Source organism: Somniosus microcephalus, chromosome 5 (genome assembly GCF_052327205.1).
Source record: "Somniosus microcephalus isolate GS21.2 chromosome 5, FLI_Smic_1.0, whole genome shotgun sequence".
Classification (NCBI taxonomy): domain Eukaryota; kingdom Metazoa; phylum Chordata; class Chondrichthyes; order Squaliformes; family Somniosidae; genus Somniosus; species Somniosus microcephalus.
In genome coordinates this window covers 82140696-82429053 of record NC_140991.1, presented here as the reverse complement: position 1 = coordinate 82429053, position 288358 = coordinate 82140696, and the positions used below count along the sequence as shown (strand labels likewise).

The 288358-nt window shown below is 45.7% G+C and overlaps 1 protein-coding gene across 3 annotated transcripts; it reads left to right on the top strand.

Annotated features, from left to right (window-relative positions):
- The first annotated feature begins 78040 nt into the window (after positions 1–78040).
- Positions 78041–284074, top strand: rundc3b (RUN domain containing 3b). Of its 3 annotated transcripts, none has more exons than XM_085987901.1 (11): positions 78041–79366; positions 134938–135053; positions 213117–213250; positions 216325–216410; positions 216751–216840; positions 224914–224994; positions 232174–232342; positions 272993–273150; positions 278198–278344; positions 279461–279624; positions 282169–284074. In XM_085987901.1, exons 1-11 carry the CDS (start codon positions 79272–79274, stop codon positions 282312–282314), a joined length of 1386 nt encoding a protein of 461 aa, XP_085844027.1. In that variant the 5' UTR covers positions 78041–79271; the 3' UTR covers positions 282315–284074. The 3 variants fall into 3 exon arrangements, with proteins under 3 accessions (XP_085844027.1, XP_085844026.1, XP_085844028.1); XM_085987900.1 differs by having other exon boundaries at positions 79252–79366; positions 279506–279624; XM_085987902.1 differs by lacking the exons at positions 78041–79366; positions 134938–135053; positions 213117–213250 and adding an exon at positions 215813–216069.
- Positions 284075–288358: the final 4284 nt, after the last annotated feature.

Below are 288358 nucleotides of genomic sequence, written 5' to 3'. Positions count from 1 at the left end.
CGAGCTTCGGCTCGCAAAGGCCCCTCACCCTCAGATCCATCTGGGAAAGGAGGAGGGTCCAGCGCGCAATGCGGGCACTGCTGACTGTCCCATCTTTAATCCTCCCGTCCAGAAGCATCTGGGTGGGCGTGTGATGCGTGAGGAGGGTGATAGGAGAGGTGCCTGTGAAGATCAAGGATCTTTTCACGGCCCAATATGTGACCAAAAGGTGCCGCTCGCAAATTGAGTAGCTCCTTTCCACGTCAGTGAGTGCTCTGGAGTAGACCACGGGCCTTAGCCTGCCGTGCCGCTCCTGGAGCAGCACAGCACTGAGATTATCCCCGCTGGCCGCTACCTCCAGAAAGAACTCTCTCCCTCCATCTATCGCTCCCAGGGCTGGTGCTGTCTGCAGGTCCCTCTTGAGCTGGACAAATGCTGCCTGGCACCCCTCATCCCAAGACCACTCCACTCCCTTGTGTAGGAGTCGGAGCAGAGGGGCTGCCGTGGCTGCATAACCCTCAATAAAATCCCTGCAGTACCCGGTTAGCCCTAAGAACGACCTCACACCCCTCACAGTACTGGGGACTAGTAGCTCTTGGACCGCTTCCCTCCTAGCCCTGTCTATGGCTCGTTCTCCTGCACGGACGGTCAGGCCCAGGAATTTAACTTCCCGCTGGCTGATCTGCGCCTTCTTTGGGTTGACCTTAAACCCTTTACTCTGGAGCAGCTCCAGCAATTCGGCCAGTAGCGGGCCATGCTCTCCGACTGAGTCGGTAAACAAGAGCAGGTCGTCTACATACTGCACCAATTGGGTGGGCTGGCTAAATTCCTTTAAACTACTCGCCATGCACTGGTGAAAGATGCTGGGGCTGTTATGAAAACCTTGCGGCAAGCAGTTCCAAGTATACTGTTGCCCTTTAAAAGAAAAGGCGAACTTATACTGGTCTACCCTCCTTAAGGGGATCGACCAAAACCCATTCAAAATATCCAGCACCGTGAACGTAGTCGTGGATGCTGGAATGCTTCCGATGAGGTCGGCGACTGCTGCCACCGTGGGGGCACACGCGGGGATATTGCTGTTGAGCACCCGATAGTCCACCGTGGCTCTCCATGAATTGTCCGGTTTCTTGACCGGCCAAAGCGGAGAATTAACATGGGTGGCTATGGGCCTCAACACTCCCTGCTGCACCAACGAGGATGTGGCCATCTCCATATCGGGCTCTGCTTCTCTAGGAAAGTTATACTGCTTCTGTGGCCGGGCCATGGGGTCCCCGTCTACCCTGACCTCAAACCCAGTGACCCTCCCGCAGTCGTGTTTGTGTGTGGCGAACGCAGCTAGGTGAACCTGCACGAATGCTTTAAATTCCTCCGGGACACCCTCCACCATGAGCCCGAGGTCGTAACCTCCTTTCGGCTTCACAGTACACAGGGTTCCCTTCCCTTCTTTTCCTGGGATAACTACCACGCCATTCTCCTCACCCGTGTCGGCTCCCCAAAGGCAATGATTTCGGAGATCCACGAGGATCCCGTGGCCCACGATGAAGTCAGCCCCGAGGATCCCCTTTCCTCCCTCCGCTTCCCACCTCGCCAGGACACACGTCCACTTGGTTTGGAGTGGGCCCAGGCGGATTGAGAGCGGCTTGGAGAATGCTCCCGCCTTTTCCTTACCGGTGAACCCCGATAGAACGTATGGAACTCCGCTAGACAGAGGTGAGGTGGTGGGATTAGCTGCATGGATCACGGTGCATGATGCCCCCGTATCCAGCAAATAAGTCCCTTTAACCTTCTCTACCTCCATCTGCACGAGTGGTCTCTTCCATCCATCATACCGGAGAGCACACAGGTAGACAGGCTGTGCGGGCTCTAATCATTGCGGGGCTTCGTCAGAGGGGGTTGAGGGAGCTACCACACCAGTAGTGGCTGCTATTTTTCCCTGGCTGGCCATAAAAGATCGCATGGCCTCAAAAAATGACTCCATGGCAGCGGGGGTAATTCCTGTCTCTGCCTCCCCCGTCGCTGCCTTTTGCTCTGGGGCGGGGGGATTCTTTCCCTTGGTGTCCTTCCAGGGGTTTTTACAATCTTTGCGCCAGTGGCCGTCCTTCCCGCACCCATAGCAGTTTAACTTAGCCTGGGCGGGACGATTCCCTTCCTGGTGCCATTCCCTTTTATGCTGGGCCCCTGGTTTAACCTCATGGACTTTCCCCTTGGGTTGGGGCGTCTCGATACCCCTGATATTTCTAAACGCTACTGTGAGCTGGCGGATCACCATTTCTTCGGTGGTCTGGGGGCTTCGGGGGTCAAACCAGGCCGCAGCTTGAGTTCGAATTTGGGGCAGGCAGTTTGTCGTGAGACAGCGGAGCCAATGGGCCAATTGATCTCTGTTCAGGAATGCCCGCACTGGCATTCCCGGGCATGCGCTCCAGTAGACTGGCCACAGCCTGTCTGCAAACGCCTGTGGGGACTCCCCGGGGAGCTGTACCATTTTTTCCACCTGGGCGAACGGACTCCCGTCATTTAGTCCCATGGCCTCCAATATCTCATCCCTTAACTCCTCGTAATCCTTCTGCCCCTTTTTGCACTCATCTGATAAGGTTTGGAGGAGGTCACTACCCAGAGAAAACAGCAGCATTTTTGTTTGTTCTGCTTCATCGCAGTCATTAACGCACGCTGCCTGCTCTATCTCACGGAAGTGTAGAGAGGGGTCTCCCTTCACTGTAAGCTTAGGGATATGGCTAACCATGGCCCTGAGCTGTTGGGTGCCATGCGACATTACAAACTGGTTCTGCATGGCCCCTAGGTCCTCGCCATCGGCGGGCGGGCCATACCTCTGTTGTCGGAGGGGGTACACTGGTCCCGGTCCCGGTCTCTCTACCCGGGCTTGCTGGGTCTCCCCTAATGCTTCATCCTCCACCCCCCCTTGCTGCCAGACCTCCTGAAAACTCGGGGCTATGGGTGGTGGCCGTGAAACCTTTGGTTCCCTAACCAGTGTCGTTCTGGGAGCTGCCTGTGGGACTTCCCTGCTTGGGTTGCCGGTCAAATCTGACTGGCCTGCCTTCGGGCTAATGAGGCATACCATGCCCTTCGCCCTCGCTAAAGCCATGCTCAAGCTTTCTATTTCTTGCCTGCAGGGGCCATGATCTGCCTCCTCAAACCCCCGAGCGCAGGCCAGCTTATAGGTTGCTTTTACTTCGCCTACCTTTTCCTCCTGTGCCTTCAGTTCCCCCGTGAGGCGGCCAATCTCCATCTTTAATCTCTTCTCTTTCTCCCTGGATTCTCTTGCCTGATATTCTACGTGTTCTGCCCTGAACCTAGCACTCCCCTCCAGTTCAGCTATCTTGCCTTCCAGCCTTTCTACCCTGGCCTGGTGCTCACGCTGCACTTCAGTGGCCTGGCTTTCCATGTGCTCTACCTTCCCCCGATGGTCCCGGACCATCGCTGCCCTCTCCTGGCTTACAGCCTCCAGGGCCACTAGCACCTTCCCTTCCGCTGCAACCTTTTCCTGCAGCTCCCGGGACAAATGCCTTATTTTAGTTTCCTTACTGGCCACTGCTTGGTCCAGTATCAGAACCTGCTTTTTATAACACATAAGCCATACCGCTTTTTCAATGCCCTTGCGGCGCTCTTTACTAGCCGTCCACTGGGCGGCTGCCTCTAGGGCACGCTCGGCTTTTAACATATCGCTCACCCACTTTTTCACGATATTTACCTTGCCGCACACATAGGTAGACAACCTTTCCTCCATTGCGGATTCCTCCTCCGCACCACTGTCTGCCTTGTTACACACTTTCGCCTGACCTCATAGAAACATAGAGATAGGAACAGGAGTAGGCCATTCGGCCCTTCGAGCCTGCTCCGCCATTCAATGAGATCATGGCTGATCTTCGTCTGAGATCATAGCTGATCTTACCAGTTCAGTACCCCGTCCCCGCCTTTTCTCCGTAACCCTTAATCCCCTTAGCCTTCAGAAATATATCCAATTCTCTCTTGAAAATATTTATTGAATTAGCCTTCACAGCCCTCTGTGGCAGGGAATTCCACAGGCTCACCACTCTTTGAGTGAAGAAATTCTTCCTCATCTCTGTTTTAAATGATTTGCCCGCTATTTTTAGACTGTGGCCCCTGGTTCTGTGCTCCCCTGCCATTGGAAACATTCTCTCTGAATTCAGCCTGTCCAGGCCTGCCATAATTTTATATGTTTCGATGAGATCCCCTCTCAATCTTCTAAACTCCAGTGAGTACAAGCCCAAACTATTCAATCTCTCCTCGTAGGTCATTCCCGCCATTCCAGGTATCAGCCTGGTGAATCGCCGCTGCACTCTTTCCATGGCAAGAACATCCTTCCGCAGATGGGGCGACCAAAACTGTACACAATACTCCAGATGCGGTCTCACCAGCACCTTGTACAGCTGTAGTAAGGTATCCCTATTCCTATACTCGAACCCCCTTGATATGAAGGCCAACATACCATTTGCCTTCTTAATCGCCTGTTGCACCTGCATGCTCTCCTTCAGTGACTGGTGCACAAGAACACCCAGGTCCCTCTGCACTTCCCCATCTCCCAATCTATTGCCATTTAGATAATAATCCACCCTCCTGTTTTTACCCCCAAAGTGGATAACCTCGCATTTATCCACATTATAGTGCATCTGCCACGTATCCGCCCATTCCCCCAACCTGTCCAAATCGCACTGTAGCCTCCTGACATCCTCATCAGAGCCCACCCCTCCTCCTAGTTTAGTGTCGTCAGCGAATTTGGAAATATTGCATCCAATTCCCTGATCCAGATCATTTATATATATTGTGAACAGCTGGGGTCCCAGGACAGATCCTTGCGGCACCCCGCTGGTCACTGCCTGCCACTCCGAAAACGAGCCGTTTATTCCAACTCTCTGTTTTCTATCCGCCAGCCAGTTCTCTATCCACGTTAATACTTTGCCCCCAATCCCATGAGCCTTAATTTTGCATGATAATCTTTTGTGTGGAACCTTATCGAAGGCTTTCTGGAAGTCAAGGTACACCACATCCACTGGCTCTCCCCCATCTATTTTACCAGTTACTTCCTCAAAAAATTCCAGCAGATTAGTCAAACACGATTTACCCTTTGTAAATCCATGTTGACTCTGTCCGATCCTTTCCCCATTTGTCAAGTGCTCCGCTATTTTATCCTTAATAATGGACTCTAGCATTTTGCCCACAACCGATGTAAGGCTTACTGGTCTATAATTCCCTGCTTTCTCTCTACCCCCCTTTTTAAATATTGGGGTAACATTAGCTACCCTCCAATCCACGGGTACTGTTCCCGAGTCAATGGAGTTCCGGAAGATGATCCTTAGAGCATCTGCTATCTCCAGGGCCACCTCCTTAAGTACCCTAGGATGTAGTTTATCAGGCCCCGGGGATTTGTCGGCCTTCAGTCCCCTCAACTTACCCAACACCATATCCCTAGAGATACTAATTTCTGTCAGCTCCTCCCTCTCATTAGTCCCTATGTTTGTCGATATTCCTGGGAGGTTATTTGTGTCCTCCTTTGTGAATACAGAACCAAAGTATGAGTTTAATTGGTCTGCCATTTCCTTATTCTCCATTATATATTCTCCCGAATCGGACTGCAAGGGACCGACTTGGGATTTTACCAGTCTTTTCCTCCTGATATACCGATAAAAGCTTTTGCAGTCTGTCTTTATGTTTGCTGCAAGTTTACTTTCGTATTCTATTTTCCCCTTCCTGATTAATCCCTTTGTCCTCTTTTGCTGTATCCTGTACTGCCCCCAATCTTCCGGTCTGGTGCTTTTTTTTGCCAGTTGATATGCCCTTTTTTTTGATTTTATGCTGTCCCTAATTTCCCTCGTTATCCACGGTTGAGTCACCTTTTTAGGTTTATTTTTATGCCAAACCGGTATAAACATGTTCTGGAATTCTTCCATTCTATCTTTGAATGCTTGCCATTGTCTATCCACTGTCAATCCCCCCAGAAACACCACCCAATCAATCTTACCCAATTCCCGTCTCATACCCTCGTAATTCCCTTTATTTAAGTTCTGGACCTTAGTCTCTGATTCAATTTCCTCACTCTCCATCTCGACTGAGAGCTCGATCATATTATGATCGCTCTGACCCAAGGGGCCTCGTACAAGAAGATTGCTGATAAGTCCCTTCTCATTGCACAATACCCAGTCTAAAATGGCCTGATCTCGAGTCGGCTCCTCGACATATTGGTCCAGATAACCGTCCCGAAAACATTCCAGGAATTCCTCCTCCTCAGAATTTTTACTAATTTGGGTAGTCCAATCAATATGTAAATTAAAGTCACCCATGATGACAGCTGTGCTCTTATCGCACGCTTCTCTAATTTCCCTTTTTATGCCTTCCCTCACCTCCATATTACTATTTGGAGGCCTATATATCACACCCACTAACGTTTTCCTCCCCTTGCTATTTCTCATTTCTACCCATACAGATTCCGTTTCATCCGAGTTAATATCCTTCCTTTCCATTGCATTAATCCCCTCCTTTACCAGCAATGCTACCCCACCTCCCCTACCTTTTTGCCGATCCTTCCTAAATATTGTATATCCCTGGATGTTAAGTTCCCAGCCTTGCCCACCCTGCAGCCACGTTTCTGTAATCCCAATCAAATCATACTTGTTTACCTCTATTTCCACAACTAATTCATCCACCTTGTTCCTAATGCTTCTAGCATTAAGATACAAAGCCTTCAGGCTTGCTTTTTTCACACTCTCATTATGAATTAATTTGGCCCTTTGTGTTTCTCTCCTTTGCTTATTGCTTCTCACCTTTCTACCATCTATTTCTAACTTCATATGACTTCCCTCTTTTCCACTACCTAGGTTCCCATCCCCCTGCCAAATTAGTTTAAATCCTCCCGAACCGCCCTAGAAAATATTACCCCGAGGACATCGGCTCCCTCACAGTTCAGGTGTAGACCGTCCCCTTGGTACAGGTCACTCCTCCCCAAGAACTGGTTCCAATGCCTCAAGAATTTAAATCCCTCTCCCTTGCACCACTGCTCAAGCCACGTATTTAGCTTATCTATCTTACTCTCTCTAAACTTATTAGCTCGTGGCACTGGTAGCAATCCAGAGATTACTACCTTTGAGGTCCTACTTTTCAATTTAGCTCCTAACTCCCTAAATTCAGCTTGTAGGACCTCCTCCCTCTTTTTACCTACATCGTTGGTACCTACATGTACCACGACAACTGGCTGATCCCCCTCCCCCTTCAGAATGCTCTGCACCCGCTCCGAGACATCCTTGACCCTTGCACCAGGGAGGCAACATACCATCTTGGAGTCTCGGTCTCGGCCACAGAAACTCCTATCTATCCCCCTTACAATTGAATCCCCTATCACTATAGCCCTATCCCTCTTTTTCCCGCCCTTCTGTGCAGCAGAGCCAGTCATGGTGCCCTGAACCTGGCTGCTGGTGCCTTCCCCTGATAAGTCATCTCCCCCAACAGTACCCAAAACGGTAAACCTGTTTTGGAGGGAGATGACCGCAGGTGACTCCTGCACTACCTTCCTGCCTTTACCCTGCCTTTTGGTCACCCATTTACTGTCTGAGCTAGCCTTTACCTGCGGTGTGACCAACTCACTGAATGTGCTATCCACAACATCCTCAGCATCGCGTATGCTCCAGAGTGAGTCCATTCGCAGCTCCAGCGCCGCCATGCGGTCTGCTAGGAGCTGCAGCTGGACACACTTCCTGCACACATAGTTGTCAGGGACAGTGTCCCTGATTTCCCACATGGCACAGGAGAAGCATGACACGGGTCCGAGCTGCCCTTCCATGACTTAACCCTTACAATACCCTTTTATTTACTACGATTTAGCTTAATTATTGAATTCTACTTAGAGTAAGTTTGTGAAAGTACTCACCAACCAGTCACCTACCTGTTTTCTGGTGTTGTATTTTCACTGCCGCCTCCTGTCCTGGAACCTTTTCCACCTAGGTTAGGCTCCTGAAATAAAATAAATTGAACCTACCTTTTCAACTTCCCCTAACCCCTAAAAGGTTAGAGGAGGTGGAAGGGTGGGAGACACTACACTGTAGTGTTTCGGGTTTAGCAACAGCTCCACCTATATAAGAGTTACTGGCCTCCTGCTCTCCCGACTGCCCCAGCTGTGGTCTCGGGCCTCGCTGGTCGCCGGGTTTTCTCCCGAGCTCCTCCTCGCTGCTCCCGCTGGTCCCGACTCCGCCTCCACCCGCTGCCGATGCCGCACTGGGGCCTACCTGAGCCTCTGGGGCCTCTTGTAGTCGCTCTGCCGCTCAGCTCCGCCTCCACCCGCTGCCGATGCTGCACTGGGGCCTACCTGAGCCTCTGGGGCCTCTTGTAGTCGCTCTGCCGCTCAGCTCCGCCTCCACCCGCTGCCGATGCCGCACTGGGGCCTACCTGAGCCTCTGGGGCCTCTTGTAGTCGCTCTGCCGCTCAGCTCTGCCTCCACCCGCTGCCGATGCCGCACTGGGGCCTACCTGAGCCTCTGGGGCCTCTTGTAGTCGCTCTGCCGCTCAGCTCCGCCTCCACCCGCTGCCGATGCCGCACTGGCTGGCTCGCCATTTCTGTAGGGGGTTTTGTTCCAGGGGCTTATTGTAGGTCAGCCAGTTATGTTTTTCTGAGCTGCCCTGCCCGCTGTGCGGTTGCGAATCGCTTTCCCCTTCCTGATTCTGAGCTCAGGACTTATCGAGTGGTAACAAGGACAAACAAACAGACCAGTGGATTGGTGCAAGGAAAACCAATGTTTATTAATTCGAAAAGCTAACACTACAAGAAAAACAGTATTATACAGAAGATAAAAGAAATCGCTATGGATGCAATACAGTTTTACACTTAACGGGAGAAGAAACGGACACAACGAGGGAAAAATTCTAAAATCACAATTTTGTAATACCCCTTTAACTCCCACCCTTACACCTAGCTAGGTTGTCTTGTGGTGGCCAGAAAGATAATGCTCACCGGTGAAACAGATGAAAAGGCCTGGCCCTTGTGCCCCGCTGCTGCCGTCGAAATGTGCTTGCGATGCTTTCTAGATGGTTTTCCTTCTTGGTTGCTAGCAGACAAACAGGACACTGGGCCGAGGTGAAGAGAGAGAGAGAGAGGTGCTGGGCCGCCCCAGTTATATCCTCTCGGCAATGGGTCATTATCGCGCCTCACCAGTCCGTTCCATTGTCCGATTTGGGTTCGAAAACGTAAGACAAGAGGACCTTGATTTTGGCCCATTTACGTTGATGGCACCGATCAGTACCACAACTGCCTTCCATTGTTTTCTGAATGTCCTTAATTGTTCTGAATGTTCCTCAATTGTTCTGAATGTTCCTCAATTGTTCTGAATGTTCCTCAAGCAACTGGGACTATCTCCGCCCGAACTTAGATTGTGTAGGCAAACAATTGATAACCTGCCTCAGGGCGTGAATACAACTGAGCTTGCCTCACTGCATTGTTCAAATTAAACATGCAGGCCTAGAAATTCAGTTGCGTTAGCGCCCACTTATTGGCTATAAAGTGGTTTGCGCCTAAAGTTTCTTATCGCCCGAAATTAAGTTGGGCCCTAACATCGGCGTTAGCCGGTAGCGCTGCGCCGGCACCGATGACGTCATCGGTGTGCGCAGCGCCCCGGTTACAGCGCGATTCCGGTCCGAAGCCAACTTCAGTTGCGGCCGCCTCGCCCGCAGCAGCCGCAAACAATGTTTTGAAAACGGTGCCTTGCAGCTCCGAAAGACCGGCGCATAAAGGTGGAGGGGCGGCCGGCCGCTTTCCCGGCGGCCGCATGGCCGCACCTCCCTCCCCGGACTCCTGCACCACCCCCCCCGCTTCATTGCTGTCTGACTCCCGCGAGCCCGGTACTTCTCCGTGGTGCCAGGCTCATTTGCCGGGAGAATCCAACGGCGATCTCACGGCTGCAGGCAGCTCCTCCTTAAGAGAAGGAGGAGGCCTGCAGTACTCCAGCCTGCCGCACCGCATCAGGTGGCGCAGCGGCAGCTGGACGGCTGAAATAGACGTTCATCGCCCCAATCGAGGCGGCCAAACCCTGCAGTAGCGCCCGCCTCCGTCTTCGCCCGTGGCAACTGAATTTCAGGCGGGCGCTGCGGGAATCCGGGCGAGCGCTAAATTTCGGGCGCTAAAGACCTGGCGGTGCCTTACTGAATTTCTAGGCCGCAGTCTGTGAAGCTATCAGAAAATCCATATGGATGCCACAGGCCCTTTGGCCATGTGTCTGACCGCAGCCATTTTGAGAGGCCCTGGATTTTTAAAACACAGTCACTCCAAGGTTTCTTTAATAACTCCAATTAATCTTCGGGGGGGGGAACATATGAAATTTTGCGAATCCCTTCAATCCTTTGCTGGTTTTTTAAAATTTCCCAATCCTCTGGTCTCCCACCAATCTTGGCAACATTGTATGCCTTCGTTTTCAATTTGATACCATCCTTTACTTCCTTAGTTAGCCACGATGGTGCTCCCTTCTCTTAAAATCTTTCTTTCTCACTGGAATATATTTTTGTTGAGAGTTATGAAATATCTCCTTAAATGTCCGCCACTGTATTTCAACTTTCTTACCCTTTAATTTGTTTTTCCAGTCCACTTTAGCCAGTTCTGCCCTCATGCCATTATAATTGCCTTTGTTTAAGATCAGTACACTGGTTTGGGATACAACTTTCTCACCCTCCAACTGAATTTGAAATTCAATCATGCTATGATCACTCTTTCCTAGAGGATCCTTTACTATGAGATCATTTATTAATTCTGTCTCATTACATAGTACCAGATCCAAGATAGCCTGCTCCCTGGTTGGTTCCATTACATACTGTTCTAGGGAAACATCCCAGATGCACTCTATGAACTCCTCCTCCAGGCTACCATGGCCAATTTGATTTGTCCAATCAATATGGAGATTAAAATCACCCATGATTATTACCGTACCTTTTTTACAGGCCTCCATTATTTGTTGATTTATACTCTGTCCAGGGTGAGTGCCCTCAGTGGTACCGAGCAAGCCAGCAAGTCAGGAATATCCTATTGTCTCCACTCCTCATGAGCAGTGCCATGGGAAAACAATTACTATTTTATTCATTTGTGAGGGTGCTAGTTTGCGTTTTGAGGCCCATAAATTTTTGCTACTGTCATTACAACACTGACCACACTTCAAAAGTTCTTCATTGGCTGTAAAGCACTTTAGGACGTCCTGAGGTCATGAAAGGCGCTACATAAAATCAAGTCTTCCTTTCTTCTTTTTTTCTACCTATGACAAGAATATAAATTCATTTTACCACAAGAATATAGCCTCGGCTCTAAGCATCAGTAAGAAAGAAACACTTGTTACTTCAGTTTCTTCCCCACTTAATAATATTACAGGTAATTTTTTTCTTTCTGTACCAATAAGACTTGCATTTATATAGTGCCTTTCACAACCTCAGTATGTCCCAAAGCACTTTACAGCGAATTATTTACTTTTTCTTTACAGAGCTAGAAAGTTAGACTATCTCGATGACAAATTAGTAATAGATAGATTAGGGGTACATTTTTCAGTTGTTGTGCAAAGGTGAAAGCACTGAGGTTAAAACATTTACATATTGTCTGCAAGCTAGCCTAAGGCAGGGATGGAAAACTGTGTACATTAGCAGCTCTTAAGGGGCTGCAGCACACTATTAAAAGGATGCAATCACTTAAAGTCGGTGGCTACATTCCAAAGGATGTATGAGGAGAAAGAACCGGCTATTTAAAACCATATAAACATGGAAGCAGGAAACAAAGGCTGTGGGCAAGTGAAGTAGTAGTGCAGCACTGCAGTCCCCTGTTTGATGCCTGGTGAAGTGGAGATACTGCAATTTGGCTGCATGCCTGCCAGGAGGTGGCAGCTGGGCTCACTACTGTGTACGCTACTCACATGGCCTGGGAACAGATGCAGAAAAATAATGCACAGTTTAAGGAAGCTGCCAATGAAATATAACCTAACAGTATCATTTACCGGGTAAGTGCCACAAGGTACTGCCTGCAAAACTGTTCCGCATTTACTACAGTCCCATGACATGTCCTCACACAACCTCGCAGTGGTATCATTACTTACCATACCCATGCTCCAGCACAACACACATTCAAGCTGCAACTTACAATCGCAAGGCTCCCCACCTTCACCCCTTCAAAGGGCTTTGCACATAAAATCATTCCAACAGAATGTAACTGCATGATGCATAGTCACTTACTAATACGCAGAATGGGTTGAATGTTGACCACAGCCTTCACGGTGAATGTGCTCTTTAATTACAACATTTCCAGACTAGTGCCCTCATTTTCGGAGGTTCTGCTGAAAGCCTGGAGCCTTGCTGCTGGCAAACAGGAATTGGAAAATTGGGCCCTATGTATCCAATTTCAGGGAGTAAAATAAGGCTGCATATAGGCATGCATGAGCTATGCCGAATTTCATGTCTTCGAGTGGGGTTCCACTCATTGCACATACCTTGCCCACTCATGTTTGCACTGCAGTATACCTGCTGTGGCAGGTGCAAACGTTTGTGGCTTGAAAGAATCCGGCAGCATTTATGCGGTAATCCTCACTAATATGGGATGTGCTGACCAATTCCAGGTGTTGTCTGCTGGTTGTCCTGCAGCAGATGGCACAACTCTGTGACTTGATCTTGTGAATTAGTGGCGCAAAAACAGGTCTCTTATATATCCAAGTTTGTATGGCAAGGTCTCTAAACATGGGTCCTGGGGTAGTGACAGATGTGGACAAAATTCCTCAGTTGTTGCCCTCGCATTTACTATCTCCTCATGAACCCATCTTCCTCATCTCAATCATGCAATACAATGGGAATTCCCCAAAGGAATTCCCATCTTCTCAACTTTGGAGGGTGCTATTTAAATGGAGCACAAACTAAGACTAATGAAAGAAAATATTCATAGGAAAATAATAATGCAAAAATGGCAGACTATCCATCAAAAAAGGGCTAATGCTAGGGGCAAAATGTAATTGCAAATGCAAAAAAAAATTAACAGCAACTCCCCCTTTACAACAATAACAACTTATATTTATATAGCACCTTTAACGTATTAAAATATTCCAAGGCGCTTCACATGAGCGCTATAAAACTAAATTTTGACACCGAGCCACATAGGAGATATTAGGGGAGATAAGGTAGGTTTTAAGGAGTGTCTTAAAGAAGGAAAGAGGGATAGAGAGGCGGAGAGGTTTAGGGAGGGAGTTCCAGAGCTTAGAGCCTTGGCAGCTGAAGGCACGGCCATCAATGGTGGAGCGATTGAAATCGGAAATGCACAAGAGGCCAGAATTAGAGGAGCGCAGATATCTCGGAGGGTTGTGCAGCTGTAAGAGATTACAGTGATAGGGAGGGGCAAGGCGATGGAGGGATTTGAAAACAAGGATGAGAATTTTACAATCAGGGTGTTGCTTAACCAGGAGCCAATGTAGGTAAGCGAGCACAGGGGAGATGGGTGAACGGAACTTGGTGAGTGTAAGGACATGGGCAGCAGAGTTTTGGATGACCTCAAGTTTACAGAGGATAGAACGTGGGAGGCCGGCCAGGAGTGCGTTGGAAAAGTCAAGTCTATAAGTAACAAAGGCATGGATGAGGGTTTCAGCAGCAGATGAGCTGAGGCAGGGCAGGGTCGGGCAATATTCCTGAGGTGGAACTAGGCGATCTCAGCGATGTCACGGATATGTGGTCGGAAGCTGATCTCGGGTCAAATATGACACCAAGGTTGCGAACAGTCTGGTTCAGCCTCAGACAGATGCTAGGGAGAGGGATGGAGTCGGTGGCTAGAGAACAGAGTTTGTGGCAGGGACTGAAGACAATGGCTTCGGTCTTCCCAATAGCTGGAGGAAATTTCTGCTCATTTCGGACAAGCAGTCTGACAATTTAGATTCAGTGGAGGGGTCGAGAGAGCTGGTGATGAGGTAAAGCTGGGTGTCGTCAGCGTACATGTGGAAACTGACGCTGTGTTTTCGGATGATGTCATCGAGGGGCTGCATGTCGATGTGAAATAGGAGGAGGCCAAGGATAGATCCTTGGGGAACACCAGACACAACAGTGCGGGAGCGGGAACAGAAGGTGATTGCAGGTGATTCTTTGACTACGATTATAGATAGATAAGAATGGAAGCAGGCGAGTGCAGTCCCACTCAGCTGGACGACGGTGGGAGAGGCGTTGGGGGAGGATGGTGTGGTCAATCATGTCAAAGGCTGCAGACAGGTCGAGAAGGACCTTTGTCACAGTCACACAGGATGTCATTTGTGACTTTGATGAGAGCCATTTTGGTTCTGTGCAGAAACCTGTTTGAAGGGATTCAAACATGGCATTCCGGGAAAGATGGGCACGGATTTGGGAAGCGACAACACGTTCAAGGACTTTAAGAAGTCCACTTGAGCTGGTCAGATCCCACTGAATGCATTATATATGAGCAAAGTGCACACTATGGGTGGAGCCTGGCCCAAAGTTGTGAAATTTACTGTGGGACCTAATCTGCCTCAATATACCAGGGTTGAAATTCCATGGAGGTTCTCCCAATTTTCACGCTATAGATTTTCCGGAAGAGCTGCGGAAACCCTGGAAGAGCGATGTAAATGACGTTTGGCTCCATTTCTCTGTGTTACGGTGGGAAATTGGGAGAAGTCCTGTGGAAATTCAGGTCCTCACAAGATTTATCCTATTGTTTCTGCCTCAATAGCAGCTTGTGATAAAGTATTTCACATTCCAATAACCCTCGAGCTTATTCTTCTAACTTCCCCCTTCATTCTTCAAGTGATAATCTCAAGTCTATGCCCCCTTCTTACCAATTCACGCCTCTTTTCTGCCAGCTCTTACACGTCTTGCATCTAATGAATATCAATTTTAGTGAATCCATTTATAATTCTAAACAATTCTATTATATTACATTGCCCTTAAAGAAATAGCCAAAGTTATGTTACAAGGAGGATTCTCTTCTGGACAGTGTTTGGAAAAAAGCCTACAGCACAGGATTTGGAAGTGTGTCAGTGCTGGCACACACCATATTTGCATCATGCCAATCAATCTGCTCAGCAAGTGTACCAGCAACCTTGGCGGGAGGCAGAAGAGTGGCCAGAATAGGCCATGGAAAGTTTTAGTATTTGCTGTTCTGGAGGATTCCTTGGGGAGCAGGAATGTACCTCCAGACTCCGGAGAGAATCCTTGGGTCCCCCCTGCCCCTGCCTTCCCTCCCCCTCCCCTCACCAGCATATGTGTATGAATCCCTTTCCCAGCACTTACCTTATCCCAGGGACCGTTCCCTTGAGTCCCCAGAGGCGTCCAGCTTCCACCTCAAAATTCCAGTCCTGCCTGCCAGACCTGACATCAGTCCCGCCGGATTCGGGCAGGAGACAGATTTGAAACATGTAAAAGCAGCTCAGTAGTTAAAATGGCTACTTCATGACTTCCAAGTGCACTGCCTGCTTCAAGCCCCTCACCCACCGATCATACCCCGAATTAAAATCGACCCCTTTGTTACAATCAGATTTTCCAACAACACAATAGGCCATGGTTTAGGACACTTTGCAGGGTGTTAAAAATGAATAACTGAAAATAGAATTTTTAAATGTGGAAGAATTCCTCTTTACTGAATTCTTGCAGCTGTTTAACCCCATGTCATACCAGTTGCCCATCTTTAAGTCCTTTCTTGAGCATTTATGAATATCTGCAAGTTTCAAAATAGGATTGGAGACAATCAAAATTCTTCCACTAGCATAAAATGTTTAGTTACACCAGCTGCGCAAATTTCTCTTCCTTTGATCAATGCAGAGGGTGTGTACATCTTTATCATGCAGGGCCAACAGTTTGTTAAAGATTGGGAAAATATACTAGCCCTGCCAGTGTAAATTGGTTAGTTCATTTCTTTAATTATAGGATATTCTAGTAATTAAAGTCTTGGCTATTGATCATCTGGGTATACACATCATTCCTTTGCTTGTATTGGAGAAGCATGAGTACACAAAAAGCCTGAAAGGGAAATCCAAATATTAAAGGGCCAAAAATTGGTGGTGCAATTCTAGGGTGATCTGGGGCTGCATATTCCTTGTAAATTTTGAATTTTTACAAGATACTCATTTTTCTGGGACCTGCCATGATTTTTTTATATTAAGGCAGTCCACAGTGGCACTGCTGTTTCAAAACAAAAGTCAAGTGCCCGACTGGATCCTGCTGCCTTGTGATTCCCCAGAAAAGTAAACAGAGCTACAATACAACAAAACCCACTCTTCCCGCAGGGTTATAATCCAGCAGATCATTGGAATGTTGAAGGCACTCTGCCCCTGCTTTGGTCAGTCTGGTGTCAAGGATAGTCAGGGTGTGCTGCATATTACATAAACTTGCACTGGAAAGAGGGCTCATTATGGAGGCCACAGAGGAAGTGAATGAAAGTATTAAGCGGATGAAGGTGGACAACAACACCAAGGTGAGGCTGTCGTTGAGAACCCAGTGTCAGCAGCGGGGGACATTTAGAAATGGATGATTCTGCACATCTTGACCCAGGAACCACATTTTCCCGTTGCATTATGTAAGATTTGGATCACAGGTCACACACAGATTACCCAAAGGGTCTTAGGAGTTGTACGGCATTTTATTAAGGAGCGGCAGTTTAAGTTAAGTACAACATGCAATCAAGACAGACATAGTAGACATACGACCATGACAAGCAGTTGGTATCGGTCCCGATCAGACAGCTCTTCCCTTTCCTTCATCGTCTATGCTAAAAGCTCTTTAGATATCTCTTTTACTCTCTTTTTAGGGTGGGCCTGAGGTAGATTATCAAAGATACAGTCAACAACCTTTCTAGCACACAAACAGCAGACAGCTAGTCTGGAAACAAGGTCACCGCCACGATGCAGAATGTTATAACATCCGCAGGGAGCCAAGAACATAAGCAAATTCTAAGCGTCTATCCAGTTATTCTAACACCAGTCTGAAGAGACTATTTTGTCTCAAGTTATTGCTTCAAATTTACGATTTCTTACAATTAACAATCCTGTCAACATTGTCCCCCTGCCTATCCTTGATAATCCATAATGCCCAGGATCTTCAGCATTCTCCTTAAACCACATTCCTCACATTCATGAAACATCATCAAAACCACATGCAAATTGTTCCAAAAGCACTGCAAGCCAAAATAGAAACTGCGCAGATTTCCAACCAGTTTAAAAAAAATATTTATTAATTCACGGAATGTGGGCGTTGCTGCAAAGGCCAGCATTTATTGCCCATCCCTAGTTGCCTTTGAGAAGGTGGTGAGCCGCCTTCTTGAACTGCTACAGTCCGTGTGGTGATGGTACTCCCACAGTGTTGTTAGGGAGGGAGTTCCAGGATTTTAACCCAGCGACAATGAAGGATCGGCGATATACTTCCAAGTCAGAATGATGTGTGACTTAGAGGGAAACTTGGAGGTGGTGGTGTTCCCATGTGCCTGCTGCCCTTGTCCTTCAAGGTGGTAGAGGTCGTGGGTTTGGGAGGTGCTGTCAAAGAAACCTTGGCGAGTTGCTGCAGTGCATTTTGTAGATGGTACACACTGCAGCCATGTTGTTCTGGTGATGGAGGGAGTGAATGAATAAGGTGGTGGATGGGGTGCCAATCAAGTGGGCTGCTTTGTCCTGGATGGTGTCGAGCTTCTTGAGTGTTGTTGGGGCTGCACTCATCCAGGCAAGTGGAGAGTATTCCATCACACTCCTGACTTATGCCTTGTAGGTGGTGGAAAGGCTTTGGGAGTCAGGAGGTGAGACATTCACCGCAGAATACCCGGCCATTTACCTGCTCTTGTAGCCACAATATTTATGTGGCTGGTCCAGTTAAGTTTCTGGTCAATGGTGACCCCCAGGATATTGATGGTGGGGGAATTGCCGATAGTAATGCCCTTGAATGTCATAACTTGTTGAAGATAGTCATTGCCTGGCACTTGTGTGGCACAAATGTTAATTGCCACTTATCAGCCCAAGCCTGGATGTTGCCCAGGTCTTGCTGCATGTGGGCCCGGAATGCTTCATTATCTGAGGAGTTGCGAATGGAACTGAACACTGTGCAATCATCAGCAAACATCCCCACTTCTGACCTTATGATGCAGGGAAGGTCATTTATGAAGTAGCTGAAGATGGTTGGGCCTAGGACACTTCTGTAGTGATGTCCTGGATCTGAAATGATTGGCCTCCAACAACCACAACCATCTTCATTTGTGTTAGGTATGACTCCAGCCAGTGGAGAATAACTCCCCCCACCCCCAATTCACATTACCATCAGTTTTATTAGAGCTCCTTGATGCCACACTCGGTCAAATGCTGCCTTGATGTCAAGGGCATTCACTCTCACCTCACCTCTGGAATTCAGCTCTTTTGTCCATGTTTGGACCAAGACTGTAATGAGGTCTGGAGTCAAGTGGTCCTGGTGGAACCCAAATTGAACATCGGTGAGCAGGTTACTGGTGAGTAAGTGCCGCTTGATAGCACTGTCAATGACACCTTCCATCACTTTGCTGATGATTGAGAGTCGGCTGATCAGGCGGTAACTGGCCAGATTGGATTTGTCCTGTTTTTTGTGGAGAGGACATACCTGGGCAGTTTTCCACATTGTCGAGTAGATGCCAGTGTTGTAGCTGTACTGGAACAGCTTGGCTAGAGGCGTGGTTAGTTTAGGAGCACAAGTCCTCAGCACGATAGCCAGGATGTTGTCGGGGCCCATAGCCTTTGCTGTATCCATTGCGCTCAGCCATTTCTTGATATCACGTGGAGTAAATCAAATTGGCTGAAGACTGGCAGCTCTAATGGTGGGTACCTCAGGAGGAGGCTGAGATGGATCATCCACTTGGCACTTGTGGCTGAAGATGGTTTTAAACACTTCAGCCTTTTCTTTTGCACTCAAGTGCTGGGCTCCGCCATCATTGATGATGGGGCTATTCATGGTGCCTTCTCCTCCCGTTAATTGTTTAATTGTCCACCACCATTCATGACTGGATGTGGCAGGATTACAGAGCTTTGATCTGCTTCATCCCCTGACTTGATGGTAATGGTAGAGTGAGGAATATGCCGGGCCATGAGGTTACAAATTGTGGTGGAATACAGTTCTGTTGCTGCTGATGGCCCACGGCGCCTCATGTTTTGCATTTTGTGTTATTGATGCGTTATTTTTTTTCCCTCATGAGCAGTACCAATTTTTACACCTTTGCACCATCATATTTCTCCTTAGTGCTTCTATGCCTCTACTGGTGCTCCTCCTAAGTATTATCCCTGGAATATGTGAGGTAGCTACCTCAGTCCATCTGCTGTTGAAACCCTCATCAATGCCTTTGTTACCTCTAGATGTGACTATTCCAATGCTCTCCTAGCGGGGTTTCCATCTTCCACCCTCTGTAAATTTAAGCTCATCCAAAACTCTGATTCACCCCTGTGCTTGCTGACCTACATTGGCTCCCAATCCCCGAATGCCGCCATATTAAAATTCTTATCCTAGTGTTCAAATCGCTCCATGGCCTTGCCCCTCCCTATCTCTGTGCCCTCCTCCAGCCCTACACAGCACGGTGGCATAGTGGTTAGCACTGTTGCCTCACAGCACCAGGGACCCGGGTTCGAATCCGGCCTCGGGTGACTGTCTGTGTGGAGTTTGCACATTCTCCCCGTGTTTGCGTGGGTTTTCTCCGGGTGCTCCGGTTTCCTCCCACAATCCAAAGATGTGCGGGTTAGGTTGATTGGCTATGATAAATTGACCCTTAGTGTTAGGGGGATTAAATACGTGGGGTTACAGGGGTAGGGTGGGATATGTGTTGGTGCAGGGGTTGCGGGGATCGGGTGGGATATGTGTCGGTGCAGGCTCGATGGGCCGAAATGGCCTCTATCTGCACTGTGAGGTTTCTGTGATTCTGTGATTCTGTGAACCCTCCGATAACTCTGCATTCCTCCAACTCTAGCTTCTTTTCCATCCCCCAAATCCTTCACCTTTGGGGGCCGTGCCTTCAACTATCTAGAAAGAAAGAAAGACTTGTATTTATATAGTGCCTTGTACGACCTCAGGATGTCCCAAAGTGCTTTACAGCCAATTAAGTCCTTTTGAAGTGTCGTCATTGTTGTACTCTAGGTGCTAGACTCTGGCATTCCCTCCCTAAACCTCTTCACCTCTCTCTCCTCCTTTAAGACCTTCCTTTAAACCAACCTCTTTGATCAAGCTTTTGGTAACCCATCCTAATGTCTCCTTCTTTGACTTGATGTCAATTTTTGTCTGATTTTTGTCTGATTACGTTCCTGTGAAGCACCTTGGGATGTATTACTACATTAAAGGTGCTATATAAATGCAAGTTGTTGTTAATTTCTCTATGAGCCAATGGGGGAAAAATTCAGTTGCTTTCCGCCTCCTGTTAGTGCTCTAAGAGGGTGCTAATGGGGCGCAAAGCAACTAGAGCCCGGGCGCGGCGATGTTTACGCCACTCGCGAAATTGACCAGACATTTTGCGGCGGTGCTAAACACTACCGCCACGATCTCCTGCGCCCGCAGATCAAGACGTCGGTCGAGCGTGCAACGGCCCGGACCGGATATCGAGTGGCGCCCCCTGCTTTACCGCCTGCCGCTAGCAACGACAGGTTGAGGGAAGCGTTTTGCAGTCGGGAAGGGACTGGGGGAGCGCTATTTAAAGGTGACCGCTTCCTGCCTTTTTTTGTCAGTGACATTTTTGCACCACGCAGTCTGAGAGAGAGAGAGAGACTTCTGGAGATATTCAACAGTTTTGGGTTTTGGGTACTGAGCAGCACTTTGCAGATTCATTTTGATTTGACCTTCCTTGCATCGATTTCGAAGAAGCTATGGGGGCTGCACTCTGAGCTCTTTCCCTGGGTCTCTCCATTGTTCTTTCCAGCAGATTTGATGTACAGGTCTCTCCAAGCCGAGATTCAAGGCTGCAATGAGTAGGGTGTGGATGGAGAGCAAGATCGACCCTCCCTTTAAGAACTGGCCGACGCCAGTGTGCCTATGTTGCATTGCTGACTGACATCACATGAGCTTCACCAGGGCTCTGAGGTAGCGCCTCACTCCTCGGCATTAGCGAGGTGTGTAGCGCCTGATTTAGCGCTCCAATCACCTCTAGGGGCGATAGAAGCCAAGTTTGCAGTCAGAGGCGATAATTAGCGGCAGGCACTAAACTTTGTGCCCGGCTGATGATTGCGTCCCAAACGAGGTGATAACTAATTTCTCCCCCAATGTCTTAGGACTGTACTAATCATTGTTTTCTGCACCTATGTCCCGAGAAAAAAACAGCTGCAGGCTTCATCTCCAGTGCTGATGCCTAGACAGCATGATCCTGCTATCTTACTACCATATATGCAGGTCTTTGAGGGGCTGGTCAGAGGGCACATTTGAGTGAGAGACAGGAAATCATGTGCGCACCTTCCTGCCATACCACTCCTACTGACACTGGCTCTGTAAGGAATGCAGACCGAACGCTACCAATTAGATCACTGATGTCCTGCCTCATGGTTGCCTGTAACCAGTTGCTCCAGTAGACCAGCAGACACAGCCTTCTCCAAACAGTCACCCAAGGCCTCAATAATGGCTGTCTGAATTGCCGCAGAGGAAGTTTGTCTGTTCCACGGCCCTTTGTGGAGGGGCACCCACGTAGGTCCTGTTTGGAATTGTCACACTCCAGAGTGGCTTGCAGTGTTGTAAAGCCATCCCCTACAGCGTCACACATGTTGACTCCTCTATTTGCCCAGACACATGATACACATGGTGAGGACAGTCCCCAGTGCCTGCACATACATGTGATGCTCTGCAACAATCCTTCTTTTAAAAGCAGAACCCATCTTTAGCCAAGGGCTGAGGGTCACCTGGCCCACCTATCTGGAACTTCTTCAAACACACTCCATCTGCCCACTCATACTTGATGCTGCAGTCTTTGTGATGTCCATATGCACACTATCTAAAGGTCCCGGGTGATATTCTCTGGGCTGGTGCTTGGCTAGCCCTTGGTGATGTTCCACATGCAGGGCCTGAAGGAGAGGGGGACGGGACTTGCTCATCTTCCTCCTCCACCTCTGCTTCTCCATTTCATCTAGAGCAGAAGAATAAGAGCAGTAATAAATGGTGGCAGAGGAACTTCCAGAAGAAGCAGTAACATGAAGTTAGCAGGACCGTTAGGTGTGCTCCTGCAGCAAGGAGTTGACTAATAGCAGAATCTGACCATGAAAATACAGCTGGAATCTCTCACTCCAGTCTCTGAATATCTTGTTTGTGGGCCTCCCAAGTAGTATGAGAACTTCCTCTTCAGAAGCCTGATGTTAAGTGACCCTCGTGGTCAGTCGCCGCCTAATATTATGGGTGGTCTTCTCCTGAAACTAGAATGCAGACAGTGCACAAAATCTATGTTTGACAGTGCAATGCAGGTGCGAGCAGGCAGAGTATGCAAAGGTGGGGACAGGTGCTGCAACTAAACGAGGGCGTCCCATATGTGCCTTTCAAGGCAGAGCATGTAGTTAAGATGATGAGGGAAGGTCAATTTGCAGATTGGAGTATGAAGGTGGTTGCAGGCACTGGCACACACGCTGTAGTACTCTGTTGAAGGCCTGGAACACAGTGAGGGTAAGTGGTGAGAAAATGACACACTTGGTACTACAGTGCATTCTTGCAAGCTGACGGTGACTTCTCTTGCCTTGCTTACCCGTGCAAAATTGTTAAACATTTCCGGGTAATGTAGTTATGACCAATGCCATCTCCCTCCACTGAGCTGCAGCCACTGCGCTGGATGCACTTCTGGCCTGTACCCCAAACAGACATAAGAACATAAGAAATAGGAGCAGGATTAGGCCATTCGGCCCTTCGAGCCTGCTCCGCCATTCAATGAGACCTTAGCTCATCATCCAATTTCAGTACCCTGTCCCTGCCTTCTCCCCATACCCCTTGACCCCTTTAGCCTTAAGAAATATATCCAACTCTTTTTTGAACATATTTAATGAACTGGCCTCCACCGCCCTCTATGGCAGAGAATTCCACAGGTTCACCACTCTCTGGGTGAAGAAATTCCTCCTCATTTCAGTCACAAATGGCTTACCCCTTATCCTTAGACTATGACCCCTGGTTCTGGACTCCCCGGCCATCGGAAACATCCTTCCTGCATCTAGTCTGTCCAGGCCTGACAGAATTTTATAGGTTTCGATGCGATCCCCTCTCAATCTTCTAAACTCCAGTGAGAATAAGCCCAATCGACACAATCTCTCCTCATACGTCATTCCTGCCATCCCAGGTAGCAGCCTGGTGAATCTTCGCTGCACTCTTTCCATGGCAAGAACGTCCTTCCTCAGATAAGGCGACCAAAACTGCACACAATACTCAAGGTGTGGTCTCACCAAGGCCCTGTACAACTGCAGCAAGACATCCTTGTTCCTGTACTCGAACCCTCTCGCTACGAAGGCCAACATACCATTTGCCTTCTTAACCGCCTGCTGCACCTGCATGCTTACCTTCAGCGGCTGGTGCACAAGGACACCCAGGTCTCTTTGCACTTCCCCTTCTCCCAATCTATTGCCATTCAAATAATAATCTGTCTTCCTGTTTTTGCCACCAAAGTGGATAACCTCACATTTATCCACATTATAGTGCATTTGCCAAGTTTCTGCCAAATCACCCAACCTGTCCAAATCGTACTGGAGTTTCACGACATCCTCCTCACAGCATACCCTCCCACCCAGCTTTGTGTCATGTGCAAATTTGGAGATATTACATCCAATTCCCTCGTCCAGATCATTAATGTATATTGTGAACAGCTGGGGTCCTAGGACCGATCCCTGCGGTACCCCACTAGTCACTGCCTGCCACTCGGAAAATGACCCGTTTATTCCAACTCTCTACTTTCTATCCACCAACAAGTTCTCTATCCAAGTCAATACCTTGCCCCCAATCCCATGTGCCTTAATTTTGCATGCTAATCTCTTATGCGGGACTTTATCGAAAGCCTTCTGAAAGTCCAAATACACCACATCCACTGGTTCTCCCTTATCTATTTTACCAGTTACATCCTCAAAAAATTCCAGTAGATTAGTCAAGCATGATTTACCTTTTGTAAATCCATGTTGACTTTGTCCGATCCTGTCGCTGCTTTCCAAGTGCTCTGCTATTACATCTTTTATAATGGACTCTAGCATTTTCCCCACTACTGATGTCAGGCTTACCGGTCTATACTTCCCCGCTTTTTCTCTACCACCTTTTTTAAATAGTGGGGTAACATTAGCTACCCTCCAATCCATGGGTACTGTTCCAGAGTCTATCGAGTTCTGGAAGATGACCAGCAATGCATCTACTATTTCTAGGACCACTTCCTTAAGTACCCTAGGATGTAGATTATCAGGCCCTGGGGATTTATCGGCCTTCAGTCCCATCAATTTTCCTAACACCATTTCCCTACAAATACTGATTTCTTTCAGTTCCACCCTTTCATCAGACCCTATGTTCCCTGGCATCTCTGGGAGGTTATTTGTGTCCTCCTTTGTGAAGACAGAACCAAAATATGTATTTAGTTGGTCAGCCATTTCTTTGTTCCCCATTATAAATTCCCCTGATTCTGACTGCAAGGGACCTACGCTTAACTTCACCAATCTTTTTCTCTTCACATATCTATAAAAGCTTTTACAGTCCGTTTTTATGTTCCCTGCAAGCTTACTCTCATATTCTATTTTCCCCTTCTTAATTAATCCCTTTGTCCTCCTTTGTTGAATCCTAAACTGCTCCCAATCCTCAGGATTATTGCTTTTTCTGGCCAATTTATATGTCCTTTCCTTGGATCTTATGCTATCCCTAATTTCCCTTGTTAGCCACGGTTGAGTCACCTTTTTTGTTTTATTTTTATGCCAAACTGGGATGAACAAATTCTGTAGTTCATCTATTCGGTCTTTGAATGTTTGCCATTGCCTATCCACCGTCAACCCTTTGAGTGACATTCCCCAATCAATCCTACCCAACTCGCTTCTCAGACCATCGTAGTTTCCTTTTGTAAGGACCGGAACTCGGTGGACCCAACTGCAGTAAGGCAAACTGAGGCAGAGGTAAGGTTGCAAAATAAAGGTAGACTTTACTTGACATAAACAAAATAACAACAGTACAGAATACAGGCAAGCAGACCAGCACAAGGTATCTCCAGGCAGTGCAACTCAAGACTGAGCAAAGAACATAAAGTGAACACCACTTAAATAGTAGGCATCTAACAATGCACAGGTGAATACAATAATGAATAAAGAAGGACACAATTAAGAGAGTTCATGGAGCCCTCTGGTGGCGAGGCGAGGCAGAGTCTGGGTCATTCCTTACAGGACCCCCCCCCCAGGAACGGCCCCTGACGTTCCCCCAGAAGGTCCATGGTGACGACGAAAAAAATTCCGTACTAAATCGCGATCCAGGATGTCTCGGTCCGGGACCCAAGAGCGTTCCTCCGGACCATATCCCTCCCAGTCCACCAGGAACTGGAGGCCCCCGCGAACCCGGTGAGAGTCCATCAGGCGACGGACCGTGTAAGCAGGCTGGCCGTCGATGATGCGGGGAGCAGGAGGAGGCCTCGTGGCGGGCGCCAGGGAACTGCTGGCCACTGGCCGAAGCCGGGAGACATGGAAGGTAGGATGAATCCGCATGGAGCGGGGTAGCTGAAGACGGTAGGACACCGGATTGACCTTTCTCAACACCATGAAGGGGCCGATGAAACGAGGCGCCAGCTTGCGGGACTCCACTCGCAGCGGGAGATCCTGCGTAGAAAGCCAGACCCTCTGACCAGGACGGAATGAAGGAGCCGGTCTGCGCCGCTTGTTGGCCTGGACCTGCCGTTGTCGAGAAGCTCGTTGCAAGGCCAGCCGCGCTCTCCTCCAGGTCCGCCGACAACGCTGGACAAACCTCTCCGCGGACAGAACCCCTACCTCGAGCTCCTGCTCCTGGAACAGTGGAGGTTGAAAACCGAACTGGCACTCGAACAGCGACAGTCCTGTGGGGGAGCAGCGCAACGTGTTGTGCGCGTACTCAGCCCAGACGATGTGACGACTCCAGGTCGCAGGGTTAGCAGACACGAGACACCTCAGGGTCGTCTCCAGGTCTTGGTTGATCCGTTCTGTTTGACCGTTCGACTGAGGGTGGAAACCCGAGGAAAGACTGACAGTAGCTCCAATGAGCTTGTAGAAGGCTTTCCAAAACCGGGAGGCGAATTGTGGACCACGGTCAGAAACGATGTCAAGGGGCAAACCGAATAACCTGAAAACATGCTGGACCATGACCTCGGCTGTCTCTTGGGCTGAGGGAAGCTTGGGCAAGGGCAGAAAACGACAGGCTTTGGAGAAGCGATCTACGATGACCAGAATGACCATGTTGCCTTGAGATGGTGGAAGGCCTGTGATGAAATCCACCGAGAGGTGTGACCAGGGGCGAGTGGGAATGGGGAGAGGATGCAGCAAACCCTGGGGGCGAGATCGAGGGTTCTTGTTTCGTGCACAAATGGCACAAGCTGCCATGAACGCCTTTACGTCCTTCTCCATGGTGCTACAATTCGGGAAGTAGAAATAATAGGTTCTGGTTTATTCTGGTCCTTACACCTTTATTTAAATTCAGGACCCTAGTCTCTGAGTCAACTACTTCATTCTCCATCTTAATGAAGAATTCGATCATATTATGATCGCTCCGACCCAAGGGGCCTCGTACAACAAGAATGCTAATTAATCCTTTCTCGTTACATAATACCCAGTCTAAGATGGCCTGATCTCTGGTTGGTTCCTCGACATGTTGGTTCAGGAAACCATCCCGTAAACACTCCAGGAATTCCTCCTCCACAGTATTATTACTAATTTGGTTAGCCCAATCTATATGTAGATTAAAGTCACCCATGATGCTTGCTGTGCCCTTATTGCACACTTCTTTAATTTCCCTTTTAATGCCATCCCCAAACTCCGCTTACTGTTTGGAGGTCTATATACCACTCCCACTAACTTTTTCTGCCCCTTAGTATTTCTAAATTCTACCCATACAGATTCCACATCATCAGAGCTAATATCCTTCCTTACAATTGTGTTAATCCCTTCTATAACCAGTAATGCTACCCCACCTCCCTTTCCTTTTTGCCTATCTTTCCTGAATATCGAATACCCCTGGATGTTGAGTTCCCAGCCTTGGCCATACTTGAGCCACGCTTTCGTAATCCCAACCAAATCATATTCATTTACCTCTATTTGCGCAGCCAATTCATCCACCTTATTACGAATGCTCCTCGCATTAAGACACAAAGCCTTCAGGCTTGTTTTTTTAACGCTCTTAGACCTATTAGAATTATTATTTACTGTGGCCGCGTTTGATTTAAACCGTTGATTTCTCTGACTGCCACTTTTGTTTTTCTCTTTCCTATCTTTTGCTTTTATCCTTGTTTCCCTTTCCTCTGTCTCCCTGCTCAGGTTCCCAACCTCCTGCCATTTTAGTTTAAACCATCCTCCAGAGCACTAGCAAACATTCCCCCTAGGACATCGGTTCCAGCCCTGCCCAGGTGCAAACCATTCGGTTTGAACTTGTCCCACCTCCCCCAGAACCGGTTCCAAGGTCCCAGGAAGTTGAATCACTCCCCATTGCACCATTCCTCTAGCCACGTATTCATCTGAAATATCCTTCTATTTCTACACTGACTAGCACGTTGCACTGGTAGCAATCCTAAGATTACTACCTTTGAGGTCCTATTTTTTAATTTACCCCCTAACTCCCTATATTCCGCTTTTAGGACCTCATCCCGCTTTTTACCTATATCGTCGGTGCCTATATGCACCACGACAACTGGCTGTTCACCCTCCCCTTCCAAGATGTTCTGCAGCCACTCTGAGACATCCTTGACCCTTGCACCAGGGAGGCAACACACCATCCTGGAGTCTCGTTTGCGGCCACAGAAACACCTATCTATTCCCCTTACAATAGAATCCCCTATTACTATAGCTCTACCCCTCTTTTTCCTCCCGTGCTGTGCAGCAGAGCCACCCCTGGTGCCAGGAAGTTGGCTGCTGCTGCTTTCCTCTGATAAGCCATCCCCCCCAACAGCACTCAAAGTGGTGTATCTGTTTGAGAGGGGGATGTCCACAGGGGACCCCTGCACTACCTGCCTGCGCCTAGTACTCTGCCTGTTGGTCACCCATTCCCTTTCTTCCTGTCCAACCTCTACCTGCGGTGTGTCCAACTCCGTAAACGTGCTATTCATGACGTCCCGAGCATCGCGAACACTCCAGTATGCATCCAATCTCAGCTCCAGTGTCGCAATGCGGTCTGTCAGTAGCTGCAGCTGGATGCACTTCCTGCACACGTAGTTGTCAGGGACACAGGAAGCGTCGCTGAGTTCCCACATATCGCAGGAGGAGCATACCATGTGGCCGGGCTGTCCTGCCATGGCTTACCCTTTAATTAATTGAATCTGAATTAAATCAATCAATCCCGCTAATTACACTACAGTTAAATGGTTTACCAACAGTCCCCGCTACACCAGAGAGACCTTAGTAACTATAAACCAGAGTTAAAGTTTAAAAAAGAGAGAAATACTCACCAACCAATCACTTACCTGCTTCCTGGTGATGTCACACTTCGATTACTTTTTACCTCTCTCCCCCGCTGCCGAATTGGTATGCCTCGCTGCTCGCTGCCAGTTTTAAACTGCCGCCGCGCTCCTCAATCCACTCCCAGGTCCACTCCGCCGCTCTGATTGGGCCTCACTGCTCGCTGCCAGTTTTAAACTGCCGTCGCACTCCTCAATCCACTCTCAGGTCCGCTCCGCCAGTCAGAAATCTATCGACTTCTGTTTTGAATATACCAATGACTGAGCCTCCACAGCCCTCTGAGGTAGAGAATTCCAAAGATTCACCACCCTCTTTTCTTCTCACCTCAGTCTTGAATGGCCTAGCCTTTATCCTGAGGCTGTGGCCCCTGGTTCTAGACTCCCCAGCCAAGGGAAACATTCTCCCAGCATCCACCCTGTAATAATTTTATATGCTTCAATGAGATCCCCTCTCATTCTTCTGAATTCAAGAGAATACAGGCCTAGTTTAGTCAATCTCTTATCATATGACAGTCTCGCCATCCCAGAAATCAATCTCATGAATCTTCGTTGCACTCCCTCTATGGCAAGTATATCCTTCCTTAAGTAAGGAGACCAAAATTTACACAGTACTCCAGGTGTGGTCTCACCAAGGCCCTATATAATTGGAGTAAGACTTCTTTACTCCTGTACTCAAATCCTCTTGTAATGAAGGCCAGCATACCATTTGCCTTCCTAATGGCTTGCTGCAGTCGCACATTCACTTTCAGTGACTCATGTACAAGGACACACAGGTCCCTTTGAGCATCTGCATTCCCCAATCTTTCACCATTTAGGAAATACTCTGCCTTTCTGTTTTTTCTACCAAAGTGGATAGCTTTGCATTTATCTACATTATATTCCATCTGCCATGTTCTCGCCCACTCATTGAGCCTGTCAAGATCCCCTTGAAGCCTCTTCATATCCTCTTCGCAACTGACACTGCCACCTAGCTTTGTGTCATCAGCAAATTTGGAAATGGTACATTTAGTCCCCTCATCCAAATCATTGATATAGATTGTGAATAGCCAGGGCCCAAGCACCGATCCTTGTGGTACCCCACTAGTCACAGCCTGCCATCCTGAAAAAGACCCGTTTATCCCTACTCTTTGTTTTCTGTTTGTTAACCAATTCTCAATCCGTGCTAGTATATTACCCCCAATTTCATGTGCCCTAATTTTGTTCACCAACCTCTTGTGTGGGACCTTATCGAAGGGCTTCTGAAAATCCAAATATACCACATCTACCAGTTCCCCTTTGTCTACTCCACTAGTTACATCCTCAAAGAACTCCAATAGGCTTGTCAAACAAGATTTCCCTTTCATAAATCCATGTTGACTCTGCCCAATCTTACTATTAGTTTCTAAGTGCCCAGTTATTGCATCCTTTATAATAGATTCCAGCATTTTCCCAACTACTGATGTGAGGCTAACAGGTCTGTAGTTCTCCGTTTTCTCTCTCCCTCCTTTCTTAAATAGCGGGGTTACATTTGCTATCCTCCAATCTGCAGGGACCATTCCAGAATCTATAGAATTTTGGAAGATGACGACCAATGCGTCCAATATCCAAATAGCCACCTCTTTCAAAACCCTAGGATGTAGGTTTTCAATTCAATTCAATTCAATTTTTTATTTGTCATATATGCAGCAGACATGTGTACTACACAATGAAATGTTGATTTTTACGAGTCCTCCCAACATTGGAATAATATGGCATAGCAATAATAAAAATACTAATAGAAATAAGTAATCTATATATATAAAAGGATCGATCTGTCTGTCTGTCTATCTGTCTGTCTGTCTGTCCTCCGGTGTGCGTCTGTCCGGCTATGCACTTGAAAGTTATAGAGTGTACCTGCGCGTGCGTTACCTCCAAAGAAAGCTTACAGTTCTGGGACGGTCGTAAGCATATTTACTTTTCGGTCGGACAAAAATTGTTCGCGCCTTATGCGAAAAACCTTCAAAATTAAACTCATTATCTGCTAATTAGCATTGATAGACTGACGTCCAGGTTCGACCAATCCTGTGCCGTCATGATTGACCAATCCTACAGTTCAGTTTCCTGATGGTTGGCCAATCGCTGCGTCTGTGGGCGGGACTAATCATTTTCATCTCAGGGATCTGGCAGCCATTGCCTCAAGCTAAAAACCCCATTTACTTCCAGCTCAAAATCTGCTCATCCAGCTTCAAAAAAGTTAGTATCTCTTTTAAAAATAACATAAGATTTACCAAAAATGTTTTATAAGTACTTTCACTTTCATCTTTCAAGGTATTAAAAGGTAGAAATGTTGCCCGGCAGCAGATTGAGAGAGGGACACAGAGACAGGGCCCGAAAGCCTGGGATTCGATTTAAAATGTTGCCCGGCAGCAGATTCATAGAGACAGGGCCCGAAAGCCTAGGACTCCATTTTAAATGTTGCCCGGCAGCAGATTCACAGAGGGACACAGAGAGGCCCCAAAGCCTGGGACTCGATTTAAACCGCCCGGCCCAAAACAGCCCTGGCAAAGCCGGACTCCCCCAGCTATCTATCTATATCTATATATATAAACGAGTCGATCTGTCTGTCCTTCTGTCTGTCTGTCCTTTTGTCTGTCCTTCTGTCTGTCTGCACGTGTGCGTCTCGGCGGCTATGCGCTCGAAAGTTACAGGGCGTACCTACGCGTGCGTTACGTCGAAAGAAAGCTTACCTTTCCAAAACAGTTTTAAGCGTATTTACGTTTCGGCCGGGCTAAAATCGCGCCCGCGGTATCCGATAAACCTTAACATTCCGCTCATTAGCATCTCATTATCCGCTCATTAGCGACAGAGTGACCTCGAGCTCGACCAATCGTACGCCGGGTTGCTGGCGTGTGCCGCCGGGCCAATCGGTGCGTGTGTGGGCGGGCCTTATCGTTCTGAACCGAGGTGAGTCGCCGCCATCTTGATTCCAAACTTTTCCTTTCTTTTTCCCGCTTTCTGCGTCTTTAAAAAAAACGTTGCTTTTAAAACACATAGGCCTAGAAATTCAGTCTGGACACTTTTGGGGCGCTAAAGTCGGGCGTTCGCTAAAGTTAGCGCCCGCCGGAAAGCGTAGGCCACATTGCCGAAATTCAGTAGAGTTGGCCAAGAGTTTGGCCGAGCGCTGAAACTGGCGTTGCAATGCTCTCTTCAGGCGCTAAGCCGGCGATGCGGCCTGATAACGCCGAGGCCGGGCGCAGCGCAGGTGCGGTCATGTTTTGATTGACAGCAGACACCCTGATGCTGGCCAGCTCTTAAAGGGGGAAGGGTCGACTTTGACTGCTGCCACGCCCTGCATACTGGAGCCCTGCAGCTAGGCCTCAACACTGCTGCTGGGCCAAAATAGCGCCTGGAGCCATGGAGAGGGCCCGTGAACGAGCGCAGCGCTTCTCAGAGCATGCTCTGAGGGTGCTGATTAATGGTGTCGAAAACAAAAGAGAGATCTTGTGCCCGGACAGTGGCAAGAAGGCTCCCAGGAGCCAGTACAGGAAAGCCTGGAGGAAAATCGCCCGCAGGGTGTCATCCACCTGCGATGTCCCCAGGAGTGCGGACCAATGCCGCAAGAAGTACAACGACCTCACTCGGATGGTGAAGGTGAGTACCCTTTCCAGTGTCCTCCTCATCCTTGCATGTGCACCTCACATTATGGGCAAAGGGACCTCAAAGGACTAATGGGCAGCCCTCCTCCCGCAGCAATGGCACTGGCATGATCATCAATAGCACTTTCTGCACTTAACACACTGGCCAAGCTATTCGACCATGGGAGGCAGTGCACACAGCAACAGGGCACCACACTGGCCAAGCTATTCGACCATGGGAGGCAGTGCACACAGCAACAGGGCACCACACTGTACTTAGAGGCCGTCCTTTCTCTTGCAGGCCAAGCTGGCGCGGAATTTGAGGAGCCAGTCTGCCACCGGGGGAGGCCGTCCCCAGTACCAGCCGCTCAGTGAGCTGGAGGAGAGCGTGGCTCGACTCATGCGTGCCCGGGTGACTGGCCCTGTTGCGATCGGAGATGCGGACCCTGTACTGGGACCCACTGGTAAGGACATGACCGGTTGGACCTCTGTCGTTGCCCTTGCGCTTCAGATCTACATCCTTTCGCACTGACCGACAAATGCGCATAATGCCACCACTCAGGCCTCCCTCGCTGACGCCCTGTCCTCACTCTAAAGCTACTCTTGTGCCTTCCTGCTTTCAGCTGGTGAGGAGGAGGTGGTCCCTGAAGCTCAGAGTGCCAGGCCCTTGGAGGAGGAGGACGACGAGGACCAGAAGGAAGGCGGCACATCGGGGGAACCCTCATCCGCGCCAGGGGATGGCAATGGAGGGGAGACGTCTGGCCTGCAGGAGAGCCAGGGGGAAGTGTTGCAGGGGAGGGCAGATCCTGGGCCCAGTGGGCTCGAGGCACGCGGGAAGGGTCCGGCAGCACGCCGGCCTTCTCCCCAGAGGGGGGAGGTGTTGCAGGGGAGAGCAGATCCTGGGTCCAGTGGGCTCGAGGCACGCGGGAAGGGTCGGCCAGCTCGGCGGCCTTCTCCCCAGAGGGAGAATCCGCCCTCCAGTCCGGAGACAGTCCTCACCCAGGAGGTGCGCCTCCTCGATGAGATGTCGGCGGCGTCTGAGCGGCGCCACCAGGAGTTCATGGGGGTTGTGCAACAGATGCCTCAGGCCATTGAGTCCCTGGCTCATAGTGTGGTCGCTTTCGGGGAATCACAGGCCAGGGGGGTCGAACAACTCGCGGCAGCGCACGACAGGGGTGTCCAGCAACTCGCAGCAGCCCAGGACGCGACTCGCGAGATGAGTGGTGCCGTCCAGACACTGGCAGAGCTGATGCGGGCACATACCAGGGCAGTTCGGGCACTCACTTCTGCCACACTCGCTGTGGCGCGGAAGCATCGCCAGGGCACCCGCCGCCCTGCTGCAGCACAGCGGTCTGGCCTCCACCAAATTGCTGCGCTTGCTGCACTGCCAGCCCGGCCGAGTGCCAGTGTCTCTGGCGAGCAGCGCGCGCCTGCCATCAGCCAGCTTGCCCCCATTGGTGCAGCCGACACTGCCACTCCCCCAGCCAAGGTGCGACGAGCTGCTGCTGAGACTGATGCTGGCCAGCCACAGCTGCAGCAGTCAGTAGCCGGCCCCTCCCGGGCCGGGCCTCGTCTAGGCCGACCCCCAAGGGCATCTGCCGACACGCATTGTGGCCCTCATGAGCCTTCCCCCAGCCTTGCCACACGCGCAGGGCCCAGGTTGAGGCGGAGCAGCAGGTCGGGCAGGGGCCAGAGAAGCCTGTCTAAGGACTAGCCCTCTCGGCACACCCATTAGAGTGTGGTGATAGCGGTTTTTTTAATATTGGGGGGCTTGTGTTCTGGGGGGGCATTATTTTGGTAAGGCCGAGGATCAAGGCATTTTTTGTTTTTATGGGGGTGTTTGTGTTGTGGAGGGGGGGGCTTATTTTTGTAAGGCCGATGATGAAGGCCATTTGGATGGGCAAGTTTTGTTAGTCCTCCCCAGGTTTTGGGAGTGACAGATGTTTTTGACTGTTTTTTGGGGGTCTTGTCTGTTTTTCTGTTTCATGTGGGAAGGGCCCTGAGTTTGTGAAATAAAGCTTTTTATTTATTCAGCATGTCCACGTCTCAGGTTTCAAGTGGTTGTTGCGTTAACCGGCTGAGGGCTTGCGGTGCGGCTGCCTTCAGGTGCGTTCATTGCCACAGCCCATTCCCTGACAGGGGGCCTAGAAGTGTCGATCAATAAGCCCCCGGCGGACGGCCCTTGGACCTTGTGGCTCCCTCCTGGGCTGGTACTCCTCCTCCTCCTCCTCCTCCTCCTCATGGTCCTCCTGCTCGTCCTCCTGAGGTGGTGGTGCAATGTCAGGTGGCAGTGCCTGAGTCCTGCGGATAGCCAGGTTGTGCAGCATGCAGCACACGACGACGAACTGGGAGACTCTATCCGGCGAATACTGCAGAGATCCGCCGGAACGATCCAGGCAGCGGAACCGTTGCTTGAGGACGCCTATTGTTTGCTCTATGATGTTCCTTGTGGCTTGATGGCTTTCGTTGTATGCCTCCTCCGCTGGGGTCCTGGGTGCGCGGAGCGGGGTCATGAGCCATGTACACAAAGGGTAGCCCTTGTCCCCAATAAGCCATCCCCTTGGTGGAGGCTGTGCCTCGAACATGTCAGCCACAGTAGTCTGGCGCAGGATAAATGCATCGTGGCTGCTTCCTGGGAAGCGGGCATTGACAGCTAGGATGCGCTGCCTGTGGTCACACACCAGCTGTACATTTAGGGAATGGTAGCCCTTCTGGTTGCGGTAATCCTCGGCATTGTGGATAGGTGCCCGCATAGCCACATGCGTGCAGTCAATGGCGCCCTGCACCATGGGGAAGCGCGCGATCCTGGCAAATCCGACTGCACGCTGCTCCTGCCTCTGTCGGGTCATGGGGAAGGAGATGAATTGGTGTCTCTTCGCGAAAAGTGCATCGGTGACCTGCCGGATGCAGCGATGCGCGGCAAACTGGGAGATTTTCGCTATGTCCCCAGCAGCGGCTTGGAAGGAGCCGCTTGCATAAAAGTTCAGAGCCACTGTGACCTTCACTTCCACCGAGAGAGACGTCCTGTACATCAGCTGTGGACGCAGATCTCTGTGAAGCAGCTGGCAGATCTCTGCAACCACCTCCCTTCTGAAGCGCAGCCTCTTAACACAATGCGCCGCAGTCATGGGGAGATAGGACACCTGCTGCCGGTATTGCCTGAGTGGGTAAGGCCTACGTTGCCGACGCCTGATGGCCCCTCTGCGTCTAGGCATGGCTGGCCCTCTCTCACAGCGTCTGCGAGCCCTTCGCACATAATGCTGCAACTGAGGGTTGGACCCCCATACAGCCCCCATAATAAAGTTGAAAACAGTGAAATCAAATGAATCAAATGTCAAAGCACTGGCCAGAAGCCAAAAATACCTCTCCTATGTTGTCCCAAATCAGTAAGCCCTGTCCCTTGGTCTCTGTCCAGAAATCCAAAGCAGTAAAGTCATTGCAGCAAAATGGCTGGGCTTTATAGGTCAGTGTAAGTGCCCTTTAATTAGCGCTCCCCGAGGCCCACAGGGCCTCTGTTGCGTTCCACTTCACAGTTCTTAGCAGCGCCACGCCCACATTGGGTGGGCGCCACTGAATTTCCGGTTTGGGGCGCACAAACAGCGTTGCACGACGAAATGACGTCATAAGCTGCGCGCGCAGCTGAGCGGGCGCAAACACTTTGCGTCGGCGCTAAATGTCAACTGAATTTGGGCGTTGGCGCAGATTGGTCTGCGCCCGGGAGCTAAGTGCCTAGCGCTGGAAATATACCCCTCTTATGGCGTTACCGGCTGGCGCAACCAACTGAATTTCTAGGCCATATTGTTTTAAAAAAAAATGATTTAGAAAGTAATTAAATTATATCTAATCTCATTAATTTTCCTACCTTTCCCCGTTTTTCCAGGTAGGCCTCGAAGCCTCGGCCTCTCCTCCGCACCCACGCCCGAGCTAGGCACCTCCCGGCCCCACTCGAAGGCTGGAGGGGCGGGCCTCAGCCCAGCGCCGCTACCTTACTAAAGGGTGCGTGCGCAGCAGGAGCAGCTGAGACGCAGCGTCTCTCTCTCTGGCTCAGCCGGGGGGCGGGGCTTGGTGAGCGTCAAGGGTTACCCTGGCAACCGGGCCCGCCGGCCGTCTCGCACAGCCGCAATCTTGAAGCCAGCTCGGGAGGCCGGTGCTCAGAAGATCGCGCCTCCGGAGTTCGGTGCTTGGTTGGTGGGGGGGCAAGTCTCGGGGGGGCCAACCTCGGGAGTTCGGGGGGTGGGGATCAGGGGGCTCAGGAGTTTGGGGGGACGGGGATCAGGGGGCTCGGGGACTCTCCCCCTTCCCCTCCTCCCTCCTCTCCCCCCCTCCTCTCTCCCCCTTCCCCTCCCCCCTCCCTCCTCTCCCCCCCTCCTCTCTCCCCCTTCCCCTCCCCCCTCCCTCCTCTCCCCCCCTCCTCCCTCCTTCCCCCCCTCCTCCCCCCGCCCCTCCCTCCCCCCCGCCCTCCCCTCCCCCCCTCCCCTCCCCCCTCCCCCTCCCCTCCCTCTCTTCCCCCAGTCGCTCTCTCTCTTCCCCCCAGTCGCTCTCTCTTCCCCCCAGTAGCTCTCTCTCTTCCCCCCAGTAGCTCTCTCTCTTCCCCCCAGTCGCACTCTCTCTTCCCCCCAGTCGCACTCTCTCTTCCCCCCAGTCGCACTCTCTCTTCCCCCCAGTCGCTCTCTCTCTTCCCCCCAGTCGCTCTCTCTCTTCCCCCCAGTCGCTCTCTCTCTCTCTCCCAACAACAACATGCCCTCGAAAAAGCCTCGGCACCGCCGGGCACTCCAGCAAGTATATATATATATAAAACAGTATGTCTCTCTGTCTGTCTCTCTATACAATCAAAAGTTATAGAGCGTACCTACACATATGTTATATCAAAAGAAAGCTCATCATTAGGGGACTCTTGTAGGTGTATTTACTTTTTGGTCGGACAAAAATGTGCCGACAGTATCCAAAAAACGTTCAAAATTCCGCTCATTATCATCGAGTGGGGGTGGGTTCATTGTGTGTGTTGGCGAGCCATCCTAGAATTGAGTGACGTGGTGATTGACCAATCCTACAGTTCAGTGACCTGACGGTTGACCAATCGGTGCGTGTGTGAGCGGGCCTTATCATTCTGAACTGAGCGTCAGCCATCTTGATTCGTAAGTTTATCTTTTTTTCCCACTTTCTGCGTGTTTCTTTTCAAATCTAGATTTCCAGCAAAAAAAAAAGTTCCTTGTAAAACTAAAATTGTTTTAAAAAAAAGTTAATTAATTTGTAAATCTTTTCTCTAACCTCTATAATTTTCCTACCTTTCACTGTTTTTGCAGGCCTGGAAGCCTGGGCCTCTGTTGCCCAGCCACGCCTGAGCTAGGCACCGCCCCTCCCGCTGGGCCCGCCCCGTGATCGCCGCCATCTTTGTAAAGGCTGGCGGCGCGGGACTGCGCCGAGCGTAGCCATCACCGCCATTTTGGTAAAGGCTGGTGGGGCGGGAGGGAGCCTAACGGGAGGTCAGTTGCAGTCACCGCGGGGCTCGGGCTCAGCTGATCGGGCGCTCATCGGGGTCGGCCCGCAACACATCGACCGGAGGAGCGGCAGCTCTCTCTCTCCTTCCCCCCCGCGGCTCGGGCGGGGGGCCGGGGCTCGGGAGGGCGGGGCTCGGGAAGCTGGTGCTCAGGAGAGCGGGAAGGGGGGGGAAGGGTTACCCCGGCAACCGCGCCCGGCCCTCTCTCACAGCCTCAAGCTGGCTCATGCCCGTTCCCGCAGCTTCGCTCCAGTGCAGGCCCAGCCGCAATCAGCGGTCTTGAAGCCGGGGCTCGGGAGGGCGTGGGGCGGGGCTCGGGAGGGCGAGGGGCGGGGCTCAGGCTGACCGGGGTGCTGCGCTCGGCTGGGCCATGTCAGTGCGTGGGGCGGCACGGAGCTCCTCGTAGCCATCACCGGCAGAGGGGAGAGGGTCTGCTGGCTCCCCCCCTCCCTTCCCCCCTCCCCCTCCTTCCCCCACCCTTCCCCCCCCACACCCTTCCCCCCCACACACCCCCTCCCCCCCTCCTCCCCCTTCCCCTCCAGCCCCTCCCCCCTCCCTCTCTTTCCCTCCCCCCCACTCGCTCTCTCTCTTACTCCCACTCGCTCTCTCTCTTACTCCCACTCGCTCTCTCTTCCCCCCAGTCGCTCTCTCTCTTCCCCCCAGTCGCTCTCTCTCTTCCCCCCAGTCGCTCTCTCTCTTCCCCCCAGTCGCTCTCTCTCTTACCCCACTCGCTCTCTCTCTTCCCCCCCGGTCGCTCTCTCTCTTCCCCCCCGGTCGCTCTCTCTCTTCCCCCCCGGTCGCTCTCTCTCTTCCCCCCCGGTCGCTCTCTCTCTTCCCCCCCGGTCGCTCTCTCTCTTCCCCCCCGGTCGCTCTCTCTCTTCCCCCCCGGTCGCTCTCTCTCTCTTCCCCCCCCGGTCGCTCTCTCTCTTTCCCCCCAGTCGCTCTCTCTCTTCCCCCCAGTCGCTCTCTCTCTTCCCCCCAGTCGCTCTCTCTCTTCCCCCCAGTCGCTCTCTCTTCCCCCCAGTCACTCTCTCTCTTCCCCCCAGTCACTCTCTCTCTTCCCCCCAGTCACTCTCTCTCTCTCTTCCAACAACAACATGCCCTCAAAAAAGCCTCGGCACCACCGGGCACTCCAGCTAGTAATAAATAAAACAACAGTAATAAATAATAATAAATTATTCGTTCATGAGTCTTATGGCCTGGGAGTAGAAGCTGTTTCGAAACCTGCTGGTACGAGACCGTATACTTCGGTATCTCTTACCGGACGGGAGCAGGGCGAAGAGGTTGTGGCTGGGGTGGCTCGCATCTTTGATGATTCTCAGGGCCTTCCCCCGGCACCTCTCGGGGTAGATATCCTGCACAGCAGGTAGTTTAATTCCTATAGTGTGTTGTGCAGCTTTCACCACCATCTGTAGAGCCTTGCGGTCTATGGCGGTGCAATTGCCATACATGCAGCTGGACAGGATACTCTCGATGGTGCACCGGTAGAAGTTGGTGAGAATCTGGGGGGCCATTCCAAATTTCTTCAGTCTCCTGAGGAAGAACAGGCGTTGGCATGCCTTCTTGGTTACGACGTCGATGTGATGGGACCACGTTAAGTCCTCCGTAATTAATACACCCAGGAATTTGAAGCTGCTGACCCTCTCCACCTCAGCCCCTTCGATGTAGATTGGGGTGTGTCCCTCCCCCTGCCACTTCCTGTAGTCCACGATCATCTCCTTTGTTTTGCTGATGTTGAGGGAGAGGTTGTTGTACTTGCACCATTCTACTAGGGCTCTTACCTCCTCCCTGTAGTCTGTCTCATCGCCATCTGTGATCAGGCCTACAACGGTAGTGTCATCAGCAAACTTAATGATGGAGTTGGAGTTGTGCGTGGCCACGCAATCGTGAGTAAACAGCGAGTACAGAAGGGGGCTGAGCACACAACCCTGGGGAGCTCCCGTGTTCAGGATCAGTGTGGAGGAGGTATTACTGCCTATTTTCACCTCCTGGGGTCTGCCCGTCAAGAAGTCCAGGATCCAGTTGCATAGGAAGGTGTTAAGTCCTAGCTCACTGAGCTTGTTGACAAGCTTGGAGGGGATAATGGTATTGAATGCTGAACTATAATCAATGAACAACATTTTCACATAGGTGTTCCCCTTATCCAGGTGTGATAAGGACCTTGGGATTTATCCACTTTTAGTCCCATTAATTTTGCTAGTATTGTTTTTTTACTAATAATTTCTTTAAGTTCCTCATTCTCGCCACACCCTTGGTTTTCTCGTATTTCTGGGAGGTTTTTGTGACTTCCTCTGTGAAGACAGAAACAAAGTATTTATTTAATTTCTCTGCCATTTCCTCATTCCCCATTATAAATTCTCCCATCTCTGACTGTAAAGACCTACATTTACCTTCGCCAGTCTTTTCCTTTTCACATACCTATAGAAGCTTTTACAATCCGTTTTTATATTTTTTGCTAGTTTGTGCTCATATTCCATTTTCCCTTTCTTTATCAATTTTTTGGTCCCCCTTTGCTCATTTCTAAAAAGATCCCAATCCTCAGGCTGACTGCTTTTTCTGGCAACTTTATAGGCTTCCTCCTTTGACTTAATACTAGCTTTAATTTCTTTTGTTAGCCATGGTTGGATCATGTTTCCTTTTGGGTTTTTATGCCCTAGAGGAATATATGTTTGTTGCAATTTATGCATTATTTCCTTGAATGTTAGCCATCGTCATACCTTTTAGTGTCGTCTCCCAATCTACCATGGCCAACTTGTCCCTCATACCCTTGTAGTTTCCTCTGTTTAGATTGTGCTTCCTTGGCCTCTCCACCTGCAGGGGCTCCAGCAGCTCATTCTCCATAACGCTAGCTGCCCCTCATCCCAAAAGGGCTCTTGCGGCCTTTATGTCTTAATTTTCTTTCCTTGCAATGCCTGAGCCCTCCCCTCTTACAGTGAAAATGGACAATCACTGGCAGGACTCCCAGTGAAGCCCATGCAACATTATTTAAATGATCTGAGCCTAGAAAATGAGCCAGGGTCAGTGGCACGCATATGGGTTGCCTGAGCGGGAGTCTCACCACGCTGTACTCCTGATGTTATCGCCAAATAGAACATCCTAACTGGTATCTCTTACAATGGTCTGAATGACAAGTTAAAAAGTATCAAAAAAAGTGTTTTCTTCTATACTTCTTTGTTTCTTTCAGCAGAAATTGATCTCCATTTTAAGAAAGAAGCCAATCTGTTGGCATACTTAGGGAACAGTTGGATGTAACAAGTCTGCAAAACAACTGTCCGTAACTGATAGGCACATTCAGCGCTTTGGGAAACAGCATTCGAAATTAGCACCAGCCTTAGACTTTCTCCCTGGTGCCATTCAGACCTCCAAATTCCCCTCCAAGTCACACACCATCCCGACTTGGAAATATATTGCCCTTCGTTTATTGTTGCTGAGTCAAAATCCTGGAAATCCTTACCTAACACCACCTTGGGACCATCATCACTACAAGGACTGTAGTAGTTCAAGGAGAAGGCCCAACATCATCTGTTCAGGGCAACTAGGGATGGGCAATAAAGGCAACTTTGCTAGCACCGCATATGTCCGAGGATGTTTTTTTTTTTTTTTTTAAAAAGACTCCATTATAGTGAATCACCACGCAAGATTAATCAATAAAACTGTTTCGAAGTTCAGTTTTATGTTGAGTGTTAACACCGGAGATGTATCTTTATTGCTTCAGATATTCTGAGGATTAAGTCTGTAATTACTGTAAATTTGTATTTAATTCTGTTCATTCATCTATTTACTGTTCAATATATCTGATTAGTAGTTTATAGCCTAAGCCGCAGTCTAACAGAATGTTTCATCATCTCCCTTTCCAAAGTCAAGGAAATTTCATGAGGACATGTAGTATATCCAGTAAACGGAAATAAAGTGATAAGTGTTCTCTGTTCTGTCCCTGAGCTCACCACATTTACGCAGATATGGAGCAGGTAAAGGCACACTCAAGATCACAGGGGCTTTGGGCTCCAAAGTGAAATGAACTGTCTTTTCCAGCTTCGACATTCAATAAAATTTCACAACTGCCTCATGCGGCTATTGTTTGTTTGTGGCAGAGAAAATGGAATGGCTTGCTGAAGTGATCCCGAAGCATAAAAGTCACATACGATCTTGACGGCCATTGTCAGTGCCATGCCTGTGGAGGAGTTTGATCATCTTGAAGCACGCGCCATATTTCTATCACAGCCTTTTTTTGTGAATTGGAGCCTCTAGAGGCATTGCTCCTCTGACAAATGGAGGCATTGCTCCTCTGACAAATGGAGGCATGAGGTTACCCATAGGTAGATGCAGACCTTTCTGGCATCACTCCATGAGTCCTCCTCTTCTTCCTCTAGAAAATACAGGGGAATGCACATGGGAATGACTATAATTTTTCAATGATGCAACTAACAATTATAGTGCACTCAGTCAGCTCTCAACATTCTCACAAACTTCTGCAGGTAAAGTACTTGACAATCGGGTAAATATAGGGGAGCTCTTCCTCTATGGGCACGTATTGAGTGTCCGACAGGAGTAGTGTAAGATGTCCGTTGCACATCTTCCTAGAGAACTACAACCACGGGCCTGCCCGTTCGCTGTGCTGTGTACCTAAAAATTGCAGAGGAAATTGGTGCAGCAGGCTCATGCGCAATCTTTCGATGGATGCCCCTCTGTTGGGGCACCGAATGAGCAAACTAAAAGAAAGAATGAGGTAGGAGGACAAGAACATCTCCTCCCGCTTCATTTAAGATGTGATCTCTGCCCCAGCCAAGAACCCATGGCTCAGTGGGTAGCACCCTCGCCTCTGAGTCAGAAGGTTGTGGGTTCAAGTCCCACTCCAGCAGCTTGAGCACAAAAATCTAGGCTGAGTGAGTGCTACATTCTCTTTCAGATGAGATGTTCACCTGAGAGAGCAGACCGTCTGCTCTCTCAGGTAAACGTAAAAGATCCCATGGCACTATTTTGAAGAAGAGCCAGGGGAGTTATCCCTGGTGTCCTAACCAATATTTATCCCACAATCAACATCACTAAAACAGATTATCTGGTTATTATCACATTGCTGTTTGTGGGAGCTTGCCGAATGCAAATTGGCTGCCACGTTTCCTACATTACAACAGTGACTACACTTCAAAAAGTACTTCATTGGCTGTAAAGCACTTTGGGATATCCGATGGTCGTGAAAGGCGCTGTATAAATGCAAGTCATTTTTGAGCACAAAAATCTAGGCTGACACTCCAGTGCAGTGCTGAGGAGTGCTGCACTGTCAGAGGTGCCATCTTTCGGATGAGACGTTAAACCAAGGCCCAGTCTGCTCTCTCTCAGGTGGACATAAAAGATCCCATGGCATTATTTCAAAGAAGGGCAGGGGAGTTATCCCCGGTGTCCTGGTCAATATTTATCCTTCAATCAATATAACAAAAACAGATTATCTGGCCATTATCACGTTGCTGTTTGTGGGAGCTTGCTGTGCCCAATTGGCTACCGCGTTTCTACACTTCAAAAGTACTTAATTGGCTGTGAAGTGCTTTGAGATGTCCTGAGGTTGTGAAAGGCGCTGTAAGTCTTTCTTTTCTTTCTTTGAAGTCGTGTAGTGAGTCAGCACACACGGCACAAGCTGGCAACTTATTTTAAAGGCATTCCCACCACCACTAGAATGGGCCTGCAAAATTTAGCCCGTTATTTTATTTACTTCATCCATAAGATCATAATCCAGAATTTGCTCCTGCCAGCTCCTCATGGCTTTCCACCCAGCCAATCAGTCGGGGAAATTTTGTGACTATAATGTGCTTGTGAAACATGTATAAACAAGAATATGACAGTAAAGTGTTTTATGGTTGCTAGGAGATTTGTGCATTGATTCATCAGTTTTGGAAATAATGCTGCATCAGATGTTACCTCAAGTAATGCATATAAAAAAGACGCTTAACTCAAGTTTTGCATGTTATAGCCAAGCCACGCACAGTACAGTGCCATGACAGCTCTAACCATGTGTAGCTATGTAGGTTATTAAGTTAGGAGTAATGTAGCCAAGTAGGGCTGTTCCTGTTGTGATACCTAACACCACATGTATTGAAATAAGAACATAAGAAATAGGAGCAGGAATAGGCCATTTGGCCCTTCGAGCCTGCTCCGCCATTCAATAAGATCATGGCTGATCTTCTACCTCATCTCCACTTTCTTGAACTATCCCCATATCCCTTGATTCCCTTAATAGTCAAAAATCTATCGATCTCTGTCTTGAATGTACTCAATGACTGAGTATCCACAGCCCTCTGGGGTGGAGAATTCCAAAGATTCACCACCCACTGAGTGAAGAAATTTCTCCTCATCTCAGTCCTAAATGGCCGATCCCTTATTCTGAGACTGTGACCCCTGGTTCTAGACTCCCCAGCCAGGGGAAACATCCTCCCTGCATCTACATTGGTAAACTCTAAGAATTTTGTATGTTTCAATGAGATCACCTCTCATTCTTGTAAACTTTAGAGAATATAGGCCTAGTCTACTCAATCTGTCCTCATACAACAATCCCCCCATCCCAGGAACCAGTCTGGTGAACCTTCGTTGCACTCCCTCTATGGCAAGTATATCCTTCCTTAGGTAAGGAGATCAAAACTGTACACAATATTCCAGGTGTGGTCTCACCAGGGCCCTGTATAATTGCAGTAAGATGTCTTTAATCTTGTACTCAAATCCTCTTGTAATAAAGGCCAACATACCATTTGCTTTCCTAATTGCTTGCTGTACCTGCATGTTAACTTTCAGTGATTTGTGTACAAGGACACCCAGGTCCCTCTGAACACCAACATTTCCCAATCTCTCTCCATTTAAAAAATACTCCGCTTTTCTATTTTCCTACCAAAGTGGATAACTTCACATTTCTCCACATTATATTCCATTTGCAATGTTCTTGCCCACTCACTTAGCCTGTCTATATCCCCTTGAAGCCACCTTGCATTCTCCTCACAACTTACATTCCCACCCAGCTTTGTATCATTAGCAAACTTGGATATATTACATTTGGTCCCCTCATCCAAATCATTGATGTATATTGTGAATAGCTGAGGCCCAAGCACTGATCCTTGCGATACCCCACTAGTTACAGCCTGCCAACCCGAAAATGACCCGTTTATTCCTACTCTCTGTTTTCTGTCCGTTAACCAATCCTCAATGCATGTTAGTATATTACCCCCAATCCCATGAGCCCTAATTTTGTTTAATAACCTCTTGTGTGGCACCTTTCTTGTGTGGCACCTTATCGAATGCTTTCTGAAAATCCAAATACATTACATCCACTGGTTCCCCCTTATCTATTCTGCTAGTTACAACCTCAAAAAACTATTATGTATTAATTCTTTAAATGCTAGCCATTGCTCATCCACTGTCATACCTTTTAATGTAGTTTCCCAATCTACCTTAGTCAACTCGCCTCTCATACCTACGTAGTTCGCTTTGTTTAGATTTAAGACCCTAGTTTCAGATTTAACTAAGTCACTTTCAAACTCAATATAAAATTCTATATTATGATCACTCTTCCCTAAAGGCCCCTTTACTACAAGGTTATTAATTAACCCTATCTCGTTGCATAATACTAGATCTAAAATAACTTGTTCCCTAGTTGGTTCCTCAAAATACTGATCTTGAAAACTATCTTGCATACATTCCATGAATTCGTCCTCCACACTATTACTGCAAATTTGGTTTGCCCAGTCTATATATAGATTAAAGTCCCCATTGATTACCCTTGTTACATGCGCCTCTAATTTCCTGATTTATACTCTGCCCTACATTACACCTACTGTTTTCTGCCCCTTGCTGTTTCTTAACTCCACCCAAACTGATTCTACTTCTTGATTTTTGGAGCTAAGATCCTTTCTCTCTACTGTCTTTATCCCATCCTTTATTATCAGGGCTACCCCTCCTCCTTTTCCGTTTTGCCTACTCCTTCTAAAAGTTATGTATCCTGGAATATTTATTCCCAACCGTGGCTACTTTGCAACCACGTCTCTGTTATGGCTATTAGATCAAACCTGTTCATTTCTATCTGCGCTATTAACTCATCTATTTTGTTGCGAATGCTTCGCGCATTCAGATATAGTGCCTTTAGCTTTTACTTATTTAAGCCGTACAAAAACAAATCCAAAGAAAGTTGTATTGGAGATCTGTGAGCTGTTGAAATCAAACATGCCAATGTGAAATGTCTTCATTAAAAAATGCTTTGCAAACTATTTTGGTTTCTTTCTAGATATCATCCCACATCTAACCTTTCTTTTATCCTCAAGTTCCTTCAATGCATCATCACACTCAGTTCTGTGCTCACCTCGCGCATAATTCATAGTACTGTAACAGGTTCAGGCAGGAAAAGACCTTTGGTCCATCTAGCTCACCTATCCACAGTATTCCCTTGGTGCATTTCTAATAACCCTGAATTCCATTTGTCAACAAGAACATGCCTAGTTCCTTCTTGAAACCCATTGATGTTTCTTGTTCAAACACCTGTGCCGATAATCTGTCCTACATACTTATCACCCTTTTAGTAAAAATATTCCTCCTACATTTTCTATTTTCTTTTGCTGTCCTTAGTTTGTAAATATAAATGGGCTGATAAGTGAAAAGTAACACTCGCGCCACACAAGTGCCAGGCAATGACTATCTCCAACAAGTGAGAGTCTAACCACCACCCCTTGACATTCAACGGCATTACCATCACCGAATCCCCCACCATCAACATCCTGCGGTCACCATCGACCAGAAACTTAACTGGACAAGCCACATAAATACTGTGGCTACAAGAGCAGGTCAGAGGCTGGGTATTTTGCAGTGAGTGTCTCACCTCCTGTCTCCCCAAAGTCTTTCCACCATCTACAAGGCACAAGTCAGGAGTGTAATGGAATACTCTCCACTTGCCTGGATGAGTGCAGCTCCAACAACACTCAAGAAGCTCAACACCATCCAGGACAAAGCAGCCCGTTTGATTGGCACCCCATCCACCACCTTAAACCTTCACTCCCTCCACCACCGGCGTACCGTGGCTGCAGTATGTACCAGTGGCAGCACGGTGGCATAGTGGTTAGCACTGTTAGCACTGTTGCCTCACAGCGCCAGGGACCCGTGTTCAAATCCGGCCTCGGGTGACTGTCTGTGTGGAGTTTGCACATTTTCCCCGTGTTTGCGTGGGTTTCCTCCGGGTGCTCTGGTTTCCTCCCACAGTCCAAAGATGTGCGGGTTAGGTTGATTGGCCATGACAAAAATTGGCCCTTAGTGTTAGGGGGGGATTAAATATGTGGGGTTACGGGGTTACGGGGATAGGGCTTGTGTGGGATGGCTGTCGGTGTAGGGACCGGGTGCTAGGGTTTGGATGATCAGCCATGATCTCGTTGAATGGCGGAGCAGGCTCGAAGGGCCGAATGGCCTACTCCTGCTCCTATCTTCTATGTTTCTATGTTTCTATCTACAAGATGCACTGCAGCAACTCACCAAGGCTTCTTCAGCAGCACCTCCCAAACCCCCGACCACCTGGAAGGACAGAGGCAGCAGGTGCACGGGAACACCATCACCTGCAAGTTCCCCTCCAAGTTACTGTAAGGGATTCCGTTCCCTTCCTCCTTACAATGTACTTGGACCCCGGAATTACAAGAACAAAATACACGCGACAAACAGGTTTTGGCTCAAACTTAAATTCGTTAGTTTATTAAACCAACAAAACCACAGTACAAACTCCTTTATGATTTGAATGAAACGTAATTATTACAAACAAGTACAAACCCCTTTATGATTTGACTGAAACTTACAATCACCCACGCGGCTGGTCATTACCGATGTTGATTGTAGGCCTAGATCCAGAGATGACCGATCTCCGTCCTTCTTCACCTGACTGCAGTGCCCACATTGTCCTTTCTTATAGTGTTCTAGTCCTGCTATCACACACACCTGGGCCTCAGGCGTTAGTTCAGTTAACAGCCGGCTGGAATGCTGAGTCTTCACATCTTATTATCTTGTTCTTCCAATCTTCTGAGCTATGCATAACTGCAAGGTCAGAGACAACTCCTTATCTCCTCCCCTGCTGTTTACACAGCAGAAAGATCATGTGATTCCCCTTACGGTGATGGGCGCTTAGCTCATAGCATTGTTAGGGTGTTATGTTCCTTCCATTCTCGTCAGGAACTGATCGTTGTGCATAATTGCAGTTAACTTGTGGTATTGTCCAGTTGTTAATGTTCTTCAAACCAATCACAAATCAGGGTTTCAGGTAACTCATTCCCTCTGTACATTGAGGTTAACTGTTTCATGTCCTACATTACACACCATCCTGATTTGGAAATATATGACTGTTCCTTCATTGTCGCTGGGTCAAAATCCTGGAACTCCCTCCCTAACAGCAGTGTGAGAGTACCTTCACCACCAGGACTTCAGTGGTTCAAGAAGAGGCTCACCACCACCTTCTCAACAGCAATTAGGGATGGGCAATAAATGCTGGCCTTGCCAGCGACGCCCACATCCCAGGAACGAATAAATATGACCCCTTGTGCTTAAAGTCTGTACATAGCAGAAAAGCTTACTTGGATCCAATTTGTCCAAACCTATCCCCTCTCAGTCTTCTCTTTTCTAGAGAGAATAGGCCCAGGATAGTCCATCTTTTCTCATATGTCCTTCTCTTAAGTTCTAGGATCAACCATGTAGCCTTTCTCTGTACCTTCTCCAAATGCTGAATATCCTTTTAAAAATAGGGAGATCAAATTCTTTTAATCCAGCTTTTACCCTTCCCACAGTATTGAGCTCACCCTTGTCAAAGTCACTAATGACATCCTCTGCGACTATAACTGTATCACCTTATCCCTCCTTGATCTGTCTGTAACATTCAACATAACCAGCCCATTCTTCTCCACTCCTCTCCTTCTTGACACATCTCCAAAGGACTGCCCCCATTTGGTTCCACACCTACCTATCCCAGCATAGTCTGCATATCTCCAGCAATGTCATCTCCCATCCTCACACAGTGACCTCCAGAATACCCCTAAATATTGGCCCCTCCTTTTTCTCATTTACATGCTGCTCCTTGAAGATACTACCTGCAAGCATCAGTTTCCATACATATGCTGACAACATCGAGCTTTACCTTTCCATGACCATATTGATTCCAAGGCCATCTGTGTTTTGACAGATTGAGTGACATCAAGTCAGCAATGAGCCATAAGGTTTTAGAACATGAGAACATAAGAAATAGGAGCAGGAGTAGGCCACTTGGCCCTTCGAGCCTGCTCTGCCATTCAATAAGATCATGGCTGACCTACTGCCTCATCTCCACTTCCCTGCACTATCCCCATATCCCTTGATTCCCTTAATAATCAAAAATCTATCGATCTCTGTCTTGAATATACTTAATGACTGAGCCCCCACAGTCCCCTGGGGTAGAGAATTCCAAAGATTCACCACCTTCTGAGTGAAGAAATTTCTCCTCATCTCAGTCCCAAATGGCCGACCCCTTATTCTGAGACTGTGACCCCTGGTTCTAGACTCCCCAGCCAGGGGAAACATCCTCCCTGCATCTACCCTGTCAGTAAAGCATTGGGAAAACAGAATCTATCATTTGCAATTCCTGCCAAAAACTCCATATTCTTGTCCCTGACTCCAGCCCTCTCCGTGGCTGCTCGCTTCAGGCTAAACCAGATAGTATGTAACCTCGATGCCTCATTTAGTCCTGAGTTGAGTCAACTTGTTCAACATCTTCCTTACCAACCACCCAAGCTCCACCCTACACGAACTCCAAATCATCCAAAATTCCACCGCTTGTGTTCTTTCCTGCTCATCCATCATATCTACATTTAAGTGCTTCCCAGCCTGAGGGTGTAACTGTAGACATTGCCACATTCGCTGCAGATTGAGGGCTGCCAGTTCGAGAACACCTGCCCTTTTTGTGTACTTCAAACTTACAATGACCTGCCTCAGTCCCAGGGTTAGCCTGAGAATTGTTGCCCATCCTTGCCAGGATTCACAACTGTACAAACTAAAATACCATTCAGAATTCTGTGGATGCACAGGAATCTCTCAAGCGTAAGTACCAATTGTAATATTCTGTAAACCAGACAACAGGTGTTTAGACAGTTCTTGGATCTGTCGGTTGGGTTCAAGATTTTCTGACTGTAATTAGTATATCATTATTATGGATTTTGTTGCAGGAAGGATGCAATTGAATACTGCAATCTATCTGCACGCCTTAAACATTCACTCCCTCCACTACCGGTGTACCGTGGCTGCAGTGTGTACCATCTACAAGATGCACTGCAGCAACTTGCCAAGGTTTCTTCGGCAACACCTCCCAAATCCGTGACCTCTTCCACCTAGAAGGACAGCAGGTGCATGGGAACACCACCACCTCCAAGTTCCCCTCCAAGTCACATACATAGATACATAGATACATAGAGATAGGAACAGGAGTAGGCCATTCGGCCCTTCGAGCCTGCTCCGCCATTCAATGAGATCATGGCTGATCTTACCAGTTCAGTACCCCGTCCCCGCCTTTTCTCCGTAACCCTTAATCCCCTTAGCCTTCAGAAATATATCCAATTCTCTCTTGAAAATATTTATTGAATTAGCCTTCACAGCCCTCTGTGGCAGGGAATTCCACAGGCTCACCACTCTTTGAGTGAAGAAATTCTTCCTCATCTCTGTTTTAAATGATTTGCCCGCTATTTTTAGACTGTGGCCCCTGGTTCTGTGCTCCCCGGCCATTGGAAACATTCTCTCTGAATTCAGCCTGTCCAGGCCTGCCATAATTTTATATGTTTCGATGAGATCCCCTCTCAATCTTCTAAACTCCAGTGAGTACAAGCCCAAACTATTTAATCTCTCTTCGTAGGTCATTCCCGCCATTCCAGGTATCAGCCTGGTGAATCGCCGTTGCACTCTTTCCATGGCAAGAACATCCTTCCGCAGATGGGGCGACCAAAACTGTACACAATACTCCAGATGCGGTCTCACCAGCACCTTGTACAGCTGTAGTAAGGTATCCCTATTCCTATACTCGAACCCCCTTGATATGAAGGCCAACATACCATTTGCCTTCTTAATCGCCTGTTGCACCTGCATGCTCTCCTTCAGTGACTGGTGCACAAGAACACCCAGGTCCCTCTGCACTTCCCCATCTCCCAATCTATTGCCATTTAGATAATAATCTACCCTCCTGTTTTTACCCCCAAAGTGGATAACCTCGCATTTATCCACATTATAGTGTATCTGCCACGTATCCGCCCATTCCCCCAACCTGTCCAAATCGGACTGTAGCCTCCTGACATCCTCATCAGAGCCCACCCCTCCTCCTAGTTTAGTGTCGTCAGCGAATTTGGAAATATTGCATCCAATTCCCTGATCCAGATCATTTATATATATTGTGAACAGCTGGGGTCCCAGGACAGATCCTTGCGGCACCCCGCTGGTCACTGCCTGCCACTCCGAAAACGAGCCGTTTATTCCCACTCTCTGTTTTCTATCCGCCAGCCAGTTCTCTATCCACGTTAATACTTTGCCCCCAATTCCATGAGCCTTAATTTTGCATGATAATCTTTTGTGTGGAACCTTATCGAATGCTTTCTGGAAGTCAAGGTACACCACATCCACTGGCTCTCCCCCATCTATTTTACCAGTTACTTCCTCAAAAAATTCCAGCAGATTAGTCAAACACGATTTACCCTTTGTAAATCCATGTTGACTCTGTCCGATCCTTTCCCCATTTGCCAAGTGCTCCGCTATTTTATCCTTAATAATGGACTCCAGCATTTTGCCCACAACCGATGTAAGGCTTACTGGTCTATAATTCCCTGCTTTCTCTCTACCCCCCTTTTTAAATATTGGGGTAACATTAGCTACCCTCCAATCCACGGGCACTGTTCCCGAGTCAATGGAGTTCCGGAAGATGATCCTTAGAGCATCTGCTATCTCCAGGGCCACCTCCTTAAGTACCCTAGGATGTAGTTTATCAGGCCCCGGGGATTTGTCGGCCTTCAGTCCCCTCAACTTACCCAACACCATATCCCTAGAGATACTAATTTCTGTCAGCTCCTCCCTCTCATTAGTCCCCATGTTTGCCGATATTCCTGGGAGGTTATTTGTGTCCTCCTTTGTGAATACAGAACCAAAGTATGAGTTTAATTGGTCTGCCATTTCCTTATTCTCCATTATATATTCTCCCGAATCGGACTGCAAGGGACCGACTTGGGATTTTACCAGTCTTTTCCTCCTGATATACCGATAAAAGCTTATATATCGCCGATCCTTCATCGTCGCTGGGTCAAAATCCTGGAACTCCCTCCCTAACAGCACTGTGGGAGTACCTTCACCATACGGACTGCAGCGGTTCAAGAAGGTGGCTCACCACCACCTTCTCAAGGGCAATTAGGGATGGGCAATAAATGCTGGCCTTGCCAGCGACGCCCACATCCCATAAACGAATTTTTAAAAAACCACCTAAGTTCTGGAGTATAGGTATCTCCAACTTGTAGGTGAGTCTGATTGGCACCTTCATTTGTTAGAGACATTAATAGACCTGTATGGCCATTCCTGTTTGAGTGTGAATTTTCTGGTAAAGATATCCGGATCAATTCCATGAATATAGTGGGCATCAATTGGTTTCTCATCAATATCTTTTGCCAAAACTTCTCTTACACTTAAGTCTTGGGGATCATTTAGCTCAGCAGCGTTTCTTGGCTGAGCTGGACCCTTTTGGCCGAGTCACGCATTTGCTTTTGGGTTGAGGGTACTGGAGGTGTTCGCTGTAACCAGTTGTGTGGGTGTTTCTCTACTTGTACTCTGATTTCACTGCAGTGTCTCATTTTCTTTGTTTATTTTTCCTATTTCCTCTTTCACTAACTTTCCCATCCTAGTAACCTGGAAGTGTCCCTATCCAAGTGGACTGCCTATTGGTCCTTGTCAGGGACTAATATTTTGGAACCTGTGTCCTGAATGATTGCCTGCTGGTGGATTATCATTCCAGTTTCTCTGGAACCTTTCCTACTCCAGTAGATCGAATCTCTCTTATAGTTCTGACTAGTAAAATTTCTATCACGAGTATTACTCTCCTGGTCTTGTGATTGGAAACCTAAAAGTTTTATTGCATCCTTCTTTTGGTTAGCATTGCCAGCTGTTTGCTTGGGTATAGTTCTCACTTTATCATATGTGGTGGAAAGGGAATACACCTCCCCAGTTGGGTTTTGTTTCGCTGATCTGGAAATATTCTTAGGGCAGCTACTGGTCACCCATAAGTCTTGAGCTTTTTCCATCATTGCACATCTAGATGTGCTATTACCTATCTTTTCCTGTATCTTGTGTAAGATGTTATTACAAAACACTCGGGTGAACTCTACATTGTCCCCAGTTGGACGATTTCCCTTCTTGCTAAATAGGCACACTGCAGTCTCTCATAAAACTTTCTTGGGTCTTCACTTCTAGTTGCTTGGTTTGGTATCAGTCATTATTGCATCATCTACAATGTGAAACTATAGCGCTGTTTCATTAACTCTCATAGCTCCTGATAAGTCTTCCAGCTACGACAGTTACTTTCTACCCACAACTAATCATTATAGGAAACTATAAGAAGCAAAAAGTCAATCTGTTCATCATCTAATGTGTTCCCTATCAGTTCCAGTTGAGAGCTAATAACTGTTAAGTGTTCAGAAAGAGAATTTCCTGACACCTTCGGGCCAAACATACTGATAGGAATGACGTACTTGAGGAGGTCCTGTTGTTTCACAGGGGAGTGCAATGCTCTTTCTAGGTGGTTTCCCACTGAATTCACTGGCTACTGCACATTGCTACCGGCAATTGCAAAAAATGGCCAACTGGTCCTATTGGTAAGGAAATGCCTGTACGTGCTAAAGGTTGGAGCCCACTAATTATGTTATCCAACTTTGGCTGGGTAACATAGTCTGCAGGACCCATAACAGTCGGTGGTGTGGGTGCAAAGGTTACAGTGAGTCCAATAGATGTATCTACCCTGAGAAACTCCTGGGGGGAGAAATTCGGTTGGTTGCGCCACCAATTAAAGCCTAAAGAGGCTGAGAAGTGGGGCGTTAGCCAATTTCTAGGCGGGCACAAGGCGCCTAGCGCCTCGCCCCATATTGAGCATGCATTTAGCGCCGGCGCTAAATCTTAGCGCCCGCTCATGGGCGCAGGCTGATTATGATGTCATTTGAGTGTGCAACGCCTTTTGGGCGCCCCGGACTGGAAATTCAGTGGCGCCCCCCTCCGTAGCACCTGGCGCTAATAGTGACAGCTTACCTGGACCTTACCAAGTCGCTCTCGGCCTGGGGGGGCATTATTTAAAGGGGACTGGTGTGGTTTAAAAGCGGCAGCCATTTTTGGAGCACAACTTCCTCGAGAGCTACAAAGAGTTGCTGAGCTGCACACTGAGAGCCATTTGACCACTGAGCCAGCGCAGGCAGACTATCTTCAGCCTCCCGACGTAGATAGGACAAGGAAGATGGTTCTGTTAAAGGAGTATGAGCAGCTAGGGGTCAAATTAAAAAACAGAACCTCAAGGGTAATAATCTCTGGGTTATTACCTGAGCCACGAGCGAATTTGGCTAGGATAAATAAAATTAAAGAGTTAAATGCGTGGCTCAAAGACTGGTGTGGGAGAAATGGGTTTTGCTTCTTGGGACACTGGCACCAGTACTGGGACAGGAGGGAGCTGTTCTGTTGGGACGGACTCCACTTGGCCAGTGCTGGGACTAGAGTCCTGGCGAATCATATAACTAGGGCTGTAGAGAGGGCTTTAAACTAATTAGTGGGGGGGAGGTTTCTAGAGAGCAAATAATAGAAATGACAACAGAGAAGGTCATAGACTTAGGTAGCAGTGGGGGAATTAAAAAACAGAATGTGTCAGGAAGGGACAGAAGGTATGGAGTAAAAAGTAAAGTAATAAAAAGGGAAAAAACAGGAACTAAGTGTTACAAAACATATTTGAAAGTTCTTTATCTGAATGCACGTAGCATTCGTAACAAAATGAATGAGTTAACGGCACAAATAATGACATATGGGTATGATCTTGTGGCCATTACAGAAACATGGCTGCAGGGTGACCATGACTGGGAATTAAACATACCAGGTTATTTAACAATCAGGAAGGACAGGCAGGAAGGGAGAGGAGGTGGGGTGGCTATGTTAATAAAGGAAGGAATCACTATAATACAGAGAAATGATATTGGGTCAAAGGAGCAGGATAGTGAAACAGTTTGGGTGGAGGTAAGGAATAATAAGGGGAAAAAAACACTAGTGGGTGTAGTCTATAGGCCTCCGAACAGTTGCAACTCTGTTGGACGGAGTATTAATCAGGAAATAGTTGAGGCTTGTAATAAGGGAACAGCTATAATTATGGGGGATTTTAATTATCATATTAACTGGACAAATCAAATTGGGCAGAGCAGACTTGAGGAAGAGTTCATTGAGTGTATTAGGGATGGATTTCTTGAGCAGTATGTAACTGAACCGACCAGGGGGCAAGCAACCTTAGATCTAGTCCTGTGTAATGAGACGGGATTAATTAAAAATGTCCTAGTAAAGGATCCCCTTGGAATGAGTGACCATAACATGGTTGAATTCCATATTCAATTAGAGGGTGAGAAGGTTGGATCTCAAACAAGCGTGCTGAGCTTGAATAAAGGAGACTATGAAGGTATGAGAGCGGAATTAATTAGAGTGGACTGGGAAAATAGATTAAAGGGTAAGACGGTACATGACCAGTGGTGTACATTTAAGGAGTTATTTTACAACTTCCAAAAAAAATATATTCCACTGAGGAAAAAAGGGTGTAAAAGAAAAGATAGCCATCCGTGGCTAAGTAAAGTAATTAAGGATAGTATCCGACTAAAAACAAGGGCATATAAGGTAGCCAAATCTAGTGGGAGGATGGAAGATTGGGAAGTCTTTAAAAGACAGCAAAAAATAACAAAAAGATTGATTAAGAAAGGGAAGATAGATTATGAAAGTAAATTAGCAAAAAATATAAAAACAGACAGTAAAAGTTTCTATAGTTATATAAAAAGAAAAAGGGTGGCTAAAGTAAATGTTGGTCCCTTAGAGGATGAGACCGGGAAATTAATGGTGGGAAACATGGAGATGGCAAAAACACTGAACAATTATTTTGTATCAGTCTTTACAGTAGAGGACACTAAGAATATCCCAACACTGGACAAATAGGGGGCTCTAGGGGGGGGAGGAACTAAATACAATTAAAATCACTAAGGAAGTGGTACTTGGTAAAATAATGGGACTCAAGGCGGATAAATCCCCTGGACCTGATGGCTTGCATCCTAGGGTCTTGAGGGAAGTAGCGGTAGGGATTGTGGATGCATTGGTAATAATTTTCCAAAACTCACTGGACTCAGCAAAGGTCCCGGCAGATTGGAAAACTGCTAATGTAACACCCTTATTTAAAAAGGGTAGTAGGCAGAAGGCTGGAAACTATAGACCTGTTAGCCTAACATCTGTGGTTGGTAAAATGTTAGAGTCCATTATTAAGGAGACAGTAACGGGACATTTGGATAAACATAATTTAATAGGGCAAACTCAGCATGGTTTCATGAAGGGGAAGTCATGTTTAACAAATTTGCTTGAGTTTTTTGAGGAAGTAACATACAGGGTGGATAAAGGGGAACCAGTGGACGTAGTGTATTTAGACTTCCAAAAGGCATTTGACAAGGTGCCACACAAAAGATTATTGCTCAAGATAAAAAATCACGGGATTGGGGGTAATATTCTGGCGTGGGTGGAGGATTGGCTCTCTAACAGAAAGCAGAGAGTTGGGATAAATGGTTCGTTCTCAGATTGGCAACCAGTAACTAGTGGTGTTCCGCAGGGGTCAGTGCTGGGTCCCCAACTCTTTACAATCTATATTAATGATTTGGAGGAGGGGACCGAGTGTAACATATCAAAGTTTGCAGATGATACAAAGATGGGACGGAAAGTAGTGAGTGAGGAGGACATAAAAAACCTGCAAAGGGACATAGACAGGCTAAGTAAGTGGGCAGAGATTTGGCAGATGGAATACAATACTGGAAAGTGTGAGGTTATGCACTTTGGCAGGAAAAATCATAGAGCAAGTTATTATCTTAATGGCAAGAAACTGGAAAGTACTGTAGTACAAAGGGATCTGGGGGTCCTGGTGCACGAAACTCAAAAAGTTAGTATGCAGGTGCAGCAAGTGATTAAGAAGGCCAATAGAATGTTGGCTTTTATTGCTAGGGGGTTGGAATATAAAAACAGGGAGGTATTGCTGCAGTTGTACAAGGTATTGGTGAGGCCGCACCTGGAATACTGCATACAGTTTTGGTGTCCATACTTAAGAAAAGACATACTTGCTCTCGAGTCAGTACAAAGAAGGTTCACTCGGTTAATCCCGGGGATGAGGGGGTGGTCATATGAGGAGAGGTTGAGTAGATTGGGACTCTACTCATTGGAGTTCAGAAGAATGAGAGGCGATCTTATTGAAACATATAAGATTGTGAAGGGGCTTGATCGGGTGGATGCGGTGAGGATGTTCCCAATGATGGGTGAAACTAGAACTAGGGGGCATAATCTTAAAATAAGGGGCTGCTCATTCAAAACTGAGATGAGGAGAAACTTCTTCACTCAGAGGGTGGTAGGTTTGTGGAATTTGCTGCCCCAGAAAGCTGTGGAAGCTACATCATTAAATAAATTTAAAACAGAAATAGATAGTTTCCTAGAAGTAAAGGGAATTAAGGGTTACGGGGAGCGGGCAGGAAATTGGACATGAGTCTAGGTTCGGAATGGTCATGGCCCTGTGGGTAGTGGAGTGGGCCCAGGGGCCGTGTAGCCTTGTTCTGCTCCTACTGTGTTCTAATTCTGTTAGATTTCAGGAGATGGTTTTATTCCTGTTCCTGGCTGGGGTGGAGATCGCCTTTACAGAAGGTAAGTACTGTAGAAAATATAGGGACAGAGTGATCTCCTGGAAGAATTTCGATCGCCTAGATGGGTCGGAGAGGAATTTCCCAGATTTTTTTCTCCCAAATTGGCCATTGGGTCTTTATCTGGTTTTTCGCCTCTCCCGGGAGATCACATGGGTTCGGGTGGATGCAGAGTGATAGAAGATTTGAGGTTAGGATCAGATCAGCCATGATCTTATTGAATGGTGGAGCAGGCTCGAGGGGCCGATTGGCCTACTCCTGCTCCTATTTCTTATGTTCTTATGTTCTTATGTTCTTATCACCTTGCTGTTGGTGAGCCTTGACAATGGGGAACCTTCCTGTGGGCACTTATTATGGGGGCTGCATTGGAGGGGAACGTCCTGCTGCTGAATCATCTGGAAAGGGCACTGAGATGCTGGGAGAGGGGGGCAGGCATGGCCGGACGGAGGAGGGCCAACAGACGTAGCCACAGCAGACCTTACGCTGGCAGGGTTTTCCGACAGCAGTTTTCCTACATGAACATGCCGGAGGAGCAGTATGTCAGAAGGCTGCGATTTAGAAAGGAGGTGGTGACTGAGCTGTGCCAGCTGCTTCAGCCAGATCTGCAGCCTCAGATAAGGTGCAGGACATCTCTGTCGGTGGCTGAGAAGATGCCTGCTGGCCTGAACTTCTACGCGAGCGGCTCTTCTCAGGCTGCGCGTCAGAGGCTGATCAGAAGTAGCTTCTAGGCCCCTCTCACGGAATGCTTGCTGCCATTCCAAGAACAGGAATGGAACCGATCTGATACCCCCAAGCCTGTGAAGGGCAAGATGCATGTAAATAGAAGGCATGGCCATTGTAAATGAAGAAAGTGTTTCATTACACAAAATGTGGTTCCTTCAAACATGAGAAAGCTATGGCAACAGAAAGCAAAACTAATACACTGACACATAGCTGCTTCTCACACCCGGGAGACTGTCCAAAACATAAATCACATTCCGACCATCTTCCTTGGCCTTGATTCCACTGCGCCAACCAAAGCAGCCAATGCCACATCAGTGAGGCGTTCCGCCCTCTGCCTCACCCTTTCCATTTCTTGCTAGGCTGGTGCGCCACAGGTAGGCTCCCACTGCTTTGAAGGCCTACAAGGCAGTGAGTGTGTCTGGTGATGCCAATTGACCTGCCCCTTTAAGAGCTGGCCGGCGCCAGTGTGTCTCAGAGAAAGTGATTATTGAAAGCACCTGCGCTGCGCCCCACTGCCGCTAAATTGGGTTGCGCCCCCGGGTTAGCGCCTTAAGAGCCTCGTGCAGCACCTGATTTAGCGCCGCAATCATCCTCAGGGGCGCAACGACCCAATATCGCGCCAGGTGGCGCTAAATCGCAACTGGCGCAAGGCTTTGCACTTCGCCAGAACTAGTGCCCCAAACGGGGCTTTACCCAATTTCTCCCCCCTGCAGTTTGAGATAACTGGTCTTCAACAACCAACCTTCCTTTGTGCCAGATATGATTCCAGCCACTAGAGGGTCTCCCCCCCGATCCCCATTGACTTCAGTTTTACTTGGTGCCAGACTAGGGGGGCAAAATTCATTATTGCCCAGGAATGGGCACTAATTTCGGAAAAGTTTGAGATTTAGTGCCAGGCGCTAATAAATCTCACTGCATGCAAAAGTCCATGTCATCGCTCAAAGAAAGGATGGGAGCGCTAAATCAAGCGCTAATGACCTAGCTCAAAGCGCTAAACAATTTCAGGTGTAGTCTAATCGCTAGTCATCATCGCCACAGGCTCTTTCCAGTTCTTAAAGGGGAGGTTCAATCATGCTGCAAAACCTCATTCTCAGCACTGTTGGTTCTGCAGCTATCTCAGCAAGCATCAGAAGGCCAAGGAGAAGGAACCAGACTACTGAACGAGGTGTCATTATGGCAGATCAATGGCCCAGGGAGAGAGCTCACAGATTCTGCGACCAGGCATTGGAGGCGTTGGCCTTTGCTGTGGAGAGACAGAGGGCGGTGCTCTCCCCGACAAGTGGCAGGAGGCCCTCGCCGCAAGTCTTCTGCAGCATGTGGAGGGAGGTAGCCCAGCAGGTCTCAGGCAGCACTGTGGTCCCCAGGACCCCCACACAGTGCAGGAAGAAATTTAACGACCTCACTCGGGTGGTCAGGACGAGTCAATGCTTCAACAAATGCTGCGTTCCACCATCTGAACCTCAGTCTGCACACACTGCCCAAAGCACCACACCCCCAGCACTCCAACAATCTCCACCTACCAACACTCACACCCGCATCTCACACCTTGCATACAATGACAGCTATTCAACTATGGCAGGCACATCTCCCAACACATTGCTCCACACTCACTCACTCACTTTCCTCTCTCTTGCAGGCCAAGGTCGCTCACAACAGTAGGGAGCAGGAGCGCACAGGCGGGGGACATCCTGACACCCAACCACTTTCTGAGCTGGAGGAAAGAGAGCTGCAAATCATTGGGCAGCAGGTAGTGGGCGCCATGGCCACTGGCGACGTTGACCCCCCTTGGGGACAACAACGGTATGTTCATCCCTACTCCTTCTTCTCACATCCCACTTCCCCTTCATCCCACAAGCCTTTCCCATTTTCCAGTTATTCATGCTGTATGCATGAGTTTCTCCCTTCCTGCCCCCCACCCTCCCCTCACCTTAACCCGACTCTTGTGCCTTTATGCTTTCAGATATTGAGCAAGCAGCTGAGCAGCCTGTCCCTGAGGGCACCGTAGAGAGCGAGGTGGAAGAAGAGGAGGACGAAGAACATACCGCGTCACTGCATGTCTCACCCGCAGGCACCAGCTCAGATACTGGCACTATGCATTCTTTAGAGGCTAGTATAGTAGTGGGATCTACACAAGGTGAAGCATCAGGGACGAGTGGGCTGCTGCAAGGCCAGGGGGAAAGGGTAGCTCGGGAGTCAGCTCCCCGGAGGACGAGTTCTGCTGCACAGAACTCGGATGAGGACCTCGATGGGGAGGCGTTTAGAAGAAGGGTGATGGGCATGCACACGGAGATGATAGGTGCAATGGCAAGGGTGCCCGAGAGCCTCTCGGAAATGATAAAGAGCGTGGAGGAGACAACCTCCAACATTGCACAAGGTTCTGCGCATACCATGGAGCCCATCATTTCCAGTCTGCAAAGGATGGTGGACTCCCGGAGAGACCGTGGCGACCCAGACCTCATGCCGCGTGTGATGGGTGACATCGCAGCTTCCATTGCAGCACAGGCGGAAGCGACGCAATGTCTTAGTGCTGTAATGCAGTCTATGCTTGGTGCCATTGAATCTCAGACTACTCTCATGCAGTCTCAGCTTGATGCCACGCAAGCTCTGACAGCTGCCATCATGGCTGGGTCTACCACCGTCCATCGGGGCTTTCATGGTGTCGCAGCAGGCCAGCAATCTGTGCTCCAACAGATTGGTAGTGATGCTGAGGTGCTGCCCTGGGGGAGTGCCAGTGGGTCAGTGGAGCAGGAAGCTGCTGTCCTCTCTCAGGATGACAGCTTTCCTGCTCCCACCACTGGTACTCCGCCATTGCCCTTGTCGCTGCCTGTCATCCATCCAGCCAGGCTGCTGCCGCCCATGCCGAGGTGGTGCAGTCTACAGCCGGGCCTTTCAGGCCCAGAGCTGGTCAAGGGCGTCCTGCAAGGCCATCTGTAGTCTCTGGCACCGACATTCCGCAGCCTTCCACCCACCGTGCTGCAGCCACTGGGCCAACACTTTGTAGGATGGAATGATGGGGAGGTGGTAAGCAACCGGGATCTGGGGTTTAATTTATTGGAATCGCAGCCTGATGAGGCGGTAATGGACCACCCTTCCAGAAGGCCGATTGAGTGGCTGCCACCTCCCTCGCTCCTGTTCCTTCTTGTCCTCCACCTCCTCTCCCTCCTCCTGAGGTGGTCCCGCAATCCCTGGTGGCAAGGGCTGGGCCCTCATGATGGAGCATGCAGCAGACCACGATGAAATGGGACACCTGCTCAGCCGAGTACTGAAGGGCTCCTCCCGAGTGGTCAAGGCAGCGGAACCATTGCTTGAGCATGGTGGCATAGTGGTTAGCACTGTTGCCTCACAGCGCCAGGGACCCGGGTTCGAATCCGGCCTCGGGCGACTGTCTGTGTGGAGTTTGCACATTCTCCCCGTGTTTGCGTGGGTTTCCTCCGGGTGCTCCGGTTTCCTCCCACAGTCCAAAGATGTGCGAGTTAGGTTGATTGGCTATGATAAATTGACCCTTAGTATTAGGGGGATTAAATACATGGGGTTACGGGGATAGGGTGGGATATGTGTTGGTGTAGGGGTTACGGGGATCGGGTGGGATATGTGTCGGTGCAGGCTCGATGGGCCGAAATGGCCTCTATCTGCACTGTGGGGTTTCTGTGATTCTGTGATGGTCTGCTCGATGATATTCCTGATAGCAGCATGGCTCTCATTATATGAGTGCTGAGCAGGAATGTTGGGATTGCAGAGGGGATGCATGAGCCAGTTGGAGAGCGGATAGCCCTTGTCTCCAATTAGCCAGCCGCAAGCTTGATGTGGCGGCTGGAAGAATGCTGGCACACCGGTCTGGTGCAGGATGAAGGCATTGTGGCTGCTGCCAGGATATTGGGCATTCACATTGAGGATTCGCTGTGGTCGCACACCAACTGCACATTAAGTGAATGGTAGCCTTTGCGGTTAGGGAAGATCTCAGGATTGTTATGAGGTGCCCACAAAGCATTGTGGGCACAGTCAGTGGAGCCCTGCACCATAGGGAATCCCGCTCTCCTGGCAAAGCTATGTGCACGTTCATCTTTCTTCTCTCTGGTGATGGGGAAGGAAATGTAGTCCCTTCTCCTATTGTAGAGAGCTACTGTGACCGCACGGATGCAGTGATGGGCAGCGAACTGTGAGATGTTCGCTATGTCTCCTGTTGCAGACTGGAAGGAACCGCTGGCGAAGAAATTGAGGGCGACGGTGACCTTGACTGCCACTGAGAGAGCCATGGTCGACCTGATCTGAGGCTCGAGGTCTGGTTGCAGGAGGTGGCAGAGTTCGGTGACCACCTCCTTACTGAAGCGCAGCCTTCTAATGCACTGCTCCTCACTTAATTGAAGGTGTGGTATCGGAATACCCTCGGAGGGTAAGGCCTCCTGTTGAGAGCCCTGATGGCCCTCCTCCTCCCTCTGGCCACATCTTGCAATCTTTCTCGCTGCCTCCGCCCCCTCTGCAGTAGATCCTGGAGGGCGAGGTCGAGTGCCAGTACAGCCCCCATTAATGTAATGATGTGTAGCACTTTGAAATTTTGTTAGAATAAATGTAACCAATTTTTAGTGGCCACAAACTCCCGATACTAAATAACTTTTAAATGACTGAATTAAACTCTTGCACAATCACAAACTGACAAGGAAGCAGTTGAAACACCACTAACCTGACAGCTGCGACTCATCCCTTTAAATATTGCCCTTGGAGCTGCCATCCGCCTGTTTCATGCCTCCTCTTCCTGTCGTTGTCGGAGCGAAGCACTAAGGCAGGGGGCGATAATCAATTTGGCAGATTCACTGGCGTCATGATCTACCTGGCGCTAAAGCCCCAGGTGCTAACTGTTTGCGGCGGCGCTAAGGGGCGAGTGGATTTGGTGTGCGGCGCTGGATTCGCCTCGCCCCAATGCTACTTCATTAGCGCCCCTGCCAGGCGCTAACGGGTGGTGGTAACCAACCGAATTTCTCCCCCTAGGTCAGTTGCTGCCAAATGTCACATTCGATAGTTCTCCCTTGTGATGGAGACAGCAGAGAGGGACACCTCATCTTCTGATGTATCAAAGCTACTTGTCCAGTAAAGTAAACCTATCTTCCTCAGATTTTTGAACAACTTGTTACATTATCTGAGCTATTTGAAAAAAACTTGGCCTTGTCCCTTGAGGCTTCTTGGATTTTTTTAATCTCACGATTATTGACTAAACCACAGTTTTAGTGTCTCTGTGCTCTCTTGTCTATTGTTACAGGTCTGCCTCTAATTGCTTAATTTCTACTTCCTCTTCAGCTAACTGGTGCTTTATCTCCTGCAGATCTTCTTCCCTATTTTGGAGTTTGACATCATTGTGAGCTACTTTGTTTCTTGGTTCTAATTCCTGGTGCCATTTGGGCTAGCTGTTGTTTGTATTTGGTATGCCTCAGAGTTCACTGTTTTATCTCTGTTTTGTGCTAATTGCTATTTAAATTCTGTAAACTCTGTGCTTTACCTCTGACTGTGGAAATACATTAACTGACCAGGGGAGAGTTGATAGCTAATTTAAAATTGATTATTTGTCTACTTTGAGACTTCTCACAAGTATCATTATCTTCTTTAACAAACTGCCCATGAAAGGCATAGCCTAGCAACTCTGAACACCCAATTTTTATGGGTAGAAATACTTAGTGTGATGGCTGGAAAATGATGTGGAAGGTGCCGTTATAATATTTACGTTCTATTAGATCAACGGGATCAGTACACTGAGAACCTTTAACAGGAATATTTATCAAAGGACACCAAATGAATTACTTAGTTCTTCACTTTAACTCATTAAGGAACTGTCTGGGGTTTATCACCCAGTCTTCTCTGAAGAGGAATGATGACTAAATGTGGCTCACCAAACCATCTTACATCAATCAGTTCAGATTATATTAATCTTTATACTCCCAACCTCCCATTAGGATGCACACAAGGCATTAAGCAAATTTTTTTTTTAATTTGTTTTTATGGGATGTGGGCATCGCTGGCAAGGCCAGCATTTATTGCCCATCCCTAATTGCCCTTGAGAAGGTGGTGGTGAGCCACCTTCTTGAACCGCTGCAGTCCGTGTGGTGAAGGTACTCCCACAGTGCTGTTAGATAGGGAGTTCCAGGATTTTGACCCAGCGACGATGAAGGATCGGTGATATACTTCTAAGTCAGGATGGTGTGTGACTTGAAGGGGAACTTGGAGGTGATGGTGTTCCCATGCGCCTGCTGCCCTTGTCCTTCTAGGTGGAAGAGGTCACGGGTTTGGGAGGTGCTGCTGAAGAAGCCTCGGCGAGTTGCTGCAGTGCATCTTGTAGATGGTACACACTGCAGTCACGGTACACCAGTGGTGGAGGGAGTGAATGTTTAAGGTGGTGGATGGGGTGCCAATCAAGCGGGCTGCTTTGTCCTGGATGGTATCGAGCTTCTTGAGTGTTGTTGGCGCTGCACTCATCCAGGCAAGTGGAGAGTAGTCTTACACTTTCTTACCAAATTTTCAAAGAAGCCAGACCATAATGTTATGATCTGACATTTCTTTATTAACCTATAATGATAATTAACAGCATTTAAATTTTAAATGTTTGATTATTTAGTAGATAGCGTTAACTACTGGAATGAATAATGGAGTTACAAAAGTAGTTCAGTTATGTCACAGTAATTCAGCATTAACTAGTTTGCTGATTATAAGTTGATGGTTAAGATCAGTGTCCAAGATTGAGATAAGTTGGTAAGATTAGTTTATGATTAGGCTCCTTATGTAGCATAATAGTAACTCTATTGGATGTATTAAAATCCAATGAGTTCAACTTATTACTGATAGACTCGCAGTTCATGATGATTCCAGGAACTTGTATGACCTCATCCTTCGACGTTGGTGTAATGGAGTTGGTTGCCTTGCCTTCCTCTGGGACGATACTATCAGCTTTTTGGGACATCAGAATGATGAACTTTTGTCTATTGATGTAATATCCATTCCCACTTGAAACCTCTGCTTCTGGGCAGCTCCACTTTACATGCTGGTAACTGTACTTGGTCTTGCTGGCTCAAATCTCATTCCTGAGTCTCAGCGAAATATCTCAGACAACCAAGTGACACACTTAATGTCTGCCGATATCAGGCCAGTATTGACATAAATTGTTTAACTTCTGTAATCTCTCCCTCCTGTCCTTTTCAGAGATGCACTTTCCACCCTTTTTACGTAGACACCGTGATGCGTACAATTATACAGTGAACTTCTACACTATGACACAATCTAAGAATTTTAATTTCTAATCCAATCAGCTTTAATTAACTAAGTCATTAAATATATCATTTTATACACCCTTGATTCTCAAATAAACCTTCTCAATTTTATTAACCAATCTGAATGACACATGTATTACAAGAGTTCACACCTTTAGCTGTCAATCACCTCAAACAGTCATATAGGAAATTGAGATGACTTCAGGTTAAACTATGAGTAAAATGCAGACACCATGTGGCAATTTCACTCTCGTAACTTCTCAGCTCTTTTTAAACAAAGAAATTAAACAAATTTAGATACAAAGTGACCAATATGTACTCGACTAACACACTATCACTGAACTGTGGCCTTGACAGTTCTGTTTAGGAATGCTTTGCTTCACTTGAGCATCAATGATTCTTTTTCACATTAGCTCTTTTCTTTTCCCAGAATTTAGCTTGACTGAACTTGAATGCACTTGAGGACATAGTTATGGGGCACTTTCCCTACAGTTTAACCGTGTTTCAGGTGGGAGCTTCCTGTACCCACTCACCAGCTGTTAGAGAAGGCTTGTCATGTGCAAATGGGGCAGAGATCTGGCATTATGGGGTGTGAACAGCACAAAAGTCAGCCCCACTCCTTTATCTCCTCTCACACAAAGTCAGAAAGCCTTGTTTGTTGAGGAACTTAGTCAGCTACAAGCCAGCATTTCAGCTTCAAGCAAAGCAACAGTGCTCCCAGAAAGACATGTTTTCCTTATACAGAGAACTGCCATTTTCTCTGTGATTTCCAACAAGTTTAGGTTACTACAGCCATTTTTATCATTATTAGGGTCATTAAAACACTTACTAGGTAGGGGAAGGCCTTCATGGTGACTCATCTGTTTCTTCATGCTAATATGAGTAGCATGGAGAGTTAATATATTGCAGCTTTGGATGCATCTGAATTGTACCGGTGGTTACTAATCATTTAACTCATTAGCAGCATTACCCAATGTGGCAGAATAAGGCCCTGATCTCCTGAAGGAGAAGGTTGATGTAAAAAGACTACTGAGCACTTGGTTTGAGTATAAAACAAGGCTTTAATCAACTGTTTCAAAACCATGAGATTTCTAGTTACATCACTAGTTCCTGGTTACAGAAACATCCTGAGCAAGCTGGGCCCACGCCCGAGTATTTATACTCCTTGGACGGCACCACCAGCTGGCCACCCAGTGTTACTTCATGAGTCATGATAAGATTCATGACATCCTTCCCGCCTGAAAGTTTTGGAAGTCCGACGACTTCCTTCTAGTGGATTAGGTGGACCACGAATAGGCGCAGTCTTTTAGATCTTCGCTTGTGGCTGGAAGGCATGTCTCCTCGGACCGTGTCTTGGTCCCTGGGTCGCTTGGTCCATACTGGTAGATCGACGGGGCCCGTGTCGCCTTGATCGACCTGCGGAAGACTGGGGAAATCGTGACTCCGGGTACGGGTCCCCACAGGCGCAGAGCTGGTGTTATCTTGGTTGGTAGCCGGAGATTGACCGGCGTCCTGGCTTCAGGTGGCCATCCCATGGGAAGCGCTCGGCTCCCCGAGTTGATCCGGTGGAGTAGCCGGCAGACCCCTTGATGTCCCAGGTAGGGCGTCATCCTCAAAGGAGCACAGAGCGTCTGTATCATTACCATGGGTTCCTCTACCAGTTGAGCCCATGGGACTGGTTGGACAGGGAGCCAGATCTCGGAGTGAAACGGTGGACTCCCCGCCATCAAGGTACTGCATAGAAACATAGAAGATAGGAGCAGGAGTAGGCCATTCGGCCCTTCGAGCCTGCTCCGCCATTCAATGTGATCATGGCTGATCATCCAAATTCAGTACCCTGTCCCTGCCTTTTCCCCATATCCCTTGATCCCTTTAGCCTCAAGAAATATATCCAACTCTTTCTTGAATATATTTAATGAACTAGCCTCCACCGCCCTCTGTGGCAGAGAATTCCACAGGTTCACTACTCTCTGGGTGAAGAAATTCCTCCTCATTTTAGTCCTAAATGGCTTACCCCTTATCCTTAGACTATGACCCCTGGTTCTGGACTCCCCGGCCATCAGAAACATCCTTCCTGCATCTAGTCTGTCCAGACCTGACAGAATTTTATAGGTTTCGATGAGATCCCCTCTCAATCTTCTAAACTCCAGTGAGTAGAAGCCCAATCGACACAATCTCTCCTCATACGTCATTCCTGCCATCCCAGGTATCAGCCTGGTGAATCTTCGCTGCACTCCCTCCATGGCAAAAATGTCCTTCAGCGACTGGTGCACAAGGACACCCAGGTCTCTTTGCACTTCCCCTTCTCCCAATCTATTGCCATTCAAATAATAATAATACGCATGTGTGCGTAAGTGGGATTAACATCCGTTAGTTCCACCTCGTCGACATGGGGATCGTTTTTGGAAGATCGGACAAATCTTTGGAGCAGCACGGGGCCGGGAGCTGCCAACCATGATGGTAGGGACATCCCATGAGTGGAGCGACGCTGGAACCTGAAGAATCGCTCGTGAGTAGTGCCATTGGTGGACATAGAAAGAAGAGACCTGATGGAATGCAACGCGTCAGAGAGCATAGTTTCCCACTGCTGGTGTGGTAGGTTGCATGACCTCAGTGCAAGACGAGCAGCGTTCCAAATTATAGCGTTGCATCTCTCAACCTGTCCATTACCAATGGGATGATACGGTGTCGTTTTGCTTGTGGCGATTCCCCATTGGGAAAGATAACTTTTGAGTTCGCTTGACATGAAGGAGGCACCCCGATCAGAGTGGATGAAATTGGCCGTACCGCAAAGGGAAAAGACCTGATCGAGGCATTTGATCACTGTGGAAGTAAACATATTGGGACAGTGGAAAGCAAAGGGAAAGCGTGAATATTCGTCCACCATAGTAAGTAAGTAGGTGTTTCGCATTGAGGAAGGCAGTGGCCCTTTAAAGTCAATGCTGAGTCACTGCATAGCGTGTATGAGCGAGCCATCCGATGGACGGAAGAATTGCGGTTTTAATTCCGCACAGATTCTACAGGTGGAGCAAGTTCTTTTCACATCTTCCGTAGAAAATGGGAGATTTTTAGATCACACAAAGTGCAACATACGGGTAACGCCAGGATGGCATAAGTCAGTATGAAGGTCTGCAAGAGTCGAAGTTGACATAGAAGAGCAGAATGCCCGCGTGAGGGTATCCGGGGCCACATTCTCTTTGCCGGTTTGATAATGTATGGTGTAGCCAAAGGCGGCCAGTTCCATCCTCCAGAGTTGTATTTTGTTATTCTTGATCTTAGTGTGTTTCCGGTTATCCAGCATAAAGGCCACGGAGCACTGATTGGTTATAAGCGTGAAATGGCAACGAGCGAGAAAATGCCTCCATTTACATACTGCTTCGATGATAGCCGTAGCCTCCTTCTCGAAAGGAGGATACTGGAGCTCGCTACCCTGCAAAGTTCTGGACAGAAATGCAACAGGTCGACCACCTTGATTCAAGGAAGCCGAGATCGCACTTGACCACGAAAGGGAGATTTTCATCGATGGAACGAAGTGTGGCTTTTTCCAGTTGTCGCTTGAGGAGATTGAAAGCTGAAATAGCCGTTGCCTCCAACGGAAATGACTTTGCATGAAGCAGTGGCTGGATCTTGTCGGAGAAGTGGGGTATCCACTTCGCATAATAGGCGAACATGCCAAGTGCCCAACAAAGAGAGCCGAGATTCGTAGGGGGAGGGAGCTCCTGAAGTGGACGAAGTCGCTCCGGATCCAATTTGATGACACTGTTGCCCACCCAATAGCCAAGGATGTTGAATGATGGTACTGATTTCACAGATTTGGACTCATTTAAGGTTAAGATGCGACGACGGAGAACATCAAAATATTTCTGGAGGTTGGCATCATGCTCCTTCTGGTCATGACCAGCAATGGTGATATTATCCAGATATGGAAAAGTGTCCGTTAAGTTCTCCTGTTTGACTCGGCTATCCATTGCCCGTTGAAAGACAGCCACCCCATTGGTGACCCCAAATGGAAGGCGACAAAACTGATAAAGCCGACCATTGGCCTCAAAAGCCATATACTTTTTGTCAGAGTCCTTTAACGGTACTTGATGGTATGCGCTCTTTAAATCAAAAGTTGAAAATACCTTATAGTTGGCAAGGTTATTGACCATGTCATCGATGCATGGTAGTGGGTAGGCATCCAGGTCGGTATACTGGTTAATAGTTTGCGAGTAATTGATGCAAAGACGTTTCTTGTGTTGCTTCAGAGGATTTTTAACAACGACGACTTGAGCCCGCCAGGAAGATGAACATGGCTCAACATCAGCTAGAAGGCGAGAGATTTCTGCCTCGATAAAGGATCGATCATCTTGGCTGAAACGTCGTGATTTAGTGACTATGGGCTTACATTGGAGGGAAAGATTGGCAAACAAGGAGGGCTCTTCGAGTGAAGTCGCCAAAAGTGCACAAAATGGTACTTTGGAAATAGTAAGCTCTGGCTTTGACCCTCCAAACTCGAAAGTGAGTCTTTTGTGTTGTTTCTGGAAATCCTGTCCCAGGAGCACATCACTGCATAGGTTTTTGAGCACCCCGAGCCGGGTGGAGAAATAAGTGTGGCCACTGAGAATAAGGTCGACAAGACAAAAGCCGGAAGAGTTGGTGTTCAGTGTCGTCAGAGACATTGCAATTTCCCTGTCCGAGGGGTAAATATGCAGTTTTAACTTACTGACAGCCCACTCACTAATGAAGCTGTCAGAGCTGCATGAGTCGATTAGTGCACTCAAAATGTGTCCATTTACTGAAACCTTCGTGGCTGCATGGGACAGACTTTGGGGAAAAACAGCTGTGATGGGAGGAGGGGCAGTTTTACCCTTGACAGCGGTAACCTTAGTAGTGGTTCTTGGGGGAGGAGCAGTTTTATAGATTGCAGCTGCAAAACTAACAGGGGCTCTCGACCTATACCTTAGAAAAGTGACCTTTCTTACTGCAATGATTGCAGGTTGCGTTACGAGCAGGACAAAATTTCCTATAGTGGAATGCACCTCCACAGAAGAAACACTTCCTTCCAGATTGCCAAGATGCCGCTAGGGCAGGTCGTCATCAGTGAAGGCTTCTAGGGTAGGGTTGTGATCCGCTAGGTTAGAGTCATCATTAGTGAGGGCTTCCGCCCGAGACCTATTGAAGGAGTCATTAAAAGTGATAGCAGCAGCCCGTGCACGTGGTAAAAGATAGGTATCTGCATTCCTCTTTGCTAAGTCCAGGGAACATGCCTGGTCATAGGCAGCCTGTAACTTGAGGGTTTTATTCTCCAACAGACGCTGGCGTATGAAGGGAGACGTAATTCCGTTAATAAAAGAATCACGAATTAGCTCCTTCTGGTACTGCTCAGCTGTGACAGCTTTAAGCTTATAATCCTTACTGAGCCTACAAAGCTTTTGAAGGAATTCGTCAAGTGATTCCCCGGGTTGTTTTCGAGTAGTGGCCAGTAGATGCCGAGCAAAAATTTTGTTTGGGACCTTAACATATAATCACTGTAATATTAGGATAGCGGAGTCATAGTTTACACAGTCTTCGATGTAGTCAAACACATGAGGAGATACATAATTGGCAAGTATCTCTAATTTATCAGGAACATTCTCACCACACACCCTGAGGAAGTTGCTGAAGGTACGATACCAGTGTTTCCATACCTTAGTTGTTGCAGGTGAATTCGGGTCCAGGTCAAGACGGGCGGGTCTGAATAGTTTGTCCATGATGGATTGATTTCTACGCCGGAGTTCCCTTCTACAGTTGAAGTCGTAGCTGGCTGTTCCCGAAATTACTCAGAGCATGGAGCCGATACACAGTTGATTAAATTGATGTAAAAAGACTACTGAGCACTTGGTTTGGGTATAAAACAAGGCTTTAATCAACTGTTTCAAAACCATGAGATTCTAGTTACATCACTAGTTCCTGGTTACAGAAACATCCTGAGCAAGCTGGGCCCACGCCCGAGTATTTATACTCCTTGGACGGCGCCACCAGCTGGCCGCCCAGTGTTACTTCATGAGTCATGATAAGATTCATGACAAAGGGTTAAGGAAAGACTAATGTGCCCTTTCTCTTTTGCGTACTTTGTAGGCTGCTTCTGCTGTATGTATTGGAGGCACTTTTATCAGCGTCTTAAAATGGTGTTTCTACACTGGATAATAATTAAGTAAACGCTGACTCTGTGAAAACATGCATTCTTAATTAAATTGGAGGACTAAGTGAGGAATAAATTCTATCTGATCTGAGCCTATCGAAAGTGATGACTTGACTTTATTATGATAAAAGTTCTGATTGAATTTTCTATCCTTGAGAATGACCCTGACCTATACAATGGATTGTGTAGTCTGAATAGTCTGGTCACGAGTTCTTCCATGCCTCCTTTTATTTCCCAGAAGGTGAGATATTGCACATATTTATTACATAGTCAACCAGTCTAAAGCTCAGTTTTTCATGCTTAATCACTTAGTTGCTCTCACTTTCTCTGGTGTCACAATTTTAACCAGCTTATTTTTTTCCTCAACTTTCTTATTCTGTCTCAAACTTTTTTCACTCTCGCTGCATCCTTCCTTCAGCTGCTCAACTTCCTAATCTGCCTCTTCATCCTGCACCTCTTTTTTTCCCACACGGCACACAGACATTTGTTCAGCAGCAGTTCTCTAGGGAATTATCAAGTTGATAACAACTGGTAAGTAACTATTTTCTATAATGAAAGCAAGTGCATTTACTATCATGAATCCTGACAGCAGATGACATTTCCTTAGTACTTTTAACCTCTCTAATGTTCTTCCTGAAATTATTCACTGATTACGAGAAGAGAGTGATGGGGCTGGAAACTAAGTTGCGCACAAGGAGCCAAAATTTGCAGTCGGAGGCTTCCACGGGCGGATGCCCCCGACCTGTAAAAAATCTACGAATTTACCTGATGGTCCGGGAGGTACGGAGACTTGCGCTCCTGGGCCTCTCCGGGTACCCGCGGGTAGAGGCCCAAATATCCCAGCGGCGCAGGCGGTATGCAAGCGCCCTTGGGATCACATGGGCTGGTCCAAACAATGAAAGAAGAGGAGTCCCCATTCATAGTTATGGGGATTCCGTACATACGGAACTTCCATAAGTATGAATGGGGATCACTTAAAAAATATACGAACACATGAAATAAATAAAAAATTACATATTTAAAAATTAATTAAAATGCCATTTCATTAAATATTTTAAACAATTTTTTTAATGTATATGTTTTAACAGGGCTAAAAATAAACTTACCTTATTGGACAGGGTTTTTAATGTATAAATAAGTGATAAAAATTTATTTTTCTCTTTTTTAAAACTCTTATGCTGGTAAAAGCAGGCCTTACACCTGATAGATCGCAAGTTCCGGGTTTTCGCGCATGTGCTTCGTATGCCTAAACCCGTAACTTGCGCAACCCTTACAGGCGTGTACGCACCCATAGGGGTTGCAAAATATGGCCCAAGATTTTGTCCAAATCAGTGTTGCCTGATGGCTGCTCCTCCTGCAAGGCAATATTGTAATTGAGCTGTGTCTTAGCTTAAGGTAATTAGACTATCTATCGGTGAGAATTAGTTCTCTTTGAAACACAAAAAATCAGTTTATATTTATATATTTGTGTTTTGTAAGAACAGACCTTTTGCTGTAGTATTGGGAAACTCCTCCTAATCAAGTCAAAAACTAACCCTATATTACTTGGACAAGTCTTTAAATAATGTACAGCTTCAGTGTACTTTTTGGGTCCATGTAGACACCAAGCAGAAATATACATTGCTTCTCCCCTCTCCACCTCATGCTCCCAATTAAATATCAATTCAGATAGGCTACCGAGTTTCCCTCTGTTATTATATCCTTGGCAGGAATAATTACATATCAATGAATACTATCATCTCCCTGTGTGTCACATGTCACTGTGGTCTGAAATAATCTCTGCTACAGGAATAAATATTGCAATTGGGCACTTAACAAAATGTCTTAGAGTAGATATGGAGAAACTGTTTCCATTGGCAGGAGGGTTGATAACCTGAGGACACATATTTAAGATAATTAGCAAAAGAACCAGAGGGAGATAAGGAGAAAGTTTTTTTACACAGCGAGTTGTTATGATCTGAAAGGCACTGCCTGAAGCGTGTGGATACAGATTCAATTATAGCTTTCAAAAGGAAATTGGATATATACTTGAAAAGAAAAAATGTTCAGGGCTATGGGGAAAGAGCAGGGAAGAGGGACTAATTGGATAGCTTATTCAAAGAGCTGTCACAGGCACGATGGGCTGAATGGCCTCCTTATATGCTCCTATGATTCAGTAGATAATCAGGAAGTACTGAAGATTAAAATGCCTACCAAGATCCAATGTAATATGATGTAGTCTGTGATACCATTTCCCATCAGACACTATGTTATGTGGAGATATTGTAATATGTACTTTCCAAGTTTTCTATTCAACCCTTCTTAATTCAAGGTAAATAAGAAAAAAGACTTGCATTTATATAGCACCTTTCACAGCCACCGGACGTCTCAAAGTGCTTTATGCCGATGAAGTACTTTTGGAGTGTAGTCACTGTTGTAATGCGGGAAGATTAAAATGCCTACCAAGATCCAATAGGTAGGAACATACAGGATCAGAAAAGACCACTGCAATCTATCTGGTCAATCCAATGTCTAGGAAATATAATGGCCCAGAATTTGCAATAGTAATAGCAACAAAGCTGTCAACGCTCACCGTTATTACTATGTAAAACTGACAGCAACTTCTGGCATCTGCACATGCGTAGTTAAACGCGGAAACCCGGAAGTTGATATCAGTGATATCCTGCTCCTCCACAGGGTGCGCTGTTGCAGTCTTTACAGATGAAGTCAAAATAGAAATCACTGATTTGTTGTGAACTTAAACTATTTACACAATATTTTCGCTGTAAGGACCAATGAAAAAGTTAATCCTTGTTCAATCAGGAGTAACTGAGTTTTTAATGGTGTACTAAGTCATCATTACTGCTGAACAACCTCTCTGGCCCTGAAAAACTAATTTTACAAGTGTGGAGTCTCATTCCCTCAGGACATTTGAAAATTGCAGTTTAAAAAAAAAAATTAAAGCTTGTGTTCTGATATTTAGATTTTGCCCTTAGCCCTATGTGTACGTCCCAATCTTTTTGCTTTCTGTAAAATGATTTAAATGTGATTTTTATTCCCTGATTTTTACTTCCTGCTTTGCCATCTGAGAATTCTTCAATCTGATTGGCTGATCAGCCTGCCCGCCCTGTTGCTGGACGCCACAGATCCCCTGTAGGAGGTGACAAATTCAAACTGACGTTGGAATAGAGGAAGTCTGTACTCTAGAGCCTGCTAAAACTTTGTGGGCAGCTTTTCTCAAGGTCAATGGTGAACACCATCCCTTCGCTGCTCACCGCAAAATCCAGGCCATTACTCCATGATGTCTCTCATCCTCTATCAAATTTTTTGCCAGATCCAACTCTCTCGAGCTTAATTAGCCCCCACTGCCTCATTTGGCGACCCCCCCCCCATGTAAAGTAGTTAAATCTAAAGTTTCCTGTCATCCTCTTATTTCTAAGTTTAAGGTATGTCCTCTTGCAGATTACTTGAATATGTAAATATTTTGATATCTATCTTGTCTGTGCCATGTAGGATCTTGAATGCTTCTATAAAATCACTCCTGAGCCTTCTCTTCTCCAGTGTAAAACATTTCTAGCTACTGCAGCCTTTCCTCATAACTTGTTAATCTAATTTCAGCTACCAATGTAGGTGCTCTTTGCTGCACCCTCTCTAAAGCCAGAAAGTCTTTCTCATAATACAGTGACCAGAATTATACACAGTACTCCAGGTGTAGCTGAACCAGTGGTCTGTACACACTCAATCACTTGCTGAAATTTGTACTCTATTCCAGTGGTTCTCAAACTGGGGTCCATGGAGACTTTCCAGGGGGCTCGCAAAATAACTTGAAAGTTACTTGACTGGGAAAAGTCACTTCAATTCCAATTCAAATGTTGTACATCCTGTTTAGGATCTGGTTGACAGAAAAGCCATTTGGAACCAATGGCATGGAAATGGCTTCTGAAGTGTTCATGGTTGCTAAGTGATGTCATCCTAAGACTCCGGCACGGGGTGCCTGGTGGGGACTGGTTGCAGCAGTCAGATAGAGGCAGCCGGCTGAGCGGACGGCGGAGGGAGTGGCACGACGAATCAGGCCGCTGCTCAGCTTCTTTCGGGACCTAATGGAGTGGCAGAAGGCGGCTCGTGGTTGCTACGGCCAGGCCCCCGACGCTGTAACGCGGCCAAGCGGAGAGTGAGAGTCCGCGGACTTGAGCTGCGGGCACCATGTGTCAGCCTCATTGAAGAAACAAAAATGAGTTGGAGCCTGGTACGGCAGTATACACCCCAATAGAACTGGTACACTCCCCGCTAGAGCCAGAACACTATCCCCTCCCGGGCTGCACCCCTGCCCCCACAGATACTCTGAAGCAATACAAATGAGTTTAAATATATTTAAATCTTCCTTGTGAAAAACCAATTAACAATTAAACCAAATCCACAGTGAGAAAACTTCAATTAAACCCAATTTACAGGTAGGAAAGTATCAGTGCTCAATGCATTTTCTTACAATGCACCTTTCAGGGCTGACGGCATATCTCCTTTATCATCCAATGATACAGCACAGAAGGAGGCCATTGGGCCCATCGCACCTGTGCTGACTCTTTGGTAGAGCTATCCAACTTGTCTCACTCCACCTTCTTTCCCCATAGCCCTGCAAATGTTTCCCCTTCAAAAATCTATCCAATTCCCTTTTGAAAGTTATTATTGAATCTGCTTCCACCACCCTTTCAAGGCAGTGTATTCCAGATCACAACAATTCGCTGCATTAAAAAAAAGTTTCCTCATGTCGCCTCTGGTTCTTTTGCCAATCAGTACCCAGAATTGGTGAAAGAAGCAATGAAAGTTTTGCTGCCTTTCCCAACCACATACACATTTGTGAAACATCATTTTCTGCTATGGCAGCAATGAAGACAAAGTACAGGTCCTTAAAAGCATTATTAAAACACTCTTTATTTACATGCAGCACTTTCATATGATGAGTATTATTAGTATTATAATTTAGATGGGGGATCCATGATTACTAATCTATTTGAAAAGGGGTCCTTCAACCAAAAATGTTTGAGAACCACTGGTCTATTCCTCTGGCTATACAGCCAAGATCCTATTTGCTTTTTTTACTGCTGCACTGTGCTGATGGCGTCAGAGACCTACACATCAGTTCCATCAACTCCCCCACCCCTTCTGATCATGTGTTATCTCATGTAGAAGAATACTATTTACTTTATACTACCATTGCTTTCCCCCCCTCCCTCCCTCCCTCCCTCCCTTTCTTTTTTCAGGTTTCTACTCTTAATTTAAAACAGTGAGACACTGGGTTGCCCCAATGTCATAAAACAAAAGTGCTCCCTTTTTAGAGGGATGCCATTGTTTATTAACCTTTCCCAATCTAAGACGTTTGAATTTTTCCAGAGTTAGTAACAGCTGCTACCGATCAACGCAGTTCCCGAATGGATTCTGTATTTGATCATCCTGTTCACTATTGTTAGCAGCCCCTCCCATATTAGTAATGGCCATTTTAGAACCTCAACATGCATAACTAGTCAGGGATTTTTGTTTTGGTGTATCAACTAAAAAACTGGAACTGAACCAAAAATACAACAACTGAGACTTAACAAATTTAATTAAAATATCGTTTCCACAGGTGATGATGCACTCCAGTCCCTGTGGTGCCCACCGGTTGTGGAAGGCCTCAAGCGTGCTGGCAGACACCACGTGCTCTATCTCCAAGGCCACCCGGGCGCGAACGTGGCTGCGGAAGAAAGGCAGGCAACTAGTCAGGGATTTTAGCTTTATGTTTTACTAATGAAAAACTTAAGTGAAAAGCAAAGAGTCATAGTGGATGACACCACTCCAGTTAAAAAGTAATAAATCAAGAAGTCATGGCTAAATGATGCAAGTTTAAGTTTTTAAAACATTTATAGATTGTAGGAGAAAGGGAAGATTGTTAAGGAGGTCAACAGGTTTGAGGTCCTGGGAAAGAACAAGATAGAGGAGACTGCACGATGAGCCTTAATTTCAAGTCCAAAGTCCACCCGCTATAAACTTCAGCTCATCCAAAACGCTGGTATCCCATTCACCCATCCTTGCAGATCTACACTGGCTCCCCGTCTCCCAACATCTTAAATATTAGATTCTCATCCTTGTGCTTAAATCCCTCTATAGCCTCGCCTCGCCCCACCCTTCCGCGATCAAGTGACGGTAGTGCAAAGTCGTCACCAGGAATAATCTGATTTCTAATTTTCCTTTTGTTTCATTTCCAATTTGGAATTTATTGTTTCTACCCCTTTAAAAAAGGGGGGGGGGCACTTGTTAATTTGATTTCGACGGACGACAATGTCATCCTAATTGGCGATTTATAATAATTAGCCTCGCCCCTCCCTATCTCTATAACCTCTGCAGCCCGCCAACCCTCGGAGAACTCTGCTTGCCGCCAACTCTCTTGTGATTGATTAATGAACCAGCTCCCGAGGCGATTATGGGGAACAATGCTTTCACGCTAATTCCTTGCATTACAGTAGGGCTTTAGAAAAGATTAGTTAAATAAAAGACGAGGAAGGTTACTCAGCGCTCAACTTAGTTTCTTATGAAATAACGAAGCTGGAACAAAAGATTGTGGTAAATGATTCAGTCCAAGTATGACCAGGTATTGGTGTTCAGTGCAACCTAATCAATGGCAGGTAACTGTTTCCCATCAGAAGTAAAATGCAGTATTTCACAAGCTGCAAATGGACAACACAACGATTTATAAACCGAAAATGCTGTAAATACTCAGCAAGTCAGGCTCCGTGGCGATATTTCTCCGCAGTATTTTGCCTTTGCAACACAACGATGTATGGGAAGCTATGGGCCAAACTACTACTGTATTACAAAGCCGGTTTTATCTCTTCCTATTGGCTTTCAGTCAGGGTTTCAAATTTGCTGAGATGGAGTGTGTGGACCCCCAGTTTTCCTGAGATGAGATCATGCTGTCAGTGGCCCTTTAAAGGGAATTCAAGCTGTAAACTTCCGGTCCCGTGGTGTGACAGAAGGAAACTGGATGGAGAGCAGCTTATTTCTCCCTTGTCAGCCGGAGAAAGGGGCTGTGCGAACAATGCGATGGGCAAGGACTGCACCGGGCTCTGCTGCTGAACGCTTCCACTGTAATTAAAGACTCCCACCTGCTGAAGGAAAACAAGGATAAAACCTGAAAAAAGAGGGAGGGGGTTAAACAACATCACCAAGCTCTGCACCACCAAGATCGCTATAATGTGCAAAACTGGCATTTGCAGATCAACTGGAAATATTGTCGTTATTCCAGCGCAGTGCAAAGCTATCGTCTCATGACCCGACCCTGCTGCACAAGTGTCTCTTAACGTGCAGCTGATCTGGCGATTTCGTTAGCGAGCCCAAATCATTTCCTTCCCTGTTGGCTGGTGTGTTTGGCGGGGGAGAAAATAGCCGATGGTCCTGCTGATGCTGTGGCTGAAGCCGGCCCGCAGCTGCACCGATGAGCAGCGGTCCTGATCCCCATCCCGATCCCAACCTGCACCAGGAGCATCGTGCACCACAGATCTCCATCCATCATTCCCAACGGCGTCTCCGCTCCCCGTCACTTCAACTCATCCAGTAGTTCACTTTTATAATCTATTATTTAAAAAGATAGAAATGGCTTCTCTCAGTTTGGGACTAAATTTCTCGCGAAAGAAGAGCATAGCGAGAAACGCTGCAGTGGAGCGGAAAAACCTCATCACCGTCTGCAGGTAAATGGGGGCTTTTTAGTACGTGTCGGGAACAGAGAAACACTGCTCTTTGTGTGTCGCCAGTTACTGTGGCTTGGGGGATTTCACTGGGTCCGGGTTTGGGGGGGGTTCACTGGGTCCGGGTTTTGGGGGGGGGGCGGTATTTCACTGGGTCCGGGTTTTGGGGGGGGGGGTATTTCACTGGGTCCGGGTTTTGGGGGGGGGGGGTATTTCACTGGGTCAGGGTTTTGGGGGGGGGGTGTATTTCACTGGGTCCGGGTTTTTGGGGGGGGGTATTTCACTGGGTCCGGGTTTTTGGGGGGGGGGGTATTTCACTGGGTCCGGGTTTTGGGGGGGGGGGGGTCTTTCACTGGGTCCGGGTTTTGGTGGGTGGGGTGTATTTCACTGGGTCCGGGTTTTTGGGGGGGGGGGTATTTCACTGGGTCCGGGTTTTTTGGGGGGGGGTATTTCACTGGGTCCGGGTTTTTGGGGGGGGGTATTTCACTGGGTCCGGGTTTTTGGGGGGTGTGTGTATTTCACTGGGTCCGGGTTTTTGTGGGGGGGGGTATTTCACTGGGTCCGGTTTTGGGGGGGGGGGTATTTCACTGGGTCCGGGTTTTGGGGGGGGGGGTATTTCACTGGGTCCGGGTTTTGGGGGGGGGGGTATTTCACTGGGTCCGGGTTTTGGGGGGGGGGGTATTTCACTGGGTCCGGGTTTTGGTGGGTGGGTGGGGTGTATTTCACTGGGTCAGGGTTTTGGTGGGGGGGGGGGTGTATTTCACTGGGTCCGGGTTTTTGTGGGGGGGGGTATTTCACTGGGTCCGGGTTTTGGGGGGGGGGGGTATTTCACTGGGTCCGGGTTTTGGGGGGGGGGGTATTTCACTGGGTCCGGGTTTTGGGGGGGGGGGGGTATTTCACTGGGTCCGGGTTTTGGGGGGGGGGGGGGTATTTCACTGGGTCCGGGTTTTGGTGGGTGGGTGGGGTGTATTTCACTGGGTCAGGGTTTTGGTGGGGGGGGGGGTGTATTTCACTGGGTCAGGGTTTTGGGGGGGGGGTATTTCACTGGGTCCGGGTTTTGGGGGGGGGTATTTCACTGGGTCCGGGTTTTGGGGGGGGGGTGGTATTTCACTGGGTCCGGGTTTTGGGGGGGGGGGTGGTATTTCACTGGGTCCGGGTTTTGGGGGGGGGTATTTCACTGGGTCCGGGTTTTTGGGGGGGGGGGTATTTCACTGGGTCCGGGTTTTGGGGGGGGGGGTATTTCACTGGGTCCGGGTTTTGGGGGGGGGGTGGTATTTCACTGGGTCCGGGTTTTGGGGGGGGGGTGGTATTTCACTGGGTCCGGGTTTTGGGGGGGGGTATTTCACTGGGTCCGGGTTTTTGGGGGGGGGGTATTTCACTGGGTCCGGGTTTTGGGGGGGGGGGGTATTTCACTGGGTCCGGGTTTTGGGGGGGGGTATTTCACTGGGTCAGGGTTTTGGGGGGGGGGTATTTCACTAGGTCAGGGTTTTGGGGGGGGGTATTTCACTAGGTCAGGGTTTTGGGGGGGGGGGTATTTCACTAGGTCCGGGTTTTGGGGGGGGTATTTCACTGGGTCCGGGTTTTGGGGGGGGGGGGTATTTCACTGGGTCCGGGTTTTGGGGGGGGGGGGCTATTTCACTGGGTCCGGGTTTTGGTGGGTGGGTGGGTGGGGTGTATTTCACTGGGTCCGGGTTTTGGGGGGGGGGTATTTCACTGGGTCCGGGTTTTGGGGGGGGGTATTTCACTGGGTCCGGGTTTTGGGGGGGGGGGGGTATTTCACTGGGTCCGGGTTTTGGGGGGGGGGTATTTCACTGGGTCAGGGTTTTGGGGGGGGGGGTATTTCACTAGGTCAGGGTTTTGGGGGGGGGGGTATTTCACTCGGTCCGGGTTTTGGGGGGGGGGGTATTTCACTGGGTCCGGGTTTTGGGGGGGGGGTATTTCACTGGGTCCGGGTTTTGGGGGGGGGGGGTGTTTCACTGGGTCCGGGTTTTGGGGGGGGGGTATTTCACTGGGTCCGGGTTTTGGTGGGTGGGTGGGTGGGGTGTATTTCACTGGGTCCGGGTTTTGGGGGTGGGGGGGGGGTATTTCACTGGGTCCGGGTTTTTGTGGGGGGGGTATTTCACTGGGTCCGGGTTTTGGGGGGGGGGGGGTATTTCACTGGGTCCGGGTTTTGGCGGGGGGGGGGGGTATTTCACTGGGTCCGGGTTTTTGGGGGGGGGGTGTATTTCACTGGGTCCGGGTTTTTGTGGGGGGGGTATTTCACTGGGTCCGGGTTTTGGGGGGGGGGGTATTTCACTGGGTCCGGGTTTTGGCGGGGGGGGGGTATTTCACTGGGTCCGGGTTTTGGGGGGGGGGGTATTTCACTGGGTCTGGGTTTTGGGGGGGGGGATTTCACTGGGTCCGGGTTTTGGGGGGGGGGGATTTCACTGGGTCCGGGTTTTGGGGGGGGGGGGGATTTCACTGGGTCCGGGTTTTGGGGGGGGTGGGATTTCACTGGGTCCGGGTTTGGGGGGGGGGGGTGGTATTTCACTGGGTCTGGGTTTTGGGGGGGGGGGATTTCAATTCAATTCAATTCAATTCAATTCACTTTATTGGCATAACAAGGTACATCTTATGTTGCCAAAGCATCGAAAAACATTCATGGTTGAACACATAAATACAGATCTATCCATACAGTGTATAAACAGATATATCCCTGAGTGTATAAATATACATTCATATAATTTGTATATACTCTTTTCTTATATTTAGTGGTTGTCCCTCTGTTTATGGCAAGCTGTAACATAGTGTGCCGCTAAGGTACACAATTTCTCTCTTCCCCTAGTAGGTATGGGAGTTTTTGGTCGTCATTCAAATTTCTGAATTCCGGGCATATTTTTGTGAATTTTGGGTAGAAATTCTCCCTTATGCCCTGATATTTTCTACAAGCTGTGAGGAAGTGCATCTCTGTCTCCACCACTCCCTGACTGCAGTGAGAGCATATCCTGTCCTCTCTTGGTAGCCGGGTCTGTCTGTGTGTACCTTTTTCGATCGCCAGGCTATGTTCACTAAGTCTGTACATTGTCAAGGTTTTTCTCAGTTTGCTATCCTTTACCATGGTCAGGTAATCAGCCATGTTGTATTGTCTGTTTAGGGCCAAGTAGCAATTGAGTTTGTTTTGGGTTTTTGTTGTTTCTGCCCAATATGACAGATATTTTTCCTTTTGTTTAGTGACGATTGTGTTGGGTCGAATTCTTTGTGTTACGCTGTCACTGTCCTGGCCACTGGGTCTGGGTTTGGGGGGGGGGGAATTTCACTGGGTCCGGGTTTGGGGGGGGGGGGGGATTTCACTGGGTCCGGGTTTGGGGGGGATTTCACTGGGTCCGGGTTGAATAATTCCCAATGACTAAAAGCTAAAATGTACACCCCCACTTTTTTAATCACTTTCCACCATCATTAGTTTTTTGTATGTTTATCCGCATAATTATAAATTACATCTTTGGATTTCAGGGGTTCTTTTGGTCAAATGCAAAGGATACTCGGCAAAAGTATTGGGCTGTGTTCAGTTCTTCTCGCAGTTGGTTAATATTCTATTCTGATCTATGTGTCAGGAGCGCATTGTATTCACTCTGATAAACGAGAAAGTAAATGATTCCCATCCCCGCGGCTCGCTCATATTTCATATCGAGGATAATACTTGCGTGCGGCGCCTTCCAGCGTACTAAATACACCGTGCACCATTCTACAGCCCAGCCCCTCACCTCCCCACTCAGTGGACCGGGCAACAGGAGGTGAAGCTCGAATGGGACGAGCAAGCCAGTTTTCCCAGTCTTTCAGATAACGCGCCTCGCCCCTGCCTGACACTCTGCTCTGCCCTCAGTCAAAGCGAACTCAACCAGGCTCGGAGTGGCACTTCAGATCTTCAGCCTTCTGGCTAATTTGAGTCGCTTGGAGTGAACAAATTGACTTAAAATTTCAAGATTTTAAAACATGTATTAAAAGAATGTTTAATCCGGTCAGAACAATTGTGCTTAAATAAATAAACAAAAGCAATGAGGAGATGGGCACTGAATTCACAATTTTCTTTACCTGTTTATTGTAAATATTGCCCTCACTCTGCAGGTGCACTCTTTTCCTTGTGCATCATTTACCAGCCAAGAGAATGTCCAAGTGACCCGCTACCAGGCCTTTGGCGATGTTGTTGTTGTAAAATTGACCACTGGGAGGTGTAAGTGACTGACCCGCGGTGAATCCTTCTACATGTGGGGAAACACCCGGCCTCTGCTTGCTGTCCTCCCCTGGCGGGACGGCAGGTCAAGATTGGACAGCTCCCTGTGCGGAATCGTGCATGCGAACTGCAGCTGTCCTTCCATGGCTCGCTGCTGCACTGTTGTTGCCGCACATCCTGATTTTTATGAATTCTCTTTGCGATTAATTTACTTCATGGTGAACTGTGGAATATTTTTGGAAATATCTTTGTCGAGTTTCACACAAAATGCACAAATATTCAAAGAGGCTATTGACTAATTATTTTCTCAGTATTCACTCCCTTGTGCATATGTGCAGTATGCTTGGTGACGAATCGATAATGATTTGCAGCAATTAATTAGTAGAATAGGAAAGGTTTACTAGACTAGGCCGTTTGTTTTCTGGTGTAAGGAAGAATGGAAATGCTTTTTTTGTTGAAAATCTTACTTCCGAATTAAATATTTTGTTTAACCCAACTGGGCTCCATGTTTGAACCTCTCCAATCAGCCTTCCACCCTTCCCACAGTACTGAATATACCCTAATCAAAGTCACAAATAACATCCCCTGTGATTGTGACCATCCTGCACTATCCCTCCCATCCATCTTGACCTCTCTGCAGTCATTAACATGGTCAACCACGTTACACTTTGTTCCACTCTTACCTATCCAATCATAATCGGCGCCCGGTCTCCCTCCTCAGCACGGATTATAAAATTTTTGCCAGGGCCATGTCTGCTCGCCTTGGCGCCGTGCTGGCCCACATGATCCACCCCGACCAGTCCTACACGGTCCCGGGCCGGTCTATTCATGATAACATCCATCTGGTCCGGGACCTGCTCCACCATTCCCAGAGGGCTGGTCTGTCGGTCGCCTTCCTTTCCCTAGATCAGGAGAAGGCGTTCGACAGGGTGGATCACGAGTATCTTTTCGGGACTCTGCGCGCATTCGGGTTCGGGACGCATTTTGTCGCCCGGATCCGACTTCTGTACGCTGCCGCGGAGTGTCTGATTAAAGTTAACGGGTCCTTGACGGCGCCCCTTCGCTTCGGGAGGGGGGTGCGTCAGGGATGCCCCATGTCCGGCCAGTTATATGCCATTTGCATGGAGCCTTTCCTGCGCCTCTTGCGGAAGAGGTTGACGGGACTGGCTCTGCAAGGGCCGGGCGTGGAGGTGGTCCTCTCGGCTTACGCCGATGACGTGCTCCTCACGGTCACGGATCCCGTTGACTTGCGGAGGATGCGGGAATGCCAGCAGATTTACTCGGACGCATCCTCCGCCAGGATCAACTGGGGGAAATGTTCTGGACTCCTGGTGGGTCAGTGGCAGGTGGACTCCCTGCCGGAGGAGTTCAGGCCCTTCGCCTGGAGCACTACGCACCTCCTCTACTTGGGAGTCTACCTCAGCCCGGCCGAGGACGCCTGGCCGGCGAACTGGCACGAGTTGGAGGCCAAAGTCGCCACTCGCTTAGGTCGCTGGACGGGATTGCTCCGAGTGTTGTCCTACAGGGGTCGGGCGTTGGTCATAAACCAACTGGTGCCCGCCATGTTGTGGTACCGGTTGGTTACTCTGATCCCTCCTCCTGCGTTTGTCGCCAAGATACAGAAGAAGCTTGTCGACTTCTTCTGGAACAACAGGATGCACTGGGTCTCTGCCGCGGTTCTGAGTCTCCCGCTTAGGGAGGGCGGTCAGGCGCTGGTGTGCCTTCGCACCCAGGCTGCGACTTTCCGTCTTCAGACGCTGCAGAGATACCTGTACGTTGAGATTCCTCCAAGATGGTGCGCGCTGGCGACGTATTTTTTCCGCCAGCTGCGTGGCCTCAATTATGACACGCAGCTCCTGTTTGTGGAAGTGGGTGGCACGCGTGCCAGCCTGCGGGGGCTGCCTGTCTTCTACCAGGAACTGCTATGGGTTTGGAACCGGGTCGCTTCCAGGCGCAGCTCTCCCCCGACAGGAATGGTGGCTGTCCTTCGGGAGCCACTGTTCAGGAATCCGCACCTCCACGTCCGCAGGTTCGGGTGGCTGGCGGAGCACAGAGCTGTGGCTGGCAAGGTGACTCGAGTCGGGGACCTGCTCGATGGCGGAGGAGTGGGCTGGATGGCGCCGGAGGAGTTGGCGAGGCGCATGTCTTGGGTAAACGTCCGGCTCGCGGCCGATGCCATCGAGTCGATAAAGGCGAAAGTGCGCCCCGGCACCACTAGGTGTATCGAGGCGGCTCAGGCGTGTGGGGCGATCCCGTCTGAGCTTTCCCCCGTTCGGACGGAATTCCTTGTCGGCGCCCAGCCCCGACCCCCCCCTCGGGAGCCGGCGCCTCACAACTTGAGCCGTCTCGAGGAAATACCCTCCGTGCCTTTTCATTCCGCACGGAGGGGTTTCCTGTACGGGCTGCTCCTGCACACCTTCCACTTTGCCATCTTCGCCTGCCGTCCGGACACGCCGTGGCGTGCCGTTTTACCTTCCGACGGAGGCGGAGGTCCCCAATGGGGGGCCCTCTATGCGGGAGTCCTCCCTTGTTCTATTGGGGACTTGGCCTGGAGGGTGTTGCACAGGGCAGTCCCGTGCAATAGGTATTTAAGTAGGTTCACGGACTCCCAGACCGCATGTTTGTTCTGCGGTCTGGAGGAGTCCGTGTTTCATATTTATATCGAGTGTGAGAGGTTGCAGCCCCTCTTTCATTATTTGAAGGGGCTGCTCCTCAAGTTTTGGTTGCACTTCAGTCCCACGCTCTTGATCTACGGTCACCCGGTGCGGAGGGGAGAGGGCAGGTCGGAGGACCTCCTCGTGGGTCTGCTCCTGGGCCTGGCGAAGAAGGCCATTAATTGGTCCAGGCAGCGGGCGGTCGAGGGGGTCGTCCGGCCGGATTGCCTCCCTCTCTTCCGTGGCCATGTTCGCGCCCGGGTGGCCCTAGAGCTGGAGCACGCGGTGTCCGCCGGCGCGCTAGATCACTTTCGTGACCGGTGGGCGCCGCGGGGACTGGAGTGCATAATTGGGCTGGAGAACAAAATTTTAATTTGATTATTAAGGTTTATTTGAAGTTTTATTGGTTTATTACAGTTTTATTGGTTTATTTACAGTTTTAATGGTTTATTTACAGTTTTTTATCTGTCTAAATTTATGGTTTTACCAAAAGAGGATCATAATCGGAGAATCTCCTGCAGTGGCTTTTCTTCCCACTCCTACACCGTTGCCTCTAGAGTCCCCTTGGCTCCATCCTATTCCTCAACTACATGCTGTTCCTCATGGACATCATCAGAAGACATTACGCCAGGTACCACATGTATGCTAATGACACCCAGCTCTACCTCTCCACGTCTCCCAAACCCTCCACTATCTCTGGGTTGTCAGACTGCTTGTTCAAGGTTTAGTCCTGGATGAGCTGCAATTTCCTTCAGTTAAACATTGCAAAGATTAAAGCCATTGGTTTGAACTCCGCCCCCTCCCCCACAGCCCCCAGCAAACTCCATTCCCTTGTCATTGATCCCATTCCCCACGCAGCCATTGTCTCAGGCTGAAACAGACTGTTCGCAACCTTGGCGTCTGATTTGATTCTGAGCTGAGCTATCCTCTCTATCACAAAACCGTCTACATCACCTGCCTCCGCCCCTGCTTTGGCCTATTTACTGCTGAAACCCTCATCCATTTTTTTTTGTCACCTCCAGACTCAATTATTCTAACGTTCTCCTGGACAGCCTTCATCCTGTATAAATTTCTGCTCATCCAAAACTCTGTTAACTGTGTCCTAACCCACACCAAGTCCTGCTCACCCATCACCCCTGTGCTCACTGACCTATTAGCTCCTGGTCCACCAGTGCCTCCATTTTAAAATACTTATTGTTGTGTTCAAATCCCTTAATGGTCATGCTCCTTCCTATCTCTCTACCTCCTCCAGCCCTACAACCTTCCGGGAACTCTGCGTTCCTCCAACTTTGGCCTCTTGCACATTACCCACTCCCTTCAGACCACTGTTGACGTCCATGCTTACAGTCGTCTCGGCCCTAAGCTCTGGAATTCCCTCCCTAAATCTCTCCACCTCTTCCCTCATGTCCTTTAAAGCCTTTGTTAAAATCTACCTCTAACTAAGGTTTTAGTCACCCCTCCTAATATCTGATTCTTTGGCTTTATGTTTGATTACAACAACTTGCATTTATATAGCGCCGTTAACAAAGTAAGATGTCCCAAGGACGTCTGCACGGGAACAGTAGCATAGTGGTTATGTTACTGGACTAATCAGAGGCCTGGACTAATGATGCCAATTTGGGGAATTTAAATTCAGTTAATTAAATAAATCTGGAATAAAAAACTAGTATCAGTAATGGTGATTGGATTGTTGTAAAAACCCATCTGGTTCATTAATGTCCTTTTTTAGGGAAGGAAATCTGCCATCCTTACCTGGTCTGGCCTATATGTGACTCCAGACCCACAGCAATATGGTTGACTCTTAACTGCCCTCTGAAATGGCCTAGCAAGCCATTCTACAAAAAAAATAAGAATAAAACCAGACGGACCACCCGGCATCGACCCCGGCGCCAGCTTTGGACACGACAACGGCACACCCAGCCCAGTCAACCTTGCAAAGTCCTCCTCACCAACATCTGGGGACTTGTGCCAAAATTGGGAGAGCTGTCCCACAGACTAGTCAAGCAACAGCCTGACATAGTCATACTCACAGAATCATACCTTTCAGCCAATGTCCCAAACTCCTCCATCACCATCCCTGTGTATGGCCTGTCCCACCGGCAGGACAGTTAGCGGCACAGAGGTATACAGTCGGGAAGGAGTGGCCCTGGGAGTCTTCAACATTGACTGTGGACCCCATGAAGTCTCATGGCTTCAGGTCAAGCATGGGCAAGGAAACCTCCTGCTGATTACCACCTACCGCCCTCCCTCAGCTGATGAATCGGTATTCCTCCATGCTGAACACCACTTGGAAGAAACACTGAGACTAGCAAGGGCACAGATTTTACTCTGGGTGGGGGACTTCAATGTCCATCACCAAGAGTGGCTCAGTAGCAAAACAACTGACTGAGTGGCCGAGTCCTGAAGGATATAGCTGCCAGTCTGGGCCTGCGACAGGTGGTGAGAGAATGAGGGGAAAAACCCACTTGACCTCGTCCTCACCAATTTACCTGTCGCAGATGCATCTATCCATGACTGCATTGGTAGTAGTGATCACCGCACAGTCATTGTGGAGACAAAGTCCCATCTTCACACTGAGGACACTCTCCATTGTGTTCTGTGCCACTACCACCATGCTAAATGGGATAGATTCAGAACAGATCTAGCAGCTCAAATCTAGGCATCCACGAGGCACTGTGGGCCATCAGCAGCAGCAGAATTCTGTTCCAGGAGCAGCACCAGGCATACCTAAAAATGCGGTGCCAACCTGGGGAAGCTGCAACACAGGACTACATGCATGCTAAAAAGCAGAAGCAGCATGCTATAGACAGAGCTAAGTGATCCCATAATCAACAGATCAGATCAAAGCTCTGCAGTTATGCCACATCCAGTTGTGAACTAACCCAATATTAACTGGGATAAAATTAGTGTGAAGGGTATAGAGGGTGCGGAATTCCGAAAATGCACCCAGGAGAACTTTTTTAGCCAGTATGTACCAAGCTCAACAAGGGAGGGGGTGGTTCTGGACTTGGTTTTAGGGAATGAAGCTGGGCAGGTAGAAGGCATATCAGTGCAGGAACATTTTGGTGCAAGTGACCATAATTCAGTTAGATTTAAGGTAATTATGGAAAAGGATAAGGATAAACCAGGAATAAAAATGCTAAATTGGGGAAAAGCAAATTTTGCTAAGCCCAGAGGGGATTTAGCCATCGTGGACTGGAAACAGCTACTTGAAGGTAAACCAGTGTCAGAGTAGTGGGAGGCATTCAAGGAGGAGATCCGGAGGGTTCAGACCAAATATGTGCCCTTAAAGAAAAAGGTGGGGCTAACAAATCTAGAGCCCCCTGTTTTTGTGACTGGAAGGCTGTTTCCTGTGAGGTTCCGCAGGGCTCAGTACTAGGTCCCTTGCTTTTTGTGGTATATATCAATGATCTAGACTTGAATATAGGGGGTATGATTAAGAAGTTTGCAGATGATACTAAAATTGGCTGTGTGGTTGATATTGAAGAAGGAAGCTGTAGATTACAGGAAGATATCAATAAATCGGCCAGGTGGGCAGAACAGTGGCAAATGGAATTCAATCTGGAGAATTCCAAATTCCAGTCCAAAAGATGTGCGGGTTAGGTTGATTGGCTATGATAAATTGAACCTTAGTGTTAGGGGGATTAAATACGTGGGGTTACGGGGATCGGGTGGGATATGTGTCGGTGCAGGCTCGATGGGCCGAAATGGCCTCTATCTGCACTGTGGGGTTTCTGTGATTCTGTGAAGTGTCAGTTAATGCATTTGGGGAGAACTAACAAGGAAAGGGAATACATTAAATGGTAGGACACTGAGTAGTGTAGAGGAACAAAGGGACCTTGGAGTGCATGTCCACAGATCCCTGAAGGTAACAGGCCAGGTAGATAAGGTGGTGAAGAAGGCATACGGAATGCTTGCCTTTATTAGCCGTGGCATAGAATACAAGAGCAGAGGGGTTATGCTTCAACTGTATACAATACTAGTAAGGCCTCAGCTAGAGTACTTCGTGCAGTTCTGGTCACCACATTACAGGAAAGATGTGATTGCACTAGAGAGGGTACAGAGGAGATTTACAAGGATGTTGCCGGGAGTAGAGAATCTTAGCTATGAGGAAAGACTGGATAGGCTGGGTCTGTTTTCCTTGGAACAGAGGAGGCTGAGGGGAGACCTTATTGAGGTGTATAAAATTATGAGGGGCCTAGATAAAGTGGATAGAAAGGACCTATTTCCCTTAACAGAGGGGTCAAAAACCAGGGGGCACAGATTTAAAGTAATTGGTGGAAGATTTAGAGGGGATTTGAGGGGACATTTCTTCACCCAGAGGGTTGTGGGGGTCTGGAACTCACTGCCTGAAAGGGTGGTAGAGGCAGAAACCCTAACCACAATTAAAAAGTACTTGGATGTGCACTTAGGATGCTGTAACCTGCAGGACTACGGACCAAGAGCTGGGAAGTGGGATTAGGCTGGATCGATCTTTGTTGGCCGGCGCGGACACGATGGGCCAAAATGGCCTCCTTCCGTGCTGTAACTTTCTATGAATGGTGGTAGACCATTAAACAACTAATGGGAGGAGAAGGCTCCATGAATATCCCCATCCTCAAAAATGGTGGAGCCCAGCACATGAGTGCAGAAGACAAAGCTGAAGCATTTGCAACCAGAAGTACCGAGTGGATGATTCATATTGGCCTCCTCCTGAGGACTCCACCACCACAGAAGCCAGTCTTCAGCCAATTCGATTCACTCCACGTGATATCAAGAAACGGCTGAGTGCACTGAATACAGGAAAGGCTGTGGGCCCCGACAACATCCCAGCTGTCGTGCTGAAGATGTGCTCCAGAACTAGTTGTGTCTCGAGTCATGCTGTTTCAGTACAGCTATAACACTGGCATCTACCCGACAATGTGGAAAACTGCCCAGGTATGTCCTGTCCACAAAAAGCAAAATCCAATCTGGCCAATTAGCACCCCATCAGTCTACTCTCAATCATCAGCAAAGTGATGGAAGATGTTGTCGACAGTGCTATCAAGCAGCACTTACTCACCAATAACCTACTCGCTGATGCCCAGTTTGGGTTCTGCCAAGACCACTCGGCTCTAGACCTCTTTAGAGCCTTGGTCCAAACGTGGACAAAGGAGCTGAATTCCAAAGGCAGCATTTGACTGAGTGTGGCACCAAGGAGCCCTAGTAAATCTGAAGTCAATAGGAATTGGGGGGAATTCTCCACTGGCTGGAGTCATACCTAGCACAAAGGAAGATGGTTGTGGTGGCTGCAGGAGTTCCTCGGGGCAGTGTCCTAGGCCCAAACATCTTCAGCTGCTTCATCAATGACCTTCCCTCCATCAAAAGGTCAGAAGTGGGGATGTTCGCTTATGACTGCACAGTGTTCAGTACCATTCGCAACTCCTCAGATAATTAAGCAGTCTATGCCCGCATACAACAAGACCTCAACGACATTCAGGCGTGGACTGATGAGTGGCAGGTAACATTCGTGCCACACAAGTGCCAGGCAATGACTATCTCTAACAAGCGAGCATCTAACCACCACTCCTTAACTTTCAACAGCATTACCATTTATGAATACCCCACCGTCCATATCCTGGGGGGTCACCATTGACCAGAAACTTAACTGGACCAGCCACATAAATACTGTGGCAACAAGAGCAGGTCAGAGGCTGGGTATTCTGCGATGAATGTCTCGCCTCCTGACCGCCTTTCCACCATCTACAAGTCAGGAGTGTGATGGAATACTCTCCACTTGCCTGGATGAGTGCAGCTCCAACAACACTCAAGAAGCTCGACACCATCCAGGACAAAGCAGTCTGCTTGATTGGCACCTCATCCACCACCTTAAACATTCACTCCCTCCACCACCGGTGTACCGTGGCTGCAGTGTGTACCATCTACAAAATGCACTGCAGCAACTTGCCAAGACCTCTTCGGCAGCACCTCCAAAACCCGCGACCTCTACCACCTAGAAGGTCAAGGGCAGCAGGCACATGGGAACCCGACCACCTCCAAGTTCCCCTCCAAGTCACACATCATCCTGACTTGGAAGTATATTGCCGATCCTTCATCGTCGATGGGTCAAAATCCTGGAACTCCCTCCCTAACAGCACTGTGGGAGTACCTTCACCACACGGACTGCAGTGGTTCAAGAAAGTGGCTCACCACCACCTTCTCAAGGGCAACTAAGGATGGACAATAAATGCTGGCCTTGCCAGTGACGCCCACATCCCATGAACAAATTTTTTTTTAAAAAGGTGCTTAACGGAAGTGTTATCAAACGAAATTGGACACCAAGCCAAAATTTGATTTCACTCTGTGAAGTGCATTGGAATGTTTTCCTGCATTGAAGGTGATATATAAATACAAGCTGTTAACTATAAAAAAATATTCTCATACAATATCATATAGTGATATGTAAAATTTGTTACCTTTCACCTTTTATTGGGATAATCCCAAATTATAAGCCAGCAGGAAAAGTGGTTAAGACAATTTTATAACTCCGCTCCTCCAATGGCTATATGGCCAGGTGTTGCATTGGTTTGTACAGACTGAGAGTCCCAGATTTGACCCTTGTTCTGAGCTGAGTTATCTGATCTCAACTGGGAAGGTGGCAGAGGTCCTTCAACTGCCCTCAAGTGCACCAGTGTTCCTGTTCTTTATCACGGCTGCTGGAATGTGCACATGTGTAGATGGTAAGTGAGAGGAAGATTTTCCTCACATTTGAATTACCTGGTAACACACTCTGCCTGTGCTCACAGATAGAGAATGGCCATTTGGATGAAGTAGCAGAAGGCTGGCAGTGGCTATAAAGCCACACCATGAGTCAGCACCTTCAGGAGAGAAGGAAAGAGACAAAAAGTTATAGCTGCCTTTATTATTTAATTTTTTTAACTTGCGTAAAATGCCTTTTTGAGAAAGTTGAATGAAATTACATCATTTATTTTGAAACATTGTAAAATAACTGATTAAAATCAACAAACCTTTGTGCTGCTCTAAACCTACTTTCACTTCTCGATTAATTGCTGTGACTCAAACAACAGCAAATATTAGAGATAGGAAATGGGAAGTAAAAATAAGTAATATGCCAAAATTTCATCATGTGATGGTGTCAAATGTTACCTAATCTTTTCCATGTGACTTATTTAAACATATAATGTAAAAATGGATCAGAATTGCTCAACAATTTTTCCTATTGCTTCCCCCACTTCACTGAAATCCAGTGATCTAGCATTAAGTATGTTATAGAGGACACTGCTCATCCAGTGCAAAGTAACTGCAATGATTGCCCTGTCACAAATCTGCATCAAAATTGATTGCCATGGTTACCTAGCTGATCCTATGTGTCATCATGTAACAGTCTTGGTTGGGTAGATATAGTTAGACTGCGTTCTGCAGTTATGTGACCCGAGGACTGCTGCTGGGTCCCAATTTGTCTGCTGCCCAGACTTTTGTGGAACCTCCTGAGGCCACTTTAACAAGCTCAAGAAATGGGGGAAACTACACTCAAATCTATCTCGGTATTGGGTGCTCTGTGGAACCTCCTGAAGGATTGTACCCTGGGATCTCTCTCTGTTTCTTCACAAGTACTTCGCCTCCAGAGATACAGCAACAACTTGCATTTATATAGCACCTTTTTAATGTAGTAAAATGTCCCAAGGCACTTCACAGGAGTGTAATAAGACACAAAATTAACACCGAGTCTAACAAGGAGACATTAGGACAGGCTGGTCAATGAGGTAGGTTTTAAGGTGGAGAGAAAGGTGGAGAGACGGTGAGGTTTAGGGAGGGAATTCCAGAGCTTCGGGCCTAGATGACTGAAGGCACAGCCGCCAATGGCAGGGTGGGGGATGCACAAGAGGCCAGAGTTGAAGGAACGCAGAGTTCTCGGAGGGTTGTATGCAGTGTTCCCTCTAAATTTTTCTTGTACTGAGCGAGCCATGAACTCCTTTGAGCGCAACCTTTTTGTCCATGGACAAATTTTACAACAACGGCAGCAACAGCAACCACTTAAAAGCATATATAGAGTAATGCCATATTGCCACCCCACCATCTCAAATCATGAGACAATCAGACAAGGTTCTATACAGGTTTAACATCACTTCTCTGCTTTTGAATTCCATTCCTCTAGAAATGAACCCCAGTGCTTTATTTACACTTTTAAGGCTTTTTTAACATATAAGAATTAGGAGCAGGAGTAGGCCATACGGCCCTTTGAGCCTGCTCCACCGTTAAATAAGATCATGGCTGATCTTCGACCTCAATTCCACTTTCCCGCCCGATCCCCTTAGAATCCAAAAATCTATCTAGCTCAGCCTTGAATGTACTCAACCACTCAGCATCCACAGCCCTCTAGGGTAGAAAATTCCAAAGATTCACAACCCTCTGAGTGAAGAAATTCCTCCTCATCTCAGTACTAAATAACTGATCCCTTATCCTGAGACTATGCCCCCTAGTTCTAGACTCTCCAGCCAGGGGAAACAATCTCTCAGCATCTACAATGTCAATCCCCCTCAGAATCTTACATGTTTCAATGAGATCACCTCTCATTCTTCTAAATTCCAGAGTGTAGGCCCAATCTACTCAATCTCTCCTGATAGGACAATCCTCTCACCCCAGGGATCACTCTAGTGAACCTTTGTTACACCGCCTCCGAGGCAAGTATATCCTTCCTCAGATAAGGAGACCAAAACTGTGCACAGTACACCAGGTGTGGTCTCACCATAGCCCTGTACAATTGTAGCAAGACTTCCTTACTTTTTAGAGCAGGGATTAATATTGTGAAGAATATTTGAGAGCAAAACATTAGAACCAAAATTCGTAAATTAACATCTTTACATCACTATATTAGTAAACATTTTCAAGTCAGTCTGATTGGTTCTTCTGTCCAAGAAGATGAATGTTTATTTCTGTTAAATCATAGCTTTTCCTGCTTTTTGTTTTTAATTCTGGAACACAAATTGTGTGTGTGTTTTTCTGCACTTGTGAAGAAGTGCTGCATTTCTGAAATGTTACGTGGTGGGGTGGGGGGTGTGTGGGGTGGACATGCTGGTTCAAGACAACGTTTATTAATGGCAGTGATTGAAGTTGAAAATACCCATTTTTGTTCAATTGTTTTTAATACTGTGAACTAAAGAACTACAGCACTTTATATTTGTTAGGTGTCTGGCTGCATTGTGAATAATAGTCTAATTACTTATTTGGACGTCCAGCATGTCAGCACCATAGGGAAGCTGCTGCTCCTGCTGCTTGTGCAGCCATTGCTATAGTGACATAAGGAATGGGCTAATACATTGAAAACTTTAAAATTAACACTAATTGCACGAATAGATATGCCTCTTTCAGCTCACTTTGGGCTTTTGGCTTGTTTGTCGATGCACAACCGTGTAACTGAGTGACGTTTCTGAAGTGGTAATGCATTATTATGCAGCTCTTTTATATCCCAGTCATTTCTGACAAGTAATTATTTCTTAAATAGAGTTTGTACGTGTTCATAAAAGTTTTTATTTAATTCTACCGTAAACAAACTTGCAGAATGGGCATGTAAATGACAAATTAATTTTAATATAAGTGTGAGGTGGTGCATTTTGGTAGGAGGAATAAGGAGACCACATACTCCTTGGAGTATACACAATGGAGTAGAGGTGCACAGGGATCAAGAGGTATAGATTCACAAATAAAAGTAGCAACGCAGGTTAAAAAAGCCTTTGGCGGATGCGTGTTAAAATTGGGGACCAAAGTGAATGGCCCAAAAACTGGTGTCAAATCAAACAGTTGATCCAAAAGCATTTGAGCCATAAACAAAGGGTAGCAGTTATATTTGGGGTGAGTACTGCAGAATCATTGACATAACTGGCACAACAGTTTTTTTTTTAAAAGAGCCATTTGGGTCCCTTGTGAAGGGGGACTGATTTTCTGGTAATGCTTGCATTTTTGGCTAACACCCATGCCTGGACCCTCTGGCCAATGGTTTGTTTGGCTGGTTAATGCAGGCATACTGGCTGCTTTGCATAAACCAGGCTGAGAATGAGGAAATTCCTGACACCAGGGGCCATTTTTGGGGCAGAAGGAAGTTCTGTCTCCAACAAGTCCCCACAGAAACCACCAACAAAAGTTGAGACCTGTTGAATCCATGTCCTGATGCAATTTCTGGCCTATTGGCCCAGAAATTCGGTCGGAGGCTTCCTACGGCTGCAAGCCTCCGACCTGCACTTACCTAGGACGCCGGCCGTTGAACTGTGGGCCCGCGTGGGATTCCGATTCTGGGCCTCCTCCAACTGCCGGTGCGCAGTGCTTGTATATCCCAGGGGCGCAGTTAGTTCGAAGCGTCCCCTGGGATCACGTGGGCCATGGAGAGCCAATGGTAGCAGGGAATCTGTATTCATAGATTTGACAGGAAGACCTGTCAAATTTATGAATACAGTTCAGCCCCAAAACATCACTAAAACTTCAAATAATTTTTTTTTAAATCACATTTTTAAAATAACTAAATTACATAAAATAACTATTTTAAACAATAATTTAAATTTTTGAAAAAATTAATTACACTTTTTCTAACGGGGCTAAAAATAAACTTGCCTTTCTTTAAAGTATTTAAAAATAATAAACCTGTTTGGAAAAAATGTTTTAATTTTACTTAATTCACCACTTACCTTGTTAAAAGCAGGCCTTGCGACTGCTTTTTATAAGCGTAGTTCCTGGAGACTTACCCTCCCGGAGAAACCTGCAAAAAAAAACAGAAGTTCCAGGTGAACGCGCTGCCTCTCCGGCGCACGCGTTCGACCTGTGAACCCCTCCCTTTAAGGGAACGGAAGTTGAGGTTTCCTGCGCATGCGCAGTGCATGCACGAAACCGGCACTTTCGTTGGGCCTACGCGTTGAGTACCCCGTGCGTACTCACCCGTGGGGACCCAAAGTTCTGGGCCAAATGGCTCAGCTGTGTATCCTGGTAGCTACAGGAAAAATTGCACTTGCAATGGAAATTGCTTTGTGCATGCATTTGAGTATGCATTATGCAACTTAATACCTCAGTGTGGTGTAATGTGGCATTAAAGTATTCCTGAGGCCTGGGAAACCTGGCCGGCCAGGGTTACACCTGTAAAACAGGTTGAATGTGAGGCCCCCAGCCTCATTATAATATTTAAATGTCCAACCTGCCTCCTGGGAACGGGTTGACTGCCCGCCCCCTGTCCCGCTTCCGTTAAACGCAGAAGTGGATGGGTTGGGGTCTGGTTTGAGATTTAACATTTTTTTACCTGACTCCAAGCCACCTGTTTTTGGGGAATGTTTAGTCCAAGCCTCTGATTTACTAGTTCAGTCACACAATGACTACAATATCGTACAGGTCCTCCGAATATAACCCTTTAAGCCCTGGTATCCTTCGGGTGAATCTGCACTATGAACCCTCCAAGGCCATTATATTTTTCCTGAGGTTGGTGCCCAAAACTGAATGCAGTACTCCAGATGGTGTCTGACAACTGAAGCATCACTTCGACCCTTTGTATTCCAGCCGCCTTGAAATAAAAATCAACATTCCATTACTCTGATTAATGTTTGTACCTGTCCACTAGCTTTTAGTGATTTGTGTACCTGGGCACCTAAATAAATCCCTTTGATCATCCACAGCTCCTAGTCTCTCATCATTAAGAAAATATTCTGATTTGTCTTTCATGGATCCAAGTGAATGACCTCACACTTTCCCACATCGAAATCCACCTGTCAGAGTTTTGCCTGCTCACTTAGTCTGTTATGCCATTTTGTAAATTTCTGCTCCCGTCTACAAGACTTACTGTGCCTCAGAGTGACACAGAGGTCGGTTTACATGGTGCAACTGAAAGAACTTTATCAAACTATAGTGTCTGTAGCTTTTTATATGCATTTTGTGCATGTAGTTTTAATAGAACTCTTTCACTTGTGCTGTAGATGTTGGGATAGCCCTAGTTCCATTACCTTAAATTTTCATAAGATAAGCCTGGGATGTGAAAATGCCATCAGCTCAATAAAGCCCATTCCTCTGATGCACTAATTCTCCCATCATAACACTTACTTGTATTTTGAATAAACTGCTTATTATCTTGCTTGTAAGATTATTACAAATGTTTTTCATAAGTGTATTAAAATAGTCATATGAGAAAAGGCCATTCTGTTGTTTTCTCATTCCGCGGTGAGAGAAACCAAGGGGAAATACACAAGGTTGCAGTCTGAACCAGTGGGAATGGTGATCTCGTGCATGAATGTCCCACCAAATATGAGCGTGTTGTTCGAATTGCCAGCCCTTCCTCATCGAGCTTATGCAAACTTGCATTGCCATTTTTAAAAAGTAGATTTTCTGTGAACGAGCTAATCTTTCTGCAAAAACTTACACAGGAGAACACCTTAATTGCAGGTTGGGCACACCTTTTTATTTAATTTTAGAGTGGGTATGATTTGATATTCATTTCTAGCTTCATCCAATTCAGGCTTCCCTTGTTCTATCAAAACTCAGTCGAAATCTCAGGCTTTTTTAGTGTCCTTGAACCAACTTTTCATTCATGCTGCTTCAAACAAAGACTTGCTAAACTCCTTTGTTATCCAGAAGTGGTTAAGTTTTCTTTTCTCCTGAACCATTTTACTATCTGTATGCATTTGTCACAACTGCTATGATAATGTTGCCTGACACCCTCTGGAATAGAGTTGGATTAACCTCATCAGGTCTGAGGTAGTACAGTGAATTGTAGAGTTTGTACTGCATCTGTTGTAGTACAGTAGACACACAGGCCGGAATTTTCACATTGCAGAGCGTGCGGGTTTGGGAGCGGGTCGGCAGATAAAAGTGCTGAAATTGACAGCACGTCAGGAACCCGCCATCATCCCGCCAACTTCCATATTTAACTGGGGCGTATTTCGAAGCGAGCCACGGGCCTGCTCGGGAGAGGCAGGCGACCTCGGAGGTAGTTAACTGCTCGTTTAGAGACCCTTAACAGCACTTTTAACGTGAAGTTTCAACTTTAACTGGTTGCGCACGGGATTCACGGACCTCAGCAAGCTCGCCTGTGAAGGCAAGGCGGGAGCTCAGTGGCCATTGTGCTACTTTATTAAGTGACAGCTGGAAAAAGCACATAAATACACACAGCTTAAACCTGCTTCCTTGCCTAAGGGAAAGGCTCTTGCTGTGACCAGCATTTTGTGCTAAGATTATGCTTTCAGGAGTTTGCGGGTGATTTCTGCAACCTCAGTAGCCACTCTCACCAGATTGAAAGTCACTCTCACTACATTGGAGGATTGTGTCTCTGATCTCCACTTTACCTGGCATCTATCAGATCAGCATGGGTGCCACTTATGCTGTTTCACCTTGGACCTTTGATTCAGACCAAGATGAGCCCCAGCACCAACAACACCAGCCACACCAGCAGTAACAACACCAGCAGCCTTCTCCTCATCGACCTGATGCTTCACAGGCGAGAGGAGATCAGCACAGGGTACACAGGCAGAGGACGAACGTCCTGGACATGACTGAACAGCAGTGCTTCAGGAGGCTAAGGCTATCTCTCCAGGTCATGGCAGACATTTGTAGCTTGCTGGAACAAGACCTGCTGCCCAAAGGACCTGGTGGACATGCCTTAACAGTGGCTGTCAAAGTCACCACCACCCTCCACTTCTTAGCCTCGGGCTCCTTCCAGGGATCTGCAGCAGACATTTGCTGGATCTCGCAGTCGGCCACATACACATGCATCACCCAGGTTGACCAATGTCATGTTTCGTGAGTCAGCCACTTATGTAAACTTTGTCACTGATGAAGCCAGTGTTACTGAACGGGTGCTCAGCTTTGCGGCTCTGGCTGACATCCCACAGGTGCAGGACATCATCGACTGCACATATGTAGCCATCAAGACACCCCCACATCACCCAGGAGTGCTTGTGAACCAGAAGGGCTTCCACACTCAATGTGCAACTTGTCTGCAACGATAAAAAGATCATCATGCATGTGTGCGCCAGATTCCCAGGGAGCCGCCATGACTCTTTCGTTCTGTGCCAGTCCACCCTCCCTCAGCTCTTCGCACCTCCAAACAGACTTACCGGCTGGCTGCTTGGAGACCAGGGCTATCCACTGAAGACGTGGCTGATGACATCCTTGAGAAGGCCAAGCAATGAGGCCGAGGAGCGCTATAATCAATGCCACATGTCCACCAGATGTGTCCTAGAGCAAGCAGTCGGCATGCTGAAAATGCGCTTTAGATGCCTTGACAGATCTGGAGGGAGGCATCTGAGAACCTGAGTGCAAATCTCTTCAATTATAGAGCAATAGCTACCTTTCCCAACCACTTGTATGCCTCTTCCAACAAACTTGAGCTGGGATGCGTGCAAGGCTCCTTTTTAAATATTCGAGCTGAAAACGAGTCATCGATGAAGTCATCAGACCTGCTCCATTTAATTGGCTGGGAAACTCAAGACTGTTTCAATTGATCCAATTTAGTGCAGAACGTCCTGTTGAAAACTTCGGGAGGGCGAACTGCTACGTGGCCTGCACGCGTCCACCTCGACTCTAAGGTGAAAATTCCAGCCACAGATTCTCCATTGAGGGAAAGTAGAGGCAGTGGTCATGCAAGGCAATTCTAATAAAAGATATGGGGAACTCAATGAACTTTGACTCCCAGTTTTATGAGCATTAAGGGGGCAATCTAGTCAAGTTAAAAGGACATGATAGCAAGCATTTGATGTACTTTATTGTATGGTGAAAATAAATGACCATCACTGGCACTTGCCAGATGTGGGCATAAGTATTGTTGAGGGCTGTTGGGAAAGAAGATGAAAGCTAGCATGATGTAGAGGGAAACCTAGGATAACCCCCTCAATCACATCAGGGGGAAAACTTGGGGGGGTTCTGAACTGAAGCAATGTTTATAGAATCTCAGCTTTTTGTTTTGTGCTGATAGTTTCCTAATTTGCATAATGACATGGCCTTGAGAGTTTTTCTACTTTGCAAATGTTAAGTGTAACTTCAGTGATGGCTTTCGGTTTGAGTCTAATGGCATTCCAGTTTTGTCAACTCCAATAATAAAATAATTTTGTGCTAGCAATGTGACACTGCAGTTTTAATGTGGTTTTATCATATCTCTTGTACCAACTCCAAAAAGCAGTAGCAATGTTATGTAGCTTAAGTTAGATTGTGAATTACCACTTTTTGATAATTTTTGCATACTCCAATAAATAAGTATTCCTCAAGTGGCTCATATTATATGATTGTCCACATTAAAGAATCAGTGCTTTTAAAATTTAATATTTGTAGTGATGTCTAGCTTTTTAAAAAAAAAAAAAAAATCCTTTCACCAGCAAAAGTTGGTTCTGGCACAACTCACTTGAACAAAATAGAATTTAATGATTTATCTTGGGTTAATTTTGTATTTCAGTGCGGCACTGTAGTTATAGGGCTGTCGGTGTATTATTCAACCCAATGAACTCAATTTAATTTTGCACTGAGAGAATGCCAAAGATGAAAGGCATTACATTTCAAATTGTGCATTAGGTAGCCTTTCCGACCATCTGGAAATAACCTCATTAGAATTATATTCTATTTAACGTCTTTCTCTGAGCATAATGCCTTCATAAATAAGTTTAAACATTAAAAAAAAATACAGTGACTTGATCATAATCTAGCAGAGGTTCTTAAGTAAAAATCAAAGACCCCTACCCAGTGCGGACAGTGGCTTCTGTGACTTTTTCACATCCAGTGCACTCCTACACTGAGGAGCAGAAATTTCATCGCGTTGTGCCCATTTTGTGGACGGAAAACAGGCGCAACAAGGCACAATTTTGGGGTCCAATGTCTTGCCTCCAAAGTTGCCTGAAAAAGGTCCGATCCAAAATTGTGTCGGAACGTTTTTCAGGTGTCTTGATGGTCGCCTAAAACAGGCATTAGGCTCATTGCATATGCTAATGAGGGGCCTAGCGCCTGTTTTTTGACCCCTATACTAAATTGGACTGCCCTGAGTGGAGCAGGTATTGGGCCTAGGTTTTCTGGACGGGGATGTTGCCTAGCCAGCAGCTGCCACCAAAAAGCCAAGTTTAATTTTTTTTTTAAAGTGCTCCTCCTGGCTCCATGTGCTCTTGCTAGCTGCAATCGAACCCCCTCCCGCTATCCTTCCGCAGGACAAGCCGGAGGATTGCTGCCAACAAGACAGGCGGCCTGAAATTGAATTCTTCAGTTCAGAGAGCTGCCTATTGGAGGTGCAACAGGCAGCGACATCTTGCTGCGGTTATATAGATGAGGCCTGTTGTCACAGTCCTCAGGCTGCTGTCTTTCGACATGGGAATCGATCCCTGCGCCCATTTACAAATCCCTCCATGGCCTTGCCCACACTACCTCTGCTTTCCTCCAGCTTAACACTCCAACCTGGCTTTTGGCCATCTGACTCTGTCCTCCCATACCTTCCCTCCCACCAATGCTTTGCCATTTCAGCCCTATTCTCTAGAATTTCCTCCCTAAACCATCTTCCTACTCTCCTTCCATCTTAAAAGTCTCCTGAAAATCTATCCTTTCGTCTGTGTTAATAATTAAGAGTAATCTGCTTCAGTGCAGAATTAATGTATTTGCATCCTTTTGAGTGTTTCTTTTAAGAAGTGTAAATTATATTTGCTCTAACATTAGTGAATTAGAGCTTGGGCCAGTCAGTACAAATTGCAGATTCATGTGAATTTTGCTGAGCACCCATTTGGAGGCAAAAACAACATATTACCCGGTAGGTTACCACACCCATTCTCCATCTATTTTAGGTCTCTTGGGTCTGCATTGGGGGTTGGGATTTGTGGCAAAGTTACAAGTACTAATGATCTAGTCACATGGCTTGATCTGATCTTTAAATAGAGTAATTGTTGTAACCTGGGAATGATTCTATGCAAGGTTTACTATTTCACAGGATAAACAAACTGAATCACAGAAGGCAATCCCCAGAACATTGGTAAAAATCTCACATAATTAAAATGGAATTAATTTATTCAGTCACTGTAACCCACCTGTATTGATTAAGTTTGTAATTGATGAATCATAAGAACTAATAACATAAGAAATAGGAGCAGGAGTAGGCCATTCGGCCCCTCGAGCCTATTGAACCTATTCCGCCTGATCTTCTACCCCAACTCCACTTTTTAATGCCGTTACCTGAACCCATTGAAGTTATTCTGTAGGATCATTTTTATTCCATTTGGGATTTTTTTTTTTTAAACACTGGCTCTCCACACAGATGCCTGTGGATGGTATACGCTGATGTGTATGATGCCCACAATGAAGATTTAATGACTGAAACTTATAATGATATTGATAGTGTGTGATTAATTTTTAGAAAATAATATGGTTGGTATATAGTCATTGGGCCAGATTTTCAGTGTGCGTGAGGCAGGCTTTCAGGCGTGCAGGGGGCAAAAATCCCGAATTCGGGGGTCCCGACACCATCCTGCCCAAAACCCGCCTCCACGTAAGTTTCAAGGGAGGCGGGTACCGGACCCGAGGCGGGAAGGGATTAGTGCCAATTAACTGCCTGTTAATAGGTGGTTAACAGGCAGTTTTTAGCCTAATCCCTATTTTGAGGGGTGTCGTATGGGATTCCCGATGGCTCCAAACCACGCCAGGTTAGAGCAGGCAGGCCGTCGGATTGAAGGACTTGGAGGGGTCGCGATGTTAGTGTTCAGGTGAGTGATGGGTGCATGAGTGCAAAGGTAAGTGTGTTTGGTGTGTCTAAAGTGTATAAAGAAGTTTTACTTACCTGTACTTTAACAGACTTTCTTCCTCTAGGCTGTGGGAGTCCATCACTCAGCCGGAACTGAAAGCTGAATGGCTGCGATCTGTCAAAAGTGACAGCCTTCAGCTTTCAGTCCTGGTGACAGTTCTAACTGAGTCTGCGTAGAAGGACTCAGCTTAGAAGTCAGACTGTCAGTGTTTGACCGCTTCAAACAGCTGTGAAACACTGATATTTCATCTGTCAAAAACTCTTGACAGATGAAATTTCAGTCTGACGTCACCTGTTGCCGGGTGGCCCTTAATTGGCCTGCTGAGCCCGCTGGGTGGGCTCAACAAGGCCAATCAAGGGAAAATCGCGTTGATTGGCCGGACATCGATGGAGGCGGGACTAAAACCCGAAGTTGTAGACCCGCCTGTTGTGTATGTACCTTTTAAGAGCAGAACTGATTCTATACTGCAGTACCGGCAGTGACCACCCCTGTATATAAAGCCATAGCAGGCTTCTGTATTTCAGTCTTGAGTTCCCCTCTGTTCAGTAAATACCTGTTTTATTGTTCTCCTGCAGTCCGAGTATTATTGATACCCGGACACTACACTGGTGACGGGCAGGTTCGAACTCACCTGCAGTACTGCATCACCTCACGGGGATCTTTTCCCTGAAGAGAAGCTTCTTGGAGGTCGAAGTCAAAACGGCGGGCGTCGACCGCGGGCAACCGCCCAGGGATCCATCGGAGAGTTGCAGGGGAGGCTGTGGAGAGCTGGGCCTGGCTCCCCAGTCGAGGTGTTCCAGCAAGTCGTGCTGGTAGCAGGTAGTGCGCTGACCCTTCCGGACGGCTCGGGCTCGATCGAGCGGCTCTGCAAAGGGGCCGTGCAGCATCGTCGGGAGGAAGAGAGAGAGAGCGGGTGGAGGGCGCGGTCGGTGCTCAAGAACCGGGCAGCGTGGAGAGGATAGAATGAGGGGAAGGAAAAGTGATACGCGCCGAAGCCGTGGGTCGCCGCCATTACCCTGTAGAACGCTAGGAGCAGCGTGGCAGCAAGGGGAAGAAGGAAAAGCGCAGGAGGCGCCATTTTATTCCATTGGGGAAGAAGGAAAAGCGCGGGAGGCGCCATTTTATTCCATTGGGGAAGAAGAAAAAGTGCGGGAGGCGCCATTTTAAATCACTCAAGATGCCGAAGAGTGGCAGTATCACTGCTTTCGACAACGAGGTAGAAGACTGGACCACGTATGTGGAAAGAATTGAAGCGTACTGCGAGGGAAATGAGGTGGCCGATGGAAAGAAGGCGTCGGTATTATTAAATTTGATGGGCGCGAGAACGTACGGAATGGAGAAGTTTTGAAGAGATTGTTAATATCTTAATGGAACACCGAAACCCTACACCGCTGCTGATAGCAGAAAGATTCAAGTTCCATAAAAGAAACCAGCACAAAGATGAGAGCAATGCTGACTATCTTACGGAACTACGCAAGTTATCGAAGCACTGCCAGTTCGGAGCAGGACTGGCAGACACCTTACGGGATAAGTTTGTCTGCGGGCTCCAGAGTGAAGGAACCCAGAAACTACTACTTTCGGAAAAGGACCTGACGCTAGAACAGGCTTTCAGCGTGGCAGTATCCTACGAAGCAGCAGCACGGGGAGCTGCGGAAATACAACAGAAACCACAGGAATACAGCGCTAACGAAATGGCATATGGAGCAGAAAAGTGCTATCGCTGCGGCAGAACAACCCATGATCAGAAGGACTGCTGGTTTAAGGACAAAGTATGCAGGCAATGTGGGAAAATGGGACACATAGCAAGAGTCTGCAGGTCGGGAAAGAAAACCAACACTACAAGAACTACTAAGGAAAAGTACAAGAAAGTAAAGAAATTGACAGACAGTAGTTCGGAAGATCAGGGGAGTGATAAGGACTCCGGGAGCAGGAGACTAAGTTGTCTAAAGTTACACAACGTGGTCTCAAAGGAGGATCACCGAACCATTTGGGTCACCCTCATGATAGCAGGGTCACCAGTAAAGATGGAATTGGACACAGGATCAGCCCTAACTGTCATGAATCGACGAGACTATGAGCAGCTATTCTCACACATACCCTTGAAGGACACGTCCATTGTACTGAAGACATACACGGGGCAAAAAGTCTACCCCAGAGGAAAAATAAGGGTGCCAGTTGAATACAACAGCAAGGAAACACAGAAACTGTATCTATATATACTACCAGATGGAGGACCACCATTATTGGGACGTGAATGGATCCAAAAAATACAATTGGATTGGCATTCCATTCAGGCGCTAACTGACTGATAAAAAGGATGATGACGTCACACCTGGACGACTGTCAAAAATTCTAATTGACGTGAAAGAGGTGTTCCAACAAGGACATGGGACTCTAAAAGGAGTAACGGCAACGATAAAAATCGAAGATAATGCAAACCCAAAATTTTTTAAGGCCAGACCTTACGCGATCCACCCAGCCATTGAAGCAGAGCTGGAGAGTCTGGAGCGTTCGGGTGTGCTGTCCAAGGTGGACTGGAGCGAGTGGGCCACACCCATCGTTCCTGTAATGAAGAAATCATTGAGCAGCACGCCTGGGGAACCGAAGAAGGTTCGCATCTGTGGGGACTTCAAGGTAACTGTGAACCCAGTCCTGCACACAGCACAATATCCACTTCCACGAATAGAAGATATTTTCGCCTCACTATCTGGAGGGAAACGCTTTACAAAGATTGATCTGGCCCAAGCGTATCTACAAATGGAGGTGGAAGAAGTATCTAGGAAATACCTCACGATAAACACTCACAAAGGCCTTTACCAGTACAATCGACTGGTATTCGGGGTAGCATCAGCCCCGGCTATTTGGCAGAGGGCGATGGAACAAGTCCTGCAAGGGATCCCGGGGACCCAGTGTTATTTGGACGACATCCTGGTTACGGGTGAAAATGACAGTGAACACCTTGCCAACCTGGAGCAGGTGCTCACGAGATTACAGAAATATGGGCTACGAGCCAAACGCCCCAAATGCGAGTTCAGGAGACAAATCTCGTATTGTGGCCACATGATTGATGAGGAAGGGTTGCATAAGTCGCCGGACAAGATTGAGGCTGTAGTCGAGGCTCCAGCACCGGAAAATGTGTCGCAACTGAGGTCGTTCCTCGGGTTGGTGAACTACTACCATAAGTTCTTGCCGAATTTATCTACAATTCTGCACCCACTGAACGCCCTACTGCAAACTGGAGTAACATGGAAATGGAGTGATGAGTGTAAGCGTGCCTTTCAGAAATGTAAATGCCTAATCACTTCAAAAGAAGTATTGGTCCACTACAATCCAACACTACCGATTCGGTTAGCATATGATGCATCTCCTTACGGCATCGGAGCGGTGCTGTCGCACAAATTCCTTGATGGTTCAGCGAGGCCAATAGCCTTTGCGTCGCGCTCGTTAACCTCAGCCGAGCGTAACTATGCCCAGATTGACGGAGGCCCTCAGCCTGGTGTGGGGGGTGAAGAAGTTCAATCACTATCTGCACGGGCAGAAATTCACCCTACTGACTGATCATCAGCCCCTGGTCTCCATTTTTAACCCAAAGAAGGGCGTTCTGGTGATGACGGCGCAACGGCTGCAAAGATGGTCACTTTTTCTAGGGGCACATCAGTGTGACATAGAGTACAAGGGTACAAAACAGCATGGAAATGCTGATGGGATGTCGCGCCTACTGTTGCCTATGGTAGAGGAAGCACCTGCAGTGGACCCTGTTGAGATATTCCATGCGACCATAGTTGAATGTCTACCTGTTACAAACTGAAGTATAGAGAAGGAAACCCGAAATGACCCGACACACACTCGGGCCTATGATTTGACGGTGAAGGGATGGCCAGCACATGACGACTCACTGTTGCCAGCATTCTCGCCAAGGAGAGAACAGCTGTCAGTGTGCCAGGGGACCTTGATGTGTGGATCCCGAGTGGTAATTCCACCCAAGTTGAGAGATAGAGTGCTCAATGAGCTTCATGAGGGTCATCTGGGAGGGGTAAAAATGAAGAGCCTAGCCAGGGCGTTTGTGTGGTGGCCGGGAATCGATAAGAAATCGAGGATATGACCAAGAGATGCACAGGATGCCAGAAGGTCCAAAACGCTCCACCACAGGCCCCGCTACATCCATGGGAGTGGCCCTCATCTCCATGGCAATGGGTACACATTGATTTTGCTGGTCCATTTATGGACTCCCATGTTCCTAATCGCTGTGGACGCCCATTCGAAATGGCCAGAGGTCATCAAAATGTCCTCCACCACCACGGAGAAAACTATTGCAGTCCTACGGACCATCTTCGCCAGGAATGGCTTGCCAGAAGAGATTTGCTCCGACAATGGGCCACAGTTTGTGGCAGAGGATTTCCGGAGGTTTGAGGAATAATGGGGTGAAGCATTACACATCTGCCCCATATCATCCAGCCACAAATGGATTGGCTGAGAGGTTTGTTCAGACCTTTAAAAAGGCCATAAAGGCAATGCATAATGACGCCATACCACTGCAACACAAGGTGGATAATTTCTTGTTTGCTTACCGGAATGCGACACATGCAGTCACCAAACAAGCTCCAGCCGTAATGTTCTTCAACCGAAGGCTAAGATGTCGCCTGGATTTGCTCAAACCAAACATAAGACGAGGTGTTGAGGATAAGCAATTCCAGCACATAAATGAGAAGCCAACCAGGAGCTTCAAGATAGGGCAACCAGTCTTGGCCCGTGACCACCGAACAGAAAAATGGCAGCCAGGAACGATATGCACACAGCAGGGACCACTAATGTACACAGTGGACACTGGAGAGAGCATCGTGAGACGCCATGCTGACCAGATTCTAGAGTCACAGGAACAAGCCAAACCCATACCACGAGCAGGTGCACCTGGTAATCAACCCGAAGTACAGATTGCATCTACCTCAGAAGCAGTGGTATTGGAAGCTGACGAACCAACCAATGACAATGAACCAGAATGAACGCCGCCGCAAGAACAGGATACTCGAAAGGCGCTATCCAGTCAGGATCAGGAAGCCTCCTCAAAGACTGAACTTATAAATGATTATTTCAGTTGATGTATATAGTACAGAGAAAATTGTAATTGTAATTAGTTATTATTTAGTTGTTAAATGAATGTTATGTACTGTTTATCTAAAAGGGGAGGAATTGTTGTGTATGTACCTTTTTAAGAGAAGAACTGATTCTATACTGCAGTACTGGCAGTGACCACCCCTGTCTATAAAGCCATAGCAGGCTTCTGTATTTCAGTCTTGAGTTCCTCTCTGTTCAGTAAATACCTGTTTTATTGTTCTCCTGCAGTCCGAGTATTATTGATACCCGGACACTACACCGCCTCCTTCCCGACAGCTTAAGGAAAATCCAGCCCATTGTGTTCTGAAAGGAGGTGATCTGTCACTAATATTGGTTGTTCTGCCCTGTGAATTGTAAAAATTAGTTATGTTCACGGTAATTTTAAGTATACATGACTTGCTGTACATAAGAACATAAGAAATAGGAGCAGGAGTAGGCCAATCGGCCCCTCGAGCCTGCTCCGCCATTCAATAAGATCATGGCTGATCTGATCCTAACTGCCAATCCACTATCACAGAACCATCTCCTGCATCTAACAGAATTAGACACACGAAATAGGAGCAGGATCAGGCTACACGGCCCCTGGGCCCGCTCCGCTACCCACAGGGCCATGACCGATTCGAACCTAGACTCATGTCCAAATTCCTGCCCGCTCCCCGTAACCCTTAATTCCCTTTACTTCTAGGAAAAACTCTATTTCTGTTTTAAATTTATGTAATGATGTAGCTTCTACAGTTTTTTGGGGCAGCATATTCCCTGGACCTACCACCCTCTGAGTGAAGTAGTTCCTCCTCATCTCAGTTTTTAAAGAGCAGCCTCTTATTCTAAGACTATGCCCCCTAGTTCTAGTTTCACCCATCATCGGGACCATCTTCCCCGCATCCACCCGATCCAACCCCTTCACAATCTTATGTTTCAATAAGATCGCCTCTCATTCTTCTGAACTCCAATGAGTAGAGTCCCAATCTACTCAACCTCTCCTCGTATGTCCATCCCCTCATCCCCGGGATTAACCGAGTGAACCTTCTTTGTACTGACTTGAGAGCAAGTATGTCCTTTCTTAAGTATGGACACCAAAACTGTACGCAGCATTCCAGGTACGGTCTCACCAATACCTTGTACAACTGAAGCAATACCTCCCTATTTTTATATTCTATCCCCCTAGCAATGAAAGCCAACATTCCATTGGCCTTCTTAATCACTTGCTGCACCTGCATACTAACCTTTTGAGTTTCGTGCACCAGGACCCCCAGATCCCTTTGTACTTCAGTACTTTCCAGTTTCTTGCCATTAAGATAATAACTTGCTCTATGATTTTTCCTGCCAAAGTGCATAACCTCACACTTTCCAGTATTGTATTCCATCTGCCAAATCTCTGCCCACTTACTTAGCCTGTCTATGTCCCCTTGAAGGTTTTTTATGTCCTCCTCACTCACTACTTTCCCCCCCATCTTAGTATCATCTGCAAACTTTGATATGTTACACTCGGTCCCCTCCTCCAAATCGTTAATATAGATTGTAAAGAGTTGGGGACCCAGCACTGACCCCTGCGGAACACCACTAGTCACTGATTGCCAGTCTGAGAATGAACCATTTATCCCAACTCTCTGCCTTCTGTTAGATAGCCAATCCTCTATCCATGCCAGAATATTACCCCCAATCCCGTGATTTTTTTATCTTAAGCAATAATCTTCTGTGTGGCACCTTGTCAAATGCCTTTTGGAAGTCTAAATACACTACGTCCACTGGTTCCCCTTTATCCACCCTATATGTTACTTCGTCAAAGAACTCCAGCAAATTTGTCAAACATGACTTCCCCTTCATAAAACCATGCTGACTTTGTCCTATTAAATTATGATTATCCAAATGTCCTGTTACTGTCTCCTTAATAATGGACTCCAAAATTTTACCTACCACAGATGTTAGGCTAACCGGTCTATAGTTTCCGGCCTTCTGTCTACTGCCCTTTTTAAATAAGGGTGTTACATTAGCAGTTTTCCAGTCTGCCGGGACCATTGCCGAGTCCAGGGAGTTTTGGAAAATTATTACCAATGCATCCACAATCCCTACCGCCACTTCCCTCAAGTACTTAATTAGGAGCTCAGTAGATTTGCTATGCTTAGATTTTGCAAAGCCTTAGGCACAGACCCACATAGGAAATTACTTTATAAGGTTAAAAAGGCACAGAATAGGAGGGAAACTTTTCAAGGGGATAACTAACTGAGTCAGAGGCACGTGCATGGGCAGGAGTGGTATACATCACCGTTGAGTTTTTCAAGGCGGGTGGATGCAACAGCATGATTGATGGCTAGCTGATTTTGAAAATGACTGGGTAAAAGCAATCTGGAAAAAGTGCCCAAGCATGACTGTGTCGTAACATCCCTGTGTGCCATTCAGATGCCTTGCTCGGTAATGTCAAGATGCACAGTTGCACTTGTCCAAATTGACTTCTTTGAGCTGACTTTTTCCCTCATTTAGTAACGAGTGTACTAGACTGGTACCAGACATGTGATGTGGCATCAAATGAGAATAGACGGGGTGGCTCAGTGATCCTGCACTCCCAGCAGGCAGCTAAGTTTGCAAGCAGCACAAGTTTGGAAAAAAGGCTACAAAACGATACTGACTGCTAATGCATGCACTCTTCATGATGTAGTCAGACTTGCATACGCAAACGTTGTTTTTAATACCAGTCTACATGAAGACATACAGTATATGGATTGTGGATATTTTAATTGCATGTGAAACAAACTAGGCAAGGGGTAGGAATTTAATTTGTTACCTTTACATGTATTTCCATGTAGCGTGAGTTTTTATGTGTAAAGGTGGCTACAACTGGTCACAAATGTACAATTTTTTTTAATATACCAGGTAGACAGTAACCTGGAGGATTTCTCGGCAAAATACTGACAGAATTGTTTATTAAATATGTTTGTAAAAACTGATTGAATTCAAAAGTGATGAACTGGGTAAGAGCCCATGGAATCCAGGGTGCCTTGGCACATTGGATACAAAACTGGCTTAGTGGCAGAAGGCAGAGGGTGATGGTCGAAGGTTGTTTTTGTGACTGGAAGCCTGTGGCCAGTGGGGTACCACAGGGATCGGTGCTGGGTCCCTTGCTGTTTGTGGTCTACATTAATGACTTGGATATGAATGTAAAGGGTATGATCAGTAAGTTCGCGGATGATACAAAAATTGGTAGGGTGGTAAATAGCGAGGAGGGTAGCCTCAGTCTGCAGGACGATATAGATGGGTTGGTCAGATGGGCGGAACAGTGGCAAATGGAATTTAACCCGGAAAAGTGCGAGGTGATGCACTTTGGGGGGACTAACAAGGCAAAGGAATACACAATGAATGGAAAGACCCTAGGCAAGACGGAGGGTCAGAGGGATCTGGGTGTGCAAGTACACAGATCCCTGAAGGCGGCGGAACAGGTGGATAAGGTGGTAAAAAAGGCATATGGGATACTTGCCTTCATTAGCCGAGGCATTGAATATAAGAGCAAGGAGGTTATGATGGAGCTGTATAAAACACTGGTTCGGCCACAGCTGGAATACTGTGTGCAGTTCTGGTCGCCACACTACAGGAAGGATGTGATAGCTTTGGAGAGGGTGCAGAGGAGATTCACCAGGATGTTACCAGGGCTGGAGCGCTTCAGCTATGAAGAGAGACTGGGCAGATTGGGTTTGTTTTCCTTGGAGCAGAGGAGGCTGAGGGGGGACATGATTGAGGTGTACAAAATTATGAGGGGCATAGATAGGATGGATACTAAGGAGCTTTTTCCCTTAGTAGAAGGGTCAATAACTAGGGGGCATAGGGCGGGAGGTTTAGAGGGGATTTGAGAAAGAACTTTTTCACCCAGAGGGTGGTTGGAGTCTGGAACTCACTGCCTGAAAGGGTTGTGGAGGCTGGAACCCTCACAACATTCAAGAAGCATTTGGATGAGCACTTGAAATGCCATAGCATACAAGGCTACGGACCAAATGCTGGAATATGGGATTAGATTAGACAGGGCTTGATGGCCGGCGCGGACACGATGGGCCGAAGGGCCTCTATCCGTGCTGTATAACTCTATGACTCTAACTCTGATTATCTGATTTAAGAGACTGTAGAATCCAACCTCGTGTAAATTGATTTTAAAAATCCACATTCAGTGGCCGATTGACGCACGGGCCTATGTAACCTGTGCCCAGGGACCTCAGCCAAATATGTGACTTTTTTCCCTCCCCTGCACCCCCCCCCCCCCCCCCCCCGCACTAAAATTCACCATATCGCAGAAAAACTGCACATAACCGCTGGATTCTAACATTTAAAAATGCTGTCAGAAAGGGGTGCGGCAGATTCGTTAAAATATAAATACTGACACGTTACAAAATGCTTATTTGCTCAGATATGAGGAACTTTAAAAGAAAAGCTAGAACGAATCTTTTAATAAACAGAAAATCCACAGAAAAGAAACTTCATAATATTAAAGGGACAGTTTGTTTGAACCAGGGCGCCAACTATATACTTGAAAAGGAGAAATTTGCAGGGCTATGGGAAAAGAGGGGAGGAATGGGACTAATTGGATGGATACAAGCATAGGCAAGGTTGATTTGTGTTCTAATGGATTGTGTGGGGGTGGTGGATGTTGAGCAGCGGGAACACCAAATGTTCTTGGTGCCCAGGGCCCAAGAAATTGTAATCCAGCTCTGCCCATATTTATCATTTGTGAAGTACAAAAAATAATTGCTTTCAAGTTAACTCAATGCTTCATTTAAAAAAAAAAAAAAAAAAAATTCAAAATGTTTCTAGGGAGCCTGCGTGGAAATAGTATTTGTTATTTGGACATATTGAGGTTTGGAGTGGAGGGGATGTGTGAGTTAGTTAAGCTCATCTAGTAACCTTAGGTAACCATGGTTTCCTGAAGTCTGTTTGATTGATTGCCTTGGGGAGTTAGAGAGGAATTTTACAGAGCTTTTTGGAAATTGGCCATAGGATTTTTTCTTTTGCCCACCCCAGGAGTTATTAGCGATTGGGAATGATGGTGCACAAGGTTGGACTAACTAACTAATAGGGCATACATTGATGAGTCACTTCTCATTCATCTGTATGCATAATAGATTTATTTCAGTTCTCTGGCCTTCAACCTCCTCTCTGCATCATGTGCCTCCCCTGGATGAAGAACTGCTTCTTGGGTCTCGAAGAAAGCCATTGTTAAGTGGCGATTTGGAGGCACATTAGTAGCCAAAGGGTGAATGGCCTACTTATTTTCCTCCTGCTTTATGGAAAAGAGACTGTCTTTAGTCAGCACCCACCTTGGATGAAATTAGAAAATTTATGAGCAGAATCCACATCCCACCTCTCCATAGTTGAGCACTTTTGGAATTTTAATGTATTACCATATCATTAATTAGTAAATCAGTTAGTAATCATTTGTTGGTGACAGAATTACAGCGGATCAGAAGGATTGAATTTCACTGCATATCTATCATTTTGTTTAGCCAAAATCCTGTTACCAGTGGTATTTACATATATATTCATGTGCTCACATAGGGCTGTAACAGTTCACCCAACCAGTTAATCTAACTTAAAATGGATTAGAGATAAGTAGTGGTGATTTAATGCCAAGGTAAGCCTTTGATACCAGTTAACCCGTGAAATTGCTAACCCTTTGGTTCATTTTTATAATTGATGTTAGTTTTGTGCAGTGGTGTATAATTTGTGATGTTCTAATCTTTATAAAGATCTGCATCTGAATTTCATTTATAATTCACAATAGAACTGAGAACCCCGAGTGCAGAAAGTTGTCCTGCAGTTATGAAATCCCAACTGTCCAGCCTTTGGCCCTCCATTCACCACGACGTTTCTGCAGCTATCAATCAGCTCAACCATACCCTCACCACCACCTTTGATGCCCTAGTCCCTACTAAAACAATTACCCTCTCTCACCCTGGCCATTCCCCCTGGTACAGCTCTCATCTTTGCTCCCTTAAGTCCAAGGGACGCGGACTTGAACGGATATGGCGGACAACTGGTTTAGCCATTCACTGCCAGATCTGGCTGGACCACATAAAGCATTATCGGGCCCTGCTCTCGTCTGCCAAAATTGCTCACTATTCCAGAATCATTCTAGAATGTACAGATAAACCCCGGCTTCTATTCTCCACTGCTAACAGTCGTCTTAAACCCCTCTCCCCTGTCTTCTCCACCTTCACCTCCGACAACAAATGTGAGGAGCTCATGGACTTCTTTGTCACTACAATCGAGACCATCCATTCAGCTGCCTCTGCCACTTCCTTTCCTTCCCCTAGCCCACTGGGCCAAACTTCCTCCAAGGTTCCCCCCTGCCCTAGCCCTGAACTCTCATTTTCTCCAGTTTCTCTCCGATCTCCCCTCATGACCTCTCCACGCTCATCTTGTCCATGAGACCCACCTCCTGCTCCCTCGACCCTATTCCCACCAAACTGCTGACCACCCAACTTCCTTTTCTGGCTCCCATGTTAGCTGACATTGTTAACGGTTCTCTCTCCTCGGGTACTGTCCCCCTCTCCCTCAAATCTGCCGTCTTCACCCCTCTCCTCAAAAAGCCAAACTATGACTTCTCCGTCCTTGCAAACTACCATCCCATCTCCAACCTCCCTTTCCTCTCAAGTCCTTGAGTGCGTTGTCGCCTCCCAAATCCATGCCCATCTTTCCTGCAACTCCATGTTTGAATCCCTCCAATCAGGTTTCCACCCCTGCCACAGTACCGAAACGGCTCTCGTCAAAGTCACAAATGACATCCTTTGTGACTGTGACAAAGGTAAACTATCCCTCCTCATCCTTCTTGACTTGTCTGCAGCCTTTGACACGGTTGACCACTCCATCCTTCTCCAACCCCTCTCCACCGTCATCCAGCTGGGTGGGACTGCACTCACCTGGTTCCATTCTTATCTTTCTAATCGTAGCCAGAGAATCACCTGCAATGACTTCTCTTCCCGCTCCTGTATTGTTGCCTCTGGTGTCCCCCAAGGATCTATCCTTGGTCCCCTCCTGTTTCTTATCTACATGCTGCCCATTGGCGACATCATCTGAAAACAGAGGGTTAGTTTCCACATGTACGCTGACGACACCCAGCATTTCCTCACCACCACTTCTCTCGACCCCTCCACTGTCAGCAGTGCAGCAGGCAGTTAAGAAGGCAAATGATATGTTGGTCTTCATAGCGAGAGGATTCGGAGCAAGGATGTCTTGCTGCAGTTGTACAGGGCTTTGGTGAGACCACATCTTGAGTATTGTGTGCAGTTTTGGTCTCCTTATTTGAGGAAGGATGTTCTTGCCATGGAGGGAGTGCAGCGAAGATTCACCAGACTGATAACTGGGATGGCAGGAATGATATATGAAGAGAGATTGGGTCAATTAGGCTTATATTTGCTAGAGTTTAGAAGAATGAGAGGGGATCTCATTGAAACTTAGAAAATTCTGACAGGACTAGACCGACTAGATGCAGGAAGGATGTTCCCGATGGCGGGGGAGTCCAGAACCAGGGGTCACAATCTAAGGATAAAGGGTAAGCCATTTAGGACAGAGATGAGGAGGAATTTCTTCACCCAGAGAGTGGTGAACCTGTGTAATTCTCTACCACAGAAGGCAGTTGAGGCAAATTCATTAAATATATTCAAGAAGGAGTTAGATATATTTCTTAAGGCTAAAGGGATATTGGGAGAAAGCAGGGACAGGGTACTGAATTTGGATGATCAGCCATGATCTCATTAAATGGCGGAACAGGCTCGAGGGGCCGAATGGCCTACTGCTGCTCCTATCTACTATGTCACTAAATTGTCAGACTGCTTATCCGACATTCAGTTCTGGATGAGCAGAAATTTTCTCCAATTAAATATTGGGAAGACTGAAGCCATTGTTTTCGGTCCCCACCACAAACTCTGTTCCCAAGCCACTGACTCCATCCCTCTTCCTAACATCCATCTGAGGCTGAACCACACTGTTCCCAACCTTGGTGTGATATTTGACGCTGAACTGGACTTCTGACCACATATCCGCAGCATATCTATGACCGCCTATTTCCACCTCCGTAACATTGCCTGTCTCCATCCTTGGTTACAGCACGAAAGAAGGCCATTCGGCCCGTCAAGCCTGTCCTGGTTCCTTGTAAGAGCACTTCAGCTAGTCCCACTCTCCTGCCATTTTCCCATAGACCTGCAAATCTTTTTCTTTCAGGTACTTATCCAACTCCATTTTGAAAGCCATGATTGAGTCTGCCTCCACCACCCTTTCAGGCAGTGCATTCCAGATCCTAAACACTCACTGTGTAAAGTTTTTTCTTCTGTTGCCTTTGGTTCTTTTGCCAATCACCTTAAATCTGTGTCCTCTGGTTCTTGATCCTTCTGCCAATGGGAACAGTTTCTCTTCTATCTACTCTGTCTAGACCCCTCATGATATTGAACACCTCGATCAAATCTCTTAATCTTCTCTGCTCTAAGGAGAACAACTCCAGCTTCTCCCGTCTATCCACATAACTGAAGTCCCTCATCCCTGGAATCATTCTTGTAAATCTTTTCTGCACTCTCTCTAAGGCCTTCACATCCTTCCTAAAGTGCGATGCCCAGAATTGGACACAATACTCCAGTTGAGGCTGAACCAGTGTTTTATAAAGATTCATCATAATTTCCACACATCTGTACTCTATATACCTCTATTCATGAAGCCCAGGATCCAGTAAGCTTTTTTAACTGCTTTCTTAACCTGCCCTGCCACCTTCAATGGCGGTGCACCCCCTCTGGGATTGTAAACTTTAGTTTATATTTCCTCTCTTCATTATTTCTACCAAAATGTATCACTTTGCACATTTCTGTGTTAAATTTCATCTGCCATGTGTCTGCCCATTTCAGCAACCTGTTTATGTCTTCTTGAAGTCTATCACTATCCTCCTCACTGTTCATTATACAGGTAGACTATCCTTTATCCGAACTTCCGAAAACCTCTAAAAACCGAAAGTTTTTTCGTTCAGCGTAAGTCGTGCGCACGACCTCGACCGACCCCGACCCCCCGCCAACCCCCCACCCCTGACAAATTTCCCAGTCTTATAAAATACCTTCTGAAATCTGAAATTTTCCGAAAACCGAAACACGGCTGGTCCCGAGGTTTTCGGATAAAGGATAGTCTACCTGTACTTCCAAGTTTTGTGTCATCTGCAGATTTTGAAATTGTGCTCTGTACACCCACATCCAAGTCATTAATATATATCAAGAAAAGCAGCGGTCCTAGAACTGACCCCCAGGGAACGCCACTGTATACCTTCCTCCAGTCCGAAAAACAACCGTTCACCACTACTCTCTGCTTCCTGTCACTTAGCCAATTTCATATCCACACTGCCACTCTCCCTTTAATTCCTTGGGCTTCAATTGCTGGCAAACCTATTATGTGGCACTTTGTCGAACGCCTTTTGGAAATCCACATACACCACGTCAACCGCATTGCTCTCATCAACCCTCTCTATTATCTCATTAAAAAACTCAATCAAGTTGGTTAAACACGATTTACCTTTAACAAATCCATGCTGGCTTTCCTTAATTAATCCACACTTGCCCAAGTGACTGTTAATTTTGTCCCTGATTATTGTGTCTAAAAGCTTCCCCACTACCGAGGTTAAACTGACTGGTTTATAGTTGCTGGGTTTATCTTTACACCATTTTTTGAATAAAGGTGTAACATTTGCAAGTCTCCAGTCCTCTGGCACCACTCCTGTTTCTAAGGAGGATTGGAAGATTATGGCCAGTACCTCTGCGATTTCTTCCTTCACTTCCCTCAGCATCCTAGGATGCATCCCATCCGGCCCTGGTGACTTATCTACTTTAAGTACAGCCAGCCTTTCTAGTACCTCGCCTTTATCAATTCTTATCCCATCCAGTATCTCCTTCACTATGTCTATGGCAGCATCTTCTTCCTTGGTGAAGACAGATGCAAAGTACTCATTTAGTACCTCAGCCATGCCCTCTGCCTCCATGCATAGGTCTCCTTTTTGGTCCCTAATTGGCCCACCCCTCCTCTTACTACCCATTTACTATTTATATGCCTATAGAAGACTTTTGGATTACCTTTTATGTTAGCTGCCATTCTATTCTCATACCCTCTCTTTGCCCCCTCTTAGTTTCCTTTTCACTTCTCCTCTGAACTTTTTATATTTAGCCTGATTCTCCAATGTATTCTCAAACTGACCTCTGTCATACATGCTCTTTTTCTGCTTCATCTTGCTCTCTATCTCTTTCATCATCCAGGGAGCTCTGACTTTAGTTGCCCTATCTTTCCCCCTAGTGGGAATGTACCTCGACTGTACTCAAACTATTTTTTCTTTAAAGGCAGCCCATTGTTCCACTATAGTTTTGCCTGCCAATCTTTGGATCTGGCCCGGGTAAATTGGAATCAATCTCATCCCACTGAAATTGGCCTTCCTCCAATTAAGTATTTTTACTCTAGATTGCTCCCTGTCCTTTTCCAAAGCTAATCTAAACCTTATGATACTATGATCACTGTTCCCTAAATGTTCACCTACTGACACTTGCTCCACTTGACCTACTTCATTCCCCAGAACCAGATCCAGCAATGCCGCCTTCCTTGTTGGGCCAGAAACATACTGATCAAGAAAGTTCTCCTGAACATACTTCAGAAATTCTTCCCCCTCTCTGCCCTTTACACTATTACTATCCCAGTCTATATTAGGATAGTTGAAGTCCCCCATTATCACTACTCTATAGTTCTTGCATCTCTCAGTAATTTCTCTGCAAATTTGCTCGTCCATATTTTTCCCACTAGTTGGTGGCCTATAGAATACACCTAGTAGTGTAATGGCACCTCTATTATTTCTTAATTCTAACCAAATAGATTCTGTCCTTGACCCCTCCAGGACATCCTCTCTTTCCAGCACTATAATATTCTCCTTAACCAATACTGCCTCACCACCTCTTATCTTTCCTTCCCTATTTTTCCTTAACACCCTATATCCAGGAATATTTAATACCCAATCCTACCCTTTATTGAGCCAGGTCTCCATTATTGCCATGACATCATAATCCCACATGGCTATTTGCACCTGCAGCTCACCAACCTTGTTTACTATGCTTCGTGTGTTCACATACATGAGAGTTTCATCCGCTGCTGAAACCCTCATCCATGCCTTTGTTACCTCTAGACTTGACTATTCCAATGCACTCCTGGCTGGCTTCCCACATTCCGCCCTATGTAAACTTGAGGTCATCCAAAACTCGGCTGCCTGTGTTCTAACTTGTACCAAGTCCCGTTCACCCATCACCCCTGTGCTTGCTGACCTACATTGGCTCCCGGTTAAGCCATGATTCGATTTCAAAATTCTTATCCTTGTTTTCAAATCCCTGCATGGCCTCACCCTTCCCGAACTCTCTACTTTCCTCCAGCCCCACAACCACGCCCCCACCCCCGAGATATCTGCGCTCCTCTAATTCTGGCCTCTTGAGCATCTCTGATTAGAATTGCTCAACTATTGGTTGCCGTGCCTTCTGTTGCCTAGGCCCTAAGCTCTGGAATTCCCAGCCTAAACCTCTCCGCCTCTCTACCTCTCTTTCCTCCTTTAAGACACTCCTTAAAACCTACCTCTTTGACCAAACTTTTGGTCACCTGCCTTAATTTCTCCTTGTGTGGATCGGTGTCACATTTTTTTGTCTTAAAATACTCCTGTGCAGCGCCTTGGGACGTTTTACTACATTAAAGGTGCCATATAAATACAAGTTGTTTTTCACAAAATGACCATGTATGAGGGGTGCTCAGCTTAACTCATCCATCTAGAAAAAAACTAGTCATCACATCATCCAACTGTCACTTAAATGATTCCAAGGCTTTTTGCTTTCACTACCTTGCCCTACCTTTCTATGGGATGCAACTTTGTACAACCACCAAAGTGGTTACCACATTATTCTAATGCAAAATGTAATACTTGGGTGTATAAATAAATTATCTAATAAAATAATGTTCTCTAGAGAGAGCAATGATTCCAACAGTGCTGCTTACATCCCTCTAACCTGAAAAACATCCACTAACATTGACTATATGTTTTATGTCCTTTAACCAACATATTCTCCATACTGCTACCTTCCCTTTCAATATGGTGTGCCTTACTTTTATGCAATATCATATTATCAATACCTTTATAACATTCACTGCATCTCCTTGATCAATACACCCTATTATTTCCTTAGTGAACTCTCTCTTAAATTTGTCAGACAGAACTTGTGTTTTACAAGTCAAATCTGACTGCCCTTAATTGGCCTGTGACGTCTTCAAGGATTATTTATTTTGTTCTGTATTATGGTCACTAGAAGCTACTGATGTTAGGCTGACTGGTTTATGGTTACCTGGTTTATCCCTTGCTTCCTTTTTGAACCGAAGTGTCACATTGGCAACCCTCCAGTTTTCTGGCACAACTTCCATATCCAAGGAGGTTTGAAAGATTGTGGCCAGAGCCTGTGCTATTTCTAGGCTCCAGTATTCCCTGCCTTCCTCACTCCCCTGCCAGTCATTGGACCTTACCTATTGAGGGCTCATTGCCCCAACAATTTTTTTTAACACTTTATGATTTATCAGGGCATTATGTATTTTTACATTAATGGAATTGTGCTGTTTTCATTGCTGAAGTGAAAACTAATGTCAATTTTTGTATTATATAAGCAACAGTCATTAATGTTCACTGCATTCTTAGAAATGCCATTAGTAAAAGTATTGCTGCTATTTATCAGAAGCAAATGGCCACAGTTGGTTAAAATAGATCTTAAAATACCACGCAAAATATTTCAACAACAACAACTTGTATTTATATAGCACCTTTAACGTAGTAAAATGTCCCAAGGCGCTTCACAGGAGTAATATAAGACAAAACATTTGACACTGAGCCACATAAGGAGAAATTGGGGCAGGTGACCAAAAGCTTGGTCAAAGAGGTAGGTTTTAAGGAGCGTCTTAAAGGAGGAAAGAGAGGTAGAGAGGCGGAGAGGTTTAGGCTGGGAATTCCAGAGCTTAGGGTCGAGACAACAGAAGGCACGGCTACCAATGGTTGAATGGTTATAATCAGGGATGCTCAAGAGGGCAGAATTAGAGGAATGTAGATATCTCGGAGGTGGGGGGCAGCTGAAGATGATTACAGAGATAGGGAGGGGGCAAGACCATGGAGGGATTTGAAAACAAAGATGAGAATTTTTGGCTAAAAGCGGTCTCTGTCAGATACTGTCAGATACATTGCTGGCATCAAGCTTTCTGTCAGGGCACCCAGGGTATTATCCCTCGGTGTAATTGAATTCTCTGATTTTCAGACCTTCTCTAGGACTAGAATTATTTGAGGTTCCCTGTTGTGAATAGCCAGTTATATATCTAATTTACATGCAATATTGGTTCATTGACTATTTAGTAATGGTTCCAATGTAAAGGTGGAGTTGATTAAACTAATGAAGAGGGGTGAGAGGATTCAGGAAAGAGTAAATTTAAAAGCAGCAAGGAAAATGCCAAGGCTGTAGAGCAGAGCAGAGTTTTGGGTAAAAATAAGCAGAGTGGGTCAGGAAGGGACAGAGAAAGTAACAAAGGTAACAGGGCATCAGTGACTAAGGTGTCATCAGGGAAAAATATAAAAAGGTCAAAGCTAAAGGCATTGTACAAAGCATTCACAACAAAATAGATGAATTAATAACGCAGATAGAAATGAATAGGTTTGCTCTAATAGCCATTACGGAGACGCATTTGCAAAGTGACCAAGGTTGGGAACTAAATATTCCAGGATACTTAACTTTTAGAAGAGATAGGCAAAATGAAAAGGAGGAGGGGTAGCCCTGATAATAAAGGATGGGATAAAGACAGTAGAGAGGAAGGATCTTAGCTCCGAAAATCAAGAAGTAGAATCAGTTTGGGTGGAGCTAAGAAACAGCAAGGGGCAGAAAACATTGGTGGGAGTTGTTTATAGGCCCCCAAACAGTAGTTGTAATGCCGGGCAGAGTATAAATCAGGTAATTAGAGGTGTATGTAACAAGGGTAATACAGTAATCATGGACTTTAATCTACATATAGACTAGGCAAACCAAATTTGCAGTAATAGTCTGGAGGACGAATTCATGGAAATGTCAGAGTCATAGAGTCATAGAGTAATACAGCACGGATAGAGGCCCTTCGGCCCATCGTGTCCGCGCCGGCCATCAAGCCCTGTCTAATCTAATCCCATATTCCAGCATTTGGCCCGTAGCCTTGTATGCTATGGCATTTCAAGTGCACATCCAAATGCTTCTTAAATGTTGTGAGGGTTTCTGCCTCCACAACCCTTTCAGGCAGTGAGTTCCAGACTCCAACCACCCTCTGGGTGAAAAAGTTCTTTCTCAAATCCCCTCTAAACCTCCTGCCCTTTACCTTGAATCTATGCCCCCTAGTTATTGACCCCTCTACTAAGGGAAAAAGCTCCTCAGCATCCATCCTATCTATGCCCCTCATAATTTTGTACACCTCAATCATGTCCCCCCTCAGCCTCCTCTGCTCCAAGGAAAACAAACCCAATCTGCCCAGTCTCTCTTCATAGCTGAAGCGCTCCAGCCCTGGTAACATCCTGGTGAACCTCCTCTGCACCCTCTCTAACGCGATCACATCCTTCCTGTAGTGTGGCGACCAGAACTGCACACAGTATTCCAGCTGTGGCCGAACCAGTGTTTTATACAGCTCCATCATAACCTCCTTGCTCTTATATTCAATGCCTCGGCTAATGAAGGCAAGTATCCCATATGCCTTTTTTACCACCTTATCCACCTGTTCCGCCGCCTTCAGGGATCTGTGTACTTGCACACCCAGATCCCTCTGACCCTCCGTCTTGCCTAGGGTCTTTCCATTCATTGTGTATTCCTTTGCCTTGTTAGTCCCCCCAAAGTGCATCACCTCGCACTTTTCCGGGTTAAATTCCATTTGCCACTGTTCCGCCCATCTGACCAACCCATCTATATCGTCCTGCAGACTGAGGCTACCCTCCTCGCTATTTACCACCCTACCAATTTTTGTATCATCCGCGAACTTACTGATCATACCCTTTACATTCATATCCAAGTCATTAATGTAGACCACAAACAGCAAGGGACCCAGCACCGATCCCTGTGGTACCCCACTGGCCACAGGCTTCCAGTCACAAAAACAACCTTCGACCATCACCCTCTGCCTTCTGCCACTAAGCCAGTTTTGTATCCAATGTGCCAAGGCACCCTGGATTCCATGGGCTCTTACCTTCTTGTGTATACAAGATAGTTTTCTAGATCAGTATGTTGAAGAACGAACTAGGGGAACAGGCTATTTTAGACCTAGTATTGTGCAATGAGAAAGGATTAATTAATAACCTTGCAGTAAAGGGGCCTTTAGAGAAGAGTGACCATAAGATAGAACTTTATGTTGAGTTTGAAAGTGATTTAGTTAAGTCTTAAATCTAAACAAAGCAAACTACCTAGGTATGAGGGACGAGTTGGCTAAGGTAGATTGGGAAACCACATTAAAAGGTATGATTGTAGAGAAGCATTTAAATAATTAATACATAATTTACAACAAATGTACATTCCTTTAAGGCACAAATTAGCAAGAGCCATAAAAACAGATTGTAAATGTTTCTATAGGTATGTAAATAGGAAGAGATTAGTGGAGGTAAACGTGGGCCCATTAGAGGCAGAGACAGGAGAAATTATAATGGGCAATAAGGAAATGGCAGAAACATTAAACAAATACTTTGTATCTGTCTTCACGGTAGAAGACACACAAGATATTCCGGAAATAATGGGGAACCAAGGATCTAGAGAGAATGAGGAACTTAAAGAAATCAGTATAAGTAAAGATATAGTACTGGAGAAATTAATGGGAGTAAGTGGCAACAAATCCCCATGACCTGCCGACCTGCATCCTAGAGTTGTAAAAGAGGTAGCTGCAGAGATAGTGGATGCATGGGTATTAATCTTCCAGAATTCCCTAGCATCTAGAACAGTCCCCAAGGATTGGAAGGTAGGAAACAAACCCCCCCCTATTTAAGAAAGGAGAGAGAGGAAAAAATGAGGAACTATAGGCCAGTTAAACTGACATCAGTAGTAGGCAAAATGCTAAAATCTATTATTAGGGACGTGGTAACAGGGCACTTAGAAAATCGTAATATGATTAGGCAGAGTCGACATGGTTTTATGAAAGGGAAATTGTGTTGGAGTTTTTTGAGGTTGTAACTAGCAGAATAGATAAGGGGGAACCAGTGGATGTGATGTATTTGAATTTTCAAAAAGCATTCAATAAGGTGCCACACAAGAGATTATTACACAAAATTAGGACTCATGGGATGGGGGTAATATATTAGCATGGATTGAGGATTGGTTAATGGACAGAAAACAGAGAGCAGGAATAAACGGGACTTTTTCGGGTTGACAGGCTGTAAGGAGTGGGGTACCGCAAGGATCAATGCTTGGGCCTCAGCTATTTACAATCTATATTAATGACTTGGATGAAGGGACTGAGTGTAACCTATCCAAGTTTACTGATGATACAAAGTTAAGTGGGAAAGTAATCTGTGAAGAGGACGCAAAGAGGCTGCAGAGAGATATAGACAGGTTGACTGAGTGGGCAAGAACATGGCAAATGGAATACAATGTGGGGAAGTGTGAAGTTATCCAGTTTGGTAGGAAAAACAAAACAGCAGAATATTTTTTGAATGGTGAGAGACTGAGAAATGTTTGCATTCAGAGGGACCTGGGTGTCCTTATACATGAATCACAGAAAGTTAACCTGCAGGTACAGCAAGCAGTTAGGAAAGCAAATGGTATCTTAGCTTTTGTTACAAAGGGATTAGAGTATAAGAGTAAAAAGTCTTACTCCAATTATACAGGACATTGGTGAGGCCACACCTGGAGTACTGTGCACAGTTCTGGTCTCCTTACCTAAGGAAACATAGAAACATGGAAGATAGGAGCAGGAGTCGGCCACTTGGCCCCTCGAGCCTGTTCCACCATTTAATGCGATCATGCCTGATCATCCAAATTCAAGCCCCTTAAGAATTTTATAAGTTTCAATGAGATCCCCTCTCATTCTTCTAGCGAATACAAGCCCAATTGACCCAATCTCTCCTCATACGTCATTCCTGCCATCCCAGGTATCAGTCTGGTGAATCTTCACTTCACTCCTTCCATGGCAAGAACATCCTTCCTCAGATAAGGTGACCAAAACTGCACACAATACTCAAGATGTGGTCTCACCAAGGCCCTGTACAACTGCAGCAACACATCCTTGCTCCTGTACTCGAATCCTCTCGCTATGAAGGCCAACATACCATTTGCCGCCTTAACCGCCTGCTGCACCTGCATGCTTACCTTCAGCGACTGGTACACAAGGACACCCAGGTCTCATTGCACGTCCCCTTTTCCCAATCTATCGCCGTTCAGATAATCTGCCTTCCTGTTTTTGCCACCAAAGTGGATAACCTCGCATTTATCCACATTATACTGCATCTGCCATGTATCTGCCCAAATCATACTGGAGTTTCTCTGCATCCTCTTCACAGCACACAAGCCCACCCAGCTTTGTGTCATCTGCAAACTTGGAGATATTACATCTAGTTCCCTCGTCTAGATCATTAATATATAGTGAATAGCTGGGGTCCTAGCACCGAAAGACATAGTTGCCTTAGAGGGAGTGCAACAAAGGTTCACTAGACTGGTTCCTGGGATGAGGGGATTGCCCTATGAGGAGAGATTGAGTAGACTAGGTCTATATTCCCTCGCGTTTAGAAAAATGAGAGGTGATCTCATTGAAACATATAAAATTCTTAAGGGGCTTGACAGGGTTAATGTTTCCCCTGGCCGAGGAATCTAAAACACGGGGTCACAATCTCAGAATAAGAGGTTGGCCATTTGGGACTGAGATGAGCAATTTCTTCACTCAGAGGGTGGTGAATCTTTGGAATTCTCTACCCCAGAGAGCTATGGATGCTCAGTCGTTGAGTATATTCAAGAGAGAGGTCGATAAATTTTGGGGAATTAAGGGATATGGGGATAGTGTGGGAAGGTGAAGTTGAGGTAGAAGATCAGCCATGATCTTATTGAATGGCGGAACAGGCTCAAAGGGCCAAATGGCCTACTCCAGCTCCTATTTCTTAAGTTATGTTCTTATTAATTCCCTGAGCAGCTTCTGCTGGTAATGGTCTTCAGAACTCAAAAGGCAAATGTAATCATGATTGAGTAGATGAGAGCAGAACACACCAGACAGTTCATGACATGCGCTTAACCAATTAGACAGAATGAATTAATTTAACTCATAACTTGAGAGAAATGTTCTCCCTTTGCTGCTTTTGCATGCCCCATACAAGGACACCCTCAAAGCCTCCTTGAAAAAGTGCAACATCCCCACCGACACCTGGGAATCCCTGGCCCAAGACCGCACAAAGTGGAGGAGAAGCATCCGGGAAGGTGCCACCGTCTGCCCCGCCTGTGACAGAGACTGTAGGTCCCGCATTGGACTCATCAGTCACCTGAGAACTAATTTTTAGTGTGGAAGCAAATCATCCTCGGTTCCGAGGGACTGCCTAAGAAGAAGAAGACGACCTAAAATTACATTTACACCATTAGTTTGGATTCTGGATACAATGGATTCTGTATCTGTACAAATTTGTTTTTTTATCTACAGTAGAAACGAAACACATTCTTTACAGGGGCTAGTTTCTTGCCAGAACAATATCGGAAGCTGTAAACTTACTACTGAACTGACCATTCCAGTGGCCCCCATGTTTCAGTCGTACTGCTATTGAAACCAGAGCTGGCAATGACACTGTACAGTTAGTAATATCTGAATTCAGATGATAAGCTGGAATTGCTGCATGTTCCGATAACCAGGTTTGCTGTCATCTCTCAAAGGGCTGGAAAGTATTTGACTGACATTTCAAGATGATGTGAAAACAATGAAAGGGAGCATGTCATAAATTTACCAGAGAAAATCACCAGTGGTCCATATCTGATACTGTGATTTTTAAACTTTTCAACGTGGGGTACTCCTTGAAAGTGATGAACTTGTCCCAGGGACCTGGTACAAAAAAAGAAAGAACCTCTTGCATAGCACTTTATCACATCCTCCGGACGTGCCAAAGCACTTCATACTGAATTAATTATTTTTTGGAGTGCATCACTGTTATGCAGAAAACACATTCTTGGTTACTGTTTTGTCCTAGCTTCTGAAATACACCATCCACTAGCCAAGCAAGGCAGTATTATCATAGGAAAAAACGTGTTTATTAGTATATTGCATAAATAACACCCTAGTAAGTCATCAAATATTTAAAAAAATGCATTTTTGAGACTGTCTGTCCCAGATAGATAGAAATCTGATGGCCTCACAGACTCACTCTTGGACCACAGTTTGAAAGCTTATAGTCCAATAAGGTCAGATGAAAGGCAATAAATCTCCTTATAAAGATGTTTGGTGGGTGCGTGAGAGTCTTGGCCAGAGAGGAATTGGTTGAAGGGTTAGATTGGATGTATTTCCTGGAGGTTTCAAACCGTGACCTCTTGCCTTCAGCTGCCCCGCCCAGTCAAACACCCAGCTCCAGTATAAAACTAATACATGGAAGTGTTTGGGATGCTACCAGTGAATTTCGCGGTGCTGATTTTTGCCGGTGGCTCGAGCTTGCCAGACAATTAGCCTCCGGATAACACACACATTCCTGTAATTGCTCCATTTTCTTTTCCTTTTTTCTTTGTTTTTGACGGGTGTGTGAAGGGACCACAGAATCTACAAAGTTTGCCTTTCTTCCTGATCCTCGCTGATGTCCTTGTATATAAATAGTTAAATTAGATTTGTCACATAGCGCACTGACTGATAAACTGACCGGATTAATGGCGTGAAGTGTCTGTCAGTGCTGGGATTCAGCCCTGTGATCACTACGATGTGAAGGTTTTGTTTGAGAAATCAGGACCAGCTCTTTGTAACTGAAATCTTTTTGAGGATATTTTTTTAAACACAGCAGTTTGTTGATGATCTTACCAGCTGTTTTTAAAAAAAAAAAAAAACACTTTTTCCCTAAAGCAAGTGAGATTTCTAAAAATATTATTGTCGCCTGTTAATTCAAAAACCTGTCCAGTGATTGCAGCATTTCATAAATATGTAAATGGATAAATGCTACTAGCAAACATATACAGTTACGTTTTTGGGTCTTTCCTACCCTCCTTACTTTAGCTTTAATGGATTCAGTTATTTAAAAGTAGTCTCAAAGGTGATTCCCAGCTCCATGTGACATTGAAAGTATCTTCACCAGCTTTGCTATCTAGGCACGCTTTCGGTGGCGTGCCCAGGATGCTGAACAGCAAACCTCTTTGATTATTTTAGCTGCTACATTTAATCTGGGCATTCACAAAATTCCCCACCTTTGATGCCCAATAGAGAGGCGCAACATCAGATCTCGTTTTAGGTTTAAACTGTCAAGCGAATTTATTGAACAAGTGAATAAATAACAATAACATCATATAAAGAGGTTATACTAAAAGCTTTTCAAAAGGAGAATAGTAAAAGGGTAAAAGTTGACAATCAGTACACTAAATTACTATTCTTTTGGAGTAACATTTTATCTGAATAGTGATTCTTACATTTCTCACCATTAAGTTAAGCCTGACTTAACTATTGAAGGCTCAACTCTATTCCACTCAGGCATAGATATGTTCCCTCAACAATTATGGATTTGAATAGCTGAATCGCAGCCCCCTGTGACTTTGACAGCAACTTCTTTGATATCTAAGTAAGCTTTTGGTCGATTGAACCCTTTCTGCTTGTTTTAATTGCTGTCTCTTCGGTGGTGCTGAAATTGAAAATCTTGTGTTGTTTTAGGAATACTGGGAGATTGAACTGCTTGTGCTGTTCTGTGAACAGAGTTTGCTGATTTTAAAATGCTCAGTTTACTTGACATCTTCAGTGGAACTGAAGGACAAGACACGGCTGCCCCCAGGAATTGGGCCGTTTTACAATGTTTGCATTTGATTGTAATTGGTGCCAATTAAACAACAGCCTCTTCTGTTTCTAATTTTCTATTTCATGCTAACAACTATGCTCATGGTACAGATGAAAGAGGATCTTTCCTTGCCTCCGAGTGGGTTAACTTTCCCAGTGCCCAGGGTCTGGCATTTTATAGTTACATCAGTTGTAGATGTAAAGTGATTTTTTTTATTAAGGGAGGTGGCTTTTCTGGTTTAAGTTAAAGAAGTTTAAAACTATGAAAAGGAATTTTTAAAAATGCTACTTATCCATCAACCTTCTGACTTTAGGATTAAAGAAAGAACTTGCATTTAAAATACAGTGGTGCCTTTTGGGATAGATTTTTATCCCATTTACTGCCTGTTTTATGGCAGTTTTATGGGTGGTTGGCATGGGGAAATGGGCCAACGGGCCTAGTACTGAATTCCAGCTGTTTTATAAGAAAAACCCTGTTGACATTTTCCTCTGGCTATGGCCCTGCCCACCTCATGTAAATACAATGTAAATTGCTGTTTACACTATTTCCCTTTTTTAATGCCAGTGGCCCACCTCTCCAAATTAATGACTGTATAAAAGCGGTGTTGCTAGCCAAGCAGAAGTGTCATTAAAGGCCACCATCTGAGGATTTGTTGATTGTAAAACTTTCCTCCTTAGGACTTGTTCCTTTTTGCAGCTCAAACTCGCTGATGCGTTCAGTATTGGTTCTGGTACTGGCTGCCTTCACTTCTTCTGAATACGTTCACCACAGAAGACTGTTATTCCCTTTGCCACTGTTATGAGGAGGAACATGGAGGGAGGCCAGGATAATCAGGCACCATAAGCAACACGCGGCACCCACCTGCTGTGAAGGGTCTTGTGGAAATTTCAGCGAAGCAGCAGCTGACATTCCACATAGGGAAGGCAAGGCAGGTGGAAACATGAAATATTCTTCGTTTAGGTGATCTGCCTCAGTTTGAGTCCTCATGTGAATGTTGTGGACAGCCTTCTCCTACCAAACAAAGCACTTGGAGAAGTTTTGCATTAGCATTGAAGACTAGGTGCAGCCCTGTGCCCAATAAACATGCTACTTGGAGTGAAAGGAAGAGTGAAAGGTATGCAGGTCATTTTGAGATGTGGTGAGTGGGTGAAAAAACATGCAACAGTTCTGAGTGAAAGAAAGCCTTCAGGTCTTTGTCTGCCACCAAGTTGGAGCTGCTGCTTCACTGGGATCATAGTCCGTGCAGTGTGCGACATGAGGATTGGGCATAGTGCTTTGCATGTTACATTACTGATGTGGGAACATGCCATAGGCTGAGTGCTTGATACAAGTGTAGAATAGGCATGCTTTTTCTATTAGTGGGCAATACTTAGTTCTCAGTCATGAGAACTTTTTGTGTATTTGCTTCCATGACCGATTCACTCTGTTTGCCATCTCCTGCCAGGTCTACTTCACAGTCATACTATTAGGAGGATTTCCTTCTGCTCAAAAAAAGCTACTTTTCTGAGCCCCACCATCACCAGGCTCTCCATGAACGGGGAAGTTCTTGAAGTTCCTCAAGCCATCACGTTTGCACAGCAGTCGGTCTTCATCAGAGTCCTCCTCCTTTTAAGTACAGTAGCCCTTTAGCTTTGGATTCCTCCACCCCCACTCTCCAGGTGACTCGGGACTCCCTGCCATGTTAATAAAAAAAAGGGCATGGAGTTTAGCCAAATTGTTTAACTTCGATGCAAAATTCAGTGATCTTTGCCGAGCATGCAACTGTTTTAGTTGGATGCGAGTGCCAGGAGTACAGGCCAATTATTTGGCCAAGTGGGGAATCAGCGATTTGGTGCGATGCATGCAGGTGCCTTTTCTATTTGATGCTCAGTCTTTCACCTTCTCTCTGTATTGACTGGTAGCATTAGCATAGAGTGCACCTTCAGTCATCTGCAGAGTGCTGAACAAAGTTCCATGTCGAACAGTCACCTGAGGATGCGGCTAATGATACGTGCCAACGTATCATTAGCTGCATTTTGTGAAGATCGTACGTATTTTGTGAAGATTGTTGTAAGCATTTCTTACTTAATGTATCTTATTTGTTTTACTCAGTAATAAATCCAATAAGCAATTCAGGAGAAACTGCTTCACCCAGAGAGTGGTTAGAATGTGGAACTTGCTACCACGTGGAGCAGTAGAGGCGAATAGCGTAGTGCATTTAAGGGGAAGCTAGGTAAGTACATGAAGGTGAAAAGAATAGGATATTCTGATGGGGTTTGATGTAGGGTGGGAGGAGGCTCGTGTGGAGCATAAACGCCGGCATGGACCAGTTGGGCTGAATGGCCTGTTTCTGTGCTATTATTTCTAAGTAATCCCAATGTTTTCCAATTCCGAGCATTCTGTTTTATTTTTGACTTGGTGTGTATTTGCTTGCAGCTGATTTCATATTGGGCCAGAATTTGCTGGAGTGGGGAATCATGCCCCGTGAGTTGGATTTTTTTCTTCACCTTCGGCTTGAAAATTTTGTGTCGTAAATTGCTGGAAGTACACATTGATAACGGTGCAGTGAGGTCAGCGGGCATCTGGGACCTTGGTGAATGGCTGGACCAGCAGTCTATCGCCTTAACCAATGGAATTTAAGGATAGAGAAAGAAACAGTGGAAGGACGGAGAAGGAAATAGAATGAATTAGAGTGGGTGAATTAAAGTCAAATTAGATACAGAAAGAGAAATAAAAGGAGGGAAAGAAAGACTGGAGAAAAGTGAGGAAAAAAAGAAAGGAAAAGTAAGAAAAAACATTTTAAATGTAAAATTTTAAAAACCCTCTAGAAACAATTTACTACAAGCAGGAGTGAGACTCCACAGTTTTAAGTGTTCCCATTCTGGACCTCCAAGGTTGAGTGGCATTGCAGGAGCATAAATCTTGTAATTAAAAGGGTTCTTATGTCATGAAATATCAGCCCTAACCTTCTGCGGTGAGTTTAATTTGTATTTACGGCGCAAATCCAGCAATTTTTTGACATTCATTGGGAGATTGACGGCAAGATGCCATTTTTGCAATGGTAACGGTGGAAGGGTGCAACTCATCCAGCAATTTGTGATGATTCACCCTATAGCTCTTTTTTTACACGATAATAATGGCATACGCCTTTAACTCACCGTTACTTTGACTGCAAATTCTGGTCCATTTTTAAAAAGAAAATGTATTCAGGAAAAGAAATCAAATGTGAAAATCACTGCCTGATTATCAGGTACAAGCAGCAGCCATGCCTCCTTGTTGCTCCGAAGATCAACATTTTACATTTTTTTTTGCCATTTGAAGCAATAAACAATGCTGCAGTAGCATCATTCACAGTCTCTTCTATGACTGTTCTGATGAAAGGTCATCGACCTGAAACATTAACTCTGTTTCTCTCTCCACGGATGCTGCCCTGGCCTGCTGAGTTTTTCCAGCGTTTTCTGTTGTTATTAACAATAAAATCAGTATTAACAATAAAATCAGTATCTCTTAAGTGTTTTTCCATTTCCAGCCCACACATTATGCATTGCTGAATTTCATCTGAAGTACACATTACCTACAGAGCTACTAGAATACTCCACTTCCAATATTAATGTTTTCCTACCCGATTTCCTATGGGAGTTAGACTTTTTTGGATGTGAAAAGGTCAGGTCACTCTAAACATGCTCGAGTGAAATTATTGCAATGTGCTGGATTTTCCATCTGCCTAGCAGTAATTGCTTCTGTCTTACTGTGTTATGGGAGCTAAATTTAGCCTTCAAATGGAGACTTATTTTAGTAGCTTGTTTGGCCCATCATGCTTGCCCTGTCTGTTCTGCCAGTGCTGCAGTAGCATCATTCCACAGTCTCTTCTAGTTTCCACCCCCTTTCACTTTCTCTCATTATCCACTCCTACTTATCTTGATAAACATGTACCTCTCCATTTTCTTTTCATCTTAAAGCTTTTGTGTATGGGAAGGCATTATTACTGTAAATCCTGGAGAGATTAGGTTGGTATTTACAGTATCATTTGATTTATGGTTTGATTCTTGGCTAGCTCTGTATTCCAGAGCTGGATTATAGTTACCTAAAATTTATAAATATCTATTTGGTAAATTGTCTAGCATTGAGCAATTTTGTGGTTTTCAGTGAAAAATGGGATCACAGAATGCGGCCCCCAAAATGCCAGTAAAAATCCCACAAATTAAAAATAGAAATAGACTATTCAGTCACTAAACCAGTGGCCCCGATAATGACTGTTTAAAGGGAATGTTTATTTTCCTGATGAGATCATCTTTGTATAATCTACAGGTTGAGGGAAAGCCTTCTTTTTAGTGCTTGTTGCACTCTATAAGCTTGTTGCAGAATTGACACGCTGAAATAAAATCTAGAGATGCTTCTGATCCTAGCTTTTGTCACTGTTTCCCATTAGTGAAATCCTGGGAGCAGAACGCAATTCCTATCAAAATAGACGAGGGAAGTTTTATTTGGGCACAGAATTAAGATTGCTCCTATTACTCTTAGTTTGGCTTCTCTTCTAGAAGCTCTTTGGGCTTTTGTTTTTGCTTTCTTTTTCTCATCTCCAATTTTCTCCTCACCTGAAAGTACTGATCCCTGCAACTCTGACACTCGGAAACCATCAGCTCATCTTAAAACATTTCTTCCTGTACCTCATCCATAATCAAGGTAGGAGAAAGTAATGTCTGGTTTTGATAGACTCCAGTCCCACTTCCTAATTGATCTGATTGTCTGATTCTGGCAATCACCAATTCCAGTGAATAAGATTTTTTTCTTTAATGAAATGCTAATCAGCTGAGTGTCCGCTTAAACACCCAACTGTTGACATGTGTCACCCTTTCGTATTGTTGTTTTGAGTACTTTTATCTTTTCTCAGCCTGCTGTATTTGAATCTTAGACCTGATGAGTAGCTGACTTGTGTTGTTTGTGTTTTGCAGGTTTTCTGTCAAGACCCTAATCGATCGCTCCTGTTTTGAGACCATTGACGACACGTGTTCTGAATTTACGAACTTTGCAGCTATTCTGGAGCAAGTCCTGAGTCATCGTCTCAAAGGTAACATTATCTGCTCTGTGTGCATATAGCAAAAAATGTGAATTACCCAACAGGGATGCATTTGTTTATCAAATGCATTGTCGGCATCAGAGGTAGGGTCAGAACTTTTAGTGTGGTGATTAATAGATTTATAAAGTTTACAACTTGTTGGACTGGGGACATAAGTGAAAATTCAACTTGTAGACATGTACTGCATTTTCAGTTGTAGAAAGCATCAACAAGCAATCTTATAGTATTCTGTAATACTGAGATTTTAAAATGTTTGTAAATTTGAGTAATTTTGCATTTGAATAAAATCCATTACTTTTGTGAATTTCAATGCTGGCATATAAGGAATGACAATTTCTGGGGGAGGGGTGGCACGAACCAAACAAACATTTATACTGACTAATGCCTAATGCTCCATTCCCAGCTGCTACAAGTGGGACATGGAAGCAAAATACTTTGGAAGTTGAAGGGTGATCGAACCAATAATAGTGAATCATTTCCCATGATGCTGTAAAGTGACCCACATTTAAAGACCTGCTGGTGAGAATCTTGCTTCAGTTCGCAGGCACAGGGGCTGAAATTGTTACACGGATTCCTTTTTATGTTTATCCCCAACCAAACCCTACTCTCAAGCAAACAAGGCATGTAGAGATATGGAATTAGAGATATATGTTTAATCAACATTTTTAAGTACAGGTACTGTTGTAGACTGGTTGTTTCTGTGCATAAATTCTCTTCACAGTGGAACCTTGCTGACTGTTGCCACTACCTGACTCTTCTTGATTGAAGGAAAGAACAAACATGCATGTGCATAACATCATATCTCTCCATATATGAAAAAGCACTTCACATACACTGAATTATTTTGATATGTACTCATTTTGCTGTGCAGCTAGAAATGGCAATGTAATGAATGACCAGTTAGCACATTTTTGGTGATGTTGCTTTAGGGAAGATTACCCATTGCTGGATGTTTTTATCTCTTCCTATCATGACTTTTTCAATTCACCTATACTTTTTGTTTATCCGGACTCTTGTTCCATACTTAATGTTCATAGTAGTGTAAATTCTGTGTGAAAATCTAAGTATAGAACCACCAGATCTAAAATAGACTGACTGCATCCCACCTTCAGTGAGATCACCCCAGATGGTACTCTGGAAGTGGAGTAACATGTTGGCTCCAACGTGAAGGACAACTTACTGCCCATAATCCAATGTTTGTCCCAACATGCATCACAGTCACACTAGATACTTAACTGCCGCAAGGCTGACTTGTTGGCAGACAGCGCCCTGATGGGTACATAGGAACAGGAGTAGGTCATTTAGCCGCTCGAGCCTGTTTGCTATTCAATTAAATTATGGCTGATCTGTATCTTAATTCCATCCACCCACCTTGGTTCCCTAACCCGTAATACCCTTGCCTAACAAAAATCTATCAATCTCTGTTTTGAAATTTTCAATTGACTTAGCAGCAACAGCTTTTTGAGGGAGCATTCCAGATTTCTACTGCCCTTCATGTGAAGTTTTTCCTGACATCACCCCTGAACGGCCTAGCTCTAATTTTAAGGTTATGCCCCCTTGTTCCGGACTCTCCCACCAGAGTAAATAGTTCTCTCTCTCTCTCTCTCTCTCTCTCTCTCTCTCTCTCTCTCTCTCTTCCCCTCGCTCTGTCTCTATCTCTCTACCCTATCAGTTTCTTTAATCAGCTTAAACACCTCAACTAGATCACCCCTTAATCTTCTATACTCAAGGGAATACAAGTTTAGTCTATGCAACCGCTCCTCGTAATTTAACCCTTTTAGCCCTGGCATCATTCTGGTAGAGAGAAAGGGCTGGATTTTCTGAATGGGAAGCTTTTGGAGGCAGGACTGCTGCTTGCTGGGTTTCAGTCCCGCTTCCATCAGCTTCTGGCCAAGCAGCGGGAATTTCCCCTGATTGATATTGTTAAGCCCGCCCGGCGGGCTCAGCAGGCCAATTAGGGGGAAGTCACTGACCGAGCATGTCAGCATATGATATGTCATCTGTCAAGAACTTTTAAAAGAAGAAATGTCATCGTTTGACAGCTCTATGAAGCTGTCAAACACTGACATTCTGTGTAGTTTGATGAGTCCTTGTGTTCAGGACTCATCAAATCTTTCTACTTTGCAGAAATTAGCTGGCTGCTGGATCGGAGGATGCAACAGCCAGTCTGTGATCTCTACGATGGAGATGTCGGGGACTCTGGCTCCACAGCGGCTGAAGGCTGTAGGTAGAATCAAAGGTAAGTTAACATTTTCTAATGCTCTACACTCCCCTCACATACTTACCACTCCATACTTGCACCCATCACTCACCTCTACATTGCACTTTCAGACCCCTCTGATCCCCGCAGACCTCCTATTTGCCTCCTACACCCTGGCGGGGTTCCCCCAGGTCGGGAAGCCTGCACTTCAGCACGAAAAATGGGGATAATCCTATTTTCTGCCTATTAACTACCTGTTAACAGGCAGTTAATAGGATTTAATCCCTTCCCGCCTCCAAGGAGACGGGATCCGGGGCAGGATGGCTTCCCGCCTCCTGGCAAGAGGGCACTGAGGCGGGTTGTCACCCACCCCACAAATTCTACAACATTCCCGGCAGTCCTGCCTCCATACTCGCCTCCTCGGGGCTGAGAAAACCAGCCCAAAGTGTGCCAACTAGGGTGTACAGGCCAGGCACATTGGAAATTTAGAGCATCACTACTAATATCTAATGAGGGGGAGGAACTGAATTAAATCAGTATTTGTAGGGAAATTGATGGGATTGAAGGCTGATGATTTACATCCTAGGGTACTTAAGGAAGTGGCCCTAGAAATAATAGATGCATTGCTGATCATCTTCCAACATTCGATGGAATCTGGAACAGTACCCATGGATTGGAGGGTAGCTAATGTTACCCCACTATTTTAAAAAGGTGGTAGAGAGAAAACGGGGAATTATAGACCGGTAAGCCTGACATCGGTAGTGGGGAAAATGCTAGAGTCCATTATAAAAGATGTAATAGCAGAGCACTTGGAAAACAGTGACAGGATCGGACAAAGTCAACATGGATTTACAAAAGGTAAATCGTGCTTGACTAATCTACTGGAATTTTTTGAGGATATAACTGGTAAAATAGATAAGGGAGAACCAGTGGATGTGGTGTATTTGGACTTTCAGAAGGCTTTCGATAAGGTCCCGCATAAGAGACTAGCATGTAAAGTTAAAGCACATGGGATTGGGGGTAAGGTACTGACTTGGACAGAGAACTGGTTGGCAGACAGGAAGCAAAGAGTTGGAATAAAAGGGTCTTTTTCCGAGTGGCAGGCAGTGACTAGTGGGGTACCGCAGGGATCGGTGCTAGACCCCCAGCTATTCACAATATATATAAATGATCTAGACGAGGGAACTAGATGTAATATCTCCAAGTTTGCAGACGACTCAAAGCTGGGTGGGCGTGTGTGCTGTGAGGAGGATGCCGAGAAACTCCAGTATGATTTGGACAGATTGGGTGATTGGGCAGATGCATGGTAGATGCGGTATAATGTGGATAAATGTGAGGTTATCCACTTTGGTGGCAAAAACAGGAAGGCAGATTATTATCTGAATGGCAATAGGTTGGGAGAAGGGGAAGTGCAACAAGACCTGGGTGCCCTTGTGCACCAGTCACTGAAGGTAAGCATGCAGGTGCAGCAGGCGGTTAAGAAGGCAAATGGTATGTTGGCCTTCATAGCGAGAGGATTTGAGTACAGGAGCAAGGATGTCTTGCTGCAGTTGTACAGGGCCTTGGTGAGACCACACCTTGAGTATTGTGTGCAGTTTTGGTCGCCTTATCTGAGGAAGGATGTTCTTGCCATGGAGGGAGTGCAGCGAATATTCACCAGACTGATACCTGGGATGGCAGGAATGACGTATGAGGAGAGATTGGGACGATTGGGCTTATATTTGCTGGAGTTTAGAAGAATGAAAGGGGATCTCATTGAAACTTACAAAATTCTAACAGGACTAGACAGACTAGATGCAGGAAGGATGTTCCTGATGGTGGGGGAGTCCTGAACCAGGGGTCACAGTCTAAAGATAAGGGGTAAGCCATTTAGGACAGAGATGAGGAGGAATTTCTTCACCCAGAGCGTGGTGAACCTGTGGAATTCTCTACCACAAAAGGCAGTTGAGGCCAATTCATTAAATATATTCAAGAAGGAGTTAGATATATTTCTTAAGGCTAAAGGGATCAAGGGATATGGGGGGAAAGCAGGGACAGGGCACTGAATTTGGATGATCAGCCATGATCTCATTAAATGGCGGAGCAGGCTCGAGGGGCCGAATGGCCTACTCCTGCTCCTATCTTCTATGTTTCTATGTAATAAATATCATGGTGGAGCACTATTGTGCACATACAGGAGTATATGCACTATAGGGTTTGGAGGAGGCCAGGGCATCCAGTGTAAGTGCTGCAGACTGCACTTGTACTGCTGCATAGGCAGCCTGAACCATCAATTATTTTGCCACATGGGCAGGCTTTGGAGGAGTTTAGCGAAGGGCTTGCATAGGCTGCAATCATGATGGACTACACCAATATCCATGCAATCCCACTTATAATGGGCACTGGTTCAACATGACCACTGATCTGTAGGAAAGCAGACCTAATGGTCCCAGTGAGGTCAGTGAAGCTCCAAGTGATGCTTGCTTTCAACCTATTTCCAGTTGGCTGGAGGAGACTGCGCTCTCTCATCTGGCATCCCAAGCCTCTAGCAGCAGTGAGAGCATCCATGGAGAAAGTACAGACTGCCTTTATGGCCTTTGTCATGGGGCCTCCACTGGTGCTGGCACATGATCATGGTGGACTGCAGAGCCAACCTTCAATGTTCTGCTTATGTTGTTACTGGACTGCTCCACCCAAGCTGTCGTCTGCTGCATACTGCCTGACACCATGCTCAATGCCCGCACCAGTGTTCAATTCTCTAAAAGCCAGACTTGAGATCCAGATCCAGAACATGTTCAGCTGAATGGCAGTGACACTGAGCTCTCTTTCTCCCCATGCCCAGTGAAGTGACTAAGATCTCCATCCTTGCCTTCACCTCCCCCCATGGCTTCTCTTCAGCCATACCTTGGAGATCTACTCCAGACATATGTCTCTGCATTCACTCTTCACCCCTCTGATACTGGAGAATTCCATATTCTTTGTTGTCCTTACTGTTATGCCCGTGTAATAATAAGAAAAGGACTGCAGAGAACGGTACAACAGGTGTTTACTCAACGTGGTTCAAACTGCAACTGAAACAACAGATTACTACTCAGCGTTATATACAGGTGTGGTCACTGCCGGTACTACAGTATACATGAGCTGCAGAAAGTAGTTCCCCCCCCCCCTTAAAGGTACATACATTACAATTCCTCCCCTTTTAGATGAACAGTACCATAACACTCATTTAACAATTAAATATCAAACTAATTACAATTAACACTTTTAACATGCAACATTAGCTGAAAATAGTCTATTTATATATTCAGTCTTTGGGGAGGCTTCCTGATCCTTTCTGGATAGCGCCTTTCCCGAGTGTCTTGCTCTTGGTGCAGAGGCGATTCTGGCCCCCTGTCGTCGGTTGGTTCATCAGCTTCCGATGCTACTGTTTCTGGGGTAGATGCTACCTGTACGTCGGGTTCATCACCAGGTACATATGGGCGAGGCATGGGGTTGACTCGTTCCTGTGACTCTAGGATCTGGTCAGCATGGCGTCTCACGATGCTCTCCCCAACGTCCACTGTGTACATTAGTGGCCCCTGCCGTGTGCATATCGTTCCTGGTTACCATTTCTCTGTTCGGTAGTCGCGGGCCAAGACTGGTTGCCCTACATTGAAGCTCCTTGTCGGCTTCTCATTGATGTGCTGGAATTGCTTACTCTCAACATCTCTTCGTACATTTGGTCTGAGCAAATCCAGGCGAGATCTCAACCTTCGGTTAAAGAACATCATGGCCGGGGCCTGGTTGGTGACTGCATGTGTCGCATTTCTGTAGGCTAACAGGAAATTGTCCACCTTCTGCTGCAGTGGAATGTCGTCATCGCACATGGCCTTTACTGCTTTTTTAAAGGTTTGTACGAACCTCTCAGCCAATCCATTTGTGGCTGGATGATATGGGGCGGATGTGTAATGCCTTACCCCATTCCTTTTCATAAATCTTTGAAACTCTTGGGACACAAACTGTGGTCCGTTATCAGAGCAAATCTGCTCTGGCAAGCCGTTCCTGTCAAAAATGGTCCGTAGGACTGCAATAGTTTCCTCCGTGGTGGTGGAGGACATTTTGATCACCTCAGGCCATTTTGTGCGCGCATCCACGGCTATTAAAAACATCGAGTCCATGAATGGACCAGCAAAATCAATATGCACCCGTTGCCATGGAGATGAGGGCCACTCCCATGGGTGTAGAGGGGCATGTGGTGGTGCATTTTGGACCTTCTGGCATCCTGAGCAGCTCTTTCAGGTCCTCGATTTGCTGATCGATCCCCGGCCACCACACACAAGCCCTAGCAAGGCTTTTCATTTTCACCCCTCCCAGATGACCTTCGTGAAGCTCATTGAGCACTCTCTCCCTTAACTTGGGTGGAATTACCACTCTGGATCCACACATCATGGTCCCCTGGCATACTGACAGCTGTTCTCTTCTGGATGAGAATGCTGGCAACAGTGAGTCGCCATGTGCTGGCCATCCCTTCACCGTCAAATCATATACCCGAGACAGTGTCGGGTCATTTCGGGTCTCCTTCTCTATACCAGCGTTAGTTACTGGCAAGCATTCAGTTATAGTCGAATGAAATATTTCGACAGGATCCAGTGCTGGTGCTTCCTCCGCAGTAGGCAGTGGCAGGCGTGATAGCCCATCAGCGTTTCCATGCTGTTTCGTGCCCTTATACTCAATTTCATATTGGTGCGCCCCTAGAAAAAGGGACCATCTTTGTAGCCGTTGCGCAGTCATCACCGGAACGCCCTTCTTTGGATTAAAGATGGAGACAAGTGGTTGGTGGTCAGTCAGCAAGTTGAACTTCTGCCCGTGCAGATAGTGATTGAACTTTTTCACTCCCCACACTAGGCTGAGGGCCTCCCTGTCAACCTGGGCGTAGTTACGCTCGGCTGAGGTTAGTGACCGAGACGCAAAGGCTACTGGCCTCTCCGAGCTGTCCGGGAATTTGTGCGACAGCACCGCTCCAATGCCATAGGGTGATGCATCACACGCCAACCGAATTGGTAGTGCTGGGTTGAAATGAGCCAACACCTCTTTCGATGTGATCAATGCTTTGCTCTTCTGGAAAGCTCGTTTACATTCGTCACTCCACTTCCATGGTACCCCCGTTTGCAGTAGGGTGTTCAGTGGGTGTAGTACGGTAGACAAATTCGGCAAGAACTTATGGTAGTAGTTCACCAGCCCGAGGAACGACCTCAGTTGTGACACATTTTCCGGTGCTGGAGCCTTGACTACTGCCTCAATCTTTTCAGGGGACTTATGTAACCCCTCTTCATCAATGACGTGGCCACAATACGAGATCTGCTTCTGGAAAAACTCGCATTTGTGGCGATTAGCTCGGAGCCCATATTCCTTCAATCTAGTGAGCACCTGCTCCAGGTTGGCAAGGTGATCACTGTCATTTATGCCCGTGACCAGGATGTCGTCCAAATAACACTGGGTCCCTGGAATTCCTTGCAGGACTTGTTCCATTGCCCTTTGCCAAATAGCCGGAGCTGATGCTACCCCGAACACCAGCCGGTTGTATTGGTAGAGACCTTTGAGTGTTGATCGTGAGGTACTGTTTCGAGGCTTCTTCTACCTCCATTTGCAGGTACGCCTGGGCCAGATCAATCTTAGTGAAGCATTTCCCTCCAGATAGCGAGGCGAAAATATCTTCAATCCGCAGAAGCGGATATTGTACAGTGTGAAGGACTGGGTTCACTGTCACCTTTAAAGTCCCCACTGATGCGAACCTTCTTTGGTTCCCCAGGCGTATTACTCAACGACCTCTTCATTACAGGAACGATGGGTGTAGCGCACTCGCTCCAGTCCACTTTGGACAGTACTCCTGAACATTCCAAGCTCTGCTTCGACGGCTGGGCGGATCGCACAAGGTACCGGTCTGGCCTTAAAAAAAAAAAAACTTTGGGCTTGCATTTTCCTCTATTTTGATCGTCGCTGTTATGCCTTTGTGTTCCGATTCCCTGCTGGAACACTTCTTGTGCGTCAGTTAGCATTTTTGACAGTCGTCCAGGTGTGACGTCGTCATCCTTTTTGGCATCTACAGTCAGTGCTTGTATGGAATGCCAATCTAGCTGTATCTTCTGGATCCATTCACATCCTAGTAGTGGTGGTCCTCCATCTGGCAATACTTATAGGTCCATTTTTGGTGTTTCCTTGCCGTTATATATAACGGTCACCCTTATTTTTCCTTTGGGGTAGACTTTTTGCCCCGTGTACATCTTCAAGACAATCTTTGTATCTCACAAGGGTATATGTGAGAATAGCCGCTTGTAGTCCCTTCGGTTTATGACTGTTAGAGCTGATCCTGTGTCCAATTCCATTTTCACTTGGACTCCTGCTATCTTGAGCGTGACCCAGATAGTTTGGTGATCCTCCGTTTTGATCACATTATGTAGTTTCAGACAACCCAGCTCCTTGCTTCCGGCGTCTGTATCACTCTTCTGTTCGTCTGAACTGCTCTCCGTCACCTTATGTACCTTCTTGTACTTCTCCTGTGGAGATTTCTTGCTGCTGGTTTTCTTTCCCGACCTGCAGACTCTTGCTATGTGTCCTACTTTTCCACACTGTCTGCACACTTTGTCCTTGAACCAGCAATCATTATGGTCGTGTGTTGTTCTGCCGCAGCGATAGCACTTCACTGTTCCGTATGACATTTCATTTGTGCCATATTCTTGCGGTCTCCGTTGTATCTCTGCAGCACCCCGTGCTGCTGCTTTGTGTGATACTGCAATGCTGAAAGCCTTGTCCAGTGCAAGATCCTTTTCTGATAGAAGCCGTTTCTGGGTTCCTTCACTTGAAGCCCACACACAAACTTGTCCCTTAAAGTATCTGCTAGTCCCATTCCAAACTGGCAGTGTTTTGATAGCTTGCGCAGTTTCGTTAAATACTTAGCATTACTTTCATCTTTATGCTGGTTCCTTTTGTGAAACTTAAATCTTTCTGCTATCAGCAGCGGTGTGGGGTTTAAGTGGTCCTGTAGGATTGACACTATGTTTTCAAAATCCTTTTCTACTGGCTTCTCTGGGGTTACTAGGTTTCGTAGTAAGCCATACGTTTTTGCACCCATTGAATTCAACAATACCAGCGCTTTCTTGTCATCTGGCACTTCATTCGCCTTGCAGTATACTTCTATGCGTTCGACATATGTCGTCCAATCTTCGACTTCATTGTCGAACACTGTGATACTGCCACTCTTCGGCATTTTTGGGTGTGGTTAGACTGGCTTAAAATGGCGTCTCCCGTGCTTTCCTTTCTTCCCTGCTGCGGCTTAAAATGGCGTCTCCCGCGCTGCTGCCAACGCCGCTCTCTGCGGTCCTCGTGGCAATGGCAGCGCCTTGCGTTTTCCTGCGTGCCTCTCTCCCCCGTTGACGCTGCTCGGCCCTTGACCACCGGCTGCGCTCTGCTCTCTCTCGCCCCTCTCCCCCGTTGACGCCGCTCGGTCCTGAACACCGGCTGTGCCCTGTGCGCTCTGCCCTCTCTCTCCCCCGTCGACGCTGCTCGGCCTTTTTCTGTGCCGCTCGGTCGGGCTCTAGCCCGTCGCTGTCCGGGAAGGGTCTGCGCAGTACCTGTTGCCAGCCCATTTCGCTGGACCACCGTGACTGGAAAGCTAAGCCTGGCTCTCGACAGCCTCCCCTGCGATGCGCTGACTGGGCGGTTGCCCGTGGTCGACGACCCTGCTTCTGGACTCGACCTTCTTCCACTGTTCTCCAGGAGCAAATCCCTGGGAGGTGATGCAGAGTTGCAGGTAGGTTGGAACTTGCTCGTACTGTTACATCCGTGTAATAATAAGAAAAGGACTGCAGAGAACGGTACAACAGATGTTTACTCAACGTGGTTCAAACTGCAACTGAAACAACAGATTACTACTCAGCGTTATATACAGGTGTGGTCACTGCCGGTGCTACAGTATACATGAGCTGTAGAAAGTAGTTCCCCCCCCTTAAAGGTACATACATTACACTTACTCCCCACTCCACCTTTTGGTGGCTGCTCTTTCAGCCATTATGCTCCTGCCCTCTAGAGCTCTCTTTCTCTCCTGCCCCCAGCTACTCCCTCAAGACTTTTCTCCTTGACCACACTTTGCCTTGTTTCCCTTGCATGCATGGCATCTGCTGTCTGTCCACGACCCTGTAAAGCACTCTCAGATGTTTGTCCCCAAGAGGCATGCTGTAGAAATGTAAGTTGTTGCCATCATCCAGTCCTGATCATTAAAGCTGTAGTGAAATTCTCAGCATCTGATTCATCTTGTTTCTTTTAGTATTCTTTTATTTGTTGCTTTCAAACTTTAAAAAAATATATATATATCTATATTTTCCACTAGCCTCACTTCTGTTTGCTCTCGCCTTGTTTCTTAACTCCCCACTCCCTTTGTTCTTTTCTTTGATTTACCTCACTTTCCCTCCTTTTCATGTTTTTGGATTTTCAAGGTTTACAGTTGGTGACAGGTGCTAAATTTGTGAGAGAAAATGAGAAGGTAGCTTCTTCCATAAAAGTGATTTCAAGGCTGTACAAAAGGCCAACGTGGTTTCATGACAGGATAAACGTGGCCAGTTTTAAAATGAGTGCTCTGGATAAATGTCTCTGGTCCCCCGATCCAGAGATTGTTCAACTGTTACAGAAGGACAGGCAGAATGGATATAGGAGCCATTTCTAGGAAGGGTAGAGTCTTCATTTACAAATACATATATAAAAGCTTAAAGAAACGTGTTGATTTTTTTCCCGTAAATGATGAAGGCTCAGTTTTATACCTATATGTTTTATTATGCTGCTCATAAAGTATTTACTCATTCCTTATACCAATGAGGGTTCTGTGTTAATGAAATCATTTATCAATGCAAACAGAATGATGTACACTCATAATTCAGCGACTGTAGTTTTTCAAGATGGACTTCTGATTTTCTGCTTGCATTTTTTTTTACAACTAACTTGCTGATGAAGGAATGTGCTCTGAATCTAAACTGGTTGGAAAGGAGCTAATTCAGTTTTGGAAAATATATATGGAATACAAGCCTTGAATTGAAGCAGAGATTCTGTGAACTCAAAATGCAGAAATTCACCCCTGTTCTGCATCTTCAGCAGCAGTGATTAGCTCTGTTGTGCAGAAGCAGCCAGCAAGTTGTTGAAAATGATGTACTCTTGGTAACCTTTTGCAAAATTTTCTTAAGCAAACTAATCAATTATATTAAAACCAGCAACCAGAGATGGGCAATAAACATTGGCCTTGCCAGCGTCACCCACATCCTGAGAATGAATGTTTTATGTTTATTCAAAGCCCTGCCAATGTGCCTTAATTGAAGCCTCAGGAAACATCCTTGCTACACAGTGTGATTTTTTTTTTCTCAATTTTTCGAACAGCAATTGTATGACCAGTGAAATTGCCAATTGGTGTTAAATTAGGGATAGTTTTTTATTGTGACAGGGACTCTTGCCCACTAGAAACGGAGTTGAATTTGCCCAAACTTATTTTATGTAGAAACCTCTCCCTCTTCTTGGCCACCGACTGGCTGGACAGGTTGCATTTTTTGGGTGTGTGAAATGAGTAAGGCCCAAGAGTGGAGTTGTGGTGAGGGGTGGGCGGGACAGCAAGTGGTGCATACTAGAAGGAGGATAACGTATGAGGATACCAGCACCTTTTATCCTTTCAGCCTCGCTGCTAGCCAAGGGCTCAGCCATTACCCTGCCAAGAATGGCCTGTACCGTCTTCTCCAAAGCAGTGAGGTGAAGCTAGGATGTGCCTCGTGATTGGTACAGATTGTTGGTAGGTGACTAATTTGGAGGGGGAGGGGGTCGTGCATTGAGCACTGTGTGAGGCGAGTGATGCAGTTGGTAGGAGACGGCTTTTGAAGATGCATTTGCTGACCTTGACCAGTGGTCTGAGGTCATGAAGCTTCTTTGGGCACTGGAGCCAGGTGGTGGGGGCAACATTGCTGGCAGTGACGGCCTCGATGATGTGGTCCCACATTGTTTTTTCTGGAGGGCCTCCTGGCCCCTGTGGGTAGAGGGCCAGTCTTGCAGTGTTGACCCGCTGCACAAAACTGAAGTGCTGCATGCGAGACTCTGGGTGCCCCTTCCCTGGCTTGCTGAGCCATTTGTTAGTGCTGAAGCACTTTTACCATTTTTTTTAGGTGTGGAAGACAATTCCGCTTTAAGAGCTGAAGACTGTCATTTGAAAATTATTTTTTAATGTTTGTTTATTTTGAAAGGCAGTAAGGGCTGAAAATGCATTTTTCACTTGATTTTAATTTTTATTAGTTTTGATTGCATTGTCCCTTTAATTCATAGCCCCTTTAATTGCCCACAATGCCATGTGAACTCCACAGCCTCACTCCCAGAGGCTGTAAGAAGCAGTAACGCTGACTGCGGAAGCAAACTTTGGGTCGGAGGCCTCCATTAATGCCACCAAGAGGGCGTTACATGGTAAGTTAGCGCAGCGCTCCTCATCGCCAGCCTCCAGAGCCAATTTTACAATGTTAGCGCTGTGGCCATTTTCGGCAGCCATTAACTCGAGTTGCTGGTGACACTGGCAATTCTTTTGGCATACACAACTTTTCCCCCCAGTGTATTGCATTTAATTAAATAGTGCTCCTAGGCTGCTAGTAAAATAAAATCTTAATCTGTAGATCAGTGTAATTTATGACTGAATTTTATAACTGATGGTAGTCTTCTAGTTAACTAATATGTAAAATATTTATTTCCATGGTCAATATGTCTTCAATCTTGTTTAATTATAATAGAAAGTTTAGGCCATTGATCTTCACTAACCACGCACATGAGCAGTTTTCCCAGAAAGTTACTCATGTACCTATAGTAATAGCAATCTTCTTCGGTTTATATAATTCAGGTGGTGGGTGGGGGCCGATTTATGAATATTTATTTAATTTTGCCTTTTACAAATTTTAAGAGTAGCTCATGAAAGGAAAAACTACAAGGCCCAATTTTAACTCCGGGCTACTTTGCGGTGGGTGAGCACTGGTGTAAGTTAGAAACCTGCCCAGGGTATTTTAAATCCTGGGCCTCCTGGAGGAGAGTGGGTCGGTGGTGAGATTGGCTGCTGGGGTCTCTCATAGGAGGGTCTTGCAATCAGGAAGTGGGAGGGGGGGGCGGCATTTGGGTGGTGTGAGTCCACGGCAAGAGAGGTTTAGGCTTTCCTTGTTGGGTCCAGAGTAACACTCCTCTCTCCCGGCCCCATAAGGAAAGTTAAAAATAATGATATTTTTGGGCTTCCTCTGGCATTGATCTGCTTCCCCGCTGTCTTCACCTGGTGGGAAACTCACTGGGGCTTTCCGTTCAGGCTGTTGAATTAAAATTGCAGTCAACTCCCCATGATAATGGAACTTGATGTGCATATGTAAAAAATGACCCCACCAGCTTTAGGTTGAGTTACCAGCCTTGGCATCTCCAGGGCTGGTAACTAACCTGGGTGATATTAGCTGCCCAGTTTCTGCCGGGGCGGGGTGTAGAGTTAAAACCGCCCCTCGCAGCGTGAAATGGTTGACGTTAATTACTGCATACTATATGCGAGTGATTTTTTTCCTCCCTCACCTGACTATGTGCAGACTCCATTTTGCTTTACATAGAAACATCGAAGATAGGAGCAGGAGTAGGCCATTCGGCCCTTCGAGCCTGCTCCGCCATTCAATGTGATCATGGCTGATCATCCAAATTCAGTGCCCTGTCCCTGCTTTCTCCCCATATCCCTTGATCCCTTTAGCCTTAAGAAATATATCCAACTCCTTCTTGAAATATATTTAATGAATTGGCCTCTACTGCCTTCTGTGGTAGAGGATTCCACAGGTTCACCACTCTCTGGGTGAAGAAATTCCTCCTCATCTCTGTCCTAAATGGCTTACCCATTATCCTTAGACTGTGACCCCTGGTTCTGGACTCCCCAACCATCGGGAACATCCTTCCTGTGTCTAGTCCTGTTAGAATTTTATAAGTTTCAATGAGATCCCCTCTCATTCTTCTAAACTCCAGCGAGTACAAGCCCAATCGACCCAATCTCTCCTCATACGTCATTCCTGCCATCCCAGGTATCAGCGTGGTGAATCTTCGCTGCACTCCTTCCATGGCAAGAACACCCTTCCTCAGATAAGACGACTAAAACTGCACACAATACTCAAGGTGTGGTCTCACCAAGGCCCTGTACAACTACAGCAAGACATCCTTGTTCCTGTACTCAAACCCTCTCACTATGAAGGCCAACATACCATTTGCCTTCTTAACTGCCTGCTGCACCTGCATGCTTACCTTCAGCGATTGGTGCACAAGGACGCCCAGGTCTCGTTGTACTTCCCCTTCTCCCAATCTATTGCCGTTCAGATAATCTGCCTTCCTGTTTTTGACACCAAAGTGGATAACCTCGCATTTATCCACGTTATATTGCATCTGCCATGCTTCTGCCCAGCTTCTGCCCAATCACCCAACCTGTCCAAATCATACTGGAGTTTCTCGGCATCCTCCTCACAGCACACACGCCCACCCAGCTTTGTGTCATCTGCAAACTTGGAAATATTACATCTAGTTCCCTCGTCCAGATCATTAATATATATTGTGAATAGCTGGGGTCCAAGGACTGATCCCTGCGGTACCCCACTAGTCAGTGCCTGCCACTCGGAAAAGAGCCGTTTATTCCAACTCTTTGCTTTCTGTCTGCCAACCAGTTCCCTATCCAAGTCAATACCTTGCCCCCAATCCCATGTGCTTTAATACAATACGTGCTTGACTGATGGAAATTAGCAGAAATCATTTCACATCATTTAATTGCCTTCTTCAAGATGTGTGCCTGAGTTATGGTGGTAACACTTGCTTCAAATAGGGGATCAGCTTTGTTTCTGTTTTAAAACCTGTGGGTAATGAATAGGATTTTTCTACTTTAGTATTCCCAGCAGTAATGAAGGAATAGGATTAATGAAGTATAGCCAGCTGTGGTAATCTAGATAAGCTCATTACAGCAGGACGCCATGAATGATATGATATCCCATTCAGGTAATGAAAATCTACTACTCTTCCCTATAGAGTACTGATGATTTTGTTACTCAGGCAAGATTACTTTTTTCAAACTGTAGCTGCCCTTCCCCACATTACCTCATTTCCATTCTGTTCAGTAGAGTTGGTTCTTTGCATTTATCTTAAGGTGAGAGGACAGATGAATGGGCTGCATGCACTGCTAACTTTCCTTTCAGAGGCCAAGACAAGATGATTTCCCTGCCACCCCCCTAGCTTCCAATCGGCCTTCAAGGAACTGATTGTCACATGTATGTTAATGGCATTGAGAAAGACCATTACTGGAAGTTAACCATGCTTCCAGTACATGTGAAGCTCAACATCTCAGACACCATGATTAGTGAGCCTTTCCGCAGCAGGCAGTGATTGATCGGTTATAAAGGTGCAAGCAGCTTGTTTAGATGCGACAAAATCCAATTCATTTTCACAAAATGAAAAGTGAATTACATATTATTTTTCCCCTACAGCAAAGATAAATTGAATTTTGGTATATTGAAAATTCATCAGCACAATTGCTATGAAATCATGCCATAGCTCAATGCAAAATGTCCATTTAGCAGCATGATGAAAAGCCTGATCCATTCTGTTTGTTTGGCACTTTTTTATTCCAGCTACTTCCACTTACATGCTGGATATATGTTGGGCCTTTCCCACATTGAGTTATGGCCTCTACATTGTTCGTTCACATCTAAACACCTCATCTCATACCGTTTAAACAAACCATTCTCCCCCCGGGTGCCTATCATTTCTGTACTAGTGTAATTGGGTGCCTGCATTATGTGGAGCTGAAATAAGCCTTTCAAGAGACTGGTTGGAGCTCAGTGGTTCTGTTGGTAAAAATGGAAGCCTCAATTTTGCGAGACCATGTTGGCAGTGTGGGGCCTCATACAATTGGGTGGATAATGTTGCGTGCCCGATTTTGTGACCAGTGTTTTGGGGGATTTTAATGAAGTGACACTGCTGTATCTATGTACCTTATTAACATATGGTAAAAAAGGAAAAAAATCTCTCAAGCCAAATTTCACAAGTTTGAGTGAAAGCTCCACCATCATTAATCTTGCCTGTAAAAACTGAGCAGCAAGGTCTGCTCAACAGGGCCTTTTAAAGGCATTTTGCTGCATTTAAAGCTGCATTTAAAATTGTAGTTTTTTTGCCTGGGAACATTTTGAAGGTTATACATGAAATATTTTGCAAACTGTTTTTTGGTTCCCTGCTGCTGCCTTTTATGTACAGTCAATGCTACACGTGCATATGGGAGAAGCAACTGTGGTAGCAAGTAGAGATGGAGAACCTCCTGCAATGGCCATGGCTGTGATTGTCTAGGTGCTGGGGATCTAGAAATCCCTGCAACAGCTAGAGCCATGTGCAGCAACACAATGGCTACCAGCACTGCTTGTTGTCGGACACTTGCTCAATCCTTTGGGCACTTGGTTGGAGTAGGAGGAAATGTGGCCAATTTGAGAGGAATCCACTTTGCTGGATCTTTTTGCTGCCATGCCATGGATCCTGGGCACTCCAGCTGGAAGTACTGGTATTGTGAATGAGAACAGCCCATAGGGGCCTCCAATGTTGGCGAATTCACTAGTGACAAGAGCCCAGTATCCGGCTGTTAGATTTTGTGACTGGTGACATGGAGACAGTTGGGAGAGAATGGTTGGTCCCTCACTGCTTTGGGGCTCTCTATGAAGGTATTACTCGGTCTACAGTACTCTGCACTTCTGCAATTGCCCCTGTGCATTGCAGTTATCTCTGAGGTGCTCTGCTTGACATTCTCAGACAATTGCTACACTCTGCTCATGGCAGACACCAAGGATGACGCTAATGCCTTGTCCTCCTGCATCAACTTGCATCTAAAGAGAGGCCCAGTTGGGATACAGTGGGCTCGCAGTCTGCTTTGATTTGTCATTTTCCTTTCCTGCCCCTTCCACGTGCTTCTCTCCACTTGTGAATAGTAAATCACCCAGTGTCGCTTCCTGAAATTCACAAATTGCTTACACTGTGGTGCTATTAGCTGGACTGCTGCTGGGTGTACGGAGAATGCTTGTCATAATCTGTTGTGATGGCGAGAGACCATGTTGTCATGGGGTCTTGGGCACTCATCTTGAGAAGAGGCTACAGGAAGAGAAGCCAGTTGCAATGCATTCACAAGACAATGGTTTCAAGGAGAGGTAGAAACAGAAAATGTTGTGTGCATGATACAGCTGTTTAGTGAGAAGAGGAAGACAGTGGGGGAAGTTTTAACCCCTAAGGACGGGTGGGTTGGGGGCGGGTGGGAAGAAAAGAAACAAACATTTTAAGGCCTAGAAATTGGGGAATGCTGGGAACCTGCCGGTAACATTGGCAGCCAAGGATAACAGCTGCCGGCAAGAGAGCGCAAACTGTACCGCCATTTTGGTACTGCCTGCTCATTAACATCAGCGTGGCGGTGATTTGCTGGTGCAACGCACTCTTTGCAGCACCAATCTCAGAAGGAGGCCAAAGGTCTCCTCTGTCTCCCACTCGCAATGTAGGGGAGCGGGGAAGAAAGGAGCTCCAAATGTTTGTCGATTTAAAAAAAAATATATATATATATATATTTGATTGACATGAATGCAATTAAGAGATCTTATCACAGATCATCTTCAATCGTTGCAATGGAGTTCACCCATTGATTGATTGGTGAAAACATATGGTCGATTTGCATTGTATAATTCATGAAGGCTCAATAATTACATGAAATTATTCTTAGATGATATATAATGGAACATATAATGCTGGCTCATTACATATATTTCTCCAGTTAATAAACGAGTAACTGAAATGGCTATATTCCCTGTTGGGTTGCAAAGACTGAGAGGTGCATGACTGCAAATGTAGTTTCCAACAGTGAATCCTGTGGTGGCCACACATTTATTAAAGCGTTTATGAAAAATACTTGTATAAGTATCTAATCTGGGAATGGGTCTGGTAGCGTCTCCTCATTAGGTTTAGTTATTCTTCTGTTCCTAACGAGGCCCGTTGATTATCTGGGCCTATCCATCTGAAATCCAACTGTGAGGCTTGTGATATAATACAGTCTGCATCCACCACCACCACAGGTCACCAATGTATTGCGATCATGTTTGGTTTTCAGTTTAGGCAGATGGAATTATACTATTGACCTCTATCAATAAATGGAATAACATTTAATTACCAAGAGTTGCATCAATGGAAGTGGATGTGAATTTCACTGCGAGTATTATGTTTTTTGCAGACGTTGAACAACTGCTACTGTTTAGGTTGTTGAGTCGAGTATTGAAAGGAAATATCTGTTTTTGTTAAGGGGTGAAATTAATTTACTGACCCACAAACACCGTAGGCTTCCTGGAAATCTGCCAGAAAATGCAAACCCCTCCCACCCCTGCCACTGATGGGCAAAAAATGAAAGTTTAAAAGAAGAACCTCTGCAAAGGAGGCGTTTGAAGTTCCGACATCCATCCTCATAAGTCCCGCCAGACTCCTCATGGCCGTTAACGCTGCTGAAGGACCTTTTGCGTGATTTAGCGTGGGTGTCAATGTGAGCAGAGAACTCCAAACTGGATGAGCTGGCATTGCAACTGGTGTTGTACGCCAATTGATGTCACGCGCTACCTCATTAAAATACTTTAGCTGATGGCAGGTAACGACAAAGCTGCCGACCTGCTGAAAATGGCGGCCGCAGCGGGACCCGCCACCAGCTGGCGGAAGAGGGCCGGATGCCGCTTTTTCGCCATTTCATGGCACCTCGAATTTCTAGGCCAATATCTCAAAACCGACTCAACCCACCCATTTCCAGTTTTAACTGAGGTGGGTTGGGCAACCAATTGGCTCTCAGTAAAAGCTTTTAAGGAGGCTGCTTGCCTCCATTTTAACAGGAATTTTATTTTTAACTCATTAAGGCTGGATTTCCTGTGGCCTGGGAAACCTTGCTGGTAAAAGGAGGCGAGGAGGGCCAGATCCATAAGGTAAGTGCATTTACAGCACTGCTTGTGAGCCAGGAGGAGCAAGAGTGTTTCCTCCAGGCCCAACAAGCTAGAATCTCCAACTTACCTGGCATCGTCTCTAGCTGCTTTCCTGCCTGACAGTTAGACAAGACAGCCTGTCAATCAGGCTGGCTGTCGAAACCTGCTGAAAAAAGTTAAAAAGAAAAAGGTTAATTTCAGCAGGACGTCCAGGGAACCCATACTTCTGGATTTCCTGTCCGGAAATCCGAGTGAATATCAGAGCCATTGACTGGGGAAGATCTCAAAAAAAGGAAGCTACCTGTTCAGAGGTGGCACAATGCTGCTGAACTGAGCCTCACAAATGTTTTCCATTGCTTCCCTTGGAAAGGGAACAAGGGCCATCTTGTCATGCCGAATGAGTTTCTTCAGGGTTGTCGAGGCCCTGCTTGTTTGTGTCCTCTCTCCCAGTGGTTAGGCACAGCCTTGGCCTGCAAGCAGAACACTGAAGAACATTAGAGGGAGTCATGACCATTGCACCTCCCGATTGGGCTATGATTTACATGGTCTTTGTGATGGCAGTGTTGAGTTGGTGCAGAAATTTTAAGTACTAAGTGAAAGGTGTTCAGGTGCCCCAGCACACATCCATTCTGTATCTTGCACTGCATTCAACAGTGCTGTGGAAGGAAAACATGTTCTTCTCATCCTATATCCCTGAGGGGGCAGTGGAGTACCAAATGCTGTGTGCCACACTTTCCATGGAGAAAGAGGCAGTAAGTGTACAAAGGAGAATCCACTTACCTTGGCACTTCTGCGGATGTCTGAAAACTTCCGCATTTATTTCCAGTTCTGCTCGATTTGGAGAGTGCATTAATGCGTTGCAGTTATTCCTTCCAAAAAGCTTAAGTGGCTGACTTTCTAGATGGATGGTCCATTGCACCACAAAAGCCTGCCTCCTGTAGTGCACATCCCATTACACATCATAAGTAAGTGGTACAATTACATTTTTAAATAAGTAACGTGTTTTGACGTGACGTGAATTTGGATGATCAGCCATGATCTCATTAAATGGCGGAACAGGCTCGAGGGGCCGAATGGCCTACTCCTGCTTCTATCTTCTATGTTTCTATGTGACATGTTATTGTGTTCCAAATACTACTTTATGACCGCTCCAGTTTAAAATCATAGAATCATACAGCACAGAAGGATTGAGCCCATCATGTCTGTGCTGGCTCTTTGGACGAGCTATCCAATAAGCCCCACTCCCTTGCTCTTTCTCAATAGCCCTGCAAATATTTCCTCTTCAAGTATATATCCAATTCCCTCGTGAAAGTTACTATTGAATTTGCTTCCACCACCCTTTCAGGCAGTGCATTACAGATCATATATACTAACCAGGTACCTTGGACCACCACTGTGGTGCCTTCAAGTTGCTATGCTACCATCCTTGTTTGGGGATGTTGCTGAATTTTGAACCAAGATTTGAAGCAATGTTAGTATTGCAGACCTTGTCCAGTGCACAGATTGAAGCTACTACAGTCACTCAGTGTATACGTGTAAATGTAATTGAAGGAAGACTCCAGTGGGTATATAACAGAAAACAACAACAATAACTTTCATTTATATAGCGCCTTTTAATACAGCCAAATGTCCCAAGGCGCTTCGCAGGAGCATTCTCAGACTAAATTTGACACCGAGCCACACAGATATTAGGACAAGTCACCAAAAGCTTGATCAAAGAGGTAGGTTTTAAGGAGTGTTTTAAAGAAGGGGAGAGAGGTATAAAGGTTGAGAGGTTTAGGGTGGGAGTTCCAGAGATTAGGGTCTAGGCAGCTGAAGGCACGGCTGTCCATGGTGGGGCGATGGAAATCAAGGATGCACCAGAGGCCAGAATTGGAGGAGTGCAGAGATCCGAGTGTTGTAGAGCTGGAGTAGGTTACAGAGATAGGGAGGGAAGAAGCCATGGAGAAATTTGAACACCATGATGAGAATTTAAAATTTGAGGCATTGCCGGACCAGGAGCCAATGAAGGTCAGTGAGCACAGGAGTGATGGGTGAAAGGGACTTGGTGTGTGTTGGGGTGCGGGCAGCAGAGTTTTCGATGATCTGAAGTTTATGGAGGGTGGAATGTGGAAGGCTGACCAGAAGAACATTAGAGTAGTTGAGTTTGGAGCTAACTGCCAAAGGTTTGTGTTCAGAAAGCTTATCAACTATGTATGCCCTAAATTAACAAGGTTTTTCAGAGGTGTTGCAATTCTCTCTCGTAAGATTGGAAAATAATGCAACATACAATGGGACTTGGCTGTCTATCACAACGGAGGGACCCCTTCCACCCCCCCCCCCGCCAAAAACACAATAGTTAACGGAAATTGGTGAATAATTAAAATTCTTCAAGTAGCATTCCCCTCTGTTGCTCTTCTCCTCCTGGCAAGATGTGTTGGCGTTGAACAACTGACCTAATGACTGATCTGCAGGTCTCTGTACCCTCCACTACAGTTCCATTGGCTGGAACCTGGCAAAAATGTTGCCCCGGATGTAGAGATGAATGCTAATCACAGCACATGCTCACCTCCAGCGATCTCAGTGGAGCTACCAACTTTGAAATCACCCAGCTAGTGTATTCAATACGTGTTTCCGCCACTGCCATAGAAGTGTGTTTAAACAATTGGTTTTGAAGTCAGAAGTACCGCTGAGATCCGTGCAGTAGAGGCTTTTGGTGGGAGTGTGTACTGGTGCATTTGAGAGCATACTTGGCAGCCAGCAATCTAGCCAGAAGGAGCAGAGTATGGAGGGTAGAAAAGGAGGGTTAAAAACACTGGCACTCAACTTCTATTGGTCTCATTATTTGTGAAAATTCACGCACACATTTGAAAATGCAGATAATGGGGGCTTAATAACTAGGGTTGTATTCTACTGCTGATAATGATGTCAGTTTGCTCTTAAGTACTTCTGGATCCTGGCCTGCCAAATAAGCAGGCAGCAAAAGAAGTGGGATCAAGAAAAAGGTGAGAACCAAGAACTGCAAGCAGTTATTAAAACACAAGCATTCTACTTGACTGTCAGACTAGAGCGTCATGTTTTAACAGATGTCCGAGAGACAAACCTGAAGAACTCCTTACTGATTTCTGGAAAAGCCAATGAAAACTGTCAGTGGAGGGTGTCCGTGTCATTACTTTTTACCGATCGTTTTCAATCCCTGCACCTTAGGTTGAATTTGCTACCTACATCTGAAGGTTTTAATGCAAGACAACTAGGGCTGGATTCTCCTCCCAGTGGCTGTGTTCTAGCAGGGCGGGCCATCTGCCTGCCCCTCCGACACCTCTGCAGCACCAGAAGAGGCAGCCAGCTATGTTACAGCAGCAGTGGAGCCCCCAAGATCAGGGCATCGGCAGCCCAGTAGGTCTTGTGCTGCAAAGCCTTCTTCCTTCACTTTTGAACTGCTATTGTCGCAATTTCCTGGGCCCTACTGCTACCTTCCATATGGCAGTGCAGGAAAGTTGTGGTAACATGATTGATGTCATGACAATCTGGTGGGGACTTGGGCCCTGATGTATGTGGTGGTCGGCTATTGGTGGTTTGAGATGGGAACTTGAGATTGGGGCTGTGAAGGAATAAGCAATATACCTATTCAGAAAAATACACCATTCTATAAAGGAATTCTGACTTTATTAAAACATGACATACTGGGCTTGAAAATCTGGAAGCCTCAACAATGGAAAAAGCCTTAAACAGCATACAGGCTATTGAAATAAGATAAGTTGTTGACACTGAATCAATAGCCTTATTGAAACAGGAGGTTGGAGGTTCCTGAAAGTCTGAAGCCTTGGAAAGAAAACAATGGTATACCCTGTTAAGGTGTTATAATTACACTTCAGAAACAAACACAGAATATTAAGAAACATATGCCTTTGTGGGAATGGCATCAAGTGGGGGAGGCACTAGCCGTCACATTATTTTTGTGTTGAACTTGGAACAACTAGGAGACACAAGTCTGTGTTGCAACTAGTTGAGGTATCTAAGAAGACAATGGTGCACCTGGTTGAGGTGTTTTTAATTTACACGTCGTAAAAAGATACAAATAGAAGACTTTGGTAAGAATGGCATCAAATAGCTGCGCCTGCTCCACACCGTTTTTTATGATAAGCTTTGAACACCTAATGGTCGAGACATAATTCTTAATGCTACAAGCTGATCTAACTGTAAAAATAGCTGGGGCCAGCAGAAAAATGATTAGAGATAATTAGCTTACATCAGCAGAAAACTTCAAAGGAAATACCATTGAAAAAGGGTATAAAAATTGAACTTTCAAATGGGAAGGTCGATTAGCTGTAAAGGGGCAAAGCGATTCTCGGCTTCAGAGGCAAGCTCTGTAAGTCTACAACTCTGAGTCTCAGGGATCAATGGTATTATATTTGATTTTGGTGGATATCCTGGAATAAGACTAAGAAATGTAAAAGCTAGCAAAGTTAAGATTTGAGAATAAGGATCTCTGATAATAGAATTATAAGATTTTTGTATTTGGAACTGTTAATGTTGTGATTGAACTGTAAATTACATGTCGGTTCTTTAATAAATCTATATATTTTTAGAATTGTCTCCACATAGTACTTCTGTATCAAACTCGTGAACTCAATCTCTCTACGCTCCTTGGTGAGGAGTTGCAGAATTCTGGGGGAGTTTTCCGGACCCTCATAATATCCGGAACGTTACAGTCGGAGGATGGTAACATCTTCAGGTTGTTCCTTTCCTTCAGGGAGAGATAGTCTGGACCTTTATATCCAATTAAGCGTCTTTAGGATTCGGCTAACTTTAACTTTAGTTGAAAGTGAACATCTGGGGAATACGCCAGTTCCGGGGTAGCCCTAAAGGGGCTCGGACTGGTAATTAGCCCTTTAGGGTGGGGCAGCAGCCCTCGCCACCCAATTTTCCTTCCCTTCCCCATTGCTATCCCACCCAATTTTGGGCAGGATAACGGAGGAAAATGCTAGAATTTTAAGCTGATGTTCGTGTCACTACATTGTAAACTTTTATTTTTCTTACTTGGATTTGATTTATGATCGGCGCAGGCTGCCTCATTAGGAGAATCTAATTGCATTCACCTTTCTCTAGACCTTGTTAGAGCAGTGCCACTAAATGGACAGATGTCTGATTTTAGAAATTGATTTATTCTTCATTAAGTTTGCAGATATCCTCGGAGACTGAATGAATAGCTCAGTAATGAGAGGATTCTGGATGATTCTTCAGACAATCTCTCAGCTGGTTTCTGTTCCATGGCTTTGAACTCAAAGTTGCTCTTAGAGATGAATCCAATGTATCCGTTTCCTGCTGATTTAAAAGGAGTTTAAATTTTAAAATGATTATGCTAAACCATGTAATAAAATGTACGCTGCACATTATTTTTGAACTAGGAATTAGAGCATCGATCTTGCAGGAGGCTACCGTTCGGCAGTTTAAGATTGGGGTTTTATCTGCCAGTTGTACTGCAGCAACTCCTGAAGTATTATGAGCAGCTTTGAGAGAGCAGTGTGAGCAAAAAAAGTTACATTTCAGACATTCATGCATGTGTACTTGAATCGCATGTACGGAGCTCTGCACACAAGCTATAAGTTTAAAATAGTTATTTCATGTAATTTATAGTTTTTTAAAAATGTGATTTAAAAAAAAAAAAAATTATTTGAAGATTTAGTGATGTTTTGGGGCTTATAGTATTTATAGGTTTGACAGGTCTTCCTGTCAAACTTATGAATGAAGCATTCCCTGCTACCATTGGCTCTCCATGGCCCACGTGATCCCAGGGGATGCATCGAACTAACTGCGCCCAAGATACACAAGCACTGTGCGCCGGCAGTTGGAGGAGGCCCAGGATCGCAATTCCACGTGGGCCCACAGCTCAACGGCCGGCGCGGTAGGTAAGTGCAGGTTGGGGGCTTGCACCCGCGGGAAGCCTCCAACCCGAATTTCTGGGCCATTGGGTCAGTAATTCCGGTCCCAACACGTGAGTATGGACGGTGTACTCACGTGTGGGCCCGTTGGAAGTGCCGGATTTCAGCATGCACAGCACATGCGCGGGAAACCAGCATTTCCTCCAAGGGGTTCAGAGGTCCAACTCGTTGAACTTCCTTCTTTTTGACAGGTTTGCTCGTGTGCAAGGGCCTGAACTTTTTAGACATGTAAAAAGGAGGCGTAAGGACTTGATTCTTGAAGGTAAGTGGTCTATTATTTAAAATTATAACATTTTTTCCATAGCTTTATTGTTTTTAAGGACTTTACAGTAAGGTAAGTTTATTTTTAGACCCGATTTCTTAAAAAAAAAAAAAAAAAAAAATTTTTTTCAAAAATTTGATTAATTGTTTAAAATAGTTTTTAAAAGTTATTTATAGTTTATTTAATTATTGGGATGTTTTTTAAAATGTTATTTAAAGTTAAACTAGTCTTTTGGGCGCCCATACTTTGAGTTTGACAGTTCTTACTATCAAACTCATGAATGAAGTTTCCCCTCCCCTGATTGGCTGCACAGTGCTCACCTGATCCCAGCCGGCACATCGCACTAACTACGCCGCTGGATCGGGCAAGCACATCGCGCCGACATCTGAACCGGGCCAGTGACAGGAATTCCAAGCAGGCCCAGGCTTCAGATGTCGGCGCGCCAGGTGAGTGCACATCGGGGGCTTGCACGCGTGGCAAGCCCCCGATCCTAATTTCTGGCCCAATTTAAATTTTTGAGAATTTTTTTATTTTCTAACGGGGCTAAAAACAAACTTACCTTTCTTTAAAGTATTTAAAAATAATAAACCTGTGGAAAAAATGTTTTAATTTTAATTAATTCACCACTTACCTTGTAAAAAGCAGGCCTTGCGACTGCTTTTTACATAGTCATAGAGTTATACAGCACAGAAAGAGGCCCTTCGGCCCATCGCGTCCACACCAGCCATCAAGCCCTGTCTAATCTAATCCCATTTTCCAACATTTGGTCCGTAGCCCTGTATGCTATGGCATTTCAAGTGCTCATCCAAATGCTTCTTGAATGTTGTGAGGGTTCCTGCCTCTACCACCCTTTCAGGCAGTGAGTTCCAGATTCCAACCACCCTCTTGGTGAAAAAGTTTTTCCTCAAATCCCCTCTAAACCTCCTGCCCCTTACCTTGAATCTATGCCCCCTTGTTATTGACCCCTCTACTAAGGGGAAAAGTTCCTTTCTATCTACCCTATCTATGCCCCTCATAATTTTGTACCCCTCAATCAGGTCCCCCCTCAGCCTTCTCTGCTCCAAGAAAAACAACCCCAGCCTGTCCAGTCTTTCTTCATAGCTGAAGCGCTCCAGCCCAGGTAACATCCTGGTAAATCTCCTCTGCACCCTCTCCAAAGCAATCACATCCTTCCTATAGTGTGGCGACCAGAACTGCACACAGTACTCCAGCTGTGGCCTTACCAGCGTTTTGTACAGCTCCATCATAACCTCCCTGCTCTTGTCTTCATTAGCCGAGGCATAGAATATAAGTATCCCATATGCCTTTTTAACCACCTTATCCACCTGTTCTGCTGCCTTCAGGGATCTATGTACATGCACACCAAGGTCCCTCTGATCCTCTGTCTTTGCTAGGGTCTTACCATTCATTGTGTATTCCCTTGCCTTGTTAGTCCGTCCAAAATGCATCACCTCACACTTTTCAGGGTTAAATTCCATTTGCCACTGATCTGCCCATCTGACCAACCCATCTATATCGTCCTGTAGCCTGAGGCTTCCCTCCTCGCTATTTACCACCCCACCAATTTTCGTGTCATCTGCGAACTTACTGATCATACCCTGTACATTCACATCCAAATCATTAATGTAGACCACAAACAGCAAGGGACCCAGCACCGATTCCTGCGGTACCCCACTGGACACAGGCTTCCAGTCACAGAAACAACCTTCCACCATCACCCTCTGCCTTCTGCCACTAAGCCAGTTTTGGATCCAATGTGCCAAGACACCCTGGATCCCAAGGGCTCTTACCTTCCTGACCAGTCTCCTATGTGGGACTTTATCAATAGTCTTACTGAAATCCATGTAAACCACATCCACTGCACTACCCTCATCCACACACCTAGTCACCCCCTCGAAAAATTCTATCAAATTGGTCAGACGTGATCTTCCCTTGACAAAGCCATGCTGGCTATCCCTAATTAATCCTTGCCTCTCCAAGGGGAGACTAATTCTGTGTCTCAGAATTTTTTCCAATAATTTCCCTAGCACTGATATTAGGCTTGCTGGCCTGTAATTCCCTGGTTTATCCCTACTACCCTTCTTGAATAATGGTACTACGTTAGCTGTTCTCCAGTCCTCTGGCACATCCCCTGTGGCCAGAGAGGTTCTGAAAATTTGTGTCAGAGCCCCTGCAATCCCCTCCTTTGCCTCACATAGTAGCCTGGGATACATCTCATCCGGGCCTGGGGATTTATCCACTTTTAAGCCTGCAAAAACCGCCAGTACCTCCTTCCTCTCGATGCTAATATGTTCAAGTATATCACAGTCCCCCTGCCCGATTTCTATGTCTGCATCGTCCTTCTCCATAGTGAACACAGATGCAAAAAATTCATTTAAAACCCCACCTACATCTTCCGGCTCTACACACAGCTTGCCACTTTGGTCCCTAATGGGCCCTACCCTTTCCCTAGTTATCCTCTTGCCCTTAATATACTTATAAAACACCGTAGGATTTTCCTTTATTTTGCTCGCCAGTGTTATTTCATGGCCCCTCCTCGCTCTCCTAATTTCTTTAAGTATCCCCCTGCACTTTTTATACTCCTCTAGGGCTTCCTCTGTCTTTAGTCCTTTGTATCTGCCAAAAGCCCCCCTTTTTTTTCCTAATCCATTCTCGTATATCCCTTGACAGCCAAGGTTCCCTTTGCTTGTTGGTCCCACCCTTGACCTTTACGGGAACATGTTGCCATTGTACTCTCTCAATTTCCTTTCAGAAAGACTCCCATTGCTCCGATGTGGATTTTCCTTCAAGTAGCTGATCCCAGTCCACATTGGCCAGATCCTGCCTTATCTCATTAAAATCGGCCTTCCCCCAATTTAGAACTTTTTTATTTCCGGTCCATCCTTGTCCTTTTCCATGACTACCTTAAACCTCACTGAATTATGGTCACTGTCACCAAAGTGCTCACCTACTAACACTTCTACCACTTGCCCGGCCACATTCCCTAGAATTAGGTCCAGTACCGCCCCCTCTCTTGTAGGACTTTCTACATGCTGGCTCAAAAAGCTCTCCTGGATGCACTTAAGAATTCTGCACCCTCTAAGCCTTTCACACTCTGACTATCCCAGTTAATATTGGGGAAGTTGAAATCCCCCACTATAATTCCCCTATTATTTGCACACTTCTCTGAGATTTGCCTACATATCTGTTCCTCTCTCTCCCCCTGGCTGTTTGGGGGCCTATAGTACACTCCCAGCAAAGTGCTAGCCCCCTTTTTGTTTTTAAGTTCAACCCATATGGCCTTATTTGAGGAACCTGTTAATATATCATCCCTCCTTACAGCAGTAATTGACTCCTTAATTAATATTGCAACACCCCCTCCTCTTTTACACCCCCCTCTGTCTCGCCTGAAGATTCTATACCCCGGAATATTGAGCTGCCAGTCTTGCCCCTCCCTCAACCATGTCTCCGTGATAGCAACAATATCATACTCCCATGCGTTCATCAACAACTTCAGTTCATCCACCTTATTCGTAAGACTCCTTGCATTAAAATAAATGCCATTCAGCCTTGCCCTACTCACTTGTGCCATTACATATTTGCTCTGCCTTCCAGTCTGACTTGTTTTTTCCTCTATATTTGGCTGTACATCACCCCCTATTATAGCTCCACTCTGTATCCCATCCCCCTGCCAAGTTAGTTTAAACCCCCCCGAACAGTGCTAGCAAACCTCCCCGCATGTCTAACTTCTGGAGACTTACCTTCCTGGGAAAACCTGCAAAAAAAATGAGTTCGATGCGCACGCGCTGCCTCTCCTGCGCGCGCGTTCCACCTCTTAACCCCTTCTTTCAGGGGAACGGAAGTGCCGGTTTCCCGCGCATACGCAGTGCATGCACGAAACCGGCACTTCCATTGGGTTTACGGGTGAGTACACCATGCGTACTCACCCGTGGAGACCCGAATTTCTGGGCCAATGATTCCCCTGATTCACAGCACACTTGATAGACTCTTTATTGCTCAGTGACTGCTTACGGTAAAAATTCTGGCCAGGAGAAAATGGTCCACCAGTATGATGAGAGATTTGGAATTTTGGTGCAAATGAATTCACCAGGTTCTGCTATACAGCTCTGCCTAAAACTATGGACCTGGTTGTCCGCTGGTCATCTTTGCTCACTCTCAATGTATGAGTGTCTCATTACACCTTTAAGATGACACCAGGGATGGGAAAATATAGATATGAGGAGACAATCAAGTTATTGGCACTACCGGCCTCGACTCTGATAGCATTCTTGCTTTTGAGTCAGAAGGTTCAAGCACCACTCCAGAGACTTGGGCACATAATCTAGGCTGACATTTCGGTGCCGTACTGAGGAACCATTGCATTGTCAAAGGTGCCGTCTTTCAGATGGGATGTTAAATCGAGGCCCTGTCTGCCCCTCGGATGGATGTAAAAGATCCCATGGCACTATATAAGAAATAGGAGTAGGCCAAACGGCCCCTCGAGCCTGCTCTGCCATTCAGTAAGATCATGGCTGATCTTCGACCTCCGCACCACTTTCCCGCCTGACCCCCATATCCCTTGATTCCCTTAGAGTCCAAAAATCAATCAATCTCAGCGTTGAATATACTCAACGACTGAGCATCCACCGCCCTCTGGGGTAGAGAATTCCAAAGAATCAAAACCCTCTGAGTGAAGAAATGTCTCCTCATCTCAGTCCTAAATGGCCAACCCCTTGTCCTGAGGCTATGCCCCCCAGTTCTAGACTCTCCAGCCAAGGGAAACAGCCTCTCAAAATCTTGTATGTTTCAATGAGATCATCTCCCATTCTTCTAAACTCCAGAGAGTATAGGCCCATTCTACTCAACCTCTCAATGATAGAACGGATTCTTTTACCCTCAGTCTGGTTCAGTAATCACTGAGTCGAATGCAACTGGAGAATTCAAACGATTTATTATCCGCGGAGTCTTACTCTGGTATATCGGCACCGACTCCTGCAAGAGTCTGACGAATCCAACAGAGCAAGCAACTTTTCATACAGCATGCTACATTATTATACCTGCATTGAGAAAGCATTAACACATCGTACATTCTGAGCCAATCCTGAGCTGTGCACGTATACTTTTAATTTGATTTCCTGGCCTGGCAGTTCGAGCAGGAAAAGCCACATTTTACTGAATGGGTTACAGCTAAGTAAACATCACGGTAATGTGTTTGCGATCATGGTAATGTGTTTACGATCACCTATTGTCAGTATAATTTCTGCACGCCGCCCTACATTGTTCCTATCAGCAAGGTGTAGCCTCGTGGGTGCCAGCCATATTAGCAGCCAAAGATCATGTTAGCCTTTTTATTTTACTTCTTGCTGCCTTTACAGTTTCTCGTTCTTTTCCCTTGACCTTGGTATTCTCATTCCCTCCTTTTATCATTCTATGATAACCAACCGTTTATTCGGTTACGTCTATCTTATTTAGTCGATCAAATTCTTCATTGTCATCGTACTTTACTTCCTTCATCTCTTATTCGTTGGTCTGTCTTACTATCGGCATCTTTGGGCCACCTATTTTCTCCAAAGCTATCTGCATCCTTCCTAACACACATTTCATGATTGCTAGTCCAACAAAGATACAGACGATTGCAACTACTAGGTACATAGCCATATTTATCAACCAGTCATACCATCCTCCAAATCCCCAGTCTCCCCAGTTACTTGCTCCCTTCATATCGTCCATTTGTTCCCTTTATCTTTGTGATAAAGCGGGTGATGTTCTCTGTCTGGTCTCGGACTCCCATAAGGCATTTACCTTTTACTATTGCACAGACACCACCTTCTCGGGCCAGCAGGTAGTCTAGGGCATATCTGTTCTGCATAGTGAATAACCTGAGTTCCGACAATTCTTTAGTGACTGCGTCGAGGGCCCCCATGGTAGCATTACCCAGGATGGTGAGGCCACAGATAAGGTCGTTCCGGTTATTGGCGGCCAAGTAGGCTCCAGTATAGCCTATAGAGAACAGGCCAGCAAATCCATATCCTATAGAGGTTCCGTGTCCTCCTAGGGATTCAGGATCTTTCCACTTGGAGCAAAACTCTTTCGAGGCTGCCCTGGCTACTATTTTTCGGTGGGATGCCCATTGGGAGGGGCAAGGTACTGTGGTAGGGGTTAAGGTAGCGATGGCTACAGTCTGGGGGGCGGTATCTACTACCTTGAAATTGGTGGCTTTTCCTTGGCCCAAGAAAAAGTAGCCTGGTTTGGTATATATCACGGATATGTGTTTCTGCCTTGTGCTTAAATGGCTCGGGGGAAGGAAATAGTCAAAACCTCAGATCTCAAGAGTGTCAGCAGGCTGGGTATTAGCTATTTTTACTAGCATAAAGGTTTCCCCCCCCCCCACCTTCAGATTCGTCCCATCCCCTTCTCCACATAAAACTTGTACTCCTTCGGTTATCGACACACATACGGATTGCTCACATGTGCAGCTACCGGTGTCAGGTCCTAACGTACATTGATGGTGGAGGCAGCGTGTCACCAAGCAGGTGTAGTTCTGTTTAACCCATACTGACCTACAACCGTAGCCCGTCCCATTCCAACAATTCTCATAGCCACCAGGGTTCCTGCTTAGTTTCAGGCAATTGGCGGGCGGGGTTAAGGTATAGGGTAATGTTATATTGGTTGTGGGAGGGGGGAGGTGAGTATCTAAAAGAAAGTCCGGGGGAACAATAACCGGGGTTGGGGCAAACACCCCCTCAACAGATATCAGGGGCGGATAACAAACAATTGACTCTGGTGAATATAGGGCTGCGTGAGTCTGGAGGAATAGGTTGCCCGTCGGGGTTTCTTCAGGGAAAGTGTGTTGGAGATCTCGTTCACGTCTCTTTGTGAGGGTACCTTCTACCCTAAAATAGTCGAAGCTGCTCAAAGGGGGCAGCCCATTTCTCTTCCTTTCCTGATTGAACTTCTAACGACTTTGTCCTTTGGAATCGGTAGTTCTACTGCATGGCCCTGCAGTAACAGACTTGGTCACCTGGCGTCGACAAACGTAATCAAATTTACACTCGGTCCAATAGCATGGCAATGTTCCTCTGTTTGTTTCTCAGCACTAGCGGGCGGTGGGGCTGTCTAATAAGCCCAATGTAGGTGTCCCAGTTGATCACGTTCCATTTCCCGAACCCGCCTGGGTTATCATCATTGCACCGAAGCACGTCTCCTTGGCATAGGTGGTGTACCCGCTTGGGTTGGTTCCGCCGGCATGTCCTCCTTCTGGGCTGTTGAGTTATTCCAGGAGTGAGCAGGATACTGATGGAGAGGATCCACAGTGGCGTCTGCATGGCTGGTCGGCACGGCACGTCTGTTTAAGGAAAGATTTCTTGGAAGCAAGAGAGGTTAGCATTCTTTAAGTTTTAGGCATAGCATTACTGACAATTTTACAGTGGTGGAGGTGAACCCAGGCACTCTTTCCCTTTACTTTGGCAGCAGTTGGGGTGGTGAGTAGGACTTGATAGGGTCCTTCCCAATGAGGTTCCAGTCCTTTTCGCGTCCAATTCCTGATCAATACATATGTTCCGGGCTCGATTTTGGACGGACTGACTATAGGAGGGAGGTCGATGTAAGCAGCGCGTACCCGGGAGTGCAGACTTCTCAATGCCCTGGTTAACGACAAAATATAGTTAGTCATTTCTGCCGTCATGTGGTGAAAGTGGACAGTCTTTGGGACCTCCTGGTTCCATGGGGTTTTGAGAGGTCTGCCATATATGATTTCAGCAGGGCTTAACCTTGCTGCACCAGCCGGGGTAGTACGTATTTGGAACAAGGCCACGGGGAGTAATTTGAGCCAGGTAGTTCCCGTCTCGGCCTGTAATTTGGCAAGTTTATTTTTCAAGGTCTGATTAGCCCGCTCGACCAGTCCGGCGGCCTGTGGCCTGTAAGCACAATGTAGCTGCTGTTGGATGCCCACTTGAGCGCAGAATTCCTTGGTTACCTGACCCACGAAGTGAGGGCCGTTGTCTGAACTTAATCGGTTTGGAATTCCGTACCTGGGAATAATTTCTCTCATTAAAACTTTTACAACAGTGGAGGCTTTGTTATCCGTAGTCGGGTAGGCCTCAATCCATTTACTAAATACATCAACAATAACCAGTACATATTTATAACACTGACACCTTTCTAACTCAATATAGTCTATCTGGAGGGTCTCAAAGGGACCCGTGGGTAACGGCGTCTTACCCATTTCGCAAGGTATGCCTTTTCCCGGGTTATGCTGCTGACAAATGAGGCAGCGACTGCTAATACCTTGAGCCAGAGATTGTAATCTAGGATGCCACCATGTAGCTAATAACGTGTCACTAGTTGCTCTGGCACCACAATGAGTTGCAAAGTGCATACATTCAATAACCCATAATGCTAGCTCATCTGACATACAAGTTTGCTCGGCAGGGGTGACCCACAATTTAGACACACAATCATATGTACAACCGAGCTGTTTCCACAGTCCCTTATCACAGTCAAGAGCGTCCTCCTGTAACTTAATGACGTCTTGGATGGTTGGCATTGGCTTTTCCGAGGGAGACTTGCTTTTATTTGAGCTTTTAGTCTGGCTCATCATTCTAGGCACAACCACTCGTTGTTCCTGGGACGCTTCCTGGTCTGCGCATCTATTCCCTATATCTACTGGGGTTTGTCCTGCTGTGTGTGTGGAGCACTTTATCACGGAGATCTGTTTTGGTAGCATGAGGGCTTGTAGCAAATCAGATACTAATTTCTGATGGGATATCTGTGTTCCTGCGGAGGTTAGGAACCCTCTGTTTTTCCATAATTGTCCGAAATCATGAACCACTCCGAAGGCATATCTCGAATCTGTATAAACATTAACCTTTAAGTCCTTCCCTAAGATACAAGCTCGTATTAATGCGAACAGTTCTGCTTGTTGGGCGGAATACGGAAATTCAAAGGCGGCAGACTCCAAAGTGTTACCGTCCTGATCTACGATTGCATCCAGAAAGTCTTTTCCCAAGGGGACTGACTGACGCACTTCCATCCACATACATGGTTGTGTCAGGACTCTGCATTGGGGTATCAGATAGATCCTCCCTGAAGGAGGTATCTTCCTTGATTAAAAATAGACAATCATGTCCTGGGTCTGTTTGTTCGAGGGGTGGTTCTGTGAGAAAAAATGCTGGGTTGATAGTACAATGCTTAAATTGCAGTTTAGGATTATTCAACAGGTATATCTCGTACTTGTTCTGTCGGGCCATAGTGAGGTGCTGAGTTTGTAACTGGCCTAATAGTGCCGTTACTGAGTGCGAACTGTATACAGTAATATCTTGTTGCAAAGTTAGATTGGCAGCCAATTGTAGGCTATTATAGATGGCGGTCAGAATCTGGGTGCATACGGGATGCCCTAGCGCTACCGGATCTAACTTCAAGGAGTCGTAAGCCACCGGCCTATGCTTGTCCCCATGTTTTTGAGTTAGGACAGCAGTCGAACAATCAGTGAGGATAGTGCAGTATAGCTGGAAGGGCCTGTCATACAGGGGTCTCCCCAGTGCTGGTGCTTGTGACAATGCTTCCTTTAGGTTTTCAAACGCTCTCACGGTGACAGGATCTATCTGAAACTCGCCCTCCATACTGGTGTATGGTGTTAGTCGTTTGGTTTCTAGAGCGATGTTGGGTATCCATTGTCTACAGTAGTTTACCATCCCCATCCATTGCCTCACTTGTTTCGCACTACGGGGTACGGGAAACTGACAGATTGGCTCAATCCTGCTTTTCTCTAGACTCCGCCCGGTTGCTGAGAGCATGAAGCCGAGGAACTTAACTTTCTGTTGAGCCACCAGTACCTTTGATTGGGAGACTACGTACCCGAGTGAGAATAGGTGATTAAGCAACTGGGCGGTGTCTTCCCGGTTACTTTGTTCATCAGGGCTAGCTATTAACAAGTCGTCCACGTACTGGACCAGAGCGGAACCATGTTTCAAGGTCAAAGTCTGCAACTGTCCTTGTAGGCACCTAGAGAATAATGTTGGAGAGTTTACAAAACCTTGCGGCAGTCGGGTCCACGTATACTGTTGTCCATTATAAGTGAAGGCAAAGAGGTACTGGCTTGCCGGTTCCAGTGGCAAGGCGAAGAAGGCGTGTTGGAGATCGACTACTGCAAAGATTTTCGCTTGTGCAGGGACCTGGGCCAGAATGTGAGCTGGATTAGGTACTAGTGCATGAAGCGGTTGTACAATAGCATTGATAGATCGTAAGTCCTGTACTAATCTGTACTGGTTTGGCTTTCCTGATTTTGGAACTGCAAGTATGGGCGTGTTGCACGGGGACTGGCATTCAATCAGGATTCCTTGTTTCAGTAGTCCCGTGATCAATTTATCAATGCTGGGTATCGCTTGTTGTTTCAGCGGATACTGTCGTATGGAGGGTAGTACAACATTTTCCTGTAGGGCGATTTGGATGGGAGTTATTTTAACGCATCCTACCTGTGTGGGGTCTTCTGCCCACATTTGCGGATTGACGTATTCCGGTACCTCATTCCCAACGTGGTGGTGTAACTGTGTCAAGGCTACCTTTGGTTCTTGGTAGAACAGGATAGTTCGACCGCCTGACAGGGCCTGCTCCTGCCGGTCATCTGGGTTAGCTTGTTCAACTGCCTGTTTTACCATGGGTCCCAGATCTTTCGCACGGTAGAGGGAGTTTACTTCCCGGGTATTGTGTGGGGCTACGGTTAGGGGTTGCTTCCACAATTCTGAGGGAACCTCAACATATTCTGCTTTCCCCTCCGGTCCCGTAACTATGGCTCGGAGAACAACATCCCACTCAGTCCCTTCATAAGCTTGGTAAAAATTCTCCAACTCCTTATCTTTTCCACTTCGATCATAAGCTAGGGTTACATGAGATGGGGGTTCATCCTTTAAGTCCAGAGTCCACCATTGTGGGGTGACGGAGACGTAACATTGTCTTTTAGCGGCCCATGGTTTTACAGTTATTCCTTCGTTCCCACACTCAAGTCTTAATTGAAATGCACATAACAGGTCTCTGGCCATGAGATTGCAATCCAGCCCATTTGTGATCACGAATTGGTGTTTTACGGACTCATTTCAAAATGTTACTTCAACTGGCTCTGATATTGGGTACTGGCACACTTGTCCTTGGAATCCGGACAGGCTTTGTGTTTCCCCGGATTTAGGGAGATTGAGCTCTGATCGGACAGATGACATAGCAGCTCCGGTGTCTACCAGAAACGTATGCCAGCTCCCTCCAATCAGTAGTGATAGAACGGGCTCCTTGTCCGACCGGAACCCGTTCACCACGAGGTTGGCTAGTCAGTACTGGGGAAACAGATTATTCTGGGAGAAGTCTGTATATCTTCCTCGTCCCCGATTTCCCTGCCAACCTCCCCGTTGTCCTTGCATATGGCCCCCTCTTCCTTGTCTTCGGGAGGGACATTCCCTGCTCCAGTGGCCTTGCTGGCCACAGTTGAAACAGGTATCTGACCCTGCTTGCCTCCCTCCTCTTCCTCTATCGCCGAAATTTTGTCTTGGGGGAGCGTAGGGTGGGCCATAACTAGGGACGGTCGGTCCGTTGGGATGGCTGATTTATATGTACCCTTGTCCTTCAACCCACCCTGGGACGCAGCACTGGGGCTCCGTCTGATATCCTATCACATCTTGGGTGGGCTTTGGCTCTTCCTTTTTCATCACATACTCGGTCTTGACTTTGACCTGGGGCTGACTCTCCTGACTCTTACTCTCTTTCCAATAATATTTCACTGCCCTGGCCATCTGGCTGGGACTATTTTCTGACCAGTCCATATTGTTAGTCTTAATTGCTTCAGACACCGAGGTTGGTGGACAATTTATCAGAATAGCACAGTATTGCGGCGAGTTTGCTCCGTTCTGGTAATTAGCATCTCCTGACTGACTCCGATATACCTCAGAGAATCTCTCTAGGAATTCCTCTGCTCCCTCGCCCTTTCATGGTTTAGTATCCAACACCTTGGATATATCAATGGGTTTCTGCAGGGTGGTGGTTAAAGCAGTGAGTATGGCCTGTTCACGAGCAGCACCCTGTGCGTTTTGAGCCTCTAATGCGGCATGGTCCGCAAAGCCTAGGTTAACCAAAAGCCTTGCATGTTCGGCGGGAGTCAAGATCTGCTGTACTAACGCCCATAAGTCTCTTGATTCAGCATTATAGACGAGTATAGTAGTCCGGAGGAATTCTACAAACAGGGTGGGGGATTTCTTCCTATCTGGCATCCGGGTTAAGATAGCCATTATCTCGTTAGGTTTCCAGGGGTAGAAGATACCTATGGTCCGGGGGTTATCGGCGGCCACTGGAGTATTCGCGTTAAAGGCAGGGTTAGGCATTTGTCTCACTGGCAACTGCCGGGGTGTCGGTTTATGTCTGGCGGGTCTCTCGGTATCGGATCCTGATTCCAGGGATGACCAGTCATCTCCCGAATCTCCCTCGTCGGTATCACTATAGTCTGGAGCCTCTAGGGAACTCTGTTCCTGACTGTTTGATTTCTTACTCAGCACCATCTGTCTCTTTCTTCTTCGTCTGCGTGTCCCTACTGGACTATCTAAAGGTGGGGGAAGTGGGTTTCCCCTTCCCTTGTGTCGGGTACGGAAAGCTACGGGGTCAGTATACTGGGGACCCGGTGGTTGGTTTCCCATCTGGACCGGCGGGGGACTGTTCATCTGAACCGTGACTGACGGCGGCGGGGAAACGACACTGGCAGGTACTTGAGGTGTCGGTGCGGGGGTTTGTGCAGTTGGTACGGGTGGTGCCACCGGGGGATAAATGTTAACGTACGGGGGGGGGGGGGGGAGCGCGGGGAACAACATGAGCCCTGTGATTCCATTCGTCCAAATCATCATCACCATCTCCCTCTGTCAAGGCAAGGCCAACCATTGGATTACGTAATCCACTCTTATCAGCCTTTCCAGGCTCGCTCATGGTCTTTTCAGACTCTTGTTTTGAGCGTTTCTCATGAGCACATTCCTTTTTCAGCACCTCTACTGGTTTGACTACCCCTTTTTCGGTAAGTCCTATTCCTAATTTTAGGGCATTATCCTGCCAGCTTGCTAACAAGGAAGTTTCTTTCAGTTCCTGGCAGTACTGTCTCCATAGGGCAATTAGTTCTTTGGCAGTGGTGCCCCTGTTACTTTTCCAAATTAGTTCTTGAGCCTTTTTAGCGGCATCTAGATTCTTAGTTCCTCCTAGTGGCCATTGATCACTTCCTAATTTCTTATTTAATCCTCCCGACAACTGTCTGAGTTGCTTCGCTTTGTCAGGATGTTGTTCACAAAGGGTCTGTAAGGCGCTACCCGATTCAGTCGTGGTATCTAAACAATTGCCCATCTTACTCCCCTTGTGAACTTTATACAGTCGCGTTTTAAACTTGTTCAGAGCCTAGGCGGGCCAAGTGATATACAAGGTCGACGCTTTACCTGACACAAGTACTTATTACTAAGTTTACACAGTTCCTAGTTATTCCCTCAGTACGTATACTGACCCTCAGTGATATCCAATCACTGACCCTCAGTGATATCCGATCACTGACCTAATCACCTATCCCTTCCAGTATTCGCCAGACTGACCTGGATCTCGGCGGGACACCACACGGGAGTTAGCGATTGGCCGACTCGTCGTCAGACTGGCGGAATCGGAGGAAAACTGAGGCAGTACAAAAATTACTCACATCGGGGGCCCATTTCCTCCCTCCACGTCCGGGACGATTCAGCTCCTAGTTCGCGAACTCTCGGTGACTGTCCGTTGAGATCCCACTTCTGACACCAAATGATAGAACGGATTCTTTTACCCTCAGTCTGGTTCAGTAATCACTGAGTCGAATGCAACTGGAGAATTCAAACGATTTATTATCCGCAGAGTCTTACTCTGGTATATCGGCACCGACTCCTGCAAGAGTCTGACGAATCCAACAGAGCAAGCAACTTTTCATACAGCGTGCTACATTATTATACCTGCATTGAGAAAGCATTAACACATCGTACATTCTGAGCCAATCCTGAGCTGTGCACGTATACTTTTAATTTGATTTCCTGGCCTGACAGTTCGAGCAGGAAAAGCCACATTTTACTGAATGGGTTACAGCTAAGTAAACATCACGGTAATGTGTTTGCGATCATGGTAATGTGTTTATGATCACCTATTGTCAGTATAATTTCTGCACGCCGCCCTACATTGTTCCTATCAGCAAGGTGTAGCCTCGTGGGTGCCAGCCATATTAGCAACCAAAGATCATGTTAGCCTTTTTATTTTACTTCTTGCTGCCTTTACAGTTTCTCGTTCTTTTCCCTTGACCTTGGTATTCTCATCATCATAGGACCACCCTCTCATCATAGGAACACGAGTAGGCTATTCAGCCCCTTGAGCCTGTTCCGCCATTCAGTGAGATCATGGCTGATCTGCGACCAAACTCAATAAGTGGCCCTAAAAATAGTAGATGCATTGCTGGTCATCTTCCAAAATTCTATAGATTCTGGCACAGTTCCCATGGATTGGAGGATAGCTAATGCAACCCCACTATTTAAAAAACGTGGTAGAGAGAAAACAGGGACTTATAGATCGGTAGTGGGGAAAATGCTAGAGTCCATTATAAAAGATGTAATAGCAGAGCACTTGGACAACAGTGACAGGGTCAGACAAAGTCAACATGGATTTACAAAAGGTAAATCGTGCTTGACTAATCTACTGGAATTTTTTGAGGATGTAACTGGTAGAATAGATAAGGGAGAACCAGTGGATGTGGTGTATTTGGACTTTCAGAAGGCTTTCGATAAGGTCCCACATAAGAGACTAGCGTGTAAAGTTAAAGCACATGGGATTGGGGGTAAGGTACTGACTTGGATAGAGAACTGATTGGCAGACAGGAAGCAAAGAGTTGGAATAAATGGGTCTTTTTCCGAGTGGCAGACAGTGACTAGTGGGATACCGCAGGAATCGGTGCTAGGACCCCAGCTATTAACAATATATATTAATGATCTAGACGAGGGAACTAAATGTAATATCTCCAAGTTTGCAAATGACACAAGCTGGGTGGGTGTGTGTGCTGTGAGCAGGATGCCAAGAAACTCCAGTATGATTTGGACAGGTTGGGTGATTGGGCAGATGCATGGTAGATGCAGTATAATGTGGCTAAATGCGAGCTTATCCACTTTGGTGGCAAAAACAGGAAGGCAGATTATTATCTGAACAGCAATAGATTGGGAGAAGGGGATGTGCAACAAGACCTGGGTGTCCTTGTGCACCAGTCGCTGAAGGTAAGCATGCAGGTGCAGCAGGCGGTTAAAAAGGCAAATGGTATGTTGGCCTTCATAGCGAGAGGATTTGAGTGCAGGAGCAAGGATGTCTTGCTGCAGTTGTACAGGGCCATGGTGAGACCACACCTTGAGTATTGTGTGCAGTTTTGGTCGCCTTATCTGAGGAAGGATATACTTGCCATGGCGGGAGTGTAGCGAAGATTCACCAGACTGATACCTGGGATGGCAGGAATGACTTATAAGGGTCGATTGGGCTTATATTCACTGGAGTTTAGAAGAATGAGAGGGGATCTCATTGAAACTTATAAAATTCTAACAGGACTAGATGCAGGAAGGATGTTCCTGATGGTTGGGGAGTCCAGAACCAGGGGTCACAGTCTAAGGATAAGGGGTAAGCCATTTAGGACAGAGATGAGGAGGAATTTCTTCACCCAGAGAGTGGTGAACCTGTGGAATTCTCTACCACAGAAGGCAGTAGGGGCCAATTCATTAAATATATTCAAGAAGGAGTTGGATATATTTCTTAAGGCTAAAGGGATCAAGGGATATGGGGAGAAAGCAGGGACAGGGTACTGAATTTGGATGATCAGCCATGATCTCATTAAATGGCAGAGCAGGCGGGATGGGCCGACTGGCCTACTCCTGCTCCTATCTTCTATGTTTCTATGTTAATACCTTTGGTTAACAAAAAGCTATCATATCTGATTTAACATTAACAATTGATCTAGCATGAATTGCCATTTGCAGAAGGGAGTTCCAAACTTCTACTGTTGTATCCGTGTGTTAATGGAGACACGGAATGCAGGAGTTAGTTTAACAGGTGTTTACTGAACAAAGTCTGGAGGTGAACTAACAGATACAAGACGCTATACAGGCTTATATACCCGAGTGGTCACTACCGGTATTACAGTACACAGGGGCTCTTAAAGGTACATACACTACAATTCCTCCCCTTTTAGATAATTAGTACATAACATTTTAAGTAATCATTAATTAACATGTTTACAAGAACAATAATCTACACATTTGCTGCAGTTAATCTCTGGAGGCTTCCTGACTCGGTCCGGATAACGCCTCGGTGGTGTAGTAGTTTTCGGTGGTGTAGTAGGTTCTTTTGGCAAGGTCGATTCGGCTTGAATGCCAGTGTCGGGTTCATCTGGTTCCAGTATCACCGGATCGGAGGTAGATATTATGGGTATCTCTGCTTCATCATTAGGCGTATAGAGTTGTGGTGTAGGTTGTCCCTCTTCGGATGACTCTGATCTGGTCAGCATGGCGCCTTATTATGCTTTCTCCAATGTCCACGGTATACATCAGCGGTCCTAGTCGTGTGCAAATAGTTCCAGGCTGTCATTTCTCGGTACGGTAGTCCCGGGCCAAAACTTGTTGACCTATCTGGAAGGTTCTAGTTGGCCTTTCATTCATGCCTTGAAATTGCCGGTTCTCTACGTCCCTTCTGATGTTTGGCTTGATCAAATCCAGCCGGCATCTTAGTCTTCTATTGAAAAACATCATGGCGGGAGTTTGGTTTGTAACCACGTGTTGCATTCCTGTATGCAAACAAGAAGTTATCTACCTTATGTTGTAGATTTATGTCTTCATTACCCATGGCCTTTATGGCCTCCTTGAAGGTCTGGACAAACCTTTCAGCTAATCCATTGGTGGCGGGATGGTATGGGGCGGACGTCTAGTGCTTAACCCCATTGTTTTTTAAGAACTTCCTGAATTCTTCAGACACAAATTGCGGTCCATTATCAGAACATATCTGTTCCGGCAGCCCATTCCTGGCAAATATGGTCCTTAATACTGTGATGGTTTTTTCCGTGGTGGTGGAGGACATCTTTATTACCTCCGGCCACTTGGAGTGTGCATCAACTGCGATTAAGAACATTGAGTCCATAAATGGACCAGCAAAGTCGATGTGCACCCTTTGCCAGGGAGATGAGGGCCACTCCCATGGATGTAGAGGGACTTGTGGTGGGGTATTTTGGACCTTCTGGCATCCTAGACAGCCCTTGGTCATTTCTTCGATGTCTCCATCGATACCTGGCCACCACACAAACGCTCTGGCTAGGTTCTTCATTTTCACTCCACCCAGATGCCCCTCGTGAAGCTCCTTTAGCACTTTATCCTGGAGTTTGGGTGGAATCACCACTCTGGATCCACACATCAAGGTTCCTCGGCACACTGACCGCTGTTCTCTTCTTTGCGAGAATGCTGGCAACAGTGGTTCACCATGTGCTGGCCATCCCTTCACCGTTAAATCGTAGACTCGTGAGAGAGTCGGGTCATTTCTCGTTTCCTTTTCAATGGTAGAATTTGTTACTGGTAGACATTCCACTATAGTTGAGTGGAACATCTCCACTGGGTCCACTGTATGTGCCTCTTCTACCGTTGGCAACGGTAGGCGCGATAAACCGTCAGCATTCCCATGCTGTTTTGATCCTTTGTATTCTATGTCATATTGGTGTGCCCCTAGGAAAAGGGACCACCTCTGTAGCCTTTGCGCTGTCATAATGCGCCCTTTTTAGGGTTGAATATGGAGACGAGGGGTTGATGGTCAGTCAACAAGGTAAATTTTTGTCCGTGTATGTAATGGTTGAATTTCTTCACTCCCCACACCAGGCTGAGTGCTTCCCTGTCGATCTGGGCATAGTTACGCTCAGCTATCGGCTGCTCCGAGCCATCAGGGAATCTATGCGATAATACCGCTCCTACGCCGTAAGGGGATGCATCGCACGCCAGTCTGATTGGCAGTGATGGGTTGTAATGAGCCAACACTTCCTTGGACGTGATCAAGCCTTTGCATTTATGGAAGGCACGTTTACAGTCTTCACTCCATTTCCAAATTACTCCTGTTTGTAGCAGTGCGTTAAGTGGGTGCAGAACAGTTGACAAGTTCAGTAAAAATTTATGATAGTAATTTATCAATCCCAGGAACGACCTTAATTGTGAGACATTTTCAGGTGCTGGGACTTTTATGACCGCTTCAATTTTTTCAGGTGACTTATGCAACCCTTCTTCGTTAATTATATGGCCACAATATGATATTTGTTTCTGGAAAAATTCGCACTTGGGGCGATTTGCTCGTAGGCCCTGTTCTCTCAGCCTAGTGAGCACCTGCTCCAAATTGGCAAGGTGCTCGTTGTTGTTTTCTCCTGTTACAAGGATGTCGTCTCGGTAGCATTGAGTCCCCGGAATCCCTTGCAGGACTTGCTCCATAGCTCTTTGCCAGATAGCTGGAGCTGATGCTACTCCGAAAACCAGTCGATTGTACTGGTACAGGCCATGTGTGTGTTTATCGTGAGATACTTTTTAAGAGGCCTCCTCAACCTTCATCTGTAGATATGCCTGTGCCAAGTCAATTTTGGTGAAACGTTTCCCTCCGGATAGTGAGGCAAAAATATCTTCTATCCTCGGAAGAGGATACTGTACCGTGTGAAGGACCGGGTTTACAGTCACCTTGAAGTCCCCACAGATGCGAATTTTTCTCTGTTCTTCAGATTTATCATTATTCAACGTTTTCTTCATGACCGGGACGATGGGTGTTGCCCACTCGCTCCAGTCTACCTTGGATAACACGCCTCCCTTTTCCAAATTCTCCAGCTCCGCCTGGACTGCTGGACGAATTGCGTATGGCACCGGCCTTGCATTAAAAAACTTGGGAATTGCCGCATCTTCTACTTTTATTGAGGCGGTGACGCCTTTCAAGGTTCCTAGTTCCTGTTGAAACACTTCTTTGGCGTTGGCCAAGATGTCTTTTCATCGTTCAGGTATGATGTCATCATCATTTTTTTTCTTACTGGTCACCGTCAGTGCCTGAATGGAGTGCCAGTCTAAACGTATCTTCCTGATCCATTCACATCCCAACAGCGGTGGACCACCATCTTGCAGAGCGCATAAATACAACTTCTGTATTTCCTTGCTGTTGTATACAACAGGCTCCCTTATTTTCCCTCTGGGGTATACTTTCTGCCCCGTATATGTCTTCAAGATAATGGATGTGTCTTTCAAAAGTATATGCGGAAATAGCCGCTCGTAATCCCGTCGACTTATGACGATCAGAGCTGATCCTGTATCTAGCTCCATTTTAACTGGGGACCCCGCTATCGTGAGGGTAACCCAAATGGTCTGGTAATCTTCTTTGGCAACTACATTGTAATTTGAGACAGCTTAGTCTCTTGTTTCCGGAGTCGCTATCGCTCTTGTCTTCGGAGCTACTGTCCGTCATCATTTGTACCTTTCTGTACTTTTCCTCATTGATTTTTTTTCTGTCAGTGGATTTTTTGTTTCCAGAGCGGCATACACGTGCAATGTGTCCCATCTTTCCAAATTGCCTGCATGCTTTGTCCTTGAACCAGCAGTCCCTCTGGTCATGGGTGGATCTGCCGCAGCGATAACATCTCTCTCAACCCCGTGTCATTTCATGGGTGCCAAAGCCCTGTGGCTTTTGCTGTATCTCTGCAGCTCCTCTTGCTGCTGCTTCATATGATACAGCCACACTGAAAGCCTTGTCCAGTGTCAAATCTTTCTCCGAAAGTAGCCTTTTCTGTGTTCCTTCACTTAGGAGACCGCAGACGAATTTGTCTCGTAGAGAATCTGCCAGTCCTGCCCCAAATTGGCAGTGCTTTGACAGCTTTCTTAATTCGGTGAGGTAATCAGCGTTACTTTCATTCTTGTGCTGATTCCTCCTGAAGAATTTGAATCGTTCCGCTATCAGCAGCGGTGTTGGGTTTAAGTGCTCCTGTAGGGTATCAACAATCTCCTTAAAATTCTTGTCCATTGGTTTGGCTGGAGTGATTAAGTTTCGTAACAGCCCGTATGTCCTTGCGCCCATCAGATTTAGAAGTACCGATGCCTTTTTATCATCCTCTACTTCATTCGCTGTGCAATATACCTCCACTCTTTCCACATATGTGGTCCAATCCTCTATCACTATCGAAAGCAGTAATATTGCCAGTCTTAGGCATCCTGAAAATCAAAAATGGCGCCTCCCGCGCTTTCCTTTCTTCCCTGCCGAGAAAAAATGGTGCCTCCCGCTCTTTGCCGCTGCTGACAACGCTGTTCCCCGTGGTTTTTATTTACACAGATATTTTTAATAGTTGGAGACTCGTTCCCGCCGGACTCTCTGGGACTTTTCCCTCCCTCTGCTTGGTCCGAACGCCGACCTGCTTTGCAGCGCCGGCCGTCTCCCGAGTGCTCCACCCTCCGTCTCTGTTTGCCTCCACCTTCCCACTCGCTGCTCGGCCCCGCTGCAGAGCCACCCGATTGAGCCCCAGCCCGCCGCCCAGGAAGGATTAGTGCAGTACCTGCCACCAGCCCGGCTAGCTGGTGAACACACAGTTTTTTTTTTCTTCGACCTTCGTCTGAGGAATCGATCTCCTTGAGCTGCTGCCGAATTGCAGGTAAGTCCGTTTCCAATTCGTCGCCACTGTTGTATCCGTGTGTTAATGGAGACACGGAGTGCAGGAGTTGGTTTAACAGGTGTTTACTGAACAAAATCTGGAGGTGAACTACAGATACAAGACGCTATACAGGCTTATATACCCGAGTGGTCACTACCGGTATTACAGTACACGGGCTCTTAAAGGTACATCTACACACAAAGGGTGGTAGATGTAGTATAAGTGTTTCCTAATTTCACTCCTGAAAGATCTGTGTCTAATTTTTAAACTATGCACCTGTAAGGGGTGGTGTGTGGATCAGCTTCTTCTGTGACTTATGAGCAGTTTGAATTGCTCCCCCTCCCTTGGTTCTAGACCTGGACTTATTTGGGGGTTGTAATGAAATTGCCGCAGACAACTGAGTTGGTGAAAAGAACTTGGATTTTATTTGAGAAGAGAAAATATACACAACACAATAAATCTTATCGCTCTAAAAGGGGGAACACTTCGGAATATACGAGGGAGAATGACAATAGACAAAATACTTCACCCCTCCCAATCCCCCTGCACTAACTAGGTTGAATTCCAGAGGACCAGGAAAATGCTCACCAAATGCAGGAATAGTTTGTAGAGTGGGAAAAACTTGCAGATCTTCGGTTTCTTCCGAGTTGGTTTCTTGTTGGTCGCGGTGGCCCAATATTACCTAGCTGTTGGTAATATTGTTGGTTTTGTTTCTTGGGCCCTTGATTGCCGCGATTCCTTTCCGTTCTCCTCCTGTTGTCCTTTCGTCGATTGATTGTCCCGAGGCTGATGTGTTTCGAATGAGCTGTGCCTCTGTCTGTATGAACTGTACCTTCAAGTTCACACACCGTCCGAATAACCTTCACTGACTGTCCGTATGACTCTCTGACTGAACTGTACTGATCGAACTCATCGAACTGACTTCTTGTGGAGACAGGTCTTTAGTTTATACTAAATGAAGCCTGCTAATCTTGTTAGATTTTGGGCGGGCTCATTAATTTTAATAGGTTTAAATTCTCATCGAGTTTCGGGGCTGGTCCCATCTATTTTTAATTGACTTTTAACTAGTTTCAGGATTGCTTCGAAATCACTTTAAAATGTGCAAAGTGGTTTTGGAAATCTTTGAGTGGTTTTAAACTGTTGTTTGATTGTTTTCTCCTGCTGGGGCCAGGGTCTCTTTTGTTGACTAGTGGCATGTATTGTATTATTCATGTTCTTGATGGCCCTGTAGGTTTCGGCGGGAACAGTCTTTCTCCGTGGACTTATTGTCTTTATGTAGAATGACTGAGATGGCCCAGAACATTCTCAGACAATCTGGCCTTTCCAATACTCAAACTGTCTGTCCCACAGTGTCCAACCCATTCCTTTTGTTGCAGCCTTTTCCACAGGCCTGAACATGCCTTTTAAACCAGCCAAATCTTCCTGGGGTTTTGATTTTAGGTCCCCTTTGGCCCAATATTATTTCAAACTGTCCAATATCTCCTCTTTTCTTGGTTTGGGGGAGTCTGTATAATTTTACGAGCCTTACACCCCCTAGTCCTAGAATCCCCAAAAAGTGGAAATAGTTTCTCTCTATCTACCCTATCTTTTTTCCTTAATATCTTAAACTTCAATCAGATCACCCCTTAACCTTTTAAATTCTAGGGAATACAACCCTAATTTGTGTAATCTCTCCTCGTAACTTAACCCTTGAAGTCCAGGTATCATTCTGGTAAAGCTACGCTGCACTCCCTTCAAGGCCAATATATCCTTCCTAAGGTGCGGTGCCCAGAACTGCTCCCAGTACTCCAGGTGTGGCCTAACCAGGGCTTTGTATAGTTGCAGCATAACTTCTACCCCCTTGTACTCTAGTCCTCTAGATATAAAGGCCAGCATTCCATTAGACTTTTTGATTATTTTCTGTACCTGTTCATGACATTTTAATGACCTATGTACCTGGGACCCCAAGTCTCCTTGGACCTCCACTGTTTTTAGTGCTATGCATAGTGGCATAGTGGTTAGCACTGTTGCCTCACAGCGCCAGGGACCTGGGTTCAAATCTGGCCTCGGGCGACTGTCTGTGTGGAGTTTGCACATTCTCCCTGTGATGCGCTATCAATTACTCATAAAAGACTGAGAGTTAGAAGAGTAACTAAAGGCTTTTATTAATAACAGAATGGAGGTCTGCCTCGCGTGGTCGACCGGTCCAGGATACAAAGGGCTGGGGAGCAGTCACCTTTATACTAGGACCTGTGGGAGGAGTCAGCCGAGGCATGTCCAGGCATGTACACAGTGGAAGACAAACAGGAATACAAACAGTGGTTTACCACACCCTGTGTCTGCGTGGGTTTCCTCCGGGTGCTCCGGTTTCCTCCCACAGTCCAAAGATGTGCAGGTTAGGTTGATTTGGCTATGATAAATTGACCCTTAGTGTTAGGGGATTAAATACGTGGGGTTACGGGGATAGGGTGGGATATGTGTCAGTGCAGGCTCGATGGGCCGAAATGGCCTCTATCTGCACTGTGGGGATTCTGTGATTCAGAAAGTATCCTAGGTCCAAAGTGGATGACCTCACATTTGAAATCCATTTGCCACAATTTTGCCCATTCACTTAATCTGTCGATATCCCTTTGTAATTTTATGCTTTCATCTACACTGCCTACAATGCTGCCTATCTTTGTGTCATCGGCAAATTTGGATACATGACTTTCTATGCCATCATCTAAGTCGTTAGTAAATACTGTGAATAGTTGAGGCCCCAACACAGATCCCTGCTGGACACCACTAGTCACCTCCTGCCAATTTGAGTACCTACCCATTATCCCTACTGCCTGTCTCCTGCCACTTAGCCACTTTCCTAACCAAGTCAATAATTTGCCCTCAATTCTGTGGGCTTGTACCTTAGTTAACAATCTCTTATGTTGGACTTTATCAAATGCCTTCTGCAAGTTCATTTAAATAATGTCCATAGACATTCCCCTGTCAACTACTTTAGCCACCTCCTCAAAAAATTCAACCAGGCTTGTCAGACATGACCTACCTTTCACAAATCCATGCTGGCTCTCTCTGATCAACTGAAAATTTTTGAGATGTTCATTCACCCTATCCTTAGTTATAGAGTCTAGTAATTTCCCAACAACAGATGGTAGGCTAACTGGTCTATAATTCCCTGGTTTCCCTCTCTCACCATTCTTAAATAACAGAGTGACATGCACAATTTTCCAATTTAAAGGAACGGTTCCTGAATCGAGAGAACTTTGGAAGATTAGAGTTAGGGCATCTGCAATGTGCTTACCTACTTCCTTTAAAACCCTGGGATGGAAACCACCTGGTCCTGATGTCAGGCTAACTGGCGCTTTGTTCCCTGTTTTCCCTCTCCCTCCTTTCTTGAATAGCGGTGTTACATTTGCTACCTTCCAATCCACTGGAAATATTCCAGAATTTAGGGAATTTTGGAAGATGACAACCAATGCATCCACTATTTCTGCAGCCAACTCTTTTAGAACCCTAGGATGTAGGCCATCAGGTCCAGGAGATTTGTTAGCTTTTAGCCCCATTCATTTCTCCAGTACTTTCTCTTTACTAATATTAATTACTTTAAGTTCCTCATTCTCATTAGACCCTTGGTTCCCCACTATTTCTGGTATTTTTTTGTGTCGATTTGAAGAAGATCTTCAGTATTTGAAGAAGAGCACAAGAGTTCTCCCCGGTGTCCTGGCCAATATTTACCCCATAACTAAAACAGCTCATCTGGTCATTTATATCATTGCCGTTTGTGGGACCTGTCTGTGCACAAATTAGGTGCCACATTTCCCTACTTACAACAGTGGGTACAACTAAATTGTACTTCATTGGCTGTGGAGTTCTTTGGGACATCCTGAGGTCGTGAAAGGCGCTATATAAATGCAAGTTCTTTTTTTCATGTAAATGCAAGTCTTTATCTTTATTGGAGTAGATTAGAGGAAATTTAATAGAAGTTTTTAACATTATGATGGGTTTTGATGGAATTAATTAGGAAAGATTGTTTTTACTGGTTGGGAGCCAGTGGTCATTGATTTAAATTAGTCACTGAGGATGAGGAGAAAGGTTAGGTGAACATTCTTGAGTGTCCAGGTGTAATTTGCTAGATTGGCCTTTTTAAGCAGCAGTGGGGGCTGAAAAGAGGTAATTGGGGAAGTGTAGAGAGGAGTGCAAAAACAAGTGCTTGAGACTGAGGTGGGAAAAGAGCAGAAAGGAGAGGGTTAAGGAGAGAAAGTAGGACGGTCCTGGAGGATAAATGGAAAGAAAGAGTCGTGAAGAATCTTCAGGAGAGAAGAAAAACAGTGGCAGCCTGCTTTCTCTTTGCATGGGGTGGGGGGGGAGGAACTGGGAGAGGGGGATTGGTGGGCTCTTGTGATATGTACCAGATTGGATGTGGGTGACTGACAGCAAGCAGATACATCTATGTGATTTACATTTGAGATGTATTGGATAAGATAGCGGATCAGCTGCTGCAGTGGTCCAGGACCGCGGTGGCCCCATCCATACAGCAGCCCAGCTGCATGCTCGTGAATGAGTGGAAGGAGGAGGAGGCAGGCACTCCTGAAGATTGCAGGCTGGGTGAATACTTGCCAGAACCGATGTCCTAGGGGGAGTGTTTGCTAGTGCTCTGGGGGAGGGTTTAAACTAAAATGGCAGGGGGTTGGGAACCTGAGCAGGGAGACAGAGGAAAGGGAAACAAGGATAAAAGCAAAAGACAGGAAGGAGAAAAACAAAAGTGGCAGTCAGAGAAATCAAGGGTTTAAATCAAACATGGCCACAGTAAATAATAATTCTAAAAGGTCTAAGAGCGTTAAAAAAACAAGCCTGAAGGCTTTGTGTCTTAATGCGAGGAGCATTCGTAATAAGGTGGATGAATTAGCTGCGCAAATAGAGGTAAACGAATATGATATGATTGGGATTACGGAAACATGGCTCCAGGGTGGCCAAGGCTGGGAACTGAACATCCAGGGGTATTCAATATTCGGGAAAGATAGGCAAAAAGGAAAAGGAGGTGGGGTAGCATTGCTGGTTAAAGAAGGGATTAACACAATTGTAAGGAAGGATATTGGCTCTGATGATATGGAATCTGTATGGGTAGAACTGAGAAATACCAAGGGGCAGAAAACGTTAGTGGGAGTGGTATATAGACCTCCAAACAGTAATGTGGAGGTTGGGGATGGCATTAAAAGGGAAATTGGAGAAGCGTGCAATAAGGGCACAGCAGTTATCATGGGTGACTTTAATCTACATAATAGATTGGGCTAACCAAATTAGTAACAATACTGTGGAGGATGAATTCCTGGAGTGTATACGGGATGGTTTCTTGGACCAATATGTCGAGGAACCAATTAGAGATCAGGCCATCTTGGACTGGGTATTATGTAATGAGAAAGCATTAATTAGTAATCTTGTTGTGCGAGGCCCCTTGGGTCGGAGCGATCATAATATGATAGAATTCTTCATTAAGATGGAGAGTGAAGTAGTTGACTCAAAGACTAGGGTCCTGAATTTAAATAAAGGAAACTATGATGGTATGAGGTGCGAGTTGGGTAGGATTAATTGGGGAATGTCACTCAAAGGGTTGACATTTAAAGATTGCATGGATGAACTACAGAATTTGTTCATCCCAGTTTGCCATAAAAATAAAACAAAAAAGGTGACTCAACCATGGCTAATGAGGGAAATTAGGGATAGCATAAGATCCAAGGAGAGGACATATAAATTGGCCAGAAAAAGCAGTACACCTGAGGATTGGGAGCAGTTTAGGATTCAACAAAGGAGAACAAAGGGATTAATTAAGAGGGGGAAAATAGAGTATGAGAGTAAGCTTTCAGGGAACATAAAAACTGACTAAAAGCTTTTATAGATATGTGAAGAGAAAAAGATTGGTGAAGTCAAGCGTAGGTCCCTTGCAGTCAGAATCAGGGGAATTTATAATGGGGAACAAAGAAATGGCAGACCAGTTAAATACATACTTTGGTTCTGTCTTCACAAAGGAGGACACAAATAACCTCCCAGAGATGTCGGGGAACATAGGGTCTGATGAAAGGGAGGAACTGAAAGAAATCAGTATTTGTAGGGAAATGGTGTTAGGGAAATTGACGGGATTGAAGGCCGGGAAATTGACGGGATTGAAGGCCGAGAAATCCCCAGGGCCTGATAATCTACATCCTAGGGTACTTAAGGAAGTGGCCCTAGAAATAGTAGATGCATTGCTGGTCATCTTCCAAAATTCGATAGACTCTGGAACAGTACCCATGAATTGGAGGGTAGCTAATGTTACCCCACTATTCAAAAAAGGTGGTAGAGAGAAAACGGGGAATTACAGACTGGTAAGCCTGATATCGGTAGTGGGGGAAAATGCTAGAGTCCATTATAAAAGCTGTAATAGCAGAGCACTTGGAAAACAGCGACTGGATCAGACAAAGTCAACATGGATTTACAAAGGGTAAATCGTGCTTGACTAATCTACTGGAATTTTTTGAGGATGTAACTGGTAAAATAGATAAGGGAGAACCAGTGGATGTGGTGTATTTGGACTTTGAAAAGGCTTTCGATAAGGTCCCGCATAAGAGATTAGCATGTAAAGTTAAGGCACATGGGATTGGGGGGCAAGGTATTGACTTGGATAGAGAACTGGTTGGCAGACAGAAAGCAAAGAGTTGGAATAAACGTGTCTTTTTCCGAGTGGCAGGCAGTGACTAGTGGGTACCGCAGGGATCGGTCCTTGGACCCCAGCTATTCACAATATATATTAATGATCTAGACAAGGGAACTAGATGTAATATCTCCAAGTTTGCAGATGACACAAAGCTGGGTGGGCGTGTGTGCTGTGAGGAGGATGCCAAGAAATTCCAGTATGATTTGGACAGGTTGGGTGATTGGGCAGAAGCATGGCAGATGCAATATAACGTGGATAAATGTGAGATTATCCACTTTGGTGTCAAAAACAGGAAGGCAGATTATTATCTGAATGGCAATAGATTGGGAGAAGGGGAAGTGCAACGAGACCTGGGTGTCCTTGTGCACCAGTCGCTGAAGGTAAGCATGCAGGTGCAGCAGGCAGTTAAGAAGGCAAATGGTATGTTGGCCTTCGTAGTGAGAGGGTTTGAGTACAGGAACAAGGATGTCTTGCTGCAGTTGTACAGGGCCTTGGTGAGACCACACCTTGAGTATTGTGTGCAGTTTTGGTTGCCTTATCTGAGGAAGGATGTTCTTGCCATGGAGGAATTGCAGCGAAGATTCACCAGGCTGATACCTGGGATGGTAGGAATGACGTATGAGGAGAGATTGCCTCGATTGGGCTTGTACTCGCTGGAGTTTAGAAGAATGAAGGGGGATCTCATTGAAACTTATAAAATTCTAAAAGGACTAGACAGCCTAGATGCTGGAAGGATGTTCCCGATGGTTGGTGAGTCCAGAACCAGGGGTCATAGACTAAGGATAAGGGGTAAGCCATTTAGGACAGAGATGAGGAGGAATTTCTTCACCCAAAGAGTGGTGAACCTGTGGAATTCTCTACCACAGAAGGCCATAGAAGCCAATTCATTAAATATATTCAAGAAGGAGTTGAATATATTTCTTAAGGCTAAAGGGATCAAGGGATATGGAGAGAAGGCAGGAACAGGGTACTGAATTTGGATGATCGCATTGAATGGCGGAGCAGGCTCGAGGGACCGAATGGCCGACTCCTGCTCCTATCTTCTATGTTTCCATGTTTGCCATCGGTGCTGGGAATGCCGTCTAGCAGTCTTTTTATTGGTAGAGTGACTGAGCCCAAACTCCCTACCGATATCAAACTGGTGAGAAGTAGACACTTGGGGGTCGATTTTAACTGAGCCATGGAGGCGGGCTTGGAGGCGTGCGGGGGGTTAAAATCGCAAAAACTGGCGGGTGGGACCCCCCACCGCCTGGTTCCCGACTCCGAGCCATTTTTACTCAGGCATGTCTGATCCCGAAACCGTCCCGCATCCAACAGACGGGACTGGTCTTTAAGGCCCTTAATCACCACTAAATGGCCTCTATAATCCCATTTTAACAGTCCCTTGCAATTTTAACCCTTTTCCCACGTAAAACACACCTGGTGGGAATCACGACTGTGAAACCTGGCGGGAGCACTATTGGATTGCTGACTATCAGCTGCAGGTCAACCATTAAAGAGGAGATTTGATCAGCCATGATTTACAGGTGGCAGGACTTTGTTGTCTCAGGCCTGGGGCAACTTTTACCAGGCTTAACCACACCTGTAGAAGGTTGGAGCCTCACACACATCTCCAGTGTGAACTCCTGGGAAACCCCTCTCGCCACCTTCACTCAGCGCTTCCTCAACGGAGGCATATGCCAGAAGCATGGGAGCCATTTATTTCCTTCCCTTCTGGGCATTAGAGGAGGTCGAGCACCAGGCACGGCAGCAGCAGAACCAGGAACAACAGCAGCAGCAGGAGTGCCAGGCTGCTACTCACCCACCTGAAGCTGCACAGGCCAGAAGGGGCCAGCACCTGGAAGCCCGTCGGCGCAGGAGATACCCCCCAAACGTCTACAGACGCAGGGTCAGCTACCTCAACGTGACTGAGCAGCAGTGCCAAAGGCGGCTCCGACTTTCGTGAGAGAAAGTGACTGACATTTGCGCAATGCTACAGCAAGACCTGCTGCCCAGAGGACCAGATGGACACTCCTTACCAGTGGCCATCAAAGTCACCACCGCACTCAACTTTTTTGCCTCGGGGCTCATTCCAGGGATCATCAGCGGCACTTCCCAGGCAGTCGCACACACTTGCATCACGCAGGTAACCGATGCCCTGTTTGCCTCGCACACAATCACATCCATTTCACCAAGGATCGCACAAGTGTGACGGCGCGAGCGGTTGGATTAGCTCATCCGGCAGACTTTCCAAGGGTGCAAGGGCGTCTTTGACTGCACCCCATCGCAATCCAGGTATTTTTGTCAACCACAAGAGCTTCCACTCCCTTAACGTTCAGCTGGTGTGTGACCACAAGAAGGAGATTTTGCATGTTTGTGCCACGTACCCTGGCAGTTGCCATGACTCCTTCATACTGCGCCAGTCTAGTGTGCCTCCGCTATTCAGGCCACCAGACCAACTTCATGGATGGCTACTTGGAGACGAGGGCTATCCCCCGAGGACTTGGCTAATGATACCGTTGATGGGGCCGGCCAACGAAGCTGAGGAGCGCTACAACTCCAGCCACATTTCCACCAGATCCATTATCGAGCAAACTATCGGTTTGCTGAAGATGCACTTCAGATGCCTGGATAGATCAGGTGGAGCCCTACAGTACTCAGCAGCCAGGGTCTCCAGAATCGTCGTGGTTTGCTGTCCACTTCACAACATGGCACAGCGTCGTGGCTTGCAGATCCCTGAGGACCAAGTGGCTCCTTGCATACCCTCCTCAGATGATGAGGAGGAGGAGGGCGAAAACGACCATCCTGCAGAGGACCAACAACCAGCGGCAGCATTACGCCAGAACATTGCTGCCCGGGATGCAAGGAATGCACTCATCCTGGCCAGATTTGCTTAGCCTAGCCAATCAAGCACTTTTGCCTCGCAGCTTCTTATCTGAGCATCGACAATGGCCAAGACCCTGTGGATTCCTAGCTATTTGTCCAGCATACTGACAATTGCAAGTAATCCTAAGCCCTCAATGTGAAAGTCCCATTCACAAAATGACACACGCCACAAATACAGCAGTAGCCATCAGACTTTTTATTGACAGAATTCATCTGATGGCTTTCTTTAACAATGCATAAAATTTCACCCAAGTGACTACCCTTGTGACTACTTGTGCTTTATTTTCCTCTTACGCGTGCTCCTACGTAGTGGTTCCCCTGTGGCTTCAGCAGATGTGGAGGCCCCTTGCTCACTTTCCTGCTGCTCCTTTCTCGACACCTTTGGCAGGCGTCCTCTGGGGTGGCAAGCCTGTGAGGGCTCATCAGCAGTCTGCTGCTCCTGCGGCTGTGCAGGGGTTATGACGTCTATCTCACTTGGGTGTGGACTCCAGCGGGGCTCTGACCGAGGGCTCTGCAGTGGCATGGACTTGTGAGCGCTTTGAGAGGAACCCCCACTTCCTTGATGTCTGCCACCAACCTCCCTCTCATGGGTCAGCTCCCCCTCAGTGCCTGCAATTGGCTTGAGAGCACCTTGCTGCACACCAGGGGGGCCATGGGGACCCGTATCTGTAATGGCAGTCCTACTCACAAGGACTTCCATGAAGGTCTGGTTTCTATGTTCAATAGATGCCCATCGCTCCTCAAGAGATGTCATTCTATTCTGAACACTCACCATGTTTTCCATACCCTGGCGACTAACCTCCATGGCCGTAGCCCTCCTCTCCTCTACCGTAGCCAGCCTTACCACGGAGGCAGCAATCATTTCCACGTAGGTAGCCATCCTTTCCGTGTTCATGCGCCAATGACTCCACAAAGGCTCTGCTCATGTTCGCTATGGACTCCTCCATTCACTCCACACTTTCAGCGACCCTAAAGACAAAACCTGCCAGAGACTCCTGCATCTGTGCATGGCGTTCCATCACCTCTGATCTTATGGATGGAGCCAGAGGCAGAGGGTCGACATGCAGCTGAGCCGAGCTGGCAGAGTCCTGCGCCCTCCGACGAGGACGCTCCACTGCTGTCCCTGTCTCCACAATCTGCTGATGCTCATTTGTTAGCTGTGATACACCAGGTGACAACACTACTCTATGTCCTGAAGGTCCCACCGAGGTGTGAGTGTCTGCGCTGGTGCTGGGTGCACTTATTTCTGCTGACGCTGCGCCCTCAGATGTTGCAGATTCCTCTGAGGCGTGTGGAAGCTCAGGCTCTTCCTCCTGGACAGTGGGGATGGGGGCTCTTGATGGTCCTGTGGGGGAGTAAAGGAAAGAGAGAGATGCGAGGTCAAGGTTACATGCACATTGCATATTGCAGATGATGATAAGCCCATCTGTTATAGCTTCAGAATCATTATCAGTGACTCATGCAATGTCAATGAGAGAGATGGAAAACTATTCTGTCACCAGCTTGCTGTGATGCACCCGTCTGTCCGTCTCCAACTTGTGCATCTTTTTCAAACCTGACAATTTCCAGGACGGCTTCCTCCCAGGGGGTGAGCTGGGCTAATGATGGTGGGCCTCCTCCTGTCCTGGCTCTTCCCCTTTCATTGTGAGCTCTCTTTTCCTGCAATGAGGGAGACAAGTGGAGGTTGTGTGAGAATGAAGGAGTGAGTGTAGAGAATCCATAGCATAGATACTTAGAAGGAGACAAAGATGGAGTGAGGTTGCAAGACCAAGGGCCCTCCCTGTGTGTTGTCAGTTGTGTTCAAAGCATCAGAGTGATAGGGAGTGTGAGGGCTGCATGGTGGAATAGTTATGTGATTGTGAGCATAGAGAGAGAGGGAATGGGTAAGGGTGCATGGATGTGAGTGTCAAGTGGGATGTGGAGGAAGAGATTGCTAAAGCTGAGTGCTGGTGAGGAAAGGCAATGGGGATCAGATTGAGGGTGATGGGAACTTCATACATACTTTTCCAGTGCGTTGAAGGTCATGGAATCTTTTCGTGCACTGCATCCAGGTGCCCCGTGTGACCCCCAAGGAGTTGACCTCCCCAACCACCTGTATCCACACAGCCTTGGTCTGACTGGGAGGCCTCGTCCTCCCTGATGAAGGGAACAGGACCTCCCTGTGGGCCCTAACCCCATCCACCAATGCCTGTAGTGCAGCCTCATCAAACTTAGGAGCTGCTCTTGGCCTCCCGCTGGCCATTGTTCCTGCAGGTTCCTGTGCCATCTAATGGAGAAAGCTTGGAAGCCTGCAGAAGAAGCAAGGCTTGCTGTGGACCTTAAATGCAGCAGCAATGATGATGTCATCGGAGGGGACTTGCAGTCATGAAAAACCCCTTTGCAAAGTCTTCCCACACGTTGGAAATCAATTGACCAATTGAGTTAAAATTGCATCAATTTCCCACATCCATTTAGATTTGTGTGGGAAACATGAAATTCGGGGAACACAACAATAGCCCGCACCCGAGTTAAAATCGACCCCTTGGGCTCAACAGTGTGGTCAGACACAGTGTGATGTGGAGTGAGGGAGGTTGTCGAGGGAAACGTGGGAGAAGGTGCTTCAGCCTCGAGCACTAAACATAATTTTTATCCACAAGTAATGCTGTCAGTCATCAACTAACTCCTGATAAGTATATATTTAAGATGAAAATTGTGCAAAATTAGTGACTTGCTTAAAAGCAGCAAACATATGAGAGGGAGTCTGTGGCAAGCTGTTGAGATTATCTGCTGTTGCTTCAAGAACTTCCTCAGTTAAGCATTCAAAGTAGTTTCCTTCATTAGGCATAAAAGAATGAATTTTAATGTGGAAGAGCGCATGGGTTTGGGTGCAGGGTGGGGGCTTAAACCGGTGAAATTGATGACGTGTCTGGAAGCTGGCTCCAAGCCGCCGACTTCCACGTTTGATTGGAGCGCACGAGGCTGCGTGCTTGCAACGCCCTCTGGAGAGGCGGGTTGTCAATTTACATATGCTAATCGCTCAATTAGAACAATATTGACACACTGTTTTCACTGTAGCGTCAGGTCCATGGGTTTCCCGGGCTCCCTGAAACTCGCGAGTGAAACCAAGGCAAGTACACAGCGGCAACTGAGAGGGTTGTAGAAATCTCGGGCAAAGATGCCAATAAATACTCAGTACTCACAGTTGCTTTTTTACCTGCTAGTGGCAAAGGGTTTGTTCACAGAACTTTTGCTGAGAGGTTGCATTATACAAGTTAGAGGTTACTTTCTGCACTTTGGAGGTTTTCACTCGCATCAGGATGGGTGCCGCTTATGCTGCCTTAGATTGGACCTCCGATGAGGACCAAGATGACCAGCAACAGCAGCCTGCTGCTCACAGAGCTGTAGCTGCACAGCAGAGAGGGGACCAGCAGAGAGGTGCAGCTCACGGGAAGCAGTACCCACGAAACAGGGTTTACAGGCAGAGGATCAGTTTCCTTGATATGACATCCTGAGCCACTGTTGTTCAGACATATCAGGTGGTGTAAGGCATCTGCAGCATCCTAGAAGGCCTGCTGGACCTGGTGGCTATGCGTTACTCGTGGCTGTCAAAGTCACCACCGCCCTCAACTCTTTTGCCTCCAGATCCTTCCAAGGCGTTGCCACAGATGTATGCAGGATCTCCCAGTCGGCCGTGCACAAATGCACAAGACAAGTGACTGATGGGTTGTTTGCCAGGACCTGCAATTATGTCAACTTTGCCACCGATGATACTGGTCAGAATGCATGGGCACGTGGCTCTGGCTGGCTTCCCACAGGTTCAGGGCAACATCAACTGCACACACGTGGCAATCCGGGCACCCCCAGAAAAACCAGAATTATTTGCCAACCGCAAGGGCTTCTGCTCCATCAATGTGCAGTTGGTGTGCAACCACAAAAAGATCATTATGCAGGTATGTGTAAGATCTGCCATGATGTTTTCGTCCTGCAGCAGTCCAAGCTCCCTGATCTCTTTGCATCTGGAAGCAGACTTGAGGGGTGGCTGCTAGGTGACGAGGGATACCCACTGCAAAAGTAGCTCATGACACCTGTCAGAAACCCTACCAATGAAGCCCAACTGCGCTACAACGAATGCCATATCACCACCAGATGTGTGATTGAACAGACCATCGGCATGCTGAAAATGTGCTTCAGGTACCTGGACAGATCAGGAGGTGCCTTTCAGTAGGCATCTGCCAGGGTCTCCAGAATAGTCTTGGTTTGCTGTGCTCTGCACAACGTTGCGCAACAGCGAGGCTTGGACAAGCAGGAGGATCAAAGCGGAGAGCTCAGATCCTCCTTGGACGAGTCGGGGGGGGAGGAGGAACAAGAAGAGGAGGAGGGTGATGAAGGCAGTGCACCCCCAGCTGCTCACCTTGCAGCCCAGGATGCCCTTATTAATGCAAGGTTCACTTCGGTTGCACCAGTGCATCCATGTCGCCAGAAAATGCAATGGCCACTCTTTCCCCCATCCTCCCCCAATGCCACTGACACAAAGCAGTTCTACAACCAACCAACCACCCCTTATACATTCCCCCCCACTGGTCCCCATCAATTAATGTCCTCACATTCATCATCAAACAAGTTAGAAAGCCACTTGTCAAGACGAGAAAGTGGTGAAAAAGTATAACATTTATGTGAGCTAAATAAATAACAAAAACTTATCAAAATAACATTTTCTCTCACATCCATTTGCATACCCTAGCACAATTACAAAGCTTACTGCTTTTTCTGCTACTCCTACGTGGTACAAGCTGTGTGGCTTCAGCAGAGGTCATAGAGTCATAATGGCACAGAAGGAGGCCATTCGGCCCATTGAGTCCGTGCCGGCTCTCTGCAGAGCAATCCAGTCAGTCCCATTCCCCCGCTCTATCCCCATTGCCCTGCAAGTTTATTTCCCTCAAGTGCCTATGTAGTCGCCCCTTGAAAACATTGAGTGTCTCTGCTTCCACCACTTCCATCAGCAGCGAATTCCAGGTCATCTGCGTAAAAATTTTTTCCTCACAGCCCCCTGTATCTCTTGCCCAAACCTTAAATCTGTGTCCCCTAGTCCTTGTACCATCAACTAGTGGGAACAGCCTTTCCCCATCTAGCCTATCCAAACCCTTCTTAATCTTGTACACTTCTATCAAATCACCCCTCAACCTCCTTTGCTCTAATGTAAACAAATCCAGCTTCTCCAACCTATCCTTGTAGCTAAGATCCCCCATCCCCGGAACCATTATGGTAAATCTCCTCTGCACCCTCTCGAGGGCTTTCACATCCTTCCTAAAGTGTGGTGACCAGAACTGGATGCAATACTCCAGTTGTGGCCTAACCAGCGCTTTATAAAGGTTCAGCATAACTTCTCTACTTTTGTACTCAATGCGTCTATTTATGAAGCCCAAGATCCCATATGCTTTGTTAACTACTCTCTCAATATGTCCTGCCACCTTCAGGGACTTATGCACATTAACTCCCAGGTCCCTCTGTCCCTGCACACTCTTTAAAACTGTGCCTTTAAAACTGTGCCATTAAGTGTATATGGCCTCTCCCTGTTCCTTCTGCCAAAATGCATCACCTCACACTGGCTCCAGCACTGACCCTTGGGGAACACCACTGTCTACCATCCTCCAGTCTGAAAAACAGCCATTTACCACAACTCGCTGTTTTCTGTCTTTAAGCCAATTCCTTATCCAAGCTGCCAGTGACCCACCTGTTCCATGAGCCTCAATTTTGTTAACCAGCCTTCTATGTGGTACTTTGTCAAATGCCTTCCGAAAATCTATATAGACAACATCCATTGCATTCCCTTCATCAATCCTCCCTATTACTTCATCAAAAAATTAAATTACTGTAAATCAGTCAAACACGATCTGCCTTTTACAAATCTGTGGTGGCTCTCCTTAATTAGCTTAAACCTCTCCAAGTGCCCGTTAATTTTTTCCTTGATTATTGTTTCTAAAACTTTACCCACCACCGATGTTAAACTGGTATAGGCAGGCTGCTCAGATCCCTGCTCCAACTACTGAGATGCTCTTGGCTGACGTCCTCTGGGTTTTGGAGCCCAGGAAGGCGCCGCCAAAGACTGCTCCACCTGTAACTGTGCAGGGGCAGACTTGGCCATCAGGAGATGAGGCAGCATGTGGGCTACTGACTGAAAGGTGGGCTGCGGGTGAGAAGTCGAAGCGTTGATTGGAGTCCCCACTTTCATGACTCCTTTCGCCATCATCCTCTCGTGGCCCAGACGCACTTCACTGCTATGACTGTGCTGGAGAACACTTTGGTGAATATCAGTGCGGCCCTGTAAATCCAAGGCTACGGTATCTGTCAATCTATTTAAATGGCAGACATGTTGGCATCCAGAGTCTGCATGGTGGTGTTGAAGGCATGCATGGACTCATTTGATTGGTGCGTATGACAGTCCATGGCGCTGGCCACTCTATCCATGGAAGCACACATCACCTCAGTGGCCTGTGACTTCAGCCTCCTCATGCTTGAGGTGGACTCCTCCAATCTCTCTGCAATCGTGGTGATTTCACTTTGAAGGCTTGTCAGTGCATTGCATGTTGTCTGCTGCTGCTCAATGATTTGCCTCTTCATTGACGGCCCCCGAGGTACAGCATCTGTGTCCAGCTGAGCAGAGCTTGGAGAGGGTTGTGCCCTTTGACGCAGACACTCCACTGCTGTCCCTGTCTCTACCATCTGCTCTTCCTCACTTGTGAAGTATGAATCACCAGATGAAATCCCAACTGTCTGCCTTACTGGTCCCACCGAAGTGTGAGTATCTGAGCTGGTGCATGGTAAGCATGAGTCCTGTGACGGTGCACCCTCAGAAGGAATCAGCTCCTCTGAGGAATCGTCATCAGTGACCTCCGTCGACTGCTGTGGCACACGTGAAGGCCCTGTGGGAGATAAAAGACGTGAATTAGTCATGGAAAACAACGTTTCCCCCTAAGGTGCGCAGCCACACGGCTTTGCACCGATGGCAAGATCCGGCGCAGGACGCTCACCAGCACTGCCACTGGAACAGATAATGCGCAGCAAATTTAAAGGGCCCGCGCAGGGGAAAAAAATTAGAGGCAACATTGCTGGCAAGGTAAGAATATGTTGCGAGTTATCATTATGAAGATGATCATATTTGACTCGCTTTTGCAATCAAGTCAACATGATGAGTGCCGTATGACGTGGGTGGCTTTTATTTAATTGTGTCACCAGCTAGCAGGGAGCTCCCTGTCTCCCCATCTCCGGCCAGGGATGCCGAAACTGTACTGCTCTCTAGTGCCTCCTCCTCTGCGCTTGTCAGCTGTGAGATGTTTGGAGGGCCCTCTCCGGTTCTCTGCCTCTCCTTGGTGTTCTGTGCTCTCTTCCTGCAAGGAGGGAAAGAAGAGCCCTGTGAGTGAGTGTAATGGCATATGTTCATCCAATGGATGGAGTGCATTTGGTTAAGGTGACTGAGGGAGAGGCATGATAGTGCATAAGGATGAGGTGAGTGTCAGTAGTGGATGGATAGATGGGGATGTGAGGAAGTGCATAGACAGAGAGGGATGGGTGCACCTGCAAGGTAAGTGGGTGTGAGGAGTGATGTGCTGGAGTAGGCTTGACAAGGCAGAGTGAGGGGGTGGGATGATATAGGTGAATGGGTCACTGTACTCACCTTGCCTGACTTGCTTAGGTCATTAAAGCGCTTTCTGCACTGAATGCAGGAGCGTGGCACTACACGCCTGCTGCTGACCTCCTTTGCACCCTCCAGCCACGCCGCCTTGGCCTCCACTGCAGGCTTCTTCCTCCCGTTGGTAGTGAAGAGTATCTCCGACTCCTTGCAGCCCCCAGCAGCACATCCAGGGAGGCGTCACTGAAACGAGGTGCAGCCTTTTCCCCTCTGGACTCCACTCTGCCACTTGCTTCTCTTCTGTTCTAAACGCCTTCAAGTTGCATGTTTGGAGCGTCATTTTAAATCCTGCAATTGAGATCGCGTCATGTGGGTCTACATCACACCCGCTGCCGCGGATTGAATAGGAAAACTGGAAGTAGAATTATAATGAGATGGCCGAGTGAGTTTAAAAAGCCACAGACAGACACGCTTGCACGTACTTCCGGGTTTCCCGCATGCTATTGGGCCCTCACTCCCAGCGTGTCGCGGAATTAAAATCGGGGCCAAAGTTCGTTCTTGCCTCTGATTAAAGTCTGATTGATCTGAACTTGACCAGGTATTTCTGTATCTGAGCCTGCATGCAACTAATGCACTGGTCTATTTGAATGTAATTTTTGCATAATTTATTATTACTGGATTTTCTATGAAATCCATTCCAGTTCACATTGATGTACAGCAATCTGTCAATTTATAAGGAAGAAAGGGAAATTAGAATAAGAATGAAGAAAAACATCTTTCCTCAGGGTGAAAAATATTTTAAATGGAGTAATAGAGGCAAAAACATTGAGATTATTCATAATACAATTGAATGGCATAATAGGAAGTTCATGTCCTAGAGGGGCAAGCTTCAATGGGTTGAACATTTTAAATGTTGCACATTTTATGTTCTCAGGAAGAAAGCATTTCTGATGCTCTTTTTATCACATTTTTTGGCCTTCCCGATCAAGGGAGGTCAAAACTGAAGGCGTCTGACACAGCTTGAGTCCTTAGATAATCAAAAACCAGCTTTCACAATGACCTCTTAAATCTTATTTCAAACATTCGGTTCTGACGATGATGCCTTTGATTCTGTTAGCTGTATGTGCATTAGCTCCTGTTTACTGATACTAGTGGTGATAGCGATTTAAAAGAAAACACAGGTAAGTCATAAAGGAAATTAAATACTGGCTGATATCATGAAATTTCAACTGTTATCCTGGTATTATCTAATTGACACACAGTCCAAATGTTCCCATTGTCTGTAATGGTCTGGTATAAGTTGGTTCTGTTGCATGTAAATCTGGCTATGAACAGCTTGCTGCTGTCTACCTTGACTTAGTCATGTGACCCAATTCTATTGGTCACTTGGAGTTAAAATTTTAGCTGTACAATTTTCTACCCTTTTTGTATTGCAAGTCTTTCTATTTCCCCCCACATTTTCTCCCCTTTATTATTCCAGTTTGAATTAGTATATGGGTCTTTTCGTATAACCGTTGACTTGAAGAAGGATGTAGGAGGAAGCGCGCCATCTTTAATTCAGTTTGGTAGCCCTCAGACTGCCTATTGTCTATTCATGCTGAAATTATGTAATGGGATATCAGTGAATGAACATTTAAGGATTTTGTTTGAAATTCCCCTCTCCCTACTGTAATGATATCAGCAAATAGTGATGATATTTGTCTGTGTTTGATTACTTATGCCTTACAGCATATTTGTCTGTGTTTTTGATTACTTGTGCCTGACCAGCAGAGGTCATGTGAGAGACAAGCAGTCCAGAGGAGTTTTACTTTCAGTTTCATTCTAGATGCATCACAGCATAGTGTGTTCTGTAAAAAGCTGTAGAAAGTCTTGAACAAGACTTTAGATTAAACAACATTCTCTTTCAGAAATGAGTCTTTATTGAACCCAAAAAGAAATCAAAACACCTACTATGTTATCAGAGGCATTAAACCACTTATTTTAAACGGATTAAGGCTTTTACTAAGATAGCAGAGAGAGGAGTTTCAGAAGAATGATTAAGCAATTGTATGCCAGTAACTCGTTGCATTATTTCAGTGCCTTCATCTTTTAGCCTTTTATTTCGACCGTCCTTGAGTGGAGTCAGTCAGTTGGAAATGTAGCAATTACAACCATAGGGCTACAGCAATCAATCAGTTGTCCTGCTTCTAACTGGAGGAGAACGGTTTCCTGATTGATTGCTGTGATGCTCAGTTTTCTGATTGATTGCTGTGATGCTCGGTTTTATGCTCGTGCTGCAATTTCATTCCAATTTGGCCATTCCTTCTGAACAACCACATTACAGTATTCTCACATTTATGTTGTGGAATGTTTTTATACTTTTTCACTTGGTGTCAGGATCAAGCACTCATTTATGATTCTTCGATACTGTACATTTCATCCCTTCATTGATCGTTATAAGTCCATTTATTCTCTTCCACTCTGAACTTGCTGTGCACAGGCAGATTTGTAGTTGCACTGAATACCATCCTGGTAGTCCTTTTCTTCAGACTGCCCATAATCTCATCAACACTGAAATTATGTCGTGGGATATCAGCAAACATACATTTGAGGCAGTTTCCTAAAAATGTGTCTGTTACATTAGTGGAAGTATAGTATAAAACTTTTGAGCTATTCATCAAATTTCTGGGAAAGGATGCTTTGTTCACTTAACATGTTGAGTAAAGGATGTACTGCTCTTATGCAAAATGGAAAAAAAAATCTATGGTTTATTCATAACGAGACAACCCTAGTAAAAAAAAATTATTGTTATATGGGCCCCCCAACATTCCGTCATTACTTCTTTCTTGATTAAGTGCTGTACTAACAGCCTTTTTACTTATACCAGTGTTCAGATCTTTTGTATTCTTAGATGATGCCTTGCTTACAGTAGCTGCCCGACTAAACTACATTGAATGCCTTGAATGTTGTCATCTGCCTGTTTACTATACCTCCACTAATGTAACAGAGAGACACATTTTTATGGAACTGCCTCAAATGTATGTTTGCTGATATCCCACGACATAATTTCAGGGTTGATGAGATTATGGGCAGTCTGAAGAAAAGGACTACCAGGATGGTATTCAGTGCAACTACAAATCTGCCTGTGCACAGCAAGTTCAGAGTGGAAGAAAATAAATGGACTTATGTGAGATCTTTACTGTATATTGTGTTTTGGTTCAGTAGGTGACCTAGGTGGAATTGTATTGTAGATAATAGGCCTTTTGGTAGGGTGAAACTAGTCCTGCAACAGCACTGTACACCAATCACCAGTCCTTCTGGTGGAAAGTGTGAGGAAAATAACTTGCAAGGCTACTGGCGAAAGCCATCGTGTTACCGTTCATAATCAGATTGCGTAAAACAATCCACCAGAGAGTCTTCCAGAGGTAATTGTGCTTATTTGTGGAGATGCAATTTAATGAACCAAATTAGCAAAATAGGATGGAATGAAATTTGACCAGAACATTTGAGGTAGAGGTTTGAGTTGGTCCTGTGGCATTGAACCTAGATAAAATGGAATTAGAAATTAGCTTGCCCAGTAATGATGCAACTTGTATTTTATACCACATACATGGTTCTGTCAATAAGAACTTCAACTATTATAAAGATTGTTTGATGGAGCTACCTACCAATAACATTATTTGTAAATTCTTTTAAATTCAACCTACTAAAGCAATGGAGAATAATGAACAGTAAATGTTTGCAAGATAGTAACTCATTCAAGAAGTTCAGATATTCCTCAAATTAACAAAACTCGACCAGTTTATAATTGTCTTGAAATTGCTCCACAATATAAATCTAAGAGGTAATTCTTCTGACTTTATGCTCCTGATGAGGAACTTCACCTAATACGGGTGCGTGTCAGAAATTCGGGTGCGTGCTGTGCATGATTTTCAAACCATTAGTTTAAATTCTTTTTTGAATCTCCTGATTTTTATGAGGGACCAGATCTGCATGCTTGGTTTCGCTACCAATACTCTTATTGGATTTACCAAGTAATTCCGCTTACCTACTTTCTCTGACTCTTAGGTGGTTCATTTTTGCGTAAGTCCATGTTAATGAGCATCGGCAGTCTATTCTGTACTGGATGGCATCTTCGCTGAGTCCAATCCTATTCTCGTCCAACATCCACAGACATGCATCTTTCCAATAGGGGCAACTGGATAATAAGGAGTTAGAAAGTTTCCCTCGCCAAGGGCCACTAAAACGAATTGCAGTGCCAAAAGTGTTGTCCTGCCTGAGATCAACTAACTCGGATAGGCTGGGAATTGAACCTGGGACTTTCTGGCCTATGTGGCTTGGAATTTCATCAAGTTGTGCCTTTACCACTGGGCTATAGGGAGAGTTTTAATTTTTCTTTTCTGAGTGAGTTACAAGGGAGTTGATAAACCCACTTAAGCTTGTTCTGTTTTTGTTTTTCCTGTTTGTCAGGCCATATTTTGGGCTTAAATTGTGTTTCAATTGAACAGTTTTGAGTTGTGTTGATGTAATTGTGAACAGGAGACTGAAGAACTTGCAAAGAACTGATTAGTGGATAGCTGAACAAAAAAGGAGGGAAATCACTGCAGTTAGAAATTCTTGCCCTTGCAGCAGAAGTTTATTGCACCACCAGCATTGCTTACGTACACGTGGAAAACCCGAGGACCACAACCCAAAGTGTACTCAGTTCACTAACTGGTACACAAGATTAATTTGTAAATATATTAACCACTTAAATTTGAAGCTTGAATATTAGGTGATACAATGGCACGAAAGTTGGTAGTGCAATTTGCAGTGTCATTGGTTCAGCAGTGCCAATGCCCAGAATTTCCTTAACAATGTATTGATTTTTGCACTATTGGTTTAATACACGTGGTTCTTGGGGATACTCCCTTCTAGTCCTGTGGAGTGTATGCACTAGCACAACAGTGAAAAATGAGCAAATGGTTAATGAAATTGCAAGTGTTGGCAACACTGTGAAGTAGTGTGTCATCACCTGCCGATGTCCTCAGGTCAGTTTGGTGATCACTGCTATGCTGTTGCGAGAGGTGCTGAGCTGAGGCCATGTACTTGTCAAAAGGAGGTCAAAATCAGCGACTATTACATTGGGTTGCTGTTGCAGACCTCCTATTTGCTGGCTGAAGAGGACTATTGGTGGAAGATGTTTTAACAAAACAAAATGGAGACGGCGCATAACATCAAAAAGTATCTGAAGGCAAATGGTTAACATTTTACATGTAGAGCCTTAATAGAGTAATAGATTGTCAACCCAGAAATCTAGCAAAAGCTAACCAACAGCTTCAGTAGTTGATATAGCCCCATAAAAGCTGACAGTTGGGCCTTCTGACATGTGAAAACAGGTTAGATTGAAGGTGCGGTGGCGCGTGAGGTTGTTATAACTTAAGCTGCGCCTTTACCCAGAATTTGACCACTTTTATTGCGGGGCAAACCTAAAGTACACCAAAATGCAGTTAGTAGTGTTGGAGGATTTGGAAATTACTGAATGTGAGCACTGAAGGTGTGAGATTTACTTTCAGTGGGGATGTTGGATCAATTTCTCTCCCTATCCCACATCCCCCAGAGAGATGAATTTTTTTTTACACTAATGCCGGGGTTTTGCACTTGCCTGTTCACCAGCCTGTGCTTTTCTTTTAGATTAAAATGTTTGGAAGGTAATCTGGGGCTGGCGAGTGCACAACTGGAAGACCCCAAACTTCATTTTGAGTCTTTTCTGGCATTTTGGTGCCTACTTCATTTTTGCCTTTTATACATAGAAACATAGAAGATAGGAGCAGGAGTAGGCCATTCGGCCCCTCGAGCCTGCTCCGCAGCTCAATGCGATCATAACTGATCATCCAAATTCAGTACCCTGTCCCTGCTTTCTCCCCATATCCCTTTAGCCTTAAGAAATATATCCAACTCCTTCTTGAATATATTTAATGAATTGGCCTCTACTGCCTTCTGTGCTAGAGAATTCCACAGGTTCACCACTCTCTGGGTGAAGAAATTCCTCCTCATTTCTGTCCTAAATGGCTTACCCCTTCTCCTTAGACTGTGCCCCCTGGTTCTGGACTCCCCGCCATCGGGAACATCCTTCCTGCATCTAGTCTGTCTAGTCCTGTCAGAATTTTATAAGTTTCAATGAGATCCCCTCTCATTTAAACTCCAGTGAGTCTAAGCCCAATCGACCCAATCTCTCCTCATACGTCATTCCTGCCATCCCAGGTATCAGCCTGGTGAATCTTCGCTGAACTCCTTCCATGGCAAGAACATCCTTCCTCAGGTAAGGTGACCAAAACTGCACACAATACTCAAGATGTGGTCTCACCAAGGCCCTGTACAACTGCAGCAAGACATCATTGTTCCTGTACTCAAACCCTCTCGCTACGAAGGCCAACATACCATTTGCCGTCTTAACCGCCTGCTGCACCTGCATGCTTACCTTCAGCGACTGGTGCACAAGGACACCCAGGTCTCGTTGCACTTCCCCTTCTCCCAATCTATTGCCATTCAGATAATCTGCCTTCTGTTTTTGACAGCAAAGTGGATAACCTCGCATTTATCCACGTTATATTGCATCAGCCATGTTTCTGCCCAATCACCCAACTTGTCCAAATCACCCTGGAGTTTCTTGGCATCCTCCTCACAGCACACACGCCCACCCAGCTTTGTGTCGTCTGCAAACTTGGAGATATTACTTTTAGTTCCTTTGTCTAGATCATTAATATATATTGTGAATAGCTGGGGTCCAAGGACCGATCACTGCGGTACCCCACTAGTCACTGCCTGCCACTCGGGAAAAGACCCGTTTATTCCAACTCTTTGCTTTCTGTCTGCCAACCAGTTCTCTATCCAAGTCAATACCTTGCCCCCAATCCCATGTGCCTTAACTTTACACGCTAATCTCTTATGCGGGACCTTATTGAAAGCCTTTTGAAAGTCCAAATACACCACACCCACTGGCTCTCCCTTATCTATTTTACCAGTTACATCCTCAAAAAATTCCAGTAGATTAGTCAAGCACGATTTACCTTTTGTAAATCCATGTTGACTTTGTCCAATCCTGTCACTGTTTTCCAAGTGCTCTGCTATTACATCTTTTATAATGGACTCTAGCATTTTCCATAGAAACATAGAAGATAGGAGCAGGAGTAGGCCATTTGGCCCCTCGAGCCTGCTCCACCATTCAATTCGATCATGACTGATCATCCAAATTCAGTCCCCTGTCCCTGCTTTCTCCCCATACCCCTACATCCCTTTAACCTTAAGAAATATATCCAACTCCTTATTGAATATATTTAATGAATTGGCCTCTACTGCCTTCTGTGCTAGAGAATTCCACAGGTTCACCACTCTCTGGGTGAAGAAATTCCTCCTCATCTCTGTCCTAAATGGCTTACCCCTTATCCTTAGACTGTGACCCTTGGTTCTGGACTCCCCGACCATCGGGAACATCCTTCCTGCATCTAGTCTGTCCAGTCCTGTCAGAATTTTATACGTTTCAATGAGATCCCCTCTCATTCTTCTAAACTCCAGCGAGTATAAGCCCAATCGACCCAATCTCTCCTCATACGTCATTCCTGCCATACCAGGTATCAGCCTGGTGAATCTTCGCTGAACTCCCTCCATGGCAAGAACATCCTTCCTCAGATAATTCGACCAAAACTGCACACAATACTCAAGATGTCGTCTCACCAAGGCCCTGTACAACTGCAGCAAGAACCACTTTGAATAGTGGGGTAAAATTAGCTACCCTCCAATCCATGGGAACTGTGCCAGAGTCTATCGAATATTAGAAGATGATCAGCAATGCATCTACTATTTCTAGGGCCACTTCCTTAAGTACCCTAGGATGTAGATTATCAGGCCCTGGGGATTTATCGGCCTTCAATCCCGTCAATTTCCCTAACACCATTTCCCCACAAATACTGATTTCTTTCAGTTCCTCCCTTACATCAGACCCTATGTTCCCTGACATCTCTGGGAGGTTATTTGTGTCCTCCTTTGTGAAGACAGAACCAAAATATATATTTAACTGGTCTGCCATTTCTTTGTTCCCCATTATAAATTCCCCTGATTCTGACTGCAAGGGACCTACGCTTGACTTCACCAATCTTTTTCTCTTCACATATCTATAAAAGCTTTTACAGTCAGTTTTTATGTTCCTCGCAAGCTTACTCTCATATTCTATTTTCCCTTTCTTAATTAATCCCTTTGTCCTCCTTTTGTTGAATCCTAAACTGCTCCCAATCCTCAGGTGTACTGCTTTTTCCGGCCAATTTACATGTCCTCTCCTTGGATCTTATGCTATCCCTAATTTCCCTTGTTAGCCACGGTTGAGTCACCTTTTTTGTTTTATTTTTATGCCAAACTGGGATGAACAAATTCTGTAGTTCATCCATGCGATCTTTGAATGTTTGCCATTGCCTATCTACTGTCAACCCTTTGAGTGACATTCTCCAATCAATCCTACCCAACTCGCGCCTCATACCATCGTAGTTTCCTTTATTTAAATTCAAATACAAAAAAATACAAAAAATTATTTCTCCTGGAAAAGCTGCAGATATTTTAAATATAAAAATGAAGGTAATATGGTGACTTCAGTACTATTTTACAGGGTAAACCTTAATGAAAATGTGTTGATATGCTCCATTAAGAGAGGAATGTCAAGTGAGTGTGTTAAACTCGTACCTCCAATAGTAATTTTGAGCTTACATTACTCTTCCAAACATGCCAAAAAGGCTTATATTGGAAATGAAAGTCATTAAACAGTCCAATCAGTAAGAAAAATGTTTAAGTGCACAAAAATGTGGTTTGCAGGAATAGGCACGGGTAGTTGAATTTTGTCTGTCACATTCAGCTAAGTAGCTGCCAACAATTTGGGCTTTTCAATCCATTATACTATTGTTTATTAATGCCACTCCTCAAATTTCTCCTGAATGTTGATGCACTCGTATGGATGGTGTGAACACTCTCCCTGGTTACTCCATGGTAATAAAGGGACCTCAATCATGTGTGCACAAACAAACTGAAAATGTTCCAAGTTACAGAACATAACCAAGCTCTGCAACTCACCCCAAAAGAACAGCCAGTGTTCAGCATCACACATCACTGTGGGAACATCCTAAATATGGGACTCTCAGTGTGATGTGTTTATAAATAAAATAAAATAAAGATCATCACCACTGTAACTCCCACCCTGCTTTATTTCCAAACCTGGAATTTCACAATTGCAGTGACACGAATGTTCAAAGAGAGTCCGTTAATGTATTCATGCTGGAGAACATCTTCCTTATCTCAAAGGTGGTTGCAACTATTCTTGAAGAAAATAAACCATCCCATAAAGACAATAGTAAGACATGTCCCAGAAAATCCTTTCAAGGAAAACAACATAAGACATTTTATCAAAGGCTCCATTGTAGCAGTTCATTTGTTACATATAATTTATTTGTGAACAGTATTAAATAAATACATCTTGTAACTGTGATTCTCAGCTCAGCTAAAAACCTTTCTGCCTCAAAGTTTTTGTGAAACCAACAATGGAAGAAAAATTAATTGTAAAAGCCTTAAGTTCCAACCTCCAATTGATTGGTCCATACCACTGATCTCAATTTAAATAAAAGCTGCTAATGAAATGCTAACAAGTTGGCATGAAGGGATAATTACTAGTCCTAGCCCCTTTAGGGCTACCCCAGATCAGGCGTATTTCTCAGACGTTCACTTTCAACTAAAGTTTGAGGTAGCCGAATCCTAAAGATGCTTAATTGGGTCTAAAGGTCCGGACTATCTCTCCCCAAAGGAAAGGAACAACCTGAAAATGTTACCGTCCTCCAGATAGCACTTTTAATAAGGTTAGCTAAATTGTAACATTCTGGATATTATGAGGGTCCGGAAAACTCCCCCAGAATTCTGCAACTCCTCATCAAAGAGTGTACAGAGATTGAGTTTGCGAGTTTGATACAGAAGTCTTATGTGAGAGAATTCTAAAAATATATAGATTTATTAAAGAACCGATGTAATTTACAGTTGGTGAGTCAATCACAGCATTAACAATTCTATTATCAGAGAACCTTATTCTCAAATCTTAACTTCGCTACAGTTTTACAGTTCTTGGTTTTCTACAGGATATCCACCAAAATCAAATACCTTTAATCCTCGAGGTACAAAGAGTTGGAGACTTACAGAGCCGCCTCTGAAGCTGAGAATCGCTTTGCCCTGTTAAAGCGAGTCTACTATCCTATTTGAGAGTTCAATATTTATACCCTTTTCCAGTGATATTTCCTTTAAGGTTTTCTGCTGATGTAAGCTAATTATCTCAAGTCATTTTTCTGCTGACCCCTGCAATTACAGTCACCTCAGCTGGTAGCATTACAGAATTATGTTTCTTCTCTAGGTGTTCTAAGTTTACCATAAAAAAACGGTGTAACGACAGGTGCATTTTACTTGATGTCATTTTTACGAAGGCAGATGTTTCTTAATTTTATGTGCTTCTTTACGAAGTGTAAATTAGAACACCTTAGGCAGGGTGAACCATTGTTTTATTCCGAAAGATTCAGACTACCGGAGTCTTTAACCTTCTGTTTCAATAAGGTTATTGATTCAGTGTCAACAACTATCTTATCTCTATAGCCAGAATGTTTTCACAGCTTTTTCATCATTCGGTTTCTAGATTTCCAGACCCAGTTTGTCATGTTTTAATAAGGCCAGAATTCTTTCACAGAATGGTGTATTTTCTGAATAGGTTCTACGGCTTATTCCTTCACAGGGGGCTACAGATGCATTGGTATACGTTGCGCCCATCCTTGGGGCGTAGCAGGTGCACAAAGCAGACCAGTTTAGCAGTGGGGTGGTCTGCACCCAATCTGCGTGGACATGGGGCCCTTTTTAGAGCTTCCCAAGTGGACATCTAAATTCCGGTGTTACGCCTCTAATTTACATCTTTGAGGAGCCCAAAGCCCTTTGAAGGCCCGTATCAAGAAATTAGTTGTCGATGTAGTGGGGCAGGAGTTGGGACTGCCCCGTTCAGGATTCCTAAATGGCCCCACGGCCACCAACTGTTGATTGTTATTTAAACATTTTTTTTTTTAAAAACCCATCCCGTGGAGCCAGGCGTGCTCCTCCAACTCCACAGGAGACGTGAACGCCTCCTCCCCCCGCACCCCCTTTACTCAGTCTTTTCCAATCCCCCCACCCGGGACTTAACTGAGGGCCCCTGCTAGCGAGCCTCACATTGATGTCTTCGCTCAAGGGAGCTGCCTGTGAAGGCGTTACCAACACCGACAGCTTGCGCAGCGTATGTTAATGAGGCCAGAGGACCAATTTCCATCGATCCTCGGGCCTCTCGGCGTGGTCATGCACTGGTCACGCAGTGCTGAGTTGGGGCCTGAAAACAAGCACAGACTACAGGAAACTCTCTTTTAACCGGCAAAATTCAGGAGTAGGTTCAGGTAAGTTTTACTATACATTAGTGGCCGTGTAACCGGGGTTCCTGGATCTGTGGTCATGTAACCGGGATTCCTGCACCTGTGGCCGTGCAACAGGGACTCCTGGATCTGTGGCCATCCGCAACAACTCGGACCCCCGGCGCATGTGGCAAGGCATCCAGTCCATCACTGACTACAAGGGCAAAAACACCAGTCCCCCGGTCAGCGACGCCTCCCTTCCGGAGGAGCTTAACAACTTCTACGCTCGCTTCAACAGGGACAACAAGGAGCCGGCTACCAAAGCCTTGCCACCCCCGGAAGACCAGGTGCTCACTCTGTCGACCTCCGACGTAAGGGGCGCTCTACGCAGAGTGAACACACGAAAGGCTACTGGACCGGATAGCATCCGTGGACAGGTACTCGAGGAATGTGCTGATCAGCTGGCTGATGTCTTCACCGCCATCTTCAACCTGTCATTGGCCCAGGCAGTAGTCCCTACATGCTTCAAGACCGCCACCATCATTCCTGTGCCTAAACAAGCGGCTGTGACGTGTCTGAACGACTAGCGACCTGTCGCACTCGCACCCATCATAATGAAGTGTTTCGAGAGACTGGTCTTAGCCCACATCAAAGCCAGTGTTCCTGCCTCCCTTGACCAACACCAGTTTGCCTATCGGGCAAACAGATCAACGGAGGATGCAATCACAACTGCTCTACACTCGGCACTGAATCACCTAGATGGTAAGGAGACCTACATCAGAATGTTGTTTATAGACTACAGCTCAGCATTCAACACTCGTCCCCAACAAGCTGGCCACCAAACTCCAAACTCTTGGCCTGAACACTTCCCTCTGCAACTGGACCCTGGACTTCCTAACAAACAGACCCCAGTCTGTCAAATTAGGTAACCACACCCCCCCCCCGACCCTGAACACGGGGGCCCCACAAGGATGTGTGCTGAGCCGCCTCCTCTACTCCCTCTTCACCCACAACTGTGTGGCTGTTAATGGTTCCAACACCATCAAGTTTGCAGATGACACCACGGTAGTAGGCCAGATCACCAACAACGATGAGTCAGCCTACAGGGAGGAGGTCCAGCATCTCGTGAAGTGGTGCGCCGACAACAACCTGGCCCTTAACACCAAGAAAACAAAGGAAATAATCGTGGACTTCAGGAAGTCCAAAGGCGGAAGTCACACCCCCATCCACATCAATGGGGCTGTGGTGGAAAGGGTGGCCAGCTTTAAGTTCATCGGAGTCCACATCACGGAAGACCTCTCCTGGTCCCTCAACACCTCCTCTCTGGTGAAGAAGGCCCAGCAGCGCCTATATTTCTTGAGGCTGAAGGGATGTAATCTGTCACCCCCGATCCTCTCTAACTTCTACCGCTGCACTATAGAGAGCATCCTGACAAACTGTATCACGGTATGGTACGGCAGCTGTAGCTCCCATGACCGGAAAGCCCTGCAGCGGGTAGTCAAAACTGCCCAACGCATTACCGGCACCCGGCTACCGACCATAGAACATATATATCAGAAACGCTGCCTACGGAGGGCATGGTCCATCATCAAAGACCCTACCCACCCCAGCCACAGTCTGTTCGCCCTCCTACCATCTGGAAGACGCTACAGATGCATTTGCACCCGTACGACCAGATTTAGGAACAGCTTCTTTCCCAGGGCTGTCATCCTACTGAACTCCACAAATAAACACTAAAGCCTGCACATCTGCCGATGCACTTTATTATGGTCATATTTATGCTAATATATATGTACAAAGGTATGTTGAAATGTTTAAGTGTCCTAATCCAAATTGTACACTCTCGGGAGCCGCAAGCCTACATTTCGTTGTACTGCACTTGTGCACTAACAATGACAATAAAAGTTGATTTGATTTGATTTTGATTTGATGTAACCAGGACTCCTGCACAAGTGCCGTGTAACTGGGGCTCCTGCACCTGTAGCCATGTACAGGGCTCTCGTAAGTATACCTCTCTGTAATCCGGACTTTTTGATCAACCGGTACCACGCCGGTCCTGTCGCTGCCTGATAGAGTTTCCTGTAATTTCTAGGCCACTGACTTGGTAGCTTAAAAAGCTGATAGTTGGCATATTCAAGTCTGGGAGAATGCCACCTGGTCATTCTTTCAGGTGGTGTATAAAACAGGAATAACTTGGAGTGGGAATTTGTTTTTTGAGTATCCTCATCGCTCTTTATTTTAAATTAAAAATATAAATCTCCTATTATATGTTGTTGCCTGGAACTCAGTCTTTTGCATCCAGAAATTTTGAGTAGAGAGTTGAGTATCATTTACTGAATAAGCATTCCTGAGTACACTTTAGGATATGGATAAATTGTTCTGCATAATGACAAGCCACAGATTAACTTAAATTCTTCTCTGCTCTCAGCAACCATCAGGGATAATTTGATGAAATAGCAGACCATGTTACAGTTTCTCTAGCTGTGTTCTGTATTTGGGATAAAAGTACATTAACACTCAAGCTGCTGACTAGGTTCATTATTCAGACTTTCAGGCTGGAAGTGTATTGACACTTTTTGAATGCAGTGCAGGCTGAGCATATTAATGGAAATGTACTGACCCAAGGATGACCCAATTCTCAAAAAGCCAAAGAAAAGACTGTTGAGCGTGAGTTGATCAGGCGTCATCAATACTCTTCTGTGATGATCTTACAGGAATCTGTTTGTTTGTAGAACAAATCAGGACTGTTCCTATCAATTCCTTCCCTTCTCCAAATGATCCACTCCCCCAAAAGGCCTCAATCTAATAACTTAGCAAGATTGGATAGACATAGGCATGAAAATGGCTGAGTTGAAATTTTATTTCAGGCTGGGATTCAGACATGCACTGTGAATGGGAGGAGTGCAGTATCCAATCCTTAGAGCTACTGGTGATTCCATGAAATGCGACAATATTTATGTAACTTTGCATTCACTTTGCTCTCTGCCATTACATAGCCACGAGATAGGGTAAGAAATCTGCTCCCAAACCTCTGCTGATAGCACTCTAAACTGAGATGTATGAACCTCAGATTTATGGGGAAGAGCCTGTCTGCCAGATTACATCTTCTGTTGATGACTTGGCTTCTGGATGGAACAATATTGCACTGTACCATATTTCTTGGAGGGGGAAGAAAAAGGGAATTGACATAATCGGCCCTGTCTTGGCCTTCAGAAGCACAAGATCATGTGAAATTGTACTACTGCAGTATGGAGAAGCCTAAGCAATCCCACTTTCCCAGCTGTCAGATGAGATAAGAAAGAAGTGGATATTTAAAGAGGATGGGTTGAAAGTGATGGAGAATTATAATTGGTGGAAGAGGATTAATTCCTGACTATTGAAGATTTTGAGTCTGTCTTGAAGAACCTTTCAAACAATTGAGTTTTGCTTGAGAGAAGTTACTAATTTTGTAGATCAGTATTTTTATTCTTGGTCTCCTATTTCTGTGCTACAGGTCAAATAAATTGGTTTGGTTACGAAAGCCCTCGAAGCTTCTGGGACTTCATCCGTGTGGCATGCAGTAAGGTTCCCCATAACTGCATCAGTAGCATTGAAAACATGGAGAACGTAAGCTCGTCAAGGGCAAAGGTTAGAAAGTGGCTGTATCTTCATATTCTGTTCTACTGTTTGTAAACATTGACTGAGTCGGTGCTATCGATGGCTGCTTTTATATTGTGCAAGACTCACGGTAATGCTGTCACTTCCCAACAGGTAGGTTTCACACAGCCAGTGGCAACCCAAAAGTAAGTGCCAAAGATGAGGTCCTGGAAGGATTTGAAAATGAGAACAGGGATTTTAGCTCCAATTTTAACCTGGGGCAGGATCTGTGTGGGTAAGGTGGGTGAAAGCCTCCCATGGACTTGTCAGCATGAGGCTCGGGCCATTTTAACTCCCGGGTCTTATTTTATATTTAAGATCTGTCTCCCGCCCAAAGCCAATGGAAACAACATACAAGCTGGTGGGCGGGAGCGGGAATAGGAACGGGAGCCGAATGTTTCCGGGGTCCCAAGGCAACGTTCACTGGCGGCTTTAGTGTTGTGCGGGCCATCGCTAATTTGAAGTTAAAATCCCATTGCGGTGCCGATAGCGTCATTGGACTGCAACTTTCATACTTTAAATTGCCCCTATCTGCCAGTGGTGGGTGGCCTTTGTGCTGCTGGAATGCCACCAGTTAAAATGACAGCAGGCACAAACCAGTCGGCAACATGATGCAAATACCCTGATTACCATTTTAAGCATCCACCTACCCTGCTTGCATTGGGTGGGCTGGGTTAAAATTGGGCCATGTAGTGGGGGATTTGGAGCCAGTGTAGGTCAACGAGGATGGGGGTGATGGGTGAGTGGGATTTAATGCAGGACAACATACAGGCAGTTGCATTTTGGGCTAGTTGGAGTAGTGTGTTACTGTTGGCCTTATAGAGGGATGAATTGGCCTGGGTTCCAACTGTTGATTGGCATTCAGTGATCTTAGCTGGAAGTGTACAAGAATGAAGGACAGCTTTGGGTGAGGATACCTCCACAGTTCAATAACCTGCTGACACCCATTGCTGAGATACACACACAAATAATGGCAATTTGGACAATGTAGCAGAGTTACCTCACCCTCAAGAGAGGAAGGGAAAGAAAATTAGTGAGGGGGGAAATCCTAGTTCCATCATAAATCTAGGTGAATTGGAATGTATAGTTCTAAAATTGTATTTTAATAGTGCTCAGCCTTGCTCATTCCTCACTTTAGTCCTTTACACAACCATGTGAAACAAATAATCGAATGGCCAAATGGTTTGGCATGACACTATGTCCCAAAACAAATCCTACAAATTTCTACACTTGCCACAAGTAGCATCATTTGATTTTCAGGTACCACAATTTTACAAAAATATTGAAAGGTCATCGACCTGAAACGTTAACGCTGTTTCTTTCTTCACAGGTGCTGCCTGACCTGCTGAGTATTTCCAGCATTTTCTGTTTTTATTTTGCAAAAATATTTATTTCTGAGCAGTTCCAAATGATAAATCACTTGCCTTAATGATTCATGCTTTTGTGGTAAACTATCCCTCCTCGTCCTTCTCGACCTGTCTGCAGCCTTTGACACGGTTGACCACACCATCCTCCTCCAACGCCTCTCCTCCATCATCCAGTTGGGTGGAATTGCATTCACCTGGTTCCATTCTTATCTATCCAGTTGTAGCCAGAGAATCACCTGCAATGGCTTCTCCTCCCACTCCCACATCGTTACCTCGAGTCCCCCAGGGATCTATCCTTAGCCCCCTCCTATTTCTGATCTACATGCCCCTCCGTCACATCTTCCAAAAACACGTCCAGTTCCACATGTATGCTGACGATACTCAGCTCTACCTCATCACCACCTCTCTCAACCACTCCACTGTCTCTGATTTGTCATGCTGCTTGTCCGACATCCAGTACTGGATGAGCAGAAATTTCCGCCAACTAAATATTGGGAAGACCGAAGCCATTGTTTTCACTCCCTGCCACAAACTTCGTTCCCTAGCCACCGATTTCATCCCTCTACCTGGCAACTGCCTGAGGTTTAACCAGACCATTCACAACCTTGGTGTTGTATTTGACCCCGAGATGAGCTTCCGACAACATATCTGCTCAATCGTCGGGACCTCCTGTAACATCACCTGCCTCAGCTCATCCGCTGCTGAAAACCTCATCCAAAACTCTGACTATTCCAATGCTCTCCTGGCCGGCCTCCCTTCTTCCACCATCCATAAACTTGAACTCATCCAAAACTCTGCTGCCTGTATCCTAACGTGCACCAAGTCCCCTTCACCTATCACTCCTGTGCTTGCTGACCTACATTGGCTCCTTGTCCGGTAACGCCTCAATTTTAAAATTCTTATTCTTCTTTCAAATCCTTGCCCCCCCCCCCCCCCCCCATCTCTGTAACCTCCTCCAGCCCTACAACCCTCCGAGACCTCTGCGCTCCTCCAATTCTGGCCTCTTGCGCATCCCCAATTTTAATTGCTCCACCATTGGCGGTCGTGCCTTTAGCTGCCTATTCCTTAAGCTCTGGAATTCCCTCCCTAAATCTCTCTACCTCTCTCTTCTCATTTAAGATGCACCTTAAAACCTACCTGTTTGACCAAGCTTTTAGTCATCTGTCCTAATATCTCCTTATATGGCTCGGTGTCAAATTTTGTTTGATAGTGCTCCTGTGAAGCACCTTGGGATGTTTTACTACGTTAAAGGCACCATATAAATGCAAGTTTTTGTTGTTATAAATTGGTAGCATGTACACTTCATCTGTTTCTTTTTAATACCTTTTGCTGACAGCTGATGAAATTTGTATTCAAATGATGTGGGTCTTTTTCTGTATCAGCCTGATGGAGCATTCACAAGAGGTCAGAGAGACTGGCATAAGATGCCCCTTTTCATCTAATGTGAGCAAGTACTTCGAATGCAGTGATGGGCATTTATTTCTTTACAGCTGTGATTATACATTTTACTGTCAATGAGCCGTAGGAATTGTTGCTTGAATGGTATGTAAAACACTGGCTCCAAATGGCTGATGTAAATGCGTCTTGTGTTGTCACCATATGCAGCTGTCAGTGCAGTGAACAGAAGAATAATGTAGCTGTTTACTCAATGCATTTTAATTCTGTAATGCTTCTGTTCTGCCTCTTGTAACTTGACAGGGCAGAGCATGGATCCGAGTAGCGCTCATGGAGAAGCGTCTGTCTGAGTATATCTCTACTTCCCTGAGGGACATCAAAACAACAAGGTATTTACAAATTATCCATGTAATGTGACACCTATGATATAACAGCAGAAACTAATGAAATTGAACTTAGATTGACTTTATAAAATTATATATATTTTTTTTAAAAGCCTGTTGCTGGTAATGAACGATATAAATGAGTTTTTTTTGTTTCATGAACCAGAAGACTATTGTGAAGACGCAGACAACATTTATTTGTCCTCTGATTCGCTTGGCCAGAGACGTAACAATGTTCATTACCCAGCTGGTTGATGTATAGCATTAAAACTGATTGATCGTAAGTCATCTGTTCCGTAAATAGAATTGAGGCCATGAATGACTCTTGTTAAAATTCCCCTTACAGGAGATATTATGAAGATGGGGCAATTGTACTGGGAGAAGAAGCAAATATGCTTGCTGGCATGCTGCTTGGACTCAATGCCATTGACTTCAGGTAATTGATCTAATTCATTTCTCTGAATTCTGTTAGAGCTCAAGTACATAAAAGGCACCGGCTTGAGACAGTTGTGTAATTGCAGGTTAGATAGACCCAAGTTATACCACTAGTTATGCATTGCTTTCTGGCTGAGAAAAATACAGACACACACAAACACACACACTCACTTCTGCTCGCCATTCTTCAAATGCAGATTAAACTTTAACAAACAAAATGCAAGACAATCCATTTTCTGCTAACACTGTACATATTAAAAATGAAGTTTGAAAAGATCCCAAGTAGTTATGATGAAGTGTACATCCACTCCCAATGGTATAGGCTACTAGAACCATGGGGAATGGATGGTGGTCACTGGTATCCCTGGTTTAAGCAAACCAGCAAGGGGGTTATATAAACCAACGGTTTCAGATTAGGGGAGACTGTCAGGATGGAGAGACATGGGCTCCATTCATCTGTGACGAGTTTGAAGTATGTGTATTTTGTTTGAATCCAACAGGAGCACTGAACTGCCTCTGGTTGACTGGATCGAATTGGTTTTGAGAACACATAGGATGGCCAGCACTTGTATCAGCCCTGAGACAAGGGACACTTGATCACACAGTCCAATGAAATGCCTGAGAATTTTCTTTAAACTTTGCTTTGCACTGGTTTCAGTTATACCACAGCACATTGTGAGAGGCTACCTCCCTGCTATCACACAGCTTGCCTAGGTTTAATTCAGGAGATTTTACACCAAGGTTATAGCACAGATTTTATATCAGCATGACGCTGAAACCACTTCGTATTGATCCAAAAGTGTACGGTATAACTAACTTATTACTTTGTGCTCTAGTCTGGAAGTAGCAATTCAAGATTGGTCAAGCAGAAGAAAATAACTTGTAAACACTGGAAATCTGAAAAACAGATGATTTGATTATATAATCTTTCGTGGCAACGTTGTCAATTCTGACTAAGAAACATTGACCTATTTTTTTCTCTTTCTAGATCTTGACCGACCTGCTTTTTCTACCATTTTCTGTTCTTCCAAGTTTGTCTGTATTTTCTGAGGCAAATCTGAAATAAAGAACTTGTACAAATTACCTAGTAATGTATCTCATTGCTGTTTGTGGGACCTTGCTGTGTGCAAATTGGCTATCATGTTTACCTAGATTACAACAGTGCCTACACTTCAAAAAAAATACTTAATTGACTGTGAAGCACTTTGGGGCGTTCTGACGAAATGAAAGGTGCTGAATAAATTCAAGTTCTATCTTCATTTTCTTTCTTTCTAGATATAAACATTGTCCAATGAATTGAAATATTTTGAATCAACTTCATTATGGCATTTGAGATCCTTCAGCATGCTCCAGTAACTTCACAATAAGAAACATATCTGATGTTGTGAATACAAGAAACTGAATTAAAAAAGCAAAAAAGTTATGCTAAACCTTTATAAAGCACTAGTTAGGCCTCAGAATAAAAGAACATAAGAAATAGGAGCAGGAGTAGGCCATACAGCCCTTCGAGCCTGCTCCGCCATTCAATAAGATTATGGCTGATCTTCTACATCAACTCCACTTTCCCGCCCTAGCCCCATATCCCTTGATTTCCTTAGTGCCCTAAAATCTATCAATCTCGGTCTTGAATATATTCAACGACTGAGCATCCACAGCCTTCTGGGGTAGAGAATTCCAAAGTTTCACAACCCTCTGAGTGAAGAAATTTCTCCTCATCTCAGCTTACTTTCCCACTTAGCTTTGTATCGGCAGCAAACTTGGATATATTACACTCAGTCCCCTCATCTAAGTCATTGATATAGATTGTAAATAGCTGAGGCCCAAGCACTGATCCTTGCGGCACTCCACTAGCTACACCCTGCCATCCCAAAAATGACCCGTTTATTCCTACTCTGTTTTCTGTCCATTAACCAATCCTCAAATGAATGAGAGGGGATCTCATTGAAACGTATAAAATTCTGACAGAGCTAGACAGACTGGATGCAGTGAGGATGTTTCCCCTGGCTGGGGGGTCTAGAACTAGGGGTCACAGTCTCAGGATATGGGGTAGGACATTTAGGACTGAGATGAGAAATTTCTTCACTGAGGGTGGTGAATTTATGGAATTCTCTACCACAGAAGGCTGTGTAGGCCAAGTCACTGAATATATTTAAGAAGGAGATAGATAGATTTCTAGATGCAAAAGGTGTCAAAGGGTATCGGGAGAGAGCGGGAATATGGTATTGAGATAGAGGACCAGCCATGATCATATTGAATGGCGGAGCAGGCTCGAAGGGCCGAATGGCCTACTCCTGCTCCTATTTTTCTATGTTTCTAACCATGCTAATATATTACCCCCAATCCCATGAACCCTAATCTTGTGTAAACTCAGCTGGAGTATTGTATCCAATTCTGGGCATCACACTTTAGGAAGGAAGTGATGGCCTTGGAGAGGGTACAGTGGAGCTTTACTAGAATGGTACCAGGGATGAGCGACTTCAGTTATGTGGAGAGACTATAGAAGCTGTGATTATTCTCCTTAGAGCAGAGGTGGTTAAGGAGAGATTTAATAAATGTGCTCAAAATTATGAGGGGTTTTGATAGAGTAAAGAAGAAGAAACTGTTTCCACGGGCAGGAGGGCATGTAACCAGAGGACGCACATTTAAGGTAATTGGCAAAAGAACCAGAAGGAAGATGAGAATATATATATTTTTTAAGCAGTGTGTTATGATCTGGAATGCACTGCCTGAAAGAGTGGTGGAAGCAGGTTCAATAGTTGCATTCAAAAGGGAATTAGATATATACTTGAAGGGAGAATACATTGTAGGGCTATGGGGAAAGAGCAAGGAAGTGGGACGGTTTGGCTAGCCCTTTCAAAGAGCCGGCACGATGGGCCGAATGGCCTAGTTTTGTGCTGTATGATTCTAAAATGACCGATTGATGTTGCTTGAGTGGTAGCTCCTGCTTTCTTCAATGAATCTTAAAAGAGCAGTTTTAGGACCAGTTGGCAAAAGTTGAAGAATGGTATTATTGAGGATAAGAAAATGTACAGGCTGCCTGTCCTAATTGGGCAGACTGAATATTCTTCTTTCAACATATGTTATAAGCAGCTGCCACACAGCCTGGATGTCACAGCATAAATTTGCAGAACATTAGAATTCTAAACTACTTCTATTTTTCAATACGACAGAAACTGGATTTTAATATCAGAAAATCTCTCATCCAAGAGTTGATGTATTTTTTTTGTTGCCTTTTTTCATTTTAAACATATTTAAAATTGTTGATTTTGTAAATTATACCATTCTGCCATGGAGGATTTTAAAAATAAACTTTATATATTGTAAATAATGTGGAACCATTGCCAGAATTCTGGACAGTGATTTTTTTTTTAAATTACTGATTTGGCCAAACCTTTAATGTATTCATACCTGTCTAGTTTCCTTTCTTTTATTGGTGCTGTTGTTGACGGCTCATTCTCTGTGCCTTCCCCCACCCGATTAACACGGATCCTGAGGGTTTTGTTCTTTCTCCCCTCTAACAGACAGGCTGTTACTCTTTCAAATCAATAGCCTCCTCCACTCATTATCCAGCCCTATTCACTCATTTTTGGATGATTACATTCTTAAAAGGAAAAAACAGAAAGAAAGACTTGTCTTTATATAGCGCCTTTCACAGCCTCTGGAAATCCCAAAGCGTTTTACCACCAATCAATTACTTTTGAAGTGTAGTCACTGTTGTAGGAAATGCGGCAGCCAATTTGTGCAGAGCCAGGTCCCACAAACAGCAATGTGATAATGACCAGATAATCCGTTTTAGTGATGATGGTTGAAGAATAAATATTGGTCAGGACACCGGGGAAAACTCCCCTGCTCTTCTTCGCATAGAGCTGTGGGATCCTTTACATCCACCTGAGAGAGAACAGATGGGGCCTCGGTTTAATGTCTCATTCGAAAGATGGCACCTCTGACAGTGGAGCACTTGCTCAGTACTGCACTGGAGTGTCAGCCTAGATTATGTGCTTAAGTCTCTATCAGTTCACATGTCCCCAGTGCACACAGCCTCAATTCTTTACAGTGCAATTCTTGAATTACTGCATGTTCATCTCCTCTATGCCCTTTGATGGGGAAATTAAAATATTTGTTCTTTCAGTTCTTCAAAGACAGTTTCTTTATCTCTCTCTCTCCAAGCAAGTCTAACCAAGAACTACCACTTTTAGTGATTCCACCTTAGTCCTTCATCTTGACCTTTTTTGCCTTCTGCTCATCTAACTCCTCCTTCAATGAGAACATGCAATTCCCCCCACCCCCTCTCCACATCCCACAGCTGCTTCTTAAATGACTCCATAACTTTTCCCTTCACTATTCCGCTCTGAACATCATTGCAGATGTTCCTGACATCCATCCTCAGTATACCTTTTACCAGTTTGAGTCTATGTCCCCTTGTCCTATAGTTGTGGTTTAACTTGATAAAATACTTAGGATTAACCTGGATTCTAGTGTGTACTAATCCCATGAATTATGCATTCTTGGAAGTGTCAGCCTTGCCCCAATTGCAGCACTGTTATCTCTGAGTATTCTTTTAGAAGAGTTCCATTTATCTTCTACTGAAGTGTTGTTGTTAAGCATCCTCCTCCAATCTATTGGTTTTAAATCTTCACTCATAACTTTGAATTTAGTTGTTGCTCATGGTCTTGAGTTTAATTAGGTCGCAGTTCAAGTTAAGCTTGATCTTTCTGTGGTCACTGTCCCCCAACGAAGCTACAGCTTCCATTTCCTGTATGTTGCCTAGGTCATTTTACAAATACCAGGTCAAGATGAGCACTGCCTCTCATAGCTTCCCTTATACATTGAATCATGAAGCAGTTATGCATCACACTTACCAACTTTGACCCTAAGTTACTTAGGTTTTCACAATTTATATTGAGTTGATTAAAATCACCCATGAAAATAACTTGCCTGTTCTCACATACCCTTTTTATCTCTTCATAGAGCAAGCGGTCTTTCTTGTGTTGACCTGGTGGTCTGTAGCATACACCCCACCCCCCTTCTCCCCTCCATGATTGATTAGAGTTTTTCAAATTAGAGATTTCTATCCAAAGTAATTCTATCTGTAGCTTACCTCCTCTCAGGATCAACTTCATTTACCTCCCAGTTGTCTCTTAACGTATGTCTACACCACCTCCTTCTCTGTCCTTTGAACATTCTATACATCATTCATATTACACCAGAGAACACAACTTTGCCTCCCCTATCTTTGAGTGTACGTGGCTTTTAAAACCCCCATATTATTTCTCCCTTTTTCATTTACCACTATGTGCACTACCACCACAAGGCCTGGTCCTGACCCTTTGAGGAAAAGTGAGAAGGGATGATCGACGTGTACTGTTCGAGTTCCACTGTCAGGTTAGCTTTGTCTATCTAGTGCATATGGCTATCTATTTTCCTGAATAAGGAGTCCCCTACAACCACAGTCCCTCTGTGACTTAGATTATGTCTTGGTTTGAGCTGTCCCCTCTGGTATTCTAGCTACCTTTTTCTTTCAAGACTTTATTATCTCCTGTGGCATTGGGCAGTGTCTGGCATCTATTCGTTATTGACAGCTCACAGGCATCTTTGCAGGCTTTCTTACCATTCCTCCTGCTTTTCCCAACCTTAATCCATCTTCCAGAACTCGATAGACTCTGGAACAGTACCCATGGATTGGAGAGTAGCTAATGTTACCCCACTATTCAAAAAAAGGTGGTAGAGAAAAAGCGGGGAATTACAGACCAGTAAGCCTGACATCGGTAGTGGGAAAAATGCTAGAGTCCATTATAAAAGATGTAATAGCAGAGCACTTGGAAAGAAGTGACAGGATCGGACAAAGTCAACATGGATTTACAAAAGGTAAATCGTGCTTGACTAATCTACTGGAATTTTTTGAGGATGTAACTGGTAAAATAGATAAGGGAGAACCAGTGGATGTGGTGTATTTGGACTTTCAGAAGGCTTTCGATAAGGTCCCGCATAAGAGATTAGCATGCAAAATTAAGGCACATGGGATTGGGGGCAAGGTATTGACTTGGATAGAGAACTGGTTGGCAGATAGAAAGCAAAGAGTTGGAATAAACTGGTCGTTTTCTGAGTGGCAGGCAGTGACTAGTGGGGTACCGCAAGGATCGGTCCTAGGACCCCAGCTGTTCACAATATATATTAATGATCTGGACGAGGGAATTGGATGTAATTTCTCCAAATTTGCAGACGACACAAAGCTGGGTGGGAGGGTATGCTGTGAGGAGGATGTCGTGAAACTCCAGTACGATTTGGGCAGAAACATAGCAAATGCACTATAATGTGGATAAATGTGAGGTTATCCACTTTGGTGGCAAAAACAGGAAGGCAGATTATTATTTGAATGGCAATAGATTGGGAGAAGGGGAAGTGCAAAGAGACCTGGGTGTTCTTGTGCACCAGTTGCTGAAGATAAGCATGCAGGTGCAGCAGGCGGTTAAGAAGGCAAATGGTATGTTGGCCTTCATAGCAAGAGGGTTCGAGTACAGGAACAAGGATGTCTTGCTGCAATTGTACAGGGCCTTGGTGAGACCGCACCTTGAGTATTGTGTGCAGTTTTGGTCGCCTTATCTGAGGAAGGATGTTCTTGCCATGGAAGGAGTGCAGTGAAGATTCACCAGGCTGATACCTGGGATGGCAGGAATGACGTATGAGGAGAGATTGTGTCGATTGGGCTTATACTCACTGGAGTTTAGAAGATTGAGAGGGGAATCTCATCGAATTCTGTCAGGCCTGGGCAGACTAGATGGAGGAAGGATGTTCCCGATGGCCGGGGAGTCCAGAACCAGGGGTCATAGTCTAAGGATAAGGGGTAAGCCATTTAGGACTGAGATGAGGAGGAATTTCTTCACCCAGAGAGTGGTGAACCTGTGGAATTCTCTGCCACAGAGGGCGGTGGAGGCCAGTTCACTAAATATATTCAAGAAGGAGTTGGATATATTTCTTAAGGCTAAAGGGATCAAGGGATATGGGGCGAAGGCAGGGACAGGGTACTGAATTTGGATGATCAGCCATGATCTCATTGAATGGCGGAGCAGGCTCGAGGGGCCGAATGGCCTACTCCTGCTCCTATCTTCTATGTTGCTATGTATCTCCGCTTCCTTAATTTGATGATTAGCACAGAAGAAAACTATCACAACCTTGTCCCTGGTTCAACTGGTCTCCAGCCCTAATGGTTCTCTCTCAAGGTCTGAAGTTTGCTTGGCCATCTCACTGTGATTGCCCGCATCAAATCTAATACTACCCACTTGCCCCATAAATCCCCTCACTATTGTCTGCTGTTTGTGAGATCTTGCTGTGTGCAAATTGGCTGCTGTGTTTGACTACATTGCAACAGTGACCACACTTCAAAAGTACTTCATTGGCTGTGAAATGCTTTGGGATATCCTTAGGTTGTGAAAGGCACGATATTAATTCAAGTTCTTTTTTTCCTTAGTAACTTGTATATCAATATAAGGTCCCCTCAAGTCTCATTTCAAGGAATTATCATGCCAAACATCAGAATTTACTAATCGTCTGTATGATGGACATCTGCCTTCAGTGTGATGGAAGGATCTATGCACGAGAACTTGTGATGTACAACTCAACTTGAGGTTCTGGTTGCCCAAATCCAAAGCTGTGTACTGGGCTGGCCTTTCACCGGCTTTTGAATCCAGATCCTCATGTGAAGGACTTTGCCAAAGAGACATGTTCACTGTAAGGCTGTCTCCCCCTCTAGGCTGTTGAGCACCACTATAGGCTGGAGGTCTCCCTGCCTATAACTATTTCCCCTTCTTGCTACAAATGAATCTCACACTTTGGTCCTGGAGCTTGCACATTACATACATGTTACTTTCCCCAACTCCCAAATTCTGTAGTTCTGCATGTTTAATTTGTAAATATCAAGGAAAAACAAACATTGTCGATGAAATATTTTTTTGAAATTGTACCATTTATAAATGAGTAAAATATAGTAATGAAACTTTCAAAGGATACCTTGAGGTGTGATCTGTTTAGTAACTGGCTTGAAAGTAGTGAATAAATAATTTATCTTCTTTTCTTTCAGCTTCTGTTTAAAGGGTGAGAGTTTGGATGGCAATTGTCCTGCTGTCATAGACTATACCCCATATCTGAAGTTCACACAAAGGTAGATTCATCCTAATTTGTGTATTTTTTTTCCTCAATGCACCACAATTAAATAACATCTGGTTAAAAATCTCTGGCTAGCTCTACTAAAATTCTCAACCTCAGCATATTTATATTACACTAGTAGGCCATGAGGAAAGATTGAAGGCCAGCTCATACTCAGTAATATTTAGTGACTTTTTGCCCCCAGACTGTGCGCTATTGTTTTCTCAGTCATATTTCGAAATTAGTTCACTGATATCTTAGATAAAACTCCGAATTACTCAGGATACAAGTTATTTAGGTGCAAGGTGGGGTTTTGGTGCTGAAATACACAGGCCACCTATGGACACTTCTATATTATATAGGGCTCCCGACCTGGATCTTGGGGTACCAAATTATGTGCACTGCTTTCTCATGTCACATGCTTCAATGGAGCTGGAGCGGGTCTTCTGAAATCAGAATCCCAGCACTTGGAAAGTAATCCGTTGGTCCTGAGGACATGATAATAAAACTCTATATAACTGCAAGTTCGTTCGTTCTTCTCATTTTAAATCTGTTCTCTGAATAAAAAGGTTTCCAAAGGGAATGATCTAAAGTGTGGATGTTTTACATTGCAGGGTGTAAGACATTGGGGTATATTTTCCTCTCTGTAAACTTAAAAGAAAAAGCCTTTTCTAAACTGCCGTTGGTTTATAGCTGGATTGTTTAACTTTACACTTACAGGAGGCTGTATCCTTGTTTTTCATTTTAGTTATTATAAGGATTCTTTGAACCCGGAACTACTTGTTCTTGACACTAGGTTACACCCCGCTCCTTTGCCATCCTGTACACTTGCTCAGGCTGAATCAAACCGCGCAAAACCTTGGTCTTCTGTTCAACCCTGAGCTGAGCTTTAAACCCCACATGTATCATCGCTACTTCCACCTATGCAGCTTTGCTTGCCTTCATTCCTACCTGAACCACTCCACTACTAAAACCTTTACCCACCTCTAGATTTGATTATTTCAGTATCCTCTTTGCTTTCTTTCCACCTTTCTCAGACTCTTCACTTGTTCAAAGCTCAACTGCCCATATTGTATCCTGCACTAAGCCCTGAATGCACATCATTCCTGTCCCTGTTGACCTACACTGGCTCTGTCCCCCCCCCAATGTATTACATTTATACTCCTCCATCATCTTCAAATTCCTTCATGGTCTTGGACTGCCCGATCTCTGTCTATACAACTTCCTCCAGCCTTGTATTCTCTGTGCTTCCTCTCCCTCATCCTCCACCCCCCCCCCCCCCCACCCACTCCTCTTACACCGGCTTTTGTGCATATCCTAGAACATAAGAACATAAGAAATAGGAGCAGGAGTAGGCCAATCGGCCCCTCGAGCCTGCTCCGCCATTCAATAAGATCATGGCTGATCTGATCCTAACCGCCAATCCACTATCACAGAACCATCTCCTGAATCTAACAGAATTAGACACACGAAATAGGAGCAGGATCAGGCTACACGGCCCCTGGGCCCGCTCCGCTACCCACAGGGCCATGACCGATCCGAACCAAGACTCATGTCCAAATTCCTGCCCGCTCCCCGTAACCCTTAATTCCCTTTACTTCAAGGAAACTGTCTATTTCTGTTTTAAATTTATGTAATGATGTAGCTTCTACAGCTTTTTGGGGCAGCATATTCCATGGACCTACCACCCTCTGAGTGAAATAGTTCCTCCTCATCTCAGTTTTGAAAGAGCAGCCCCTTATTCTAAGACTATGCCCCCTAGTTCTAGTTTCACCCATCATCGGGAACATCTTCCCCGCATCCACCCGATCCAACCTCTTCACAGTCTTATATGTTTCAATAAGATCGCCTCTCATTCTTCTGAACTCCAATGAGTAGAGTCCCAATCTACTCAACCTCTCCTCATATGTCCATCCCCTCATCCCCGGGATTAACCGAGTGAACCTTCTTTGTACTGACTCGAGAGCAAGTATGTCCTTTCTTAAGTATGGACACCAAAACTGTACGCAGTATTCCAGGTGCGGTCTCACCAATACCTTGTACAACTGAAGCAATACCTCCCTATTTTTATATTCTATCCCCCTAGCAATGAAAGCCAACATTCCATTGGCCTTCTTAACCACTTGCTGCACCTGCATGCTAACCTTTTGAGTTTCGTGCACCAGGACCCCCAGATCCCTTTGTACTTCAGTACTTTCCAGTTTCTTGCCATTAAGATAATAACTTGCTCTACGATTTTTCCTGCCAAAGTGCATAACCTCACACTTTCCAGTATTGTATTCCATCTGCCAAATCTCTGCCCACTTACTTAGCTTGTCTATGTCCACTTGCAGGTTTTTTATGTCCTCCTCACTCACTACTTTCCCTCCCATCTTAGTATCATCTGCAAACTTTGATATGTTACACTCGGTCCCCTCCTCCAAATCGTTTATAGATTGTAAAGAGTTGGGGACCCAGCACTGACCCCTGCGGAACACCACTAGTTACTGATTGCCAGTCTGAGAATGAACCATTTATCCCAACTCTCTGCCTTCTGTTAGGTAGCCAATCCTCTATCCATGCCAGAATATTACCCCCAATCCCGTGATTTTTTATCTTAAGCAATAATCTTTTGTGTGGCACCTTGTCAAATGCCTTTTGGAAGTCTAAATACACTACGTCCACTGGTTCCCCTTTATCCACCCTATATGTTACTTCCTCAAAGAACTCCAGCAAATTTGTCAAACATGACTTCCCCTTCATAAAACCATGCTGACTTTGTCCTATTAAATTATGATTATCCAAATGTCCTGTTACTGTCTCCTTAATAATGGACTCCAAAATTTTACCTACCACAGATGTTAGGCTAACCGGTCTATAGTTTCCAGCCTTCTGTCTACTGCCCTTTTTAAATAAGGGTGTTACATTAGCAGTTTTCCAGTCTGCCGGGACCTTTGCCGAGTCCAGGGAGTTTTGGAAAATTATTACCAATGCATCCACAATCCCTACCGCCACTTCCCTCAAGACCCTAGGATGTAAGCCATCAGGTCCAGGTGATTTATCCGCCTTGAGTCCCATTATTTTACCGAGTACCACTTCCTTAGTGATTTTGATCGTGTTTAGCTCCTCCCCCCCCTTTAGCCCCCTGTTTACCCAGTGTTGGGATATTCTTAGTGTCTTCTACTGTAAGGACTGATATAAAATATTCATTCAGTGTTTTTGCCATCTCCATATTTCCCACCATTAATTTCCCGGTCTCATCCTCTAAGGGACCAATATTTACTTTAGCCACCCTTTTTCTTTTTATATAACTATAAAAACTCTTACTATCTGTTTTTATATTTTTTGCTAATTTACTTTCATAATCTATCTTCCTTTTCTTAATCAATCTTTTTGTTATTTTTTTGCTGCCTTTTAAAGTTTTCCCAATCCTCTATCCTCCCACTAGATTTGGCTACCTTATATGCCCTTGTTTTTAGTTGAATACTATCCTTAATTTCTTTACTTAGCCACGGATGGCTGTCTTTTCTTTTACACCCTTTTCTTCTCAGTGGAATATATATTTTTTGGAAGTTGTAAAATAACTCCTTAAATGTACACCACTGATTATGTATCGTCTTACCCTTTAATCTATTTTCCCAATCCACTCTACTCAATTCTGCTCTCATACCTTCATAGTCTCCTTTATTCAAGCTTAGCACGCTTGTTTGAGATCCAACCTTTTCACCCTCTAATTGAATATGGAATTCAACCATGTTATGGTCACTCATTCCAAGGGGATCCTTTACTAGGACATTTTTAATTAATCCTGTCTCGTTACACAGGACCAGATCTAAGGTTGCTTGCCCCCTGATCGGTTCAGTTACATACTGCTCAAGAAACCCATCCCTAATACACTCAATGAACTCATCCTCAAGGCAGCCCTGCCCAATTTGATTTGTCCAATTAATATGATAGTTAAAATCCCCCATAATTATAGATGTTCCCTTATTACAAGCCTCAACTATTTCCTGATTGATACTCCGTCCAACAGAGTTGCCAATGTTCGGAGGCCTATAGACTACGCCCACTAGTGCTTTTTTTCCCCCTTATTATTCCTTACCTCCACCCAAACTGTTTCATTATCCTGATCTTTTGACCTAATATCATTTCTCTGTATTACAGTGATTCTGTCCTTTATTAACAAAGCCACCCCACCTCCCCTTCCTTCCTGCCTGTCCTTCCTGATCGTTAAATAACCTGGTATGTTTAATTCCCAGGCACTGTCACCCTGCAGCCATGTTTCTGTAATGGCCACAAGATCATACCCATATGTAGTTATTTGTGCCATTAACTCGTCTATTTTGTTACGAATGCTACGTGCATTCAGATAGAGAACTTTCAAATATGTTTTGTGACACTTAGTTCCTGCTTTTGCCCTTTTTATTACGTTACCTTTTACTCCATCCCTTCTGCCCCTTCCTGACACGCTCTGGTTTTTAATTTCCCCACTGCTACCTAAGTCTATGACCTTCTCTGTTGTCATTTTTATTATTTGCTCTCTAGGAACCTCCCCCCCACTAGTTAGTTTAAAGCCCTCTCTACAGCCCTAGTTATATGATCCGCCAGGACTCTAGTCCCAGCACTGGCCAAGTGAAGCCCGTCCCAATGGAACAGCTCCCTCCTGCCCCAGTACTGGTGCCAGTGTCCCAGGAAGCAAAACCCATTTCTCCCACACCAGTCTTTGAGCCACGCATTTAACTCTCTAATTTTATTTGTCCTAGCCAAATTCGCTCGTGGCTCAGGTAATAATCCAGAGATTATTACCCTTGTGGTTCTGCTTTTTAATTTGGCCCCTAGCTGCTCAAACTCCCTCAGCAGAACCTCCTTCCTTGTCCTATCTATGTCGTTGGTACCAACATGGACCACGACAACTGGATCCTCCCCCTCCAAGTTTCTCTCCAGTCCAGAGGAGATGTCCTTAACCCTGGCACCGGGCAGGCAACACAGCCTTCGGGACTCTCGCTCTCGGCTGCAAAGAACTCTATCTATTCCCCTAATGATACTATCCCCTACCACTACAACATTTCTTTTAACTCACCCCACTTGAATGGCCCCCTGCTCCACGGTGCTGTGGCCAGGTTGTTCATCCTCCCCGCAGTCCCTGTTCCCATCCTCACAGGGAGTAAGAGCCTCGAACCTGTTGGACAAGTGCAAAGGCTGCGGCTCCTCCAACACTACCTCCTGGATTCCCGTACCTGCCTCACTTCTAGTCACACCATCCTGACCCTGGCCACGGACTACATCTGAATTAATTAATCTAATTGGTGTGAATACCTCGTGATACACAGAGTCCAGGTAACTCTCCCCCTCCCTGATGTGTCTCAGTGTTTGAAGCTCGGACTCCAGCTCTTCAACACGGAGCCGGAATTCCTCGAGCAGCCAACACTTACTGCAAATGTGATCACCGTGAGCATCAATGGTGTCCACCAGCTCCCACATATTGCAGCAGCAACACATCACCTGATCTCCCATTCTATGTAATTAATTAAATTTATTAATATTATTCTTAAATACCCTCTGCCCCAATTCTAGATGGTGAATATCACACCTTAGAAACTATAAACCAAAGAGATTTAAGCTTAAAAAGGGAGAAATACTTACCAACCAATCACTTACCCGCTTTCTGGTGACGTCACACTTGGATTACTTTTTACCTCTCTCCTTCCCTCTGAGTTCCCAGACTGGAGACTGGTAGGCCTTACCTGGGTGTCTGGGACTTTTATAACCCCGCCCTGCCGCTCGAGATTCCCGCCGACGCTGTGAGACCTTACCTGGGTGTCTGGGACTTTTATAACCCCGCCCTGCCGCTCGAGATTCCCGCCGACGCTGTGAGGCCTTACCTGGTCTCTGGGACTTTTATAGCCCCGCTCTGCCGCTCGAGATTCCCACCCTTTGTCCCACCATTGGTGTCATGCCCTACAGCTGCCCCAGCCCTACTCCCAGGAACGCCCTCCCTAAACCCTTACAACTGAACAATTCTCTCTCCTCTGCAAAACCCATCTTTATTGAGCAAGCTTTTCAGTACCTCTTTAATTTCCCCCTGTATGGCTCAGCATCTATTTCGCTATCTACCACTATTTGTGAAGCTTTGGGGATTTTTATTTTTACAGTAGTAGCATCATTACATGTAATAGCAAATTGTTAGAAATTTTAACTCACCTTGTCCAGCAGGAACAGGGCAGGCATGCAGTTAAAATAGCTGTGCAAAGATTTACCACTCGATTCCCACCCGTCGCCATCTTAACTGGGTCTGACTCAGGCGGGAGCCTCATCAATGTTTGCTAATCGGGGTCCTATGATGTTATTAGAGCCCTGAATGCATTTTAACAACCTGCTGAGGTGAGACGTCCACTGCAGATACGCACTCAGTAAAACCTGGCAGGGAACAAGAGGAGGCCAAAGCGAAGTCAAAAAGCACCCCCTGTGATTTGCCTTGGTGCCAGCGGGCAGTCAGCTGCCTCTTTCTGCTCGATTTGGGCGAGCATCTGGCTGGTGGGATGTAAATGAGGGCCAGGGGTTAAAATCACCTGGGCCTCAAATTGATGATGCCAGGCGGGTTTGACGCTCACTGTCACCTGCCCACCCGAAACCCACTCCCAGTTAAAACCCTTCCCCTTCCCTGTTGTTTTTGTTGTAGAGTCAGTGAAATAATGACCTTCCAAATGGTTGCTCCAGCTTCCCAACTGAAAACAAAAACATTTAAAGTTCATGTTTTCTATTTTGACCTTTTTAAACTGCAGCTTGTGGTCAATCTTGCTCATATGGCCAGGGGTGGAAATTACTTGAGTATCCATACAAACTATCTATAAAATCTAGTTATTTAGGAACAAACTGTTTAGGTGAGAGGCTATTTCCAGAGGATATCTAGCTTTACAGGTAATGAAACATTAAACCTAAACCATCAAAAATAATTACATGCAGTAAAATGGCAGCCCGCCTGCAGTGTGTTGTCTATTCCAACTTCCCCGTACATAAACTTGCAGGAATCCAACAGGTAATTCTCTGCTAATGTAATGCTCTGTAATCTGATGCATGAGTCGTACTGTTTTCTAGGAAGGCTCCAAGTTACTCTTTCTTCCAATTTTCTGTCTCACCATGCTGATAGTTACAGAATTAATTTACTGCTGCTGTTTCAGCTAAATCTAATTCATGAAATATCATGTTGTTGGCAAAGCTCTGAGAGTATCAGCAGCGACGAGGAGGAGTTGCGGACTCTGGGAAGCAGCGGCAGTGAAGGCAGCACCCCCGAGAACGTTGGCCCACCTTTCATTACCGATGAGCACAGTTGGTACAACAAGTGCAAGCGAGTGGAGCAGAAATTCAGGCTGGCATTGGAGCAGAAGGTAATTGTCATGGCTGATGTGGTGAACTGCACTTTTCATCGGTGGGGAGTAGCCACCATAATTCTCCACTTGATCAGTTCCTGATGTAAACTATGCCCTTTAGGGGAACAGACACTTTTTCCATGCCCTGTGGGACAGAGGTAGAGTCAGAAGGCACAGCACAAACATGTTACCTCCTACCTGGGTAACAGTGTGTGTTTCCACAGGATCAGTGCAATAGAAAATTACATTGTATTGTCTTCTAGTAGAAACCTATATCTAGAAAATGAAAGAAAAGAGATAGATTAACATTTTGGATGCAAGCCGCCTTCGGAACTGTAATTAGAAAGATAAGCGAGCCCCTTTGTGCGGTGAAAGCAGGATTTAAAAAAGGAGAGAAGGAAAAGAGACAATAGATACTCTGAACACCAAGAGGAAATTAAAGGCTCGAATAGTTTACAGACTATTTAGTAGAGAAAACAAGCCAACATTCCAGGCACAGAACTCCAGCCAGAGCTGTGTTTTGAAAAATGATTCACATTGTAAGGACAGATTTACTCCACATGTCCTACACCCATTGCTAAAAAGAAAATGGGGGACTATAAGCTAGGGTCTGAAGTGACTAAAGTCAAAGTTTAGACAAGAGAAATACCCAGGTTTCTGAAGGTTCCATTGAGCTTTTTTGGTGCCGTGCAGGAGGTCAAAGGTGCAAAGGTTCCTGGCATCATTTTGTTGAGAAGAGATGTGTTAATGTTACAGGTGTAATCTTCGTCAGAATCGGAAGGAATTACAAATGAACAGCATTTAAAAAGGACTGAACAAAGGGAATGAGGAAGGAAAACACACGCATGCTCATACGCATACCCACATATGAAGTAATAGAATGACCTGTGAAGTGGAAAACAGGAGAGGGTTAAATGGATGAAGTGATAGAAACATGAGACAAAAGGAGTTGGAATGAGAGAAATCAAAGAAATTAAGGATGCTTATGAGACATACAGAACATGTGAATAGCTGAGGCAATGGTGGTAAGGCGGTTAGAGATGGAAGCACATGCAGCAAGCTCCATTGGTTCACCACCAGAAGATAAGAACTTGTGCAGTGAGAGCAAAAGACAGCTAATCCATTATGGCATAAACTCTGGTTGGGGGGAGGGGGTGATCTGCAGATCATTTATACAGTTGAGTCTCATAAATAAGGAACTGTGAATTGTGCTTTCCCATGTCCCAGTTCCTTGACATTAATGTATAGTTCATTATCTTTAGGTGCAAGGTGGGGTATTGGTGCTTTTTTGCACTATTATATATTATCAGGCTTCACTTTTTATGTCCTTGGAAAAATTGCTGGGTGTGTTGATCTTGAGCTTCCAATGTTGATATGTGTCTTGAGATTCAATCTCACAGTTCATTATCCTTTGAATACCTCTCATCCTGTGATTGCATTACAGTCCTTTGATATACACAAGATAGTGTAAACATCTCTAACTTTTTCAGTTCTGACAAAAGGTCATTGATCTGAAAAGTTAACTCTTGTTTGTTTCTTTCTCTCCACAGATGCTGCCTGACCTGCTGAGTATTTCCAGCATTTTCTGTTTTTATTTCAGATTTCCAACATCTGCAGTATTTTGCTTTTGTACAAGATAGTGGAAACCTGATAACACAAAAAATCTCACCTTCTCTACCTTATTTATAATCTCCCATTGTGAGGAGCAGGCCCAGACACTAATGAAAAGAATAAAGTAGTTTCATTAAAAAAAAGTATTTCCAATTGATAAAACAGCAGCAGAATAAACAAAACCAAACGACAGTGTTGTTACAGATGACCTGGACAGTGTATTAAAGACTAATAAAATGCCGGGGTTCAGATTACTTCATAAACTTCGAATTTCATTCTTGTGGTGTATAGCTTCCTTTTGAGTTAATTTATTTTACAGCTTCAAAGTATTGTCCAAACTAGTTGCAATTCCATTTAAATGTACAACAAATCTGGAACCAGACCAGAAAAGAAAGGTATTCTTTCAGATTAAAATCTTCTGTTAAATGGAGACTGCAGACTGACTGCTAACGTGTTAATGATGCACTTAATGGACACAATAAAAGACTGAAAACAGATTCCAAGATATCTAGTGATGATATCGTCTATACATTGTATGAAAGCCATTTACTCTTATCTTTGTAAAGAGAAGTGAAATGGAAGTAATTGGAAAGAATAGTAATAGAAAGTAAAATAGTAACCAATTAGGCAATTATTAGGGGCAAGCTTGAGGACTATCTATCTGATAACCTAGTAAATAGCAATCAACATGGCTTCAGATGGCCAACCTCGTTGTCTATTATTGAGGAAGTGACTCATCAAATATAGACTGGGAAACCTGTACATGAAAGTCTTTGACAAAGGTACTTGCAAAAGGCTATGCAGTTCAGCATTCTCTTTGCTTTATTAATATGCCTTGACATGTTCAGTGCTGAGTCTACTAACCCTTCCCTGATCGCTTTCAACCGTTAGCTAATTCTACACCATTCACGGAGTATGTATGTGGCTTCAATTTTTTTCTTCCTGTATGCAGCATATTATGTAAGATGGTAATTTTCCACAGCTCTGGCCATTTACAGATTTTTGTGGTAGAATTTCCGCTAGTTTGCTCTGGTTTTACCAGTGCAATTTGCCTGAAATTGGCCAAACCAGCGCAAATGATCAAGGAATTTCAAACGCAAGTTACGTCCAGTGCAAATCGAATTTCCGTGATCTTTTGCGGTGGTTTAAAAAAATCACATTAAAGCTGGCCACGCCCCCAGATTGAATTAATCACCATGGCGAGTTTCCACTAACTGCGCCCGTTTGTGGCCCTTCGAGGAGGCTTTAAAACTTAAGCTTTTTAGGTGCAAGGGCACTAGTGGGCACCTTTTAAAAGATTTTAAATATTAAAATATTTAATTTGCTAAAATTGATTAGTGTACACCAGTGAAACTAATAAATAGTTCTGTATAGTTTTTTTAAGTCATTTTCAGTTATTTAAAATCCGATTACTCACAGATAGTGGACTAGATACTGATTAAAAATGCTTATTTTTTGTGATAAACCCATTTTCAGCTGTATTAATAAAAGTGCACCAGGTTACCACTCTTAAATAAATTGCGGAAAAAAAATAAACCATTGCGTTCTAAAACGCTGCTTGATTGTGCTTGTTCATGGAAGACCTTACGGGGGTGATTTTGCCAGTGCTCAGGGGTCCGGTTTGGAGGCGGGACTGTTGGCAAAATCAAAAAGATTGGCAGCGGGTCCCCAACCCGCCTCCAATCAATCTTCCCGGGAGTCGGGTCCCCGATTTGCGCAGGGACCCGACTCCTAGCAGCGGGAAGAGGATTATAGCCACTTAACTGCTTGTTAACAGGTAGTTAAGAGGCTTTTTCCAATTTTGACACTTCTACTGCGGGCTTCCCGACATCGGGAAACCCCGTCAGGGTAAGTGTGGTGTGCTGTGGGTCTACTGTAATGTTTGTGTGTAGATGACAGCTGCAGAAGTGGTGTGAAGGATCCAATGGGACACTGGTGAGTTGCAGAGGTAAGAAAATGTTGGGAAAGTCATTTTTAATGTGTTTAGAATTTTCTGTACGTGACAAGCTTTGAAGTGTTTGTGTAGTCCCACCTCATTGGGAGAACCTCTCACCAGTGACAGATTGCTTCTGTAACCTCACCTGCAGCTGCCATCTGTTTTAGCCTAAGGAGAGAGTCACTGGAGAGCCTGGGTGCAAGGGCTCACCTTTGTACAGTGATTGTCAGTGTTTGCAGCAGCTCAATGCTGTCAAACGCTGATAAAATCATCTGTCAAAAAGAAATGGTGGGGTGGCCTCTTTGAAAACCGGCAGATGACGCGTCATCAACTGACGTCATCTGACACCGGCTTTCTCTTAATTGGCCGGCAAGCCCACAGGGCGGGCTTAACAAGGCTAATTGACGTAAAATTACATCTGAGTGTCGGACATCGCTGGGGACGGGACTAGAACTCGAAAGGCAGCACTCCTGCCCCAACACGCCTCTTCAGGTAAGATCCCGGTCTACGTTTGTGATTATGCAAATGAGTTTGAACGGAAACTTGAACCATAACTTCACTTTGGAAAACTACTGCAAATTTGAGCACAATTTGCACTTGGATTGCCGATTGTGCCCAAAGCTAAGTGTCGATCTAAATTACAAACAGTCAACACTGATTCCTGATGTACACCATTCAGTACTTCTTGGACCTCATTCTGGGACTTCGTTCTGATACCACTTCAAAGCAAATACCTACTGTTTTGTTTCTTTCCGTCAGTTTCTTACGCATTTGTAAGTTTTGCCTTGAATTCCCACTTGCAGCAAGTATTGGATAAATTGAGTTCCTGGAACAAAAGATCTCTGCTTGGGGAGCGATTGGATCACAAAGAGGATGAGGGGTTTCTGGGTTACCTTGAAGGCAGCTCTAGACCATTCAGGACACATAGTATAGAAAGAAAAAAGTGAGTCACCATCTGCAGGGGCAGCAGAGGGGGCAACAGTCACTGATACAGGGCCCATTGAGTTACAAGAACAGTCCTCTAGATGCATAGTGAGCACAAGATAATTATGGCAGATTTCCAGCAGCCGCAGTATTTTGCTTTTGTATTGGTGTTTAATTCACTGCCAAATCTCTTCCAGGAATGCCCACCTTGAAGAAGTTCTGCTCTTCTCTCCGATGGGATTGCTGTTTGTCTCTTTTTATCTTGTTCACCTTCATTGCTTTCTGTTTCCCTTCTCGTACCTGATAAGATATCTACCAAAACTCGCTTTCACAGCCACATCTCTTTCCTCAGCAACTGTCTCTGGCTCTGACTTATTCCACGTGGATTCCAACTGAACTTTCACCCTTCATGTTTCGAATCTACCCATGATTACAGATATTTCCAAGATATTTAGCTTTCCTCGAAAGATTGCGCTCGCCGCTTCTGAGATCTACGCTCAATGTCATGTGTCGCCACATGCATGCTAGCGACCTCTCTCTTCAGCAGCACCAATTCACTCTATCTCAGAGTTGCCCTGGTCCGCAGTTCCATTTCATTCTTCGCCTCATCCAACAGAAAACTTTGTTTCTTCCTTTCAGGTGTCAAAGACTGCAAGATTCAACAGCTCTTGGGTACCAACTCCCTTCCAGAGCCTTCTTCCCCTTCACTTTCCTTTAATCCCATACCTCCTTCAAATCTCACCACTTGTCGCGTTTTCACTATCCCCTCTGACCTTCTCTCTGACCCCTAACGATCAGTCCTCAGCAAAGACCTCCGCTTCATCCCCTTACGCTCCCACCTCAATGTATTTCGAGCTCGACACGATGCTGAGCTCTTTTTCCATCGCCTTCGCCTCCGCGCCCATTTCTTTGGCCAGGAGTCTTCCCGCCCCCCCCCCCCCCCCTGCACAGCGGACCCCTTCTCCCGTCTTCAAAATTCTCATTCCACCTGGACCCCTCCATCTGGCCTCTTACCCTCTCTAGATCTTTTCATTGGGAACTGCAGGCACTCCTCCCTCTGAACATAAGAAATAAGAGCAGGAGTAGGCCATATGGCCCCTCGAGCCTGCTCTGCCATTCAAGAAGATCATGGCTGATCATTGACCTCAACTCCACTTTCCCACCCAATCTCCATATCCCTTGATTCCCCTAGAGTCCAAAAATCTATCTCAGCCTTGAATATACTCAAAGACTCAGCATTCACAGCCCTCTGGGGCAGAAAATTCCAAAGATTCACAACCCTTTGAGTGAAGAAATTCCTCCTCATCTTGGTCTTAAATGGCCTACCCCTTATCCTGAGACTATGCCCCCTAGTTCTAGACACTCCTGCCGGGGGAAACAACCTCTCAGCATCTACCCTGTCAATCCCCTTCAGAATCTTGTATGTTTCAATGAGATCACCTCTCATTCTTCTAAACCCCAGAGAGTATAGGCCCATTCTACACAATCTCTCATCATAGAATAGCCCTCTCATCCCAGGAATCAATCTAGTGAACCTTCATTGCACTGCCTCCAAGGCAAGTATATCCTTCCTTAGATAAGGAGATCAAAACTGTGCACAATACTCCAGGTGTGGTCTCGCCAAGGCCCTGTACAACTGTAGCAAGATTTCCTTACTCTTATACGCCAACATCCTTGCAATAAAGGCCAACATGCCATTTGCCTTCCTTATTGCTTGCTGTACCTGCATGCTAGTTTTCTGTGCTTCTTGCACGAGGACACCCAAATCTCTCTGAACACCAACATTTGAAAGTTTCTCACCATTTAAAAAATATTCTGTTTTTCTATTCTTCCTACCAAAGTGAATAACCTCACATTTCCCTACATTATACTCCATCTGCCACCTTACTGCCCACTCACTTAGTCTATCTATATCCCTTTGCAGACTCTTTGGGTTCTCCTCACAGCTTACTGACCCACCTAGCTTTGTATCATCAGCAAACTTGGATACATTACACTCGGTTCCTTCATCTAGGTCATTAATATAGATTGTAAATAGCTGAGGCTCCAACACCGATCCTTGCGGCACCCCACTATTTACAGCCTGCCAAACCTGAAAAAGATCCGTTTATCCCTACTCTCTGTTTTCTGTCCGTTAACCAATCCTCTATCCATGTAACTATATTACCCCCAACCCCATTTGTCAAACACGATTTCCCTTTCCTAAAACCATGTTGACTCTGCCTAATCATATTATGATTTTCTAAGTGCCCTGATACCACTTCCTTAACAATGGATTCCAGCATTTTCCCAACGACTGATGTCAGGCTAACTGGCCTGTAGTTCCCTGTTTTTTCTGTCCCTCTCTTGAATAGCGACTTTCCAATCCGCTGGGACCATTCTAGAATCTAGGGAATTTTGGAAGATCAAAACCAATGCATCCTCTATCTCTTCAGCCATGTCTTTTAGAACCCTAGGATGTAGGACGTCAGGTCCAGGGGATGTGTCGGTTTTTAGTCCCAGTAGATTCTCTAGTACTTTTTCTCTACTTATATTAATTACGTTAAGTTTTGGTTCCCCACCATTTTTGATATGCTTTTTGTGTCATCTACTGTGAAGACAGATAGAAAATACTTGTTTAACGTTTCTGCCATTTCCTTATTCCCCATAATAATTTCTCCTGTCTCAGCCACTAAAGGACCAAAGTTTACTTTTGCTACTCTCTTCCTTTTGACATACTTGTAGAAGCTCTTACAATCTGTTTTTATATTTCTTGCTAGTTTTCTCTCATTTTATTTTTTCCCTTTTTATCAATCTTTTGGTCAACCTTTGCTGGTTTCTGAAACTCTCCCAATCCTCAGGCTTACTATTATTCTTTGCAACATTGCAGCACTCTTCTCTCAGGTCCAACCCCAACATTGTCATTAAAGCTGCTGATAAGGGTGGCGCTGTTGTTGTTTGGTGAACTAACCTCTACCTTGCGGAGGCTGAACGCCAACTCTTTGACACCTCCTCCTATCTCCCCCTGGACCATGACCCCACCATTGAACATCAAGCCATCATTTCCCAGACTGTCACTGACCTCATCTCCTCTGGAGATCTTCCCTCCACGGCCTCCAACCTCATAGTCCCCCAACACTGCACAGCCCGCTTTTACCTCCTTCCCAAGATCCACAAACAGGACTGCTCTGGTAGACCCATCGTTTCGGTCTGTTCTTGCCCCACAGAAGTTATTTCTTAATATCTCAACTCTTTTTTTTTCCTCCCCTTGTCCAGTCTCTTCCCACCTACATCCGCGCCTCTTCCAATGCCCTCCGCCACTTTAACAGTATCCAGTTTTCTGGCCCTAATCGTCTCCATTTCACCATGGATGTCCAGCCCCTCTACACCTCCATCCCCCACCAGGATGGCCTGAGGGCGCTCCGCTTCTTCCTTGAACAGAGGCCTAACCAGTCCCCATCCACCACCAACCTCCTCCACCTAGCTGAACTTGTTCTTACAATGAACAACTTCTCCTTTGACACCACTTACTTCCTCCAAATAAAAGGTGCTTCTATGGGAACCCGTATTGTTGTTGGAGATGTCTGTTTGCCTTTTTGTGGGATACGTGGAACATTCTTTGTTCCAGTCCTTACTTGGGTCCCCTCCCTCACCTCTTTTTCCGGTACATTGATGACTGTATCAATGCCACTTCCTGCTCTTTCTCTGAACTGGAAAATTTCATCAACTTTGCTTCCAATTTCCACCCCTCCCTTGCCTTCACACAGTCCATCTCTGACTCTTCCCCGCCCTTCCTCGACATCTCTATTTCTGAGGATAGGCTGTCGACCAATATCCACTACAAGCCCACTGACTCCCACAGCTACCTTGACTACATTTCCTCCCACCCCACTTCCTGTAAGGACTCTATTCCATTCTCTGCGTTTCTCCGTCTCCATCACATCTGTTCTGACAATGCCACCTTCCATACCAGTACTTTTGATATGTCTTCCTTTTTCTTCAACTGAGGATTCTCCACCACTGTGGATGACGGGGCCCTTGACCATGTCCATCTCATTTCCTGCACTTCTGCTCTCACCCCTTCCCCACCCCTTCGTACTGTCCAAGGCCCCAAACACTCCTTCCAGATGAAACAGCGATTTACTTGTACTTCTTTCAATTTAGTATACTGCATTCGCTGCTCACGATGCAGTTCCTCTACACTGGGAAGAACAAACGCAGATTGGTGATCGCTTTGCGGAACACCTCCGTTCAGTCCACAAGCGTGGCCCTGTGCTTCCGGTTGCTTGCCATTTTAATTCTCTACATCACTCTCGCCTCTCTGTCCTCGGCCTCCTACACTGTCCTAATGAAGCTCAACGGAAGCTCGAGGAACAGCACCTGATCTTTCGATTAGGCACTTTACAGCCTTCCGGAGTCGACATTAAGTTCAACAATTTCAGATCATAACCTCTGTCCCCATTTTTTTGGACAGCAGTTGCTGGTAATTATTCTGCTTTTGTCATTTTCAGCTCCTCTGGACCTATCTTTTTCTTTTATTGTTTCATTACCGCCCCCTTTTGCCTTGCACCATCATCCCTTTTGTCATTTAATCTCTCCTCCCTTCCAACCTATCACAAACCTTCCCTTTTGTTCTTTCCTCCCCTCCCCCTTTCCGTGCCTCTTTACTTGCTTAAAACCTGTTACATCTCTAACTTTTTACAGTTCTGATGAAGGGTCATCAACCTGAAACGTTAACTCGGTTTCTCTCTCCACAGATGCTGCCTGACCTGCTGAGTATTTCCAGCATTTTCTGTTTTTATTTCAGATTTCCACCTTTGCTTTTGTTTTAAATAAATTCTTAGTATCAGTCCTAAATTTACCTTTTATTAGTTTGAACCTGTGTCCTCTTGTCCAATGTTTTCAACATCATTTAAAATAATATTCCAGATTTACATTATCCAATCCCTTATCTATCATACCTTGACATGATCACCTCGGATAGCACAGGCTGAAAAGCTTGCTGCTTCAATTTTACCTCAAAACTCAGCCCTTTAGCACCAAGGATCAGCCTTGTGGCTCTTTGCCCACCTCCAGTGCTTGAATGTCTCTTGTGTGTCTCAGCAAGCAGAATATATTCAAGCTGCAATCTGACTAGAGCACTGTATAGTTTGATCATGACTTCCTGTGACTTGTTTTCCACTGTTTTGGCGGTGTAGTAAACGTTCTAGTTGCTTATGCAATTGCTGATCTGCACTGGTCGGACATTAACATTGAGTCCACTAAAACTCTTCAGTCTCTTACAACTTTATCCGTAACTAGTTCAACACCATCCATGGATTATGTGCGTTGCCCATTTTTTCTTCCAATGTGCAGTATTCTGGATTGAAGGATGGTGAATAATATTTTTGCACCAATTTTTACAAATGACGGTGGAAGTGAGAGAGAACGTAAGTGTACCAGAAGACGATGCAGAACTATTGTTAGAGATGGGTAGGATTGATTGGGGAATGTCACTCAAAGGGTTGACGGTGGATAGGCGATGGCAAGCATTCAAAGACTGCATTGATGAACTACAGAAATTGTTCATCCCAGTTTGGCATAAAAATAAAACAAAAAAGGTGACTCAACCGTGGCTAACAAGTGAAATTAGGGATAGCATAAGATCCAAGGAGAGGACATATAAATTGGCCAGAAAAAGCAGTAAACCTGAGGATTGGGAGCAGTTTAGGATTCAACAAAGGAGGACAAAGGGATTAATTAAGGGGAAAATAGAATATGCGAGTAAGCTTGCAGGGAACATAAAAACTGACTCAAAGCTTTTATAGATATGTGAAGAGAAAAAGATTGGTGAAGTCAAACGTAGGTCCCTTGCAGTCAGAATCAGGGGAATTTATAATGGGTAACAAAGAAATGGCAGACCAATTAAATACATATTTTGGTTCTGTCTTCACAAAGGAGGACACAATAACCTCCCAGAGATGTCGGGGAACATAGGGTCTGATGAAGGGGAGGAACTGAAAGAAATCAGTATTTGTAAGGAAATGGTGTTAAGGAAATTGATGGAATTGAAGGCCGATAAATCCCCAGGGCCTGATAATCTACATCCTAGGGTACTTAAGGAAGTGGCCCTAGAAATAGTAGATGCATTGCTGATCAGCATCCAACATTCGATGGAATCTGGAACAGTACCCATGGAGTGGAGGGTAGCTAATGTTACCCCACTATTCAAAAAAGGTGGTAGGGAGAAAACGGGGAATTACAGACCGGTAAGCCTGACATCGGTAGTGGGGAAAATGCTAGAGTCCATTATCAATGATGTAATAGCAGAGCACTTGGAAAACAGTGACAGGATCGGACAAAGTCAACATGGATTTACAAAACGTAAATCGTGCTTGACTAATCTGGAATTTTTTGAGGATGTAACTGGTAAAATAAATAAGGGAGAACCAGTGGATGTGGCATATTTGGACTTTCAGAAGGCTTTCGATAAGGTCCCACAAAAGAGGTTAGCATGTAAAGTTAAGGCACATGGGATTGGGGGCAAGGTATTAACTTGGATAGAAAACTGGTTGGCAGACAGAAAGCAAAGAGTTGGAATAAACGGGTCTTTTTCCGAGTGGCAGGCAGTGACTAGTGGGGTACCGCAGGGATCGGTCCTTCGACCCCAGCTATTCACAATATATATTAATGATCTAGACAAGGGAACTAGATGTAATATCTCCAAATTTGCAGATGACACAAAGCTGGGTAGGCGTGTGTGCTGTGAGGAGGATGCCGAGAAACTCCAGGATGATTTGGACAGGTTGGGTGATTGGGCAGAAGCATAGCAGATGCAATATAACGTGGATAAATGTGAGGTTATCCACTTTGGTGGCAAAAACAGGAAGGCAGATTATTATCTGAATGGCAATAGATTGGGCGAAGGGGAAGTGCAACGAGACCTAGGTGTCCTTGTGCACGAGTCGCTGAAGGTAAGCATGCAGGTGCAGCAGGCGGTTAAGAAGGCAAATGGTATGTTGGCCTTCGTAGCGAAAGGCTTTGAGTACAGGAACAAGGATGTCTTGCTGCAGTTGTACAGGGCCTTGGTGAGACCGCACCTTGAGTATTGTGTGCAGTTTTGGTCACCTTATCTGAGGAAGGATGTTCTTGCCATGGAAGGAGTTCAGCGAAGATTCACCAGGCTGATACCTGGGATGGCAGGTATGAGGAGAGATTGGGTCGATTGGGCTTGTACTCGCTGGAGTTTAGAAGATTGAGAGGGGATCTCATTGAAACTTATAAAATTCTGACAGGACTGGACAGACTAGATGCAGGAAGGATGTTCCCGATGGTCGGGGAGTCCAGAACCAGGGGTCACAGTCCAAGGATAAAGGGTATGCCATTTAGGACAGAAATGAGGAGGAATTTCTTCACCCAGAGTGTGGTGAACCTGTGGAATTCTCTAACACAGAAGGCAGTAGAGGCTAATTCATTAAATATATTCAAGAAGGAGTTGGATATATTTCTTAAGGCTAAAGGGATCAAGGGGTATGGGGAGAAAGCAGGGACTGGTACTGAATTTGGATGATCAGCCATGATCACACTGAATGGCGGAGCAGGCTTGAGGGGCCGAATGGCCTACTCCTGCTCCTATCTTCTATGTTTCTATAACTGTAGGAAAGGAATTGGCTCTTCTAATGGAAGCAGAAACTACAGCTCTGTGCTTTGATCGGAGGGCAGCATTGGGAGAATGTCTGGCTGTGTTATGAACTCAGCCTTGTTTGGTTGTTATTTTTCACCTTTCCTAGATGCAGCTGAAAAAAATAGAGGGGTCTCACTTCTTGAATTGTGAAATTATGTGCCTGCTTTAATTACAAAACAAAACTGAAAATGTATCCATAAATAGATAAATGCGTCCTGTTTTTGAGGACATCCAAAGCAGCTGTGGAGGACCGCCTCCATTTCGCTGCCAGGAACATCTGTCACTCGTCTTCGGCTTCCAAGTTCTGACTGCAAGTCCGTGCGGTTCCTGGCTTTACCTTCTCGGTAAATCGGTGTTCCCCAGCTTGATCCCTTCTTGCCAAGTCGGCCAAAATCTCGAGTTTGAACCACCCCCCGTCAGCCAAGCCTAGCTCCGCCACTAATTCTATTACTCTTAATTAAAATCAGAAAGCCAGCAGTACCTTCACCTTTCCACATTTGTCTTGTATTTGTTTTCCATGCAGTAGGTTCCCGATTAAGAAAATAAGCAGTTCGTGGACCTCACCAATGCTTGTGGGGTAGGGGGAAGGGCATGATTCAACTCTTCTGTTTTTCTCTCCCTCCTTTCAGCGTTATCGTCGCTATGCTCACATCCGCTTTGGTTGAGATCAGAAATGAACTCCGTGAGGGTTTCCTCTTTTATATATTTTCATAGTATCTTTCACATTTCCTGCTGTGTGCAAAATATCGAGCCGTACCTTTCATCAGCCATTTACTGCACCTACCATTGATTTGGGGATTGCATTTGCAATTCCGACCATTTATTCTGGTGACTGAATAACTCAAATTATGATCATGGGATTTTCACCAGTTCTGAGGACTGCATTCTGCAATTGCACGTTGTAGTGTATGTACTGTGAAGAAGGAACTATATTCTGCAGCCCCTGTATACTGCAGTACCAGTAGTGACCACCCCTGTATATAAGCCTGTGTAGTAACTTTGTATAGTAGTTCCAGCTTTGTCTCCATCCAGTAAACACCTGTTATAACCAACTCCTGCAGTCCGTGTCTCAATTACACACGGACGTTACACTGGCGACGAACAGATCCGAACTTACCTACAGTTCTGCACCACCTCACGGGGATCCATCCCTGAAGCGAAGTTGTTAGAGGTCGAGGCCAGAAGGAAGAAATCCAAAAAGAAAAAAAAACAAACAGAAGAAACGGGCATCGACCGTGGGCAACCGCCCTCTGATTCATCGAATTCGAAGATTTGCAGGAGAGGCTGTCGAGAGCTAGGTTTGGTTATCCTGTCTATGGTGTTCCAGCTAATCGGGCTGGTGGCAGGTAGTACACTGATCCTTCCTGGGCTGCGGCGGGCTAGAGCTCGATCGGGTGGCTTTTCAATGGGGCCGAGCAGCGTTGTCGGGAAAGAGGAGAGAGACAGATAGGGTGGAGCGCACACGGCGCAGCCGGTGCTACGAAGCCGGGCAGCGTACAGACCCGAGAAGAGGGAGGAAAGTGTCCCATAGGGTCTGCTCTGACGACGGGAGCAGTAATTAAAATAAAAGAAATTAGAAGCGCAGAAAGCCGCGAGGAGCTGCAGTTTGCCACGGGGACCGTGGAGAGTGGCGTTAGCAGCAGCGCGGGGGGGGGGGGGGAAGCGCGCGAAGACCATAGGGCGTCACCATCAAGGCATAAAAACACCAGCAACAGCGCTAGCAGCAGCGGAAAAGACAAAGCGCGGGAGGCGCCATCATAATCCAGCGGGGAAGAAGGCAAAGCGCGGGAGGCGCCATCTTAGATCTTCAATATGCCAAAGACTGGCAATATCACTGCCTTCGATAATGCAATAGAAGACTGGACCAAGTATGTGGAAAGAGTCTAAGTATATTGCAAGGCAAATGAAGTAGCCGATGAGAAAAAGGCATCGGTACTACTAAACTTAATGGGCGCAAGAACGTACGGCCTATTGCGGAACCTGATCACTCCAGTCAAACCGATGGCGAAGAGTTTTAACGAAATTGTTGATATCCTACAGGAACACCTAAATCCTACACCGCTGCTGATAGCAGAAAGATTTAAATTCCACAAGAGAAATCAGCATAAAGATGAGAGCAATGCTGATGACCTTATGGAACTATGCAAGCTATCAAAGCACTGCCAGTTCAGAGCAGGACTGGCAGATACCCTACGGGACAAATTTGTCTGTGGACTCCTGAGTGAAGGAACCCAGAAGAGGTTACTCTCAGAGAAAGAGCTGACGCTAGATAAGGCTTTCAGCGTGGCAGTATCGTACGAAGCAGCAGCAAGGGGAGCTGCGGAAATACAGCAAAAGCCACAGGAATACGGCAGCCATGAAATGACACGGGGATTTGAAAAATGTTATCGCTGCGGCAGAACAACCCATGACCAGAAGGACTGCTGGTCCAAGGACGAAACATGCAGGCAATGCGGAAAGATGGGACACATTGCACGAGTTTGCAGGTCCGGGAAGAAGACTAACGACAACAAAAAGGCTACTAAGGAACAGTACAGGAAAGTACAAAAGATGACGGACAGTAGTTCCGAAGACCAGAAGAGCGATAGTGAATCCGGGAACAAAAGACTAAGCTGTCTCAAACTACACAACCTAATCGCAGAAGAGGATCACCGAACCATTTGTGTCACCCTCACGATAGCAGGGTCCCAAGTCAAAATGGAATTGGATACAGGATCAGCCCTGACCGTCATGAATCGATGAGACTACGAGCGGCTATTCTCTCACATACCCTTGAAAGACACATCCATTGTCTTGAAGACGTATACGGGGCAGAAAGTATACCCCAGAGGGAAAATAAGGGTGCCTGTCGAATACAACGGCAAGGAAATACAGAAATTGTATCTGTACATACTGCAAGATGGTGGACCACCGTTATTGGGACGTGAATGGATCAGAAAGATAAGTTTAGACTGGCACTCCATTCAGGCACTGACTGTGGCTGGTAAAAAGGATGACGACGTCACACCTGGACGATTGTCAACAATCTTAGCTAACGCTAAAGAGGTATTTCAACAAGAACTGGGAACTCTTAAAGGCGTAACCGCCTCGATAAAAATAGAAGAGAATGCAATTCCCAAGTTTTTCAAAGCAAGACCGGTACCGTATGCAATTCGCCCAGCCGTCGAGGCAGAGCTGGAGAATCTGGAGAATGCAGGCGTGTTATCTAAGGTAGACTGGAGCGAGTGGGCGACACCCATCATTCCTGTCATGAAGAAAACATTAAACAATAAGTCTGAGTAGCCAAGGAAGGTTTGCATCTGTGGGGACTTCAAGGTGACTGTGAACCCAGTCCTTCACACAGTACAGTATCCTCTCCCAAGGATAGAAGATATTTTCACCTCACTATCTGGAGGGAAGCGTTTTACAAAAATTGACCTAGCACAAGCATATTTGCAGATGGAGGTTGAAGAATCCTCTAGGAAATATCTCACGATAAACACTCACAAAGGTCTTTACCAGTATAATCGACTGGTATTCGGAGTAGCATCAGCTCCGGCGATATGGCAAAGAGCGATGGAACAAGTCCTGCAAGGGATTCCGGGGACACTCTGTTACTTGGACGACATCCTAGTGACAGGTGAAAATGACAGTGAACACCTTGCCAACCTAGAGCAGGTGCTCACTAGACTAAGAGAACATGGGCTACGAGCCAATCGCCCCAAGTGCGAGTTTTTTAAGAAACAGATATCGTATTGTGGCCATGTGATTGATGAAGAGGGGTTACATAAGTCCCCTGACAAAATTGAAGCGGTAGTTAAGGCTCCAGCGCCTGAAAATGTGTCGCAACTGAGGCCATTCCTCGGATTGGTGAATTACTACCATAAGTTTTTGCCGAATTTGTCCACAATTCTGAACGCCCTACTACAAACTGGAGTAGCATGGAAATGGAGCGATGAATGTAAGCGGGCCTTTCAGAAGTGTAAAGACCTAATCACTACAACCCATCACTACCAATAAGACTGGCGTGTGATGCGTCTCCCTACGGCATTGGAGCGGTACTGTCACATAAATTCCTTGATGGTTCAGAGAGGCCGATTAGCTTTTGCGTCATGCTCGTTAACTTCAGCCGAGCGTAACTACGCCCAGATTGACAGAGAGGCCCTCGGCCTGGTGTGGGGGGTGAAGAAGTTCAATCACTACCTGCACGGATGGAAATTTACTCTACTAACTGATCATCAACCTCTTGTCTCCATTTTCAACCCCCAGAAAGGTGTCCCGATAATGACAGCACAACGGCTACAGAGGTGGTCCCTTTTCCTAGGGGCACACCAATATGACATCGAGTACAAAGGAACTAAACAGCATGGGAATGCTGATGGATTGTCGCGCCTACCGTTGCCGACGGTGGAAGAAGTACCTGCAGTGGATCCTGTGGAGATATTCCACTCGACCATAGTCGAATGTCTACCTGTGATGAATGCAAACATAGAAAAGGAAACACGAAATGACCCGACACTCTCCAGGGTCTATGATTTAACGGTGAAGGGATGGCCAGCACATGGCGAACCACTGTTGCCAGCATTCTCGCCGAGAAGAGAACAGCTGTCAGTGTGCCGAGGAACCTTGATGTGTGGATCCAGAGTAATAATTCCACCCAAATTGAAGGATAGAGTGCTCAATGAGCTTCATGAGGGTCATCTGGGAGGGGTAAAAATGAAGAACTTAGCCAGAGCGTTTGTGTGGTGGCCGGGAATCGATAGAGAAATCGAAGAGATGACCAAGAGCTGTACAGGATGCCAGAAGGTCCAAAACGCCCCACCACAAGCCCCTCTACATCCATGGGAGTGGCCCTCATCTCCATGGCAAAGGGTGCACATTGATTTTGCTGGTCCCTTTATGGACTCGATGTTTTTAATTGCGGTGGATGCACATTCAAAGTGGCCAGAGGTAATAAAAATGTCCTCAACCACCACGGAAAAAACTATCAGTCTTACGAACCATATTCGCCAGAAATGGGCTGCCTGAACAGATTTGCTCCGACAATGGACCACAGTTTGTGTCTGAAGAGTTCCGGAGGTTCTTAAAGAACAATGGTGTTAAGCATTACACATCCGCCCCATATCATCCAGCCACCAATGGATTGGCCGAGAGGTTCATTCAAACATTCAAGAAGACTATCAAGGCAATGTGTAATGAAGACATACCCCTACAACACAAGGTGGATAACTTCTTGTTTGACTACCGGAATGCGACACATGCGGTTACCAACCAAACTCCAGCCATGATGTTCTTCAATCGAAGACTAAGATGCCGCTTGGATTTGGTTAAGCCAAACATCAGAAGAGATGTGGAGAACAGGCCAACCAGGAGTTTTAAGATAGGTCAACCAGTTTTGGCCCGGGACTACCGCACAGAGAAATGGCAGCCAGGAACGATCTGCACACGGCAAGGACCTCTAATGTATACCGTGGATGTTGGAGAGAGCATTGTAAGACGCCATGCTGACCAGATTCTAGAGTCACTGGAAAACGTCAAATCCACACCACGATCCGATACACCTGGTGATGAAACCGAAGTACCAATTGCATCTATCTCGGAATCGGTGATATTGGAAGCAGACGAACCAAACAACGACGTTGATCCCGAATCAACTTTGCCAGAAGAACCTGATACCCCAAAGAGGCGTTATCTGGACAGAATCAGGAAGCCTCCTCAAAGACTGAATTTATAATTGCTTAACTTCAGCTAATGTATATGGCAACTGTAATTGTAAATATGTTATTTAATTATTAATCGAATGTTATGTACTGTTTAGCTAAAAGGGGAGAAATTGTAGTGTATGTACTGTGAAGAAGGAACTATATTCTGCAGCCCCTGTATACTGCAGTACCAGTAGTGACCACCCCTGTGTATAAGCCTGTGCAGTAACTTTGTATAGTAGTTCCAGTTTTGTCTCCATTCAGTAAACACCTGTTATAACCAACTCCTGCAGTCCGTGTCTCAATTACACACGGACGTTACACACGTGTCTTCCCATGACCACTGCAATTACCAAAGCATAGTGCTTCAGTAAAGTTATCTTCTGCCATATATATGTGGGCTTCCTTTTTCATTTAGATCCTGCCAACCCCCTAGCAGCTGCTTTTATACTTACACATGTCCATGTTGATATTGAAATCAAATATTGTTGCTGCAGGATATATTACAGTTGAGGTTTATTTTAATCTGAGTACCTGTGGCTTGTAAATCACTCACAGCTCTAAAATAAATCCATTATATACCAGAATTGGAACAATATCCTCTCCTACTGGCTCATTGTTGATTTTATAGGTCACAAAAATGCAATGCTCTGCTTAATTCAGTAATAATTTCTCCTTTCAATAAGCACTTGGAATTGTTTGTTTTCAACACAGATCTATCATGCCTAAGAACATAAGAAATAGGAGCCAGAGTAGGCCATTTGGCCCTTCAAGCCTGCTCCGCCATTCAATAAGATCATGGTTGACCACACGAAACTAGGTGGGGTTGTGAGGAGGATGCAAAGAGGCTTCAAGACGATTTAGACAAGTTGAGTGAGTGGGCAAATACAGTATAACGTGGATAAATGTGAAGTTATCCACTTTGGTAGGAAAAACAGTATTATTTAAATGGTGATAGATTGGGAAATGTTGATGTACAAGGACACCCAGGTCCCTCTCTACATCAGTCACTGAAAGCAAACATGCAGGTGCAGCAAGCAGTTAGGAAGGCAAATGATATAGATACATAGATACATAGAAGATAGGAGCAGGAGTAGGCCATTCGGCCCTTCGTGCCTGCTCCGCCATTCGATGAGATCATGGCTGATCCTTTAATTCAGTATCCCGTCCCCGCCTTCTCTCCGTAACCCTTAACCCCTTTTGCCCGTAGAAATATATCTAATTCCCTCTTAAATATATTTAATGAGCTGGCGTACACTGCCCTCTGTGGCAATGAGTTCCACAGGTTCACCACTCTCTGAGTGAAGAAATTCCCCCTCATCTCTGTCCTAAATGGTTTAGCCCTTATCCTTAAATTATGTCCTCTAGTTCTGTTCTCACCCGCCAAGGGAAACATTCCTTCTGCATCCAGTCTGTCTAGACCTGTCAGAATTTTATACACTTCTATGAGGTCCCCTCTCAATCTTCTAAACTCCAGTGTGTACATCCCTAAACTACATAGTCTCTCCTCATAGGTCATTCCCGCCATTCCTGGTATCAGCCTGGTGAATCGCCGCTGCACCCCCTCCATGGCAAGAACATCCTTCCTCAGATGAGGCGACCAAAACTGTACACAGTACTCGAGGTGTGGTCTCACCAGTGCCCTGTACAGCTGCAGCAAGGTATCCCTGTTCCTGTATTCTAACCCTTTTGCTATGAAGGCCAGCATACCGTTTGCCTTCTTGACCGCCTGTTGCACCTGCATGCTCGCCTTCAGTGACTGGTGTACAAGAACACCCAGGTCTCTCTGTACTTCCCCCTCTCCCAATCTATTGCCATTTAAATAATAATTTGCCCTCCCGTTCCTGCACCCAAGGTGGATAACTTCGCACTTGTCCACATTATAGTGCATCTGCCATTTATCCGCCCAATCGCCCAGTCTGTCCAAATCGCTCTGGAGCTTCCTGGTCTCTTCCTCTGAGCCCACCCCCCCTCCTAGTTTAGTGTCGTCTGCAAATTTGGAAATGCTGCATCCGACTCCCTGATCCAGGTCATTAATGTAAATTGTGAACAGCTGGGGGCCCAGGACAGATCCCTGTGGTACCCCACTTGTTACTGCCTGCCATTCAGAAAATGAGCCGTTTATTCCAACTCTCTGTTTTCTATCTGACAGCCAGTTCCCTATCCACGCCAAAACTTTCCCCTTTATCCCATGAGCCTCAATTTTCCATGCTAATCTTTTATGTGGGACCTTATCGAAGGCCTTTTGGAAGTCCAGGTACACCACATCTACTGGCTCTCCCCCATCTATTCTACCAGTTACTCCCTCAAAAAATTCCAATAGATTAGTCAAGCACGATTTACCCTTTGTAAATCCATGTTGACTCTGTCCTATCCTGTCCCCATTTGCTAAGTGCTCCGCTATTTCATCCTTAATGATGGACTCCAGCATTTTGCCCACAACTGATGTAAGGCTTACAGGTCTGTAATTACCTGCTTTTTCCCTACCCCCCTTTTTGAATAGTGGGGTAACGTTAGCTACCCTCCAATCCATCGGCACTGTTCCCGAGTCTAATGAATTCTGAAAAATCATCCTTAGTGCATCCGCTATCTCTAGGGCCACCTCCTTCAGTACCCTAGGATGCATGTTATCAGGCCCTGGGGATTTGTCCACCTTCAATCCCTTTAGCTTCCTTAACACCATATCCTTAGAGATATTGATTTGCGTCAGTTCCTCCTTTGCCAATGTCCCTATTTTTCCCGATATCCCAGGGAGGTTTTTTGTGTCTTCCTTCGTAAAGACTGACCCAAAGTATGCATTTAGTTGATCTGCCATTTCCTTATTTCCCATTATATATTCCCCCGTATCTGACTGCAATGGACCAACTTTGGTTTTCACCAGTCTTTTCCTTTTGATATACTTATAAAAGCTTTTGGAGTTAGTTTTTATATTTTCCGCCAGCTTGTTTTCGTAAGCTATTTTGCCCCTCTTGATTATGCCCTTTGCCCTCCTTTGCTCTATCTTAAACTGTTCCCAATCTTCCGCTCTGGCGCTTTTTTTGGCTATTTTATACGCCCTATCTTTGGATTTTATGCTGTCTCTAATTTCCCCTGTTATCCACGGTTGAGTCACCTTTTTAGATTTCCTTTTATGCCAGATTGGTATAAACAATTTTTGCAATTTTGTCATTCTATCTTTAAATGTTTGCCATTGTTTATCTACCTCCAGTCCTCCCAGGAACGTTGTCCAATCAGACCTACTCAGTTCCCGTCTCATGGCATCATAATTCCCCTTGTTTAAATTCAGGACCTTAGTCTCTGAGTCAATTTCTTCGCTCTCCATTTCGAGTGAGAAATCGATCATGTTATGATCGCTCTGACCCAAGGGTCCCCGTACAACAAGATTACTGATTAGTCCCTTCTCATTGCACAGTACCCAGTCCAATATAGCCTGTTCCCGAGTTGGTTCCTCGACATATTGATCCAGATAACCATCCCTCAAACACTCAAGGAATTCCTCCTCCTCATTATTTTTACTGATTAGGCTAGTCCAATCTATATGTAAGTTAAAGTCACCTATGATGACAGCTGTGCTCTTATTGCACGCTTCTCTAATTTCCCTCGTGATGCCCTCCCTAACCTCTATTTTACTATTTGGAGGCCTATATACCACTCCTATTAATGTTTTTCGCCCCTCGCTATTTCTTAGCTCCACCCATATAGATTCTGTATTAACTGAGTTAATATCCTTCCTTTCAATTGCATTTATCCCCTCTTTTACTAGCAATGCTACCCCTCCTCCCTTTCTTTTTTGTCGATCCTTCCTAAATACTGAATACCCCTGTATGTTAAGCTCCCAGCCCTGCTCACCCTGCAACCATGTTTCCGTAATCCCAATTAGGTCATAATTATTAACCTCTATTTCCACAGCTAATTCATCTACCTTGTTCCTGATGCTTCTCGCATTAAGGTATAAAACCCTCAGGCTTTTTTTATGCTCACATTTTTTATGAATTAGTTTGGCCCTTTGTTTTTTGTTCCTCACCCTTTTATCATTTATTTCTGTCTGCCTTTCACTTTCCTCTATTTCACTACATAGGTTTCTAGCCCCCTGCCATACTAGTTTAAATGCTCCCGAACTGCTTTATCAAAAATTACCCCGAGAACATCAGTTCCATCTCTGCACAGGTGTAGACCGTCCCTTTTGTATAGGTCACACCTACCACAAAACTGGTTCCAATGCCTCAAAAATTTAAAACCCTCCCTCTTACACCACTGCTCAAGCCACATATTTAGCCTAACTATCCTGTTCTCTGTACTCTTACTAGCACGTGGCACTGGTAGTAATCCAGAGATTACTACCTTCGAGGTCCTACTTTTTAGCTTGGCTCCTAACTCCCGAAATTCTACTTGTAGGACCTCTTCCCTTTTTTTAGCTACGTCGTTGGTACCAACATGTATCACGACAACTGGCTGTTCCCCCTCCCCCTCCAGAATGTTCTGCACCCGCGCCGAGACATCCTTGACCCTTGCACCAGGGAGGCAACATACCATCCTGGAGTCTCGGTCGCGACCACAGAAACCCCTATCTATTCCCCTTATTGGCCTTCATTGCAAGAGGATTTGAGTACAGGAGCAAGGATGTCTTACTACAGTTATACAGGGCCTTGGTGAGACCACACCTGGAGTACTGTGTGCAGTTTTGGTCTCCTTACCTAAGAAAGGATATACTTGACATAGAGGGAGTGCAGCGAAGGTTCACCAGACTGATTCCTGGGATGGCAGGACTGTTGTATGAGGAGAGATTGGGTCGACTAGGCCTGTATTCACTAGAGCTTAGAAGAATGAGAGGGCGTCTCATTGAAACATGTAAAATTCTGACAGGGCTAGACAGACTGGAGGCAGGGGGGTCTAGAACGAGGAGTCACAGTCTCAGGATACAAGGTGTTGTAGGAATTGACGAATTCCTAACTAATAACTGAGGTCGACTCAGGAGAGCAAATCAAACAGGTCTTTAATGTAAAACTAAACGAGTTCAAACAGTTTGAGATCGATACAGGAGAACCACGAAACAGGTCTTAACAAGATGGAGCTTCCACGAGGACTGCCTGGGCAGTCACGTGGTTTGCGACATGACGTCATCGTGTTTGCCCGCGTTTTCCCACGCTCTTAAAGGGGCCACACCCCGTGCATACAAACACTGTATACAAAACGAAGTAATGTCTAACACTGGCACAGGCTTAGGCTGGTGTTAGAACATTGTTACAGGGAATTATGTACAGTTGCCCAGAGTCCTTCAGTGGCTCCGCCACATGCGCCCCCCCAGAATTCGCTTTAACAGACAAAGTCAAATGGCGAGGGGGTCTGATGAGCCTGTCAGAACGACTCCTGTACTCCTGAGGTGGAGGCTGCTGGACGGCTGGCGGTCTGGTGGGCGGTTGCGCTTGGTCTGCCGGAATGGCGATGGGTGGCCGACCTCGTCTCGGCAGGAGTGCTGTCTCGACGGGGCGGTCGAGGTCCAGATGTGCCGGCTTCAATCGATCGACTGAAATGTGGTCCGGCTTACCACCGACATCTATGGTGAAGGTTTTGTCCCCTGCCTCCAACACGCGGAAGGGACCAGTATATGGGGCCTTGAGTGGATTCCTGTGAGCATCGTGGTGGATAAGACGTATTCTGCCTTGTGAAGCCCCGTTGGAACGTGCGAACTCTGCAGCCCGTGGTGCGAAGTGGGTACCGGCGCAAAACAGCTGGCCGCCTCCCGGTGACTAGTAAGCTGGTCAGACGCGGACCAAGGCTTCGTCGATTCTGGTAGGAAATCTCCTGGGACTCGCAACGGTTGTCCGTACACCAGTTCCGTGGATTAAGAGTGCAGGTCTTCTTTGGGGGCCGTGCGAAGGCCCAACAGGACCCACGGTAGCTTGTCTGCCCATCCAGCGTCCTGGAGGCTGGCCCTCAGGGCGGCTTTCAGCGACCGGTGGAAGCGTTCACAGAGACCATTCGCCTGTGGGTGGTAGGCTGTGGTGCGGTGTAATTTGACACTGAGTCCTTTAACCACTGCATTCCAGAGTTCGGAGGAAAACTGTGGTCCCCTGTCTGAAGAAATATCAGCGGGCACTCTGAAACGGGCGACCCAGGTGGAAATGAACGCCCTGGCCACGTCCACCGAAGTAGTGAACGATAAGGGAACCGCCTCCGGCCATCTGGTGGTGCGGTCAACCATGGTCAGGATGTGAGAAAAACCATGGGAGGGTGGGAGTGGACCCACCAGGTCCACATTGACATGGTCAAACCGTCGCGCCGGTACTGTGAAGGTGGCCAACGGAGCTTTGATGTGACGCTGCACTTTGGCCTTTTGGCAGACCACGCAGGTGTTGGTCCAGTCGCGGACATTCTTGTGCATGCTGTGCCATATGAATTTCACTGACATCAGCTTCTGGGAGGCCTTCATTCCTGGGTGTGACATGCCATGCATGGCGTCGAACACTTTGCGGCGCCAGCCGGCCGGTACGACAGGGCGAGGGTCCCGTACGGAGACGTCGCACAAGAGCGTGGTACCTGCCGCATGGAGCTTGACGTCGGCCAACTGGAGGCCAGTGACGGTGGTTCTGTAGGCTTGGACTTCTGGGTCCGAGGCTTGAGCCGCTGCCATGAGGGCATAATCGATGCCTAAATGAACCGTATTGACGGTCGCGCGGGAGAGGCTGTCGGCCACCAGGTTGTCCTTACCGACCACGTGCTGTATATCCGTGGTGAACTCGGATATATAGGTCAGTTGACGTTGCTGTCGGGATGACCACAGTTCGGCGGTCTTGGCCATGGCGAAGGTGAGCGGTTTATGGTCCACGAAGGCGGTGAAGGGACGTCCTTCGAGGAGGAAGCGAAAATGGCGGATGGCCAGAAAAAGAGCGAGCAACTCCCGGACGAAAGTGCTATATGCTCTCTCGTTCCGCCATAGTTGACGGCTGAAGAATGCCAATGGCTGCCACGTCCCGTTCACCCACTGCTCTTGCACGGCACCGATTGCGTAGTCTGACGCGTCGGTGGTGAGGGCGATGGTGACTCCTGGCAGCGGGTGCGCCAGCATAGTCGCATTGGCCAAGACGCTTTTGGTGTCAGCGAACGCCCGGGCCATGTCATCCGTCCAGTCTACCTTATCTTTGCCAGTCTTGCCCTTGAGGGCCTCGTACAGGGGCTGCATGAGTAGTGCTGCCTTAGGCACGAAACGGTGGTAAAAGTTTACCATGCCTAGGAATTCCTGCAGGGCCCTAATGGTTTGCGGGCGTGGAAAGGATGTCACCGCCTCTACCTTCGCTTGTAAAGGAACTGCTCCCTCTGAAGTGATGCGATGCCCCAGGAAATCAATTTGTTGCAGGCCAAACTGACACTTGGCCGGGTTGATAATCAGGCCATGTTGGCTGAGACGTCGAAAGAGGGTGCGTAGGTGACAGATGTGTTCTTCTTTATTGGGACTGGCAATGAGAATATCGTCCAGGTAGACGAAGAGGAACTTGAGGTCCTGCAGCACGGAGTCCATCAGGCGTTGGAAAGCCTGGGCGGCATTCTTCAACCTAAACGGCATTCTTAAAAACTCAAAGGCCGAATGGGGTGATGACTGCGGTCTTCTGGACGTCTTGGGGATGAACGGGGACCTGGTGGTAGCCCCGGACGAGGTCGACTTTCGAGAAGACAGTGTTCCTTGCCAAATGGGCGGAGAAATCCTGGATGTGGGGGATCGGGTACCGATCAGGAGTGGCGGCATCGTTTAGGCGTCGATAGTCGCCGCATGGCCGCCATCCGCCGCCTGGCTTCGGGACGATGTGGAGGGGTGAAGACCAGGGACTATTCGACCGGCGAATAATCCCTAACCGTTCCATGGACGCGAACTCCGCTTTTGTGACTGCCAGCTTGCCAGGTTCCAGGCGCCGGGCCCGCGCGTAGATCGGGGGGCCGTTGGTGGTGATGTGGTGTTCCACATCGTGTTTCGTGGCTGTGGAGGAGAACGTGGGTCTGGTCATGTCGGGAAATTCGCCTAGCAGGCGAGCGAACTCATCCGGAGCTGGAAAAGTACAGGCGACGGTGCGCGACGTAGTGTTACTGCGGTAACGAGGGATAGAATGAAAAGTTGCTGCGGTGACCAACCGCCGGTTCCGCACGTCGACAATATGCTGCACTGCGCTCCGGTGTCGCACAGAAAATGACGACCGGAGATTATCGGTGATAACAGCAGCTTGCCCGCGTTGCCGATCGCCATCGCGGCCGCGGGGCGCCCGTTAGACCCGTTCCTCGGTGGTCGCAGTTTTGTTTTTTGGGGGAAGCTGCAGGGAGGGCGGCAACGTCTCGCTTTCGCGCCGAACTGCGGAAACACAGCCCAGCAGGCTGACGAGCTGGGGCGGCGTCTGTGGGGGATGGGCGCTTCGTGGCGGTGCAGTACTGCTGAGTAACCACGAAAATTTTGTCCACCTCTGCCGCGAGTGCTGCGCAGTCCTCAACTTCGGATCTGGCCAGGGCGGCTTGCACCTGCTCCGGTAGCTGGCTGAGGAATATTTCCTGGAATAGGAAGCATTCCGGTACGGAGCCAAGGAGTGTGAGCATTTGGCTCATTAACTCTGAAGGCTTGGAGTCCCCGAGCCCGGGCATAGCGAGCAATCGATGGGCACGCTCCGCCTTAGTGAGCCCGAAAACTTGCAACAACCGCGTCTTGAGGGTTTCATACTTGCGCTCCGCCGGAGGGTTCTCGAGGAGGCTGACGATCCGTGAGGCGGTAGAGCCGTCGAGGGCGGAGACCACATAGAGATATTTGGTCTGATCCACAACGATGTCCCTCAGGGCGAATTGGGCCTCGACCTGAATGAACCACGAGGTCGCTTGCTGCTCCCAGAACTGCGGTAGCTACAGCGAAACAGCGTTGGCCTCCATGCTGTGTCCTTTTTGCGAAAAACATTCACAAAAGACGGGGTCACCAATGTAGGAATTGACAAATTCCTAACTAATAACTGAGGTCGACTCAGGAGATCAAATCAAACAGGTCTTTAATGTAAAACTAAACGAGTTCAAACAGTTTGAGATCGATACAGGAGAACCACGAAACAGGTCTTAACAAGATGGAGCTTCCACGAGGACTGCCTGGGCAGTCATGTGGTTTGCGACATGACGTCATCGTGTTTGCCCGCGTTTTCCCACGCTCTTAAAGGGGCCACACCCCGTGCATACAAACACTGTATACAAAACGAAGTAATGTCTAACACAATGGTACAGGCTTAGGCTGGTGTTAGAACATCGTTAAAGGGAATTATGTACAGTTGCCCAGAGTCATTCAGTGGCTCCGCCACAGTAGGACATTTAGGACTGGGATGAGGAGAAATTTCTTCACTCAGAGGGTGGTGAACCTGTGGAATTCTCTACCACAGAAGGCTGTGGAGGCCAAATCATAGAAAAATAGGAGCAGGAGTATGCCATTCTGCCCTTCGAGCCTGCTACGCAATTCAGTATGATCATGGCTGATCCTCTATCTCGATACCATATTCCCGCTCTGTCCCCAAACCTCTTGATGCCTTTTGCATCTGGAAATCTATCTATCTCCTTCTTAAATATATTCAGTGACTTGGCCTCCACAGCATTCTGTGGTAGAGAATTCCACAGGTTCACGACCCTCTGAGTGAAGAAATTTCTCCTCATCTCAGTCCTAAATGTCCTACCCCGTATCCTGAGACTGTGACCCCTCGTTCTAGACCCCCCAGCCAGGGGAAACATCCAGTCTGTCTAGCCCTGTCAGAATTCTATACATTTCAATGAGATCCACTCTCATTCTTCTAAACTCTCGTGAATACAGTCCTAGTCGACCCAATCTCTCCTCATACGACAGTCCCGCTATCCTAGGAATCAGCCTGGTGAACTTTCGCTGCACTCTCTCTATGGCAAGTATATCCTTTCTTAGGTAAGGAGACCAAAACTGCACACAGTACTCCAGGTGTGGTCTCTCCAAGGCCCTGTACAACTGTAGTAAGACATCCTTGCTCCTGTACTCAAATCCTCTTGCAATGAAGGCCAACATACTATTTGCCTTCCTAACTGCATGCTGCACCTGCATGTTTGCTTTCAGTGACTGGTGTACAAGGACACCCAGGTCCCTTTGTACATCAGCATTTCCCAATCTATCACCATTTAAATAATAGTCTACCTTTCTGTTTTTCCTACCAAAGTGGATAACTTCACATTTATCCACGTTATACTGCATCTGCCATGTATTTGCCCACTCACTCAACTTGCCTAAATCGCCTTGAAGCCTCTTTGCATCCTCCTCACAACTCACAATCCCACCTAGTTTCGTGTCGTCAGCAAACTTGGAAATATTACATTTGGTTCCCTCATCCAAATCATTGATATATATTGTGAATAGCTGGGGCCCAAGTACTGATCCGTGCGGTACCCCACTAGTCACCGCCTGCCATCCCGAAAAAGACCCATTTATTCCTACTCTCTGTTTGCTGTCTGTTAACCAATTTTCAATCCATGCCAGTATATTACCCCAATCCCATGTGCTTTAATTTTGCACACTAACCTTTTATGTGGGACTTTATCAAAGGCCTTCTGAAAATCCAAATACACCAGATCCACTGGTTCTCCCTTATCTATTCTACCAGTTACATCCTCAAAAAACTGCAGTAGGTTTGTCAAACACGATTTCCCTTTCATAAATCCATGTTGACTTTGTCTAATCCCGTTGATATTTTCTAAGTATCCTGTTATCACATCCTTTATAATAGACTGTAGCATTTTCCCTACTACTGATGTTAGGCTAATCGGTCTGTAGTTCCTGGTTTTCTCTCTTTTTTTAATAGTGGGGTTACATTTGCCACCCTCCAATCTGCAGGAATTGTTCCATAATCTATAGAATTTTGGAAGATGACAACCAATGCATCCATTATTTCCGTGGCTACCTCTTTTAGTACCCTGGGATGCAGATTATTAGGCCCTAGGGATTTATCAGCTTTCAGTCCCATTAATTTCTCCAGCACTTTTTTTTTTTACTAATACTAATTTCCTTTAATTCCTCCTTCTCACTAGACCCTTGGTTCCCTAGCATTTCTGGGAAGTTATTTGTGTCCTCTTCCATGAAGACAGAACCAAAGTATTTGTTTATTGCTCAGCCATTTCCTTGTTCCCCATTATAAATTCTCCCATTTCTGACTGTAAGGGACCTACATTTGTCTTCACTAATCTTTTTCTTTTTACATACTTGTAGAAGATTTTACAATCTGCTTTTATGTTCCTTGCAAGTTTACTCTCATACTCTATTTATCCCCTCTTAATCTTTTTAAACTACTCCCAATCCTCATGCTTGCTACTTTTTCTGGCAACTTTATATGACTCCTCTAATACTATCCTTAATTTATTTTGTTAGCCATGGTTGGGCCGCTTTTCCTTTTGTGTTTTTGCGCCAGAAAGGAATGTATAACTTGCAATTCATACATTTGTTCCTTAAATGTTAGCCATTGCCTATCCGCCATCATGTCTTTTAATGAAGCTCCCCAATCTATCATAGCCAACTCACTCCTCATACCATCGTAGTTTCCTTTGTTTAGATTTAGGACCCTAGTTTTGGATTGGACTTCTTCACTTTCCATTTTAATGAAGAATTCTATCATGTTATGGTCACTCTTCCCTAAAGGACCCTGCGCAACAAGATTATCAATTAACCGCTTCTCATTGCACAATACCCAATCTAGGATCTTCCCTAGTTGCTTCCTCAATGTACTGCTCTAAAAAACCATCTCATACACACTCCAGGAATTCATCCTCCACAGTATTGTTATTGCTAATTTGGCTTGGCCAGTCTATATGTAGATTAAAGTCACCCATGATTACTGTAGTACCCTTGTTACAGGCATCTCTAATTTCCTGTTTGATGCCACCCCCTACATTACCACTACTGTTTGTAGGCCTATAGACAACTCCTACCAATGTTTTCTGCCCCTTGGTGCTTCTTAGCTCCACCCAGGCTGATTCTACATCTTGATTTTCTGAGCCAATATCCTTTCTCACTATTGCTCTGATTTCATCCTTTACTAAAAAGGCCACCCCACCTCCTTTTCCTTTTCGCCTGTCCTTCCTAAATATCGAATATCCTTGGATATTCAGCTCCCAGCCTTGGTCACCCTGCAGCCATGTCTCCGTTATCACAATTATATCGTATCCGTTTACATCTATTTGTGCTGTTAATTCGTCTACCTTATTACGAATGCTTCGTGCATTCAGATACAGTGCCTTTAGATTTGTCTTTTTAACATTTTTAGACAGCTTAACATTTTTTTTGTACTATGGCCCTATTTGCCTTATTACCATTTTTTCTTACCTGGACCCCATTTGTTAGTGCACTCCTTTGTTTGTATGCTCTGTCCCTTCCTTACACAATCTGATTATCCTTACCCCAATCACTTTCCTGCACAGCTTCCTTGTCTTTTTTCTCTTTAGCCTTCTAAATTTCTCTCCACTGGGACTCTTTTCCCCCCCCCCCCCCATTTAGTTTAAAACCCTAGCTACCTCCCTAGTTATTCGATTCGCTAGAACTCTGGTCCCAGCATAGTTCAGATGTAGTCCGTCCCAACGGAACAGCTCTTTCTTTCCCCAGTACTGGTGCCAGTGCCCCACGAATCGAAAACCCACTTCTCCCACACCAATGTTTGAGCCACGCATTCATCTCCTAGATCCTATTGACCCTATGCCAATTTGCTCATGGCTCCGGTAATCAGAGATTATGACCTTTGTGGTTCTGCTTTTTAATTTAGTCCCTAGCTGCTCAAACTCTCTCAGCAGAACCTCTTTGTCCTACCTATGTCGTTGATACCTATGTGGACCATGACAACTGGATCCTCCCCCTCCCACTCCCAAGTTCTTCTCCAGCCCGGAGGAGATGTCCTTTACCCTGGCACCGGGTAGGCAACATAGCCTTTGGGACTCACGCTCCTGGCTGTAGAGAACAGTGTCTATCCCCCTAAGTATACTGTGACCAAGTCATTGAATATAATTAAGAAGGAGACAGATAGATTTTTAGACACAAAAGGCATCAAGGGGTATGGGGAGAGAGCTGGAATATGGTATTGAGATAGAGGATCAGCCATGATATTGAATGGCGTAGCAGGCTCGAAGGGCTGAATGGCCTACTCCTGCTCCTATTTTTCTATGTTTTCTATGGCTGATCTTCTACCTCAGCTTCACCTTCCCACACTATCCCCATATCCCTTAATTCCCTTTAGAATCCAAAAATTTATCGACCTCTGTCTAGAATATACTTGGGGTAGAGGATTCTAAAGATTCATAACCCTTTGAGTGAAGACATTTCTCCTCATCTCAGTCCTAAATGGCTGACCCCTTATTCAGAGACTGACTCCATGTTCTAGATTCCCCAGCCAGGGGAAACATTTTCCCAGCATTAACCCTGTCAAGCCCCTTAAGAATTTTATATGTTTCAATTAGATCACCTCTCATTCTTCTAAACTCTAGGGAATATAGGCCTAGTCTACTCAATCGCTCCTCATAGGGCAATCCCCTTATCCCAGGAACCAGCCTAGTGAACCTTCGTTTCACTACCTCTGTTAGATCCGGGTATCTTAATGTTGTGTCCTTTCAATAATCAGACAAAGACTGCAGGGAACGATTAACAGGTGTTTACTGGATGAAGTTCAAATTGCAACTGACTGTACAGAGTGCCACTCAGGGCTTATATACAGGTGTGGTCACTGCCGGTACTGCAGGATACAGGAGCTGTAAAAAGTAGTTCTCCCTCTTAAAGGTACATACACTACAATTCCTCCCCTTTTAGATTAACAGTACCATAACACTCATTTAACAATTAAATATCAAACTAATTACAATTAACACTTTTAACATGCAACATTAACTGGAAATAGTCTATTTATAAATTCAGTCTTTGGGGAGGTTTCCTGATTCTTTCTGGATAACGCCTTTCCCGATTGTCTCGCTCTTGGTGCGGAGGCGATTCTAACACCCTGTCGTCAGTTGATTCATCAGCTTCCAATGCTATTGTTTCTGAGGTAGATGCGACCTGTACGTCGGGTTCCTCACCAGGTACGTATGGCCGAGACATGGGGTTGACTCATTCCTGTGACTCTAGGATCTGGTCAGCATGACGTCTCACAATGTCTCCCCAACATCCACTGTGTACATTAGTGGCCACTGCCGTGTGCATATCGTTCCGGGTTGCCATTTCTCTGTTCAGTAGTCACGGGCTAAGACTGGTTGCCCTACATTGAAGCTCCTTGTCGGCTTCTCATTGATGTGCTGGAATTGCTTATTCTCAACATCTCGTACATTTGGTTTGAGCAAATCCAGACGAGATCTCAACCTTCGGTTAAAGAACATCATGGCCGGGGCCTGGTTGGTGACTGCATGTGTCGCATTTCTGTAGGCTAACAGGAAATTGTCCACCTTATGCTGCAGTGGAATGTCGTCATCGCACATGGCCTTTACTGCTTTTTTAAAGGTTTGTACGAACCTCTCAGCCAATCCATTTGTGGCTGGATGATACGGGGCGGATGTGTAATGCCTTACCCCATTCCTTTTCATAAATCTTCGAAACTCTTCGGACACAAACTGTGGTCTGTTATCAGAGCAAGTCTGCTCTGGCAAGCCGTTCCTGGCAAAAATGGCCCGTAGGACTGCAATCGTTTTCTCCGTGGTGGTGGAGGACATTTTGATTACCTCAGGCCATTTCGAATGCGCATCCACGGCTATTAAAAACATTGAGTCCATGAAGGGACCAGCAAAGTCAATATGCACCCGTTGCCATGGAGATGAGGGCCACTCCCATGGGTGTAGAGGGGCATGTGGTGGTGCATTTTGGACCTTCTGGCATCCTGAGCAGCTCTTTGTCAGGTCCTCGATTTGCTGATCGATCCCCAGCCACCACACATAAGCCCTAGCAAGGCTTTTCATTTTCACCCCTCCCAGATGACCTTCGTGAAGCTCATTGAGCACTCTCTCCCTTAACTTGGGTGGAATTACCACTCGGGATCCACACATCAAGGTCCCCTGGCATACTGACAGCTGTTCTCTTCTGGATGAGAATGCTGGCAACAGTGAGTCGCCATGTACTGGACATCCCTTCACCGTCAAATCATATACCCGAGACAGTGTCGGGTCATTTCGGGTCTCCTTCTCTATACCAGCGTTAGTTACTGGCAAGCATTCAATTATAGTCGAATGAAATATTTCGACAGGATCCACTGCTGGTGCTTCCTCCGCAGTAGGCAGTGGCAAGCGTGATAGCCCATCAGCATTTCCATTTGTTTCGTGCCCTTATACTCGATATCATATTGGTGCGCCCCTAGAAAAAGGGACCATCTTTGTAGCCGTTGCGCAGTCATCACCGGAACGCTCTTCTTTGGATTAAAGATGGAGACAAGTGGTTGGTGGTCAGTCAGCAAGGTGAACTTCTGCCCGTGCAGATAGTAATTGAACTTTTTCACTCCCCACACTAGGCTAAGGGCCTCCCTGTCAATCTGGGCGTAGTTACGCTTGGCTGAGGTTAGTGACCGAGACGCAAAGGCTACTGGCCTCTCCGAGCCGTCCGGGAATTTGTGCGACAGCACCGCTCCAATGCCATCGGGTGATGCATCACACGCCAACCGAATTGGTAGTGCTGGGTTGAAATGAGCCAACACCTCTTTCGATGTGATCAATGCTTTGCTCTTCTGGAAAGCTCGTTTACATTCGTCACTCCACTTCCATGGTACCCCCGTTTGCAGTAGGGTGTTCAGTGGGTGTAGTACGGTAGACAAATTCGGCAAGAACTTATGGTAGTAGTTCACCAGCCCGAGGAATGACCTCAGTTGTGACACATTTTCCGGTGCTGGAGCCTTGACTACTGCCTCAATCTTTTCAGGGGACTTATGTAACCCCTCTTTATCAATAACGTGGCCACAATACGAGATCTGCTCCTGGAAAAACTCGCATTTGTGGCGATTAGCTCGGAGTCCATATTCCTTCAATCTAGTGAGCACCTGCTCCAGGTTGGCGAGGTGATCACTGTCATTTTCGCCCGTGACCAGGATGTCGTCCAAATAACACTGGGTCCCTGGAATCCCTTGCAGGACTTGATCCCTTGCCCTTTGCCAAATAGCCGGAGCTGATGCTACCCCGAACACCAGCCGGTTGTATTGGTAGAGACCTTTGTGTGTTGATCGTGAGGTACTGTTTCGAGGCTTCTTCTACCTCCATTTGCAGGTACGCCTGGGCCAGATCAATCTTAGTGAAGCGTTTCCCTCCAGATAGCGAGGCGAAAATATCTTCAATCCGCAGAAGCGGATATTGTACAGTGTGAAGGACTGGGTTCACTGTCACCTTAAAGTCCCCACTGATGCGAACCTTCTTTGGTTCCCCAGGCGTATTACTCAACGACCTCTTCATTACAGGAATGATGGGTGTAGCCCACTCGCTCCAGTCCACTTTGGACAGTACTCCTGAACGTTCCAAACCTTCCAGCTCTGCTTCGACGGCTGGGCGGATCGCATAAGGTACCGGTCTGGCCTTAAAAAAAAAAAAATTTAAAAAAAACTTTGGGCTTGCATTTTCCTCTATTGTGATCATCGCTGTTATGCCTTTTAGTGTTCCGAGTCCCTGCTGCAACACTTCTTATGCATCAGTTAGCATTTTTGACAGTCGTCCAGGTGTTACGTCGTCATCCTTTTTGGCATCTAGTCAGTGCTTGTATGGAATGCCAATCTAGCTGTATCTTCCGGATCCATTCACGTCCTAGTAGTGGTGGTCCTCCATCTGGCAATACATGTAGGTCCATTTTTGGTGTTTCCTTGCCGTTCTATATAACGCTCACCCTTATTTTTCCTTTGGGGTAGGCTTTTTGCCCCGTGTACATCTTCAAGACAATCTTTGTATCTCTCAAGGGTATATGTGAGAATAGCTGCTTGTAGTCCCTTCGGTTTATGACTGTTAGGGCTGATCCTGTGTCCAATTCCATTTTCACTTGGACTCCTGCTATCTTGAGCGTGACCCAGATAGTTTGGTGATCCTCTGTTTTGATCACATTATGTAGTTTCAGACAACCCAGCTCCTTGCTTCCGGAGTCTGTATCACTTTTCTGTCCGTCTGAACTACTCTCCGTCACCTTATGTACCTTCTTGTACTTCTCCTGTGGAGATTTCTTGCTGCTGGTTTTCTTTCCCGACCTGCAGACTCTTGCTATGTGTCCCACTTTTCCACACTGTCTGCACACTTTGTCCTTGAACCAGCAATCATTATGGTCGTGTGTTGTTCTGCCGCAGCGATAGCACTTCACTGTTCCGTATGACATTTCATTTGTGCCATATTCTTGCGGTCTCCATTGTATCTCTGCAGCGCCCCGTGCGGCTGCTTCGTGTGATACTGCCATGCTGAAAGCCTTGTCCAGCTCCTTTTCTGATAGAAGCCGTTTCTGGGTTCCTTCACTTTGAAGCCCACACACAAACTTGTCCCTTAAAGTATCTGCTAGTCCCGTTCCAAACTGGCAGTGTTTCGATAGCTTGTGCAGTTCCGTTAAATACTCAGCATTACTTTCATCTTTATGCTGGTTCCTTTTGTGAAACTTAAATCTTTCTGCTATCAGCAGCGGTGTGGGGTTTAAGTGGTCCTGTAGGATTGACACTATGTTTTCAAAACCCTTTTCTACTGGCTTCTCTGGGGTTACTAGGTTTCGTAGTAAGCCATACGTTTTTGCACCCATTGAATTCAACAATACCAGCGCTTTCTTGTCATCTGGCACTTCATTCGCCTTGCAGTATACTTCTGTGCGTTCGACATATGTCGTCCAATCTTCGACTTCATTGTCGAACGCTGTGATACTGCCACTCTTCGGCATTTTTGGGTGTGGTTAGACTGGCTTAAAATGGCGTCTCCCGCGCTTTCCTTTCTTCCCCACTGCGGCTTAAAATGGCGTCTCCCGTGCTTTCCTTTCTTCCCCCGCAGCGGCTTAAAATGGTGTCTCCCGCGCTGCTGCCAACGCCGCTCTCGGCGGTCCTCCTGGTAAATGGCGACGCCCTGTGGGCCTCGCGCGCTGCTCTTGCGCTGCTGCCAATGCCGTTCTCTGTGGTCCTTGTGGCAATGGCAGCGCCTCGCGTTTTCCTGCGCGCCCCTCTCCCCCGTTGACGCTGCTCGGCCCCTGAACACCGGCTGCGCTCTGCTCTCTCTTGCCTCTCTCCCCCGTTGACGCCACTTGGTCCCGACCACCGGCTGCGCTCTGCTTTCTCGTTGACGCTGCTCGACCCTTGAACACCGGCTGCGCCCCGTGCGCTCTGCCCTCTTTCCCCCCCCCCCCCCCCGTCGACGCTGCTCGGCCCTTTCTGTGCCGCTCGGTCGGCTCTAACTGCCGCTGTCCAGGCAGGGTCTGCGCAGTACCTGTTGCCAGCCCATTTCGCTGGACCACCATGGCTGGAAGGCCAAGCCTGGCTCTCGACAGCCTCCCCTGCGATGCCCGTGCTTCTGGACTCGACCTCCTTATGCAAAGTTGCAGGTAGGTTCGAATCTTCTCGTCGCCAATGTTAGATCTGGGTATCTTAATGTTGTGTCCTTTCAATAATCAGACAAAGACTGCAGGGAACGATCAACAGGTGTTTACTGGATGAAGTTCAAACTGCAACTGACTGTACAGAGCGCCACTCAGGGCTTATATACAGGTGTGGTCACTGCCGGTACTGCAGGATACAGGAGCTGTAAAAAGTAGTTCTCCCTCGGTACATACACTACACCCTCTAAGGCAAGTATATCTTTCCTTAGGTATGGAGACCAGAACTGAACACAGTACTCCAGGTGTGGCCTCACCAATGCCCTGTATAATTGTAGTAAGACTTCTTTACTCTTGCACTCTAATCCCTTTGTAACAAAAGCTAACATACCATTTGCTTTCCTAATTACTTGCTGTACCTGCATGCTAACTTTCTGTGATTCATGTACAAGGACACCCAGGTCCCTCTGAGTGCAAACATTTCCCAGTCTCTCACCATGCAAAAAAAAAAAAAAAAAAATTTTTTTGTTTTTCCTACCAAAGTGCATAACTTCACACTTCCCCACACTGTATTCCATCTGCCATGTTCTTGCCCACTCTGTCAACCTGTCTATATCTCTCTGCAGCCTCTTTGCGTCCTCCTCACAGCTTAATTTCCCATCTAACTTTGTATCGTCAACAAACTTGGATACGTTACACTCAGTCCCTTCATCCAAGTCATTAATGTAGAATGCCTTTGTCATTAGTAAGGAGAGTTTGTAGTGAAATAGCCTTGCACTGAGAAGATGAACTTTCAATATTGCGTTCATGTGTATCTGCTTAGCTCACTTACAAATTGGTTTCCACTGTTCACGCTGGGTGAAGGACGTCAACATTGCATTAATCAGAAGTTTAAAAGTGCTGTTCCAGCTTTTTTGGTGGAGTTGAGCATGATACTACCTCAAAGGTAGTAATCTCTGGATTACTCCCAGTGCCACATGCTAGTGAGTACAGGAATAGGAAGATAGAACAGATGAATACGTGGCTGGAGAGATGGTGCAGGAGGGAGGGCTTTAGATTCCTGAGACATTGGGACCATTTCTGGGGAAGGTGGGACCTGTACAAGCCGGACAGGTTACAACTCAACAGCCGGGACCAATATTCTCGTGGGGAGGTTTGCTTGTGCTGTTGGGGAGGGTTTAAACTAGCTTGGCAGGGGGATGGGCACCAGCATATAGGAGTAGAAAAGAGGAAGAAGGTGCATAAAAGAGTGAGTGTGTTGGATAGTACTAGAGAAGAAAGTAGTTCTAGAGGTGGAAGTAGTACCACATTAGCTAGGAGCAGAGTAAGAAAGACTACAAAAAATTCAAAAATGAGTTTAGAATGCATGTACGTAAACGCACAAAATGTGGTGAATAAGGTTGGTGAGCTACAAGCACAATTAGCCATGTGGCAATATGATGTTGTGGCAATAACGGAAACGTGGCTTAAAAGCGGTGAGGACTGGGCACTTAATATTCAAGAGTACAAGATGTTCAGAAAAGATAGTAAAGGAAAAAAGGGAGATGGGTGGCAGTGCTGATTAAGGAAGACATTGTAGTATTGAGGGCACAAGGACAGAATCCATTTGGTTAGAGTTGAGCAAAAAGGGTATGATCATGCTATTGAGGGTATTCTATAGGCCTCCAAATAGTGAGAGGGAGGTAGAGGAGCAAATCTGCAGGGAAATCTCAGAGATATGCAAGAGCTATAGAGTGGTGATATTGGGGGACTTTAATTACCCAAATATTGATTGGGATAATGCTAAGGGAAAGGAGGGGGAGGAATTTCTGAAATGTGTTCAGGAGAATTTCCTTGACCAATATGTTCTTGACCCAACTAGGAACAAGGCATTGCTGGATCTGGTGCTGGGGAATGAGGTGGGCCAGGTCGACCAAGTGTCTGTGGGAGAACACTTGGGTACGAGTGATCATCGTATCATAAGATTTAGATTAGCAATGGAGAGGAGCAAGGAACAATCTAGAGTGGAACTTCTAAACTGGAATAGGACTAACTTCAATGGGATGTGAAAGGATCTAACCAGGGTAAAATGGAACCAAAGACCTGACAGGAAAAGCTGTAATGGAACAATGGGTGATCTTTAAGGAGGAGATGTTCCAAGTACAGGCTAGGTACATTCCAACAAGAGAGAAGGGTAGGAGAATCAAAGCAAGGAATCCTTAGATGACAAGGGTGATAGAGAAGGTGATGAAACAAAAAAAAGAGGGTGTATGATGCATGTCGGGTGAATTCTTCAAGGGAGAACCAGACCAAGTACAATAAGTTGAGAGGGGATGTGAAGGTGAAAAATAAGATTGGCAAAGAGAGAATCTGAGTAGAATGGCAGTTAACATAAAAGGGAACCCAAAAATCATCTACCGGCATGTAAACCGTAAGCGGGTAGTAAGAGGCGGGGTGGGACCTATTAGAGACAAAGAAGGTGATATATGCTTAGAGGCGCAGGGCAAGGCTAGAATACTCAGAGTACTTTGTATCGGTATTTACTAAGGAGGTGGATGCTGACAAAATATCGGTCGAAGTGGAAAAGGTAGAAGCAATGGAAGGGGTCAAAATAAGACAGGATGTACTAGAAAGGCTAGGTATGCTTAGAGTGGACACGTCGCCTGGTCCAGATGGCTTGCATCCCAGGTTCTTAAGGGAATTGGGGGAGGAGATAGCGGAAGGTCTTGCCATAATTTTCCAATCTTCCCTAGATGCAGGGGAGGTGCCTGAGGATTGGAAAGTGGCAAATGTGACACCATTGTTCATGAAAGGGTGCAAGGATAATCCGAGTAACTACAGGCTGGTCAGTGTAACATCAATGGCGGGTAAAGTTTTAGAAACAATAACCAAGAAAAAAAATTACGCGCACATGGAGAGGTTTAAGCTAATTAAGGAGAGCCAACACGGATTTGTAAAAGACAGATCGTGTTTGATTAACCTAATTGAATTTTTTGATGAAGTAACAGAGAGGATTGATGAAGGGAATGCAATGGATGTTGTCTACATGGATTTTCGGAAGGCGTTTGACAAAGTACCACATAGAAGGCTGGTTAACAAAATTGAGGCTCATGGAATAGGTGGGTCAGTGGCAGCTTGGATAAGGAATTGGTTTAAGGACAGAAAACAGCAAGTTGTGGTAAATGGCTGTTTTTCAGACTGGAGGATGGTAGACAGTGGTGTTCCCCAAGGGTCAGTGCTGGGGCCACTTTTTTATATATATATAAATGACCTGGATATTGGAATACAGAGTAGAATTTCTAAATTTGCCGGACACCAAACTTGGGGGTGTGGCAAACAGTGATGATACCAATCGACTGCAACAGGACATAATTAGGCTAGCAGAATGGGCAGACAGGTGGCAGATGGAATTTAATACAGAGAAGTGTGAGGTGATGCATTTTGGCAGAAGGAACAGGGAGAGGCAATATACACTTAATGGCACAGTTTTAAAGAGTGTGCAGGGACAGAGGGACCTGGGCGTTAATGTGCATAGGTCCCTGAAGGTGGCAGGACATATTGAGAGAGTGGTTAACAAAGCATTTGGGATCTTGGGCTTCATAAATAGAGATATTGAGTACAAAAGTAGAGAAGTTACGCTGAACCTTTATAAAGCGCTGGTTAGGCCACCACTGGAGTATTGCGTCCAGTTCTGGTCACCACACTTTAGGAAGGATGTGAAGGCCCTTGAGAGGGTGCAGAGGAGATTTACCAGAATGGTTCCGGGGATGGGGGCTCTTAGCTACAAGGACAGGTTGGAGAAGCTGGATTTGTTTTCATTAGAGCAAAGGAGGTCGAGGGGTGATTTGATAGAAGTGTACAAGATTATGATGGGTTTGGATAGGCTAGACGGGGAAAGGCTGTTCCCACTAGTTGATGGTACAAGGACTAGGGGACACAGATTTAAGGTTTTGGGCAAGAGATACAGGGGGGATGTGAGGAAAAACTTTTTTACACAGCGAGTGGTGATGACCTTGAATTCACTGCTGACGGAAGTGGTGGAAGCGGAGACACTCAATGTTTTCAAGGGGAGACTGGATAGGCACTTGAGGGAAACAAACTTGCAGGGTTACGGGGATAGAGCAGGGGAATGGGATTGACTGGATTGCTCTACAGAGAGCCGGCACGGCCTCAACGGGCCAAATGGCCTCCTGTGCCGTTATGACTCTATGATTCATGTGAGGATGGGTACAGTTTGTCTCTCTCAAACAGCAGTTTGTATTGAATAATACGTGGGTCCAGTTTGAGTTTGGATTATTATTTTCAGTATTTGCAGAATGAAAAAATATTTTGATAAACTTGGCCTGCTGATTGGTTTTCTTTTAAAACATCTCTTGAATTGTCATTGTTTACTTGTTTCTAGGGTTACCTGGAAGAGTTGGTACGTTTGCGAGAAGCTCAACTTGCAGAGTCAGTTGCTCAAAATAAACTTGTTCTACAGAGAATGGAGGAGACTGATCTGAACCACAAATTGGAGAAAGAGCAACTGGAGTTCATCATCCTGGAACTCCAGGATCAGCTGTAAGGAATATAATTGTGCACCAGTGCTCAAATCCCATTTATGAAATTAACCAAACTGAGGCCTCAACTCTTTACATCCTCTTTTTTAATGCAGCATTTATCAGAAGCATTGGAAGCAGTGCAGGGAAGAGGTAGAAGGCTGATCCCTAGTGACAGTGGTCTTAGCTATGAAGATAGGCTGGAGAGAGTTGGAGTAGCCTGGATCACAGGCATTTGGGAGGTGGACTTGTAGAGGTATACAGGATAGTTAAGGGAATGGAAAAGGTAAATCCAGAATATTATTTTAAATTAAATTGCGAGAGTGGGACAAGAGAACACGGGTTCAAAATAGTAAAAGCTAGATTTACGATTGATTTGGAAGTTCTTCAAAGAATGGACTTCCAGATAGAGTAGTGGAGGCAATAACCCTGGAATAATTTAAGAAACAATCAGATGTAGATATGGGGGGGCGGTGGGCGTGGACATAGACTTTAGGTTCTTGCTGGACAGATTAATTTAGAGGGGTTGAACGGCCTTCCCCGTCTGTATCTCATGATCTTGTGAAAATAGAACATCTTGAAAGGATGTTTCTTTTTTTTTTAACTTGTAGAATGATGTATACAATTTGCTTCACTAATTTAACCCTTTGAATGCTAACAATAACTAATATTTGGCATTTGCACAAATGGAAATGGGGTGGGGGAGGTGTAGAGAAAAAGCAAGTAATGTGCCACTGAACAGTAAATGAGAATAAGCAGTGATTTAAAGAATGAGTCAACAGGTTGAGTCCCTCAATTATTCCCGTATCCACAATTCGTTGCAACAGTCCAAGAAAAGCCAGTTACTGCTATTTCCTGTCATGTTTATTTGGCAACTTATTGGTTAATAATACAATGCCATTTATTTTGTCCAGGATTCTGTATTAGCATGAAGGCATTGCCCCTTTTATCACCCCCAAAAGATGCAATAGTTTAAATTCTGTAGATCATTGTTAATGTCTGTTATTGCTTAATTATACATAGATGCCAGCTGTTGAACATGTGGTTAGCATTATGTGGTAAACCACTGTTATACCTGCCTGTGTGGGTGTTTGTATTCCACTGTGTACATGCCTCGGCTGACTCCTCCCACGAGTCCAGGTATAAAGGTGACTGCTCCACAGTCCCTCTGTATTCTGGACTGGTCGACCACTCGAGGCACACCTTCATTCTCTTGTTAATAAAAGCCTGTTAGTTACTCGCTTAACCTCAGTCTTTTGAGTAATTGATAGCGCATCACATTACAAATCAGTTCATTTTTTAATATTCTTATCGCCTACCTCTTTTTCATTTCCTTTCTACCTCCTCTCCTGCGTCAAGCCCTGTATGCATGGGTCAAAGGTTGGCAGCAAAGGCACTTCATTCAATTATATCAGTGAACATCAAAGTCATTTATTTGTTTTAAAATCTAAATATAGAGTGCACAAAACGAATATTGTCCCACAAAAGAAATACTTTCTAATTGACTACAGGAATCACAATAATAAAATGGAATCCAGTCTAACTTCTAATTGTTCTGAGGATTTGCCCAAGAACAGTTAGCTTTATATCGAGCTAGGAAGGCACAGCAATTGCACTTTTTGGCCTTAAAAGGACATAAAAATGACTCACACCAGAACAATGGTTTGTGCATTATGTGCATCATTGGTTAGACCTTAACCAGAGTATTGTCTCCAATTCTAGGCACCATACTTTAATGGATGTCAAGGCCTTGGAGAGGGTGCAGAGGAGATTTACCAGAATTATACCAAGGATGAGGGACTTCAGTTATGTGGAGAGACTAGAGAAGCTGGAGTTGTTCTCCTTTGAGCAGCGAAGGTTAAGAGGAGCTTTATGAGAGATGTTCACAATTATGAGGGTTAAGGAGGAACTGTTTCCACTGGTGGGTTGGTCAGTAACTACAAAACACAGATGTAAGATAATTGGCAAAAGAACCAGAGGGGAGATGAGAATTTTTTTTACACAGCGAGTTATGATGATCTGGAATACATTGCCTGAAAGGGTGGTGGAAGCAGATTCAATAGTAGCTTACAAAGAGAATTGGATATATACTTGAAAAGGAAAAATTTGCAGGGCTATGAGGAAAGTGCCGAGGAGTGGGACTAATTGGATAGCTCTTTCAAAGAACTGTCACAGGTATGATGGTCTGAATTGCCTCCCTCTGTGCTATAAATTCTATGATTCTATGTGGTATAATGTTCCTGTGCTTATAAACCAACATATTCTGTCTTGCTATGAACAGTGCCACAGGAGGTCTGTTGGGTATCACTACAAGTTTTGCAGTGCCACAACCATCACTTTATTGACGTATTTCTGAACTTTGTGCTGCCATAACACTGATTCTACCATTGTTAGGTCTTGTGAAGATAAGCATAACAATGGTACATAATGGGGGAAAAAAAGAATTGAAATACAGCTACAGAGTTGCTTGTCATGCACACTTCTCTGGTGTTGAGTGTCATTGAAATGAAGCAGTTTTTGGGGGCGAGGAGGAGACTGCAAGTTGCATTTTTCAATATATTCACGGTGGTAACTAAGTTGAGTGAGTACTATATAATTATATAATTAAAAATGCCGTAACATACTCATGATGCACTGGCTCATGTAAAACACTGAACACAGGCACACTGAAAATTGCAGTGTGACATAATCACGGCAAAGGCAATTATTTTTAAATTCAGCAACCCCTTTTAGTACCTAGGTTTTTAAAACCATGTTCAATTAAGTGTGATGCGTGAGTATATATAGGAGAGGGTTACAGGTTGTTTTTTGAAGTATATAATTTCAATCTGTTCAGACATAAAAACAGACCTATTCACACCTAATCCTCTAATTTCCTATGTCTAGGTAAATGATCATTACAACTAGAACTGCTAATCTTATATTTACTGTGTAGTAGATGCAGTCATACCCGCTTATTTGTAACTTGCTTACTTGCAAATTCCAGTTTTAACGCAACCATTTCTAAAGCCCCTATACTGCCAAAAATGAAGAGTTTGCTTTATTGCAATTCGCACTTGTATGCAAATGTGGCGTGCAGAAATCCTGCTTTAATGAGACTTGTCACCTTTGAACCTGAGGCTTTCAGCTCTCCATCTGATTGGGTTCAGTGGTCAATGGGCTTACACACTGGCTTGCCCTGGCTTCCACCTGATAGTGAGTGGGCGAGGGAGAAATGGGAGTCGGTTTTCCAGGTGGCTAAACAAAAAAAAGCAGTACGAGTTTTATTGTGTATTTTGAACAGTTTGAAGGAATTGAAGATTCAAAATCTAGTCGCACAGAAGTCTGGCATTTCTGAATCTCTGGTCTCTAGAATTCTCAAAAGAAAAGCGACGCCTTGAAGGACTGGCATTGAAATAAGAACCGGATAGGGTAATGGAAGCGTGAAAGTAAGATGGCCAGTGCTGATGAAGCGCTGCTTAATCACAGAAGAACTCAGAAAAATACCACTTGACAGCTACCTGTCGAAAACTAAAGGGTAATGAGTTTGCCAAAGATCTTGGCGTGGAAAGCTTTGAAGCATCAAATGCATTCCTGTGCCGCTAGAAAGTGAGACACAACCTTGCTTATAAAAAGCTGTGTGGTGAAAAAGCAGGCAGTAATAAACCTGCTACGGGTGCATGGTCTGAAGGATTCGTTAGCAGAGCATCCACCCCACTGGTGCCTTGCCTGATTAAACCAATGCAAGAAAAGGAGGAGAGAAGGTGAACGGTGCCATAATGAGGAAAGAACACTACATTGTTGTCATGTTTGATGAATTCTGAGCACTAGAAGGGAAAGTGAAGAAGTTGATTTCTTCTAATCTCCACCAAAATAAGGATCACCGAATTCTTTGCAGCATAAAAAAACTCCTGAGACAGGAGTATTTCCTTTAATTTTTAAGATGTATTTTGTTGCATAAAAGAAACTCATGAGACGTGAGCATTTAAACATTTTTTATTAAAGATGTTATACTGTATTCATCCTTGTTGTAAGATGTATGAAATTTAGTCAAATAAAGGTTATGTACAAGCCTTGATTTTTGTTGCTTCCCGCTTTAGAGAAATTTTATCACAATTTACGAGGTTGTCCCAAATGGTTGCAATTAAGTGGGTTTCCACTGTATTTTAAAACCAGTTAGAGTCAAATCAATAAAGCCTACCCCATGTGCATACCTGTGACTATTGTCCCCTTTACTTAACAGAACCATCATAAATAGGAGCAGTTTTGTAATATGCTGTGGCTCCCAGTGATGTGCCATATCTTTAGATTTAAACTGTGGGGCAGATTTTACAGCATAGATACCAATGCACAGTCTTCCACATGCAGAATCATTTCTGGTCATGGTCCTTTGCTGGTGTTGGGGGGAGGTTAGTTTGTGGAAGTCAATAAGTGAAAACTGCATCACTGGCCTACACAGGCAGTCCAATCACTCAGTCTCTCCATTGCCAGAAAAAATGGCATTTAGCACCACCAACGGTAGCTTTTTTTATTTGGTACCAATGGTGTTATTGATTCTGGTGATTCTCTTTGGAGGCAGCTGCATTGCCTCACTTACTTTACAATGTCACCAAGGTTGAAGCTGCTACCAATGGCAGTGGTGTAATTTAAAGGGGCCACTAGAGTGCCATTGTATATACTGCAATGCCTCTAACAATGCAAGAGTAATATGTTTGTTTACTAATTTAAGATTGGTTGAAAATGAAAACAAAATTGAAGATATTGTCAGACATCTGAAAAATGAAATGATTAAAAATTATAGGTAAAACAATTGCATTACTGATAATGAATTGCTGTAGCAATGTGACTGGCAATTACAGCTGTGTATTGCAACCAGTAAAAAAGTGTGTTTTTTCCTCATCTATTTGCAAAAATAAGATCAAAAACAGTCACCCTTTGGAAGGTAATTAAATATTTAAGGTTGAAAAATAGCAGCACTAAATATAATACTGTGGTTGTATAGTGGTTGTGAGCTACTACGGAGAGTAACTTTGGTCAATCTTGGGGATTAGTTTTCTTGCCAAAATCATATTGAACACCTTTTCTTACAGGGCAGTTTTAAAAAATAATGATTTGAGATCAAGACAAGAATTAACCGCACACCTTACCAATCAGTGGCCCTCCCCAGGAGCCCTGGATGCAGATGCTGTTGCTTTGGATACACTTCTGTACAGAAAACAGTGTGGGCAATGGGATGAGTATGTTCACATTTTATTTTAACACTTCAATTTTTTGTTAAAGTTATGGTTATTCTAACTTCAAAATGATTTATCCCATCAGACTACCTTGCTCTGGTTAACTTGAAGTTTTTATTTGACTATATAAGGATGACTTTTTCTGATGAAAGGTCATTGACTTGTAACGTTAACCCTACTTCCTCTCTCCACCAATGTTGCCTGACCTGCTGAGTGTTTCCAGTATTTTTTATTTTTATTTCAGATTTCCAGTTCTGTTGTGTGTGATTCGATTTAAAAGACTTTGTGGGCAGATTTTCTTTTTTTAATATCTAGATCATTTTGGATTTTTTAAAAGAGGATTTCTCCTTCAATTCTTTTTCCTATATTTGTTCACCCTTCTGGTCTTTTCAGACCACGTACTACCTGTAGCTAAGAGAGCATATGACCTATTTCTAATGCTCTACCAATGCTGCTTTGAACTAGCCAAGAGAGACTACAGCAGTACACACAACTCATTCTTTTCATTTTTATCACAGGCTCTTTTGATATGAAATTTATATATTTTAGTTAATTAATTAGTAGTTGACAAAAAGTGCTATTCCAGATCGGTAATATGGATCGCTGGTGGAAACCAGAATCTGGTGAGTTAGTTTATGTGACTAATGCGCCGTTAATGTCTTGTAGTTGCAAACGGCCATTTTCTATCCACAACTGATCATTTCTTTTATTCACCGTTTTTCAGAATTTGTTGGTAATCAATGACTCTTCAATCTTGATGATTACACAATGAATAAAGCACCCTCTCTGCTATCACGTTGCATAGTTTAGTCAATTAGTTACATCAGAAAAATAAACTGACTTTTTTTACGACACAACTGTGTAAAAGAGGATCAGTGTTTGAGGCATAGCCAGCAAATGAAAGTAAATCCAAACTAATACACACATTTTAGGAGGAGGCTAACATTTTAAAAACTGGCGTTACTGTTTCTAAGTGCGTCTTACCTAGTCATCAGTTATGTAGTATTTGAAATCTAGAAATGTTTTTGTTAAATATTTTGTTACAGTTTAGGAGACAAGTGGTCTGCAATGCTTGTAATTTAAAGTCTTGACTATTTGTTTAACATTACTTTCACACAGAGTCTTGGCGAGCTTCCAAGGTGTTGCTGTGATTTGTCTTTGCAGGCACAGTTTTCAAAGTTTGGAGCAGCTCTCAGCAGAGATCAGTCTTTCTTCAACTTCACTAGATCCATTGCACCCACAGAAAGAGGGGGAGGGAAGGCATGGAAACTCAAAAAGTGACGGTAACATAAGAAAAAAATTATAGTGGCATTGATGTTCTGACCTATGATCAGCGGTCATCATATTGTGCATTAAATACATTTGGGTGCAATATTCGTGTAGACAAAAACCTGTTAGCATTCAGTAGGAACAGGATGTCATCTGTCTACAATGTATGTCCTAAGGTGCACAGTATAAAGTATTACATTTAGCATAGCCCTAATAAGCTCAGCATAAACTGAAGCATGTGCATTTATAAATAACTGCAGCTAGACTAGCTGATTTATTGGGACCATTGTGTGACAATCCCAACACATTCCTGTATTCACCTCACCATTTCTTCCCCGATAACTGTGGTTACTGTTCCCATCCCGTTAAAAATATTGGTGGACTGATAGCACAGTAAATTAGAATGTTGGAAGAATATAGAGTCACATCCACAATCCTGTATGTGTTCCCACTATCAGCCAAGAGCAAGTCCAACATTTCCTCCTGGGGGGAGGAATCAGATTAACAGCTCCCTGGGCTGCTGTCACGCAGTTCCTGGAGGCCAGTTTTCAGCATTGCTAGTGAAAATCTGAGAGGAAGTCATCCACTAAACCTTGTGACCAGGGATCTTGAATGGCATGTATGCCCAATACTGTAGGCCCCATAGAAGAGAATCAAAAGTAAATATCTATGACTTTTTCCCACCTCTGCTCCCAAAACAGAAATTTGTAGCTCAGCATGTATTAAAAAAAATGAATTCTCGGAATGTAGGCATCACTGGCAATGCCGATGTTTATTGCATTTTTGCCCATTCCTAGTTGCCCTGAGGTGGTGGTGTTGGGCTACCGCCTTGAACCGCTGCAGTCCATGTGGTAAAGGTGCTCCAGCAATGCTGTTAGGTAGGGAGTTCTGGGATTTTGACCCAGTGACAATGAAAGAAAGGTGAGCACAAGGGGTAGAGTAGTGTAGTGGTTATGGTACTGGACTGGTAATTCAGAGGCCTATATCATGTGACTTGCTTTGAATGGTGGGGTCCAGCAGTAAAGTTGAAAGCAAACAAAAGGAACAAATAAACATCCAATCTAAAGAAATGAGCAATAGTGCAATGACTAGAAAAACAGCATAAAATGAAGACTAACCTCATTAAAAGACCAGTTGGGATTGTTTACAAACTACTTCCAATGGCTGTGGTTTATTCTAACTTAAAGTGCACAGCACTGTCCTGGCTCCAAAGGTGCAACTTCGCAATACAATAACCTAAATGAATGCTGCAATGGGGCTTGCGCCATAGAGCAGCAGCAACCTCTTGTACCCTCATAACCTGGGGAAGGTGTAAACCAGGCTCCGATTCTGATTTTTCTCTCCCTCTGCAACCCGTTTGCGCCATCAACACATGGGAGCAGAATTTCAGCCCTTTACTGTCTATGAACATTTCTGTGTTACTACCCAAACATGTTTAACCTAAATTCACCTAGATTGTCTAATTAGAGTGTTATCTCGTATATTTTAAACAGGTTGATGTCAGCATTTAAAATGCCAGTTGAAAAATTGAAGCCTAAAGGCAGTAGTTGGAAAAATCATTCTCCTGTCTGAACAGTAACCATTTTCATTTGTGCATGTGTTAAATAGTGCTGTGGATGATAAAATAATTAGGAGAAAGTGAAACCGGGAATAAAAGTTTTGAAACGACTTGGTTATATTTGATTTATAAATTTGTAGTTTTCCTTTAACTGTAGATGGGTAGTGTATACATTCAGGTTTACAAAAGAGTTGGTCAGATGAATTCCTCAGATGAATTCCTCAGAGTTCTTGAATTATTTGCATTAACTCCAGTGTTACTTTATGGAGTGCAAAGTAACTTTGTTTATAGGAATTAATTTTAAGCAATAGCGGCTTTGTGCTTAATGACTACATTAGGTACTACAGAAGAACATGAATTTATGTAGTACCTTTAACATAGGGGAAAAAACCCTCAAGGCCTATAATAATGGGGCAATAAATAGATAAAAACAAAGGTGCAGGCACCAAGCCGTGGTGTGAAAGCTAGGTGAAGTAATCGAAGCTTGATCGAAAAGATAGGCTTATAAAGGTCAAGTGGAGAGGCAGAGGGTTTAAGCAGAGTAGAGACAACTAAAGGCTCTGCCTCTAATAATGGGACAAAGGGAGGGGGGAACACATAAAAAGCCAGAGTCAGATGATTGACGGCTGGGCTGGGGATGTAATGCTGGAGGACGTTTCAGAGATTTGGGGGTGGGGGGGGCGCAGGGAGAGCTGAGGCCAGATTTGAAGAAAAGTGTGGGAATTTAATACATTGAGAGATAGAGAGGCAATGTAGGTCAGTGAGGATGGGTTGGCAGAAAAGGTAGGGAAGTCACCTCTATGTGCCTGCATACAGGATTTAGTGCCATCAATCCTTTAATAAATTGAGTTCTATTACTAATTTCATTCTGTAATATTTAGTTGTGATTTGTCTATTTTACACAAATGGAAAGTGGTTTCATTTCCTCCACGCCTGGCTAATCAGAATTATGTGCTTGACCTTTATACCAATTGAAAGTAAAGATTTTGTTTGTTTATAGGGAAGGAGGACACTCCCTCATTACTTGGTCTATGCGGATCGCTGACCTCCATGACGAGCTACAAGTCTCTTACAAGCCTCAAGTCAAGTGAATGTCTTGCAAGTCCCAATGCTGAGATTACAAGCCCAGGGCTCACCCCATCTTAGGAATGTATGTAATTAGCAAAGTCGGGACGAAGCTGGCATCTTGTGTGCACTAAAGTGACATTCCAAACATTCGCCAAATCCTGAGAACTATGGAAACTTGAATAGGTCCAACTTGATTTTATTTAAGCAGAAAATCAACTGAAAATGCACTTGCTTTGCGGTACCTTCAGCATCTGCAGAAGGCTTTGGCCGTTTGTGCAGGGTGCTTTACTTGAATGGGTTTGCTTTGGGAATTATTCCAGATATGCAAAACGTCAGCTGTGACAGCTTGTGTTGAGATTTCTTTTTCTCTATAAATGTCTAATGTCTTTCCTCTTGTAAAAGAAAGCGTTATAATTCTCTTTGCTTGTTTGCTGCTGGAGTTACTTTGCAGAAGCCTGAAACACTGCGTTTATGGATCAAGGAGGTTGTTCAAATGTGCAATTAATTTCATTGCTTGCTTAAACAGAAAAGCTGCTACTTTTACTGGAGATTTTAAAGTGAAAGTGTTCTGTTCCTTGTTCTAATTAAGGTTGCAGATTTCTAGATGTATTTCATTATCTATTGTATTTACCTTTTTTGGAGAATTTCCATCTAACTTCTTACATTCTGACTGCTTGGATCAAAGCCATTTTCCACAGACCTGCAAGGGAAGGTGATGCCTAGTTTTTGTTGTTTTGAATTATTTGACTAACTTGATACAAGATGCCTTTAACATTCTGAAAGGGCTTAGGTATGTGAAGATGTGGGCTGGATTTACCTTTGATATGTGAAAGTTTTAAGTACCTATCTATTCCAAGAGAATGTAAATGACAGTAAGCACATTTGGTGTTATTACCAATTTTATGCAGTTGCCAGGAGGCTTTGGGTGCTCACAATGTGGGAGTGGTTGTCCATTGATCCCAATCAGGAACAAGTACTGGTAACCCAGGCAGTCCTACACTGGTTCTACTGCTGTGCTTCATAGTGTAATTGTTTAATTCCAGTGTAACTACATCAGCAAAATGATATAATTTCCAACATAGTTTCCTGCCCTTATGAAGAAAAATGAACCAGAATTTGACCACCTCCGTAATGACTGAATGAATGTTTTGCAACAAATAACAAATCACTGATTAAATATATCAAGGAATGGTGGGTGCCAATTTTGTTAGATACTTTTAAACACGTTGCAAAGAGAACCTTGCCACAGATATAAGGCACTCTTGAAATTATAAATAGTAAAAACAATTGAATAGTTGTTAATTGTAACTAAGAAGGTATGAATTTTTCTAAGACTTAATTTTAAAATTAAAAGTTGCATCTCAGTCTTTGACCTTGTGTTACATGTATGTTCATCACTGTCAATATCTGTGTGATGTTTTACTCTAAATGGCCTAAAGTCACAGCGATTCCTCACTATTTATTTTACTTGTTACTTTGAATGGTTTATACAAGACTAATTAATCACAAGGGGTCTTTTATGACATCTTTTATTTAAAAAATTGTTGGCATAATTGTCTAACCCTACTTTTAAATACAATCCCACTGTATCAGTAAGCATTTTATTCTGTATTGAACTAGTGTTAATCTGCTGGTACTATGTACATAATGCATGATGAGTCTGTTTTCTTTCAGCACCAATGTGTTTACAGGGTCTTTACTTTGTTCAGTCTTACCTAAATGAGAGAAGGGCAATGTCAAAGTTAACTTGTGTTTTAATTTTTGTCTTGATAATTTATCATGTGATATAGAGTCTTAATAAATGCACGTATAATAAAGTGAAACCAATAGCTTCTGCAGTTTGGCTATTTATATATAATTTTTAAACATTTAGGCTTCAGCTGTAATGTGATTATCCATCTCACTGATTTTATTATCTCAAGTACTGCATGATATGCATGGACTGAATGCCCCAGATTTTATGATCAGCGGCAAAGGAACGGCACTCGCCATTCGTTGCGCTTATAGCTGACCAGATTTTTCATGGGCTTTTGAGCGGCAACTTATGATAATTAAAGATCCATTCCAGCGGTGTCCTCTACAGGGATTCTGGGACCTGTATGAGTAGGTCAAGCAACAGCCTATCTCCTCCACCAATCGGACTGAAGAATCCTCACAGATATGCAGAGTCTAAACCAGGAATTAAAATATTTAATTCAATGTAAAATCATGTTCAGAAAGAAAAAAAGTGAGGGAAAGAAAGATGGGATTGAAAGATACAAGAGACAAAGAAAAAGTAAAATATTAACTTTAATTTTTTTTAAACTCAATTAAAATCTGAAGGAATGAGACTCCACACTTGTAAAGCTTAATTTTCATTGCCAGAGAGATTGATTGGCAGCAATTAAGACTTATCACACCATTTAAAAATTCACTTACACCTGAATGCACAAGTCCTAACTTTTTCTGGCGTGTTTAGTGGGCAAGTACAGTAACTTCATGCACTTACATTTATTTCAGTGCCACGTTTCTCGGTGAGGTACCGGTGTAATGCAACTTGTAGGAGTAGAGCAAATTGGACAGCAATTTCCCGATTTCCACATTTAAATGTGCATATGCGGACATTGGAAGTTGCTGTCCGATTTGCTCCATAATAACGGCGCGCGCTGATAGCCTCACAGTTATTCCTAACTGAAATTCCAGGCCACTGAGTTTGTTGGGACTGTGTTGAGAGTAGTCTGTATATGCAGCTCAAATTTTACTTCACCTTTTTTGCTGACAGTTCAAAGAAGGAATGTAGCCTTTGCTTTTGTATAACACAATGAGCAAGAGGTATGGATTTTGTAATTGTGCTTTTTAAAAAAAAGTTTTGTGATGCAGCAGGTGCATTTCAACTGTTAATCCACACAAAGATCAAATCGAAAACAACCAACAATTTATATAGTGCTTCTTGTGTAAAAGAACATCTCAGAGGAAGGGCTGTTTTACCAGTGGTACCTTGGTGTTTCTTTCAACCCTAAGCTGAGCTTGCTACTCCACTTCTAATCAATTGCCAAGATTCTCTTCCGTCACCTCCAGAACACTGCCCACGCAGCCCATCTGGTGCTGAATTCAGTGTGCACTGCTTCAAGATCTTAGTCCTCAATTTCAAATCTCTCATCCTGCATAAGTAATATTCTTCCACCATATATTCCAGCCTGAGCCCTGTCCCTCCAACTCCATTACTTATTGCCTTCCATCCTCTTCATTTTATCATCAGACTCATCTTTATACCATCAAGAATCTGCCCTAAAAAGCCCCCTGAAAACCCATCTCTTGGACCATGGTATTAATCTTTAACCTTATCCCAAATACATAGCTTCACATCGAGTTCAACAATTTCAGATCAGAACCTCTGCCCCTATTTTTTTCTCCCGCTCACATGGCAGCTGTCGATCATTCTGCCATTGCCATTTACACTTCATTTAGAATAATCTTTTGTTTCTTAACATGTCCCATTACCATCTCCTTTTGCCTTGCACCATCATCCCTTTTGTCTCTTAATCTCTCCTGCCTTCCATCCTGTCAGACCTTCCTTCCCTGCCCCTACACTTGCTTAAAAATCGTTACATCTCCAACTTTTTCCAATTCTGACAAAGGGGCATCGACCTGAAACGTTAACTCGGTTTCTCTCTCCACAGATGCTGCCCGACCTGAGTATTTCCAGCATTTTGTTTTTATTTCAGATTTCCAGCATCTGCCGTATTTTGCTTTTGCCATAGCTTCACTCATTTGATCATGCATCTCTCTACTGTATCAAGTACTTGTTAATTACCAACATTTTGATTCTAATCCCATGTATACAATGGTGGATTAACAGATGGCAAAATTGGTAGAGTGGTAATCATGAACTGGACTTGTCCCTGCCTGTCATAGCCAGCAGCATTGGTGTCTTAAAGCCTATAATCACCTCCCTAACAACGATGCAATACTTTATGTCCTAAATTCCTATCAAGATCATGTTAAATTATCTGGTTCAACAATATTCCATTACACTTCAGGTAAGATTTTCTTACAAACTAGGTATTTTGTACACCTCTTACAGGATATGTAAAAAGGGGGAGCGGTAGGAGGGGGAAATAGCTGTACTAGCCAAACAATTTAAAATTCAACCTTAGTATATTTACATATCCTTTGTATTCTTGTGCCTTCACTTTCACATTAAGAACCTTCTCATTTAGAAATGGAGAGTGGTGTCCTCAATTGTCGACAGTGCCTTGATAAAAACATAATGACGGCCATTCTTAAATTCAGGATAAACTGAGGAACCAATAATTCTATAGTTTCTTTTGATCTCTGTGCTTAGCTAACTCATTTCAGCAGGGTGGTGGTAGTTAGAGGTTCTGCAATTGGCCTTGGTGCCCTGGGAGAAAATAAATTGTCAGATCTCGATTTACCAGTCATCTACCAGTGTACATCTGCAGAAGTTATAGTATTGGCTGTAATGGCCCCATGCGAATGAATAACATGCTATACAGACTGTTGGGGCTCACATGAAAGGCACTTAGCTGAAGTAGTGGAAGGTGATGGAGGCGCGAGGAACGGTAATGCAAGAAGGTGCCAATATTTTCAGAAGAGGTAAGGAGAAGAATGATCAAGAAAAAGCTTAATGTATCCTGGACGCACAATGCTAATATTTGTATAAAAACAGAAAATGCTGGAGATACTCAGCAGGTCAGGCAGCATCTGTGAAGAGAGAAACAGAATTAACGTTTCAGGTCGATGACCTTTCGTCAGAACTGGAAAAAAGCAGGAAATTGAACAGATTTTAAAGCAAGGGCAGGGGCTGGGAAAAGGGGGAGGGGATGAAAGAACAAAAGGGAAGGTCTGTGATAGGATAGAAGGCAGGAGAAGTTAAGAGACAGAGATATTCAAGGCAAAAGGAGATGGTAATGGGACAGGTTAAGAAACAAAGGATGGCTCTGGATGAAGTGTGAATTGCGCTGGCAGAATGAAAGACTGCTGCCATGTGGATGAAAAATAGGGGCCGAGGTTATGATCTGAAATTGTTGAACTCTATGTTGAGTTCAGAAGGCTGTAAAGTGCCTAAGCAAAAGATGAGGTGCTGTTCCTCGAGCTTCAGTGGAACAATGCAAGAGGCCGAGGATGGTGAGGTCTGAGTGGGAGTGGTGTGAAGAATTAAAGTGACAGGTGACCGGAAGCTCGGGGTCCCCCTTACGGAATGAACGGAGGTGTTCCGCAAAGCGGTCACCTAATCTGCGTTTGGTCTCCCCAATGTAGAGGAGACCGCCTCGTGAGCAGCGAATGCAGTATATTAAATTGCAAGAAGTACAAGTAAATCGCTGATTCACCTGGAAGGGGTGTTTGGGGCCCTGGACAGTGGGAAGTGGGGGAGGTATAAGGGCATGTGTTGCATCTCCTGCGCTTGCACGGGAAGGTGCTGGGCAAAGGGGGAAGGGGTGTTATGGGTGATAGAGGAGTGGACCAGGGTGTAGTGGAGGGAGCGGTCCCTTTGGAATGCTGAAAGGGGAGGCGAGGGGAATATGTGTTTGGTGGTGGGATCACGCTGGAGGTGGCGGAAATGGCGAAGGATGATCCGTTGAATGTGGAGGCTGGTGGGGTGAAAGGTGAGGACAAGGGGAACTTTGTCGTGGTTCCGGGAGGGAGGGGCAGAAGTGCGGGAGATAGAACAGACTACACTTCCTCCCACCCCGCTTCCTGTAAGGACTCTATTCCATTCTCCCAGTTTCTCCGTCTCCGCCACATCTGCTGACGATGCCACCTTCCATACCAGTGCTTCCGACATGTCTTCCTTTTTCCTCAACCGAGGCTTCCCCTCTACTGTGGTTGACACGGCCCGCGACCGTGTCCATTCTATCTCGGGCAGCATCGTGGAGAGAGAAACAGAGTTAACGTTTCAAGTCGATGATCCTTGGTGTCATATTTGACCCTGAAATGAGATTCTGACCACATATCCGCAGGATAACTAAGACCGCCTATTTCCACCTCCGTAACATCGCCTGCCTCAGCTCATCCGCTGCTGAAACCCTCATTCATGCCTTTGTTACCTCTAGACTTGACTATTCCAACGCACTCCTGGCTGGCCTCCCACATTCCACCTACGTAAACTTGAGGTCATCCGA

What these genes read in the sequence shown, in the direction of transcription:
- rundc3b (XM_085987901.1), top strand. Translation starts at nt 79,272, where the DNA reads ATGGCTTCTCTCAGTTTGGGACTAAATTTCTCGCGAAAGAAGAGCATA. An exon ending in TATCTGAAGTTCACACAAAG is followed by an intron (nt 224,995 to 232,173) that starts GTAGATTCATCC and finishes TTGTTGGCAAAG; the next exon opens with CTCTGAGAGTATCAGCAGCG. An exon ending in TGGAAACTCAAAAAGTGACG is followed by an intron (nt 279,625 to 282,168) that starts GTAACATAAGAA and finishes GTTTGTTTATAG; the next exon opens with GGAAGGAGGACACTCCCTCA.